We start from the raw sequence: 288,358 nt of genomic DNA, 5'->3' as shown, positions 1-288,358 counted from the left end.
ATATACCCCATCAACAAGTTCAGTGACCAACAAGGGTGATACCCCAGATGCAGGTGGATCCATCGCTGAGCCAGCATGGCTAAATTGAAAGGCAACCCTCACACATCCAGGAAATGTGGACACAGCACAGCACAGCATTTGGGAGACACCCTGCAGGGAAAATGGCCTGCTCCACAGAGGATGGAACACACCTTGGGACAATGTCACCATACAGTGAGAGCAAACATGACCAAATACCATTGGCAGAGACCTTTGTGATGGCACGCAGATGGCAGGGTACACCCCATGAGCAGCACACTCCAACATTTCACAGACCCCTAACACATTATCACCACCCCAACTCAGGGAGCACCAGCACCAACAGCAAGTCCAGGAAAGCATCAGTGTGCAAAACCAAAAGAAAATGCTTTATTCAGCAGGAAAATATCTCTGAGAAAATGTCCACTATGTACAAGGGCCATGGGCCAGGCCAGCAGCAAAGTCCGGGGGGGTACACATCGGGACGAGTGTCCCCTAGCTTGCCTGCACAGTTCACATGTCCATTTCATCCACAGAAGAGGGGGCATCAGGGGGGAGGGTGGAAACAGGCACCGCAGGGACAGGAGGGGCAAGGGTAGGTGTTGTGGGTGCAGGGAGGGATGAATCTGCCACAGGGGGGGTGCCAGCGCCAAAGGTGGAGGACAGAATGGCGCTGCACACGTTGGCAAGTTCCCCCAGCGACTCCCCCGCACCCAATTTAACCACAGGCCCCAAGAAGGGGGGGGGGGCAGAGGGATGGGTCGCAGCGCCACTGGGGGAGGGTGTGGACAGGGTGGGGGACTCAACTCCCCTGGCCGGGTCCTGCCTCCACCGCTTGCGGGGTGGTGTCCTCCTGGGGGTGGGGGGCACACTTGCAGTCGATGATGCTGTCTCCGACTGTTGGCCAGGAGAGCTAAGGGGAGTGGATTTGGAGGGAGTGGGTTGTGTGGACTGCGGACTCCCACTGTGGCTGCGTGTTGTACGTTTCCCCCCAGACCCAGTGGGTGTGCCTTCCCCACCCTGTGTGTGCTTGACAGGAGGTGTGCGCTTCGACTTCCCTGGTGGTGTGGTGCCTGTGTCTGGTGGGGTGCGTGCACGCTGACGTCTGGATGTGCGTGGGACAGGCACGGGAGTGGGAATTGTGGATGGGGCAGGGGTAGGGGGGGGTAGGCAGCGCTGCAGGAGATCCAGTGCTGCAGTCAGTGTGGAGTCTATGGACCTCAGCAACTGCCGTTGGTCAGACTGCGCAGCCGACATGCCCTCCATGTATGCCTCCATCTGGGTCAGCACCTGGGTTTGGGCATGGAGGACATTTAGCATCGCAGTCTGACCAACCTGCAACTGCCTCAGGATGTCCACAGACTCCGCACTCACCGCAGCAGTGGTGACAGGGGCAGGGGGTGCGGTGCCTGGCAGGAAGGAGACATGTGGGGACCGAGCACGGAGGGAAGGGCCACGAGCAGGTGGGAGGCCGGTGATGGAAACTGAGGTGGCGGGGGGATGTGGAGGGCTGCCTTCAGCTGGGTGGGCAGACTCCGCCACCTCTGGGAGCTCAGCCTCGGACCCGTCTGCGTCATAGTCTGTGTTGGCAGTCAACAGGTCCTCTGCCTCACTCCCCTCGGCCTCCGTGCCACTCCATGTGCCAGACAGGACAGCACTGCTGGCACTGGTGCTCAATCCCTCCTCCCGGTCCGTGCTGGTGTCTCCTTCCGTGTCCCCCGGCGATGCTGTGGGCAAGGTGAAGAGACAGGAGATAATCAGACACCTGTACACATATGTCACATGAGTCAAATATACCTAGGTCACATTGCATAGCCTGAAAAGCAACAGGAGTTACACCTACAAAACTATGTACACATGTAGGCCATGGAACACACAGTTTGTCGACCCACCATGCCACTGAGAAACAATGGAGAGCATGACACAACAGCAAATCACTTCACTTAAAATTTTACAGAGGAGCCAGCCTCTGGGGACAAAATGTGCACAGCATCTGCACCACACTGCGTCGTCAAAAAGGGATGAGCAGGAATCATATCCATTTACTCTTGGCACATGCTGCAAAGGCAATACATGAAACCATGCCAAACATGACTGGGTCACTGCACCTTGAGCGTATGTCCAGTCAAACATCACACACAGGCCAAACCCAGCAAGGAGGATGGAGCTTTTGACATGTAGGCCTTGTACGCACAAACCACCCACACCTGAGACAATCTCATTGAGACGGAGAAAGTATGTACACCTCTTACTCTGGGATGAAAACACATGGCCTCCACTAATTCATGATTGTACACACACTGCCCCTGGTGCGCCTGTCCACACATCATTGACAAGCAAACATCATCAGATTGTCTCAACAACACACACAGGTAATGCCCACTGTGAGTATGCACAAGAAAAATGGGTCCCCCTGTACAGTGGACACATGTAGCAACCTGTAGGTCAAAACAGTTGAGCCCAGGGTACAATGCCACCCTACCCAACCCCTGGCGAAGACACAGTGAATGTCCATATTGTTGGATGACGCACATGATACCTAGGAAGAGGTGCCCCAGGGCACAGTAGTGCCCACACTCCTCCATGGTCCAGGATGGACATGACTGCAAATTATGCAACCGTCCCTGCACTTAGCAGGCCTCCCACTCAGGCACATCATGTCAGAGGGCACACAATTGGACATGCATGCTGGAAGGCTGTACACTTTGGAGACACACCCCTATGTCGTGATTCACAAACATTGCCAAGTGACATGGACCCCACACTGACTGAAATTGGCCATGGCACACGCAAGGTCCCCAGACTTGTGACACATCACCCCCACACATGATGCTGCTAGCATTGGGCACCAGCATAAACTGCCTGCCTACATAACCTTGTGCAAGAGTGGCTACACACAGACCAGGGAACACATGGCAAGGAGGGGAAGGGAGGGAGTGAGAACAGCACCGGGCTACTTTGGGGACAAGTTGACGCACTGCACAATCAAACCCTGGCAGTGTATCCATGCAACTGCGCACTTACATTGGCTGGGGACACACAACTGACACACATGTACCTACCCCCTTCCTGCTGCTGCCTCTCCTGTAGGCGCCTGTCCATATCGGGGAAGACCACCGCCAGCACACGCTTCTGGATGTGGGTCAGACGACGGCGCCCACGGTTCTTACGGCTCTCAGGTGAGTCCCCCAGCAGGAGCCGTGCAATCCTCCTCGTCCAGCACCGGATGTCCTGCCAGCGTTTCCTCACCTGAGACAGGCTCCGCCTCCGACCCTCTGTACCCCTCACGGCACTGACGGCTTCCCTCCAGATCTCCCCCTTGGCAATGGCGCCTACCTGTGAGGATGCAAAAGTGAGAATACATTAATCCACATGAGCAGAGACACAGAGACACACATATAGAACAATCCTCTTTATGAACAGGCCATGGTATGCATGCAACTATTTGCACCTTTGTCATAGGGACATCATCCACTGTGGAAGGCCAAATGCACTACGTGCCATTGGAAGTACACGGGTGGCATGAGGGGTACCACACACTCACTGACCAGGGATCACACTGTGCCTCACAGGCTACACCAGGATTATGTACAGCACCTCACAGCAGTCACCTGCCCCAGCACACTGATGCTACCTCAGCAGAGTACACAGACACACACAGGTACAGGACAATCACATGGCATTACCAACTGCAGGTACACACCTCACTCTGCCCATGTGCCAGTAGACGGGGGGTGTCACAGGTGTGGGGCTGGCTCAGCACGGCATGCACACAGCACTGCTCCCTGCTCACATCGGATGGCCAGGCTATATCCATCCCTCATGCTGCTTGTGTGCAACACTCCCCATATGCACTCACCCACATGACGGGGGACTTACACACACACCAATGTGCAGGGGACGAACACGGCCTTTGGACACTCACAGCACAGGTACACTGAACAAACACACATCCATGGGTACTGACACCTGTCACACTGGGGGGAACACAGGATCACATCAGGACTGTGGAAACAACATCCCCAGGAGGAGTATGCAGGCAGAATGTGGCATGCACCATGCATTCATTGTCACAGTAGGCACTATGCAAGTGAGGAGTGCACACAGGAAACACAGCATGCTCTGCATGGGTGACATGAGGCCTTCCACACCCTGGGACCCACTCTAAACAACAGTGCATGTCTGTCACACATGGACACAATGCCAGAAGTCACTGTCACACAAAAGGGGCACAGTCTAAGCTACTGGAGTCTGCACTCACCTGAACCCCTGGTCGACCATACAGGCTCTGGAACTGTGGGAGGATCACATCTATCAGGGCAAGGTTCTCCTCCTGGGTGAATGGCTGTGACCTCTCCACAGTCCTGGACATGGTGCCAGAGGAATCACTATCAGCAGCAGTGGTCATGGATGAATGGTTGTGCAGGCAAGTGCTCTCTCATGGGACCTGGCTGCCTTATATCTGCCTGGCTGGCCTGTTCATGTACAGGAGTACAGATTGATTGGTCAGTCACATTTGCATCCTACGTTTCATCCAATCCCTTCAAACCTACCCCAGTGTGTGGCTTTGCATGGTTTCAGTTTTGATGATGATGTCAAGTCAACATCCACTTTGCAACAATGTAGATTATTCCAAACTGACTTCTGCTGGGCACCTGGTGCTCAAATTCAAATATCTAACTCAGTCTCCATGGCAACCATCATGCATTTAGGCCCTTATACATGTCCCTCATGTGTCCCCTATGTGTTTTCATACATTTACACACAGGTACGGTGCGTTCCACGCCCTAGGGCACCCCACGAGCAGTGATACGGACTGTACACGCGCTTGTACGGTCCGGATTACAATATGGGCGCTGGCGTATGCGTACGCCACAGTAGTACGGACTGTACACGCGCTTGTACGGTCCGGATTACAATATGGGCGCTGGCGTATGCGTACGCCACAGTAGTACGGACCGTACACGCGCTTGTACGGTCCGGATTACAATATGGGCGCTGGCGTATGCGTACGCCACAGTAGTACGGACTGTACACGCGCTTGTACGGTCCGGATTACAATATGGGCGCTGGCGTATGCGTACGCCACAGTAGTACGGACCGTACACGCGCTTGTACGGTCCGGATTACAATATGGGCGCTGGCTTATGCGTACGCCACAGTAGTACGGACCGTACACGCGCTTGTACGGTCCGGATTACAATATGGGCGCTGGCGTATGCGTACGCCACAGTAGTACGGACCGTACACGCGCTTGTACGGTCCGGATTACAATGTGGGCGCTGGCGTATGCGTACGCCACAGTAGTACGGACTGTACACGCGCTTGTACGGTCCGGATCACAATATGGTTGCTGGCGTATGCGTACGCCACAGTAGTACGGACTGTACACGCGCTTGTACGGTCCGTACTACTGTGGCGTACGCATACGCCAGCAACCATGTTGTGATCCGGACCGTACAAGCGCGTGTACAGTCCGTACTACTGTGGCGTACGCATACGCCAGCGCCCATATTGGCCCAGGGACCCTATACACGCACTCAGAGCGTATGTACGGTGCGTGTCACACCTGTCAGTGGTGACAGGCGGCACACAGACAGGAATGGAGCGGTCAGATTTTGTCAAGGGTGGACACCAATGCATTGTCTGTCCAATACCACATGTGTGTGACACAGGTGTGTCAGGATGTGATGTGGCACTTTACCCCTGAGGTGTGGGCAAAGCATATGTACGATGAGCTGTGTACACATGTCGTGTGTGATGGTGCGCATTGTACCACACATCCCCTGCACTCCTTTGACATGTGTGCATGTCGTACACACTAGTGGAGCCATGAGTCACTTGCATGTCCCAGTCACGGACACCCGCACCTGTCCCCTGATGCCAGGTACACAGACTATTACACATGACATGTGTATGGATGCATTGCACGCTGCAACCATGTCATGTGTGTGGCATGTGTTTCCATGATTTTGCTGTAGGTGTGTGGTCCAATGTTGCTGCTGCCAACATGTGTCTGTGTGTAGTTGGCCATGGCACACTGTTCCGCACACCAGCCCACATATGTGATCTGCCATGAGGTGTGTATGTATGCAACTACACGGAGTATCAAAACAAGTACATATCCACATGCTCTCTATGTATGTTCTGTCTCGACATGTACTCCTCCAAGGGAATGTGTGTGGCCTGTCCTTTTCCAATGACATGTGACCAGTGCATATCGCATCCACCAACCTGTCTGTACCATACGCATCCTACTTCTGCACATGTGTGGATGTCTGTGAATCCTGTGATGCGTGTGCATGTTCACTTACACTGGCCCACAGCTAGTCTCATGCCATGTCATCGTGAGCTTGCCCCACTCCGTCAGTGGCTGTCCCTTGGTAGGAGTGTCACCTGACTGGCGTACGTGTCCAGGAAATGTGGCACAGACCTGACTCAGAATGTGGCATTTGTGTATTGGCTGTGTAACATGTGCTCAGTGCATTGACAATGTCGTTGTACAGTGCTCACTCTTCGGTGTTCCTTCCATTTCACTGCAGGGCTCCGCCTCTCCCTCGACGTATGCCAGACCTGGCTGCCCTGCATGAACGGGACTGTATACGCCGCTACAGATTCAGCCAACGGTTGATTGATGAGTTGACTGGCCGGCTGGAAGCACAACTCCTCCCGCGCCACAGGTATCCCAGTGCACTGACACCCAAGTTGAAGGTGATGGCAGCCCTACATTTCCTTGCCACGGGTACGTTCCAACATACCATTGCTGACGTCGGGGGCATGTCCCAGACGATGTTCAGCCGTGTTCTGCATGATTTCTTAGAGGCCATGTTGGTTCACCTGGATGAGTACATTAAATTCCCAATTCGTGAGCAGTTGACAGATGTCAAGCGTGAGTTCTATGCCCTGGGAGGGATGCCCCATGTCATTGGGTCCATAGATGGGACACATGTTGCGTTGGTACCACCACAGGCACAGGAGGTGGTGTATAGGAATCGCAAACATTATCACTCCATTAATGCCCTTGTGGTGTGTCTGTCCAACATGGTGATTTCACATGTCTGTGTTCGCTTTCCAGGATCAGCACACGATGCCTTCATCATGAGGCGTAGCAGGCTGCCTGAAATGATGCTGCAGCTGCGGAACGAGCGAGCATGTATTGTTGGTGTGTAGACTCTGGCAGTTCAATGTTTGGCGTCAACTTCCAATCTCACTGCCTGTGCTGACACACTTCTGTCCATGATGTTTCCTTGTAGGGGACGCTGGCTATCCCAACATGCCATGGCTGATGACGCCTGTCCGCAACCCCAGCACGGCTGCCGAGCACCGCTACAACAACGCCCATGGGCGGACCAGGAGAGTCATTGAGAGGACGTTTGGACTTCTGAAGAGCCGATTCCGGTGCCTCCACAAGACCGGCGGAGCACTCCCATATGCCCCGGTGAAGGTGTGCAAGATCATCATCGTCTGCTGCATGCTGCACAACATGGCAGTGGAGGAAGCTGTTCCACTCATACTGGATCAAGATGACCAGGACCATCCACCCGTGGAGGATGAAGGCCTTGGTGACGGGGCAAGTGATGTGGAGGAGGAGGTGGCTGTGGAGGACATGCGGAGTCGGCTCATACGCAACTTCTTTGCTTAGTGGTGAGTTCCAGTGTCTGAGTGTGCACGCATTGGGCCGTGTGTGGCATGTGTTGCAATGTGTGTGTCCATCTGCATGTCTGCCAAGTGAGTCAGTGGTGTGTATTGAGGTGTCACTCGAGTGATGGCGCAATGGAAGGATGTTGTCCGAGAGTCATCAATGTCACCTTTCATGTTGACAACATGATACGTGTTGAGTACATGCTTGCGGATGTGCTCCTTTGGCCTGACTCCTTGTGTGTCTCTCTTCCACAGGTCCATGGGCATGCTGTCTGCTGGTGGCATTGTTGTGCTCCTGCTACTCCTCATGAACACAGCAACATGTGCTGATTCTGCGTCACATGCACGGGCAAGTTTGGAAATCTCCTCAGGGTAAGGGATGCCTCACGGCGTTTTGGGTGTGTAAATTGTTTGTAGTCTGTGTGCACTTCTCCGGTTCATGTGTGGTCAATTTGCATACATGTGGATCCTACATGGGGAACATGACATGGGGCAGGCTTCACCTGGAGCCATGGTCAGACTTGGTGACTGTCATGTGTCAGGGGATTGGGGATTGTGATGAGGCCATCAATGTGTGTAACACTGTCCTCGGAAACATACAGGTTGCACCGGGTTGACATGGTGTGTGATTGCCCCATCAGGGCCTCAATGGTGTATAGCAGCCTCTCCGTGGCAGCAGGGGGTGTTTAGCTGTTATCCGTCACTTGTGTGCCAGTTCAATGGAATACCAGCATCTGTGTTGCAATGGGGGGTGCCAGTGTTGCTCCCACATGTTCATCCACATGACCTGTGTATGTGTTGACGGAGTATCATTGTCATTCCAACACACATGAATAATAAATTTGTCCCTCTGTCTCCAAGGTGCCTCTTCCCTGTCAATGGTGGCCTGTTGCCACTGTGCGTGCGGCATGTCTGGCATAGTTTTCAGAGGTGGTGCATATGTGTCTATGTGTAGAGTGACAAGATGGTAGCGGTTTGTCAGGGAGTGGAAACTGTCTTATGCACAAGATGCACAGTTCCATCCACCTCAAGGCAAGAGAGACCATCCCCCAGGGCAACTACAACATCCGTGTCGAATCCTACCCTGCAGTCTACGGACATGTGCCTTATGACTCCCATGATACTTGTCCATATCCGGAGTGCATCTGCACAGCTCTGCTACTGCATCGGGCAACCAGGCCACATCAACGTCCAAACGGGATGGGGGGAATGATTCACAGCCAGCTGCAGGATGACCTTCTCGATCCACGCCCACACTCATGATGCAGCACACAACCCCAACACAACCATGTGGCACTGTGATCCAAAACTGCATTCTGGCATCTCCATGCATCCAACCTTGGCCTAGCCACCATTCTCAACATCCGCCTGACGCAAGCATGCAGGACATGGCAGGGACACATGTCTAGACATACCTGGGAGCGGCAAGCCAGGTCACTCCACATGATCCCTGACCTCTGCGCATGACTGTTGCTCCCCTGAATGTGTCTGTAGCCACAGTTGTGCGGGAACCACTCAGCTGGTTGGGCCCAGCACAGGTGAGTATGGTACTCCATGTCTGTATCAGATGATACATTGGGACCCATGTGTGTCCTGGGCAAGACTGAGACCCCACGGTTTTGATGGTTGGAGTTAATTCTGAGATCAGGCATGCTTTGACTTTACGACACACACATGTATTGTAATAAGGCAGGATCACGGCATCATCTTGTAAGTGTGATTAATTTATTTGTGGTGGGGTACGGGTTTGTGGGGATGACAAGAGGTGCACAGCGGGAGTGTAGAATCCAAAGTTCACTGGGGGAGTTGGTATCCTTGCCGTAGCAAAATGTCAGAGTCCATGCCACAGTCTTCGTCAACATAGGTCAGACAGTGACCAGCAAGTCCATGTGGCAGAGGATGTCATGTGCTGCTATTGGGCCAGAGGGCCAGGTGCCAGGCCAGGTGACCTGGGAGATGGTGATGTTCTGCTGACTCTCACAGTCTTTTTCGTGGACGACCCACCTTCCTGCGGGGACCCTCGGAAGCAGGCCGTGACGATGTCTGTGACGCTCCGTCGGATGAATCCTCCTCCTCCTGATCCCTCCCTGTGTCTGGTAATGGCCTTCGCCTGGTGCCACAGGGAGGGTTGCCCATGTTGTCGGCAATCCGACGGAGTACACCGGTCATTTGGGTTTGCACCGCCACGAGCTCAGCCTGTCTATCCTCCATCCTTCCTTGGTGTTGCAGTTGACAGGCATGTTGCTGGGCCTGCAGGGTCTTCATCTCCTGGAGGGTCCCCTTGATGTCATTGAGTGTGGACGCAATCTGGTCCATGCCCCTGGTGTCACGCCGGTATGTATCCAGGATGTTGCTGACCTGGGACACTACCGGGTCCTGAGCTCCCTGGTCAGGTTCGCGCCTCCGCCGTCCTCCACTCCCGCCACCCCTGCCCACGTGCACCTGGCCTGCCGTTGTGGGCGCATCGGGTCTCCGGGACCCCTGAGGGATGGCATCTGCGTTGCCGCCTGCCTCCTCCTGGGTGCCCGGAGGACCGTGTCCCTCCTGGGCAGCCTGGCTGGGTGGTCGTGTGCGGGCAGGGCTCCTGGACGTCTCCTGGGATGTGGCAGGAATGGGGGTGGTGGTTGGCACAGTTGTACCTGACGCAGGTACTGCAGGTGGTTGGACACCAGAGGGGCCAGGTTGGTCTGGGTCATCCACGGAGTGGTGAGAGTCGTCGCTGGCGGTGGGGTCCTCATCCCGCAGAGCCTGGTCCTGTGAGACTTCCCCCCCAGTGTTGGGGGGTGATCGTCGACGTTGTCCTGTGTGTGAGAGAGACAATGTTAACAGTGTTACATGTGGCATCCATGTTTCATGCATTTCTGATTTGGCACTCTTCCTCTGGGTAGTTGGATCTGTCTTGCATTCCTCTCACAGTGCACTTGTGCATGGGTATGTCCCTTGGCCACAGCTGTCAGGGCTTTACGCATGTGTGACACAATCTTAGTTGATGCATCTATTTGGGTACACAGTCAGCAGTGTGGTGTGCGGGCGTAGCGAGCCATGCAGAGGCGCCTTACGTGTTGCACTGTACGTGGCCAAATGGTGTTTTGCCAAGGCTATTTGATGTTGCAGGTAGGTGACTGAAGCATTTGTGACAGGGTTCTTACCAACACAGTGGGTGGGTATACTGGGTGTGTGGTTAGGTCTGTGCCTGCAGCACGGATAGACTCGTGCACAGATTGACACATGGACCGGTCTTCATCTACGGTAGGGGGGGGTTGAGGCACTGCCAGACCTTGTCTGCATGCACACAGTCCACCGGCTGACGAGTGGACATGGCCACACCACCCAAGGGTGATTTCGTCTCCCTGTGTCTCCCTTCCTCCCTCCCTCTGTCACCCTCCTCCCTCTGTCGGTCTCCCTCTGTCACCCTACTCCCTCCCTCTGTCTGTCTCCCTGTGTCCCCCTCTGTCTCCTTCCCTCTCATTCCCCCTCTCCCTCCCTCTATTTGTCACCCTCTGTCACCTCAGGCCAGCTTCCTGGGCACACACAGTTAGCCGGTCTTTGAATGGCCATTGGCTTGTTCATGTGAGTTAGTTCCTGTTCTCCGGGCACCCATTGGGCAGTGTGTCTGAGTGTAGGCTGCTGCTGTGGCGGTGTGTGCTGAGACTCTATCAGAGCGATGCAGCTTCATTGTCTGCTGTTATGTGCAAATTGTGCCTTCAGACCCATGTCATCCTGCATGGCAGCCACCATTTGCAGGCAAGACAGTACTGTGTGGGTACACACAGTTTGTATGGCTGTGCCCTGGGCCATATGGGCTGAGGGCATTGTTGTGTGCTTGTGAGTTGCTCAATGTTAGTTTTGATGCCCCCACTCCCAGCATCGGCCACATCCTGTGTTGTGTTGGTGTTTTGTGTGGCCTGTGACTTGGCATGGCCCTGATTGCTGCATGGGGCATGGAGGCGCTAGTGGCATGTGTGTGTTTGTGGAGTGTTGTTGTGTCCGGTGGTGGCTTGGGGGGGTGGCGTGCATGATTGATTGTGTATGGCATCCCCCCATGTGAGGTGAGTTGTTTGTGTACTCACCAGGGTCTGGGAGTCCTGGTAGTCCGTGTAGTCCCTCCACCGCCAGCGTGGACATCACCTTCTCCTCCCAGGGATGGTATTGTACCGGTCTGGGGGGCGGCCCTCCTCCAGTGATGTTCCCCTGGTTGTGATTGTCAGTCATCTTCCTCTTGACCGTCCTCCGCAGATCGTACCACCTGGATTGGCACTCATGCCTGGTCCTTCTGGTGGTCCCAACAGCATTCACAGAATCGACAATCCTCTGCCACATGGCCGTTTTTTCGGATATGCTGGTCTGTCTGACCAATGTTCCAAAGAGCTGTGGCTCGACTCTGAGGATTTCGTCGACAAGGATCTCCAGCTCCTCCTTTGTGAACTTTGGATTCTTGGTGGTGGACATGGCGTGGGGTGTGGGTGTGGATGGTTGTGGGGGTGTGGGTGTGGATGGTTGTAGGTGTGTGGGTGTGGTAGTGGAGGTGTGTGTGTGAATGTGATGAGGGGGTGTTTGTGTAGGTGGTTGTGTGAAGGTATGCAAGTGAGGTTCAAGTATGGTGGTGTGGGTCGTCTGTGGGCTCTGGCAGCAGTGGGTCTGTTGCAAAGGCTCATGGTTTGTGTGTGTGGTCCATTTTTATTGGTCCATTTGTGGGTGTGGCTGTGTTTGAAATTTGTGTGGGTGTGTTATGAGGAGTGATTGAGTTTTGGGCCTCTGTTTGGCAGTTTGGCAGTTGCAGGTCAGTGTATGTGATGTTTGTGGGGTTGTTGGGCATGTTTGGTGGTGTGGGGAAACTCTACTTGACTCTCCTTGTGTACATATGGTTTGTCCTGGTTCAGTACGTGTGTTTTTGGCGTCAGTAAGGTACGTACATGCACTGGTGGGGTGGGGGTTCGGTGCTTACATACACGGGTGGTGGTTCGGTGCGTACATACACGGGTGGTGGTTGGGTGCGTACATACACGGGTGGTGGTTGGGTGCGTACATACACGGCTGGGGGGGGTTAGGTGCATACATACACGGGTGGGGTGGGGGTTCGGTGCGTACATACACGGGTGGTGGTTTGGTGCGTACATACACGGGTGGTGGTTTGGTGCGTACATACACGGCTGGGGGGGGTTAGGTGCATACATACACGGGTGGGGTGGGGGTTCGGTGCGTACATACACGGCTGGGGGTTCGGTGCGTACATACACGGGTGGTGGTTTGGTGCGTACATACACGGCTGGGGGGGGTTCGGTGCGTACATACACGGGTGGGGTGGGGGTTCGGTGCGTACATACACGGGTGGTGGTTTGGTGCGTACATGCACGGCTGGGGGTTAGGTGCGTACATACACGGGTGGTGGTTGGGTGCGTACATACACGGCTGGGGGGGGTTAGGTGCGTACATACACGGCTGGGGGTTAGGTGCGTACATACACGGGTGGGGGTTTGGTGCGTACATACACGGCTGGGGGGGGTTAGGTGCGTACATACACGGCTGGGGGTTCGGTGCGTACATACACGGGTGGTGGTTTGGTGCGTACATACACGGCTGGGGGGGGTTCGGTGCGTACATACACGGGTGGGGTGGGGGTTCGGTGCGTACATACACGGCTGGGGGTTCGGTGCTTACATACACGGGTGGTGGTTGGGTGCGTACATACACGGGTGGTGGTTGGGTGCGTACATACACGGCTGGGGGGGGTTAGGTGCATACATACACGGGTGGGGTGGGGGTTCGGTGCGTACATACACGGGTGGTGGTTGGGTGCGTACATACACGGCTGGGGGGGTTAGGTGCGTACATACACGGCTGGGGGTTAGGTGCGTACATACACGGGTGGTGGTTGGGTGCGTACATACACGGCTGGGGGGGGTTCGGTGCGTACATACACGGGTGGGGTGGGGGTTCGGTGCGTACATACATGGGTGGTGGTTGGGTGCGTACATACACGGCTGGGGGGGTTCGGGGCGTACATACACGGGTGGGGGTTCGGGGCGTACATACACTGCTGGGGTGGTGGTTCGGTGCGTACATACACGGGTGGTGGTTTGGTGCGTACATACACGGCTGGGGGTTAGGTGCGTACATACACGGGTGGGGGGGTGGTGGGGTGTTAGGCGCGTATGCGGGGACATGTCTCCATGGTTGCTATGGGAGTTTGGTTCGGACGGTGTTTTTTGCGTACGGTTGTAAAATTGGGAGGACGGGAGGGATCGTACTTGCGCAGTCGGACTTTATTTTTCCGCACGGTGGGTTTTTCGACCGGGGACGTGTCGGTGACTTTTCCCGACCCGAGGACGTGTGGGGAAATCTTCCCAATGCGATTCGTACGGACTTTTTTCCGTTCGAATCGTACTTGGCAGTTTGTACGCTACTTTGACGAATCGGACGGAAAAAAATCCGGATACGAGTCGGACGGGGAAGTTTTTTACCGGATCGGAATTGGCACCATAATATATAATATATATACTTACTTAATAATGTTTTAATAATTATTTTAATAAATTATAAATTATTTAAAAATGTTAACAATTGCAAAAACATTACACACATAAAACAATAACATAAATAAAAATTAAATAATTATGTATAACAAATTTAAAAAATTACATTTAATTTTAATATTGTTAAAATTAATTATATACTACATTAGCTAAAATAATAAAAAAAATATTAAATAGCAGAGACAATAAAACTACTACAGCTCCAAAAAAAAACAACAGAAAGGAAAGTGTTGGATAGCGTAAGGGTAAAAATTACTATTCCCACTCCAGAGAGTGGAACAGTAGGGAAAGTGTTGGATAGCGTAGGGGTAAAAATTACTATTCCAACTCCAGAGAGTGCAACAGTAGGGAAAGTGTTGGATAGCGTAGGGGTAAAAATTACTATTCCAACTCCAGAGAGTGCAACAGTAGGGAAAGTGTTGGATAGCGTAGGGGTAAAAATTACTATTCCAACTCCAGAGAGAGCAACAGTAGGGAAAGCGTTGGATAGCGTAGGGTAAAAATTTCTATTCCAATTCCAGAGAGTGCAACAGCAGGGAAAGTGTTGGATAGCGTAGGGGTAAAAATTACTATTCCAACTCCAGAGAGTGCAATAGTAGGGAAAGCGTTGGATAGCGTAAGAGTAAAAATTACTATTCCCACTCCAGTGAGTCCAACAGAAGGGAAAGCGTTGGATAGCGTAGGAGTAAAAATTACTATTCCCACTCCAGAGAGTGCAACAGTAGTGAAAACGCTGGATAGCGTAGGGGTACAAATTACTATTCCCACTCCAGTAAGTGAAACAGTAGGGAAAGCGCTGGATAGCGTAGGGTTAAAAATTACTATTCCAACTCCAGATAGTAAAACAGTTGTGAAAGCACTGGATAGCATAGGGATTCTATAAACATAATAACCAATTAAATAATTAGTTATAAAAAAATAGCATATTAATAATTAATTTACAAAATATGTATTATTAAATACCAATTATTTAAAAAAAAAAATTATATAAATAACTTTAAATTACATCCCACACTATTCCCCCTTTAACACACAACACACTACACATACAAAATACACAATACATTTAAATATCAGTTTATCTATTATTTACAATTAATAATACATTCTTTATAATTAATATAATTATTATTTACAAATTTATACATATTAACTACCAAATTACAATTATTCACAAATTAATTATTAATTAACAATACATTAATTAGCAATAACAACAAATAACATGAAATAATAAATTATTTATATTTACTATATTTAACGTACTAATAACAATTAATTACCAATTAATAATTAATTGACAATTAATTATTATTAATTACAAATAAATAAAAATTATCAGTAATTATTTGAATTTAATTACATCCCACCCTATTCCCCTATAAACCCACAACCCACTACACATAAAAATTCACATAATTAATTTAATCATCAATTAATCACGTAATAAAATTAAATCACCAACTAATTAGTAATTAACAATTAATTAATTAACAATACCAATAAATAAATATTAATATTAAACTAATTATAACTTATATAATTAACCAATTAATAAAATTAATTTACAATTAATAATTAATTAACAATTAATTAATCAATTAATATATTTAATTAACAATTAGTAATTAATTAACAATTAATTAATCATAAATACCAATTAAACAATACATATTAATTAATTAATTATAATTAAATTACTTCCCACCCTATTCCCCTATAAACCCACAACCCACTACACATAAAAATTCACATAATTAATTTAATCATCAATTAATCACTTAATAAAATTAAATCACCAATTAATTAGTAATTAACAATTAATTAATTATCAATACCAATAAATAAATATTAATATTAAACTAATTATAACTTATATAATTAACCAATTAATAAAATTAATTTACAATTAATAATTAATTAACAATTAATTAATCAATTAATATATTTAATTAACAATTAGTAATTAATTAACAATTAATTAATCATAAATACCAATTAAACAATACATATTAAATAATTAATTATAATTAAATTACTTCCCACCCTATTCCCCTATAAACCCACAACCCGCTCTGATACTAAAACGCTAAATTATATTTTAAATAATTATTAATCTCTAAACATTTATTTTTAAATGTATTAAAATACATTACAATAATCTTTAACATACAAATAAAATACATATTAAAATACATTACACTAATAAAATATCGATATTCTTGACATCGAAATTTTTGATTACGATATTACTTACATCTATATTAATGACTTCGATATTATTAACTTCGATAATAGTTACCTTGGGGTCGATATTCTGTCCATCGATATTCTTGACTTCGATATTCTTTACCTACGATATTTACAACTCGATATACTTGTAGGTCGAAATTTAAAACTCGATATTTAGACTGCTCACCGTTTGGCTGAACTACCTGTTGGAATAAATCTGCAAATCCAGATATGTGCTGGAGCCAGACTGTTGTCAATTCATGACTGAAATTTATGATGCAGTTTTTAATAAAAATGTCAATAAAAAGATTTGGGGGGAAAAATGATGATGCATGTTGGAAACGGGTAGCGTGGTGCAGAGCGGGCGGGCCAAACTCTGGAGGAAATGTGCAAAGCATCCACGCAGTACACACAGGCGACACACAAGGCACACTACAAAAAGAGACGCTACACCAGTTTAGGTAAAAATAACTTTCATAACTGTCAGAACACAGTATATTTGGTAATCTCTACACTGCACCAACTGGCGCTCGGTTAAAATTTACAGGGGGGGAATTATATACAGGGCAGGGCCAATCGGGCCCCTGCCGGAACCATTGCGACTTAGAAGACAATAAAAATAAGTCCATCAGCTTCAACCCTGCAAGAAAAGCATCACGGCACAACATTAGCAATAGTCCGGGACACCTGTAATAAAAACATCATGGCATTCCCTTATGCATCACCAATATGAGTGACCCCTGAGCCTGAGGCAGAAATTAAGGTAGGCAGTGCATCAACACATCAAACCCTGGCATCTCAACACAGCGCTGCACATAGCAAGTTACTAGCACTTCAAATAGAGCCTTTTAACATAGCGCTGCACATAGCAAATTATTGGCGCTTCACATATGGCATTCTAACATAGCGCTGCACATAGCAGGGCAATAGCGCTTTAAAACAGGGCATTTGACTTAGCACTGCACATATCAAGGCAATAGCGCTTTAAAATATGGCATATAAACATAGCGCTGCACGTAGCAATGCATTAGCGCTTCAAAACATAGCCTTTAACATAGCAGTTGACACAGCGCTGCACATAGCAAATTAATCGCGCTTCAAATAGAGCATTTTAATATAGCGGCGCACATAGCTTTACACCAAGATTCACCAGCAGGCCGAACTCCCCCAATGGAAGCCTGTGGGGGGGGCAACATCATCACAACCTGCGACCCTTAGGCATACGACAGGACCACCCGCCTACTCATGCCCAAGGACGTTGCAGCTGCCCCCTGTCCTGCGGGGCAGCTGAGGGAAGTAAGTCAGTCCAGTCCGGGGGAACAAAGCAGCCCCTCCTCGGGGACCCTGGGATGGGAGTAATGGCCCCCGAAGCGTTGCAGCTGCCCACTGGCCTGCGGGGCAGCTGTGCCGAGTCCAGCAAGTTCCTGCGAGGTTGAGGTCCCCGCCGGGACTCGGAAGACAGGAGATGCCCCCAAAGTAAGTATGGGCCCCACGGGGCCCTCCGGGCATTCACTGGGGCGGGCACCGACTGTGTGCCCTGACTTCACCCCCCTCACCAAGCCAAGGCCGAGCCCCACTCACCGGGCTCACTTGAAGGACTTCACCCGGGTCCCCGCCTGGGACCTGGGACTTCGACAATGCTCCCGCTTCCTCACGGGCTTCAGCCCGGCAGCAGGTGGCGCTCTCTGCACCTCCTGCGTGCCCCGCCTCCCGAAGCGCTTCTGGCCAGCCCCGCTCACCGCTCCCTGAACTACTTCACCCGGGCCCCCTCCTGGGACCCGGGACTTCCCGAGGCAGCAGCGCGGGGTAGGCTCCCGTCTAGTTTCTTCTTCTGGTCAGCTACCGGCTGCGCTTGGGGCTCTCCCGGACTCCTGGGAGCCCCACGCCGCAAAACGAGTCCTTCCTGCCTAGGCCCCGCCCACGCCAGGCAGTCTTCAACCCTTCCGGGTCGCCGCGGGCAGCGCGGCGGCTCTTCTCGTTCCGTTTGCCCCGGGCTGCGGCGGTGATCTCCGTCAGTTTCTCCTTGCGGGGGCAATACGGGGTAGGCTCCCGTGGAATCCGCACAACCACCACGGGGTGGGCTCCCGCTGGTACGAATAAGACACCGCTTGCCGGCACACGCACGGGGTGGGCTCCCGCTACTGTAAATAAGCGCCGAGGCAGTTGGCACTCGCGCTGAAGGGCGATATCACGCGGGGTGGGCTCCCGCGCCGGTTTAAGTACCCTCAAAAGGTGCCAGGACCATGGGGTGGGCTCCCACTGGCCTCAATCTGTCCAAAACGTCGCTGCTGCACAGGGGAGGCGGAATGCAGCGGCCCCCCAGACACTAGGGAGCAGGTAGCTGATATTGCCACACTCACCAGCAGAGCACAGTCCCTTAGAAATGTAGCGCCCACCAAATCTGGCGCTCTCCTTCCGCAGGCAGCTTCAATATAGTGCTCCCTTCTCTGCAGGCAGCTTGTAAATAGCGCTCTCTCTCTGCAGGCAGCTTGTAAATAGCGCTCTCTCTCTGCAGGGACTGCAGTCCGGGTCCCACGAGGCGCTTGCTGGTTCCTGCCCCTTGGTTGGGGGTTTCTTGAGGGGGGAAGTTGTGTTGGTGGCTGACGGTAGACGAATTAGTCTCTGCCGGTTGCCCCTGGGTTCTCCTCTCGCCGGGCCAGATCAGTGGGTTAGTTCAGGATCCCTCACTCACTTAAAAGGCAGCACCTAAGCCCTGTCACTTTCAGAGACATAGGTCCCTGACTAAACCCTACCGCCTAAAACTCCTGCGTAGGCTTCTCCAGGTCTGCGTTGCCCCAACTATAGCTTTCCCTCGCCCTGGGGACAGTAGAGGGGGGTAGGTAGGCTCAGGGCCCAGCACACAGGCCCATGTGGCGGTAACCCCTAGCTGCAGGTCCCCTCTCTCTCAGGTCCACCCTCTGACTGAGCACATGGCAGCCCAGCTCCGCCCTTTATACGCCCCTCACCTCACCTTCCAGACAGTGCCAGAAGCTTCTAGAAGCGTCTGGGGAGACTGGCTCTAACTGGCCTAGGGGGAGGGGTAGAGCACCCTGGGTGCCAGGCTTCCCTCCAAAAGCTGGGGTTGCTGGGAAATAATAACTAGACTGTTAACCCAGCTCAGTCAATTGGCACAACCACACAGCCATGGCATCCATTTTAAAAGTTATATGTTTAAAATGGGGAAACTCAGTCTGCGTACTTTATCGCACAGCATTCAATCTTCACATTTACACATCATGCGATTTCCCAGAAAAGCGAAAATCTTTGGGGGAAAAGGGCCAAGTCCAACACAACACCCTTCCAGCCAAAAGCCAGGGTAGACCGATCAATGCCTTGATGGGCTTCCCTGCTTAGGGCGAGAAAAGGTGGACGCAGGCCCGCAACTGCAGGAGCACCGGCAGGTTCTCCTCCTCTCTGGAACCCGAAGGTTCCCTCTCTCCAACCTTCCTCGACCGACTAAGCCACCACCCTGGGGTTCCCTAGCTGGCTGTGGCCAAGACTGGCCCCTAGGCCACCCAGATGTCTCTGGCCCTTGCGGTCTCACAGAGTGGGGGGCAGTAACCCCAGGCCCGTAGTACCCATTGACCACTCTCCTCCTCCTCCTTGCAGTTCCAAATTGCCACTGGTCCTCCCACCTGGGGTCTGCACCCTCAGGCTGACCAGCCATCAGGGGCGAGGCTCTCCTCCCCCTAACTCTCCTTCTGGGGTTCCTCACCCTACTCCCATGTGAGGCACCCTCAGACCACCACTCTCTCCCCAGTCCAGGGCCTTGACCCCTCAACTGGTTCCCCAGCCTAGGGTCTAAACCCTTAGGCTGCACCGGTGCCAGGGGCGAGTCCTCCCTCCCCCTGCACCCCCTCCCAGAGTTCCGCACCCTCCCAACGGGAGAAGTACCCCTGGAAGACACTTCTGGGGGGACACTGCTAACAGATGTCCCACCCGCCAGGTCAGGCAGTACCCATCCCTGGCCTCCCAACCCAGGATCTAAGCCCTGTGGCTGAGCCGGTGCCCGAGGCAAGACCTTCCTCCATCTGCACCCCCTTCCAGAGTTCCGCACCCTCCCACCTGGAAAAGTACCCCTGGAAGTAAATTCCAGGGGGACACTGTTAACAGATGCCCCACCCGCCAGGTCAGGCAACCCCTGAACCTGGCATCCCAGCCCAGGATCTAAACCCTGCAACTGGACCAACCCCAGAACCTCAGGAGCTCTGATTACAGATGCCCCGGGTCCTCCTGACACTAGGGGCTCCCCCTCACCGGGCGGCACATCAGGACAGCCTAGGCTCCCAACCTGGGGCTCCCTTACGGAACTCTCCAGGCCCTGAGACTGCGGTTGGGGCACCTCGGGACACCTCCCCGTCTCACTCCTTCCTATGGATAGGACGTGAGGCCCTTCAACCCTCTCTCTTCCCGGGGACCTAGCTGGGCTATTCGCCACCTCTCCCACCTCGCTGGGTTGGAAGATCCCTGCACCACCCCCTTCAGGGTCACTCCCCAACGCCTCCTCAGACACCCTGGCCCTCACCCAGAGGTCTGCCTCCTGTGCAAGCTCCCTGGGGTCGGAGAACCCACACTGTCCTAGGTGGTGACGCAACCTGGGGGAACAATTCCTCGTAGAGAAATAGCTTCCGGCGTGTGTTGCCTACTGGGGGTATCCCTCTCTCCCTGCAGAAATACATCACTTCCTGCTCCGTGTACTCCATAAGGCAAACCTCCTCGTAGGTCAACCCCATCCTGGCAAGGTACACCCGGGACACACCACCCACAGTGCAACAGGGGAACACAATTTAAAACACACTTCCAGGAGGAAATCACAATCAGGAAAAACAATAATTCCCCAAAACCTGAGATTACTTTAAACACTCAATTTGCAGTGCAACCCGCTGTCGCTGTGGTACTGCGCAAACACAAGTCCTATCCCACCGCTGAACACCAATGTTGGAAACGGGTAGCGTGGTGCAGAGCGGGCGGGCCAAACTCTGGAGGAAATGTGCAAAGCATCCACGCAGTACACACAGGCGACACACAAGGCACACTACAAAAAGAGACGCTACACCAGTTTAGGTAAAAATAACTTTCATAACTGTCAGAACACAGTATATTTGGTAATCTCTACACTGCGCCAACTGGCGCTCGGTTAAAATTTACAGGGGGGGAATTATATACAGGGCAGGGCCAATCGGGCCCCTGCCGGAACCATTGCGACTTAGAAGACAATAAAAATAAGTCCATCAGCTTCAACCCTGCAAGAAAAGCATCACGGCACAACATTAGCAATAGTCCGGGACACCTGTAATAAAAGCATCATGGCATTCCCTTATGCATCACCAATATGAGTGACCCCTGAGCCTGAGGCAGAAATTAAGGTAGGCAGTGCATCAACACATCAAACCCTGGCATCTCAACACAGCGCTGCACATAGCAAGTTACTAGCACTTCAAATAGAGCCTTTTAACATAGCGATGCACATAGCAAATTATTGGCGCTTCACATATGGCATTCTAACATAGCCCTGCACATAGCAGGGCAATAGCGCTTTAAAACAGGGCATTTGACTTAGCACTGCACATATCAAGGCAATTGCACTTTAAAATATGGCATATAAACATAGCGCTGTATGTAGCAATGCATTAGCGCATCAAAACATAGCCTTTAACATAGCAGTTGACACAGCGCTGCACATAGCAAATTAATCGCGCTTCAAATAGAGCATTTTAATATAGCGCCGCACATAGCTTTACACCAAGATTCACCAGCAGGCCGAACTCCCCCAATGGAAGCCTGTGAGTGGGGGGCAACATCATCACAACCTGCGACCCTTAGGCATACGACAGGACCACCCGCCTACTCATGCCCAAGGACGTTGCAGCTGCCCCCTGTCCTGCGGGGGAGCTGAGGAAAGTAAGTCAGTCTAGTCCGGGGGAACAAAGCAGCCCCTCCTCGGGGACCCTGGGATGGGAGTAATGGCCCCCGACGCGTTGCAGCTGCCCACTGGCCTGCGGGGCAGCTGTGCCGAGTCCAGCAAGTTCCTGCGAGGTTGAGGTCCCCGCCGGGACTCGGAAGGCAGGAGATGCCCCCAAAGTAAGTATGGGCCCCACGGGGCCCTCCGGGCATTCACTGGGGTGGGCACCGACTACGTGCCCCGACTTCACCCCCCCCCCACCAAGGCAAGGCTGAGCCCCACTCACCGGGCTCACTTGAAGGACTTCACCCGGGTCCCCGCCTGGGACCCGGGACTTCGACAATGCTCCCGCTTCCTCACGGGCTTCAGCCCGGCAGCAGGTGGCGCTCTCTGCACCTCCTGCGCGCCCCGCCTCCCGAAGCGCTTCTGGCCAGCCCCGCTCACCGCTCCCTGAACTACTTCACCCGGGCCCCCTCTTGGGACCCGGGCCTTCTCGAGGCAGCAGCGCGGGGTAGGCTCCCGCCTAGTTTCTTCTTCCGGTCGGCCAGCGGCTGCGCTTGGGGCTCTCCCGGACTCCTGGGAGCCCCACGCCGCAAAACGAGTCCTTCCTGCCTAGGCCCCGCCCACGCCAGGCAGTCTTCAACCCTTCCGGGTCGCCACGGGCAGCGCGGCGGCTCTTCTCGTTCCGTTGGCCCCGGGCTGCGGCGGTGATCTCCGTCAGTTTCCCCTTGCGGGGGCAATACGGGGTAGGCTCCCGTGGAATCCGCACAACCACCACGGGGTGGGCTCCCGCTGGTATGAATAAGACACCGCTTGCCGGCACACACACGGGGTGGGCTCCCGATACTGTAAATAAGCGCCGAGGCAGTTGGCACTCGCGCCGAAGGGCGGTATCACGCGGGGTGGGCTCCCGCGCCGATTTAAGTACCCTCAAAAGGTGCCAGGACCATGGGGTGGGCTCCCACTGGCCTCAATCTGTCCAAAACGTCGCTGCTGCACAGGGGAGGCGGAATGCAGCACCCCCCCAGACACTAGGGAGCAGGTAGCTGATATCGCCACACTCACCAGCAGAGCACAGTCCCTTAGAAATGTAGCGCCCACCAAATCTGGCGCTCTCCTTCCACAGGCAGCTTCAATATAGCGCTCCCTTCTCTGCAGGCAGCTTGTAAATAGTGCTCTCTCTCTGCAGGCAGCTTGTAAATAGCGCTCTCTCTCTGCAGGGACTGCAGTCCGGGTCCCACGAGGAGCTTGCTGGTTCCTGCCCCTTGGTTGGGGGTTTCTTGAGGGGGGAAGTTGTGTTGGTGGCTGACGGTAGACTAATTAGTCTCTGCCGGTTGCCCCTGGGTTCTCCTCTCGCCGGGCCAGATCAGTGGGTTAGTTCAGGATCCCTCACTCACTTAAAAGGCAGCACCTAAGCCCTGTCACTTTCAGAGGCATAGGTCCCTGACTAAACCCTACCGCCTAAAACTCCTGCGTAGGCTTCTCCAGGTCTGCGTTGCCCCAACTATAGCTTTCCCTCGCCCTGGGGACAGTAGAGGGGGGTAGGTAGGCTCAGGGTCCAGCATACAGGCCCATGTGGCGGTAACCCCTGGCAGCAGGTCCCCTCTCTCTCAGGTCCACCCTCTGACTGAGCACATGGCAGCCAAGCTCCGCCCTTTATACGCCCCTCACCCCACCTTCCAGACAGTGCCAGAAGCTTCTAGAAGCGTCTGGGGAGACTGGCTCTAACTGGCCTAGGGGGAGGGGTAGAGCACCCTGGGTGCCAGGCTTCCCTCCAAAAGCTGGGGTTGCTGGGAAATAATAACTAGACTGTTAACCCATCTCAGTCAATTGGCACAACCACACAGCCATGGCATCCATTTTAAAAGTTATATGTTTAAAATGGGGAAACTCAGTCTGCGTACTTTATCGCACAGCATTCAATCTTCGCATTTACACATCATGCGATTTCCCAGAAAAGCGAAACATTTAGGGGAAAATGGGCCAAGTCCAACAATGCAGAAAAAAGAAGTGGTGGGAGCAATCAGTCCTTTTGAGCCTCCCAATCCGCAAGTAATTAAATGCTACATGCTGAGCATAGGACAAGAATGATTACACCCTGACTGTGGGCACCTCCAAGTTTAAATATAACTTCTCCCTCTGTGGGCTGCCTTCTCACCTCGTTTTCAAATTCTTTAGGATACCAAAAGAAATGGAAGAATAACAGTGAGGGGAGCCCATTAAAGAGTAGGTCACCATCCTTTGTTTATGTGGATTTTATGACCCCTAAGAATTACCATTTGCTGTAGGCAAACAGAGAGGCTGCAGTAAGATAAATCGACAATGAACGGTGTTTAAGCAGGCTAAGTGGCCCCTTCAGCATACCTCTGTGTAAAGGCTTTGTATGCTCTCCCCTTGATGATGTCCAAACAAGGAGCAAGAAAAGTTCAGACATTATTCTGCCAAAATATTGTTTCAAACATACAGTAAGGCACAAATGTTGTGTCCAAAATATTGTAATATCAAGACTAATGTGGTTCAAGATATAGAAGGTAAAAATATTGTTTTTATAATTCTTTCATACTGTTTTTAAATATCATTGTATTTAATCTCATTTTTCAATTATCTTGTTGAAATGAATTCGTTTTTGTGTTATATGTGGGTATAATTGTAATGCTAAGTATGTTTAATTAGTTTTTGGTGTATTTTTATTGGGCAATATAATTTAAGGTTTTTTATTTTATATAATTTTGTGTTGGTGGGTTCTTGGGTTTGTAGTGGACTAGAGTTTAACGTTTTTTAATACATATTTTTCAAAATTAATTACGTAAGTTATTGTTTTAACTGTTTAACAGATCATTTGAAAAATATAGTAGTACATTTATTTGTTAATTGGTTAATTATTTGGATCAGCGGTTCGTAACCTTTTGACTTCTGTGAACCCCCAATGAATCATTACTGAAAGATGTCTAAGGGCCTCATTAGGAGTTAGGCGGTGCGGGAGCGGGACCGCCCCACTCCCACACCGCCAAACCCGCGGAAGAACCGCCTGCTAGATTAGGAGTTTTCTCCTGTCTGGCGGGCGGTTCTTTGGTGTTCACACGGGGGATGCCTATGAAATTGGCTCCGCAATGGGAACGTCAAAATCGAGACCTGCACGGCATGGACTGCTGCAGTCCATGCCATGCAGGTACTGGGGTGCATGCACACAGGGGGGCACAGCATGTGCCCCCTGCAGGCACCCCATGGTGTAGAGGCACAAGGGGGCCCCTCAGAGCCCCATTTGTTTCCTCACCACCACAGTTTTCATGTGTGCAGGTGAGGAAACTCATAATATGCTTGGCGGGGCTGCAGCAGCCCCACCAAGCATATTGTGGCCTCAAGATCACCGCGTCAGAAGACCACAACCGCCGCGCCCCCACGAGTTTGGTGGTCTGTAGACCGCCTGCATCTTAATGAGGCCCTAAGCAATTTCTACGATATGAAATTCAGAAAAATACAGAAACAGGTATACATCAAACAAATACACAAATTATGAAATGTTTATTCAAATCACGAACAAAGAAATATGCAAAAATCTAAATTTTAATGGGAAAGCTGGAGCTTTTTAAAATGTTGTTTTACTACTAAAAGATGACTTCATATGCCACACTCTAGCATATCACTTTGTCTTTTTTGCTTCTAACATATGCTCTCTTTTAGATTGTGCATACCCGTGCTTCCATTGAGACCAGCAATCAGCCATACTAGATTCTGTTTGTTGTGCTTATACTGTTCCAACAAGTCAAGATAAGGATATCAACCCAATTTTTTGTATGCATGGTTTCACTTTGAATGCATATTGTTTGGAATTATAATTAATTTTATTAGTACCGTTTCTTATTTATGTTTAATTGTGAAGTATGTACTTTTATTTTATATTTGTAAGTTATACACTTTTATATATATTTTGATAAGTCTATCTTTTAATATATTTCAAAATGCATTTTTTTAAGCTATCCTATGTTTTAATGTTAATATAGGGAATAATAGTTAAATTCAATATACTTACCTACTTTTGATGATGATACTGTGGTGTTCTATATTTTTGTTGTTCATAGTTTGATTTTACATTCAATTTATGTAAAGCCAATACGTAGCCTAAATATTTTGTAGGCAATATCTTTGTCGCTGAAATTTTTGTTGATGATTTTAGGTCATACAGCCATTGTTTGAAATGGGAGTCTCTAGTTGCCAGAGGTGGGTACCTTTGTTCAAATAGTGGCCTTTTCTTCTAGTCAGGGGAAGGGGGATACACTCCTAAACACCTGCTCACCCTCTCGGTAGCTTGGCAAGAGCAGAAAGGCTTATCCCAGAGGCAGTGTGTAAAGCATTTGTGAAAACATACAGTAATACAGTGAAGACACTACAAATGGACACCACACCAGTTTAGAAAAATAAATAATCTTTATGTAAACCAAAACAAGACCAAACGACAAAAATCCACAATACAGTTATCACGAAATCCTCCAAAATAGGTTATTCGTAAAAAAAAAAGCAATTAGCAACAAATAACTCCCCTTGGAGCTATCACGACGTTGTGACCAATGAAAGGTCACAAAGTACGACGTCGACCACGAGGTGCGCTGCGTCGGGCCCATACAGAACAGTACCTTGGAATGATGAAAACAAAGTCAGTTCACGGCGTCGGGAGGTGATGCTTCGTTGGCGCTGTGCGGCGTTGGTTCCTTACAACCCCAAGGGAGGTGAAGTCTCTGTTCCTTACTGCAGCACAGGGGAGGTGACTGTTCCTTACTGTGTCAAGGAGGTGATGTCACGATGGCGCCGAAGCCTCGGTTTCTTACGACGGGGCGCTGTCGATGGATTCGGGGGTCACCCACGTTAGGGATCGGCTCGGCGGTGATGAAGTCAGAAATAAAGAAGATCCGGCATGGCAGCGGGCCTACGTCACGAATCGGAGCAGCGCTCACAACTTCAGTGCAGGTTACGGTGCTGCTTGCCGGCGTTGGCATTGCAAGTTCCTTCTGTAGCAGCTGAAACAGCAGTTCCAGATGCAGGACGACAGAAGGGGTGAAGACTTTGTGTTCCTGAGACTTCAGGAAAGGAGGCAAGCTCAGTATCAAGCCCTTGGAGGTCTTGTTTCTTCAAGCAGGTGACAAAGCAGAACAGCAAAGTCCTTCTTCTCCTTTCCTTGGCAGCAATCAGCCACTGCAGGCCAACCCTAGACAGCAAACAGCACGGGGCAGTATTCCTCTTCAACTTCTCTGGCTCTTCTCCTCAGCACAAGTTTCCTCTTGATTTCCCAGAAGTGATCCAAAGTTTTGGGGTCTGGGCACCAATATTTATACCTCATAATCTTTGGTCTCTGGAGGCAGAGAGTGTCTGTACCTAGCCAAAAACAGTTCTGTCTTCACTGGTGCAGCTTCCTGGCAGGAGGTGGAGATGGCTTTGATAAAGGCAGATCGACCCATCAGGTGAAAAGGAAATCTCCTCCCCCTACTCTAAATGCAACCCAGGTCTATTCAGCCCAGCCCTGACTCATCATACTTCTGGAGCCACTGTCCTTCTCCAGTCCCTGTCACCCAAAAGCCAGACATGCAATTTCACATCCCTAGCAATACGCACTCTGAATGGTTAGTCAAGAAAATACCACCTTCTAAAAGTGGTATTTTCAAACACAGAACGGGAAAACCATCCTCACTAGAGGATGCGTTTTAACATTCTGAGTTCAAAGGCATACAAAACAGTTTCTTTCTATCTTGTTCCGCAAGTCAGTTATGTTTATAAGATTTTATAAACTAACTACTCGTTTTGGCCTATGGGAACAGATAGCCTTGCAATAGTGAAAAACGAAATAGGCAGTATTTCACTAACAGGACATGCCACGCACATCAGGCATCTCCTACCTTTCACATACAATGCACCCTGCCTTAGGGGTGACTAACATGCAGAAAAGGGAAGGTTAGGGGACTGGCAAGTGTGTGCACCTGCCATGTCGACACGGCAGTCCCAGACTGCACGCAGGCACTGTGATGGCAGGCCTGAGCCACGTTTTACGAGCTGCTTCCGTGGGTGGCACAATCCGTGCTGCAAAACCACCAGCACCATTTGATTAATAAGCCCTGGGCACGCGTAGTGCACTGTACTAGGGTCTGACAAGTGAATCAAATAAACCTATCATGGAATCACCAATCCATAACAACAATTTACAACAGGAGCACTTGCACTTTGGCACTGGACAGTAGTGGCAAAGGGCCCAAAGCATCTAGACCAGCAAAAACACAGGAGACAACAGCGAAAAATTGAAGGGAGACCCACGCCAATGGTGCCAAGTCTAACACGTGTCCCCTCCAGCTGAAACGTGGGGAGAACTACCCACCCACTTGGAAGTTCTCTTCACTAAGGCGGAAAAATCTGGACAGACCATCAGCATTGGCGTGTTCTGTACCAGGGCGGTATTCCACAGTAAAGTCCATCCCCTGTAGGGAAATGAACCACCTCAACAGCTTTGGATTCTTCAGCGCCCAGACCACAGCAAATGCCTCACGCTCAATCGCACTCCACCTCTGTTCCCGTGGAAGTAACCTCCTACTAGTGAAGGCTACAGGTTGGTCTAGGCCCGCCTCATTTAGCTGTGAGAGCACAGCCCCCACACCATGCTCTGAAGCATCTGTCTCCACAATGAATTCTCTTGAGAAGTTGGGCGCCTGAAGCACGGGCGCCATGCACATGGCAGATTTCAGGGCAACAAAAGCTTGCTGGCAGGCATCAGTCCAGTTCACTTTTTTGGGCTGCTTCCTGGAAGTCAACTCCGTCAATGGGGCAACCATGCTGCCGTATCCCTTGACAAATCTCCTGTAATACCCGGTGAGTCCTAAAAAGGCTCTCAACTCTGTCTGAGTCTTGGGGGGTTCCTAAGCCAGAATGGTATCAATATTGGGCTGTAGGGGTGCCACCTGGCCGCTCCCTACCTGGTGTCCCAAGTACACTGCCGAACCCTGCCCGATCTGGCACTTGCTCACCTTGATCGTGATGCCTGCCTTCCGCAGCGCCTTCAACACTTTCCAAAGGTGGTACAAGTGTTCCTCCCAAGTGGCACTGAACACTGCGAAGTCATCCAGGTAGGTGGCATTGAAATCTTCCAGTTCAGCCAACACCTGGTTGACCAACCTCTGAAAGGTGGCCGGGGCATTCTTCATCCCAGAGGGCACCACCCGGAATTGGTAGTGTCCATCTAGTGTGGAGAATGCTGACCTCTCTCTTGCCCCATCAGTTAAGGCGATCTGCCAGTACCCAGATGTTAAGTCAAACGTACTGAGGTACCGGGCAGCCCCCAACCGATCGATGAGCTCACCAGCTCTGGGGATGGGGTGAGCGTCAGTCCTGGTGTTTGAATTGATCCCTCGGTAGTCCACACAGAACTGGAGTTCGGGTGTGGCATCGGGCACGGCAGCCTTCGGGACCAAGACCACTGTGCTGGCCCAAGAGCTGCTTGAGTCCTCAATCACCCCTAGCGCTCACATCTTGGAGACCTCGTCCTTTGTTTTTATTTTTATTTTTTTATTTTCAAAAACTTTTATTAAAAAAAAAAGAAATCATAGCACATTACAAGTAGGCATCACAGCAGTTAATACAGTAGATATTACACTTACAATTGCACTTCATGTTGCAAGGTGATGAAGGCCGAGAGTAGCACAGAAATGGCCCATCAGTAGTTGAGTGATAATTAAGGCACATTGGAGGAAACACAAATAATCTGGCCCGGGGGTGGGGGGCATGAGACCAGCGACACCATCTCGTGCATTTAGCGTGTCAGAACTGGGGGAGTCCGTCAGTGGGCTGCAAGGGCAGTTAATCGTTGAAGGTATGAGATGAAGGGAGTCCATATGTCTGGGGGCCTGCTGGCCGCAGGCATCAGATCCCAAAATTCACCCAGGAGTGTCTGACAATGGGCTGCATCATCCAACCAACTCTTGACCGTGGGAGCCGGTTTACGCCCCCAGTGCATTGCTACCCTACGCTTAGCAAGCACCAGCAGCATTGCGATTAGTTTGCGGTTGGCATCTGACATGTGTTTGACGTAACCCAGGAGGCATATCAGGGGATCAGGAGTGAAACATTCAAGTGTGATGTCACCGATGGCTGCGCATACCCTCTGCCAGAACAATGATACCCTGGGGCAGAGCCAGGCCAGGTGGGCAAAGTCCGCACCGGGAGCCAAGCAGCGCGCGCATCTGTTGTTGTCAAGTAAGCCCACCTTGTGTAAGGATGCGGGGGTGCTGTAGAGTCTGTGCAAATACCCTAAACTGAATGAGCCTCAGACGATAGTTGGGGGAGAGGCGCTTGATCTGGTTGCAACAGTAGAGCCACTGCTCAGGAGGAAGGTCCCTCTCTAAGTTCACACTCCACGCATTTTGGGCGCGCTCTGTGTTAGCGGAGGAGGCGGCCAGCGTAAGAGCATATAATATAGTGACCAGCTTCCACGGTGAGCTGGAAGAATGGAAAAACTCAAGTGCTGCATTGGCCTGGGGGGCATGTGGGAACGCAGGGTTATCTTCTCTGCATGTCGCTCTGATCTGGTAATATAGCAGCTTGTCAAGGGGAGCAGCGTTATCGGGAAGGGTGAAAAAGATATTTTCAGGGTAGATGTCCGTTATAGTGCTGAGGCCTAGGTGAGCCGCGCGGCGAGCCATGCCAGCCATGGGGGGAATGCTGGGTTGCTAACAAGTCTCAACAAAGGTGCGTACAAAGTGCCGGTGCCAGTGTATTTACGCAGCCCATCCCAGGCCCAACGCAGGTATTGGACCGTATCAATCTCACCGCAAGGGGGTTTGGTTGGGAAAAATAGTGCGGTCTGAAGCGGCCATGGGGCAGCAAGATCCGCCTCGACCGCCGTGTGAGGCTGAAAAGGCGTGGGGTGGAGCCAAAAGTGGAGAAAGCTGGCTTGGGTGCACAGCACGTAGAGCTTAAAGTCAGGGGCTCCCATACCACCCCGGAACAGGGGTAGAGTAAGAATATCATAAGCAATTCTAGGTTGGCGTCCGGCCCAGAACAGAGTGATAATGTTGGAGCGGAGTTTGCAGACAAAATGCGACGTGAGAGGGACATGGATGTTTAAAAAGAGGTACAGGAATTTTGGGAGCGCCACCATCTTAGCAATGGCAATGCACCCAGCTAGTGATAAAGGGAACTTTTGCCACATGCGGATCTTAGTCTCCAGCCAGTCCATGGCCCGTCCAAAATTAGACTTCCACAGGTCATCCACATCCCTGCTCAGCCAGATGCCGAGGTATCTAATGGGACCCGATGCCCAAACAAAGGGATAGTCAGGGGTGAAGGGTTTTGATGCATCCGTGAGGGGAAAAAGGACCGACTTGCTCCAGTTGACTTGGACTCCAGATAGGCACCCGAATCTCACCACCTCACTGGTCATGGGAGCAAGATTTTCCTGAGGGTCTCGAACATAAATCATGACATCATCCACGTACATGGATGTGACAAGGACGCGAGCCGAAAAGCCGATTCCCCGGTGGGTATGATGTTGGTGCAGTCCTGCCGCAAGAGGTTCCATGGCTATGGCACAAAGCATAGGGGAGAGGGGGCACCCCTGCCTGGTACCTCTCAAGATAACAATGGGGTCAGTGACCTGCCCATTAACCCTAATGCGAGCCATGGGACGCGTGTACAGTAACTGTATCTTGTGTATGAAATTTAGACTGAATCCCAAGCGAGGGAGAAGGTAGAAGAGGAAGGGCCACTCCAAAGTATCGAAGGCTTTGGTAACGTCCAATAAGGCAGCCCCAGCCAGTAGTGAGGGATTGATCTGGTGGAGGACTGAGATGCTGGTCTGCAGGTTGTGAGACGTGGCGCGCCCCGGAATAAAACCAGATTGATCCGGGCGAGCGATTAATGACATAAGAGGAAAAAGGCAGGTAGCAAGCAATTTGGCATAAATTTTATTGTTGATGTTTATGAGGGACAGTGGGCGATACGAATCACAGCACTTGGGGATTTATCCGGTTTCAAGAGAAGGGTGAGCAAAGCCTCAGGGAGAGATGTAGGAGGACAACCGCGTTTGAGAGAGTCGTTGTACATTGTGGGTAAGTGCAGGACAAGAAGAGGCGCATATTGTTTATAGAATGCAGGGGTGAGACCATCGGACCCAAGAGCCTTGTAACTGCGATGACAGTGGAGATCCCCTCCTGAGTGAAAGGCTCATCAAGGTAATCTCAATGATTATTACTAAGCCATAGAAGTTTGATGGTATCAAAATATTGGTCCATAACCTCACGAGGGGCGGCCTCTCCAGCAGAGTACAACTGGGAGTAGAAAGCGGAGATTCTGGCGATTATTTCGGTAGGAGAGGTTGTTCTGCCAGTGGTCTCATCCCGCCGTGCCGTTATGTAGGAGGAGGCATGCGTTTGCCTGAGGAAATTCGCGAGTGTCATGCCGCGGCGATCTCCCTCACCGTAATGACAGGCGCGTGCCTCTCTTCCCAAAAATCCGATCTTCCTTTCGGCCTCCTCATGGAATTCAGTAAGTTTGGTTCTAATCAACGCAAGAGTGGCAGGACAGGGGTCCTGACATTGTTGGAGATCTAAAGTTTTAACCTCGTTCTCCAGACACTCAAGAGTACCCCGGATGGACCTCAACACCCCGGACTGATTGGTAATACACTTCCCTCGAATTACAACCTTAAAACCTTCCCACAGGGTAGAAGGCGACTCCACCGAGATGACATTGTGTTCAAAAAGGCAGTTATAGCGCCGCAAATTTCTTCACGGAAAGCGGCGTCCCGAAGGGCATTTGTGGGCAAATGCCATGCAAACATACAGCACAGTGTAAGCGGAAACCACAAGCGCAGGTGTACAGGGGCGTGATCGGATAGGGCGCGTGCCATGTGATCCACTGAAGTGGTCCAGGAGGAGACATCATGAGTAGTGATCCAAAGATCGAGGCGAGACCATGAGCCCAGCGAGCCCGTGACGCATGTACCCTTGCGACTGTCAGCATACGCATGTCGCCATGCATCCAGCAAAGAGTTGTCCGATATAATAGAGTGGAGAAGGAAGGTGGCCTGAGGGTGTTGGGCACGATCGCCAGAGCGGTCCAGCGCCAGCGAGGGAGCTATGTTAAATCACCTCCCCATATCAGGGAGTGGGGTCCCAGGGAAGAGATGAGCTGCCAGATGTGTGTGAAAAAGTCAGGGTCGTCTGAATTAGGGCCGTACAGTGCTGCTAAAATCAGTGGTTGATTATAAAGGGTGCCAGCGAGGATCACGTACCTGCCCTCTGAGTCAATGAGAGAATGGGTGTTTTGCCAGGGGAGACCTTTGAGGAAGAGAATGGAGACGCAGTGGGAATAGTTTGAATAGACGGAGGTGTAAGACTTGCCCCAGTGTCGAGAAAGTAGCCTAGAGATAGTGGCCAGAAGGAGATGTGTCTCCTGGAGGAAACAGACATCCACTTAGTGTCTGATAAGCTGCACGTGCATAAGGCGTGCCTTGCGATGGTCATTTAGGCCTCTAATGTTCCATGTGCACAATGTAGTGTCTGTCATGTGGCAGTGCGGGGTGAGTCGATAGCGGAATACCAATGATGCGAAGTGAAAAGGGCCGCAGGAAGTGCCATGATAAACAACGCATTACATAGTGCATACCACAGTAATGTGCAAGAAACAAAACAAAACAGTAAAAAGAACAAACCTCTTGTAGGAGGTACCAACTCCACAGGAGAAAGCCCGTCCCTCCCACCACCCACTCCAACCCCCCAATTAGTTTGACTATCCAACCCCCCCCCCCCCGCCCAGGGAACCCGAACTTGGAGAAATAGCTACGTAGACGGGAAAGGGAATCATTCCAAAGGTGCATGGTTCCACCTGGCATACACATAGACAGGGTGGCCAAGCCACACTAGTATTCGGACAATAATGAAGCAAATTATAAGTAAGCATAGAGGCGTCCACCCCCTTAAGATACTCAACCATGAGCCGAAGACATCAACCCATTAGTAACTTTGTTATCCAGGCTGCATCGCAGGAAAAAAACCAATGAACAGTACCCCGCATCTTAATTAGTCATTGTCAATCGAGTGTCCTTTTTCTGCACTCTCAAGGCATTTAGTGGCATTACGCTTCTATGCTTCTTACTTTTTAGCAAAATACAACGCAACCTTAGGGTCACTGAAGATCTGTGTTTGGGCGCCCTTCTGGATCTTGAGCTTTGCAGGATAAATCAGAGCACACTGCACCTCAAGTTTTTGAAGAAGTTTTTTTGCAGGGAGAATCTCTCGGCAGATGGCCTGCACCGCCAGGGTGAAATCTGGACAGAACGATAGAAGGTTTCCCTGGTGCCTCACGTCGCCCATCTCCCGTGCCGCCCGCAGCACAGTGTCACGGTCACAGTAATTTAACAGCTTGACTATGATCGAGCGAGCCGGCGCAACCGATAGAGGGCGCGGCCCCAGGGATCTGTGTGCCCACTCTACAATAAATACTGAGGAGAGCACATCGCCAAAAAAGTCTTGCAACAAAGGTGTCGATTCCGATCCGTTAAAACCCGGGTACGAACCGTCGGACTGAGCGTTTTCTCCGTCCGACTCGTACCCGGGAAAAATACCTTACAAACATGCAAGTACGATTCGTACGCAAACACCATTTGAGTACGAATCGTAAAAAACACCGACCGACCAAAAAATACCCACAATTCTGATCTGGGACACCGCGGATGTGACGTCCGGACGGAGTCAGGCACCGTTTCACGAACCAGCAAGTACGATTCATGCCCACGTCACTCCGCACGGACAGTATTTTACGGCAGCCAAAAACTGCCGGGAAATCAGGACGACGCGCAGAAGGAGCACCTGTACGCGACGGACAGCCATGGACCCCAACCTACGTGTCATCCCGGCCCTCATAGCAGTCCACCTGGTGTACAGGAACCGACGCAGACGCCGCAGAAGGTCAGAACAACACCCAGGGGCAAAGGGGGGGCAGGGGCAGGAAACATAACCCCCACCCAAGTCCAAAATCACACATGCCCTGTACATACCTGACCCCCAGGGCTTGGTGACTTTGGGGGTGGGGGCGTCTCCACCAAGGCCTGCGTCCGCCACAACAGAAGTCAACATGGACGCGAACCGACATCACAACAATTGTGGTACGCACCGTACCCACGCCTTAAGAGCGTGGGTACGGGTCGTACCACACCCACCCCTACGTCACCCCAACAATGGCGGTACGGCCCGTACCCACGTCCCAAAGGCATGGGTACGGGCCATACCGCCATTGTTGGGGTCACGTAGGGGTGGGCGTGGTACGACCCGTACCCACGCTCTTAAGGCGTGGGTACGGGCCGTACCGCCATTGTTGGGGTGACGTAGGGGTGGGCGTGGTACGACCCGTACCCACGCTCTTAAGGCGTGGGTACGGGCCGTACCGCCATTGTTGGGGTGATGTAGGGGTGGGCGTGGTACGACCCGTACCCACGCTTTTAAGGCGTGGGTACGGGCCGTACCGCCATTGTTGGGGTGACGTAGGGGTGGGCGTGGTACGACCCGTACCCACGCTTTTAAGGCGTGGGTACGGGCCGTACCGCCATTGTTGGGGTGACGTAGGGGTGGGCGTGGTACGACCCGTACCCACGCTCCTAAGGCGTGGGTACGGGCCGTACCCCTATGGCACCCCAACAATGGCGGTACGGCCCATACCCACGTCTCAAAGGCATGGGTACGGCCCGTACCACCATTGCAGTGGTGATGTAGGGGTACGCGTGGTACGGGCCGTACCCACGTCCTAAAGGCATGGGTACGGTACGTACCCCTATGGCACCCCAACAATGGGGGTACGACTCGTACCCACGTCCTAAAGGCCTGGGTATGGGCCGTACCTCTACGTCACCGCCACAATGGTGGTACGGCCCGTACCCACGTCCCACAGGCATGGGTACGGCCCGTACCACCATTGCAGTGGTGGTTTAGGGGTACGCTTGGTACGAGCCGTAGCCACGTCCTAAAGGCATGGGTACGGTACGTACCCCTATGGCACCCCAACAATGGGGGTACGACTCGTACCCACGTCCTAAAGGCCTGGGTACAGTACGTACCCCTACGGCACCCCAACAATGGGGGTACGACCCGTACCCACGTCCAAAAGGCATGGGTACGGGCCGTCCCACCATTGTTGGGGTGCCGTAGGGGTAGGGCCCATACCCAGGCCGTAGGACGTGGGTACGGCCTGTACCACGCCAGTGGACAGACACATAGGGGTGTGTGGCCATCAGCCCCAGCAGTGCCCAGACAGAGGAGGGGTGGGTGCAGAGTCCCCAAAGCAGTGCCCAGACATAGGAGGGGTGGGTGCCTATCACTCCAAGCAGTGCCCAGACATAGGAGGGGTGGGTGCAGAGTCCCCCCAGCAGTGCCCAGACATAGGAGAGGTGGGTGCAGAGTCCCCCAGCAGTGCCCAGACATAGGAGGGGTGGGTGCCTATCACTCCCAGCAGTGCCCAGACATAGGAGGGGTGGGTGCATAGTCCTCCCAGCAGTGCCCAAACATAGGAGGGGTGGGTACCTATCACCCCCAGAAGTGCCCAGACATAGGAGGGGTGGGTGCAGAGTCCTCATAGCAGTGCCCAGACATAGGAGAGGTGGGTGCCTATCACTCCCAGCAGTGCCCAGACATAGGAGGGGTGGGTGCCTATCACCCCCAGCAGTGCCCAGACATAGGAGGAGTGGGTGCAGAGTCCTCCCAGCAGTGCCCAGACATAGGTGGGGTGGGTGCCTATCACTCCCAGCAGTGCCCAGACATAGGAGGGGTGGGTGCAGAGTCCCCCCAGCAGTGCCCAGACATAGGAGGGGTGGGTGCCTATCACTCCCAGCAGTGCCCAGACATAGGAGGGGTGGGTGCAGAGTCCCCTCAGCAGTGCCCAGACATAGGAGGGGTGGGTGCAGAGTCCCCCCAGCAGTGCCCAGACATAGGAGGGGTGGGTGCAGAGTCCTCCCAGCAGTGCCCAGACATAGGAGGGGTGGGTGCAGAGTCCTCCCAGCAGTGCCCAGGCATAGGAGGGGTGGGTGCAGAGTCCCCCCAGCAGTGCCCAGACATAGGAGGGGTGGGTGCAGAGTCCCCCCAGCAGTGCCCAGACATAGGAGGGGTGGTTGCAGAGTCCTCCCAGCAGTGCCCAAACATAGGAGGGGTGGGTGCCTATCACCCCCAGCAGTGCCCAGACATAGGACGGGTGGGTGCAGAGTCCTCCCAGCAGTGCCCAGACATAGGAGGGGGGGTGCCTATCACTCCCAGCAGTGCCCAGACATAGGAGGGGTGGGTGCCTATCACTCCCAGCAGTGCCCAGACATAGGAGGAGTGGGTGCAGAGTCCTCCCAGCAGTGCCCAGACATAGGAGGGGTGGGTGCCTATCATTCCCAGCAGTGCCCAGACATAGGAGGGGTGGGTGCAGAGTCCTCCCAGCAGTGCCCAGACATAGGAGGGGTGGGTGCAGAGTCCTCCCAGCAGTGCCCAGACATAGGAGGGGTGGGTGCAGAGTCCCCCCAGCAGTGCCCAGACATAGGAGGGGTGGGTGCAGAGTCCCCCCAGCAGTGCCCAGACATAGGAGGGGTGGGTGCCTATCACACCCAGCAGTGCCCAGACATAGGAGGGGTGGGTGCAAGGTCCTCCCAGCAGTGCCCAGACATAGGAGGGGTGGGTGCCTATCACTCCCAGCAGTGCCCAGACATAGGAGGGGTGGGTGCCTATCACTCCCAGCAGTGCCCAGACATAGGAGGGGTGGGTGCAGAGTCCTCCCAGCAGTGCCCAGACATAGGAGGGGTGGGTGCAGAGTCCCCCCAGAAGTGCCCAGACATAGGAGGGGTGGGTGCCTATCACACCCAGCAGTGCCCAGACATAGGAGGGGTGGGTGCAGAGTCCTCCCAGCAGTGCCCAGACATAGGAGGGGTGGGTGCCTATCACTCCCAGCAGTGCCCAGACATAGGAGGGGTGGGTGCCTATCACTCCCAGCAGTGCCCAGACATAGGAGGGGTGGGTGCAGAGTCCTCCCAGCAGTGCCCAGACATAGGAGGGGTGGGTGCCTATCACTCCCAGCAGTGCCCAGACATAGGAGGGGTGGGTGCAGAGTCCCCCCAGCAGTGCCCAGACATAGGAGGGGTGGGTGCAGAGTCCTCCCAGCAGTGCCCAGACATAGGAGGGGTGGGTGCAGACTTCCCCCAGCAGTGCCCAGACATAGGAGGGGTGGGTGCAGAGTCCTCCCAGCAGTGCCCAAACATAGGAGGTGTGGGTGCAGAGTCCTCCCAGCAGTGCCCAGACATAGGAGGGGTGGGTGCAGAGTCCTCCCAGCAGTGCCCAGACATAGGAGGGGTGGGTGCAGAGTCCCCCCAGCAGTGCCCAGACATAGGAGGGGTGGGTGCAGAGTCCCCCCAGCAGTGCCCAGACATAGGAGGGGTGGGTGCAGAGTCCCCCCAGCAGTGCCCAGACATAGGAGGGGTGGGTGCCTATCACACCCAGCAGTGCCCAGACATAGGAGGGGTGGGTGCAGAGTCCTCCCAGCAGTGCCCAGACATAGGAGGGGTGGGTGCCTATCACTCCCAGCAGTGCCCAGACATAGGAGGGGTGGGTGCCTATCACTCCCAGCAGTGCCCAGACATAGGAGGGATGGGTGCAGAGTCCTCCCAGCAGTGCCCAGACATAGGAGGGGTGGGTGCAGAGTCCAAACAGCAGTGCCCAGACATAGGAGGGGTGGGTGCCTATCACACCCAGCAGTGCCCAGACATAGGAGGGGTGGGTGCAGAGTCCTCCCAGCAGTGCCCAGACATAGGAGGGGTGGGTGCCTATCACTCCCAGCAGTGCCCAGACATAGGAGGGGTGGGTGCCTACCACTCCCAGCAGTGCCCAGACATAGGAGGGGTGGGTGCAGAGTCCTCCCAGCACTGCCCAGACATAGGAGGGGTGGGTGCCTATCACTCCCAGCAGTGCCCAGACATAGGAGGGGTGGGTGCCTATCACTCCCAGCAGTGCCCAGACACAGGAGGGGTGGGTGCAGAGTCCCCCCAGCAGTGCCCAGACATAGGAGGGGTGGGTGCAGAGTCCCCCCAGCAGTGGACAGAGACATGGTGGTGTGTACACCATCCTACAATTAGCAAAACACCATGGGTGCATGAAGGCATACACAAAGTGCGACAATATTGAGAGTGGCATGCCAACACATCACTGACAGCAGTGTCCCACTCCCATGAGGGTGGATGTCCATCCCCCACTGCATGACACACCACATGTGGGTGTGATGACAAATGACACATGCATACCCACCCCTGGTGCTGACAGCACAATACACACAATGAGAGCATGCAACAAGACTGTATACTCATGTGCCACCCTACTAAACTAAGAGACCCAAAGGGAACACACACTGTCACGCACATTCCAGGACTGATAGGAATGTACAGGTGCTGGGGCAGCCAACAAGTTGTTGCCTCCCATGGAAGGGAAAGGGTGGAGTACCCACCGATACAATGCCCACAATTGTCAGTCAGGTGACCAAAGACCCTGCAGAACACGTAATACATGTGTGCGAGGCTGGGAGTACACACATGCATAGGGCGTAAAAGGGAACATGTCCACATGAAGTCATGTCAATATACTCCATACACTAGTACAGTGACCACCAAGGATGCCACAAATGATGCAGGTGGAGACATTGCTGAGCATGCATGGCCAAAGTTGAAGGGATCCGTCACACACCCAGCATATGTAGACACAGCTCAGCACAACAATTGGAAAACAGCCTGCAGGGAAGATGTCAGGGTCCACAGAGGAAGGAACACACCTTGGGACAAAATCACCATACAGTAAGAGCACACATGACCAAGGATTATTTGCAGAGCCCTTGTGATGGCACACAGATACCAGGGTCCACCCCATGAGCAGCACACTACAACATTTCCCAGACACCTAACACATTATCACCACCCCAAATCAAGGAGCAGCACCAACAACAGCAAGTCCAGGAAAGCATTAGTGTGCATAAGAAAAACAAAATGCTTTATTCAGCAGGAAATAATATTTGCTAAATGAATGTCCAGAATATAGAGGGCCCATAGGCCAGGCCATGTGAAAAGTCCTGGTGGGGGACACTTAGGGACGTGTCTCCCCTAGCTTGCCTGCACAGTTCACTGTTCCATTTCATCCACAGAAGGGGGGGCATCATGGGGGGGGGGGAAGGACCAGGCACCGCAGGGACAGGAGGGGCAAGGGTAGGTGTTGTTGGTGCAGGGACGGATGACTCCACCACAGGGGGTGGGACAGCGCCAAAGGTGGTGGTGAGGATGGCGCTGCATACAGTGGCAAGGTCTCCCAGCGTCTCCCCTGCACCCGAATGAACCACAGGCCCCAAGGAGGGGGGGGGGGTCGGAAGGATGGGTTGCAGCACTACTGGGGGAGGGTGTGGACAGGGGGGGACTCAACTCCCCTGCCCGGGGACTCTCTCGACCGCTTGCGGGGTGGTGTCACACTGGGGCTGAGGGACAGTCTGGCCATGAAGGACTCCTTGTTCGACAGTTGGGCAGGGGAGCTAAGGGGAGTGGTTTTGGAGGAAGTGGGTCTTGAGGACTGCGGACTCCCACTGTGGCTGCGTGTCTGCCGTTTGCCCCCAGACCCAGTGGGTGTGCCTACTTCCCCCTGTGTGTGCATGACTGGAGGAGTGCGCTTAGCCTTCCCTGTTGGTGTGCTGCCTGTGTCTGGTGGGGTGCGTGCATGGGGACGTCTGGGTGGGCGTGGGACAGGCATGGGAGTGGGAAGTGTGGATGGTGCAGGGGTAGGGGGGGACGGAGCGCTGCTGGAGATCCACTGCTGCAGTCAGTGACGAGTCTATGGACCTCAGCAACATCCGTTGATCAGACATCGCTGCTGACATACCCTCCAAGTACGACACCATCTGTGTCAGCAGTGTGTTGTGGCCATGGAGGACAGTAAGCATTGATGTCTGACCAACCTGCAACTGCCGCAGAATGTCCACAGACTCGGCATTGACGGCAGCAGGGGAGACAGGGGCAGGGGGTGCGGTGCCTGGCCCGAAGGAGACCTGTTGGCGCCTAGCACGGAGGGAAGGGACCCGAGTAACTGGGAGGTGGGTGATGGGAATGGAGGGGGCGGCGACAGATGGAGTGCTGCTTTCAGCTCTGGGAGCAGCGTCCGCCCCCTCTGGGAGCTCAGCCTCGGACCTGTCAGCGTCATAGTCGGTGGTGGGACTGGACAGGTCCTCCGCCGCACTCCCCTCCGCCTCCGTGCCACTCGCTGAGCCAGACTCGCCAGCACTGGTGGCACCGCTGCTGGATCCCTCCTCAAGGTCCGTGTCAGTGTCTCCCTCGGTTTTCCCCGACGATGCAGTGGGCAAGGTGAAGAGACAGGAAATAATCAGACACCTGTATACATATGACACATGAGTCAAAACTACATAGGTCACAGTGCATAGCATGAAAAGCAACATGAGTAACATCTACAATACTACGCACATATGTAGGCCCTGCACCACACAGTTGGTTGACCCACCATGCTACTAAGAAACAATGGAGAGCATGACACAACAGCAAAGAACTTGATATCAAATTAGACAGAGGAGCTAGCCTCTGGAGACAGTCGAGTACTGCATCTGGACCACACACCGTAGCCAAAAAAGGGATGAGCAGGAACCATGTCTTTGAACTTTTGGCACATGCTGCTTAGCAAATACATTAAACCCTGCCCAACATGACTGGGTCACTGCATATTGAGTGTATGTTCAGACAATCATCACACACAGGCCAGACCTGGCAAGGACACATACGGTTTGGACATGTAGGCCTTACCCGCACAAACCCCCCCCTACCTGAGACAATGTAAGTGACACAGAGGAAGTACTTACACCTCTTATTCGGGGATTACTAAAATGCCCTTCAATGAATCCTGAATGTACACGAACTAACCCTTGTGCGCCTGTCCACACATATAATTGAACAACAACCATCATCAGATAGTTGTACCAAAACACACAGGCACCGGCCACTGTGAGTATGCACAAGCCAAATTGGGTCACCCTGTACAGTGGACACATGTAGCACACTTACCGTAAATACAAATGAGGCCAGGGTACAATGCCACAGAGCCCAACCTATGCTGAAGACACAGAGAATGTCCACATTGTTGGATGACACACATGATACCTAGGAAAAGGTGCCCCAGGGGACTGTAGTGGCCACACTCCTCCATGGTCCTGGATGGATATGACTGCAACAGAAGCAAACGTCCCTGCACTATGCATATCTCCCACTCATGCACATCATGTCTGAGGGTACAACATTGGTCATGCATGCTGTAAGGCAGTACACTTTTCAGACACACTCCTATGTCGGGACTCAGCATCAGTGCCAACTAACATGGTCCCCACATTGACTGAACTGGCCAGGGCACAGGCAAGGACCCAACACATGTTACACACCACCCCCACACATGATGCTGCAAGCATTGGGCACTTGGATTAACTGGCAGCCTAGATAACCTTGTGCAAGAGTGACTACACACAGACCAGGGAACACATGTCAAGGAGGGGAAGGGAGGAAGAACAGCACCGGTTGACTTGGGGGAACAGGATATGTACTGCACATATGAACCCTGGCAGTGTATCCATGCAACTGTGCACTTCCAAAAGCTGGTAACACACAACAAACACACATGTACCTACCCCCTTCCTGCTGCTGCTTCTCCGCTAAGCGCCTATCCAAGTCAGGGAAGACCACTGCCAGGACACGCTTCATCTGGTGGGTAAGACGCCGGCGCCCACGGTTCTTATGGCTCTCTGGTGAGTCCCCCAGCAGGACCCGGGCGATCCTCCTGGTCCAGCACCGGATATCCTGCCAGCGTTTCCTCACCTGGGCCAGGCGCCGCCTCCGACCCTCCACCGACCTTACGGCACTGACGGCTTGCTTCCAGATCTCCCCCTTGGCATAGACGCCTACCTGTGAGGATGACAAAGTGAGACAACATCAATACACCTGCTCCATGTCACAGAGACATACATTTGAACAATTTGGCTGGTTTGAACAGGGCATAGTATGCAGCAAACTCATTGCACCTTTGTCATAGGGACATCATCCTCTGGGGACGGCCAAATGCACTGCGTGGCATTGAAAGTACACAGGTGGAATGAGGGGTGCAACACAATCACTGATCCCGGCTCACACTGTGCATCACAAGCTACACCACAATTATGTACAGCACCTCAAAGCAGTCACATGCCCCAGGCCACTGACGCAACCTCAGCAGGGTACACAGACACACACAGGCACAGGACAATCATCTGCCATTGGCAACTGCGGGTACAAACATCACTCTGCACATGAGCCACTAGACTGGGGGGTGTCACAGGTATGGGGCAGGCTCAGCACGTCAGACATACAGCACTGCTCCCTGCACACATCAGATGGGTAGGGTATATGCATCCCTCATGCAGCTGGGGTGCAACACTCCACATAGACACTCACCCATATGACAGGGGACTTACACACACACCAATGTCCAGGGGAAGAACACATCATTTGGACACTCTCACCACAGGTACACTCAACTCACACACATCTGTGGGTACAGTCACCTGTCACACTGGGGGGACCACAGAATCACATCAGGACTGTAGAAACAACATTCCCAAGAGGATTAGCCAGGCTGAATGTGGCATGCACCATGCAGGGATTGTCACAATAAGCACTATGCAAGTGAGGAGTGCAGACATGCACTACAGCATGCTCTGCATGGGAGACATGAGGCATTCCCCCCCCGGGACCCACTCTAAAGAACATTGCATGTCTGTCACACCTGGACACAATGCCAGAAGTGACAGTCACAAAAAAGGGGCACAGTCTAAGCTAATGGAGTCAGCACTCACCTGCTCCCCTGGTCTCCCATACAGGCAAGGGTACTGTGGGAGGATCACATCCAGCAGGGCCTGGTTCTCCTCCTGGGTGAATGGCTGGGCCCTCTCCACAGACCTGGACATGGTGCCAGAGGAATCACGAGCAGCAGCAGTGGTGTGGAATGAAAGGTTGTGCAGGCAAGTGCTCTCTCATGGGGCCTGGCTGCCTTATATTTGCCTTGCTGGCCTGTTTCATTTACAGGAGTACAGAGTGATTGGTCAATCTCATTTGCATCCCACGTTTCCTCCAATCCCTTTAAACCTACCCCAGTGGGTGCCTTTGCATGTTTTAAAAAATGAGCATGATGTCAAGTCAACAACCACTTTGCAACTTTGTATATTGTCTCCAACCGACTTCTGCTAGCCACCTGATGAAAAAATTTGAACTTGAAACTGGGTCTCCATGACAACCAGCATGCATTTAGGCCCTTATAATTGTCCCTCATGTGTCCCCTATGTAATTTCACTATACACACACAGGTACGGTACGTTCCACGCCCCTAGGGCACCACTACTCCAGTGATACGGTCCGTACAGGCGTCTGTAGGGTCCGTATCACCATGGTTGTGTCGCCGTACGCGTACGCCATAGGGATACGGTCCGTACACGCGTGTGTAGGGGCCGTATCCCTATGGCGTACGCCTACGGCGACACAACCATAGTGGTACGAACCCTACAGACGCCTGTACGGACCGTATCCCTAGGGCGTACGCGTACGGCTGCACTACCATAGGGATACGGACCCTACACACGCGTGTACGGACCGTATCCCTATGGCGTACGCCTACGGCGACACAACCATAGCGGTACGGACCCTACAGACGCCTGTACGGACTGTATCCCTAGGGCGTACGCGTACGGCTGCACTACCATAGGGATACGGACCCTACATACGCGTGTACGGACCGTATCCCTATGGCGTACGCCTACGGCGACACAACCATAGTGGTACGGACCCTACAGACGCCTGTACGGACCGTATCCCTAGGGTGTACGCGTACGGCTGCACTACCATAGGGATACGGACCCTACACACGCGTGTACGGACCGTATCCCTATGGCGTACACCTACGGCGACACAACCATAGTGGTACGGACCCTACAGACGCCTGTACGGACCGTATCCCTAGGGCGTACGCGTATGGCTGCACTACCATAGGGATACGGACCCTACACACGCGTGTACGGACCGTATCTCTATGGCGTACGCCTACGGCGACACAACCATAGTGGTACGGACCCTACAGACGCCTGTACGGACCGTATCCCTAGGGCGTATGCGTACGGCTGCACTACCATAGGGATACAGACCCTACACACGCGTGTACGGACCGTATCCCTATGGCGTACGCCTACGGCGACACAACCATAGTGGTACGGACCCTACAGACGCCTGTACGGACCGTATCCCTAGGGCGTACGCGTACGGCGACACAACCATAGTGATACGGTCCCTACACAGGCCTGTACGGACCGTATCCCTATGGCGTACGCCTACGGCAACACAACCATAGTGATACGGACCCTACACACGCCTGTACGGACCGTATCCCTATGGCGTATGCCTACGGCAACACAACCATAGTGATAAGGACCCTACAGACGCCCTCAGAGCGTGTGTATAGTGCGTTTCACACCTTACACTGGTGACAGGCGGCACACAGAAAGAAATTGAGCTGTCATACTTGGCCTAGGCTGGACATCAAGTCATTGTCAGTGCAGTCCTACATGTCTCGGGCCTAGGTGTGTCAGGCTGTGATGTGGCACAAATCTCCTCATGTTTGAACCCAATAGATGTGTGATGAGCTGTGTACACATGTCATGTGTCAAGGTGCACTATGTGCCACACATCCCCTTCACACCTTTGACATGTGTGCATGTAGTACAGACTTGTTGAGCACTGTGTCACTGGCATGGCACAGTCGCCAACACCCGCAACTGTCCCCTGATGCCAGGTACACGGATAATGACACCTGACATGTGACTACCAGCGTTGCACGATGTGAGTATGTCATGTGTGTGTCATGTGTTCCCATAAGCTTGCTGTTGGTGTTCCGTCAAATGCATCTGCAGTTGCTGCATCCAACATGTGCATGTGTGTGGATGGGCATGGCACACTATTATGCACACCAGGACACATGTGGAATCAGACGTAACGTGTGTATGTATGCATCAAACATGGACTTGCGAGACAAGGACATATCTGCGTAGTATCAATGTATGTGTGATCAGTTTTGACATGTACCCCTTCATGGCAAGGTGTGTGGTCTTTCCTTTTTACAGGGACATGTGACCTGTGCCTCTAGTGTTCCGCAACCTGTCTGTATGATAAACATCCTTCTTCTGCACACATGTGGATGTCTGTTGCTCCTGTAATGCGTCTGCCTGTTCCCTTACACTGGCCCACAGCTAGTTTCATGTCATGTCATGTTGAGCTTGTGAATCCACGTTTGTAGCTGGCTCTTGGTAGGAGTGTCACCTGCCTGGCATACGTGTCCAGGATATATTGCACAGACCTTACTCTGCATGTAGCATATGTGTATTGGCTGTTCAACATGTGCTCAGTACATTGACAGTGTTGTTGTACTGTACTCACTCTTCGTTGTCCCTTCCAAATTACTGCAGGGCTCCGCCTCTCCCCTGACCAATCCCAGACTTGGCTGCCCTGAGGGAACGTGACTGTATACGCCGCTACCGCTTCACCCAACGGTTGATTCTGAACTTGACAGCAAGGCTGGCACCACACCTCCAACCGCTACACAGGTATCCTACTGCACTGACACCCAAGATGAAGGTGATGGCAGCCCTACATTTATTTGCCACGGGTACGTTTCAAGAGACCATAGCTCATATTGGTGGCATGTCCCAGACCATGTTCAGCCGTGTCCTGCATGATTTTTTAGAGGCCATGTTGGTTCACATGGATGAGTTCATTCATTTCCCAACTCCTGAGCAGTTGACAGGTGTCAAGGGTGACTTCTATGCCCTGGGAGGGATGCCCCATGTCATTGGGTCTATTGATGGGACACATGTGGCTTTGGTACCACCACAGGCACAGGAGGTAGCCTATAGAAACAGGAAACATTACCACTCCATTAATGCCCTTGTGGTGTGTCTTGCTAACATGGTGATTTCCCATGTCTGTGCTCGTTTTCCAGGATCAGCACACGATGCCTACATCATGAGGCGTAGCAGGGTGCCTGAAATGATGCTGCAGCTGCGCAACGAACGAGCATGTCTTGTTGGTGGGTATACTCTGTTACTCCTGTATTTTGCGTCATCTTTCTGTCTTACTGCTTCTCCTGACCCACTTCTGTCCATGATGTTTCCATGTAGGGGACTCTGGCTATCCCAACATGCCATGGCTGATCACGCCTCTCCGCAACCACAGAACGGCTGCCGATCACCGGTACAACAACGCCCATGGGCAGACCTGGCGAGTGATAGAGAGGACCTTTGGTCTCCTGAAGAGCCGATTCCGGTGCCTCCACATGACTGGCGGCGCACTCCCATATGCACCGGTGAAGGTCTGCAAAATCTTCCTCGTGTGCTGCATGCTGCACAACATGGCAGTGGAGAAAGCTGTGCCACTCATCCTGGATCCGGATGAGCAGGAACATCCACCTGTGGAGGACGAGGGGCTTGGTGACAAGGCAAGTGATGTTGAGGAGGAGGAGGAAGAGGACATCCGGAGTCGGCTCATACGCAACTTCTTTGCTTAGTGGTGAGTTGCAGTGTCTGAGTGTGCACGCATTGAGCCTTGTGTGGCATGTGTTGCAATGTGTGGGTCCATCTGCATGTATGGCAAGTGAGTCAGAGGTGTGTTTGGATGTGTCACTCGAGTGATGGTGTAATAACAGTATGTCTTACCTGAGACACTATTTTCACCTAGCATGTTGACAACCTTATACGTGTCGAGTACATGCCCATGCATGCGGATGTGCTTCTTTTGGCTCACTTCTTGTGTGTCTCTCATCCTCAGGTATTTGCGCATGCTGTCTGATGGTGGCATTGTTGTGCTCCTGCTATTCCTCATGAATACAGCAACGTGTGCTGAATCAGCGTAACATGCACGGACATGTCAAAAAAAATCACCTTAGGGTAAGGGATGCACCACGGCTTTTTGAGTGTGCTATTTGTTTGGAATGTGTGTGCACTGCTCCTGTTCATGTTTGGTTACTTAGCATACATGTAGAATCACCATGGGTCACATGACATGGAGCTGGATTCACCTGAATTGATAGTCACACTTGGTGACAGTCATCTGTAATGTGATTGTGGATTGTGATGCAGGCATCAATGTGTGTAACACTGCCCTTGGAAACATACAGGATGCACCGGGGTGACATAGTGTGGGACATCCCCATTAGTGGCTCAATGGTGAATTGCAGCCTCTCCGTGAGCAGCAGGGGGTGTTTGCCTCAAACCCGTCACTTGTGTGCCAGTTCTATGGGTTTCCTGCATCTGTGGTGCAAAGGGGGGTGCCAGTGTAGGTTCCACATGTTCATCCACATGACCTGTGCATCTGTTAATATAGATGCATGTGTCCCTCAGCCTCCAAGGTGCCTCATCTCTGTCAATGCAGGTCTCTTGCCACTGTGCATGCGGCATGTCTGGCATAGTTGTCACCGATTGTGCATATGAGTCTATGTGTAGCGTAGCAAGATGCAAGCTGTTTGTCAGGGATTATGATATGTATTGTGCATGATGTACATGGCTGTGTAGGTATTTTGGCATCTCAGTACCCACAACGGCCACTTTGCTGCATGTGCATCCATTGTCTGTGTGTGCGCCATGTTGAACCAGACACTCCTCCCTTCTCATACACCTTTTGCAGTAGTCCTTTCTGACATGCTTGTGTTATTGTGCAACTTGTGGCATGGTTTTCAGGACATGGCGCCTGCTGCTGCAGGCCCTGCAGCAAGGGCACACAGAGTTTCTATATTTGCCCTCACACACACGCCTCTAAGACGCACCCCCTTCCTCCCTCCACCCATTCATTTTGGTGTAATCTGCTTGTGTGTGACACAGTTGCGGTGGGAAAGGCTGGACCATCTGCACATGCTACGTGCACATTGCACGTGCCTCATGTCCTTGCATGTGCCACATCACGCTACACCATGATGTTGAGGCCACCCACCAAGCAATGTCCATCCAATACATCTGTTGCATGCACTCAGGCATGCACTCATCGCCCACACAACACCTTTGCATAATGAGTGTGCAACTCCAACTGCCTACACAGCGCTGGCACGCCTTCCAGGCCCTGTCACACCAACCAGGTCATGTCCCTCCTACTACCCACCGGCTCTGTACCCCAACATGGCCATGTGAGTGGCACTCCAGGCCTCTGCATGTAGTATGGTGTAGTTGTGGGACACATGGCACAGGTATCATGTCTCAGCGTGTCAGTCTACAATGTGTCCAGGATCCCCCTCTACACCATGACATGCGCACTGCATCTCATCATCATCTGGTGTCCCATTGACAGGCAGGTGCTCCTCACCCTCCCCAAAGACGCAGTCCTTGCCAGTTCTCATATTGAATAATGCATGGTATCCATTGGCAGAGGTAAACCAGATTGGTCGCACACTGCTACACCTACCAGGCGTGTTCCCCCAATGAAAATGGTCCCTGAAGGTCAGCGTCGGCGGATACACCTATGCTCGAGTGTGAATGCAAGTATGCGTGGCGTGTGCCATCCCTGGACACGTGTTTCGAGGTAGTTGCCTCTCGTCAGCAGGGAGTAGGAAAATGTGTGGGGTTGCTGTGTAAGCTGCTAAAATCGTATCAGGTCTAGTACCTCTCGTAGCGAGCAGGTGCGTAACCATGAGTCCGTCGACTCCACCGGCTCAAGGGAGCCTGAATATAAAGTTAAACCAGATTGGTCGCACACTGCTACACCTACCAGGCGTGTTCCCCCAATGAAAATGGTCCCTGAAGGTCAGCGTCAGCGGATACACCTATGCTCGAGTGTGAATGCAAGTATGCGTGGCGTGTGCCATCCCTGGACACGTGTTTCGAGGTAGTTGCCTCTCGTCAGCAGGGAGTAGGAAAATGTGTGGGGTTGCTGTGTAAGCTGCTAAAATCGTATCAGGTCTAGTACCTCTCGTAGCGCGCAGGTGCGTAACCATGAGTCCGTCGACTCCACCGGCTCAAGGGAGCCTGAATATAAAGTTAAACCAGATTGGTCGCACACTGCTACACCTACCAGGCGTGTTCCCCCAATGAAAATGGTCCCTGAAGGTCAGCGTCGGCGGATACACCTATGCTCGAGTGTGAATGCAAGTATGCGTGGCGTGTGCCATCCCTGGACACGTGTTTCGAGGTAGTTGCCTCTCGTCAGCAGGGAGTAGGAAAATGTGTGGGGTTGCTGTGTAAGCTGCTAAAATCGTATCAGGTCTAGTACCTCTCATAGCGCGCAGGTGCGTAACCATGAGTCCGTCGACTCCACCGGCTCAAGGGAGCCTGAATATAAAGTTAAACCAGATTGGTCGCACACTGCTACACCTACCAGGCGTGTTCCCCCAATGAAAATGGTCCCTGAAGGTCAGCGTCGGCGGATACACCTATGCTCGAGTGTGAATGCAAGTATGCGTGGCGTGTGCCATCCCTGGACACGTGTTTCGAAGTAGTTGCCTCTCGTCAGCAGGGAGTAGGAAAATGTGTGGGGTTGCTGTGTAAGCTGCTAAAACCGTATCAGGTATAGTACCTCTCGTAGCGCGCAGGTGCGTAACCATGAGTCAGTCGACTCCACCGGCTCAAGGGAGCCTGAATATAAAGTTAAACCAGATTGGTCGCACACTGCTACACCTACCAGGCGTGTTCCCCCAAAGAAAATGGTCCCTGAAGGTCAGCGTCGGCGGATACACCTATGCTCGAGTGTGAATGCAAGTATGCGTGGCGTGTGCCATCCCTGGACACGTGTTTCGAGGTAGTTGCCTCTCGTCAGCAGGGAGTAGGAAAATGTGTGGGGTTGCTGTGTAAGCTGCTAAAATCGTATCAGGTCTAGTACCTCTCGTAGCGCGCAGGTGCGTAACCATGAGTCCGTCGACTCCACCGGCTCAAGGGAGCCTGAATATAAAGTTAAACCAGATTGGTCGCACACTGCTACACCTACCAGGCGTGTTCCCCCAATGAAAATGGTCCCTGAAGGTCAGCGTCGGCGGATACACCTATGCTCGAGTGTGAATGCAAGTATGCGTGGCGTGTGCCATCCCTGGACACGTGTTTCGAGGTAGTTGCCTCTCGTCAGCAGGGAGTAGGAAAATGTGTGGGGTTGCTGTGTAAGCTGCTAAAATCGTATCAGGTCTAGTACCTCTCATTGGGGGAACACGCCTGGTAGGTGTAGCAGTGTGCGACCAATCTGGTTTAACTTTATATTCAGGCTCCCTTGAGCCGGTGGAGTCGACGGACTCATGGTTACGCACCTGCGCGCTACGAGAGGTACTAGACCTGATACGATTTTAGCAGCTTACACAGCAACCCCACACATTTTCCTACTCCCTGCTGACGAGAGGCAACTACCTCGAAACACGTGTCCAGGGATGGCACACGCCACGCATACTTGCATTCACACTCGAGCATAGGTGTATCCGCCGACGCTGACCTTCAGGGACCATTTTCATTGGGGGAACACGCCTGGTAGGTGTAGCAGTGTGCGACCAATCTGGTTTAACTTTATATTCAGGCTCCCTTGAGCCGGTGGAGTCGACGGACTCATGGTTACGCACCTGCGCGCTACGAGAGGTACTAGACCTGATACGATTTTAGCAGCTTACACAGCAACCCCACACATTTTCCTACTCCCTGCTGACGAGAGGCAACTACCTCGAAACACGTGTCCAGGGATGGCACACGCCACGCATACTTGCATTCACACTCGAGCATAGGTGTATCCGCCGACGCTGACCTTCAGGGACCATTTTCATTGGGGGAACACGCCTGGTAGGTGTAGCAGTGTGCGACCAATCTGGTTTAACTTTATATTCAGGCTCCCTTGAGCCGGTGGAGTCGACGGACTCATGGTTACGCACCTGCGCGCTACGAGAGGTACTAGACCTGATACGATTTTAGCAGCTTACACAGCAACCCCACACATTTTCCTACTCCCTGCTGACGAGAGGCAACTACCTCGAAACACGTGTCCAGGGATGGCACACGCCACGCATACTTGCATTCACACTCGAGCATAGGTGTATCCGCCGACGCTGACCTTCAGGGACCATTTTCATTGGGGGAACACGCCTGATAGGTGTAGCAGTGTGCGACCAATCTGGTTTAACTTTATATTCAGGCTCCCTTGAGCCGGTGGAGTCAACGGACTCATGGTTACGCACCTGCGCGCTACGAGAGGTACTAGACCTGATACGATTTTAGCAGCTTACACAGCAACCCCACACATTTTCCTACTCCCTGCTGACGAGAGGCAACTACCTCGAAACACGTGTCCAGGGATGGCACATGCCACGCATACTTGCATTCACACTCGAGCATAGGTGTATCCGCCGACGCTGACCTTCAGGGACCATTTTCATTGGGGGAACACGCCTGGTAGGTGTAGCAGTGTGCGACCAATCTGGTTTAACTTTATATTCAGGCTCCCTTGAGCCGGTGGAGTCGACGGACTCATGGTTACGCACCTGCGCGCTACGAGAGGTACTAGACCTGATACGATTTTAGCAGCTTACACAGCCACCCCACACATTTTCCTACTCCCTGCTGACGAGAGGCAACTACCTCGAAACACGTGTCCAGGGATGGCACACGCCACGCATACTTGCATTCACACTCGAGCATAGGTGTATCCGCCGACGCTGACCTTCAGGGACCATTTTCATTGGGGAAACACGCCTGGTAGGTGTAGCAGTGTGCGACCAATCTGGTTTAACTATATATTCAGGCTCCCTTGAGCCGGTGGAGTCGACGGACTCATGGTTACGCACCTGCGCGCTACGAGAGGTACTAGACCTGATACGGTTTTAGCAGCTTACACAGCAACCCCACACATTTTCCTACTCCCTGCTGACGAGAGGCAACTACCTCGAAACACGTGTCCAGGGATGGCACACGCCACGCATACTTGCATTCACACTCGAGCATAGGTGTATCCGCCGACGCTGACCTTCAGGGACCATTTTCATTGGGGGAACACGCCTGGTAGGTGTAGCAGTGTGCGACCAATCTGGTTTAACTTTATATTCAGGCTCCCTTGAGCCGGTGGAGTCGACGGACTCATGGTTACGCACCTGCGCGCTACGAGAGGTACTAGACCTGATACGATTTTAGCAGCTTACACAGCAACCCCACACATTTTCCTACTCCCTGCTGACGAGAGGCAACTACCTCGAAACACGTGTCCAGGGATGGCACACACCACGCATACTTGCATTCACACTCGAGCATAGGTGTATCCGCCGACGCTGACCTTCAGGGACCATTTTCATTGGGGGAACACGCCTGGTAGGTGTAGCAGTGTGCGACCAATCTGGTTTAACTTTATATTCAGGCTCCCTTGAGCCGGTGGAGTCGACGGACTCATGGTTACGCACCTGCGTGCTACGAGAGGTACTAGACCTGATACGATTTTAGCAGCTTACACAGCAACCCCACACATTTTCCTACTCCCTGCTGACGAGAGGCAACTACCTCGAAACACGTGTCCAGGGATGGCACACGCCACGCATACTTGCATTCACACTCGAGCATAGGTGTATCCGCCGACGCTGACCTTCAGGGACCATTTTCATTGGGGGAACACGCCTGGTAGGTGTAGCAGTGTGCGACCAATCTGGTTTAACTTTATATTCAGGCTCCCTTGAGCCGGTGGAGTCTACGGACTCATGGTTACGCACCTGCGCGCTACGAGAGGTACTAGACCTGATACGATTTTAGCAGCTTACACAGCAACCCCACACATTTTCCTACTCCCTGCTGACGAGAGGCAACTACCTCGAAACACGTGTCCAGGGATGGCACACGCCACGCATACTTGCATTCACACTCGAGCATAGGTGTATCCGCCGACGCTGACCTTCAGGGACCATTTTCATTGGGGGAACACGCCTGGTAGGTGTAGCAGTGTGCGACCAATCTGGTTTAACTTTATATTCAGGCTCCCTTGAGCCGGTGGAGTCGACGGACTCATGGTTACGCACCTGCACGCTACGAGAGGTACTAGACCTGATACGATTTTAGCAGCTTACACAGCAACCCCACACATTTTCCTACTCCCTGCTGACGAGAGGCAACTACCTCGAAACACGTGTCCAGGGATGGCACACGCCACGCATACTTGCATTCACACTCGAGCATAGGTGTATCCGCCGACGCTGACCTTCAGGGACCATTTTCATTGGGGGAACACGCCTGGTAGGTGTAGCAGTGTGCGACCAATCTGGTTTAACTTTATATTCAGGCTCCCTTGAGCCGGTGGAGTCGACGGACTCATGGTTACACACCTGCGCGCTACGAGAGGTACTAGACCTGATACAATTTTAGCAGCTTACACAGCAACCCCACACATTTTCCTACTCCCTGCTGACGAGAGGCAACTACCTCGAAACACGTGTCCAGGGATGGCACACGCCACGCATACTTGCATTCACACTCGAGCATAGGTGTATCCGCCGACGCTGACCTTCAGGGACCATTTTCATTGGGGGAACACGCCTGGTAGGTGTAGCAGTGTGCGACCAATCTGGTTTAACTTTATATTCAGGCTCCCTTGAGCCGGTGGAGTCGACGGACTCATGGTTACGCACCTGCGCGCTACGAGAGGTACTAGACCTGATACGATTTTAGCAGCTTACACAGCAACCCCACACATTTTCCTACTCCCTGCTGACGAGAGGCAACTACCTCGAAACACGTGTCCAGGGATGGCACACGCCACGCACACTTGCATTCACACTCGAGCATAGGTGTATCCGCCGACGCTGACCTTCAGGGACCATTTTCATTGGGGGAACACGCCTGGTAGGTGTAGCAGTGTGCGACCAATCTGGTTTAACTTTATATTCAGGCTCCCTTGAGCCGGTGGAGTCGACGGACTCATGGTTACGCACCTGCGCGCTACGAGAGGTACTAGACCTGATACGATTTTAGCAGCTTACACAGCAACCCCACACATTTTCCTACTCCCTGCTGACGAGAGGCAACTACCTCGAAACACGTGTCCAGGGATGGCACACGCCATGCATACTTGCATTCACACTCGAGCATAGGTGTATCCGCCAACGCTGACCTTCAGGGACCATTTTCATTGGGGGAACACGCCTGGTAGGTGTAGCAGTGTGCGACCAATCTGGTTTAACTTTATATTCAGGCTCCCTTGAGCCGGTGGAGTCGACGGACTCATGGTTACGCACCTGCGCGCTACGAGAGGTACTAGACCTGATACGGTTTTAGCAGCTTACACAGCAACCCCACACATTTTCCTACTCCCTGCTGACGAGAGGCAACTACCTCGAAACACGTGTCCAGGGATGGCACACGCCACGCATACTTGCATTCACACTCGAGCATAGGTGTATCCGCCGACGCTGACCTTCAGGGACCATTTTCATTGGGGGAACACGCCTGGTAGGTGTAGCAGTGTGCGACCAATCTGGTTTAACTTTATATTCAGGCTCCCTTGAGCCGGTGGAGTCGACGGACTCATGGTTACGCACCTGCGCGCTACGAGAGGTACTAGACCTGATACGATTTTAGCAGCTTATACAGCAACCCCACACATTTTCCTACTCCCTGCTGACGAGAGGCAACTACCTCGAAACACGTGTCCAGGGATGGCACACGCCACGCATACTTGCATTCACACTCGAGCATAGGTGTATCCGCCGACGCTGACCTTCAGGGACCATTTTCATTGGGGGAACACGCCTGGTAGGTGTAGCAGTGTGCGACCAATCTGGTTTAACTTTATATTCAGGCTCCCTTGAGCCGGTGGAGTCGACGGACTCATGGTTACGTACCTGCGCGCTACGAGAGGTACTAGACCTGATACGATTTTAGCAGCTTACACAGCAACCCCACACATTTTCCTACTCCCTGCTGACGAGAGGCAACTACCTCGAAACACGTGTCCAGGGATGGCACACGCCACGCATACTTGCATTCACACTCGAGCATAGGTGTATCCGCCGACGCTGACCTTCAGGGACCATTTTCATTGGGGGAACACGCCTGGTAGGTGTAGCAGTGTGCGACCAATCTGGTTTAACTTTATATTCAGGCTCCCTTGAGCCGGTGGAGTCGACGGACTCATGGTTACGCACCTGCGCGCTACGAGAGGTACTAGACCTGATACGATTTTGGTAGCTTACACAGCAACCCCACACATTTTCCTACTCCCTGCTGACGAGAGGCAACTACCTCGAAACACGTGTCCAGGGATGGCACACGCCACGCATACTTGCATTCACACTCGAGCATAGGTGTATCCGCCGACGCTGACCTTCAGGGACCATTTTCATTGGGGGAACACGCCTGGTAGGTGTAGCAGTGTGCGACCAATCTGGTTTATCCATTGGCAGAGGGCTGCACGTTGGCCACCTGATGCTGGACTTGTACACGACTGAGGTGTTCATCTGCGGATTGTCCCCTTGCAGCTGGGTCAACTGCTTGTGTCCCACCCGCAAGGGCCCTGCACAGGCACACAGTGTCCACACACACGAGCTGGTGTGCAAAATGGATTGCTTGCTCACATGTGCTATGCTGATCACCAGCATCTGTACCTCAGGCTTCAGCACACTCTGCATTATGCCCAAGATCCACAGTTCGATCCACCTCAAGGCAAGACAGACCATCCCCCAGGTCAACTTCAACATCCGTGTCTAATCCTACCCTGCACTCTAGGGAGAAGTACGTTACAACTCCCATGAGACTCGTCCACATCCAGGGTGCATCTGCACAGCTCTGCTTCAACATCCGGCGACCCAGCCACATCACCGTCCAACAGAGATAGCTGCAATGGATCACTGTCAGCTGCAGGATGACCTTCACAATCCACGCCCACACTCAGGATGCAGCCCACGACCACGCCCCCAACACAACCTTGTGGCACTGTCATCCAAGACCCCATTGTGCCATCTCCATGCATCCAACCTTGGCCTGGCCACCATTCTCCACATCCACCTGACTCCTGCTTGCAGGACATAGTTCTCCCACCTGGCTACACATACCTGGGACTCCCACCCCAGGACACTCCACATGATCCCTGACCTCTGCGCATGACTGTTGCTCTTCGAAATAGGACTGTCCGCACAGTTGTGCAGGCACCCCCTCAGCTGGTTGGGCCCATCACGGGAGAGTATGGTGCTCCATGTCTGTATTGGATGATACATTGTGACCCATGTGTGTCCTGTGCCAGACTCAGACCCCAGGGTATGCATGGTTGGAGTTACTTCAAAACTCAGGCATGGTTTGACTTTCCAACACACACATGTAATGGAATAATGCTAAATGACGGCATCATCTCGTGATTTCTAGGATTCTTACTAGTGGTGGGGTACGTGTTTGGGGGGATGTAAAGTGGTGCTCGCCGGGTGTCTGTAATCCAAAGTTCACAGGGGGAGTTGGGATCCTTGCCATTGGAAGTCATCAGAGTCCATGCCACAGTCTTTGTCAACATTGGTCAGACAGTGACCAGCAAGTCCATGTGGCAGAGAATGTCATTGGATGAGGTGCTGCTGTTGCGCCAGAGGCCCAGGTGCCAGGCCAGGTGACCTGGGAGATGGTGATGGTCCGCTGACTCTCACGGTCTTTTGCGTGGATGACCCACCTTCCTCCGGGGACCCTCAGAAGCAGGCTGTGACGATGTCTGGGATGCTCCGTCGGACGAATCCTCCTCCTCCTGATCCCTCCCTGTGGCTGGTGGTGATCTACGCCTGGTGGCACAGGGAGGGTTGCCCATGTTTTCGGTAATCCGACGGAGTACACGGGTCATGTCCGTTTGCACCGCCACAAGCTCAGCCAGTCTTGCCTCCATCCGTCCTTGGTGTTGCTGTTGACTGGCATATTGCTCGGCCTGCAGGTTCTTAATCTGATTGAGGGCCTCCACGGCCTGGCTGATGCCCCTGGTGTCACGCCGGTATGTGTCCAGGATGTTGCGGACGTGTGTCATAACCGGTTTCTCAGCTGTCTGGTCAGGTTCGCGCCTCCGCCGTCCTCCACTCCCACCACACCTGCCCACTTGAGCCTGGCCTGCCGTTGTGGGCACATCGGGTTTCCGGGACCCCTGAGGGATGGCATTTGCGGAGTCGCCTGCCTCCTCCTGGGTGCCCGGGGTACCTTGTCCCTCCTGGTCAGACTGGCTGCGTTGTGTGCGAGCAGGGCTCCTGTGTGTATCCTGGGATGTGGCAGGAATGGGGGTGGTGGTTGGCACAGTTGTACCGGACGCAGGTGCTGCAGGTGCTTGGGCACCAGAGGGGCCAGGTTGGTCGGGGTCATCCACGGTGTGGTGAGAGTCGCCGCTGCCGGTGGGATAATCGTCACGCAGAGCCTGGTCCTGTGATTCTTCCCCCCCAGTGTTGGGGTGAGATCGACGACGTTGCCCTGTGTGTGAGGGAGAGACAATGTTAATGGTGTTTCATGCGTCATCCATGTTTCATACATATTCAAGTTGGCACAGTTCCTCTGGGTAGTTGGATATGTCTAGCATTCCTCTCACAGTGCACTTGTGGATAGGTATGTTGCGGGGGACATATTGATATGTACTCCTGGTTATTTGGCCTGTCTAATGAGTATTGGGATGCTTATTTGGCTACGGATTGGTCTTGTTGTGTCACATATCCATTGTGGGAGTGCCAATTTGCGTTGGCTGCCCCGGGGGTGTGTGCTTGTGTAAGGGGTTGTGTGTGTGTGACCGGGCATGCTGTTGGGTGTGGTGTGATTTGTCATTGGGTCTACCAGGTGATGTGTCTATCCCCTCATGGTGCCTGCTGGCATGACAGTGAATGTGAGTTCCTGTGGTAGGTAGGTGGCATGTGGAGTTGGTGTTTGAGTGTACAGTGGTCACAGGTTTGCCTTGTGCTGTCTACAGCAGGGCCAAGTGTCATCTACCTTGTCTGTACTTGGCAAGTCCCTGTGCATTGTGCATGGTGCATGGGTATGTCCCTTGGCCACAGCTGTCAACACTTTTCCTATGTGTGACACACTCTTTGATGTTGCATCAGTTTTGAACGCAGTGAGCAGTGTAGCGAGCTTGCGTAGCGAGCACTGCAGAACCGACTTACGTGTTGCACTGTACGTGGCCAAATGGTGCTTTGTCATGTCTATTGGAGAATGCAGGTAGGTAACTTATGCATTTGTGACTGGGTTCTAACAAACACAGTGAGTGGGTATACTGGGTGTGAGGTTAGGTTTGTGCCTGCAGCAAGGATCGACTCGTGCACAGTTTGACACATGGCCCAGTGCTTTCCAAACGAATGAGGGGTGTTTCACGCACTGCCAGACCTTGTCAACATGCACACAGTCCACCTGCTGATGAGCGGACATGCCCACACCACCCAAGGGTGATTTTGTCTCCCTCTGTCTCCCTCTCTCCCTCCCTCTGTCACCCTCCTCCCTCTGTCTGTCTCCCTCTGTCGCCCTCTGTCTCCCTCCCTCTCTCTCCCTCTCCCTCCCTCTGTCTGTCTCCCTCTGTTGCCCTCTGTCTCCCTCCCTCTCTCTCCCTCTCCCTCCCTCTGTCTGTCTCCCTCTGTCGCCCTCTGTCTCCCTCCCTCTCTCTCCCTCTCTCTCCCTCTCCCTCCCTCTGTTTGTCTCCCTCTGTCGCCCTCTGTCTCCCTCCCTCTCTCTCCCTCTCCCTCCCTCTGTCTGTCTCCCTCTGTCGCCCTCTGTCTCCCTCCCTCTCTCTCCCTCTGTCTGCCTGTCTCCCTCTGTCGCCCTCTGTCGCCCTCTGTCTCCCTCCCTCTCTCTCCCTCTCCCTTCCTCTGTCTGTCTCCCTCTGTCTCCCTCCCTCTCTCTCCCTCTACCTCCCTCTGTCTGTCTCCCTCTGTCGCTCTCTGTCTCCCTCCCTCTCTCTCCCTCTCCCTCCGTCTGTCTGTCTCCCTCTGTCGCCCTCTGTCGCCCTCTGTCTCCCTCCCTCTCTCTCCCTCTCCCTCCCTCTGTCTGTCTCCCTCTGTCACCCTCTGTCTCCCTCCCTCCCTCTCTCTCTCCCTCCCTCTGTCTGACTCCCTCTGTCGCCCTCTGTCTCCCTCCCTCCCTCTCCCTCTCCCTCCGTCTGTCTGTCTCCCTCTGTCGCCCTCTGTCGCCCTCTGTCGCCCTCTGTCTCCCTCCCTCTCTCTCCCTCTCCCTCCCTCTGTCTGTCTCCCTCTGTCACCCTCTGTCTCCCTCCCTCCCTCTCTCTCTCCCTCCCTCTGTCTGTCTCCCTCTGTCGCCCTCTGTCTCCCTCCCTCTCTCTCCCTCTCCCTCCCTCTGTCTGTCTCCCTCTGTCGCCCTCTGTCTCCCTCCCTCTCTCTCCCTCTCCCTCCGTCTGTCTGTCTCCCTCTGTCGCCCTCTGTCGCCCTCTGTCTCCCTCCCTCTCTCTCCCTCTCCCTCCCTCTGTCTGTCACCTCTGTCGCCCTCTGTCTCCCTCCCTCCCTCTCTCTCCCTCTCCCTCCCTCTGTCTGTCTCCCTCTGTCGCCCTCTGTCTCCCTCCCTCCCTCTCTCTCTCCCTCCCTCTGTCTGACTCCCTCTGTCGCCCTCTGTCTCCCTCCCTCCCTTTCCCTCTCCCTCCGTCTGTCTGTCTCCCTCTGTCGCCCTCTGTCGCCCTCTGTCGCCCTCTGTCTCCCTCCCTCTCTCTCCCTCTCCCTCCCTCTGTCTGTCTCCCTCTGTCACCCTCTGTCTCCCTCCCTCCCTCTCTCTCTCCCTCCCTCTGTCTGTCTCCCTCTGTCGCCCTCTGTCTCCCTCCCTCTCTCTCCCTCTCCCTCCCTCTGTCTGTCTCCCTCTGTCGCCCTCTGTCTCCCTCCCTCTCTCTCCCTCTCCCTCCGTCTGTCTGTCTCCCTCTGTCGCCCTCTGTCGCCCTCTGTCTCCCTCCCTCTCTCGCCCTCTGCCTCCCTCTGTCTGTCACCATTGTCGCCCTCTGTCTCCCTCCCTCTCTCTCCCTCTCCCTCCCTCTGTCTGTCGCCCTCTGTCGCCCTCTGTCTCCCTCCCTCTCTCTCCCTCTCCCTCCCTCTGTCTGTCTCCCTCTGTCGCCCTCTGTCTCCCTCCCTCTCTCTCCCTCTCCCTCCCTCTGTCTGTCTCCCTCTGTCGCCCTCTGTCTCCCTCCCTCTCTCTCCCTCTCCCTCCCTCTGTCTGTCTCCCTCTGTCGCCCTCTGTCTCCCCCCCTCTCTCTCCCTCCGTCTGTCTGTCTCCCTCTGTCACCCTCTGTCGCCCTCTGTCTCCCTCCCTCTCTCTCCCTCTCCCTCCCTCTGTCTGTCTCCCTCTGTCGCCCTCTGTCTCCCTCCCTCTCTCTCCCTCTCCCTCCCTCTGTCTGTCTCCCTCTGTCGCCCTCTGTCTCCCTCCCTCTCTCTCCCTCTCCCTCTGTCTGTCTGTCTCCCTCTGTCGCCCTCTGTCGCCCTCTGTCTCCCTCCCTCTCTCTCCCTCTCCCTCCGTCTGTCTGTCACCCTCTGTCACCTCAGCCCAGCTTCCTGGGCACACACACTTTGCAGGTCTTTCAATGGCCATTGGCTTGTTCATGTGGCTTTGTTTCGAATCTCCCGGACCCCATTGGGCAGAGTGTCTCTGAGTCTGCGCTGCAGCGGCGGTGTGTGCTGACACTCTTTCACAGTGATGCCTCTTCATTAGCTGCTGCTATGTGCAATTTGGGCCTTCATACCCATGTCATCCTGCGACGCGGCCGCCATTTGCAGGCGACACAGTACAGTGTCGGGACACACTGTTTGTATAGCTGTGCCCTAGGCCACATGGGCTGAGGGCATTGGTGTCTGCTTCTGAGTTGCACAATGTGATTTTGGAGGCCCCCCTCCCGGCATCACGGACATCCTGTCTTGTGTTGGTGTTTTGTGTGGCCTGTGACATGGCATGGCCTTGCTTGGTGCATGGGGCATGGAGCCGCTAGTGGCATGTGCGTGTTTTTGGAGTGTGGTTGTGTCCGGTGATGGCTTTGGGGTAGTTGCGTGCATTATTGTGAGTTGGGTTCTTGATGCGGTTCCCCCCATGTGGGGTGAGTTGTTTGTGTACTCACCAGGCTCGGCGACTCCTCCTACTCCGTGTACTCCCACCGGCGGCAGCGTGCGCATCACCTTCACCTTCAGTAATGTTCCCCTGGTTGTATTTGTCTGTCATTTTGCGGCGGACCGTCCTCCGCAGATCACACCACCTGGCTTGGCATTCATGCCTGGTCCTTTTGATGGGCGCAACAGCATTCACCCTCTCGATGATCCTCTGCCACATGGCTGATTTAGCTGCTACGCTGGTCTGTCTGACCAATGTTCCAAAGAGCTGTGGCTCGACTCTGATGATTTCGTTGACAAGGATCTCCAGCTCCGCTGTTGTGAACTTTGGATTCCTGTCTGTGGGCATGGTGTGGGGTGTGGGTGTGGATGGTTGTGGGTGTGTGTGTGTGGTTGTGAAGGTGTGTGTGTGAATGTGATGAGGGGGTGTTTGTGAAGGTGGTTGTGTGAAGGTGTGCAAGTGTAAGGTGTAGTAAAGGTTCAAGTATGGTGCTGTGGGTTGTCTGTGGGGTCTGGCAGCAGTGGGTCTGTTGCAAAGGCTCATGGTTTGTGTGTGTGGGCCCTTTATATTGGTCCATTTGTGGGTGTGGCTGTGTTTGAACGTTGGGTGGGTGTGTTATAAGGAGTGGTTGTGTTTTGGGCCTCTGTTTACCTGTTTGGCTGTTGCAGGTCAGTGTATTGGATGTATTTGGGCTTGTTGGACGTGTTTTGTGGTGTTGTGCGATTCAAATTGACTCTCCTTGTGGTGTTTTGCAGTGTCCTGGTTCAGTACGTGTGTTTTTCGCGTCTGTGAGGTGCGTACATCGGCCATGTTGTTGTACAGTGCTCACATTTCCTATGGCTTGGTACGACTCGTACATGCGCAAGGCTGGGTGAGGGTGCTGGTGTAGGGGCCTCGGGTAGGGTGCGTACAGGCACGGGCAGGGTGTGGGGGCCTGGGGGTACATGCCGTACATACGTGAACCAAGGGTACGGCATGTACATGGGGGGGCTGGGGGTACGGCACGTACATATGGGGTGCTGGGGGTACGGTGTGTGCCCCCACCCCCGTATGGACGGTGCGTACCCGCAGCCCCAGTATGTAAGCACCGTCCCCCAGCACATCCCCCATCCCCCCGTATGTACGCGCAGTACCCCCAGCCCCCGTATGTACGCACCGTACCCCAGCACCCCCCCATGTCCGCACCGTACCCCCACCCCACTCCGTAGGTACGGAGCGTACCCCCCCCCTAGGTACGGAGCGTACCACCACCCCCGTAGGTACGGAGCGTACCCCCACCCCATAGGTACGGAGCGTACCCCCACCCCGTAGGTACGGAGCATACCACCACCACCGTAGGTACGGAGCGTACCCCCACCCCGTAGGTACGGAGCATACCTCCACCCCGTAGGTACGGAGCATACCCCCCCTAGGTACGGAGCGTACCACCACCCCCGTAGGTATGCTGTGGACCCCCGCACCATACATATGGGGGGGTGGGGGTACGCTCCGTACCTACGGGTGGGGGTACGCTCCGTACCTACGGGGGTGGTGGTACGCTCCGTACCTAGGGGGGGTGGGGGTACGCTCCGTACCTACGGGGTGGGGTGGGGGTACAGCGCGGACATGGGGCGGTGCTGGGGTACGGCGCGTACGTTGGGGGGTGTGCTGGGGGGTGTTCGGCGCGTATGCGGGCAACTATTTGGCCGTCTCCATAGTTGCTATGGGAGTTCGCACCGTACGGAATTTTTTCCATACGGTTGTGCATTCGGACGGACGGGACGGATCGTACTTGCTCGCTCGGACTTCAGTTTCCCGAATCATAGGTAAAACTGTCCGGGGACGTGTCGGACACTTTTTCCGACCCGAGGACGTGTCGAGGAATTTTCCCAATGCGATTTGTATGGATTTTTTCACATACGAATCGTACTTGCCAGTTTGACCGGGACATGTACGATTCGTACGGAAAAAAATCGGATACGATTCGTACAGGGAATATTTTTAACGGATCGGAATCGGCACCAAAGTTTCCATGTAGTCGGATTCGGGCAGGCCCGTGATGTGAATATTGCTCCTCCAAATACTCGTTCTTTGCCCGAATCAGTTCCAACACCTTGTCCATCTTTAGTAATTGTTGCTTGTCTGCTGTTGTCGTGCCTTCAACCTCCAACACTCGCACCTCCAGCTGGGCTATCTGTGCCTCATGCGTGTCCACTCTCACCTTCACCTGGTTGAGACGAGCAGTCAAGCGGTCAAGTTTGGAGTCTATCGTTCCGAGACTGGATTTAACTTCCAGCAGGAGTGCCTTCAAGTCGCCGTCTCTCGCTGTGGTGGCATCTGTCTGGGTGGACTGTTCTTCCGCTTCTTGTGCTGGCCCTTCCTGTCTGGTTTGGCGCCTGTTGTCAAACAAGATCTTGGTCTGCTTCGCATTTGCCTTGCCCATGGTGCACGCCTCAGTAGAGTAAGCGAGAGAATGGATGAGAAAGACGCCCAACTACTCAAAGTCAGTATCGCCGCGTGGGTTCTCGTTCAAGGCAGCCCACAAGCGCTGATGGGCCTCTATGCAAAAGCTGCAGTCAGGGAGTGTGCACCCGCTTCCCAGTGGCTAGTGGATGTCGCCGGCGGCAGTTGTCACACTCTGCAAATGGTGTGCATGATTAGGTGAGGGTATACTGCCAAGTGTGCCATGTGCCGCTAGCGCTGGAAGATAGTGGTCAGCTCCTACCCAGCGCGGCCCACTTTGGCTTGACCCAACAACAGGCTCTATCGGGATCTACCCGGGGGTGTCCAACAGGGGAAGGAGCGCTTCGACACGCAGGCCACAGTTAGTAGGGCAGTGGCACAATGTAGGCCCACCTTACAATCAGCCAGGCCCGCAGTTTCAGGAGATGCTGTGCAGGCAAATCAACGCTACAGGAGACCATCGTCACTCGTGTATTTCGCCGCATGTAGGCCCAGTCGAGCCGGAGGCACACCTGGTGAGATCAGGCCCTTGTGGAGGCAATCGCAATTTGAGAAATCACAAATAATTGCGAATTCTCAAATTACGAGTGCCTTGAACTTTGATGCATCGTAAATGCCCTTTTTGCGGGCGCAAACGGCCGATTTTTGTGAATCGCCCCGTTTGCGCTCGCAAAAATGGTTGATGCATGTGCCTGAAAGTTTGTTAGGCCCTTACTTGCAGAAGTCCAAAGTGTGGCTTGAGCCTGTCTGTCTCCTAGGAGATTCTGAATAGAGGAGCAGCTCCCCAGCCCCCCTGGCCAGCAAACCTAAGCTTGCTGTTTGGCTTTGCAGCTCCCAGGCAACCCTGAGCCCTCCTCTCATACCTGCCCAGACCCCTTAAGGGTTTTCTGGGTGAACCCACAAAAAGATTCACCTCCATTTTGTCAGGTGCACTTTCCCTGTGCCCCAGATTGCAGTGAGCCTAAGGCCAGGAGGTGGTAAGGAGGCAAACTAGTGCTGCCTCTTTCCTAAAATTTAAAAAGCGATTTTCCTTACCTGTGATTGCATTTTTTCCTACTGTTTTGCTTGTGGTTGTTTAAAAATTGTAGTTACCTGCAGAAGTCCAAAGTGTGGATTGAGCCTGTCTGTCTCCTAGGAGATTCTGAATAGAGGAGCTGCTCCCCAGCCCCCCTGGCCAGCAAACCTTGTCTGAGGTCGCTTGGACCTTATATAGCCTGCTATTGGATGGTACGTGTGTACTGATTAGTGGTTGTATCTGGTGTTCTATTGGATTAGGGTTATTGTTCTCATTGGTTGGGTAGTTGAGGGTTCCGATTGGTTCCTGGGTCAGTGATTCAATTAATATAGGGTTGGAACTAGGGCTGGGGTTAGGTTTGCTATTGATAGCAGGGATTAGGGCTTCCTGTGTGATTGGTTGCTGGGACAATGTACTCCATATATTTACTAGAAATCAACAGTATGCACAAATCAATGTACCAGCACACACTATTAAACCACACAAACAACACCTATAAACCCTTCTATCCCAGCTACCACACATTTCCACCATCACCTACAAACAATACACAACTCTATCATATACCAACCTATTCACTCATCACTAAGACAACCAAAATCCATACCATACTTAACTACAACACATCCAGACACACTCCCCACTCTAATTACTCCTATCAGAACCCCTTTGATCACTAACAAAACTTTTACTCAGCCTTCCACTTTTTCTCTGATCAACACCCTCCACTTCTTTCTACCACAATAGCACAACACAACACTTACATTCCACAGCACCACACATTTTAACTCTTGCAGCAATCAAGTCTAAGACAAACTTAACTCTACTTCATCCACTCCTACACACAACATACACTCTACTCACAAACACATGACCACCCCCTTTACCTTACAGCTTCCTCTCACAAACAATACTATACAAACAACTCCATCTCATAAAACAAATACATCTGCACCTCTTTTCGCTACTCCTCAAAAACAAAACATATCACAAACGGTAAACAGTCATAATATCGAAAAAAAGATATCGACTGGACAGAATATCGAGCTTTTAATATAGAATGGACAGAATATCGAATTGCCAAAATATAGTGGTGAAGAATATCGAAAATCAGGTAAGAAATATCGATCTACATAATATAGAAGTAAGTAATATTGACAGTCATAATATAGTTGTTAAAAATATCGAATTTTTTTATAGTGTTTTAAGTGTTCGTATATGCGTTAAAAGTATGTATTAATTTTGGAATGTACGTTTGAATATTTTTAAAGTAATGAATGTTATGTTATTTAATTTTTGTGTAATTTAATTCCGTAGCGGGTTGTGGGTTTATAGGGGATTAGGGTGGGAAGTAATTTAATTATAGTACATTAAATAATAATTTTTAGGCATTATTTTTAATTTAATTTTGCGTTTTACTTCTGTAGCGGGTTGTGGGTTTATAGGGGAATAGGGTGGGAAGTAATTTAATTGTTATTAAGTAATTATTAATTGGTATTGAAAATTAATTGGTTGTTGAATAATTATTAATTGGTAAATAATTTGTATTAATTGGTAATTCATTTGTATTCATTGTTTAATTGATAATTATGTTAATTGTATTAATTTATTATTTGTAGCGGGTTGTGGGTTTATAGGGGAATATGGTGGGAAGTAATTTAATTGTAAATAATTAATTATTGAAATAATTTTTGTATATTGATATTAATTGGTATTATTTGTATTTATTAATTGTTGGTATTGAAAATTAATTGGTTGTTAATTAATTATTAACAGTTAATTAATAAAAAAAATTTTTATTGGTATATATAATTAATTAATAATTAAATATTGTGTGATTGGTAATTAATTTTAATACTTTTTTGGGGGTATTAATAATTAATTTAGTTTTATTAAAATATTAAATTATTATTTTCCCTACTATTGCACTCACTGGAGTGGGAATAGTAATTTTTACCCCTACGCTATCCAACGCTTTCCCTACTATTGCACTCACTGGAGTGGGAATAATAATTTTTACCCCTACGCTATCCAACGCTTTCCCTACTGTTGCACTCTTTGGAGTGTGAATAGTAATTTTTACCCCTATGCTATCCAACGCTTTCCCTACTGTTGCACTCACTGGAGTAGGAATAGTAAACTTTACCCTCCCGCTATCCAACGCTTTCCCTACTGTTGCACTCTATGGAGTGGGAATAGTAATTTTTACCCCTACGCTATCCAACGCTTTCTCTACTGTTGAACTCTTTGGAGTGGGAATAGTAATTTTTACCCCTACGCCAGCTGACGCTTTCCCTACTGTTGCACTCACTGGAGTGGGAATAGTAAATTTTACCCTCCCGCTATCCAACGCTTTCCCTAGTGTTGCACTCTCTGGAGTGGGAATAGTAATTTTTACCCCTACGCTATCCAATGCTTTCCCTATTATTGCACTCTCTGGAGTGGGAATAGTAATTTTTACCCTCCCGCTATCCAACGCTTTCCCTACTGTTGCACTCGGGAATAGTAATTTTTACCCTCCCGCTATCCAATGCTTTCCCTACTATTGCACTTACTGGAGTGGTAATAGTCAATTTGACCCGCCCGCTATCCTACGCAAAAAATATTGAATATTTTTAAATAATATCACGTTAATATATATGTATTCAAAAAAATTGTACTTACATTAATTATTTATTAATTGTAAAGTGTTTTAAGTATTTGTAAGTATGTTTTAGTTAATTATATGTATTATTTCATTAATTTTACATTACTTTTAAGACATTTAAAAAATTTGATATTTTGACCAACTATGGGGCCGATTCCGATCCTGGAAAAATATTCCCCGTACGAATCGTATCTGGATTTTTTACCGTACGAATCGTACAAGTCCCGTACAAACTGGCAAGTACGATTCGTATGTTAAAATGTCCATACGAATCGCATTGGGTAAATTCCCCGACACGTCCTCGGGTCGTAAAAGGTGTCCGACACGTCCCCGGACATTTTTACGTACGAATCTGAAAACTGAAGTCCGAGCACGCAAGTACGATTCATACCGTCCGTCTGATTGTACAACCGTATGGTAAAAAGACCGTCCGGAGCGAACTCCTATAGCAACCATGGAGACGTCCAAACAGGTGCCCGGTACGCGCCGTCCCCCCCCCAGCCCCCCGTCGGTACGTGTATGTACGGCGCGTACCCCCACCCGTGTATGTACGGTGCGGACCCCCACCCGTGTATGTATGGCGCGTACCCCCACCCCCGTAGGTACGGTGCGGACCCCCACCCGTGTATGTACGGCGCGTACCCCCACCCGTGTATGTACGGCGCATACCCCCACCCGTGTATGTACAGTGCGGACCCCCACCCATGTATGTACGGCGCGTACCCCCACCCCCGTAGGTACGGTGCGGACCCCCAGCGGGTGGGGGTACGCGCCGTACATACACGGGTGGGGGTACGCGCCGTACATACACGAGCGGGGGTACGCGCCGTACCGACGGGGGGCTGGGGGGGGTACGGCGCGTCCTTCCGTGGGGGGGCTGGGGGTGACGGCGTGTCCATCCGCAGGGAGGGCTGGGGGGGGCGCGTCCATCCGCAGGGGGGGCTGGGGGAGACGGCGCGTCCATACACGGGGGGCCTGGGGGGACGGCGCCTCCATCCGCGGGGGTGCTTGGGGGGGACGGCGTGTCCGTCCGCGGGGGGGCTGGGGGGGAACGGCACGTACCGGGCCCCCTATTCCGCTCGCATCGCGGCGTACTTCGCTTTTCCGGCACTTTTTGGGTGCCGTAAAAATATTGCCGTCCCGACTGCTGTCGGTACGAATCGTACTTGCTGGGACGTTAAAACATGCCTAACTCCGTCCGGACGTCAGGTCCGCGGTGTCCCGGATCACATTCGTATGTATTTTGCAGTCGGTCGGTGTTTTTTCCGACTCGTACGGAAATGGTGTTTCCGTGCGAATCGTACTTGCAAGTTTGTATGGTGTTTTTACCGGGTACGAGTCGGACGGAGAAAACGCTCCGACCGACGGTTCGTACCCGGTTTTTCCAGGATCGGAATCGGCCCCTATATTTTTTACAACGATATTTTGGATTCTATATTTTTGTACTTACCTGTTTGTAGATAGGGATTCGATATTTTGGCATTCTATATTTTTTCCTCGATATTTTGGTAGGTCGATATTCTCCTTCTCGATATTTTGTCAGTGATCCATCACACACACCAGCACAACAAAATCTATCAAGCGCAACACCTCATAATACTTACAGTCACAAAATACAATCAGACACCCACCTTTCAAACTACACAAATGAACAAACTACAATGCCATGTTTTCTTTCTCTCTTCCACCACACCTAACACACATACAGCAACACAGCAACTCTCTTCTAACCACCTCTCATCCATTAGACAATATAGAACCTTACTACATGACCCACTACATGACCCACATGCTGCACCATCACCCCAACTCTTACACCTTCCGCCCTAAACAAACACAAACAATATAAGCAACGTGTCACACATCACAACTTTGCTTTTCCATGCCTACTGCACAACAAGGTTACACCAGAAAAACAACACAGTGTACCAACTCTCAAACACCGTCCCCACCACCTACGCACACAGACCCAACAAAATGCCTTCTTAGCCTGCCGTACGAGGACCACATTACAGAACAGCGACACGATTCTTATCCTAATACAGCTAACACCAGTACTAAAAACACACCTGCTACAAACCCACACAATACTGCTCACTCTTCTTCAAAACAAAGTCACACTACCACCAAAGCACGTTCTCTAAACTGGCTACTAATAAATGGGTGATATCTCTCTTAAAACAAACATCACATCTACGACCTTCTCACTGACGCAAAACCAGACATACTATTCATAACTGAATCATGGTTGGGAGATGATATGGCTCCAGTCCTGCATGAAGCCGTTCCTCTAGACTTTCAAACGATCACCCAAAATCGTATAGGCAAAAAAGGAGGTGGCCTAGCTGTTGTGTTTAGGCAAACGTTACATATCACTAAAGTGAACAACATCTCAATAAAGAATTGTGAGGCTCTTCTCACCAGATGCAATTCTACACTGTCTTCCTCCTGTAACTTCCTGCTCCTTTACAGACCTCTACCTAGCAAGGCGACATTCCCAGACACACGTCTAGACACAGTTTCAAACCTGATAACAATACACTCCAACCTATGTGTTCTGGGTGACCTCAACATTTGGTTTGACAAACCCAATATGCCCCATCCGAAAACTATCATCCCTGGCCTAGACACACTGAGCCTGCATCAGATCGTCCACAAACCCACACACATCGCTGGACACATCCTAGATGTCATTTTTGCTAATACTGAACTAGTTACCTTTCAAATTATAACTCCAGTCACATGGTCAGACCACCACTTGCTTGCTTTCCAACATAAAACAACACTAAGCAACTCACCTAACACCATCTTACATTCATCCACCTATCGACCATGGAACAAATTCAATTTGAAACACTTAGAAACACAACTAACATCCTGTACAGATCTGGAAACAATAAATTCGGTTAGAAAACTATGAGTGGCTACTGGAAGCTTTTGATATTCTGAAACCACTCAAAACCACACAACACAAAAAATGAAAACAAGCACCTTGGAGAAATACAGAGATAAAAGACATAAAACAACAAATTAGAAATCTGCAACGCACCTGGCTCAAAGCAAAATCCAAACAAGACAAACTTCGCCTATAGAAATTGAACAGATTATACAGCTATCAAAAAAGCAAAGAAAAGGTACTATTCAGACAGAATTCAAAATGCTAAATGTGCAAATAAAGAATTCAGTAAAATACTCAATGAATTTCGTAAACCAAATTTCCTAGAAGGTTCCTTGGGTCTCCAGCTCTTCTAAGTCTTCTGGGTCAAGTCTCGACTCTGGTCACAGTTCGCATTCCACTTTATTAGCATATGGCTTGGTCTTCCCCTGGGGACCACTGTGAATTTGTGCTACTTACCTGTACTCCTTTTGAAATATTGTGTGTACTGTGTTGATATATTCGGGTAGGAGATATACCAATGTGTTAGTGAGTCTGTATAATAAATAGAATGATTTTTATAACCATACTGTGTGGTTCTTTTTCGTTTATCCCACACTACATGATTAGTCCTGGTAAAACAAGTTGCTTAACACTCCTTCTGGACTAAGCCCGAATGTTGATCTCCACAGCTATCACTTAGAGAGCTTTCTATGGTTGTCTAAGACCACTAAAATCACCATAAGGGTTGTCTGGATTAGTGCAGGGTGCGTCACTTGACTAAGTGTGCACCATATACTATGTCACCCTCCTACATTGGTGTGCAGCGGTGGGGATTTAAGCAGGCACTGTTTTACCAGCTAATCTAGGTGTCGATTAGGTGAAAAACGCTCACTAGCATTAGGCACATATAAAATATTTTTGTAGACCAGTACGTTCTACTGAACTTTTAGATAGGTTGTTAGGGGTCTAGCAAAACCCTTTCTCCAGTCTGTGTAAGTTTAGTTTTCACTAGGGTAGGTAGGTGCAATACCACACTATACCTAGACACCATGGGGTCATTACGATGGCGGTCAGACTTTAGTTTGACCGCAATCAGTGTCGGGCTTGGGACTGACTGCCTGTAAGGCGGACGTCCAGCACATGAGATTACAATGCGCCCGCCACCGTGGCGGTTGCATCGTGTATCTCTAACATTGCAGCAGGTACTGCTGGCTGCCACACCCGCTGCAATGTTAAAGTGCCATGCCGTGCATTTCCCAGTACTACGTGGCAGACACCATGCGGTGCCTACCACTTAGTGCAGGTACATGTAGAGAGTGTACCCCCCAGTGCACCCCCACCCCCTCAACCCAGGGGGGCCAGCAACGGGCCCCAAAATACAATCCCCGCCATACACCGGCTGGTGGGGATGCAGCATTGTAATTTGGCGGATGGTGCCTGCTAGGCACCGCCACAATTTTATGGATGCTGACCGCTCCGCCAGGCAATCGGACTGATTGCCTGTGGTGGATCTGTGGCGGGTGGTCTTTGCGCCCGCCACGGTTGTGGTTGGATTCCCCCCGCCATCCTAATTTGGCAGGGGGGATATCGCGGTCCGATGGTGGAAGGCTCACCACCGCAAGGCTGGCGGTGGCGGGCCTTCTGCCATCCTAATGACCCCCCATGTCTTTAGTTATGGAACCCAGTGGGCCCAACACTCTAGATACAGTGGTCGTAAGTTCCAAAAACTAAGGACCCTGTATACCTCTAGAAAGTTAAAGAAAAGTAGTAACACCACCACTAAGCACCTCTTAGAGCTGCTTATCCTAGATGACCTCCAGAATCCTGATAGGTCAGAAGAGCAGGACAAAGTGGGTGGGGATGCTCCAGAAGATGGGCCAGGAGGGGTTGTCTCTAGTGACCTTAATTCTGAGCATGACCAGGAGGAGTCTGATGACTCCACCCTGGTGAACTCTGATCCCCCAGGAAATAGCACTGATGGTACAGAGGGTGTCCCTAGAGGTAGGTCCAACTTTGTTCCTCCTGGGAGGGTGCAGAGAATACAGGGGAGGTCTAGATCCTCCTCTGTCCATTCCAATGCTTCTGTTAGTATCATAGGGACCTCCCTCTCTAGCAAGAGGGAGGACTCTTTAGAGAGTGAATACCACTTGATCAAACTTCAGAGAGTTAAACTCAAGCTCAAGCAAGAACAGTGGCCCTTGATAAAGAGACCCTGGAAGTCCAGAAGGCTAGGAAGAGTTCGGGACTAGAGCCCCATGGTGGCAGCACTAGTCTACCTAGAGTCAGGAAATCATCCTTTGTTACTAGGAACCTGAGCAGGATAGTCCCTCCTTACCAGGAGGGGGATGATATCCATAAATGGATCACTGCTTTAGAGAAGGCCTGTAAAGATAGACGGTCCCTCAAGGGCAGTGGGCAGCTATCCTGTGGGTCTCCTTTGCTTACAAAGGTAGAGACAAGCTCCTCACTATTAGAGAAGAGGATGCTGACAGTTACTCAGTCTTAAAGAGTGCCCTCATGGATGGGTTTGGCTTAACTACTGAACAGTACAGAGTTAAGTTTAGGGATACACAGAAGGCACACACTCAAGACTGGGTTGATTTCATAGACAATGCTATTAAGGTTCTGGAAGGCTAGCTTGATGGAAGCAAGGTACAGAACTATGAGGGATTGTACAATTTGTTGGTGAGGGAGCACATCCTTAATAATCATCAGAATCAACAACTGCACCAGTGCCTAGTAGACTCTGATCTGACCTCTCCCCAAGAATTGGGAAAGAAGGCAGAAAAATGTGTTCACACCAGGGTTAAGCAGAAAAGCGATGGTGGTGGAGGTGACCAAATGAAGCAAGATTCTTCTAAGGCCTAAGAGAAGGGTGGGAGAAGGGTAAAGACAAAAGAGAGCCTTCACAGGGTCCCCAAAAACCTGCCTCTAAGGGTGAGTCCCAAAATTCCAACAACTCCAAAAATAAATCTTGGTGCTACCTGTACAAGGAAAAAGGCCTTAGGCCAAGGGATGCTAATTGTCCTAAGGGCATCACCAAGGAAGCTACAACCACTGCCCCTAAGACAACCGCTGCCCCTAGCACCCGTACAAGTGGTAGTACAGCTTCCTATGGATTAGTTGGGTTAAACTTTGGTTCTGAAGTGGGTTCTGGCCTAGTCAGAACTCCCACTCAGGCTGTCTTGTGTGTGACAGTGGCATGGATCTTGCCACTTTGCTATTAAGTCCCTCTAACTTGGGGGATGTGGCTAGGCTGCGGTGTAAGATGGCCGCACTCTAGGCCAGCTCTGCCGCCTGAGCTAAACATCCGACATGAACCAGCCGTAACGGAGACCATCCATCCCCGCCACTGACCCGCAGTGTCCTGTGAGCACTAGTGGCATTGGCCAGGCAGCATCGATCCTGCCACCCAGCATCATCGGGCGCTGACTGTGCAAGGCCTGGAGCGAGCTGAGGCCTGTACGGGTGGCCCGCGCACTGAGAGGAGACATCAAGACCAGAGACTGTGTGGCGCTGGGGGCTCAGCTGCACCACCCACGCGAATCTGCTGAACTGGAGTGCCCTGACATGGGGCCGGAGGACCGAGGACTTGTGACGCTGCTCGGGCCTGGTCGCTGCAGGTGACGTGGCGAGACTGGGCCTGCCAGCGTTGCACACGAGGGCGTAGGGCTGCAGAGGGCGGTGAGTGGAGGGCCTGCGGGCCTGACAGTGGTTGCGGGCGGGCCGGCCTTACCTTCCCTCTTCCCGGTGCTGCGGCTTCTGAACTCCTTCAGCGACAATCCATTTTGTGGGTGCCCGGGCACCTGGCGGGCCCGCGGAGCTCCTGCTGCACTGCATCGGAGTGGACCCGAGTGACTCCATAGCATTGAGGTGCGCGGCGGCCTGTGACCCAGCAGCTGCCGCGCGATTGGCGTGCCTGACTCCGGCCTGTGCGGGTTCCGTAGGCATGGATGTCACAACTGCGAGTGGCTCAGCTACCACCCACCAAGGTTTAAGGAAGAAAGGGAGTTTTAAAAAAGAGGAGGGGGCCTCCAACCTGCAACCGCCACTACATAAAGCTCACGTCCCCATCCGGAGAACATATCCTGAGGCACTGGTGCTGCGCTCCATAAATCATCTGGGCCCGCGCATGAATCTGGAGCACGCCACTTGCCCATAACCGCTGCGCCCTCGACCTCGGCCAGCTTGAATTCACTGCTTGGCCCAGCCACCTTGAGCCACTAAGCAGTCGGGCCTCGTGCCCAGGAACACCGGGACACTAGACCTGCATCCCACGGTGCAACCCGTGATCCCGACTCTCCTCCACAGGCCGTTTGTTTCGCACCTCGCGACAACGAAGAGGTGCTGGGGGGTGCCTGGTGATTGCTGGATGTTGAGGGTGAGATGGGACAGCAAGATACACCCCCCCAAGCTTCTGAAACCGGCACCCGGCTGGCCTGCACAACTGTGAACATGGGGAAAACAGAGGGCAGGCAGTCCAAGATCAGCTTTGAAAAAACACGCAGTGCAAAGTAAACTCAATCTTAAGCAGAGAAAAATGCCACATTGCACCCCCCCGGACAACAACGCCCCAGAGGACCAAGAACAGGACCTGAGAGCCATAATACTGGACGTAAAATCCAGTTTGAGGAACATTGATGCCAAATTAGACCTGCTCTCTTCCCAGAGTTAAAAGCAGGGTGGACGCACACGATATCCACGTGGAAACCAGAGTCTCTGAAACTGAAGATAACCAAGCAGCCTCCACTGAACATTTGCTACAAATAGACAAAGTTCTGGAGCTAATAAAACACAAAAAATGAAGATCTTGAAGCCCGCTCAAGACGCAACAATCTCCCCGAGACGGGCATTTGTGAGTCCACAGCTATCTCTAGAATGGAGGAATTTGTCGAAACAATGCTGCTAGACCTCTTCAGCTCAGATTTGTCGCCGGTTTTCATTGTCGAAAGAGCTCACAGATTGCTGGGGACGCAGCCTTCACTGGGACCCCCCCACACCCCATTGTGGCGCACCTGCTGAACTATAAAGACAGTAACACTTTCTTGCGACAGGCCAGGGAGCTGGGCCACATTCAATTCAAAGGAGATGCCATGTCTTTCTTCCCAGATTTCACCTTAGCGGTGCAGGCCGCTAGTCATGAGTTCCTGCCGGCAAAACAACTTCGGCAAAAGCCAATATGAAATATGCCATGCTTTATCCCGCTAAGCTCAAAATCACCCTGGACGGTAAAGCAACCCACTTCACAGACCCGAAACTGTCTCTTAAATTTGCCAAGCTGCAGGCCCAAAGAATACGTTCCCGGGAAGACCACACAAGCTTCTCCTCGGCAGCAGCGCGGCTCAGTGATAACGACTAACCACTATCCACGCGTATCTATGGGGTGACTGCAAGAACAGACAGCCGCTGCTATAACCAACATCACCAAATCTTCATGAAGCTGTCGACTCAGCTAAGTGACCTATGAGTGCATTGTGGCATAACAGTGGATGGGGTGGGTAAAGCTTCCACTCCACATTTATACTCAGCCACCCAGCCTCAAGACAGGTAGGCCCCGCGGTGACTCCACTACCCCCTGGGATGACTCCCAGAAGTTTTGTTTATGGGGGGGGGTTGTCTCAACCTAATTGGGGGGTTGGAGTGGGAGGGGGTAATTGCAGGGGGTTGTTGAGGGTTCATTACCTCAAGTTTATTGTTAGCACAAAAACTGTTAGCACACCAGCACACTCTCGCACAGTCTCATACAGGATTGGCAAAACCACCTTGATGACGTAAGTACGGCATAGCCGCACAACAGCAGAAAACTGATGTTTTTTTTCGAAAGGGGTACTGACTTTGAAACCTACAGTGGTATTTTGTTTTTCCCATGACAGTGTTTGACTACCGGTGCTCCTTCCCTCCCGTTCTACAGGCTAATGGAGCACTAGATGGGTTAATTAAAAGTACGTGAAAAAGCCTAATCACAACTGATATTTCACATAGAGACTGCACCTAAGAGGAGTTGCATGAATGCATTTACTGGGGGCTCGCTAATAATTTGCTCCCCAACTATAGAGTGTGTGGTTTATGTTATATGTTTGTTTGGTCATGTATTGTCCACGTCGCCGGCATAGCACAGCACCTTTTCATAACACATAAAGGCACAAGAAAAATATATCACACCTGCAAAAATATATCACCTTTTTTACAGGTTGGCACCAAAGAGGGTATAGGGGGACTATGTTATGTAATATTTTAATCGTGTTCTTGTTCTTCCAGACCCAATACAAGAGGAATACCTATTAGAGTACAGTATAAAGTGCATGTTGATTAGAGTATGCACCACGTAATGATTATCTTGTAAAGAATCCATTTTTTATCATTAGTATTTTAAGTGTAAAAGGGATCTGTCTAGGTCCTGATGAGAAGCCAGGGGAGGGCCTCGAAACATGTCGACAAAGGAAGTACTGCACATTAAAGCATAGTACCTCCACTTATTCCCCACTTTTAACGATACCAGCTTTTAGGAACATTAAAGTGTTTTTTTCCACCTAGACAGGTATCTTTTAAATAATTCGTCACTTCACTTAGTCACTCCTGACCCTTTCACTCGCACTCCAACACACACATAGTATTGTCAAAATCAGTGCTCCCGCGTAGTCATAGGTTGCAGCACGCCCCGTCCCGCAGCGGGGCGGAAAGACCCCGATGATAAAGCATGCCACCAAGGGTCCTTTTGGTGGGTGAGGGTTATTTTAACAAAGCTGTGTGCTTTCCCAGAACTTAGGAGCCACACCTTTTGTTGGAAGAAAACTTTTGCCTTATGTTACAAGGGTGGATCCCTGTGTTTATTACACACCACAAGTATAACCACAACACCATGACTCCTTTCAGTGCAGATGGATAAGAGGGCTCCGGTCAAACTACTCTCCTGGAACATGATGGGGCTTAACGATGCCAGAAAGATACTTCCTGTGCATGCCTATCTAAACAGACACGCCATAGATATTTGCCTCCTCCAAGAAACCCACCTCTTAAGCAATACACTACCAACCCTACTCACTTGTGGATGAGGGTCCACATACGTCTCCTCCTATTCTAACTTTGCAAGGGGGGGTGTGCATTTTAATACGCGAAGACCTGGCCTGGACCACAGATCAATACATATGTGACACTGAGGGACGCTACATCATTCTAGCAGACAAACTGCATAACCCTTCCGTAACCTTATCCGCCATTTACGGACCAAACACAGATGATCCGGTGTTTTTCACAAATGTCTGGCAACGGACCGCCAACACCACCCCACAAACGGTACTCTGTTGCAGAGATATTAACGTCCCACTGATAGATGACATGGACCGGGCAGGGAGCTCCAGACTGCCTCACCCACAAGCGGCATCCATACTCACAATGATCTTCACAGACAACCAACTCTTAGATATATGGGGTGACGTGCACCCTGATGCATGTGAAGGTACCTGTTTTTCCCTACAACACAAAGCATGGTCAAGAATTGATTATTGGCTAACGTCCAAAACTATGCTCCCCTGGAGCCCCTCAGTATCTCATCTACCCCACACCCACTCTGATCAAGCACCGATCCTACTGATCCTCAACCCATCTCATGTACCAGCAGGTGAGTTCTCGTGATTGCCCCCGAATGAGTTCAGAGATCAGATGTTTAGAGAAGAGGTGCACGCTGCCATCGAGGAATACTTTATGCAGAATACTGGGTGGGTACGCTCCCCCAACACAATTTGGGACGTCTTTAAGGTGGTTATCCACGGCGTCTGCATAGCCAAGCAGCACGGGGTGCTCAAAGCCATCCGAAGAACACTCTCAACACTTGAAACAGACATTTCCGTGCTCGAAACTCAGTTTCACCACTCTAACGACCCTAAGATATTAGCTGACATCTGTAGTAAACTGACGGCATATCAGGAGGAAGCAACTAGGGAAGTTAAATTCCTAGGCAAAGAAACACAAGCGCGCAGATATGGCGAGGGCGACCGCCCGGGCAGTACATTAGCCAGGTTACTTCAGAAACCACGTGCGTCCTCTTACATTACAGGCCTGGTAGACTCAAAGGGCCAACGTCACTCTCATACCCCCGATCTAATACACATCATGGTGGACTTCTTTAGTCAATTACACTCTACTTCCTGAGCGATTCCCCCTTTGGCATTGCAAACATACTTTGATGCCATCAAACTAGTGTGGTTCTCCAACTCACACCAAAACTTTCTGGACTCCCCTATTACCACTTAAGAGGTGCAACTGGCCATTGCTGGTCTCTTCCAAGACAAGGCCCCTGGCATGGATGGACTGATAGTATCCTTTTACAAAGAATACTCTGACATTCTAGTTCCCCAGTTACTGGAGGGTTACCTTGATGCACTAGAAGTAGGCTCACTCCCACATTCCATGGAGGAACCTGCAATCTTCACGCTCCTCAAGCCCGACAAGCCTGCTGATCAGTGCGATTCCTACAGGCCCTATCGCTCATCAACATCGATAATAAAATATTTGCAAAGGTATTAGCGAACAGATTACAGCAACTGCTGCCGATAATGATCAGGCCAGATCAGCCCGGTTTCATAGTGGGCCGTTCTACAGCACACAACCTCCGGACCATGTTCGCTGTAATGCACTACCTACACCCCTGCACAACAACGCTGGCAGCTTTGCTTGATGCAACTAAGGCGTTTGATAAATTGGAATGGGGTTCCTGTTCCCACTCCTGGCTAGAATGGGCCTCAGTTCCATCTTCCTTGCACAAATGCATCTCCTATACACATTGCCCACTGCCTGAATAAGGCTAAATGGGCAGATATCAGAGCCTTTCCCGGTCAGCAGGACACGCGGCAGGGGTGCCCCTCTTGCGCCTGCTTTTCGCTATTGCGATGGAGCCCCTAGCCGTACACATTTGACAACATCATGCGAACCGAGGGGTGGGATTCACAACTCAAAGCCTTACCGTGTCTTTGTATGCGGATGATGTCACACTTTATGTAATTCAACTGGAACACAACCTACCCCCATTAATCTGTGAACTCATACGCTTCGGCGGCTTGTCTCGAGACCAGGTTAACTGGGCCAAATCAAAACTTTTTCCACTAACGGAAGCCACATTTGTAGAGTACCCTCTTCAGTGGGCAACAGGACCAGTTAAATATCTAGGAATACACATCAGTAGAGATTTGACCGAGCTGTGGTGAGCCAATTTTGGCAGGGCGATGGCATGGTTCAAGGAGCGCATTCCCATAAGGACAAAGCTACCATTATCCCTGGCGGGCCGAATCGCCATAGCAAAGAGTGTGGTTCTGCCAAAATTTCTCTATCTATTCATAAACATTCCCACCCCAATCACACATTCCTTTTTTTAAACAACTCAGGTCGAATCTCATCGCACTGATATGGGCAGGACAACAGCCCCGGGTTACATATGAACTGCTGACCCTGCCACAAATTCAGGGAGGGCTAGGCGCACCAGATTTGCAGCTGTACGCGCTTTGCGCCCAGGCCAGGCCTGGGCGTAGTTCGCAGAGTTTTGCTATGCGTAACTCCGTGAAGTTACAAAAAAACTGCGACGTTCCTCAAGTGGCGGAGTGCAGTGCGAACTGCAGTTTGTGCTGGTATTCCTGCTGCTCGGGTAGAAATTCTACCCGAACGGCAGCTCACGCACGCGAACTTACTCTTCGCGAACTTACTGTTCACGGACGCGAGCGGGGAAAAAACTCAGCTGCAAACGGAGCGAAGTTCACCACCATCACACTTACTACATTACTGGACACATCCCACACTATTTCAACCGCACATCGCTGTAGAGATAGACGCGGTCTCACCTTGGCCTCTCTCAACAGCCCTGTTTACCCCATATAAAAGGCCCGTTTCCAAATTAGACACCCCACAATGTATGCGATGGGCATGGATTGGGCTGGCGCGGCGGGCAAGTTTTCCTCTCCTTTATGCCCCATCAGTCCCAATGAAGAAACATCCATTAAAACCGTCTCTACAAGATGGCGGCGCTTGTAGCCGCGTAGACAGGCTCAACATGCACACTTTTGCAGATCTTTTTCCAGGAGATCACTTCTGCAGTCCTCCGACCCCGCACCATGCAACTAACGCACGGTTAGACATATTTTTATATTATAAATTGCGAGCGACATGCCGAGAGCTCTTCCCAATGTTCCCAGTACCCCGGGCGACCCTTCCAGCACTAGAATATACCTACAACACCGCCTCACCCCGGAAACTTATCACGTCACTATACCAAAGTATGCAACGCACCTGGCTCGCAACGCAAACACCAGCTTGAGAGGCCTGGGGAGAAGACCTCGCTCTCCCACTCACAGACACACTGTGGTCGTTTTGTTGCGGCCAGTTCCAATTACTGTTCCCGAACTACAGGTTGCGCCTCATTTATGTAAATTTTTTCCAGCGCACTTACCGTACCCCAGTGCTGCTACATAGAATGGGTATATCTTCAGACTCTCAATGTACACGATGCCATGCAGTTGCAGCAGATTTCATTCATCTTGCCTGGCAGTGCCCTGCGGTTGCAGCGTACTGGATGGAGGTCTTCGGGTGGTAGGAGAAATTATACAATTACAGTTGTCTCCCTCTCTCTTAACTGGACTACTGGGGCACGTGGTTGAGATACCCAATAGCTCTCGCAAACTCACCTCCTTACTATTAATCCTCACCAAACTTTGGGTCGCAATGTGCTGGGTTGGCACCCTGGCACTCAAAACAAGAGACTGGATAAAAGACATTGCTTACTGCCATGAACAGCTGTCTAATTACTGGGACTTAATGCCTCTGAGATCTCGACCCTGTGACATTTGGGAACCCTTTATCAGTTATAAGTGTCAACAAGAACCGAATACCAACCCATAAGAGCCCTCCCTTGGCTGCATGATTCAGAGAGTGAATGTCCCTTGTCTATAAACTCATGTTGTACAAGGTGTTGTAAATATAAGAGTTGCCAACTGTGAAATCACATAATCATAATAAACTATATGTATTAATGTACACGAATGCCAACATTATAAATAAAGGTTTAAAAAAAAAAGGCCTTCTAACTTGGGCAAGTGCAGGCAACAGCCTTTGATTAATAGAAAATAAGCTGTGGATTACAGGGACACGTGGGCCAGTGTCACAATGGTGGCAGAGCAACTTGTGTCCCCTGAACAGATCATACTTTGTCTGTTGTTCCAAATGATCAATGCTAGCAATGTCAGGACTGAGCACTCCTTGGCAGTTGTGAATCTCAGTTGGGGAGGGGCGACTGGCCCTAAAAGAGTTGTAGTTTCTCCAGACCTACCTGTACATTGTCTGTTGGGCAATGATTTAGAAACTTCAACCTGATCTGAAGTTGAGTTCAGGACACATGCAGAGATTATGGGAATTTCTGCCAGTGCATTTGCTGACACCAGGTCTCAGGGCAAACAGCTAAGCACTGAGGGAGCACTGGATCCTGGAAGAATGGACCAGCTGGCTCCTAAGAGAGGGAGCAGGAAGGGTAAAGATTTATTCTCCTCCAAAACTCCCAGGGAGAGTCAGTCTCCTGAGGGAGATGAGGACCTCAGTCCCTGTGAAGGAACAGGGGGCCCTTCCAGGGCAGACTTGAGTTTGGAGCAGAAGTCCTGCCCCCCTCTTGAACAGATCGGACAGCATGCTGCTGCTGAGCAGGCAGGGAATGTCAGTGGGTCCCATAGGATCTATTGGGAAGCTTGGCTCCTCTTCTCTGAGTGTAGAGACCCCAAGCCTGGTGGCAAAAGGAGCTTGGTAACAATTTAGACGTTCAGGGGTTGACTTGGGGCGAACTTGTCCCTCATTTTCACTGGCCCTGTATGTCTGAAAACATCAAGGAGTTTTGTCGCTCCTGTGTTACTTGCCAAGCCAGTAGTAAGTCAGGTGGCACTACAAAGTCCCATGTAATTCCACTTACAGTGCCTGGGGTTCCCTTTGAGAGGGTAGGGATAGCCATTGTTAGTCCCTTAAACCCTCAACAGCATCTGGACACAATTACATCCTAGTGGTGGTTGACCATGCCGCTAGGTATCCAGAAGCTATTCCCGTAAGGACCACGAAAGCTCCTGTACTGGCTAGGGCCCTTCTCAGAGTCTTTTCCAGAGTAGGTTTCCCTAAGGAGGTCTTAACAAACAGAGATACAAACTTTATGTCTAGTTATATAACTGCAATTTAGAAAGAGTGTGGAGTGAACTACAAGTTGTCCAGACCCTATCATCCATAGTGCAATGGGTTTGTTGAAAGGTTCAACAAGACCCTCAGGGGTATGATCATGGGACTCCATGGAAATTGGATATCTTACTACCCTGCCTTCTCTTTGCCTACAGAGAGGTTCCACAGAAATGGGTTGGTTACAGCCCATTTGAACTTCTGTTTGGGCATCCAGTTAGGGGTCCATTGTGCTGGTAAGGAGAGCTGTGAGCAGCCTCTCAAACCTCCTAAACAGGATATTGAGGACTATGTCTTAGGCCTGCATTCATGTATGACTGGGTATATGAAGAAGGCCAGCAAAATCCTTGAGGCCAGACAGGAGCCACAGAAAGCTTGGCATGACCAAAAGGCTATACTGACTATTTACCAGCCAGGACAAAAAGTGTGGGTGTTGGAGCCTGTGGCCCCAGTAGCTCTCCAAGACAAATCGAGTGCCCCCCACCCCCACCATTCTTGAGAAAAAAGGTGAGGTCACCTATTTGGTTGACCTAGGTACTCCTAGAAGTCCCCCAGGGTACTTCATGTGAACCGCCTAAACCCTTTTGTTGACAGGGCTGACATGAGCTTGCTCATGTTTATCAAAGGGAGAGCCAATAGGGGGGGCTTTTGTCAGAGGTCCAGCATATGTGCCCAATGTAACAGTTTCAAGAAACGGGGTTTGCAGTTCCTAAAGAGACCAGAAGTGACTAGGAAGAAATGTGCAGGTGACTGTCTATCAGGAAGAAGGATGGGGAATTCCTCCTTTCGGATTTAGGGCCCTCACACACCCAGCCAGCTGGGTGTCATGCTTCATCATTGGGCATGAGCCTCGTCGGGTCGGCGCTGCAATACCTGACGGGCACCCTCAGTGGGGGCTCTTTGGCGGAGCTCTTTTAATCCTGGCTGTAAGGGTGAGTGCGTGTAAGGGGCCCTATAGTGTAGAAGTGTAGTGAAATGTTGTGTTTAAAAAGGAAGTTAAAACAAGGAGAGGGAGGATCAGGGCGACTAATTTAATAATCCTGTCTCCCACCTTGGTTAAAAGGGAAGTAGTGGCGACTGTCTATAGTGATGTTATAGTCAGTTGCTCAAAAAACTCATGTGGTCAACATGTTTCTTGCCTTGTATGTCCCATCCGGGATCAAACGGCAATTCTTCAGGACCTTTAACTAGTAAATTTTTGTGATCTACACTAAATAACTGATGATGCGGTATATTAACCTGAATATTACCAGTCTTGTGGGCAACCGTGGTGTCCGTTGTCTGTGGGTGCAGTAGACAATCTAGGAGAGAGCACAAGTGTATAAAAACAATAGTCACTAATTGTCTGACTAACCCTGGTCGGATTGTCACAGCACCACTTGTCTGCATGGTATCCAATAAGTTTATAGCACAACACTATGGTACTGGTTACATATGGAAAAATACAGAGTACAAGTGGTGTATAGTTCTGGAGCTTAATATGTGATAAAATAAAGTAAAAACATAGCCAAAGGTAGTGGCAGGCAGGCAGCGGAGTAGCAGAGTAGTAACAGGTGTGGCCACTCACCTAAATGAAGTATAAGATTTACCCCTTCGGAAGTGCGGCATCAAGTGGACACGTTCGTCCTACAAAAAGTCCTGAAAGAAGTGGCCAAGAGGGGGAGGGGGAGTTTAATGTAAAAATGCCCAGCAATTTAAATTGTGGTGGACCCAGCGTTTATTGATAGCGTTAGCAGTACTACACATTGGCACCCAGAGGTGTATGCAGTCATCTAAACCAGGTGTGGGATAGCATGAGCTGAGTGCCCGCAAGGTGGCGTGCAGAAGCGGGCTGGGATGCACGGGATCCGAAAGGATTCGGACGTGCCCCCACGGTCCAGCACTCTGGCGTCACCGCTGTAAGCAAAAAGCCGACACCTCCGCCCATGGCAAAAGGAAGACACATATACCAATTCCCTAAAACGTAGGGAACATGGCTGTTTGACCGCATGATTGTCCCCGCCAGAGCCTCCTGAATCATTGGTGGATCTTACCTTGTGTGCTCCTGTGGGGAAGACGGGTGGAAGTACTTACAATAGCTCGCGCCCACTTGGTGGGTAAACCGGACTCCGTATGCCGCATCTGGGAAGGTAACTATCCCGTCCCAGATAGGCTGTTAATGTACCTGGAAACGGCGCGAAGCTCCAAGCGACCGCGTCATGATGCTCGAGCTAGAGCGTTGCCCACCGGACGTTCTAACGGGTGGGAATAGCAGCCATGTTGAAGTCAGAAGCGGCTAATAAACATAGGCGCCAGCTTGAAGTGGTGTGGCCCATAGTTTGTGTGCTCTCTTATCTGTGGCAGCGGAGGTGACCACAGTTTTTGAAAAAAGTATACATCAGTATTGGTAGTTTTAAACATAGAAGTAAGGCTGGATGTCTTTAGACCTTTATTCACGTGTTCCTAGAGTGATTGGAAAGTCACTGGGCCATCTTGAGGCATTAGTACCAGACCTAAGCGCCATCTTTTTTATTTATTTTTTTGCATATTTATATAGCGCGAACTCGACCCGAAGGTATTGGAGCGCTTTACATGAACACCGTATTTACATTACACATTCAGGCATGGGGAGATTAAGTGATTTGCCCAGAATCACAGGATGTGGACGTGACCCCGAGGCTCGAGCCCTGGTTTCCAGCACCAAAGTCGGCAGTCTAGCCGACGGACCACATCCTCTCCGAAGTGGTGTGGCCTGTGGTATTGGTGCTCTCTGATCTGTGGCAACGGGGATGACCACAGTTTGTTTGAAAAATATATATATATAATGATAGTTTAAACAAGGTTGGAAATCGGTGTTCCTAGAGTGTGTGGAAAGTCACTAGGCCGTGTTGAGGCATATGTACCTAAAGTGCAATGCACTGGTGCATTCTCTCTAAAGGCATGTTGTTTACAATACCCAAGAAGAACCTCTGTCCGTGTAACTGAAGGAATCTGCAGGAGAGGACTGTCCTTGTGCTTGTGTGCTGTTTCTTGGACTGGCCTGCAGTGGTTACTACTGGACTTGGAAGAAGAGGAAAAGGACTTTGAAGGAACTTTTATTTTATCTTGCTACAGCAATCACCCAAGGGCTAGAAGAGAGCTAGCCTCCTGCAGGAGTCTCAGGCACATCAGATTCCACCACCAGCCTCCTGTTTCCTCCCAGCGAGGATTTCTATCTGCAGGTGAGGCTCCTGTGAGTTCCAGGGCCTCTAGTTCTACTGTGGAGAAGAGAGTGCTGAAAATCGTCGCTAACGCCCGTTAGCGAGCCGCCGCAGCTGAAGAGCGTAAGGAAAATCATCGCGCTGCTGCCGCTGAGTGCTCGCTTCCGGAGATCATCGCATCACACGTTTGCGGGCTGCCAAATGCTCGGTAACCCAAAGATTATCGCATCGCATGTTTGCGGGCCTTCAAGTGCTCGCTAACCAAAGATCATCGCATGGAGTTCATCGCTTCACGACATCGCAGCGCGGACGCTGAGCGTTCGCCATTTTCATCGCAACGCATCATGATCGTCGCTCCCTCGCGGAGAGCCATTTTCTTTCATTGCAACAAGATCGCACACGCAACAAGCTCGGCGCATCATCCTCCCTTCGCGGCAAGGATTTTATCGCATCGCCGGCTTAGCGTGCAGAAGCTTGTCGCTTTGTCCTGCCCACAAACCAGCGCATCATTCTCCCTTGCGACAAGGATTCAACGCATCGCTGGTTAGCGTAAGGAAAATCATCGCTACAACTCCTTAGCGACATTTTTGTTGCTTTGCTACAGAATCCAGGTATCTTGTGAGTAAAAGGGTCGCAGAGACCACTGCCTTGAACTGAACTCCTCATGGCACACCTTGAACTATTTTTGCAGCCTTTTTAGAGTAACCCTATTTTCTAGTATTGTGGATTTTTACTGTTATTGGTCTTGTGTTAAGTCTATATATAAAGATACTTATTTTTTATAACTACTTGTGTGGTGTCCCTTTGTAGTGTTCTTCACTGTGTTACTGTGTATGGTCATAAATGCTTCACACACTGCCTCTGAGATAAGCCTAGCTGCTCGTGCTACGTTACCACAGGGTTGAGCAGGGGTTGTCAAAGGGTGTAGTCTGCTTACTCTGACTTAGGAAGAAGGGCCCCTACTTGGACAGTGGCCAGCCATTGCCAACTAGAGACCCCCATTTCTAACATTGGTGGTCAGCGGTGAGGATCTGGACTTGCATTTATGATTGCATACAGTAATTATAGTGTACACTACTAGTGAGTGCAAACCATAACATAACCACGTACGTTTTTGAGGTTTTTGTTCTATTTTTGATTGTTATTGCCAGTTATTGCTACAATGGGCAAGCCCAGATCCAATGCCTCTGAGGATCTCTCCTGGGAAGAAGAGAAATAAGAAACCTACAATGCCAAGCAGCTCAAATATTTTTGCAAACGCTTCACAGTCCCTATCACAGGTCTCACTAGAAGGGAAGAGTATTACAAGGTGCTGAAGGCCTGTTTAGAAGCCAGGGATGCCCCTAGGAATATGGAAGAGCCTGTGGAGGGGGAAGAGAATGCAGGAGAGCAGCAGAATGAAGTGGTATATTTGGTAGGAGATAAAGCAGTTTCCAGCCCGGGCACTAGTGTGTCCTCAAGGGGTCTGACTCCAGAAGAAATGGAGGACAGGGAGAGAGATAGGCGGCATATGGAGATGGCTAAGCTTAAGTTTGGATGGTCAGAGAGACCTAGAGAATAAGAAGTTAGAATTCGAGATGATGAAAGTGAAACTTGAACATGAGAGAATTTTGAGGGAGTTGGAGATTAAAGCAAAGAGTATAGAGATCTCCCCCTCTGGTGGCAGCATACCAGTAGTGCATACTGAGAGTAGAGTGTATATACCTAAGGAGGTTATTAACGATTTCCATAAAAGTGAAGATATTGGGCAATGGTTTGCCGCTTATTAATTAGCTATGGTGTCCCACCGGGTCCCTGAGAAGGATTGGGGAACGGGGTTGTGGGGACGCTTTGTGAGTGAGGGGAGGGATACCTTGTTGGATCTGCCCCCAGAAAGTAGGATGGTTTATGCCCACATGAAGGAAGCTTTGATTACCCACTATGGTTTGACCCCTGAGATGTACAGGCAGAGATTTAGAACCTGCAAGAAGCTAGAGGGTACCACGTGGGTTGAATATGTGTCTTTTTTTTGAAGAGCAATGGAGCGCTGGGTAAAAGGTAGCAAAGTAAAAACTTTTGAGCAACTGTATGATTTGATTGCATGGGAGCATTTATCTAGTAATTGTTTTCCTGAGCTATGCCAGCATCTGATAGATTGCAAGCTAACTAACCCTTGGAAGCTTGCTGAGGAGGCAGACCGCTGGGTGAGCACCCGGGTTCGCAAGGGTCCAGTGGGAGACTTCGCCAAAGGTGGGCAGGGTCCCCAGCAGAGAGGTGGGGGGACAGGGGTAAACCAAGGGAGTTCCACAAAGGGCCCCCAAAGTAATTCCCAAGGGAACCAAGCAGTGGTGTCCCAGCCTCCCCAAGATAAGAAGCCAGTGCCCCCAACAGGTAGGCCTGTTCAGAGGGGGCCCCTTGTTTTAAGTGTGGTCAAGTGGGCCACAGATACTTTGATCCACAGTGTCCTCAAAGGGATGCTCCTGCACCACGCGTGCACCACCCCGCCAGTTTGCTAGTGTAGCCCTGGGAGGGGAGGAGATGGGTGCCCAAGGTGGGTGGGATCCCGTAGAATTGACCCTTGTCTCACTAGGAGACTTTGAAATGGTTCCTAAGCCTGCACTGCCTGATAACACTAAGAAGTACAGGCAGTGGGTGACCATCAATGGCCATAGAGTGGAGGCTCTGAGGGACACAGGAGCCAGTGTAACTGCTGTCAGCTCCCGGTTGGTGTCCAAAGAGCAGGTTGTTCCCCATGCATTCTACCCAGTAGTGTCCGCTGACAACTCAGAGAGCCAATGTGAGGTGGCTCAGGTTCCCTTTGAGTGGGGTGGTCTCAGGAACTCTTCAGGTGGCTGTGAGGCCCGCCATGCCTGTAGACTGTCTGTTGGGCAATGATTAAGAGAACTCCCCAGGGACTATGGTGGAGAGGAAATCTCACTTGGAAATGTTGGGTCTGCCTGAGTGGGCGTGTGCTACCACTCGATCCATGGCAGCCAAAGAGGGTGTTGAGAAAGACCTGGAGCCTGAGAGTATGGCCCAGGTCCCTGCCTGAGAGAGAAGTGGCAGGGGGCGTGGAAAGCCGGCCCCCTTGGTTCCCACGGCCCAGGAGGGAGGTGGCCCTGAGGGGGATGCCCTGGAGCCTACCGGGGAGCAGAGTGCCGACCTGGGGGACCTGCCTGAGCTGACCCATTGGCAGCAGGTAGGGGGGCCCACCAGGGAGGAGTTTTGTGAGCAGCAAAGAGTTTGCCCTTCTCTTGAGGGTATGCGGCGACAGGCTGCAGCCCAATCAGCAGGTGACATGTCTGGTTCACATCTGATTTATTGGGAGAAGTCTCCTGTATAGCGAGTCTAAGGCTGCTGAGCTGGGGTCAGCCCGTGTGCTGGTGGTACCAGAGTGCTTCAGAGCCTTCCTACTGGGGTTGGCTCATGACATTCCATTAGCAGGACATCTGGGGCAGACCAAGACCTTTGAGAGGCTGGTCACCCACTTTTATTGGCCCCAGATGCGCAAGAGCTCAGATACATATTGCAGAACCTGTGAGACTTGCCAGGCAAGTGGGAAGAGTGGGGGGGGGAAGATCAAAGCCCCACTCCAGCCATTTCCAGTTGTGAGTACCCCATTCGAGCGAGTGGGCATTGACATTGTGGGGCCTCTGGACCCCAAGACAGCCATGGGCAACAGGTACATCCTGGTGGGACATGCACTGATGGGGATCTTCTCCCGTGTGGGGTTTCCCAGAGAGGTGGTGAGTGACAGGGGGACCAACTTCATCTCCCAGTATATGAAGTCTCTGTGGAAGGAGTGTGGGGTAACTTATAAGTTCACCACTCCTTACCACCCCCAAGGTAATGGTCTGGTTGAAAGGTTCAACCGGACCTTGAAGGGCATGATCATGGGCCTCGAAAAGCCCCTGAGGCCTAAGTGGGATGTCCTCTTGCAATGCCTATTGTTTGCATACTGCGAGGTGCCACAGAAGTCCTTAGGGTTCAGTCCCTTTGAACTGCTCTATGGCCATCCGGTAAGAGGGCCTCTGAGTCTGGTCAAGGAAGGCTGGGAGCAATCTCCCAGGAAACCTCCCCAAGATGTATTTAGCTACATATTGGCCTTCAGGAACCAGACTCGGCGTTTCAGGAAAATTGCTGAGGCAAATCTGGAAGCCAGCCAGGAGGAGATGAAATGTTGGCACGACCAGAATGCCACTCTGGTCGAGTTTCAACCTGGTCAGAAGGTTTGGGTACTGGCCCCAGTGGAGCCTTGTGCAATCCAAGATAAGTGGACCGGTCCATTTGAGGTGGTGGAGCGCAAAAGTCCAGTTACCTACTTGGTGGACTTTAAATCTCCCAGGAACCCCCTGCGGGTCCTGCATGTGAACCGCCTAAAGCCCCACTTTGAGAGGTCTGAAGTGAGCATGCTTCTTGCCACAGATACAGGGATGGAGGAGGAGAGTGAGCCTCTTCCTGACCTCCTGTGTGCAGAGAGAAGGATGGGTCAGTGGAGGGTGTGGTCCTCTCCACCACACTGACCCCTGAGCAGCAGAGAGATTGCCACCAGCTGTTGGGGCAATTTTCTGATTTATTTTCCCTGGTGCCACTGATTGGTATGTCCATGAGGTAGACACCAGGGACAGTCCTCCTGTCAAGCACAAGGCTTCCAGAGGGACTGACAGGGTAAGGGCCTACATTAAGGAGGAGGTCTCCAATATGTTTGCCCTAGGGGTGATTGAGTCCTCTAGCAGCCCTTGGTCCAGCCCCGTGGTCTTGGTACCAAAAGCTGCAGCGCCTGGTGACACTCCAGAACTTAGGTTCTGTGTGAACTACCGAGGTCTCAATTCGGTCACAAGGACCGACGCGCACCCCATCCCCAGAGCTGATGAGCTCATAGATTGGTTAGGGGCTGCCCGGTACCTCAGCACGTTTGATCTAACGTCTGGGTACTGGCAGACCGCCTTGACTGATGGGGCAAAGGAGAGGTCAGCATTCTCCACACCAGATGGGCACTACGAGTTCCGTGTGATGCCCTTTGGGATGAAGAATGCCCCTGCCACCTTTCAGAGGTTGGTCAACCAGGTGTTGGCTGGGCTGGAGGATTTCAGTGCCGCCTACCTGGATGACATTGCAGTGTTTAGTTCCTCCTGGGAGGACCACTTGCACCACCTCTGGGAAGTGTTGATGGCACTGCCCAGAGCAGGGCCTCACAATCAAGGCCAGTAAGTGCCAGATTGGGCAGGGTTCTGTGGTGTACTTGGGACACCAGGTAGGGAGTGACAAGGTGGCGCCCCTGCGGCCCAAGATTGAAACCATCCTGGCTTGGGAGCCCCCAAGGACCCAGACCCAGGTGAGGGCCTTCTTCGGACTCACGGGTTACTACAGGAGGTTTGTCAAGGGGTATGTTGGTCTCGGCTGTCGAAAGCAGTGCATGCGCTGCTCTCGGCATTCGAGGGATTCTTGGAATCAATACCAATAGGCCTCGCCTGTGCAAGAAATGGCTTTGTCAGTGTTTTTACCTAGGTTGCATAGCAGCACTGCTGAAAGTTTGTTTAAAACCAAGTGCTATGTCGTACCCAGCTATTGACTCGTCATAGTGCTTTTTAGGTCTCGGCTGTCGAAAGCTGCGCATGCGCTGCTCTTGGCATTCGAGAGCCTCTTGAAATCAATACAGATTCCGAAGCTCTCAGAGGCGGAGTTGAAGTCCCGCCCATCTTTTTAATTGGGTAGCGTCATCTTCCATGCAAAACACTGGCTTCTGATTGTAAAGGAGGCTTCTTAGTCCCTTCATGTTGCCGCCTTGTCTCCTTTTGGCCACGCCCACTGGGATTGGATCACTGCTCTCGGCATTCGAGAGCTTCTTGGAATCAATACAGATTCCGAAGCTTTCAGAGGCGGAGTTAAAGACCCGCCCATCTTTTTAACTGGGTAGCATCATCTTCCATGCAAAACGCTGGCTTCTGATTGTAAAGGAGGTTTCTTAGTCCCTCCTTGTTGCCGCCTTGTCTCCTTTTGGCCCCGTCCACCGGGATTGGATCATATACTGGCGGCAGTATTCAGGCTGTTTTTATTGCTTTTAAAAAGTGCATTTTCAGATTGATGGGCGCGTAGAGGATCGTAACAATGCGCTTCCCGCTGATGAGTTCAGAAGGTGCGCGTCTCCTGCCACTTTATGACCCGAAGACTGCATGCCAGATGTGATTTTTAGGTCTCACCTAGGCAGCGCATGCGCTGTCTCATTGAGAGATGCTGTATATACTATAGGATGTTTGTAACCGCCTCTTTTTTTCCCCGGACTTTCCATTCATTTTTTCGCGTGTCACTTAAACCGTCTGATTTGTGGTTGGTGAAATTTGTTCTAAAGTCCCTCCTTTTGAGACTTGTTCACGCCTATAGCTATTGGCCCCTTTACTCGTATTACGTCGTTTTTTGAAATATATATGGTGGTTTCCTTGGACTTCTTTTCTGGCTTTGTTTTGGTTTGCTTCTGAAGGCTTCCGAAGGCATTGCATTTTGTGTTATTTTTTTATGCACTTTGTTTGCTTTCCACTTTCATTATGGATTTTGTTTGTAAAATGGATTTACGCTCAGCTGTGATCTTCGTTTACTTTAATGTAAATCCAGCGAATGTATTTACGTTTTTCTGCAATATTTGTTTACTTCAGTGCAAACCGAGCGTGCATTTTTCTGATGGATTGTGTTTGCTTTATTAGCAAAGGGATTTACGTCAGCTGTAATTTTGTTTACTTGAATACAAATCCAGAGAAGGGATTTACATTTGTCTGCGATCATTGTTTACTTTAATGCAAACCGAGAGTGCATTTTTGTGAAGGATTTTGTTTGCTTTATTTTCGAAGGTATTTATGTTTGGCTGCGATCTTTGTCTAATTTAATGCAAATAGAGGGAAGGTGTTTAAGTTCGGCTGCGATCTCCGTGTACTGTAATGCAAATTAAGCGCGCATTTTTTTTATTGTTTTTTTTTCTTTTTTACCGAAGGTATTTCTGTTCAGTTGGTGTTATTTTTTATGCACTTTTTTGTTTTGAATTTTCCTATTGATTTTGTTTGCTTTATTATCGAAGGTATTTACTTTGTGCTGCGATCTCTGTTTACTTTAATGCAAATCTTGCGAAGGTATTTACGTTTGGCTGCGATCTTTGTCTCCTTTAATGCAAAACGAGCGTGCATTTTTGTGATGGATTTCGTTTGGTTTATTATCGAAGGTATTCACGTTCAGCTGCGATCTCTGTTTAATTCAATCCAAATTAAATGAAGATATTGTAGCTCGGCTGTGATCGCCATTTACTTTAATGCAAATTGAGCGTGCATTTTTTCAATGATTCCGTTTTTTTTCATTACTGAAGGTATTTACGTTTGGCTGCTGTTATTTTTTCATATGCACTTTTTGTGCTTTCGAATTTTGGTATGGATTTGGTTTGCTTTATTATTGAAGGTATTTACGTTTGGCTGCGATCTTTGGGTACTTTAATGTAAATTGAGCGAAGGTATTTAGGTTCAGCTAGGATCACCGTGTGCTTTACTGCAAATCCAGCGCGCCTTACAAACACTTTGTGAATTTTTTACTTATGTTCACGCAATGAGTATGATGGTTTTGTGTGGCCTCTGTTTAGTCTGTTTTTACTTTACATTATTTGGCTGTCATTTTTGTCTACTTAAATGCAAAGCGAGCGCGCATTACAAACACTTTGGGAATTAAGTCATGTGCACGCAATGTGTATAACATATTTGTGTCGTCTGTGTTTAGTGTGTTGTCTAAATTCACTTTACACTTTTCGATTGGCTGCTATTTTCGTCTACTTAAATGCACTGCGGGCGCGCAGTTTAACAGTTTGTGAATTATTAAGTGATGTGGACACAATGTGTATAACGATTTTGTGTGGCCTTTGTGTAGTGTGTTGTATGGTCTCTCTTTAGTCTGCTGTCTGCCTCACTCCACACTTTTATTTTGGTGCCATCTCCGTTACCTTGGATGCACTTTGAGCGTGTATTACAAACAGTTTTAGCTTTTGCGAGCACAAGTGACGTTGTTTACCGATATCCTAATGTAGATTATGGCTGCATAATAATTAAATGCATAAAAACAGTGATAGTATGTGGAATTTGTTTTTTATGTTTTCATGTGAACCACGTAATTGTATGTGCTGTAAGTTACATTAGCGGACTATATTAATGCAGCCTTCAGTTGAATAGGGATAGTGTGTGGCCAGGTTAAATGTTTTAAATCGTCCGCTTTTATTGTATCGGCCTGCCACGGGTTAGCTTGTATTTAGTTAATGTATTGTAAAGTTTATATTAAAAATGGGTATATACATTTTGGCTTGTTTTCGCAGGTGTCCCGTTTTTGGGGGGATTTGATTATAAGCCCCGGCATTTAATGTTTTAAAATTAAGGGCTGGTGATAAAAGGCTTTGTATTATTTTGAAATAACGGAATAGATTATTTTAGCTTTCAGTTGCATGATTGTAGCAAATCAGCTACACAGGGATAGGATGTGGTGAAGTCATATGTTCTTAAATTTTTTTTCTGGGTTATGAAAAGATGTAATGTTTGATCTATGTGCTCATACATTAAAAATAATGTATTACAGAGGAGAATTTCAAGTTGCCACATAAACTGTCTGACGTGTGGTTGTTAAAAACTGTTTTAGAGTGCATGCTTACGCACTTGTAACGTGTTGTTTGCTTTTCGTTTTTATGTGAGGCCCGCCGGAAATCAATGTTGTACAAATTAAGGGCTGGGAGTTAAAGGCTTTGGTTTATGTTGCAATAATAGTATATTGAAATGTAGCTCTTAGCTGCATTATTACTACCCAGTGGCGGCTGGTGACATTTGAAAGAGGTCAGGCGTAAAATTCACAGGGATCGCAATGTAGCGAGCAAGCGTAGCAAGCGAGAGCCACACTATTAAGGAGGTGTTAGACCTGTCAGCCCTTTGGGTGGTCCCTCCTCATCATTATTTATTTTGTCCCACTTTTGCCTCAAACCCTGTTAATTATTTTTCCTTTTTGGGAACCACCAGACTTTTTCGTGTTGCTGCAGATTCAGGGAGCCATTTTACCTACCCCTGAAACTTCTGTCTGAGGGCCTGGAGCACAAAATGGTGGCCACCTGTGACATCACCAGCATCCACTGGAACCTACCAGCACCTTCCAGAACATTCCAGAACCCTGTGACCGTTGGAGGCGGTTTAGAATGTTGGGAAGCTAAGTCAGAGAGTTGACAGTTGGAGCAGGCAGTTGGCACCTGACTGGTGAAGAGAGAGCAGCACAACAGTGAAGGAGGAAGGAGTGAAGCAGCAGGGGTGGAAACTTGTACCTGGAGTGGGGTCCATAAACCCACCCTTGATACTAGTCCCTACTGATGGATCCCAGCCTGTAGCCCTGTGTGGGAAGAAGCCAGAAAAACTCATCCTAAGGACCTGGACAGCAGGAACAGGCCTTAGAAGCAGAAAGCAGCAAGATCCTGACCTGGAAACTGGTTTCCCTGGAGTCCGGTGTCGAGTAGCCTGAGACCTGGAGCCCGAGGTGGAGAAGCGGCGCTGACTGAAGAAGCAGACGTCGTACCCGGAGCCGCCTGAGGTCGTGAGAGGGCGCCGACGGAGGTCGTGAGGAATACCAGAGGTCGAGGAGGAAGTTAACCGAGGTCGAGTGAGCGGCGTCATCGGAGGAGTGAAGTCCGCCCTCCGGAGTCGTCGGAGACCGAGGTGAAGTGTACCGGAGGTCGGGAGTGAGGATCGCACTCCGGAGTCGCCCGGAACCGGAGGAGAGGAGCACCGGAGGTCGGGGGTGAGGATCGCACCCCGGAGTCGCCGGAAGTCGACATCGAGGCCAGGCCGGCCGACGTCATCGAAGCCGAGGGCGCCATCGGACCGGAGCCGCCCGAAGTCGACATCGAGTAGAGACTGCCCGACGCCGTCGAATCGGAGGTCGAGATCGAACCGAGGCCGCCGACATCGGACCGGAACCGCCTACCGGCGTCGTCAAGAACTGACATTGTGCCGAGGCCGCCGAGACCGAACCGGAACCGCCTCACGGCGTCGACACGACTCCAGCGGCGTCGGAACATCAGAAAAAGGGCAGTAAGTGGAGTAGAGGGCGCCTAAGGCCCTGTGGAGACCTGAGAGACTGCTCTAAGGGGCTAGGGAGGTGCTGAAACCAACCTGACTGTGCCAGGGGTGAACTGGGACTAACCTAGAGAGGTTGTGTGGAGAGAGAAAGCCAGGGCACTGGTATTCCCCCCTTGATCTACCTCAGTTTAGGCCTCAGCCTTGTCCCAGCCAGGGAATAGTACCCCTCAAGCCTTCCACAACCCTACAAGCTGTGCCTGGGCCAAATCAGCCCTTAGGAATTGAAAAGTGATCTGATTACATGAGTGTTGCTGTATACTTTTAATTATTTATTGGGGGCACTGTATTTATTGTGTTTAACCTATTTATTGCTTCACTATATTTATTGGTCCACAGGACTTGTTGGTGTACAATATTTATTGGTACAGTATTTATTGCCTCAAAATATTTAATTGTCTGTATGTATTGCACTTGTATTTATGCCCTGTTATTTATGATCACCCCTATTTATTTCATCAATCAGCCAGTATTTATTTGACCTGCACTATTTAACCAAAGTTGTACATAGTGATTGTGGTATAATTTCTTGAATCAGTAACTAAGAGAAAAAGAAGATAAAGTAAGTTATTTTCATAATTTTTACGGTGTAGAGTCGTTTTTGGAACGGATGCACGCATGGTTATTGTATGGGTATAACGTATGCTTAGCACGGTGCCGGATTCCTGACCACTCGAGCCAAGCTACCACAGACCGTGTGTTGGGAGTCCACCATCGCCCCTTCAGTGTGGGAGTGGGAATTTCCAACATAAATTGGTGTTCAGTGGTGGGATCAGAGCTGTGCCTACGTATACTCAACAATAACTGTGGGTAGTCCATAGGCCTACACCGGGAGTTTTCTCAAAGCGGCCTTCCTAATTGTGGGTTTTTGTTTTTCCAAATTTACTCTGGTGGTGGGTGGAGGTGTTATATAAAGTACCCCCCTGCATTATTGTTACAGCCAAGAACTGTCCTCTGACCTGAGTGGGCAAGATGGAGTTTGTGCTAGAGGACCTAGAAACGTACACTGTGGCCCAACTCAGGGAGTTTTGTCAGCGGGAGGGGGTGTATTGTCCCCCAGGAGCGAAGAAGGGTGCACTCCAAACCAGCTTAAGGGCTTGGGGGGAGGCACGAAGAGAAAGCAAGGCTGAGGAGGAGGACAGGGACAGAGAGCCAGACAGTGAGGGAGCTGGTTTGTACCAACCTGAGGTGGGGAACCTGTCAGCAGGGCCCAGGACACTTTCTAGGGAGGGCAGCCGTGCCTCTAGCGGTGGCTTGTCTGAGGTGGAGCTAACAGACCGGAGGGAGAAAAGGCAGCTCACATGGGACTTAGCAAGGCTGGAGAAGGAGAAAGAGGAACAGAGGATGGCTCATGAGACGGAGAAACAGAGGATGGCTCATGAGATAAGACTGAAGGAGATAGAGCTTCAGATCCTAAGAATTGGGGCACCAACTGTTCCTAACGGTGGCAGCAAAGACCAAGAAATCACCAGGGAACCCAAACCTTATCTGCCAAAGGACATAGTAGCTAGCTATGGGGCGGGGGACGATATCGCCAAGTGGCTAGCGGCCTATGAGGTCTCGTTGAGGGCCCATGGGGTTCCAGAGAAGTACTGGGGAGGGGGATTGTATAAGTACATGCCTCCAGCTGGTAGGGATGCTTTGTTGGCCCTCGAGGAGGATGAGCAGACCCACTACCCCACCATGAAACTGGCGCTCATCAGAAAGTTTGGACTAACACCTGAAAAGTATAGACAGAAGTTCAGGGGTAGTCACAAACTGGGCACTCAGAATTGGGTGGACTTCCTGGACTATGCGAAGAAGGCACTGGAAGGTTGGATTCAGGGCAGTGAAGTGAGGAACTACGAGGGGTTGTTTAACCTAGTACTGAAGGAACACCTGCTCGAGAAATGTTTCCCTGAACTGCGGCAACACCTGGTGGATAGCAAGCTGACCAGTCCCCGGAAGCTTGCTGAGGAGGCGGACATTTGGGCTAGTACCCGGGTGTCCACAAGGGGGACTGGAGGGGATACCCAAAAGGCCGGACAGGGCGCCCCCCAGAAGAAAGAGGGAGGGGAAAAGAAAAAGGAGTTCTCCAAAGGCCCCCAAAATAACTTCCAAGGGAAGGGAACAGGATTCACCCCTAGGGCTAACCCACCCAGAAACCCTAATCCTGGCCAGAGTCAGCAGCCAAGGGTTGTCCATTGCTATGAGTGCGGTGGCGTTGGACACTATAAAGGAGATCCGAAGTGCTTGAAACGACCACCCCCTCCCACTGGAGGAAAGACCCCCGGAGTAGCTAGTGTAGTGCTCGGGGAGGAGATGCCCTTAACTAAGGGAAGGGAGTGGGCGGGTGTCACTTTAGTGTCCCTGGGAGAACGGGAGATGGTTCCTAAGATCCAGGTGCCCGCAAATACTGCAAAGTATGGGCAGTGGGTCACCATCAATGGCCAAAGAGGGGAGGCTCTGAGAGACACAGGAGCCAGTATGACTATGGTACGTAGCCAACTGGTGTCTCCAGAGCAGGTGATTCCCGATGTACTCCACCCAGCCGCGATGGCTGACGGCAGAACCGGCCACTATCCCGTGGCTGAGGTTCCCTTTGAATGGGGGGGGGTTGCAGGTTCACTTCGAGTTGCCGTAAGCCCTGCCGTGCCAGTCGATTGTCTACTGGGAAATGACATGGAGCACAACGCTTGGAAGGAGGTGGAATACCGGACTCATACCGAGATGCTGGGTACACCTGAGTGGGCCTGTGTGAGCACAAGGTCCACGACTACCCGGAGAGGGAGTTCGTTTCGGCTGGAGCCTGGAACAACGGCCCAGCCGGCTGCCAATCAAGGGAAGAACCGAGGACAGGAGGAGCCTGCCTCGGCGTCCGCACCCCGTAAGACGGATAGGCCACCGGAGGTGGTGGACCAGGAGTCTGCGGAGGGGGATGTTACCAAACTGGAGGACCTGCCCATCCCGGCCGAGTGGCACGTGGAGGGAGGCCCGTCCAGGGAGGAATTCTGCCAGGGCCAGAGGGAGTGCCCTACCCTTGAGGGGCTGAGGCGACAGGCCGAAGCCCAGGCAGCAGGGAACGTTGAAGGGAACTACAGTGTTTACTGGGAGGATGGCCTCCTCTACAGTGAACCCAAGGCACCCCTACATGGATCGTCACGAGCCTTGGTAGTCCCTCAACGTTACCGAGCCTTCCTACTGGAGTTGGCTCATGAGATTCCATTGGCAGGACACCTGGGGCAAGACAAGACCTTCGCCCGTCTTGTCCCACACTTTTATTGGCCTCAGATGAAAGTGTCGTCCGATACCTACTGCCGGACATGTGTGTCTTGCCAAGCCAGTGGGAAAACAGGGGTGAAGCTGAAAGCTCCCCTGGAACCACTTCCTGTCGTTAGCACCCCCTTTGAAAGGGTGGGCATCGACATTGTGGGTCCGTTAGATCCACCAACTACAGCTGGTCACAGGTTTATCCTGGTTCTGGTGGATCATGCCACACGGTACCCAGAGGCAATACCTCTGAGGACCATAACAGCACCTGTTGTGGCTAGGGCCCTGATGGGAATCTTTACCCGAGTGGGTTTTCCCAAGGAAGTTGTGTCCGACAGGGGGACCAACTTCATGTCAGCGTATATGCGGGCCATGTGGAAGGAGTGTGGAGTGACCTACCGGTTCACCACTCCTTACCACCCCCAGACAAATGGTCTGGTGGAGAGGTTTAACAAAACCTTGAAGGGCATGATCAGAAGTCTGCCTGAAAGCCTGCGGAGGAAATGGGACGTCCTCCTGCCCTGTTTACTTTTTTCTTACAGGGAAGTGCCACAGAAGGGAGTGGGCTTCAGCCCCTTCGAGCTCCTGTATGGGCACCCTGTACGCGGACCTCTCAACCTGGTGAGAGACGGATGGGAAAGAACTCCCAGAAAGCTTCCCCAGGATGTGGTGAGCTACATGCTGGCCTTCCGGAGCCAAATGGCTAAGTTGTGGAAGCAAGCTTCTGACAACTTGGAAGCCAGCCAAGCAGTGATGAAGGCGTGGTATGACCACAACGCTCACCCGGTGGAGTTGGAGCCTGGCCAGAAGGTGTGGGTGATCGAACCAGGAGAGCTTAGCGCCCTCCAGGATCGCTGGTCAGGACCCTTCGAGGTGTTGGAGAAGAAGGGTAAGGCTACCTACTTGGTGGACCTTAAGACCCCTCGTCAGCCCCTGCGGGTGCTGCACGCCAACCGCCTCAAACCCCACCACGAGAGGCCCGAAGTCATCTTGATGATGGTGACTGACGGAGGAGAGGACGTGGAAAGCGAGCCTCTCCCCGATTTGTTCGCGTCTCAAGAAAAGGATGGGTCGGTGGAGGGAGTGATTCTCTCCCCATCCCTAACTCCTGAACAGCAGGAGGACTGTCGCCAGGTCCTGGGGCAGTACTCTTCGTTGTTCTCCCTTGTCCCGGGTAGGACTCACCTGTGCGTCCATAACGTGGACACAGGAGACAGCCCACCTGTGAAGTCCAAGATCTACCGGATGTCAGACAAGGTGAAGGCCAGCATTCATAGTGAAGTCACTAAGATGCTGGAGCTAGGAGTGATCGAACCTTCTAGCAGCCCCTGGTCCAGTCCGGTGGTGCTAGTACCAAAAGCCGCACCACCGGGCGCCCAACCGGAACTGAGGTTCTGTGTGGACTACCGGGGACTAAATTCAGTGACGAAAACTGATGCTCATCCGATCCCCAGGGCGGATGAATTAATTGACCGGCTGGGAGCTGCCCAATATCTAAGTACCTTTGACCTTACTTCGGGGTACTGGCAGATCTCTTTGACTGATGGAGCAAGGGAAAGGTCAGCCTTCTCCACGCCCAATGGCCACTACCAGTTCTGTGTGATGCCCTTTGGGCTCAAGAACGCACCTGCCACGTTTCAGCGTCTGGTGAACCAGATCCTCACCGGAATGGAGAGTTTCTCTGCTGCTTATCTGGATGACATAGCCGTCTTCAGTAACAGCTGGGAGGATCACTTGCGTCACCTGCAAGCTGTTCTCCAGGCCCTGAGACAAGCTGGATTAACGATCAAGGCCAGCAAGTGCCAGATCGGGCAGGGGTCGGTAGTGTACCTTGGACACTTGGTGGGTAGGGGAGCGGTGCAACCCCTCCAGGCGAAGATCGAGGCCATCATGGCCTGGGAACCCCCCAAGACACAGACTGAGGTCCGAGCATTTTTGGGCCTCACGGGATACTACCGCCGCTTCGTGAAGGGGTACGGTACCATCGTAGCCCCCCTCACGGAGCTCACGTCCAAGAAACAACCTCGACGGGTAGTCTGGACGGAGGCTTGTCAGCAAGCCTTTGAGAGATTGAAGAAAGCCATGTGCGAGGCCCCGGTCTTAAGGGCCCCAGACTTTTCCAAGGAGTTCATTGTCCAGACAGATGCATCAGAACATGGCATTGGGGCAGTGTTATCGCAACTCAACGAAGAGGGTCTGGATCAACCCGTGGTCTTCCTATCCCGGAGACTACTTCCCAGGGAGCAGAAGTGGAGTGCAATAGAGCGTGAAGCCTTTGCAGTGGTATGGGCTCTGAAGAAGTTGCGGCCATACCTGTTTGGCTCGCACTTCCTGGTTCAGACCGACCACAGACCCCTTCGTTGGCTGATGCAAATGAAGGGGGAGAATCCCAAGTTGTTGAGGTGGTCTATTTCCCTACAGGGGATGGACTTTCAGGTGGAACATCGGCCTGGGGTGGACCACGCCAATGCAGACGGTCTCTCAAGGTATTTCCGCCTTAGTGATGAGAACTCCCAAGGGGTTGGGTAGCTCTCCCCACTTTCAGCTGGGGGGGACGCGTGTTAGACCTGTCAGCCCTTTGGGTGGTCCCTCCTCATCATTATTTATTTTGTCCCACTTTTGCCTCAAACCCTGTTAATTATTTTTCCTTTTTGGGAACCACCAGACTTTTTCGTGTTGCTGCAGATTCAGGGAGCCATTTTACCTACCCCTGAAACTTCTGTCTGAGGGCCTGGAGCACAAAATGGTGGCCACCTGTGACATCACCAGCATCCACTGGAACCTACCAGCACCTTCCAGAACATTCCAGAACCCTGTGACCGTTGGAGGCGGTTTAGAATGTTGGGAAGCTAAGTCAGAGAGTTGACAGTTGGAGCAGGCAGTTGGCACCTGACTGGTGAAGAGAGAGCAGCACAACAGTGAAGGAGGAAGGAGTGAAGCAGCAGGGGTGGAAACTTGTACCTGGAGTGGGGTCCATAAACCCACCCTTGATACTAGTCCCTACTGATGGATCCCAGCCTGTAGCCCTGTGTGGGAAGAAGCCAGAAAAACTCATCCTAAGGACCTGGACAGCAGGAACAGGCCTTAGAAGCAGAAAGCAGCAAGATCCTGACCTGGAAACTGGTTTCCCTGGAGTCCGGTGTCGAGTAGCCTGAGACCTGGAGCCCGAGGTGGAGAAGCGGCGCTGACTGAAGAAGCAGACGTCGTACCCGGAGCCGCCTGAGGTCGTGAGAGGGCGCCGACGGAGGTCGTGAGGAATACCAGAGGTCGAGGAGGAAGTTAACCGAGGTCGAGTGAGCGGCGTCATCGGAGGAGTGAAGTCCGCCCTCCGGAGTCGTCGGAGACCGAGGTGAAGTGTACCGGAGGTCGGGAGTGAGGATCGCACTCCGGAGTCGCCCGGAACCGGAGGAGAGGAGCACCGGAGGTCGGGGGTGAGGATCGCACCCCGGAGTCGCCGGAAGTCGACATCGAGGCCAGGCCGGCCGACGTCATCGAAGCCGAGGGCGCCATCGGACCGGAGCCGCCCGAAGTCGACATCGAGTAGAGACTGCCCGACGCCGTCGAATCGGAGGTCGAGATCGAACCGAGGCCGCCGACATCGGACCGGAACCGCCTACCGGCGTCGTCAAGAACTGACATTGTGCCGAGGCCGCCGAGACCGAACCGGAACCGCCTCACGGCGTCGACACGACTCCAGCGGCGTCGGAACATCAGAAAAAGGGCAGTAAGTGGAGTAGAGGGCGCCTAAGGCCCTGTGGAGACCTGAGAGACTGCTCTAAGGGGCTAGGGAGGTGCTGAAACCAACCTGACTGTGCCAGGGGTGAACTGGGACTAACCTAGAGAGGTTGTGTGGAGAGAGAAAGCCAGGGCACTGGTATTCCCCCCTTGATCTACCTCAGTTTAGGCCTCAGCCTTGTCCCAGCCAGGGAATAGTACCCCTCAAGCCTTCCACAACCCTACAAGCTGTGCCTGGGCCAAATCAGCCCTTAGGAATTGAAAAGTGATCTGATTACATGAGTGTTGCTGTATACTTTTAATTATTTATTGGGGGCACTGTATTTATTGTGTTTAACCTATTTATTGCTTCACTATATTTATTGGTCCACAGGACTTGTTGGTGTACAATATTTATTGGTACAGTATTTATTGCCTCAAAATATTTAATTGTCTGTATGTATTGCACTTGTATTTATGCCCTGTTATTTATGATCACCCCTATTTATTTCATCAATCAGCCAGTATTTATTTGACCTGCACTATTTAACCAAAGTTGTACATAGTGATTGTGGTATAATTTCTTGAATCAGTAACTAAGAGAAAAAGAAGATAAAGTAAGTTATTTTCATAATTTTTACGGTGTAGAGTCGTTTTTGGAACGGATGCACGCATGGTTATTGTATGGGTATAACGTATGCTTAGCACGGTGCCGGATTCCTGACCACTCGAGCCAAGCTACCACAGACCGTGTGTTGGGAGTCCACCATCGCCCCTTCAGTGTGGGAGTGGGAATTTCCAACAGGAGGTTTCAGGGGGATTCTCCCCCGAGAAAATTTAGAAAAAAGAGCGGGCAAATGGTGCATTTTCAAGCACTTTTCAGAAAGCAAGAATGTTAATAAACCATTCTATATATTTGCACCTTTCATATTCTCCCTCATTATCTTTCATCCTTTCTGTCATCACTCTTACTCTACCCATAACCCTTCACTTAATCCTACTTACGCTTAATCATATTTCACATCTCTATTTACTCTTAGTCCTACAGTTACTTCTACTTACTCATACTTACACAAATTTGCACCTACTGAGTCCTATTTACACTAAATCATACAGGTGCTGCCACCACTCCCCAGTGGCGTAACAAAACTTGAGGGGGCCCCCCTGCAAAGTATAATGAGGGGGCCCCCCAGCGGCATGGCCCACCACCTACCACTTCCCCCTCTCCCACCCACAAAAATAAGCACTCACCTAAAGCCATATTTTCAGCAGTTATCTGTGCATACATTGAACAGCAAATATAAATAGAATGCACTTTGTATTCTAGTTCTGCCTGAATGATGAGATCCATGACTGATAATTAAAGGGAACAAAGACAGAAAAGTCAGATTACAAATGAATACACACTTTTTTATTCATAACCCTATTTAGTGCCAAGACGAGGTCTTTCCAGGCTCTTTAAACACATGGCTGGCATTTTTCTTTTGCCAACCCTACTTTATATTTCTTTTCATGAAATGCATTCTCAGACTACAGTAGTAAATGTAAATTTCAAATGCAAGGAATAGTCAGAGTGGGGGCCCAGGGGGAACTGGAACCAGAAAAAAACTAAGCCTCAGTAACCAGTTTACAAAGGTATGTTGAGTGGGCAATACAGTACAAACTTGGTATTCACACAGACTGGGTTGAAGGTAGCAGAACATACCCAATCCTCAATATGGATGCCTTCACAAGGATAATTTACACCCGCCAAACCATCAAGCCTACTACTGCAGTTTAGGACTGGAATCCCCACATGAGAACCTGCCCAGGATGAATCACAACCATACACTGATTTCTGCACAAAGCGCAAAGAAGCCAAGTAGGGAGCTAATGTTGTGCTATAAAATACCCAGTAAAATAGAAGAAAACAACAATCGTAAAATGACAGAATTTAAATGAATTATGTTGGGTGCCTAACGTGAAACAGATAATTTCCAAAGACCTCTCAGTATCTACAGGGGAGAAATACTATAAACAGGGATAAGGTCCGCTTCGCCCCCAGTACCCATAACTACCAATGCACCTCAACCTAATCTCAGAAGGTAGCAAGAGTGTACGTCTACCTCCCAACCATACATTCCCTGGTCTTTCTGTAGAACACAGGGGCCAGAAGTCACCATTTTGGGTTGGTTTGGCAAAGTAGATGTGCTTGCTTACTGGAACTCCAGCTACTCAGCATGAATGAACTTTAGGCTTCTATTGCTGTATGTTTAGGCTTTTACTCAATTAATTGGGTTTGCATAGAGCATCATACCCTTGATGAGACAACAAAGTGCATTAATGGATGGTAGCATGCTACACGAGGCGGGAGTGCTTGATTGTAAGAGTGTTAAGTTACAAGGTGACCTGCTTGGAAGCATTTTGGTGTTGTATGTGATTGACCAGAGAGGTGCTGTTATCAGTGACGCAGCAAAAAATGATGGGCCGCCCCTGCAGAATGTGAAGAGGGGCCCGAGTCATTCATATTTTACAAATATTCATTGGCTTTGCGCAATGGGCCCTCTCTGAAGGGTTTGGGGCCACTAAAGGGTTGCCCCCCCCTTCCCGAGCCACAGGAGCTGCAGGGGTCTGTTTAACGCCCCTTGTTCTGATCAGTGGCAAAACGCAAAATTATTGTGCCCCCTGCAAAATGGGATGAGGGGTAACCAATTCTCCCATATTTCATGGATAGTCATTGGCCCCTGAAGTGTTGGGGGACCCCTGTGCCACAGGAGCCGTAGGCGTCTGCGTTACGCTCCTGCCTTTTACAGTTTCTTGTAGTCCCAAATTTCTGCTAAAATGTATCAAGATCTCCTAAAATGGAATTCAATTCACCTTCAGATTAAAGTCGGGGTTACTGGAATTATGCGGCAGGGGAGCAACAAATTATGCACCAGGGTTCACTAAATTATGTGGCAAGAAAATGAAAATTTCGCAGCATAACACAGCACATTTTTTTATAGTATTGCTTTAATTATTTTGTAACATTTACTCGTGGCAATACTGTCTGGCCAAAAATGTCACCTCATTAGTCCCAGTTTAACAACTTAATAATGAAATAAGCAACTGCAAGACGACCAGTAAACCTTTGGGAATGGTCTTCTAATACTCGTGACCATGCCACCACGCTTTTAGTAACTTTTGATCCGTTTGAACTAGAAACAATTTATTTTATGAAAATCTGAAGATTATGGATTATATGAGGCAAATCGTAAACTATGCGAAAATGGCTGCAGCCACAAAATTGCATAATTTCAGTGGCCCTGGCTAATGTACACAAACCACTAAATAAAACTTTGAACATACTCTATTTACCGCACACAACCAAAATCCAACAACCAGCACACAATCAATTGATGGCCTTTCCAGCCAGCAGCAATGGAAGGCCAGTTTGAGAATACACTTCCAATGCCACGGAAGTTATGGATGGCGCAACACAAATGTGAAGATCATAATCTAAAACTGGATAAAAGAGGAACTTCATCCCGGACGCATGACACAGGCAGAAGAACCACGTAGGCAATTTTTTTATGTACCAATGGGTGCGGCCTGTGAATATTTATGCAACTTCTGCTCCTGCCTTAATCCAGGAAAATAATCTCTCGTTGGAGGTTTACCAGAGGGTTATGTTACTTGTCAGTGTCAGTGGTACTTGCTTACTACGGGCGATGCATGTTATCCAGCACTTGTTGAATTAATGTTATGTGCAGGTGCATACGCGCCACTCAGTGTCAAGAGTGATACAAAATGGAGACACATATCAAAGGGGGCAAGGCAAAGATTATAGGCAATCGCTTAATTCTCTCGCATGACATGGCCTCCGGCAGGATTTCTCGAGCATCGGGCCAGGACTGTTGCTAGAGAATGAGGAAGCAGCAAACCGGGGGTGTATCGTCTCACTCTGGAGCTCACACAGGAGCAGGGATACACAAACACACAGCTATTAATAGGCTTATCGGCTTAAAATTGCACCAACTGCACTGTGGGACCTGGCTTCTGCTCTCAAAAACTGGAGCAATCTTCACGGTCTCTGCACCGCTGCGCAGAACCGGGCACCGGGCCTATACCTTTTTGCTTTTATTCCCGGCCTGGCCGCCCCTTGTTGCATGCATCCCATTCCACGGTCCACCCCGACTGGATGGACAGACTCACCTGCGGGCGGCATGCGGCAGAAGACAGGGCAATGCTAGCCAGGGCCCAGGGGCTAGAAATAATGAAATTATGGCCGCACGGTGCCTCTGGAATGCCTACTCGCCTCACCACCAGTCACGCGCACTTTTAATTGCGCGAGCCGCGATGCGTATGACAATTGGTCACCAGCCCCACCCTAAGGGTGAAGAGTAATACCGCGCAGACGCGGAGACATCTGCACGCTGCGCACGGCCCACCATTACCATCAGTTGATTAACCATTTAATTTATGATGAAGTTTTAATCTAGTGCGAGCTAAGAGTTTATGCGTATTGTAACGTAACCTTACTACCTAATAATGAATTCCCTATCAAAAAATCCCAGATGGTCACGGATGTCTAGTGCTTGCTGGCTCCGCGCTGAGGGGGCCCCTGGAGCGTGGGCCCCCCCAATGCGGGGGCCTGTGTTACGCCCCTGTGTGTGGGAACTCCCCCCAGCATACATTATACCTGACGCAGGTATAATGTGGCGCAGGATTATACAAAGAGACGCATCTGCTTAGATGTGTCACTTTGTAAATAGGGCGCAACAGGGGGCATGTTTTATTCCACCGATGCGTCACAAAAAGTGACTCAAAAGCAGCACAAAACCGTCGCAAGGCCTCATAAATAAGGCCCATGATATTTCAATGGATAGTTATGACAAACATCCAATAACAGAGAGAGATGTCCATAGAATAGGAGTGCGTTGGTCGTCACTGACATAGTTGATACAGAACGAGAATCGCTGCTTTTGAAAATAGGACTGGAAGGGAGAAACTGACTCAGAATTCAGCCCATCTCCCATCTCACCTTGTAAGGCCAATGAAGAACAATTCTGCAGTCATCGAAGGTTCCTGAATCGTTTGCCCTTTAGTCAGTTTGGAAGAGCCAAAGGCATGAAAATTAATATTCATATTGTTTAAACCACTGGGCTGTAAGCTGAAATACAGACCGCAGCTAATCTTTATTTAAACCATTTTAAAGTTGCCTTCTACTTGCTTCTACAGCGAGGCTTGCAGCTAAACTTATTTAATAGCCTTATCACTCAACAATACATGTTGGATTCTTCTGTTGCTTTAAGGCTAGGCACAGAATGCATTTTGCTGATCACGTGCTTGAGCACTTTGCTCGAACAGGGTCATTTCATAGGCTAAAATATATTGCAATTAGTGGATTAACGTGCTTCACTTCCAGCGCACTGTACCTAAAATAGGAACGGACCCAGAGTTCCTGCTTATTATGTTTTGCATAATATATGCGTCACTCTACGCTTCTCAGCGCTTTAATGACATCAAAAATAACTGTCCCGCTCGTTCTTGCACTAAGCCACATAACTTGGATGAGCTCTAATGAGAGCAAAACAGTGTTAGATTTATTTTACTCCATATCTGGTGACAATGGGTGGCACAAGTTGATGTCATACTTTGCCTAGAGTGATAAATGTTGCGTCATTCTTGTCATTGAATGGTCAGTGTGCGATTGGTGGACTGATTTGTTCCACTTGAAATGCTTGTCGCTTTAAATCGGAGCTTACCCCCCGAATATCATCTGGGGAGTAATCTGCCGGCTCTGTGGCTTTGCTTCATTTGGTGCAGCAGGTGCAGTGGCACCGGTCCCGTGGCCTGAGGGGCCCACTGAACCCTGGTTATTGTTGTATGTTTTAACTCAAAATGCGGCCAGAGGGGGTAATTACCTTCCCTGCACCAGGCAGGCCCCATGCACACTTCATACCTACTGACTCAAATGGTGCACGTGTGACACACAATATCGCTCTCATCAAACGGTCATCTGTTATGCGTATTGGAACGTAACCTTACTAACTCATAATGAATTCCCTATCAAAAAATCCCAGACGGTCACGGATGTTTAGTGCTTGCTGGCTCCGCGCTGATGGGGGGCCCTGGAGCGTGGGGGCCCCCCGCAACGCGGGGGCTGGCGGGCCTATGTTACGCTCCTGCCTCTATGAGTGTCACTAACCCAGCACTTTGCCACATACGCCCCCAGTGCAGCTTTACAAACCCCGCATCACCCAATGCTAGAAAGTGTTCAGTAAAGTCCTGCTTTTGGAAACCAGTGCGGCGGCTGTCGCTCTTTATTAAAAGTGAGAAAGGAAACAAACCCACCACAGAGTCCACTCGACTGAGATGTTCTGCTCCGGATCGAGACAATTTCCAAAAAGACACATGATCGGGTCACCATTTTATTTTTCAGCACTCCCCGATACTGGCGAGGAATATGGGGGGCGAGCTTCACTGAAGAAGACTCTGAAAAGTGTGTGTGTGGGGGGACCCTGAAAAGTGTGTGTGGGGGGGGGGAACCTTGAAAAGTGTGTGTGTGGGGAGGCGGGGGGCATCATCACCCTCACTCCCAGCCGTGACCCTGACCGGGGAGGGAGCTGTATTCCAGGGGGAGGGGTACGGGGGGGGGCAGCAGGAAGCCATACCCTGCACTTGCTGGCCAGTGCTCAGCAGCACTCAAGTACAAGGGGCAGCCCCGGCCCTGCACCGCTCGGCTTCGGAAACAAATCCCTTCGCTCCTCTTCACACAGTGGAGGATTGAAACGCAAACAGAAGCGGATCTAGAAACCATCCCGCTGTTCCAATGTGGATTCCTACCACCCTAAACAATGCTTAGAAACAATGGCTTTACGTGGTGGGGCTCTGGATACAGTTTCACCCGGAGCTGCTCTCACTCTTGTGTCCCCGGCCGGACCCGCCGCGCCCCCGCATTCCTCCCTCCCTCGTTGTCTTCTGGACTGAAGAGGGGCCGCAGGGTGGGGGGGAAGGAGCCCCCGGAGAAGGTGAAGAGCAGAGACCGGTCAGTCACATTGTACAGGGAGAGCCTGCGCGCCTCATAGTCCAGGAAGAGACCCACAGCCCTGGGGGGCACACGGGGGGCCAGGAGGGTGGAGGGGAGGGTGAGAGCTCTGTATTCACCATCTCTGAGCCACACTGTCCAGTATCCATTCTCAGGTGATGCTGTGAACCACCCCTTCCTGCTCACAGCCTCGCCACACACCCCCAGGGTCCAGCGAGTCTTGTCCCCCACCTCCACCTCCCAGTAATGCCTCCCGGAGCTCAGCCTCTCTCTCCCCAGGACAATGACCGCAGGATTGAATCTCTGGGGTGTGTCAGGCCGACCCTGGTCTGTGTCTCCGTCCCTCACACTCCTTCCGTCCTCGGACAGGACGAGCTCCGGATGTGCAGTGTCCGGATCCAGGGTCAACGCAGCTGCAAGAGAGAGAAGAGATGAGAGCTCAGAGATCACCCGTCCACAATAAAGACATCACTAATACTCAGCGCGTCGCTGCAGCAGCCCCACCCCGACTGACGTCATCCTCATTTCACTAGCAGCACCCCTTTTAATCGTAGTAATTAAGGGGCAGATTTACAAGCCCATTGCGACACTTTTGCGTCACTTTTAACATGGGAAAAGTGACGCACAAGTGGCGCAAGGGGTTTGTAAATCTGCCCCCAAGTGTATAGTCATCGTCACAGCTTCTTTTTAAAACGCCCTTTGGTGAAGTGTTTCTGTCTGTAAGTGCTGTAAGTATCAGGTTATTATAGCTCACAGGTGCGAGAGCTCACAACTGAATGAGGATGGCCAGGGCTTTAAGTCTGCCGGGTCCTACCGGTGCTAAACACCAGGTGCCCAGACGGGTTCCTATCAGGGCCTGACCCTCAGCGTGATAGAAACCTTACCTGGCAGACAGTCCCAGCCCTCACAAGAGACTCTGGTTTGTTTATTGAGAATGATCTGACATCTGCAGGGGGCAGAATAGGTGGAGGTCAGACTCTAAATGTTACACCTATACAGTCATTTCCTGTCCACGGTCCTGCTGACCAACCGGCACGGTCCAAGGTCACTGGGGAGTGTGTGGGGGGGGGGGGGGGAGAGAGGGGGCAGTGAGGCTCTGCGGTCTGAATAGGATGGAAAGGGTAACTCGGTGGGCCGAGCCCCCAGTGAATCATTCATAGGAACCCCCACATTGGGCTCTCCCAGCCTTTCATCCTTTCTAGGTGGATACCACTGGACACGACTCAGTATTCGGGGTAGTCCATTCTTGGTTTGTAAATGCATGTTATTGCACTCGGCAGCACTGACTGCTGAGTGACTAAAGAGGGCTTGGCTGACACTGATGGAAATGCAGAGGTGCATGGGGGGGAGGGAAGACAAGCAGGCGGTTTGTGCTTTGGTGACTACACGGGCCTTTATCTTAACTCCAGGCAGAGCGGGGGACTGTATCTGCCCCAGGTGACCACGAACACACCAGCAGCCCACCCCTGCACCTTGTGCGTCGCCAAATTCGAGTCTTTATGAGGATTTGGAAGTGCAGACTCGTGGCTTTTCAAGCCTCCAAATACAGTGCATGTGCGCCGGGCGCGCACATCATTTGTCCGCCTGCGTGAACACTTTCGCGGCCGCTTTGATGTTCTCAGTGAGCCGCGCGGCCACTGAGAACATCAAAGCGGCCGCAAAAGTGCACACCATTTGTCAGCCTGCGTGCCTCTCTCCGCCTGCCACCCTCCCTTATCCCACTTCCTGCTTGTTCAACAAATGCCGTGTGTAAACAAACTTTCTTTTGTTTCACAGTGACTCTTGCTAGAGCTGCCTGCCTATGCTCACATTCCCAAATAATTCTGGTTGGACAACGCCTGCACACAGCCCTCTCTCAATGGCCTGGGCATTAAGAAATGGTTGTACTAGAGGCGGCCAGTTACTTGAATATTACACAAAATATAAACAAGATGGGCTGGGCCACATACACCAATGCCACAACACTCCTTTTTAAGTTTGAAATGTTTTTATTAATCAGCAAAAAAGAGAAATGCAATACAAAATATCAATATGAGAGGGAGGGAGGGAAGAGAGGGAGAAGGTGGAAAGGGAGGGGAGGGGATTGGAAAATACAATGCATATAGGAGAATGTACATCAAAAATGGTAAAACAATAATCATGAGTGTTGAAAAAGAAACAAGGATATTACATCAGTCATTAAAAAACAGGTATAAGCGAAGAGCATGAGAATAAAACAGCATGTTGACAAATACTGAGTGTGAGAAGGGTATCATGGGGGTTTAGGAACCTCTTGCTGAACAGGTGATGGAGAGAATGAACAAGCAACACAGTTGTCTAGATATAACGTAATGGGGAGCCATAGGTCAGCTCGTCTAGTTGCTAATTGAATAGGAAAGACAAAGGCATTATCAAGTCTATGGTTATGACAGACATTATACCACCACGCCTTAAAAGAAATGTTGGTGGCGCTTTTCCAATTAACAGTAATCTGTTGAAAGGCAACGGCCAGTAATAAATCAACAATACGAACGCACATATCAGCGTTGTCCCAATCAGGGGACAAACTACCCAAGAAAAGGTGGGACGGGGAGAAAGGAATACAGGTGTGAAAGATAACATTAATTTGAGCCCATACTTGTAACCAAAAAGCATGTACGTGCTTGCAAAGGAATAGCATGTGGAATAGGGTGGCATTGGGAGAATCACATGACCAACATTTGTCTGGTGTAGTGGGGAATCGGTTATGTAGTGTGGAGGGAGTAAAAAGTAATCTATTGTAAATAAAAAATAATGATTGTGTCAGGGAAGCCACTCTAGAAGTTTTACGCAGCTTTACCCAGATCCTGTCCCATAGAGATGTCGGCCATTCTAATCCGAAGTCAACTTCCCATTGAAGCTCAGCTCTGGATTTAGGTCTAGTGGACTCATGTGAGTGGAGGCGCTTATAGATAAGGGATGCTTTAGGAGTGTTACGAAGGAAAGAATGAAGTTGAGAGGTAGGAGTGCATGAAATAGGGGAAGATGGAAGGACCGAGAGCCGCTCGAAAATCTCCAATACAGCAGCCTTGAGTAAAAGATATTTAGAGAGAAAAGACAAAGGTAGGCCATAAGAAGAGCAGATATCAGGGAAAGAGAGAAAGGTAAGACCAGAGAAAAGCTGCGAAATCCAGATCAAACCTCGAACTCTCCAAGTTTTCCAATAGAAGGGCTTACCACCAATTAAGAGATATTTATTATGCCAGATGGGGGAAGAAAGAAGGTCAGCAGTGGTCTTTGGGGGATCAGGAGTGGCAGACAATAAAAGCTTAAGAGTGTATTTATGAATAGAAGTAGGAATCAAAGAGGGCTTACGAGAGAAAGCAAGATATTCTGCAAAGGAAAATGGAGACAGGAGAGTACGTTCGACCTTAACCCATAGAGGGCAGGGAGAAGAGGGGTCAAGTAACCAGAGGGAGGCTTGACGTAGTAAAAAGGCCTTCTGATATGCAGGAAAGTCAGGAAAATTGACACCACCCTCCGAAGCAGGGCGAACGAGTCTGACAAGGGACATTCTAGGTTTTTTGGAACTCCATAGAAACGAGGATAACGTTGAGTTAATTTTTGTAAAGAATTTCGCTGGGATAGACACTGGGATATTGGAAAGCGTATAGAGAACAATAGGGGAGAGCATCATTTTAATAGTATCGAGACAACCCCACCAAGAAAGGTATAAGGGATGCCATCTAGCAGTGAGATCTGCAATCTTTTGTGTACATTTGGACATACATAGAGAGACAGTGTCTGAAATAGAGGGGGTAATGTGTAGGCCCAGATATTTAATATGTGAAGGACACCAAGTAAACCGAGATTCACTGAAATCCTGTTTAAATGTAAATTTGGTCAGGGGAAGAATCTCGCATTTGTCATGATTAAGCTTGTACCCAGAGATAGAGGAAAAATGCCTAACTTCGGCCATAAAAGCAGGAACGGATTCTGTAGGGTTAGAAAGAAAAAGCAAAATATCATCTGCATAAGCAGCAAGTTTGATATGAGTGTTTGCAAATTGGAAACCATGAATGGTGGGATTCTGACGTAGCCTGGACAGAAAAGGTTCTAACGCAAGGTTAAAGAGGAAGGGAGACAAGGGGCATCCCTGGCGAACGCCTCTGCCAAGATCAAAATAAGAGGAAATTTGACCATTCGCATAGACCGCCGCTCTGGGATGAGAGTATAATAGGGATACTAAAGAAATAAATCTAGGGCCAAAACCAAACCAAGTGAGAGTATGAAAGAGATAGCGCCATTCAACCCGATCGAAAGCCTTTTCGGCGTCAAGGGCAATCGCAGCAAGTGGGTATTGACAGCGGGAAGACTTTGACAGGATGTTGAATAGGAGTCTAGTATTATCCGTGATATATCGGCCTTTGACAAACCCAGACTGCTCCTCGCCTAGGAGATCAGGAAGAAGGTGATCTAAGCGGATCGCCAGCGCCTTAGCAAAGAGTTTATAGTCAATATTAACTAATGATATGGGTCTGTAGTTTTTGCAATATTGTGCGTCCTTCCCAGGCTTAGGTATGAGGCAGATATGGGCGTCCGAAAATGTCCCTGAGGAAGCACCAAGGGTAATAAAGTTGTGGAGAAGGGAGTGCAGTCGTGGAATCAGCAATTTGGAAAAATGAAGGTAAAATTCGACGGTAAAACCATCAGGGCCAGGGGCTTTGTTAAGTTTGAGATGTTGCAGTGCAGTGAGTAATTCTTTTTGTGTGACATCGGATTCTAAAGAAGAGAGATCAATGGGGAAGTTGGGTGGTGCGCGAATAGTTGAGAAAAAATTGGCAAGGGAGCTAGGAGAGGAGTGGGTTTCAGATGTATACAAAGTTTCATAAAAACGTGAAAATTCAGCGAGAATGTCAGCATCCATGTGTTTTAAGGTGTCATCAGAGTCATAAATGGATTCAATATTCAACTTATTATGTTTAACCTTTAAATAATTAGCCAAGAGCTTCCCCGCTTTATTCCGGCCTCCGTAAAATTTAGCAGTCGATTTCAGTAAGTACAAGGAGGCATCCTCCGTAGACTTCTCATTAAATTTCATTTTTGCTGCAACAAGGGCTGTCAAGCTATCAGCAGAATGAGAGGTAAAATACTCGTGTTCCAGTTTCTTGATGTCAGAAAGGAGAATTTTAGTGAGTCTACGAGCAGTCCTGCGCTTGTCCGCAACGTAACGAATAATAAAGTCACGTGCTGCTGCCTTAAAAGCATCCCAAATAGTGTGGTCAGGGAGAGTGGCGTCATCGTTAATCAGAAAGAATTCATCAAAAAAGGAAGTAAAGGTGGACGTAAACTTAGGATCGAGAAGGAGGGAGTTATTAAAGCGCCATCTCCTAGGGCCAGTATTTTTAGGGAATATATCGACGCTTGTGAGAACAGGGGCATGGTCAGAAAATAATATCGGGCCAATCTCGGAGTGTAAGAGTGATTGAGTGAGGTTATGTGAAACGAAGATGTAATCAAGTCGTGATTGGGATTGGTGGCAAGGAGAGTAAAAAGTATACTCCCGCAACCCTGGATTACAAAGGCGCCAGGAATCTACCAACTTATGTTGCGAAATAGCATGGCAGAACAGCTTGTGAGGTTTGTTGGGAATATAAGGGGCCATGGACTTCCTATCGATAAAAGGGTCAAGAGGGTGATTGCAATCCCCCGCTAGAATAAAATTATGATCCACAAATTTAGTTAAAAGTGGGGAAAAATCAGCCCAGAAAGAAGGCTCGCCCATAGTAGGGCCGTAAACATTGAGGAGAGAAACTGGAACACCTCTGAGTGATAGCTTGACGTAAGCCCACCGACCAGAATCATCCGATTCATGAGCCAGGACCTGGAAGGGAAGAGATTTACGACAGAGGATTGCCACACCGTTACGTTTGCCATCACCCTGTGAGTAAAACAATTCACCGACCCAACCACGCTTAAGCTTAGCAGACTCTACCTCATTCAAATGTGTTTCTTGGAGGAATGCAATATCAACATTTAGTTTGGCGAGGTGTGATAGAATCCGTTGACGCTTAATCGGAGAATTAATACCCCTCACGTTCCATGATACTATATTCAACGACATAACAATAACTTATCTGCAAAACATATAAATATTATAGCTATTGAAAGGAACACCCATGAAGAGGAAGTAGGATAGAAAGATAAAAGAAAAGCCGGTACAAACACGCTGAAGTGAAAAAAAGGAAGCAAGCGATCAAGAGCGCAAGCCATAGCAAGAAAAGAGGAAGAAAATGCAACAGCGTCGAAGATAACACAGGAAGCCAGAAGTAAGGGAGAAGTGGGAATAGAAGAGTAGCCAGAACGGCAAAGAGTACAACTCGCAACAAAAGTGAGAGCAAAGGCATTAGCACAAAGAGGAGAATAAAAAGGAGAATATAGGGAAACATTATGGACGCAAGAATAAAAAACCAGAGAGAGGAAAAAAATTATAAAATGGGTAAGCTGAGAAGAACAAGAAATGTAACCCTTATATAGACAAGAGGGTCTAATCAAAGAAGCTGAATTGCAATATAAACAATTGAATAGAAACACGAACAAGGGAAGAAGGAGAAGGGAAAAAGAGGAGGAAAGACCAACGGATGCAGTAGGAAAACAAGGAAGGGAATGGGGAAAAAACATACCTATGGAGGAGAAATACGAGAGAGGGTGGAGGGAGGAAGGAGCCACATGGGTAGGGCAGCACATCCAGGAACAACGAGGCAGGGATCGAGAGACATCGTCACGTACGGGAACACAAACCTGTGATACGAAAAAAAAAGGGAGAAACAAATGATTAGAACATATCAAGGGAGCTTGTCGGAGCCATGACTTACAGGGAGAACAGGGAACACCATCATACATAGATAATGAATACTTAACACAGCAGGAAGACAAAGAATCAGAACAAATTCAGATGAACTGGAAGAAAATTCAGTAGCCACATGAGACAAATACAAATAGGAGTCAGCCATGAGCAGAAGATGAAGGTCCAGAGGAGTCCATAGCAGATGACCTGTGCGCATTAATGAAACTCTGTAGGCGCAATGGATCTTCGTATGTGGTAGTCTTATTGTTGTAGGTGACTTTGAACAGACATGGGTGATAAAGGCCATATCGCGCCCCCATTGCTCGCAGATCCGCTCTAGAGTTCAGGAAAGCCTTTCGCCGAGCAGCAGTAGCCTTAGCGTAGTCCTGTGCAAAGAACAGGGAAGAACCAGACCAGGTTAAGTTTGGAGAAGATTTGGCTGCTGCTAAAACCATCAGAAGGTCGGTGTACTCCAAAAAATAGATGATAACCCCTCTGGGTCTCTGAGAGGAAGAAGTAGAAGGAGGTGGTCGACCCAGCCTGTGAGCACGCTGAATGTTGAGGACCTTATCCTGTGGCAGATGCAAGAGCTTGGGAAGGAACGACTTGAAAAAGACGATTGGATCGGAACCCTCAAGGCCTTCAACCAGACCGTAAATGCGAAGGTTATTGCGCCGATTCCTGTTCTCCAGCTGCTCCACTTGCTGTTGAAGATCTGAGACTTGAGACTTCAGGGTGGAGACCGCAGAGGAAGTCTCTTGATAGGACTGAACAGACTTTTCAATTGAAGATACTCTTGTTTCCATTTGCGACCAATTATCTGTAAGAACCTGGAGTTTAATATTGGTCTCTTCCATGAATGGGCGCAGGGATCTTATCTCCTCTAACAACAACTCCATGGATACTGGCCCTGAATGTTTTGGAGGAGAGAGAGAGTTTGACTTGAGTCTCTTAGTATTAGGTTTAGAGTTGTCTTGTGGGTTCCTAGGAGGATCCATTGGCGTATCAGAGCCAGACGAGTTTAAAGAATCTTCCAATTGTGAAAAAGCAGAAAAAACCTTAGAGTTCTTCGCAATCTGGGGCTTGGCGGAACGAGGCAAGCGCGACATTGACTTAAATCTGCCCATATAACAAAGCCGTAAAATGGCTAACTCAGCAGAGGGCACAGGAGGTAGAGACGGAGGCTACATAGGATATAACATGACAGAAGAGCGATGATATCTGATAGCTCGCGAAAAGAATGCAGCCAACTTCACAGCCGTTCAAGGGAGCTGTGAGGGGAAAAAGCAGTGGCCATACAATGCCAAATGGTAGGGATATGGCACCCACTCACTGCGCGAGCAAAAATGAGGCTGGAAAAATTGGTGAGGAGAAAAGACCTCTCGCCCACCTCACAAGTGTCCACTGCGAACGGTGAAACTGAGCGCAGGAAGCCACCAGGTAAGCTACAATGTCACAACATGTCACTAGTAAAACGCCAAAGAGGGGTCCATATCAGCAACGATGGAGTCAATACTGAGCTGACTAAACAGAAACAGCTGTATGGAGCGAGAGCATTTCATGTGGAAGTTGCTTCCATACGCCCTTCAGGGAAAACATGTGTTTCAGTGACATAATGGCTCCAAGCAAATGAGAGGAACTAACAAAACAGGCAAAAAGAAAGTCATTTAAAATTGTGTGGAATTAGGCATGAGGAGCACTAGGCTAACGCTGTAAAACCGCAGCAAATGTGCGTCACTCGGCAAATCCAAGATGGCGGCCGCATCGAGTGATTTCTGTCAAAACTTACGACAGAAATTGCAGCTTCGCGGGACTCCAAGAATACTTCCACCGAGCATTGGGGGTGTCAGGGCATCTTCCGACACTCCCTCGGCTAACTGTCCCCAGGCTAGATGAACAGGAACCGGGTGGTCTCTCTCCGCTGCCTCGGAGCTTCACCGGAACGCCGCCATCACCAGCGGGCGCCAAGCCACGCCCCCATGCCACAACACTCCTCATGATTTATTTTTTATTTTAAAAGTTTTATATAGCGCTAGCTTGACCCGTAGGTATCAGAGCGCTTTACATACATACTGTACAGAAAAAAAAAGAACGATAATTGCATTACATAGTAGGCAGGCAGTAAGGAAGCAACCAGGGATAAAAAATACAGCATGGGAGATAAGGAGGTTAATACATTGATTGTAAGTCAATACGACTGTAAGTCGCGTAAAAAGAGGGTGGGGGCAGCTTGCTGGTTAAACAATCACCTTCGCTGTTAATGAGACAGAATTAGAAACATGCAGAGTTAACTTTTCATCAACTGAGTTGCGTGAGCATAGTGTGACCTGCGGTAACGAGGGGAAATCGCCAGCATTACTCTGACCCCTGTGTCAGTCTTGGCACAGCTGCCCCCCTGCAATCTACCTCTCAGAAAATGTCTAATCAGCTATCATTTATGACTGCTACATATGAATATTGGTTATTCTATGTAAAGATCCTTGCCATGTATGGCTTACCATGTGAATCTGCTGTTTTCCTCGTGTATTGCTAAAAGCCAATAAACTGATTTGAAAGAAAACAAGCATTGGCATAGCCAATGGTCTTGCTTTTGGGACCTTATAAGTATTTAGTTATGCAACTGTTGCATGGCTAAAAACTTATAAGGTCCCAAAGGCGAGACCTATTGGCTATGCCAATGCTTGTTAATGCCGTTGCGTGGATTTGTGTGTGTTTTTTAATTTCATGCAAGTGTGCTCCCCACATTTCCCCCTCTTTATCTGCTGTTATTGTAATGTACAATTAGTTTTATTTTTTTCTGGTGGGTATTTATGTATTTGAAGGGGTCTTCTTGTATGGCTCTTATAACAAAGCCCCAGGCTGCTCGCGCTCTCTGTGCCCAGATACCACCCGAGAAACAAACCCCACCCTCATCCATCGCCCCAAGCACGAGCCGCCCCCCTGCATGCACTTTGTTTATTATTGTTAACAATCGACCCCGTGCGTGATGTTACACGAGCCACGGCGATCAGGCTTTCTATGTACTCGAGGCTTCATGGGCTGGGAAGGTGTCAGTCACGTGTCAGGCTGTTGTCTCCTTGGGGTTTCATGGGCTGGGAAGGAGTCAGACACGTGTCAGGCGGTTATCTCCTTGGGGTTTCATGGGCTGGGAAAGAGTCAGTCAAGTGTCAGCATGCGGTCTCTATGGGGCTTCACATGCTGGGATGGAGTCAGTCACCTGTCAGGCTGCTGTCTCCTCGGTGCTTCATGGGCTGGGAAGGTGTCAGTCAGGTGATGTCTCCAAGGGGGTTCATGGGCTGGGAAGGAGTCAGTCACGTGTCAGGCTGTTTTCTCCTCTGGGCTTCATGGTCTGGGAAGGTGTCAGTCAGGTGATGTCTTCAAGGGGGTTCATGGGTTGTGGCGAAGGTTGTCACATGACTGACATCACTATCTCGGCAGGAATGCTAATTAGATGATGCATAGACCTTTTTCTCCTGATTATGTAAATTGTGGCTGCGGTCTGACGTAGGAACCGGAAATATTGACTGTGCAATGCGATGTGGTTCATTTATACTTCCGGGGACAAGGTGGGGGCGGGAGGATTCTGGATGTTTATGGATGGACTCCTGATAGGTACTGTCTATGTGATACCCTTAAATGCCAATTACGTTATTAACAAGCATTGGCATAGCCAATAGGTCTCGCTTTTGGGACCTTCTAAGTATTTAGTTATGCAGCACAATATCCTTGGTGCAACCATATCAACTGTTGCCTGGCTAAACACTTATATGGTCCCAAAGGCGAGATCTATTGGCTATGCCAATGCTTGTTGTGGTTGTGTGTGTGATTGTGTGTGTGTGTGGTTGTGCGTGTGTGGTTACATGTGTGTGTGTGGTTGTGTGTAAGGGATAATGCAAGGTGCCTTAAGCAAGCTTTTTAAAAATGTTCTTTGTGCAAAGTTAACTAGACTAAGTTCACACATAGCATTTCCATAAACCCCTATTGCGTTGAAAGCTAAAACAATCTTATTAAACGAAATAGCCATTTCCCTCAAGTGACTAGACATGTAGACAGTACACATCTAACTTGTTCACCCTCTGAAAGTGAGTATGTGTGTCACAATAAAAAGAGACTATATTCTCTAAATATACAAGTGGTATGTAATGTCACGTCTGATCAGAGACGCAGCTGCTCCCTGTTTTCCGATGATTATCAACATAGCTTTTGTTTTCAATAGTATTTTTTTGATTTTTTGTTAACTTTCGAATGCTTGTTTGATTTTCTAAGGCTGTTTTTAACTCCTTACTAAACGTTTCTCTTTTTACTTAAATGACAAGTTGATCATTACGTGTGTTACTTCTTTACCTGCACAGTCTTTTCTTGGGTTGTTGAATGCAAAACCATACACATTTTCTAAGTTTTCTGCTTTGGTGCAAAGGTCAAACCAATGAAAGCAGACCTGCCATCTCACACATTGCCACCGAGTGTCACACGGTGAATAGAAGATATCACAGGGTGGAAAGGAAGGTGAGATGGAAACCCCAGTCAGCAGGTTTCTGGTTCATCGTTGGAGATTATAAGCAGCCAATGTCCATTAACACTTTTGAAGATGCCTTAACAAGAGTTTTTTGTGTGTAAATGGAGAAGTTGGTGGCCAAGAGGTCACAGGGGTCAATGGTGCAGCACAAAATGATGCCCCCCGCAGAACGTAGTGAAAACTCCCATAATATCTCCTTCTCACATATATTCATAGGCCTTGGGCTGAATGGGGCTGTCATCAAGGGTGGGCGTTCACGTTACGATGCAGCGGCGTGCATCATGTCCCGACGGAAGTGCCCTTCCGGAAGTTCTCAGCATGAAGCCCCTCCTCCTCCTCAAACTGTAATTTTTATTTTTTAAGTTAGAATGTCTGCAAAGGAAAACCAAGATTTTCCATAATGAAAACAATAAACCTACGTGGAATAGTGCACCTGGACAATGGTCTACCCGTACTCCAAGCTACCAGTGTGTTTTCCTACCGTCATGACCAGTACTGCATTTCCAGAATTTCTCTTGCTCTACAGCACCACTCCTAGCCCACAGGAGCACAGCAGACAGGAAGACTGAAGCCAGGCCAGGCATGATATCACAGTCCAGATTATCTATTTATGTTCTTACACGGATCAATTTCTAACGTAGCAACACATTTAGAACGAAAATGGTAAATAGCCCGGATCTGTTTTAGTGTATTACGTACACGCCATTCTGGTTTCTGGAAATTGTTTTTTTTTTTTGTTGCTAAATGGCAGTCCTTGTTGAAGCGTAGATTGCAACTCCAATTACAGGCACTATTATAAACGTAATTGCATTCAAAACAGTGGTGTAATTAAAGTGTGTTTCAGTATCTGCCGCAGTGGGTCAGTGGCACCAGCCGTTGGGGGCTGCAGTGTATTCCAGTGCACTGTGGTGTAAACTGAATGATTTACCATCCGTGGCCTGTGACCTTCGGACTCTTAACAGGTGGTTTTATCACCTGCACACAGACACAAAAGGTGAGTCAGATGATGCTCGCCTCACAGGTGCTGCTGGCAGGACTGGAAGTGACAGTTTGATAGGCACGCTCTGCTAATTCACATGAATGAGTGGAGAAGTGTGGCTCAATGATTAGAGAGGCAGACCCTGATGCAGAGGTCTAGCCCAGGACCAGGGTTCAATTCCCGCCTCGGCGGGTCTTGGGCTCAATTTCCTCAGACCTGATAATTCTTGCCTCGGTGCCTACTCTAATCATGGGTCCCACTCTGCAACTCTGGGCAATAGCTTGCTTAATCGCCCCAACAGCGCTGGGGATGCCTGGCTTCACCTTGGGGGTGCCCAGGAGTGGATATTTCACAGGGAAAGCCAGGAAGGGTTCCACAGCGGTATGAGTACAAGCGCCAGGACGCCCCGTTGCTGGGGCAGCAGCGCTATACAAGTACAAATTTCCATTTCATTTCATAGCTGGCGACGTGGCTGACGTATCTCATTAAAAAAAGGTGCACTGAAAAGAAAACATGGTGTCTGTTTTCTGCAAGCGCCACGCCGCTGATAACCTCTTGAAAATAGTGGTTCTGCGAGAACTGGTATTCACAACACATAGGCGACCAGCGATTGGCATTTTTTGTTACATTCTAATGGGGAAACGGTCTGTTTCGTTCATGCATCGAATAAAACAGCACGCTGAGGGGCGAGACACAGCACAACATAGCGAAAAAAGCATTGGCCGCCCGCGCACCCACAAGCATCGCAGCACCGGCGCTTTACTTTGAACATTAAAAGTAAAGCGCGAGTGCCGCGATTATACCAAAAGTAAAGAAATAGATGTTTTTTTCTATTACTTTACTTTTGGTATAATCGCGGCACCCACGCTTTACTTTTAATGTTAAAAGTAAAGCGCGGGTGCAGTGATTATAACGTCATCGCGATCACGATCGCTGTGAAAGCAAAAGTGATCGCGATGACGCTCTCCCGAGTGCTGCTGGCTGGCCTAGCGCATGGCAGCTGCGCGCGTGCACGCAAGCGCTAGGCCAGCAAGCAGCACCTAAACAAGCATTGGCATAGCCAATAGGTCTCGCCTTTGGGACCTTATAAGTGTTTAGCCATGCAACAGTTGCATAACTAAACACTTATAAGGTCCCAAAAGCGAGACCTATTGGCTATGCCAATGCTTGTTTTAACTTCTGCAATCTATTGAAGCCTCACAGAGAACATCAAAGCGGAAGTGAAAGTAATCGCGGTAAAGCGCAACGCGCGCGCCCGCGCACATGCACTGTAGGTCTAGGCTGGCCTGGTAGCACTTTTTGGAGCCCTCACAAAATGTCTCGCATCGCTTTGGTGCTTCTTGGGCTGGAGCACAGTCAGGCACGGTCCAGGTTGGGGACTTAATGGGTTGGGGCACAGCCAGTCACATGCCTTGATTCTGATGGTAAAGAACTTTGTGGAATTAAGTATGCTGTCCAATGTAAAGTGATACAATACCTCCTCAAGGGTAGTAAGCGCTATATAAATGTTGAGATGCAATATAATGGAGCATTTATTTCAGTCTCAGTTTCAAAACTGGAGTATTGTCGTTACTCATTTATCTTATGCAGCTAAGAACCGTTGACAAAGCCAATAGTCCTGGCTGGTTTTAGGTGTTGTATTATGTATCTGAATGCAATAAGAGAAAGAGGCAATAAAATAAAATAATTGAACAGCACGCTATGGTAAGCACAAATTATTTTTAACGTACTTGTTAAAGCTGCTCCCTTAATTACATTGGACCACGTCCCTTTGAGAGAGAGACTTCCCCCCCCTCCCCCCAATTTTTTCTTCTGACTTAAAGCTATAAGGAGAGGTCTGAGCACAAGTGTCTGGAAACAGAGAACTGTGTTACTAGCATTCACCAAATGTTTAAAAACGGAGCGCCATATTTATGACCCGGTTTGCGTCGCTCTTGCACCATGCATCGTGGTGCAGTATCGACGCAACCTGAAGTTATATTTTTAAAGCCATGCAAAGCCGCTTTGCGTGGCTCCCAAAAAATAGAGTAATGCAACACAGGGCAAACCGCTAAGTTGCGTTACTCCGCCTTAGGGGTAGGCCTTCCATGGGCGTTGCGTGGTTGTTCCCACGCAACTCCCATGGCTTTTGACAAATTCCCATATTTACAAGACCCGGTAAACCTGGGAATGCGCCAGAAAGCTACACCTCCCCAGGTGAGGGATAACAAGTAGAAATATCTTTATTTCTCCTAGTTTTCTACCCTTTCTATGTGTGCTGCATTGTGCAGCACGCATAGATAGAGGAAAAAGCCTCCCAGGATTGTTTTTGTGCAGGAAGAAACCCTTTCCTGCACATAAAATCCTGCCTACAATACAGGCACCCTTGCACTATGCCGCAAAGGTGCCTGCATTGGTTTCTAGATTGCCAAAACGGTGCCAGTGCAAGGGAAAAGGACTGGAATGCGCCATATAGGATAAATTCGGCGTGTGCCCGCCCTTTCGCTGTGATGCAGGGCAGCTAGGTGACTTGCTGAGTGGCCCTGCGCAACTAAACTAGTAAATATGGCCCTGAATCAAGAAACCCTCTCACAGATAATATTCTGCCACAAGGCAGAATAGTCCTCATGTCACCCAAACATTTTTTTCTGCTGTCAGATGCCACTTTATGTGTGCATGTAAGGATTTGCCCCCTATTGACGTCATTGACTCCAGATCTACCGACTTACATGGTGCCACCATGTGTCAGAATCTCACACACAGGCACACAGCCAAGAGCTTTCCATACAAGGGAGCACAGAAATGTGCAGTTTCCTCTGTTTGTCTATTAGGAAGAGCAGTGTGTGAAAGCTCCAGGTAATCCTTCTGACATCTCCACCAGGGGTTTCCCAGTGGTAGAGCGGGCAGTGGCTCTGTCATCAAGAAAACCATCTCTTGACCTGTAAATGATGCAGGGAGTGTGAAAGGCTATCCAACAGTGTCTGGTTGATGTCCCATTATCGCTCATCCAGACATAGGGACTGTAAACACTGGTCAGGAATGAGCCAAGGCACTTTATACATAAAATGATGTGGAGTTTACAATCCAAGTTGGAGAGGTAGTCCACCATCTTTGGAAAGGAAGCTTCGCTGAACGAGGTGAGACGAGTAAGAGGAGAGGCAGGATACATTTGTTAGTAGGTTTAGTTAGAGATGATTGAGAGACATCCAGAGTTGAATTTTATAAAATGCCGGAGAGAGTGAGGAGATCCTTAAATATAATTCTGTCATTGGGACTTTAATGGAATGATAAGCCGGGTAAACCTTGAGAAACACTTCGTGAGAGAAACATGGGCCAAAAAAGAGGCTCCCAACTTGTGTGCTGTGAACAATTCAGCTACCAAGCGCAGAGAAACTCACAACGGTACTATCTAGACCTTTAAAATCTTTTAATCTCCAAGTAGAGCCTTATGCATGACCATACCAATGCCGCAGCTAGATCTAAGAAGACCAATAAACATGGGCGGCCACTGAAGTATACAGAAGGCATTATCAACTAGTTGTAGCAGCAGTTCCATTATTGTAATCTAGTCAGAAGTTGGAGGCCACTCATCCAGCAGGTACATTTCAATTGTGAAATAACTTTGTAGGTTGGCCATGCAACCCTCCCAGGCTTCGGCAAAAAGCAAAGTCTCGACAATGGACAACATTATTTGATACTCTGGGGCAGATGTATGTTTGACTTGCGCCTCATTTACGCCGCCGTTGCGTCACTTTTGTGACGCAGCAGCGGCGCAAATTCTGCGCCATGGTGCGGGGTATTTACAACGTGACGCATCTGGGAGATGCGTCACATTGTAAAGCCCTGCGCCACATGTAGGCGTTCCAGGGCAGGTGGGGGCGTTCCGGCGCAGGAACGCCTCCTAAAAGTGGCTGAGTGAAATCTACAAGATTTCACTCAGTCACTTTTGAGCCCATGCTGCGTCAAAACCCTGCGCCTGCTTGAAGCAGGCGTAAGGATTGACGCAGCATTGTGAAGATAGGGCCCCCCAGAGCATTGCTGGAGCTGCGTCGCGCTTGCGACGCAACTCCAGCAATGCGCCACTTTTACGGCAGAGATGCGTGACGCATCTGTGCCGTTTTTGCCCCATGGTGCGCCGCATTATAAATGCTGATATGCAGGGATGCGTCAGTTATTATAAATATGCCCCTCTGTGTCTTTAGAATTATTTTTTAATTGAGGTTCAGTCTGGAATTGTCCAGAAATGTCCCAGATGTTTACTTATGTCTTTTAGAAGTATACCTGGGAAGGGATCAGCTGATGGTTTGCATTTGAGATGGTGTTATCCCCTTTAAAGACAACCAGTTGGATGAGAATGTTCAGTGAAGCAGCGAAAGATGATGTTTGGGAGTGGGACTGACACTCTTCTGGTGGAAACATGGAGCACATTCTTTCCTTTCACTTTTGGTTCTGATAGAAGGAGGAGGATTGGTAGGTTTTCATCAATTTGAGACTTGATAAAAACAGCATAAGTGCATTTTTTTAATGTTACGGCATCATTTTTACAGTCTAAACTCTGATGGGTGTTGTTTTCATATTCTTTCAGTAGCTCCAAGTGGTTATCTTTCTGTAATCAAATCAACAGTGATAAATTGCGCTGAAATATGCTTTACACTTTTTTCTTTTTAGGTTTCGCTTGCGCTGTGCTTGTGAACTCTCTTCTATTTAATATATCTTAAAAGGGGGCTCTTATCAGTTCCAGAGCCGAATTACGGTGTCCATCTGTGTTGTGTGGGACTTTTTTTTGTTTACGTTCGTGGCTGCACATATTGAAACAGCTGTGTGATGTAGATGGATCACAAAGATACTTCTAGTTAAGTTACAAGATAGATTTATTAAGACGCAGCAGAGCACTGCACCTCGCCAGCTGACCAGACCATCAGCGGACAAGTGTGGAACATTCAAGTACAAAGTAGAATGCACACAGGTATTCTGGGAGGCTTAATAGGTGAGAACATAGAGAAAGGTCTAATGACCAAAGGTGGCCATGTTGCGAGGAGCATAAGTTTACTACACTGTGTTACATTCCTGATCTTTTCATCGTGACGCCACCGAGGAGTATTCATTTGATCTCGCTCTACATTTTATGCGGGTTTAAGGTCTTGAACTCGATTTTCTGACTTTGGGCAATTTTATTAGTGTGCCTGCACAAGCGCGTGTGTAGATCTCACCGTCACTCACTCTCTGTTGGTAGAACAGGACAACACTGCATTCTAGTGGTTATTTTTTTATTTGATTATAAAATTGCTCTGCACACATTTTCTTTACAGGTTTTATGTTGCTCGAGCACGGAAACAAGTACTGGAAGTCAACTCGGATATCAGGTCGCATAACTTTGTTTTTAGTATTTGCCTGAACAAACAGCTTATTATTAATCACATATGCGAAACCTAATGCATTTACCAATGCTTGTCTTATAGAGGGGTTAAAGCATTCTCTCAATGGGGTGCAAAGTTAACGAATTTATATCTTCCTTTTTACAAACTTTGATTTCTAAAAACAGTGCCATAAAGAACATGCCATTGCATTAATCAGACCATTATGCAAAAGTATAACACAGCTCTAAATTGATTATTCGTACATATCATATTTACTTAAGTAACCTTGAGTGGATCTGAGCTGTTCCGCATACAATAAGCTTCTTAAACTTCATTCACGCAGGCCATGACTTCAAACCAGTCCGGGTACTCAAAAACTGGAGCCCAAAGCCAGCCCATACCTCTACACCTATGTATGCATCTACCACGCCCGAGCGATTGCCAGTGGCTAAGATTAATTCAAGCATTCCATCCATCAACTTGTTGTTGTTGCAGTTGATGCATTAAGTGTGACAGGTATGCCCAGATATGGGTTCCGCAGTCACTGTGCCACTTGAATAAAGCTACAACTTGCTGTTCAGCCCTTATTAGGGCAAAACCGGCCCTAGGTTAGTTGTATTCTGGTTCAGGAAGGACCTGGCTTGGCAGTTCGGGCTGTACTGTTCCCATTGGAGCAGGGTCAAGACTGATTTGCATATGGTTGGGTACAAACTAAGGTGGCACGGTCAGTGAAAAATTATGGATTGGGATGAGTCCCGAGAGATAGCCAATGGCTGAGATTAATTCAAGCATTCCATCCATCACCCCGTTGTTGCAAAGGGAAGGAAGTGACATAGCAGAGAGATGGAAATGGCATGTCATCAGCTCCATGTAGTCGAGTGTAACTTGTTTGCCTCTGGTGCAGGACCTGGAGGAGTTATGAACGACAGAAAGGCCACCTCCCTTCTTATGTGCATCGTCCACGCAATGGATGCTATAGCCTGAGAAGACACTGAGAATGTGGGGGTGAACCATGTTATTATGATGACTGTGTAGGTGCGGTAACCCTAACATTTTACACCCCAAAAAATCTCTCAACAGTACGACCATGGGTTGGTGGATCGGGATGGTGTTAAACCTCAATTTCACAAGGCAATGTGTCCCAAGATAAGATACCCATCAGCATCTTAAAAATACAGTCAATTAAGAAAGGACAGACTCAATAAGTGAGTTCAAGGGCAGAATGAAGAGTTCAGAGTATTTATTACAAAAATTCAGAGGGCACAATACAGGATAATTAGAATGCAGGTGCATAAGATCATTGCCATAAAGGCCATTAGGACAGAAAAGTGACAAAATAAAGGGAACATCCCAAGTCCCAAATGTGCAGCAAAACCAATAGGTAAATGGACAGCCTCCCAAGTGGAATCAATAGATTCTGACTCACCCACAAATTTGAGGGATTACATAGGAAATCTTCCCATGGGAATACATTGAAAATGCAGATTCTTCATGATGTGAGCAAAACAATACAAGTTCAGCAAATCAAAACAGAGAAATATTAAGAGTGATACAGTGGTAAGACTGTGTGCATTAATCCACTATTCTATATTAGTCCAGCCCCCTCTGACCTACTGTCATCCTAAGTCGTTATGACAAACTAGTTACAAAAACAACAGTGCACTATTATGAATGTAGACACCACCACATGCAAGCAAAAGGACCTTGAGAGTGATACAATACTGACCCCATGTGTTGGGATGGAATTGTCCTCTGCATGGTTATGGACCTGTACCCTTGCCCTGAGTGCCCAACTGTACTGTTGTCTGGATCCCTAATGCTGATGTTTTTGTCATAGACTAACACACATCATGCGTGTGTGCCACGAGATAGGTCCGTCTCATGGATTTTAGCCTTGTTGGACCAGGGAGGGGCATCCAAAGTACTAAAATCCTAGTGATGGAAGGCTACTGCCTTCATCAGGAATCAAGCAGCATGTGCGCAGTGGTGGCTGCATACTGACTCGTGTTCAGTAGGAGTGATTAGGTCCTTATTTACCTTGTGTCACTGGAGTGAGGCCTTCAGGCTCACTCACCTCTTTAACGTTCCGCTGCTGTGTGCTTAACTCACACTTGGCCTACATCAGGTAGATGTAGAATGCTGCACAGCGCATGAGTGCTGACTGCGCTGGATGTATGTGCGCCTGGGAAGGGTACAGTACAGGGATGGAGCAGTGCTGTTCAATGCACGCATGGTGGTTGTGTACTGGGTGGATGTATACCAGAGAGGAATACATTACATGTGTGATGTAGTGCTCTGCAGTGTGTGTGCAGGGAGAGCATGTGCTGGGTGTAGGTGTGCCTGCGAGAAGCACAATACATGAAAGATGAACTGTTGTGCAGTGCATGCACAGAGCATGTGGGTACTGTCAGTGTGTGTGTTTGCAAGTAGTACACCATGGCACAACACAGATAGGCTACAGCAGTGAGCAGTGTGCACAGAATTAATGTGTGGACTAAATGTATGTGTGTCAGTGTATATATATATAGCAGAAAAGCAACTATTATCGCTGGGACTCTCGTTCTGCCCGATCAGCGATTTTAATTATACCCGCACAAGGATTGACATATTCTGTTTCATACGAAAACTGAAACTAAAAAGTTTTTTTGCCATCAAGGAAGGCCTGAAAGATACTCAAACAGAGGGAAATGCTAGCAGAGAAAACACGGAACTACAAGCAAAAGATGCTCCAGCTCTCTTAACTTTACACCATTTATTTGAGAATAGGTCAAATACGACTCAGGAAAACACTGATCTGTTGAACACGCAAGAGCGCTTAGCCACCGCAAATATCAAGCAAAGCGGCGCAGGCATAAGCCCTTTTAAACCGAAATCACGATTTATTCCAATGATGCCGAAAGATGCTATTGATATCTTTCATGAGGTGGTAGTAGAGGATATAAAAAAACTACACTATCAAACTAAACACAAAAAGCGTCATAGAGCTATCAGGAAATAAAATACTGTGAGCTTATAAAAAAACTCGAGTCTAATCATGAAATTTTGGTAACAAAATCGGACAAATGAGGCAATGTTGTACTCTGTGCTTCTATTTTGTAGTCCTTTTGAGGCCAAAGGCATCTTGACGACAAAACATGTTATGAAAAAGTTGACCACAGAATATATAATGTAGCCAGGAATGGGTTAAAAGGCAAGCTGCTACAATGGAAGAGAGATGTGTGCATCTCTTCGGATGAATTTAATTTCTTATTTGTGGAACACCCAATCCTACCAAGGTTATACTTTATTCCCAAAGTCCATAAACTCACTAATCCAGTGCCAGGAAGACCAATAATAGCAGCTATTGGCAGTTTGGGAGAACACATCACACAGTATGTGGATTTCTTTCTACAAGATCTGGTTAAAGAACTCCCGACGTATATCAAAGACACCGGTGATTTATTAAACAAACTGACTAACATACAATGGACAGATGATTTACTGCTCATTTCGTTGGATATTGAATCACTTTACACTAGTATCGAACACAAAACAGGGCTGAATGCCCTGTCACATTTTCTGGGAACTAGACCATTAGAAATGTATAATCATAATAAGATGTTAGTAGATCTAGTAACATGGTGTCTGTTCAATAACTTTTTTGTGTTTGGAAATGAAGTGTATGTACAGAAGAGAGGCGTAGCTATGGGGGCCTGCTTTTCCCCCAGCTATGCATGCTTGCATGTAGGTTGGTGGGAGGAGCAGGTCCTCAAACGCACATTTCAAGAGGAATACCGCACCCATGTAATTCAGTGGTGGCGGTATATTGATGATTTTCTCATTATTTGGTGAGGGGATGAATTAAGTGCAAAGAATTTTATTGACAAGATTAACAGTAACATCTACAACTTCAAATTTACATCTCATTTGAGCACGACGCAAATTGACTTTTTAGATGTTAAAATCTATATCAAAAACAAACAGCTGGCCACTTCCCTTCACAGGAAAACAACAGCAGGGAATACTACTTTACACGCCAGCAGTTCACATCCCCACCACTCCATCAGAAGTATACCTCTAGGTGAGCTAACACGCCTAAAACGTATCTGTAGTACAACAGAGGACTACGAAATCTGTAAACAAGAGGCACTAACCAGATTTCGTACCAGAGGTAATAAAGAATCTATCCTTAACGAGGCAATTTCCAAAGTGGATTTAAAATCCAGGACAACACTTTTATCCTCCAATAACCGTTTGGTAGCCAATGATAATTTGAACAACACTCCTAGACTCATCACGGCGTTTAACAGACAGGAAAGACAGATTAGGTCGATTGTCAAGCGCAATTGGCCAATCGTCATGACAGATGGTGTTCTAGCTCCCATGTTACCATCACAACCCACGATTACTCATAGGAAGGGCCCTTCCATGAAAACTCAGATCGTGAAACCTTTTCCCGAGCTAGCTGCTGCAAAATAATGGTTACAACCCAAGCAGGGGTTCGTTAAATGTTCCTCCTGCAGAGCATGCAAATTCGGAGTGAACACTGACACATATTCTACCCCCTTTAGCCCCAAAGCGGTCAAAATTCAGGGTAGATTTAACTGCAAAACAGAATTTGCAGTGTATGTCCTGACGTGCACCTGTGGCCTCAGATATGTGGGAAGCACCAAGCTGCAGGTGCACGTCAGAATTCTGCAACACTTACGTGCCATAGTCAATAATGATTCCTCTTACCCAGTGGCTAGGCACTTTAGGTTGATGCATAACAATGATCTGAATTGTTTAAAATATTTTGTAGTGGCGAATGTACCCAAATTACGACGTGGGGGGAATAGGGAAAAAAGATTAAGACAACTGGAATCTAAAATGATTGTAGAATTAGATAGTAAGACCCCCAATGGTTTAAATAACACAGATGAGATGTATCATTTTTTGTAAATAATATAATAACACACTTTTGGTCTTACTCACGTTACAGGATGTCTTGGGAACAACTGTCAGTAATTTTTTGAAGTGTTGGTATACAGTTTATTGATCTTTTAGAACAGGCAAATTTGATTACTCTTCCACTTCCCTTGCACACATGGAAACATCAGATGGTTTTAGTCAGGTTTTAGCCCGAATTTTAACGTTGTTGAATTAGGGTTTTAACCGTCTTTTACCTTGATGTTTTTAGCTGTGTATATGCATATTATTTATTATATATTTCTTTATTGCACCAGCACTTTATGGCGATCCATGTAAGGATCAGATAGTTAGCACGTCTATTCAGGTGTGAAACACTGCACAGATTTGTCTGTTAGTATAAGATTCGGATGAGCAGTTAAAAAAAACCAAAAAAAACAAAACAGCATTTAGGCTGATATAGGAAACATGTTTGAACAGGTGTACGATCATAAGAGCAATATATCTCTGACCAAATGAATCTTTGCATTGATTTTTATTTCAAAATATCTTTTGCTTAGTTAACTATGTATACAATAATGAAATAACGTTTTTTTTATATAAATTTTATAAAAATTCTATTTATTAGTATATTTATATGCTTTTAGGACAATTTTTATGTATTATTAGCATTGTTTGGTCGTAGCATGTAATGAATCGGTCACCTTATAAGCATTTAAGCAGTTATGAGTAACCACATGTGGAAAAAAACAGAACTATCGTAACATTAACGGTTTGCAGTGTTTTATCGATTTTCTATGTCTATGCACCACGTGGTGTCAGCACTCTAATCACTGTGAAGTATTTAAAAATGATGACGAATGTGTCTCAAGCGGACTTGTGAGCAAGGGCTTTCGAAGCCCGAAACGCGTCAGGTTCGAGGTTCAGAAAAATAAAAAACTCCATCTAACCTCATTTCGCTGGGTTCACGTCTCTGTTAGCCATTGCTGTGGAGGTGCAGAGAAATCATCGTTTATATATATATATATATATATATACGGTTAGACCTGGCACCTTGGCGTGAGTCTCCCTTCCACTTTTTGTCGCTGTGCCTCAGGTGTTTTTATGGTGTTGGCCGCTCAGAGCACTGTGCCACTGCCAACCAGTGCCACAGTGCAAGTGCTCCCTATGTAAAATGTATATGTTGGTTGGATTCCATGATTGACTTATTTGGTTTACTGTCAGACCCCAGTAAAGTGCACCAGGAGTGCCCAGGGCTTGTAAATACAAATGCTGCTGGTGGGCTTGCAGCACTGGTTGTGCCACCCATAGAAGCGGCCTAGTAAAATGTGTCTAGGGTCTGCCATTGCAGAACCTGCGTGCAGTCTGGTACTGTCATGCTGACTGGGCAAGTGCACACACTTGCCAGTCCCTAAACCTTCCCTTAACTTCATATTAGTCACCCCTATGGTAGGCCCAAGGGCAGGGTGCATTGTAAGCATAAGGTAGGACAAGCCCTGATGTGTGTGGCATGTCCTAATAGTGAATTACAGCCATTTTAGTTTTTCACTATTGTAAGGCTACCTGTTCTCCTTAGGCCAGAATGGGCTGTCAGAATTGTTACATTCTATGATCCGAACAGACCCAGGGAACATGGTAGAAATTCGAGTTTAGTATGCCTGAACTCAGAATAATAAAATACATCTTTTAGTAAAGTTTAATTTAATATTCTGTGTTTGCAAATACTTTTAGAAAGTTGGTATTTGCTTGCCTGACCATTTCAGCCCGCCTCTGCTATGATGTATATCTGCCTGTCTGGTTGTGTGAGTGACAGGGCTGGGGAAACCCAGAGGGGCAGGGCTAGGCAGCCTGGTGGTGAATAGGAAGATTGGCAATCAGATGGGTGGGAGGAGTACACCTGGACTCTGAATAGGGTTGTGCTCTGCTACCAAAATGCTGGCTCCACCTCCTGCGGAGCGGCTGATGTCTCTGCCCTCCACCCTGAATAGAAAGGCAGAGTCATGTCAACAGAGTGCTCAAGAACTGGTTTGGACTAGGCAAAGGCCCCTCTACCCCAGAGGAACAAAGGATTTTGGGGTATAAGTATTGGGACCCTGCTCCCAAGAAATTTGATTCTGCTGAAACAAGAAGAACCTCTGCCGGAGAAGGAACTGGAAAAGATGTAGGAGGAGTACTGTCCCTGACCTGGGGGATTGGCCTGCAGTGGTTGCCTTGCTGCTGAAGGAGAGGAGAAAGACTGATAAAGACTTTGCTTCAACTTGTGCTTGAAAAAGATCTCCAAGGGCTTGAACTGAGCTTGCCCCCTGAACGAAGTCCCAGGACCAGTGGACTTCACCCTCCAGCTCCCCAAAGTTCTTTGGGAGTGCCTGCTGCTGTTGTTCGGCCTCCTGAGGGACTGCGTGTCGCAAGGAGCTGGAAGCGCGACGCCGGGAAGAGAAGCGTGCCGCCGGAGCTCTTGCCATCGCATCTCGCAGAGAGTGTCGCCGCAGCATCGCATCGACCGGAAGTGTCTCGCACCACCGAAGAAGCGTGTCGCCATCGCACCCATCGTAGCTGTCGCATTGCACCGCATCAGGAGAAGAGTCTCGCATCGAGAAGGAAGCGTGTCGCCATCGCGCCATCGTAGTTGTCGCATTGCACCGCATCCAGAAAAGTGCCTCGCATCCACGGAGAAGCGTGCCGCCGTCAGAGCCGCTGTCAACGCATCTCGCAGAAGGGGTGTCGCCGCAGCAGCATCGCATCGAGCGGAAGCGTCTCGCAACGTCGGAGAAGAGTGCCGCTGCCAAGGCCGCTGTCGTCGCATCTCGTCAAGAGTGACGCCGCTGTAGCTGACGCATCGAGTCGAACTTTCTCGCAACATCGGAGAAGCATGAAGCATCTGGAAGATCCAGTCTTCATTTCTTTTGCACCAAGAACTTCAACGCAACTGCATCGCTGCAACACTTTCGTTGCCCTGCGTGTCGCATCTAAGGTACATTGACTTAAAGTGTCGCATCTAAGGACTTAAGAGAAACTAAGTAATCTTCTACCATCTAAAGCAACCGTATTGTGTATTTTTAATCGTTTAATGGTCTTGTGATAAACCTATATAAAAAGAGTCCTTATCTTTAATATAAAACCTGTGTGGTGTCCATTGGTAGTGTTGTCACTTGGTTACTGTATGTGTTCACAAATGCTTAACCTATATGTCCTGAGATAAGCCTTGTCTGCTCGCGCCAAGCTACCTAGAGGGTGAGCAGGGGTTATTTGAGGAGTGTACCCCCTTATCCTGACTAGAGGAAAGGTTCCCTGCTTGTCACAAGTACCTACCTGTGCCAACCAGAGAACCCGGATTCTAACATTGGTGGTCAGCGGTGAGGATTCTGAACTTGCATTTGTGACTCATGTACAGTGATTGATGAACACTACTTAGTGAGTGCAGACCTTAAACGCAAACAATACTTGTTGGTAGATTTCTTTTGGGACTTTCTATTTTTGAGTACTGCCAAACTTAACCATGGTAGAGAAAGCAGCATCCATAGCCTCTGTCAATGCAGAATTGGAATGGGAAGAAGAGAGAATAGACAGTTACACTGGAAAGCAGCTAAAGTTCTTCTGCAAGAAATTTCAGGTTTCTACCACTGGATGTAAAAACAAGGCGGAGCTCTACAAGGCGCTGAGGGCATGGGTAGAAGCCAGAAAAACCACTGAGGATAATGATGCAGAGGAGCAGTTAGATGGGCAAGAGGGTCCAAGTGGAAGGAGAACCCCTTTCTCTGCTGGCAGCAGTGTTTCTAACCACAGTCTATCTCCAGAGGAGCTGGCAGATAGAAAGGAGTGTAGGATGCATGAATTGGAGCTGGCCAAGCTCAAGTTAAGTGGGCAGTTAAGAGTTTGAAATGCAAAGTAGAAAGTTGGCCCTAGAAGAAAGGAAGCTACAATATGAGCATGAAAAGGTTTTGAGGGAGATGGAGCTGAAAGCTCAGAGTCTTGGAAGTGCTCCCTCTGGTGGCAGCACACCGTCAGTGCAGACAGAAGCAAGGGTGTACATACCCAAGGATGTGGTTAAGGAATTCTTCAAAAATGATGACATAGGACAGTGGTTTAAAGCCTACAAAGTAGCCATGTCCTCCCACCGGGTCCCTGAGAGAGATTGGGGAGTGGGGTTGTGGGGGCGGTTCCTGAGTGAGGGGCGGGATACACAGCTTGATTTGCCTTCAGATGATCATAATTCCTATCCCCATATGAAGGCTGCTTTGATGTCTAGGTATGGGTTGACCCCTGAGTTGTATAGACAGAGGTTCAGGGGTTGCACCAAGATCCAAAACAGTACGTATGTGGAGTATGTTACTTTTTTTGCAGAGCACTGGATGGTTGGGTAAAGGGTAGCAAAGATAATGATTTTCAAGGGCTTCTTGATTTAATGGCATGGGAGCACTTGTCCAGTAATTGTTTTCCTGAGCTACGCCAGCACCTGATTGATAGTAGGCTGAAGCTTGCTGAGGAGGCGGACCGCTGGGTCAGTACCAGGGTCCACAAGGGTCAAGTGGGAGATTCCGCCAAAGGTGGGCAGGGTCCCCAGCAGAAGAGTGGGGGGGACAAGGGTAAACAGAGGGAGTTCCAGAAGAGGCCCCAAAGTAATCCCCAAGGGAACCAAGGGAAAGGTTCTCAGCCTCCCCCACCACAGAACCGCCAGGGGCCCCGACAGGTACACCTGTTCAGAAGGGGCCCATCAGATGTTACAAGTGTGGTAACCTAGGGCATTTTGCCTCTGATGTGAAGTGTCCTTCCTATGGTAAACCAGCACCCACTGGTGCTCCTCCCCGGCAAGTGACTAGTGTAGCCTTGGGGGAGGAGATGGGTGTCCAAGGTGGGTGGGGTCCCACAGAGATGTCCCTTGTCTCATTAGGAGACTGAAGTGGTCCCCCAAACCCAGCTGCCCGAGAACACTAAGAAATACAGGCAGTGGGTGACCATAAATGGCCATAGGGTTGAAGCTCTCAGCGACACAGGAACCAGTGTGACGGCTGTCAAGCGCCACCTGGTGTCTCAGGAGAAGGTTGTCCCAGGAGCATTCTATCCGGTTGTTGCCGCCGACAACACCGAGAGTCACTGCCCAGTGGCTCAGGTTCCCTTTCAGTGGGGGGGGGGGGGGGGGGGGTCTCTGGTACTCTTCAGGTAGCTGTGAGGCCCGCCATGCCTGTAGACTGTCTGTTAGGGAACGACTTGGAGAGCTCACCTTGGGCTAAGGTGGAGCGGAGTGCTCACCTGGAGATGTTGGGTATGCCGGATTGGGCGTGTGTCACCACACGGTCCATGGCAGCCAGTAGAGGTGCTCAAGAGGTCCTGGAGCTTGAGAGGGAGGCCCAGGGACCGGCCTTGAAGAGAAGAGGCAGGGGGCGCAGGAAACCGGCCCCCGAAGTTCCCACGGTCCAGGAGGAAGCAGACCTTGAGGGGGATGCCCTGGAACCTACAGGGGAACAGATAGCTGAACTGGGGGACCTGCCTGAGCTGACCCATTGGCAGCAAGAAGGAGGACCCTCCAGGGAAGAGTTCTGCAGGGAGCAGAAAGAATGCCCTTCTCTCGTGGGTATGCGGCAGCAGGCTGCAGACCAGGCCAACGGTGATCAGTCTGGAACACATTTCATTTACTGGGAGAACGACCTCCTGTATTCTGAGCCTAAGGTTGCTGAGCCTGGGTCAGCCGGTGTGCTGGTGGTACCCCAGCGCTTCAGAGCCTTCCTACTGGGGCTGGCTCACGATGTGCCATTAGCAGGACATTTGGGGTAGGACAAGACCTTTGAAAGGTTTGTCACCCACTTCTTTTGGCCCCAAATGCGCAGTAGTTCAGATACTCACTGCAGAACATGCCAAACTTGGCAGGCAAGTGGGAAGAGTGGAAGGAAGCAGAAGGCTCCACTCCAACCATTCCCTGTGGTCGGTACCCCATTCCAGCGAGTGGGGATTGACATTGTAGGGCCACTGGACCCCAGGACAGCGATGGGCAATAGGTTCATCCTGGTCCTGGTGGACCATGCCACCCGGTACCCGGAAGCCATCCCTCTGAGGACAGTGACGGCCCCCGTGGTGGGACGTGCACTGATGGGAATTTTCTCCAGAGTGGGATTCCCTCTAGAGGTGGTGTCTGACCGAGGTACCAATTTCATATCTAAATATATGAAATCTCTTTGGCAAGAGTGTGGTGTAACCTACAAGTTCACCACCCCTTACCACCCCCAAGGAAACGGGTTGGTTGAGAGATTCAACCGAACCCTAAAGGGCATGATAATGGGTCTTGAGGAACCCATGAGGCGTAAGTGGGACGTCCTCTTACCATGCCTGCTCTTTGCTTACAGAGAGGTGCCACCGAAGTCTCTAGGGTTCAGTCCCTTTGAGCTTCTGTATGGACACCCAGTGAGAGGACCTCTAAGTCTGGTCAAGGAAGGCTGGGAGCAATCTCCCAGGAAACCTTCCCAGAATGTATATAGCTACATGCTGGCCTTCAGAAACCAGACTAGGCGTTTGAACTTGCCGAGGCAAACCTGGAAGCCAGCCAGGAGGAGATGAAGCGGTGGTACGACCGGAATGCCACTCTGGTAGAGCTTCAGCCTGGACAGAAAGTATGGGTCTTGGCCCCCGTAGAGCCCTGTGCGCTCCAGGATAAGTGGACCGGTCCCTTTGAGGTTGTGGAGCGCAAGAGCCCTGTCACCTATTTGGTGAACTTGCGGTCTCCAAGGAACCCCTTGAGGGTCCTTCATGTCAACCACCTCAAGCCCCACTTGGAGAGGTCCCAAGTGGGCATGCTCTTAGCGACAGATGCTGGGATGGAGGAGGAGACCGAACCTCTTCCTGACCTCCTGTCAGTCAAGGAGCAAGATGGGTCAGTGGATGGTGTCATCCTCTCTTCCGCCCTGACCCCTGAGCAACAGAATGATTGTCGCCAGCTGCTGGGACAATTTTCTGACCTGTTTTCCCTGGTCCCCAGTGTCACCGATTGGTGTGTCCATGATGTGGACACTGGAGACAGTACACCTGTGAGGCATAAGGCCTACAGGGTGACTGACAGGGTAAGGGCCTGCATCAAGGAGGAGGTCTCCAAGATGTTTGCCCTTGGGGTAATTGAGTCCTCAAGCAGTCCTTGGGCCAGCCCAGTGGTCTTGGTCCCAAAGGCTGCAGCGCCGGGAGCCACGCCCGAACTCCGGTTCTGTGTGGACTACAGAGGACTCAATTCAGTCACTAGGACTGACGCACACCCCATCCCCAGAGCGGATGAGCTCATAGATCGGCTAGGGGCTGCCAACTACCTCAGCACGTTTGATTTAACGTCTGGGTATTGGCAGATCGCCTTGACTGATGGGGCCAAAGAGAGGTCAGCATTTTCCACCCCTGATGGGCATTACCAGTTCCGGGTTATGCCCTTTGGGATGAAGAATGCTCCTGCCACCTTCCAGAGGTTGGTCAACCAGGTGTTGGCTGGGCTGAATTCGTTCAGTGCAGCCTACCTGGATGACATCGCAGTGTTCAGCTCCACGTGGGAGGAACACCTGCGCCACCTCTGGGAAGTGTTGTTGGCACTACGGAAGGCAGGCCTCCCGATCAAGGCGAGTAAGTGCCAGATCGGGCAGGGTTCAGTGGTGTACTTGGGACACCAAGTTGGGAGTGGCCAGGTGGCACCCCGCCAACCCAAGATAGAAACCATCCTGAATTGGGAGTCGCCCAAAACCCAGACGGAGGTGAGAGCCTTCCAAGGTCTCACCGGGTATTACAGGAGGTTTGTCAAGGGGTATGGCAACATTGTTGCCCCCTTGACAGCGCTGACTTCAAGGAAGCAGCCCAGGAAGGTGATCTGGACTGACACCTGTCAGAAATCTTTTGAGGCCCTGAAAGCTGCTATGTGCATGGCGCCCGTGCTTTTGGCTCCCAACTTCTCCAAAGAGTTTATCCTGCAGACAGACGCTTCAGAGCATGGTGTGGGGGCTGTTCTTTCACAGATTAATGAAGAGGGCCTAGATCAACCTGTAGCCCTTATTAGCAGGAGGTTACTACCACGGGAACAGAGATGGAGTGCTATTGAGCGTGAGGCATTTGCTGTGGTCTGGGCGCTGAAGAAGCTAAGACCCTACCTGTTTGGGTCTCACTTCCGGGTTTAGACAGACCACAGGCCCCTCAGATGGTTGATGCATATGAGGGGAGAGAATCCAAAGCTGTTGAGGTGGTCCATTTCCCTACAGGGTATGGATTTCACGGTGGAACATCGCCCTGGCACAGATCACACCAATGCTGACGGTCTGTCTAGATTTTTCCGCCTTAGTGATGAGGAACTCCCTGGGGTAGGGTAGTTCTCCCCACTCTTCAGCTGGAGGGGACACGTGTTAGACCTGGCACCTTGGCGTGAGTCTCCCTTCCACTTTTTGTCGCTGTGCCTCAGGTGTTTTTATGGTGTTGGCCGCTCAGAGCACTGTGCCACTGCCAACCAGTGCCACAGTGCAAGTGCTTCCTATATAAAATGTATATGGATTCCATGATTGACTTATTTGGTTTACTGTCAGACCCCAGTAAAGTGCACCAGGAGTGCCCAGGGCTTGTAAATACAAATGCTGCTGGTGGGCTTGCAGCACTGGTTGTACCACCCACAGAAGCAGCCTAGTAAAATGTGTCTAGGGTCTGCCATTGCAGAACCTGCTTGCACTCTGGTACTGTCATGCTGACTGGGCAAGTGCACACACTTGCCAGTCCCTAAACCTTCCCTTAACTTCATATTAGTCACCCCTTTGGTAGGCCCAAGGGCAGGGTGCATTGTAAGCATAAGGTAGGACAAGCCCTGATGTGTGTGGCATGTCCTAATAGTGAATTACAGCCATTTTCGTTTTTCACTATTGTAAGGCTACCTGTTCTCCTTAGGCCAGAATGGGCTGTCAGAATTGTTACATTCTATGATCCGAACAGACCCAGGGAACATGGTAGAAATTCGAGTTTAGTATGCCTGAACTCAGAATAATAAAATACATCTTTTAGTAAAGTTTAATTTAATATTCTGTGTTTGCAAATACCACTTTTAGAAAGTTGTTATTTGCTTGCCTGACCATTTCAGCCCGCCTCTGCTATGATGTGTATCTGCCTGTCTGGTTGTGTGAGTGACAGGGCTGGGGAAACCCAGAGGGGCAGGGCTAGGCAGCCTGGTGGTGAATAGGAAGATTGGCAATCAGATGCGTGGGAGGAGTACACCTGGACTCTGAATAGGGTTGTGCTCTGCTACCAAAATGCTGGCTCCACCTCCTGCGGAGCGGCTGATGTCTCTGCCCTCCACCCTGAATAGAAAGGCAGAGTCATGTCAACAGAGTGCTCAAGAACTGGTTTGGACTAGGCAAAGGCCCCTCTACCCCAGAGGAACAAAGGATTTTGGGGTATAAGTATTGGGACCCTGCTCCCAAGAAATTTGATTCTGCTGAAACAAGAAGAACCTCTGCCGGAGGAGAAGGAACTGGAAAAGCTGTAGGAGGAGTACTGTCCCTGACCTGGGGGATTGGCCTGCAGTGGTTGCCTTGCTGCTGAAGGAGAGGAGAAAGACTGATAAAGACTTTGCTCCAACTTGTGCTTGAAAAAGATCTCCAAGGGCTTGAACTGAGCTTGCCCCCTGAACGAAGTCCCAGGACCAGTGGACTTCACCCTCCAGCTCCCCAAAGTTCTTTGGGAGTGCCTGCTGCTGTTGTTGGGCCTCCTGAGGGACTGCGTGTCGCAAGGAGCTGGAAGCGCGACGCCGGGAAGAGAAGCGTGCCGCCGGAGCTCTTGCCATCGCATCTCGCAGAGAGTGTCGCCGCAGCATCGCATCGAGCGGAAGCGTCTCGCATCGACCGGAAGTGTCTCGCATCACCGAAGAAGCGCGTCGCCATCGCACCCATCGTAGCTGTCGCATTGCACCGCATCAGGAGAAGAGTCTCGCATCGAGAAGGAAGCGTGTCGCCATCGCGCCATCGTAGTTGTCGCATTGCACTGCATCCAGAAAAGCACCTTGCATCCACGGAGAAGCGTGCCGCCGTCGGAGCCGCTGTCAACGCATCTCGCAGAAGGGGTGTCGCCGCAGCAGCATCGCATCGAGCGGAAGCGTCTCGCAACGTCGGAGAAGAGTGCCGCTGCCAAGGCCGCTGTCGTCGCATCTCGTCAAGAGTGACGCTGCTGTAGCGGACGCATCGAGTCGAACTTTCTCGCAACATCGGAGAAGCATGAAGCATCTGGAAGATCCCATCTTCATTTCTTTTGCACCAAGAACTTCAACGCAACTGCATCGCTGCAACACTTTCGTTGCCCTGCGTGTCGCATCTAAGGTACATTGACTTAAAGTGTCGCATCTAAGAACTTAAGAGAAACTAAGTAATCTTCTACCATCTAAAGCAACCGTATTGTGTATTTTTAATCGTTTAATGGTTTGTGATAATCCTATATAAAGAGTCCTTATTTTTAATATAAAACCTGTGTGGTGTCCATTTGTAGTGTTGTCACTTGGTTACTGTATGTGTTCACAAATGCTTAACCTATACGTCCTGAGATAAGCCTTGTCTGCTCGCGCCAAGCTACCTAGAGGGTGAGCAGAGGTTATTTGAGGAGTGTACCCCCTTATCCTGACTAGAGGAAAGGTTCCCTGCTTGTCACAAGTACCTACCTGTGCCAACCAGAGAACCCGTATTCTAACATATACGCACATATATCTATATATATATATATATATATTAGCCTTGCTTTGAATGCACAGAGTTAGAAATAAAATACTTATTATAAAAAATAAGCATTTGACTGGATATTGATTTTTTTGACAGCGTTGTGCGATCTTTGAGTTATGAGTTGTGTTCGCGGACCTGTATTCTCCCCCCTCAAGGGAGCCTTGGACTGCTCTTCCATAACTACCACAGAGTTAAGTGCCAAAAGGGTACTTGGCCCAGTTGCTTAGAATCCATAGTAGGTTGGGCCCCGGAACACCAGGAGTTAAAAAAGTCTCAACACGCAACGGTTGGGCCCAGTAACCATTGCATGCCTCGTGGCCATCTGAAAGGGGTCTGACACAATGTTAGAGAACGTCCAAGAACAGTGTCAATAAGGAATAAGCAAACATTACTTTGCTTGAGTCCCTGCAGCAGTAAACAGTGAACGTGACATCCATTTTGAACACAATGGCATCAAGGCCTATTTGAGGAATAGTTAGCATAATCAAAGAAATGCATCTTAAAAAGTCTTATCTAAATCGTTACAAAGGCAATCACATAATGTCAGTATATAAATGCAAATTCAAGTGTAAAACCACATTCTGTACATTGCTAATTATGCAGACGAAAATAAATGCAGAAAAACTTCTTCAAAGGTGCTTCTGATAGGTGATGAGGTATGGAATGCCTGGTTCGTGGAGTCCTGCAGAATGGGAGTTAATGTGCATGAGTTGAATGTGTTTTCTGTAGTTTGAGGATGTGAGGTAGTAGGTGGGATGCGTAGAAGGTTGGATCTATGTGTCGTTGGAATTCTACATCTGGGCGTGACAGTTGAGATTGGCAGTATGGGGTACTGGATGAGGCACATAATTATATCTTACCTTGTGGATTGAAGTGGAACAGGGGTGAGAGAACCTGTGTTCCATTTAAATCTATAAGCACAAGGCCCTTTCTGGCCATAACAGGCCCAAACAGGCGACGCCCTTGTCTGTGTCACCCTTTTTCTGGGGACGTCCAGGAGATGTGACGCCATAAAAAGTTGTCTGATATAGGGGAAAGGCAGAAAGTGATGCCACATCTTGTGCAGATGGACGATGGAAAACAGTGATTTTGCTGGAGATGAATGATGCAAAATTAGGTAATCATGTTTGGCTTCTTTTAAACACGGCTTTAGCGGGTAAAGTGAGGTCACTTTCTGTGCAAATGGATGATGGAACATTAAATAATTTTGCTTGGCCACTTCTTTGAAAGGTAGTGTTGGCAGGGAACCAATCATGTAACTTCCGGGGAGATGAATCATGGTGAATAAAGTCCTCTTACAATGTTTCTTCTTTTAAAGATGATTTTGGCAGGAAACCAGTGATGCCACTTCCTGTGCAGATGGATGATAGGAAATTTCCCTACCATCACCTCAGTTTACCAAGTATTCCACAGCATAAGCTGAAAAATCTAAAAATGCATGCTGTGGCATCCGGCCAGACTCTGTACTCGCCAATAAGCACGCCACATACAGAGAGTAGTTTTACACCTCTTTATTCTGCCGCGTGCAAGTCAGAATTCAACATACCAAGCTGGCCTTCAGTGTATTTCCCTTACGCCGTAGGCCTAAGGTGTATAGTGGGAACAAAAAAAGTTCCAGACTTCCTTTATTTACAAGAGACAACATCTCCCGCTTTTTAAAATAAAAAGTTACAACTTTTTCAGATCAGTTAATAAATGAAAAAAAATGTATAAACAGATAAATACATTAATAATTATGAATATGCAAACAATTACAATTCTACAATTAAACGTCATGGCACCTCGATCGGCCACTGGAAACCGGGAACTGGCAGTCGAAGTGTCAGGGCTCGGTACAGAGGAGGTGGAATCATCAGCAGGTACAGAGTCATTGACAGTCTATCTGGACCCAGTATCTACATTGACATCGATGTTTGGTGAGTGATGTGCCACATGCCGGAACGCAGAGGAGTCTCTCGTAAGGGACTTCCCAGGACGTTGGGCAATCACCATGTGTCCTTTGGTGTGAGTGACAGATAAGGGCTCAGCCTCAAAAGGAGCACCAGATTTTCTCTTTTTAGGCTGTCTAACAAGCCCTGGACCTCCTTGTTAGAAGGTGGTTCTGACACTATGGGCCGCCCGGATTTTTCGCTTTTTGAGCACTTAATTGTTGAGCTTTTACTGTGGGAGAGCCTCATAAGTTGGGACTCACCCACAGTGAACTCAAAATGAAAGACTGCATGGGGATTATACCTTTGTGTCCCTCTGGGTTGACCAGGCCACTGTGTAGCAGCTGGAGTAAGAGGCACCGGGCTAATTACATGCGAACATGTGTGTGCTGGCATGTGCACACGTGTAGGTCTGAGCAGGGGTACTGCAGGTGGCTTCTACCCAGGCTTTATACACTCGGAAGAAACATGCCAGGGAAAGTCAGTGTGTTTTTCACTTCATTATTCCCCTATGGGAAAGTGGAGCCCATAGGCTAGTGTCACTTTCCTAAGGCCTACAAATTCCAGACACGCACTAAAGTCCACTTTAACGGGTGTGAGAAGAAATATTCTGCAGAGTCCAAAGTCATATTTGTACTGCTTTTGGGTCATCCAGAAATATCCTATTTCTCAGAGTCCACCATAACCAGGGCCTGGCTGGGGCCTGACCTCAGCAGGCTGGACTGATAACCTTTCTTCCAAGAGCTAAGGCCTCTTTTCCAAGGACGAAAAGATGGGTGGGGCTACAGGCTCATCCATCAGCAGCGGTCACTGGGTGCCAGGCACCAGGCTGCACCCGGGAGAAGGCAGCACTGGGGGAAAGGGGCTTTTTCAGAGACCATGTGGTTGGAGACAATGGACGACGACATCTTGAACCAACCCAGAGGCCTGAGCAGGAAGGAGGGAGCAGGGGCAGAGAAGTGATGCGGCGCTGTGTGATAGGGCAAACAGAGACTTCCTGCCAGCCCCCTCCCCAACTTCTTAAAAGAACTTGTGCAGGAAGAGAAGCTCTCTCGGGGGTGAGGTCTACAGAGGCAGAAGGTGCTGGAGCCTGGCGCAATGGCCAGTTGGAAGGAGGAACACCCTGACTGTCGCAGGATTCTGAACATCACCAGCAGAAGAGACCAGGACCAGTGCGCAGAAGCAGGGGCCTCTGCGCAGGGAGAAGAAAGGCCCAGGAGGAGAGCCAGGCGAACGGCTGGCGCAGGGAGCCAGTGAATCCAGCTCCCTGCTGAATCCCCTCTCCGTTTGACCAGGAGGGCGAATGAAAGTGCTCCCAGGGGTGCACCACCAGGAGCAGGAAGAGGCCAAGATCGCCAAGATCAGACCCCTGGGTGATGAGATATGCCACCCCAGAAGGTAGGCGACCTTTGACCTCTGCCAGGACCAACGATGAAGCGCGTGGGGCTCGGCCACCGGTCCAGAAAATGCACCCGGGGTGGATCAGGTCCCGGGGCTGCCCCCACACGAAGTTAAGACTGGGAGCGCTGTCTCGTCCCCCGTGAAAATGGCCTTTTGGGGGCACGGGATCCCAACTCCGGGCCCGAAGCAAAGCAGGGGAGTGCTGTCGCGCTCCCCGTGAAGATATGCAACAAGGGGGTGCCAAGAGCCCACCCTGGTCCCCCGAAGCCACGGAAGGATGGGAGCGCTGTCGCGTCCTCCCCTCGGAGAGATCGCAGGGACCCAGGACCTCCAACTGTGGGCCCCGATGAAGGCGAGGAGGAGGGGGGGTGCCGTCGCGCAACCCCCCTCCCGGTCAAAGATGGGCGCGCGGGGTGCCAGGAGCCCACCCTGGCCCCAACATGAGAGCACAAGTCGGGGAGTGCTACCGCACTCCCCGTGAAGGCCGTGGAGGGGCCTGGGATCCCAACTCCGGGCCCCAGCGAAGAGGAAGGCAAGCCGGGGAGCGCCATAGCGCTCCCCGTGAAGAAATGCCCATGGGGCCCGGGACCCTATCTCCGGACCCGAAGTGGTGAAAGAAGGAAGGGGGAGTGCCACTGCACTCCCCCCAGGCCATCTGGAGCCGTGCTGGCCTCCGTGTCTGCCCGCTGGAGCGGGCAGACCAGAACTGCAGGGCCGGTTCCCACAGCAGCACGTGAGGGTGCTAGCCAGGCAGGGAGCCGGCAGGGGTAGCCGGGGTGGGCTCCCCTGGCTGCCCTCCAACAAAGGAGGCAGGCGGTCCCACCCGGGACCCAAAAAACAAAGGCAGAGCACCTCGGGCCCGGGTGGGAGTGGGCCTCCGAAAAAAAGCTGATCGGCTGGGGGTGGGCTCCCCGAGCCAAAAACTCACCTGGGGGTCCGGGTGGGACTGGGCCCCCCACCATGGAAGGAACGAGGCACGAAGCTCCAGCCAGAAGGGCATCTCAGCTCTCCCCGGAGAAGCGGGGGAGTCGCTGCTCTAACATGCAACAGTTCCCATAATGCCTGCAAGGGGAAAACAGCTGTTTCTCTGCTTGTGGTGGCCACAGGAGGATGGGGTCACCACCACACGTGTGCAAGGGTGCAGGGGGAGCCGCAGGAGCAATGCAGTCTCCCCCAGCACAACTAAGAAAAGTCCCTCCCTAAGTCTCATGAGGACTTGAAAAGAATAACCCCTCAAGGGCTCAGCCAGCATTTTAACACCTCCTTGGCTGGAACTTTTGTTCTATAGCTGGGGGTGTATGGAGAAGTGCATCAAGAAACGAAGGGCTGAGTTGGGGATGTCTGGAGAAGGACATCCCCTGGAGGTGACGAAGTGTAAATGCACCAGAAATGCATTTACTAAGGTTATTTCTTTTAGAGGGACTGAAGGTCACATGTGTAATGTGAAGTACCTGTGTAAGGTGATGCCATAAGCAAAGTGGGGTTATGTTGCCAGACATTCCTGCTAGGGTGTCAGGCTGTATATGCATAATCCTGTGATTTCATCTGCGATGCCTGTAGGGGCTGTAATTGCAAAGCATTCTAATGATCCACAAACGTGATGAGTACTGTCAATCTAAAGTGATGCTTAAACATGCATTCTTGCTGCTGCGCTTAGGTGACGAACCCAGACTGCTAGCCCTTAAGATGTAGAGGTGTATACTTCATGGTCAGTAGGAAATGCTCAGTCAGGGTTATGTGTCACCAAGGCAGGGTTAACTATTTTAAATGCTTGCTGAGATAATGGGGTGAGTCGCCACTGGGATTCTTGTAGGATGAGTTCCGCTGCCTCACAAGTATCCCACAATTCCAGAACTCCAAGTGCAGCAGCACTGAGCATACGCATGTCTCCAGAATAGGCATGGTCATAGGCCAACAAGGGACCCACCAACAGAACATAATCCGGGACATCTCTCGATGTTGTGGAGAGGCAGACATCCACGGCCAAATAAAAAGGGCACGACGGCAATAGAACACAGGTTGCACGCAAGTAAAGTAGGCAAAACAAAAGGTGAGAAAGTAGCCCATTTTTAGTGTCACCAGTGGCACACATCCAAAAAGCAGTCTGAGTTTATCACGGTACAGACACAACTGTTCGGGTCTGTAGAGCACAACAGGATGGACATCCTCCAAATGCACTGGAAAAGATAGAATGTATAAATACCGGTATTACTCCAAAAGTTGTCTGAAAAGACAAGGCCAGAGCCCACAAGCTTAAAAAAATGTGCAAGGCCTGTTGTATCAGACGCATTAAAAATTTGATGAATTAACTCCCCAAAATGCAGTGGGAGATTGGTATTTAAAAGCGACTGAATCTCACTAGAGGTTCTCGCCACCTGCAATTCGAAGGTCTCTCACGCTGATGTGAGAGCCACTTCTTGTTGGAATAATAGAGCTTTGAGCCTGCTCAATTTGTTGAAGTCTGCCTTCAAAGTGGGACTGGAAGGCCAGAGAGTACTATCCACAACCCCTTGTGAGGGTGTAAACAGTACATTGCCACAACATGTAACATGTTCAGAAACTGTAACTATATACAGAATGCCTGCCGGTAAGCCGGAGCAGTGGTGGTTATTCAAAATAAGATAACTACCATTAGAAAGAGAAGTGAGCGTGGGAATTATTGAAGGGACTGGTATTTCTTTAAAAAAAACAAGCCAAATTAGGCGCAGAAAAATTACACGTGCCGTAAAGCTGGACTTGTTTGCAAATTAATGCATGTCCCATTGTTGAATCACAATGCTCCCCTGTGATAAGTAAACGGTAATTCCCATAATTTGTGTAAGAAGGTACTTCCCAAGGGTTAAAAATTACCAATAGGAAAATGTTTTTTACAGGCTCTAAATTGAAAAAGAAATAGGCAAGGAAATCACCCCATGTATTAACCATACCGAAGAATCAGTTTCCGCTATCGAGAAAGGAAGCTGTTCCAATTTTTCAATATGTAACATAGTGTATGTCGAAACTTTCATAGACATTACATTTTGTTTGTCTGTCAAATTAAAAATGTAAAAATAAAGCAGTACTATTTAACTAATACCACTGTACTTTCCCATTTTTCAAAGTTTGCAAAGTCCACCCGAATTGCATGACAGAACGCAATTGATTTTAACCATGATATAAAACAGACGAATATATGACGATACAACACGTACCATTACAACACGGTATGTTACATCGCGGTTTTTACAAGGCAAGTCATTACAACGACTTGCGCTGGGGGTGCTGGACTTTGGAATAGTATGATTTACTATTCCAACTCCAGTCTGTGCGGACAGTAGGGAAGGTGTTGGAATAGCATATCATACTATTCCTCAGTGTATAGCGCCATCCAGCGCAAGTCATTGTAATGACTTGCATTGTGAAAACCGCGATGTAAAAGTATCGCGTTGTAAAGGTTGCGTAGTAAAGGATGTCTCTCAAAACAGATACATCAGAATGTCAATTACAGATGACACAATATTGTCTAAATATAAATTCTCAAAGACAAAGTATTAATGCTATTGTCAACCACATCCAGGACTTTACACACATTGTCTTGGTCAGCTGTCGCAATCTGAGAGCTGCCTCTGCCTGAGAAAGTTTCCATAGTTCATTATAGGCCAAATAAGCGAAGCGTATGGGGCATGGGGATCTCGGACCTAACAGAAAAACTCCCAGATCAAGGTCAGCCGATAGACGGGATAGATACTTTTTCCACAGTTGTCAATGACGACTGTTCCAACCATTGTCGGCATAGTTTGCCCACTGAGTAGGTCGTAACCTAGTGTGTGTGAGCAAAATGGGGGTCAGGTCTACTTAAAGTGAAACCTTTGGACTGATTGAAAAAACGCAACTGGCATGCGTTTGAATTAACGGGCCATATTAGCCAGTCCAATAGTTCACTACATGAGTAATTAAGTGTATCATTTTGCACCTACTCATGAAAGTCATGCACGGAATAATTCGCCAATTGTTTCCAATTATCATAAAGTGTCAAAGACGGTATTGAGGGAGAATTCATGGATCTTGTAACTGCTGATACTGTACATGTGGCTACTGCAGATTTTGCGGCCTCAGACAAAGAATTACCCACCGCATGTGCTCCCACACGCTGATGGCCAAGAGTATGAACAACATGTGTGAGCGGCAAGCTCTCCTTAAGAGCTGCCACCCAAGCACAAAGCTTTTTATGCTTAATTGCGCTACCTTTTGAGTCTCGGAAATCATTTTGAGTCCAAAGTAAAGATTATCATTATAGGATTGTATACAATAAAAATAGTCGCATACTATCAGAGTAGAAGCTGTAGGATCGGCAAATTCAAGAGCCAACACCAAAGCCTGTAACTCCGCCAACTGTGCCGTGCAGTCTCACAGAGACTGTGTTTGAACCACAGACGACTGGAATTCACCGCCAACTATAGAACCTGCCACAATGGCACATGCGGCCGAGTAAGCATGTTTACACAGATGGTTCTGCTCAACCAGCCATCGGTTCTAGACCATACACCTATACTGTTCAAAAGGGCAGAAGGAACTGCGGTGCAGGATGTACTTGTGCACACTGTAAAAAATCTTGCATTTGCAAAGAAGGATCAAAGATGAATGTGACATCAGCGGACGTCAAAGAACTTGCCCACTGATTCCCCCCTGGGTATAAAGCTTTTGAATTTGGAACACTCGCTTTGGTTACCGCCTCCATTGCTGGAATGGGCAAAACAATCAGAATGCGTTTGCCCTGAGCAAGAGAGCATTCCTTTTGGATCGTCACCTGCACAGCCATAAGAATTTTCTCAATTGGTGCAAACCGCAATGCAGCCTGAGTGTACAAATGTGATTTGTATGCGATGGGGATGGTAGCCCCCTCATTGAACGTCAGGTAAGTGAAACCCAAAGTACAAGGTCAAATCTGTCTAACTAAGTTAGTCGTGTTATCACGAGTTAACAGAAAGTTGGTCGCCAGCAGGTTTGACTGCAACAACCGAAGAATTGAAGTATGTTCCGGAAGCCAACTGAAAGAAGAATGTTGGTTGTATCAAAGCATAGAACGGTTTGATACGTTGGGCAAAGTCTGGAATGTAAGTTCTTCCAAAATTCAAAAAACCCAACAAAGATTGCAATTTCTTTAAAGTTGAAGGAGGTTGCATTTGCGCACATTTCTTCAGAAAGTGGGGGGGCAACCCCCTACCTTCATTATTGAGCTAATAACCCAAAGAGAGAACAGCCAAAAAGGCAATGCAAGACTTTGCAAAATAAAACTTATAGTCGATGTCAGCAAATGACAATGATGCGATCAACACACCAGATGTTTAATCAGCTCGTCATCATTCAAATAAATGTCATCGACGTAAGAGAGAGCATTCAGATCAATGCTGTGTAAAAGAGACAACACGTGCAGAGAAAGCACCATGGCTATTCCTATAGACCATTGGCAACCTTGTGAATTTTTTCTGATTGCCAACGGCGGTAAATGCGGTCCAGCTTTGGCTCTCAGTAGCCAAATTGTGACTGTAAAAACCATTTGAAATGTCGAAAGTTGTTTTATACTTTTTACGGACGATATGGTTTATCAACGCACAGCTGTGATTGTTCTGTACAGCAAATGTACGCACATGACTGTTTAAATTTCTGTAATCCAAAACTATCCGATAAGAAACATCCGGTTTCGATATCGGAAAAAGAGGATTATTCATGGACGATATACAGGGCTCAATGACACCTTGATACTCTAACTGTGTTAAAATATCACTAACGGCAGCATTCACCTCACGTTTGATTGGGTATTGAGGTTGTGGCATTGACCGCAATGGAATTTCATGAGCAGGTGAAAATCTATCCCAACCCACCTGATAACAGAAGACGGCCGACGCAAGTGCCAAAGCCCATTCCTCCACATACGCATGTTTTGTCTCTTCAGGGACGTACTTCGAAAAGCTTGGTATTATTACATCCTCCCCTCTAGAAAAATTCAAAACAAACGGAGGAGGCCAGTCCACCTCTGCCAACAATTTATCATATGAGGAAGTAAGGTTATCCGAAAAGATACCCTTAATTTTACGTTCAAGGTCTTCCTCAAAATATAAAACAATTTCATATAGTCTGTCCGGGGGTGCAACTTCAGTATCAGCTGTTTCTACTGTAATGACTATCAGTTGCTTTCTCCTCCAGGCAAGAACGCAGTGCCTCCCGCACTATGGTAACTTCCGCTGCGCTGTCTAGGAGTGCCACAGCCCATCTCCAATCCAGGAGACGTATCCTCACCGTCTGGGGCATATTACGCTGTTTGAAATTGGACCCGAAAAGGTGATTGTCCCTCCGGTTTGGCTTTAACGTCAAACTGGCGTGGCTGATCACATCGCTGTTACGAGGTCTTACCTGGTTTTCTATCCTGATGTTTTTGATCCGACGAGTCCTGTAAGGAACGAGGAGAACTAGAGTCAGGAACTTGAATCCTATCTGGGGATTTAAGTTTAGAACGGTCACGTAAATCATATGTACGTTCAGAAGCCACAGGTGTCGGTGAACCAGCACGCGACCCCTGCTTTGGCTGCTGCTGTTTATTCTTGTTCCAATTCTTTTTAGAAAGGAATGAACGCCCCTCCTTTTCAGTTGGAGCTTTAGTTTTCATTTGCAGTTGAGCAAAACGTCAAACCCCCAAATTATTGCGTCACAATGACTTATAGACTTTCGCTATAATTTTTGGCAACTCACGCTCCTTGTCAGCATCTGCAACTAACTCAAGTTTGTTGCTAATTTGCAGACTCAGCGTCCCCCTTAATATTAGCTAGTATCATGTCAGAGATGATAAAGAAAACTCCTATCAGTCTCATCCCAAACTCCAGGGCTGCCTCAGCCCCGTGCTCATCCTGTACCTTCCTTATAACGGTAGGTAGGACTGCCATCGAGGGCGTGCCAAAACAAAGGGAATAGAACGCCGCAAAGACTGTACCCCAAGTGGTACAGTCTACGACATTGGGAACAAGACCCTTAGGTAAAATCATTGTTAAAATTCTATGTTTCGCAACCCAGGACGGCAGGTCACCCCGATTTTGAGGAAGTTTGCCCATCACTGAATTAATCAGGAGGGGACTTTTCACTAAGCTGCCATGAGCGGGTTGTTGTGAGATGCTCCAGGACGAGCCGCTTGGATAGTGCGCAACACATATTGTATCACACTTCGAAGGACATAGGATATTGAAGCATATAGTTCACGTAGCTCTGCGTGTGTAAAACCACGATAATTAGGGTGCGGGGTAAAGCCCGCCAAAACGGGCCATGTGGCTCCGTCGACCGATAAAGGGCCTAAACGGACAAACGTAACAGGGTGAGGTAGGGCACCATTAAACCGAATAGTATGTTCCCAAGCTGACAACGGAACTTCAATTGGCCGATATGGTCTATATACATTGGGTATCAGGGCATGAGTATATTTCATGAAAGAAGCCATCAGCCTCAACTGCAGGAAAAGTTACCCAAGAATATAAAACCTTGAAGCGATACGCTGCATTCGCTTTAACTTCAAAGATAATGGTTGCTCCCGCGCCCAGGACTGCATTTTGAGTCAAGTGTGAAGTAAGAGCAGCACGATTGTGATCTGCAATTGGTAGAGCCATTATAGAAATAACAAGGAGATAAGGTAGCGCAATATCAGTAATATAAAAACAAAGAACAAAACCTTTTAAAATTCAAGCTTGAAAAACCTATAAATTCAAATACAGGAGGCTAACCTAATGCACACCGGACGTCTCCGAATACCGGCGAAAGGTGATTGTGAACACCTCGCAGATAAGTACCAGACCAAGCATTGGTAGCGCCATGTTGCAGAGATTCTAACAAAATCAAGCAAAAGTACCTCTGACACCATAAATCAGTTTTACTTGTTCCTCAGCGGTCTTCTTAATTGACCCTGGGTTATATTTATTTACATTTTCATACTGGTTGCTTTGTTTATCAAAAAGAAAGTTCCTGCCACATAGCACATTAAATCATCATCCTCTTGATTTTCTATACGACACAAGCTGTTTGAATAACAAATGACAAATACACATAACGTGAAAGCTATTTACATGACATACATATGACCAAAAATAAGCATATACAAAGAAAAGAAAGCTTTTTAGCTTAGTGCAGTCCTACTTATTTATATACATCAAAGGGACTAAATTTCCATTTGTCCTCAAAGTACAAGAATGCAATAGGTCCTAGAGAGGTCAGAGAGATATTACACAACACTTCAAAGATGAGCATGAACTATTCTGCTCAAAAGCGCTTAGTGTGGTGCAGGCAAAATTATGTTGGTTGCTCTGAACTTCTCGGGGTGGGAGCCAACGCGTTTCGACCTTCATTAAAATGGACCATGGGTGGTAATTCTTGCGAAGGTCTTCATCAGGGCGGGGATTTACTCATGTAGGACAAAGGGTGCCAGATATATCTTGTATATTGTACTAGCATGGAGTTTCTCTGTTCCGTTATTCTTGCGCCTTCTGGGACTATCTTGTTCAACGTTTTTCATGGACGCCGCTTGCTTCAATCTTTTACTTGCTGTCTTCTTGTAGCCGGCGTGTTCTGTAGTACCGGCATCGTCAGAACTATGCGCAGGATTATAGGACCTTAGTGCATAGGGGCTGTGCCTTCCTACCACCTTAGTACCCACAAGCCCCGGACCGACTAGCTATGGTGTCTCACTCGCACTTCCACACACAACTGGAGTAACAAATGATTGGACGACCCAGACACAACTGGAGTAACAAATAATTGGACGGCCAGACACACAACACTCCCTGATCTCTCAGGAACCTCAGAACCAAGACCCACCTTTTCGCACACCAACTTGTACTTGTTCACAATAAAATCAAACAGAGGCACGAAGATAGTTTAAAATGTTTATTTTAACTAACATACTCTTAAATGCAGTATACGAGCCACAACAAACAGAAAGTTGCATAATACCAATACGGTTAGCATAGCAGTTAGGCCATAAATCATGAAGGGTGAAGTCATTTTATATTGACGGCAGAAAAAGGACTACAGTGCTTAAGCTCCCGCCCTTCCCTTGGTAAATAGAATTATCATCATTATAAAAGAGAAGATCTCTAGGCTGTGTCAGTGGACCCCATACCTCAGGACAAAGATCGTATTTCTACATCACAGGTGCATACAGCTCTTCTCCATGGAGCGGTCCCTCTTCAAGTGAGTGCCACCTAAGCGCGCAATCCCATATTATCAAAGTATGGGTTCCCGCCTATAGCAGCTGCACAGGTATGTTGGTGCTAGGGCCTGAACAGAACAACAAGTGGCTTTGTGTATCGACCTTGTTCACAATGTTAAGACTCAACTCCAGGAACAGAGAGAAGAGCAAAGTGTTCTCATGTGAAAGGCAGAAACTGACTTGCGAAAAACACAAGCATGTAGTGTCGCGTGCAAAAGTACCATCATGGCGTCTAAGCTCATGCTAAGGTAACAATGTCACTAATGTCCCCATCAGCCATGTGACAACAATAGGAATACCAGCGGTTTATGGTCGGTAAGAAGAAAAAATGTCCTCCCCAACAAGGAAGTTGTTAACTGTCTTGTAGCCCACACACACGCTAGTGCCTCCCTCTCAATGGTGCAGTAGTTTCTCCCCGCAGGAGACAAGCACCTTGAGGCAAATGCCACCGTATTCCCTTTGCCATCCACCATCTTAGAGAGGACTGCACCCAAAGCCTACACCACTAGCATCAACAGTCACCGTTAACATCACACCATCCCCAAAGGCTTGGAGTGCAAGGGATCAAGAGATTGAATGCTTCACATTCTTAGGACCTCCACACAAACGTTTCACCCTCATGTAACAGTCTTTGAGATGCTCAGTTTGTGGGGCGAAATTTTCAATGAACCTGGAATAATACCCTCTAATGCCTAGGAATGACATTAGTTATTCCTTATCCACAGGCTCAGGACTTTCCTTAATGGCATTTACCAAGTCTGCTTTAGGTCTGATGTCAGCCCCCGACAGAACATGTCCATGGTACTCTACCACCGGCACCATGGAGTGGCATTTCTCCTACTTTACTGCAAGTCCTTGAATCTTCTGTGTATGTAGCAGCTCGCTCAAACATTGTAAGTCATCTACCTCATTGTCAGTGAGCACCAGAATATGGTGGCCAGCCTTAATACCCTGCCAAAAGCAACTTGATCTCTCCAACCTAGAATATTGTACCCCTTCCTGGTTACATACACTTTAGTAGAAATAGCCCTGTCTTGGAAAGTGATAGTTTCTGGAAAATACCCCATCATATCAATGCTATCTAGAGGGAACAATTGGACTGCACTCCACTCTCTCAAACAACTTCTCAGTGACAAGCGTTATAGGTGAGCCCGAATCCACAGTGAATGCTACTTTCACCTCCCCTATAGCTAAGTCACACACTGGATCACCACCCTTGGGGGAATCTTGTGGTGTCTCAATCATTTTAATGGATAACACTACCCCACTATCACTGTGTTCGGATACCTCATCATGAATGTCCAGGTTCTCTTCATCCCTGATACACCAGACTCTGAACATTCTTGCACGTCCTTGGAAATACCCCACTTTCCTGCACTTTAAACAGGCTTTACTAAAGCAATGCATCCTTTAAAACATGCCAAGTTTGTTTTCAACCCACACCTAAAACATGATTTGGAAGTAATTTTTGTTGAGGGTCTACTCTCTTTCGCTAAGCTAATATTCGGTTTGGATTTTGCCACCACCGGATTCGCTTTTTCAACCTTCACCAGTTCTTTTCCTCTAATCAGTGCTTTTGAGGCTATCACTGACCATTCAATTCCCCTAACAATTTCTAGGGTCTCCCGCAGATTAGGATTACGACAACGCAACAATGTTTTGTCATGACAATTAACTACAATCTGATCTCTAAAGTAACTATCTAAATTGCCAACAAATTCACACGTTGATGCCAGGGCTCTTAGTTCCACCAAAAAACTGTCTACTGATTCATGTTGAGACTGTTTACGAGTGAAGAATATATGGCATTCCACGATTACACTTGTGTTGTCTTGAAATAGTTGTGTAACATGTTTATAGATTCAGTATAGACATCCCAATCTGCATCAGGTGATTGAAAGGTCATAGTCAAAAAGCTCTGTTTATTTAGACCATAGTCTTTAAACACGGTAAAACCCAATATAATTATTACAACAGTACCAAATCATTATCACATCCATTACAGATAACCTATGAGAAAGAGTTACAGCACACATATCCTAGCTATGATGGCACAAGCATAGTGATAATATAAACGATACAGTTCGATCCATTAAAACATAATAAAACTTTTATATTAACCAGTTTTATAATAGTTAAAACTGAGGCAAAATATTTAATAAACCAACTTAAAAAACGCCTACAATTTCTCCCTCACAAGACTTATGGCTTTCATATAATTTCCCAAAGCAATAGCAATTTCTAAATTTGGCATCTCTGTAAGTAATGCTACTGCCTGTTCGTGTGACCTTATTTAATATTTTTAAAAAATTGGACGTAAAATCAATTTCCGCAAAGCTGCTAAAACTGCAATACAGTCTACTAGTATGTGCAAAATATCACATTTTGTTCCCAACACACATTTACAGTTTCCATCAGACTGAAGCATTTCTGCTTTTGTTTTTACCTCCATCAGCCAAGGATTAATGCCGATTCTTACTCCTAAAATTCCACATCCAAGCCAGTAATTTGGCAGTGTGTCCAGGTAAGGATACCAGGCATCATTCAACCATGAGATACTCATGCATGGCACTGATTTCTAGGGTCTCATGCAGATTAGGATTGCGACAACACAACAATTGTTCTTGAACCCGTTTGTCATGACAAATAACTACAATCTGATCTCTAAAGTAACCATCTAAATTGCCAACAAATTCACAAGTTGACGCCAGGGCTCTTAGTTCCACCAAAAAACTGTCTACTGATTCATGTTGAGACGGTTTACGAGTGAAGAATCTATGGCATTCCACGATTACACTTGTGTTGTCTTGAAATAGTTGTGTAACATGTTTATAGATTCAGTATAGACTTCCCATTCTGCATCAGGTGGTTGAATGGTCATAGGTAAATGATCAAAAATTATTTTACCTTCAGCACCTAAACAATTGTACAATAAGGCTAGTTTCCTTGCAGGTTTATATATTTCTTACCATCAATCACAATGAGGCAACTATCAAAGTTTTTATACCATTGCTTCCACTTAAATTTTTGCACTCCTGGCTCAGCAAGAAAAGGTGTGGGAATGTTGGCATTCTGCATGACTATGCTCTTCCTATCAGAACAGAAAGAATACCCAATGTAAAACAAGACAACATACACTGTTGGCTGAAAGTGTACAAATTGTGACTGAAAAATGTAATCACAGTAAATCTGAAAATGGTTACAAAAATAGACTAAATTATAATTTTGCCAACTATATTTTCAGAGTGCGAATCACTGCATCAATGCAGATATTACAACCCCAGAGTGCCCTGATCACTGTTCACCATCAGCAGACAACATTGTTGCAGACTGGAACGGACTTAAACACGTGTGCTGCTATGATCAGCAGGTGGCGCAATAGCACTTCAAAACGGAAGCAGAGCAGCCGCTGGAACTATAACTGTGCACTCGAGGGAGTGCCTGTCGTCACGTAGAATAGGGGTTTGGGGGGCACCCGAGCCCGCAAGGTCTTCCCCAAGGGTAGCTTTGGGAGGGGGAGGGCGGCCGGCAGCGGCCATTTTTTGCAATTTTGTTGGGCTACGTGGAGTATAGCCCAAATGTAGCCCAATTTAATTTATAGCCCAAAGGGTTTAAGGGGTTAGCCCTCCCTCTCCCGGGCCACCATTTTAGGTTTGGTGACCTGGTGGCTGGGAGTGTAGCTGTAGTTAGAATTTTGTGAGGGATTAGAGTTAGCGGTTAGCTCAGTTTGGTTTACGGGATTTACCGGGCATTTGACGATCTATTATGGCTGGCGAGGACTGGAGAGTGTTGGAGGCGGTCCGGCTGCTCAGTGAGGCCGGCCAGATCTATTTAATTATGACGGAGGCGGAACCCACGCGCATGGCAAGGCGCACGCATGGTGAGGCGCGCATCTGCCGGGGTGGCTGCCGTCGTCGCGGCCTGCTCATCCGCCAAGAGGGCGAAGCGCTGGCAGGTGAGTGACCCGGGCCGCAAGAGTGGCGTGCGGGTGGCCTGGGGTGCTGACACAGAGCCACAGCCTCTAGTAGGTGTCGAGGCTGAGGCAGGAGAGTTTGCAGGCGGGGCTCGCCGGCAGAGCGCGTCTCGCAACTCCCCAGTCGGTTCGGCGAAGGTGCAGGGCCGCTCCTATACCAGGAGAGTGGCCCCACTTGGGAGGGATGCACCGGAGCCTCTCGTCTCCTTGGAGGCCCTGGCGAGACCGGAGGCTGGCGGGGCCCACCGGAGGAGAGGGCTGCATGGTTCACCGGCCAGGCCCTGGAGCAGCGCTGCGCAGAGGGGGGAGAAGCTCCAGGCACGGGTATAGTTGTGGAGAGCGGGGAGGGGGGGGGGGAAGAGTACACGGGGGCCCACCGGCAGGGCAGCCCCGCTCTTTGAGAGCCTGCCGAGTGGAGGGGAGCAAGGGGGCCTTGTGGGCCGCATGTGGAAGGGGGTTTGCAGCTGGGCACTATGCAGGCTCCTGCAGAGTTGGGGCAGGACGCGCTGGAGGGAAGGGTAGGTTGGGGTGAGGTGGGGGCTTTCTCGGGTGCAGTGGGAGGGAAAGGGGGAGGGAGGCTGGGCCCTGGATGAGGAGGGTATCCCAGAGGAGCGTGGGTCCGGGGGGGGAGGTTCGGGATTGGGGGGCCTGGATATCTTTACCTCAAGGCATGAGGAGGAACGGGGCTTGTCAAGGAGGGAGCAGATTGATGCCTATATGGCGCATTGGGGGTCTCTGGGTCTGGAAGCTAGGCGGGAGGACCAGGCAGGCGAAGGGTCAGGTGTGAGGGTGGGTTTGGGGAGGTCTGGGCTCCGGCTCGATGGGGGCTAGGTCGGGCTTGTGTGGGAGTCTGGGAAGATTGGAATGGAGTGAAAAGGGGTTGATAGGTTTTGGGGGGGTTGCGATAGACCTTAGCAGAGGAAGGCGTCATTGGGTGGCTAATACTCTGGGGGCAGGTAGGAAGAGGCAGGGGGTGAGGAGGGATAAAGAATTTAGGCCCAGCACACCAGACCACACCTTGTTGTTGCAGGCGGTGGAACAGCGGCGGGAGCCAGACTTGGCAGAGCTGGGAACAGCTCATAGGCGCTGAGGTGAAGGGAGGGTGGAGCCCCGCGCGGCGTGCCCTGTACCGGTAGGGGAGCCCGTTGTGGCCGGCATAAGTAGGCCCTGAACGGTCTCACTGGCCCCAACACCTGATGGCCCTCAACGGGACGAGGATGCAGGATTATGCATGGCTTTCATATCGGGCTCAGAAGAGAGGGCAGTCGGCACCCCCTGTAGACAGGAATTGGGGGCAGCTGGAGCCCGAAGAGTTACATTACGAGGAGGATAGTCTGGAGGAGGGTGAATGGAGGGAAAGCGAGGAAGGGAGTACGGGGGGACGAATTTTGTTGTTTCTAGTACCTTGCAGATGTCACAACGCCAGGCGGAGCCCACGGGTTGGACAGCTGGGTTGGCGGCAGCAACAAATCCAGTGGCGAGGCGGGCTACAGCGAGACGCGCGCCCTTATTGGAGCCAGGTAAAGAGAAGGACAGAAGGGTGAAACATGTGATGGCGTCGGTGGGAATTGGAGGGGGGGAAAGGGGTGGGGGAAGAGGAGGGGAGGTTAAGCAGGGATACATGTGTGTTGGATGTGGGAGTAGGCACGGAGCACGCGGACAAGACAGTGGTAAGTGTAGGGGATGACGCCAAGGCAAAGACAGCAGTTGACGCGGGGGCAGGAGAGTTGGGCGTAAAATTGGAGAGCAAGGATTTGAAAATCAAGAAGCTGCCCTAGATGGAAGTGACGAAGCCATTGGGCGCGCATCTGATGTTGGCCACTAAAGAGCGTATATGGAAGGGAGAGTAGGTGGAAATGCTCAAGCTGCTGCACAGGGAGGTGCGAGCTAAGGAAGGGTCAAAGGAGGAGGAATACGAATTGGCAAAGCAGCCAAGGGTGCCCCTCACTATAGAAAACTGGACGGCAGCGCTTCTAATATATGCCAGCGTATATTACAAAAAATACCCGGAGAGGTGCGTGCCCCTTTTTAAGTATATGGACGTCATTAGGAAGGCTCAGATCACGGGCTCAGTAAGACACGGAGTTTAGAGCTCATATGGCATGGGATACGGAAGCAGAATGGGAGAGTTGGATACGGACCTGTGGCAACACACAATGGGGTCCGCCAGGGCGGGGAAGACGGTATTCATGGTCAGCGGGCTATCGCTCGTTTATCGGCCTTCTCAGGGGTAGCCCACCTGGGGGGGGGGGGGGGAGAGGGGGGGGGGTACAGGCCGGGGGCAGACTGCCTCTGCAGGGGCCTGCTGGGAGTTTAATAAGGGAATGTGCACACAGGACTTTTGTAGATTCAGGCATGACTGCTCGAAATGCGGGGGCAGACACGCCTTGGTTAATTGCTTTGGGGGGCGGCCCGCAGGCAGGGGGCCGGCAGTGGCACCAAGTGGGTTCACAGGCGGGGAGGTCAGCAGCAGCAGCCTGTTCGGGGGAGGAAGGGGGGGGCTAGAGGGGCGAGCCAAAAGGCTTGTACACCAGTTAGGGTGGTCAAATCCAGGGCAGTAGTACGCGGTTAGAACAACCAGGAGACAGCGAAGGCGCCATGGGACGGGTTTACAGACGGTTTTCTTTGGGTCTTAGAGACCCCAGGGTGAGAGGCGACAAACGGACAATTTCAGCCAGCAGGGGAACACCCGGAGGTGGTGAAGAAAAAATAGGACCAAGAAGAGCACGAGGCTTGCATGTCGGGCCCCGTTGCAGGGAGACGGTTTGGCTTTACAGTTTGGTGGTGGTGCCCAGGAAGGCAAGGGCAATTCCGGTTACGCCAGTATTTGTTATGGCCGGAAGGCAATGAGGTGCATGAATTTAGTGGCAGCACTGAGGACATGGTGTTTGATTAGCCGGTTGATGTGGCCATGTCACTGGTAAGTGACCACGGGCGCAACAGCAGACAGGGCAGGATGCGACATGTAATCAGCTTTCAGATTGCTTTCATTCCACCCGGAGGATGGGGACCTCTTGGGCATCCATTTCAAAGGTGAATGGTACGTGGGCAAAGCATTACCGATGGGCTGCTTTATGTCTGGCTTGTCCCTTGAATTTTTTGAGTACATTCCTCCAGTGATGGTTTTCCAGGCACACGGGTCACCAGTGGAAATGCGCTAACTGGATGACTTCCTCTGTGATGGCACCTTAGACTCCACGGAATGCCAGGCAGCACTCGACAGTTCAAAGAGATCATGAGGGAAATTGGAGTGCCTTTAGCATGGACCAACCAATGGGGCTCAGTACGGCTCTTGATTTTGGGGCATCGAGTTGGAATCCCGCTTGCGGGAGGCTCGTTTGCTGATGGATAAAAAGCAGCAGAGGCGGGGCTGCTGGAGGCAATGATGGCTAGAGAGAAGAGGCACAATTCATGAAAGGCCGGTATTGTGGGGACACCTCACTCGGAGTGCAAAATGGGAAGGATAGGGAGGACTTGGGTAGACGATGGGGAGTGGGGCGATGACGGGATGGAGACTTCTGCATCACCAGGTGACTGTTGTGGGGGGGCACAAATGGGGATCCAAGAGAGTAACGTTCACGAGGGGCAATAAGGATGGTATCCAGACTGTGACAAGAGTTATGCTAGCGGCGCCGCAGGAGGTATATAGCGCGGTTATGTGTTTTTCGTATGTTCACGCAGTTTTCTATTTCAGGTTCGGTCGCGGGCCCCCTCGCTAAGGAAGTGACCATATGGAGAGTGGGGCATTAATTCGTGAAGTGGGCCCAGGTCCGGACGCGGTCCAGCTATTTTGGAGAACATCTGGGTTTTAATAAAGATCTCTTCAAGGTTTTGTGGAAAGGGCGGGGAGGCATGCTGTGGAAGGAATTTATGCATTTATTGAATGGTATGTTGGTGGCTGGTAGGTGCCCCGACTTTGTTGATTCACCTGGGGGAAAATTACATGGTAAGGGAGAAGGGTTTGGTCCTTATGAGAAGCAGGAGGAGGGACCTGGCCCTGTTAAAGCGCCAGTGGTCCGGGTGCTCTGTCATTTGACGGAGTTTCACCGCGTAGGGTTTGGAGAGGGGCTATCAATCCTAGGGCAGTGGACAGGGCTTGGAGAAAGATGAACACAGAAATGGTGCGTTATTGCAGGGATTTGGGTTTCTACAGTATTGCGCATAGGGAGATTAAGTTTGACACGGTGGAATTTTTTTTAGAGGTGATGGGGTCCACTTGTCAAGGGTATGTATAGACTGGTATTTACTGGAGATTAGGGAAGTTTTGGCTAGGGCGCTGAATGTACAGAGTTGCTAAGAAAACACCCCTAGTAGTTACCAGTTGAGCAAGTTCAGATTAGCATCAGTGGCAAAGGTAGCAGCCACATCCGTAAAAGAAAAATAAGCGAGAACTGACCTGCTCTTTTATATTAAGCTATGCTGCATTCACACAAGAACGCAGCTCACCTTGTACTCACGGGCACAAAGATCACCTTACCCTCAGAAAGGCCGCCCCTCAACCTGCATTCACAGAAGAACACTGCTCACCTTGTATGCACAGGCACACAAATCACCCTGCACTCACTAAGGCCACCCCTCAACCTGCATTCAGACAGAACACTGCTCACCCTACACTCAGGCGCACACAGCTCACACTGCAATCTCAGAGACACCCCCTTTATTATGCATTCCCTAGGGTATATCACTCTGCTTGTGATCACACAGCACACATCTCAGGCTGCTCTTATACAAGCACACATCTCATCCTGAATTCACAAAAGCTTGCATCTCAATTATGCATATTATACACAAATGCAGATGATGTGCAATCAAAGATTGGGCTCAGAAAACCTCCGATAGGTCACCATGTGTAACTGTTACAAAACAAATAGTAAATATAGAGTAAATATTTATATAATCAAATAAACACAATATTTTATGGAGTGCAAATTAATGGCATCAAGAGCTGTGTTGTAAAGAAGCCACAAAGCACATAGCAGGCATGAGCTTTCTGCAGGTGGGCGAGACACTGAGAGCCCGGGTCAGGGTCGAGTCAGAGGCCTGGCTCGGGCTCAGCTGGAGGTCCCCTTGGAACCTGAAGCCGCAACGAGCTGAGGTCTTACGGGACGCGATGGGGCCTCGTGGCTACCGCTGCTGACTGTGTAACATGAGGAACCAGGTTTGAAACCTGGCTGCTGCTCAGCATCATGTGAATCCAGCGGTGCTCTTATACTGTTGGGCAAGGTTCACACTATTTATAACTACCAAAAGTAAAATGTGGATTCTGTCTGTGACCAACCCTCTAATCTTATCTTTCAAGAATTAAATTATTAACCTTTAATATCAGAAAGAAATAGCAATCTAGTGGCTGTATTCTTGGATTTATCCTGGCTTCCCTGCTTGACCAAACTGTGTGGTCCAAGGCAAATATATTTCTCGAACCAAAATTTTGCTCATTATCACACTCAAGAGCACCTTTAAATACGTGTGTTCAGAATGTGCGCTGTGCAAAAACCTTTCACGTGTTTGATTCAATAGCCTATAATGCAGCTCATGACAGGTTGTGATGCTTAAAGACTAAAACCATGGAGAAAGTACTGGATTTGTTGACAGCTGTACAAGTTTGGCTCTTCAGGTAATTCACCTAGTTGTCCCATTTTTATTTATTGATTATAGTGCTAAGGTTTTGAGACAAGTGCTTCGGTCACCTTTGGAGACTTAGGCTGAAGAAAATATTTGATCAGAAATGCAGTTTGGGTTTTCGACCTAGAATTGGCACTGTGGAACAAAGTTTTAATCTGTATCTTTTAGCAGGAAATTATTTTTTGGCACAGGGAGGAGGGTATTCTCTACTTAGCACTTATGGGCCTCTCCAGCTCCTCCAATTTGGTACACGGCTCCAAACTTTGGGCCTTAATGGAGCAGACGAGGGTGGGAAAAGAATTGTTCACCCTGATATGACGTCTACATTGGGGAACATCTGTTAATGTTCACTGTGGCCCGTTAGAAGAATGCACCCTCCTAATGAGATTAAACCTTGTATCCTCGCTCCATTTCTTTTTCTACTTTATATAAAAAGGGTTAGTCTTTATTTACCACGGAAGTGAAAAGGCACACCCCAGACGGGAAACCATCCCATCCCTATTATATGCGGATGATGCAGTCCTTTTTGCCAGAACAGCCAATTGCCTCCAACCCATGCTCGACTCATTTTCATAAATCTTTTATGGAGGACTTGGATTTAAAGGTAAATTACTCTAAACCATTTGTTATGACTTGTGGGTCCTCCAATACTAAGACCCAGTCATATCAAATGAGGGGTGTCCTCCTGGAAAAGTCGAAGTCCTTCAATTACTGGGGAAATCCACTTAATTCTTCCTTAAGCTTGTCCCTCTTCTGAGATTACAACAATTCAGCAGAGCCGAGGCAATGGTTAGGTTTGTTTTTCTACTGCAGAAAACTTGGCTTGGGGATCTGCCTCCTTGTCCTTGGGATAGTGTCCCTATTCAAAGTACTTTATGCTAATTTGCACTTATTACTCTGCCCCACGGATCTCCTTTCTGTCTCTGATTTTACATCAAGCCAATGTTAGACGTTTAAGCCTGGGTGGATATTTTAGAAGTACTTTCATGATTATGAAACAGTATGAGGTGTTAGATGCTTTATTATTGGATGTAAATATATGAGTAACTATGGTATAATTTATCATATTTTTAATATAACAATTTGTTTTTGAGGCTGGTTTTTAAAGTTCTATGCATTAAGCTATAATGTATTGGTATTTTAGGTTTAAAAGCTCATATCAATTTATGAGGGTTTACTAATTGCATATTCTGGCATTAACTTTTATAGCCTTTCATTATTGACTGATTGACTCTTGAAGTACAAATGTTAACTAATGAAAATGCTGCCATCATTTGTTCTTTTTGTCGCCCTAAATGGGAAGGGTATAACCAAACGTGTGTTCCGTGCTCACTGTGCCACATAATTCAAGCTAGTCTGGCTGATGAGGGGTGATACCCTGAAAGCTGTCCCAGGAAGCTTGTTTCCGGTCCAGGGAGGACCTGGCTTGGCAGTTCGGGCTGGACTGTTCCCATGAGGAGCAGGGTCAATCCCGATTTGCATATGGCTGGGCCCAAACTGGGGTGACGTGGTGAGCAAAAGAAACATAATGGATTAAACCCAGATATTTGTGCCTGGGGATGAATGTTTTCATTGTTCAGCATTCCGTACATCATTTGTTCTTTTTGCTTTTGTCGCTGTAAGGGGGAAGGGTATGCCCAGACGTGGGTCCTGTGCTCACTGTACCACTGGATTCAAGCTAGGCTAGCTGATATGGGGTGATACCCTGAAACCTATCGGAGGATGCTTGTTTCCGGTCCAGGGAGGACCTGGCTTGGCTGTTCAGGCTGGACTGTTCCCATGCGGAACAGGGTCAAGACTTCCGTCCATCATTTGTTTTCTTTGTTTCAGGCCCACTAGTAGCATTTAATTTACATGCCCTGGGTATATAGTAGAACACTCTACAAGGGACCTATAAGTACATTAGGACCTATAAGTACATTAAATATGCCAATGAGGTGTAAGCCAATCAAGCCAAGTTCAAGGGAGTGAGCACAAGCACTTTGGCACTAGCGAACAGTGGTAAAGGGCACAGAGTCCTAAGGCCAACAAAAACAAATTCCAGCACGAAATGGAGGTAAGTAGGCAAAATGTTTTGGGATGACCACCCTAAAGCTGACAGGTCAAACAGAAGCTTCCACAAGGTGTGGAGACAATGTAATGTGGGGAGATTACAAATTGTTCTGTTCATCTTTATAAATTTTGTAAGCTTATAACCCACCTTTTGGACTGCCCCTTCATTCCGACATGCTTCCAGTTGCCTTGGACTTAGAACAGATAAGGCATGTGGAAGAAGGTACTCTAAGAAGGCATCATTATGCACTACGTGACTGGGATTTCAAGGTCATGAAAATAGGATCCAGGCTTCCCTACCAAAGACCCCCTTGTCACCCACAGCAACTCTCATCATCTGAGTTGGTCTCCAGACTGAGAGTGATGGAAAAATCTCTAACTGATACGCTGGTCAGGGGAATGTTTATTTTCCTTCCCTATAATTACTCTCAAGACATTCGTATGGCTCAGAAACTTGGAAATTACTCCAATAGGTCCTGTTGTCTCGATCTGAAGTGGTCTGTAGTTCTCTACCGGTTACCCCAAAAACATTTATTTACACATGAGAGTTTGTGACAAAACAAAGTGTGCGTTGTCCATGTCAAGGGTTTTCCATGATTCTCTTCTCAGGGCACGTGCATGGGTGTAATGCAATAGCTTGTTTTATTCATATTCTATATTCACATCTACATGTCCAATGCTATTGCTGACAATCCCTGGAGTCCTTCATATCACCACATACAAAAAGTCCAAAGAGAAGCAAGATGTCAGAATCTTACATGGGCAGCTGGAAATTTGTCGCATCATTTTTTTCCTACCGCATAGATTCCCTTCCCTACCAATGCTGCCGCCACTTCTCTAGTGGAAACAGAAGGCAGATGTTAGGATCTTCCTTGGACCACAAGAACTCCCCCAGGCTTTCTTCCATTGTCCTCTTTATATAGGAAAAGCTGTGCCTTTCTCTGTCCTTCTCTTGGGATGGAACTGTGGGCATACTCTGCCCTCGGATTGGCCCTACATCTGGCTTGTGTGAAAGGCTTATGGTGTGGTCCCTCCAATGACTCACAATCTTTCATTAAGAACCTTCTTTCTGGTCTGTGTAGTGTCTATATTCATGTCAGTGTTGGAAAGGAAATTTCCTGGTACCTTTCCTGGGCTCATGGGAAGGATGTATGGAGTGGTCTCGGTTGTGTTGGTCTAAACTGCAATAGAGTCATGTGTTGGCAAAATAACCCACCAATGACAATCATACTTCTGCCTACCACCATGGAAGTCAACAGGTATCATGCGGTTTCCCACCTCTTGGGGGGAATGCGGACATCAGTCCACCTACTGTGGTGGTAAACCCAAAGGAAGAGGCAATCCATCATTGGAAGGTGCCTCTTGAAAGGAAACCTATTGCCAGCACCACACTAGAGCGGGACCACATACTGTAAAGGTTCCTGCCTCAGAGAACAATGTACAGCCAGACATATGTCCCAGTGCCACAGGGGCTCTCTACCATCTGCAGGCCGCTGCCAGATTAGAATAATATCTTTGATATATCGACCCCAGCAATCTTAGTGTATGACATTAGGGGCATAGGTGGCATGTTCTTCATCCCAGTGCCAGCTCCGCTCCACTTTGCCCATGAAAAGATTAGTGTTTGTGGGTGCATACGTGGTCCTCATCACAGTGCCTTGTATTCTAAAGCCGATAGTCCATCATGGTTTCTGTTAGATGTATAGACGGACCATTTTGACTGTAGCTATTGTACTGCCTGGTTGTCAATGGATACTTTGATGTACACTTGTTGTGTGCTTGGTGTTGTTTAACCTTAGTCACTTTTTATTGTTTACAAAGTACTACTATCGGAGACACATGGAAACATCCTGGACACCAACAGGATGCCGAGCAGACTGCATCAGGTTTCTTCCAGACCACAGGAAACGGATTACTCTGTACAATACATCCATCTCACAGCGGACTGCCAGAGGCTTTTCACCTCCCACTCACTGCCTGCTACCTTGACTGTTAGTTCAACTACTACAACTGATCCTGAGATCCACTTCATGCAAGACTGACATATATTTATTCTAATCATAAACGCAAACTGAGGTAGTTTGCTGTGCACTGTGAAAAAGTGCTTTGAATTCAATAAACCGGTTAGTCGTTAGTGCTGATTTGTGTATTCTGGCATTTCTTGTCGCTGTCATGCCTCAACGTGCAGTATTGCCAGAAGAATCTGAAGGTACATCTTTCACTTGTCCATAGGTTGGAGATGATTTGCATAGCTTTTTAATACATAGTGTTCTCTTTTGGAGGTAAACTAAATTTTGACAGTGGGATCATTATGTATGTTTTGCATTATATCAGCCATACATATACGTATCTTTTTTGCTTGTAACCTTGAAAAAAACTCTGGCTACATTGCGTGCTGGGTCTAACCTATGTCAGCAATTTTCTTCAACTTCTAAAAATTGCTCAGTCATGAAATTAATGTTGGATCTTGAATTAAAACTCATGCTACAATAAAAAAGCCCTTCACATTGTGATTATTGATATTGCGTTTTACTATATGGGACTGTATCAATATACTCTAAGTGATGTACTTTACCACCTACACTTCTCTAAAATGTGTATTAAGCTAGGGAGGAAGGCATGCCACCACCTTAATTCATGTAGAAGCACTGAAATAGTTACCATTGTGCAGCCCTTTTCCTAAAGCGGCCTTCCATGTAGTCTCAAACCTGATGATAATTTAAAGTTAAGCAGAAAGAGGAACCACTACAGTTTCTGTCATCTTTACTTGGTCTTTCAATATCAGCAACATTTCAACACCTGATGCCACAGCTTCTGTCTTTAAACTCTGCTCTTGATTTTAACCACATAATGAACCCTACACTGGTTGACACTCATAACAAGTTGATGACGTAGGATATTAAAGCAGACAAACAGTCACCCACATTTTGGGATACCTAAGTGTGAAGAGTATGTAGTGCTTTGAACACTTTTAACTGTACATGTCTATGAACTGTTCAAACCACCCATACACAATAGAAAACATCACCACACCTTCCATTTGTAACTCACAGCCACAAACTCACACAGTAGTAGGTCACGATCATCGACACATGTCTATTGTCTGTGGGAAAAATGGCAACAATCTGTGCAAAAAAGCAGATGTTTAATTAGGTCCTAAATAGCAATCTATACTTTGTTGGAATTAAATCTACAACAGACACGTGCATCACTCACTGCAGATTGGGAAGCCTTCAGGACATTTAGAAGAGGTCACATCACAAAATATATGAACATCAAGATTCAGTCCGTGGTGCATGAATTCCTCCTAAAATATGAAAACCTCCAGGGGTTGAGATTAAATATGCTTTACAAAGCCAGCCAAGAGATCCAAGTGGGAAATATGCAGATATACTTGTCAATACTAAAGTGAAACCGGATTTAGGACTCAGAAACAGAAATTATATGCAGATGAATTCAGTAAAAGTAGTGCACTAGAACAGAGTGGGGCCATGCATGCATGAGAAGAACACTGGACAGTTTGTCACATCCCTGAGGTGTCACATGGGGACATGATGGAGGTCAATCAAGTTTTCAGATAAGATCATTAGCCTTGGCTAACAGAACGAGAAACCCCAAAGAGAAAGTTTGGGGTTTTGAATGATTTACAAACAGGTGCTGTTGAAAGAAATTTGTAAATGTTATAGGTCTTTCCCTTTCTTTTCTACTTTTTATGCACGAGCACTTTCTCTTGAGCACATTGCTATGGTTCCTGGAGTGACCATTGTAAGTAATTAGGGGATGCTTTGCATCCATAGAAATTGTACTTCATGTTTTTGAATAATACCGCATCTTGTGTGATGAGGTTTTCATACTCATAGGTTCTCTCCCTGTGATTTTGTTTTCATAGAATTTGGATTCAGGATAGTTGGACTGATTTGTTCCATCAGTGCGGTCTGTTTGGACCATTGTTTTTTCTATCGCACTGTACCCAGGTCCTTCTGATTTTTTGTGTGTTACGCCAGTATTTTGTAATCCCTATATTATTATAGTCATAGTCTCTGTAAAGGCTCTGTAGACTCTGCCTGTTCAGTAGGACCCCAGGGTGTCCGAGCTTCTGCCTGGGTTTCAGTTTGACCCCAGGGTATCACAGCCAGTCCTGTGAGTCAGCATGACCCCGGTGAGCGTAATCCCGCAAGCGTCTCAGTATGACCCACATTTATTGGTACTATTAATCTGAATTAGGTTTACTCACTTGCATAGCTTTTTATTTATCTCCACTCTGAAAGTAAAAAGAGAAAACTTAGTTTGTGAAATCAAATAAAACAATGGAAAATAGTTAATAAAACCACATATAATTATTAATGACCTTACCTAGTTCTACAGGAATTGTTGCTGAAATAAAACAGAAATGTTAAATTAGACCCCAAACAATTTGCCAATTCTTACTTGTATTCCTGATAGTTGAAACAACCTATGAATCCTTTTCAACTCACTCACTCTCACCGTCCCCACATTTCACTCCACACCTGTACCACGATCATATCTGTATCAATCCTTACTCTCTACTCCATGTCACCAAGTTGTCTTTTCGATTTCAAATAATTTTTATTAGTAGTTTTCAAAAAGGAACAAAAAGACAACAAGCAATAAACTATGTACAGCCAAACGAAATTATTTTGATACATAAATTGGGCAAAAACATATCAGTTCCAATTGTAATGACACTCAGAGAACCTTAACCCCAATACTATAAGATAATGTAAAGAAAATATTGCTGGCTGATACAGCTGTATATGTCAGTCAGCCAGAAAAGCTCTATTGTCGGTTAAAAACCATAAAAGCACATATATATATATATATATATATATATATATATATATATATATATATATATATACACATATACACACACACACACACACACACACACACACACACTAAAATATGGACATGACAATATACAACAAAGTTCCACTTCAGGGGACTCCGGATACAAATAATATTCCTCAAGTAGATTTAAAATACAATATTAAAAGCAGTAAAAATCCTATAAAAGAGAAGAAAAAAAACCTATAATTCTGGATCAATCCCTAGGCTGTATACTAGTGGGGGTGCCTTCTAAAATTAAATGATTAAGATAGCACAATTTTAGGCAATTTTATTATTATTTTTGATTCTAGCGCCTCTTGCGCACCAGAGAGAAAAAAGATATCTGGAGGTAAGAAACACAATCAAAAAGGTGGTATCATATTTTAATATTCTAAATACCTCCCTGTAATCCCTGAGACCCCTGGATTTGCATAGTGGGACGATCCATTTACCTCTAGCCCTAGAGTAGAACGGACAAAAGAGCAAAACGTGCTGGTCCGTCTCTTCAACGCTTTCACAACCAGGACATAAGCTTGAAACATTGGGAACATTAAACCACTTGTTTGTCACAGCCCGCACTGGAAGAGTTCCATGTCTAAATTGGACATATAACTTCTTTGCCAGTGAGGGCTGGATAGCGTCCAAGAATTTCTCAAAATAATAATTATCCTTGGCCTCCAAAAATCGATTGGTCAACCTACCAAATGATGGATTTGATATAGTAAGATTCCACCGATATTGCTTAAGTACGACGACCAACGCCCTTTTAGTGATCAGGGGACAAGTTTCCTCAGGGAATAGCCACATATCTCCCCTACCCAGTGCATAGCAAAGCTGTTTGACATATTTTAACCAGGGTATTTTACCCGAGCCCCTTATAGTCAGAAAGTCCCTCAAGTTCTCACTATAGCTTTGGAGCTCTGGAGTAGACCAGAGTCTCCTCCAGTATAACAATGGACGATTAAGGCTAACCTCCTGTATCGGGGCCAGACCAATATCTAATCGTAAAGGGATCAGGGGTGTACTCTGGGGAAGTCTCAATAAGCGTCTAATAAAACTATTCTCGGTAGTAGACAGAGAGGTTGCATTAGCATGACCCCATAACTCTACTCCGTAAAGCACCCCACCTCTAGCCTGGGCCTTGTAGATTTCACCTGGCGGACCCAGAGATTTAGATGCACACTCATTTAAAACCTTTAGTATACCGCCAGAGGATTGGGCCAACTTCATGTTAGACCTAGCCATATGGGACCCCCAATCCATCCTATCATTTAGTGTAATCCCTAGATAGTCGAAAGTGGAAACTCTTTCCAACACAGAGCCCTCCAAATGAGGGTGGGGATAATTTGATGGTCTTGCATTAAAAACCATATATTTGGTTTTAGAAATATTACTCTCCAGATTTCTAGATCTACAGAAAGAACAATACGCCTCTAATGTTCGCTGGATACCCATAGGAGATTTTGATAACAAAAGGGTGTCATCAGCGAACATTAGGGCTGGTATTTTACGGGCTGCCAGACTAGGAGAATCTAAATCCCTCACTCCCATTAAATGTTCAATCAAACCATTGATGAACAAAGAAAAAAGGGTTACAGGCCAAAACACACCCCTGCCTAACACCCCTTTCCACCGCAAAGGGAGCGGAAAGCTCCCCATTCCTCCCATACCTCACCCTTGCAAAAGTGCCTTGATGCAAACGTTCGAATAAGTGGCAGAGGTATGCCGGAACACCCATCTCTAGCAGTATTGCCCAAAGCTTGTCCCTCTGAACCAGGTCAAACGCGGATCGGAGATCCACAAAGATCAGGTATAGGCTACCAGCCCCCATGGTCACCGTTTTCCAGTAAACCACCTGAAGTCTAAACAGTTGTCAGTTGTAGAAACCTTGGCACGAAAGCCCGCTTGGAGGGGAGTTAGGATGTGGTGTTCGTCCATCCAACTCTGCAACCTAGTTAAAAGAAGGCGAGCAAACAATTTCTGCAGGACATCAATGAGGCTAATGGGGCGGTAATTGGCCAGATCGAGTGGGGAAGCCTTCTTATGAATGGGAATAATCTCGGCACCCCGCCAGGTTAGGGGGGGGGCGATCTCCATGCCATGAAAACTAGCATTAAAGTATAGCAAAATATAGGAACCCAAACCTTCTGTTCACTCATGAATAGATCGCCCGGGATCCTGTCCAGACCGGGAGCCTTCCCAGAGGAAAGGCTTCTAAGAGCCGCCTGGATTTCAGGGATAGTACAAAGTTGATAATCCAAGACCTTTACAACTAGTGGCGCTGAAGCAGATATACCCTTCAATGGGGCGGCCAGGTCTGCTGGAGATACAGAATCCAAATGGGTGAAAAGAGGCTTGAAATGGGCTATCCAAACCTCTTCACTGAAGTTAGGTATTATAGCGGGGGGCCCCTCTAGCATGCCTGATCTAACTAGGTTCCAGAAGGCCCTGTGATCGCGACCTTCCAGGGCATCTTTGATACTAGCCCATCTCGAGGCTTCCCAGTCAGACTTGGACTCCATAGTAATACGTTTATAAGTATGTCTAACCTCCCCAATACTCGACAGGGAACCCGTTTTAACCTCCCTCACAAGAGCCCGTTTGGCCGCCCTACAGTTGTTAAACCAGTGAGCCTGATTTTTATCCCGTAGCTTAGTGTTGACTGAAGTGTAAAAATAATCAGCCAAAGTAGAAAGAAGCTTAGAATGAATATTCTCCAGCTCCTGGAAATAGGTGAGATCGTATTTATCAACCGGGAGTTCAAAAGCCTCTGCTAGAGAGGTGGACACATGTTGATATAGATGAGCTATTTTATCAGGAGCTAACACAAACTTAGCCCACCTGATGCGCCTACCCCCCGCCACTAGGGTTAAGTTCGAGTCAGGGAATATCTCCAATGCCCCCAGTTCGTATTGATGTCCCAATGTATGTGTTACTTCAAGTGATAAGAGATCATGATCACTGTCTACCCTATTAATTACAGTAAAAGCCCTCAGTTGGGGCCAGAATTCCACATTGACCATAATATAGTCAATGGTTGTACATTTTTCCCACTCCGTTATATGTGCACTTCCCAGGGGCATCGGGAGGGAGTCTACCATTACAGGCTCTGAGGGAGTGTGTTACTAGGAGCTTATTAATCTGTAGGGCCAACGGTGTTAGATGCTTTACCGAATACATAGAGCACTCCTGGATGTGCCAAATAGAATCCTCATCTAGGGTTACAGAGGGGATCCCTGCCAAAGGTTCGAAATGACAGTTAAAATCACCCCCGATAACGCTATGTGACGGCGAAGAAAAGATAGAAAGAAGTTCATCAAGAGCCTCTAGGGTAGATAACCCCAACCGGATGGGAATAGGGCGCAAGTAAACATTAATGACCGCCACCGACGAACCATCCAAGTATTTAAGTATAATACAGAGGATGTCCTGGGATTGAGAATCTATTACTTTAACTGAACACCCAAAATGTGTGGCTACCCAAATACATAATCCCCCCGAAGGACGTCCCCTGGGTCCCTGCACAGCTGGGATATCATATGTTGCAAAGCCTACCCTTATCGGGGGAGTCAACAACCAAGTCTCTTGGAACAAACACAAGTCATATTTGTCCACCAACTCACCCCACTCTGGATTGGATAACTTAGATCCAAACCCTGCTACGTTCCAGGACCCAATTAAAGATCTACGGGAATCTGCCCTTACTGGACTAGATATGGTAGACTAGCACATTAGAAGGGGGTGATCCTATAAGGGTCTTCAGAACCAGACCATCTCCCAAATGGCTACTATTAAGACATGGGCTGTGTGTGGATGTAGTTGTTCCGGCTTGCTTCTCCCCTAAAGCCCGCTGGGGAGAACTCTCCTCAACACTCCCACCCTCCACCACACGACAATCGGCCACGATCGATGACATAGTCAGTCCACACTATTCAAGACACTAAAAGTGTTAGCTACGGGTACATTATATTCCACTACCTGTGGCCCGTGATAGAAATAGGTTGATACGGGCCCACCCGGTAGTAAAACCCTTGAATAGAAATACCCCAAGGGGAGAGGATTGATTGAACGCAGATTACACGGGCCTCCCCACTCATGGAAGTGGTTGACCACTCCGGGATCCCTAAAATTAACAATCACACAATCCCCACCGATATCCTTGGGTTTGTTCCCCAACCAGCTAACTCTTCTAGCAAATAAAATTTCCCCCTGGCCCGAACTCAACAATGGTCTGTGTCTATTCAACCAAAAGATAACTTTGTTCTTCAACTCGGGGAAAGTTTCTCCGCGCTCACCTGACAACGAAGGAACCCCTGATAAAACCACCACATACGGAAAGGCCTCAGGTGGTAACTGGGGACAAAGTGGAAGTTGTTGGGATACATTACCAACATTTTTCGAAGCAGAGCCTTGGAGCGCTGAACCCCGACCTGCCCCATGCTTACTAGTGTCTTTAGGGGTGGGAGATGGATTACGGGGAATCGGGCTACCTGTAACTGGAGGCACCCTAGGTGGAATAACAGGGCCAGAGACATTAGTATCTGGGGTTCGTTTGTTCGTATTAATTGGGACCGATCCCTGAACCATATTGTCTAAACAAACTCCCTTTGAGCTATGGCCTTGTGAGGGCTGCTTGGTGTTACCTGGAGCTACTTTCACAATAGTATTCCCAGTTGAAATAGGAGGCAGATCTTGTCCTCCATTTTTAATGTTTATCAATGAAACTACTTTATCAATTCTACTCATCAAAATTTTAAAATGGGAATTGATGAGTTGTTCCAGTTGGGCTTGAAAATCAATTAATAAATGAGTAGCCCATACCGGTGGAGATAAAGTTGAAAAAGGTGGAGCAGAGTCTGTCTCTAGGTCATCTATAATAGGTATATTACTCTTAGCTAACTTATTAGTAGGTTTCGACTTTTTAGTTCTGGCGCGAGGCTTTAGTGTCTTTCTAGCTCCCTACGGGACTGAAGGGACTGCAGAATTGGTAGGAGGGGTAACAACCGGATCAGTCTGCGCACATGGAAGCTCAACATAAGAGGACGCTAGCGTTGAATCCGGAGAATTAACAGTGGATACAGATATGTTTCCAATTAGCGAGGGGGGTAATAAACCAGGTGTGAGAGAGAGAAGTCTTTCAGTATTCTCTATAGCCGACGCAACCACCCCTATGGATTTTTGTAACATTTTGTCTATAGCAGTTAAAGTCGGCACTGGGGTGGTTGAGGCGGTTTGTCTTGTGCACGGGCGAGAATTAGGGAAAATAGTTTTGCCCAGGATACTTCAATGTGTAGTTCACAAATCAGTTCACAGTAAAACAGTGAGAGAAGACACTCAAAAATAGTAAGACCCCAATAAATTGGACCAAAAGATAAAATATTAATAACATAACAAAACTTAGGCTAAATAATACATAATAACTAAGACAAGGTGGACCAATCCAAAGCTGTATATTAATAACTACTCTTCATAAAGTCTATGAAATAATAAAGAAAAATAATGAGAGAAAAGAAATGAAGAATAGTAATAACTAGTATGAGCTAAAGAAAAGGATCCCAAGTTGTCTTTTCAACACCTCACCCTCACTCCTGCTCTACATCACACTTTAATCTCCTCTCAAACCCTTACCGGCTGTTCCCTCCATACCTTACCAAGGTTCTTATTGTCATTCTCCTTCACCTTTACCTCAAGCCTATCCATACCTGAACCAACTGGCTTTCACACCATACTCCTCAATCTCCCCTCCATATGCGACTCCTCTCTCCTGCACACCTGGTCCCATTCTCTCCTGCACCCCTCACTCTACTTCTCTCCACCAGCACTTCTACTGCTGTTACCCTCCACCTTTTGCACCACTATCTACAGTCCACTTTCCTCTGAACCACTAAGCCCACACACTCACCCCTTCTGTCTAGCAATGGGTCACTGACTGGAGTTCAAGTCTGTGGCTGCACCCTAGACAAGTTAACCACTATCAATAGTGCTTCTTGAGGGAGCCTGGGAACACCCAGTGTGCATTTGGAACTCTACCTTGGATGCCGAGAGTCCTCGTATCAGTGCCTGGAGTCTAGGTCCATGCATTGGAAATGCTTTCTGCAGCTCTAACTGGGGTCATCATAGGACGTGTCATGTTAGATATGTCTGGGGGACCTGTAAGGACATATGGCATTCAGGTGGGCACACAAGTGGCTACACCACAGACCTGCATGGGGTCCTCTAGACATTCTAAGTTCGCCTTAATAAGTCAATTTTTCTCCAGAGAAGCTGGAACCATGTCTTACTGGAAGGAGCCCAGGTATGAGGTGTGTGCACAGACATGCACACAGTCTCCTTTAGCTCTAACTAAGAAGGAACACAGGAGGAACATAAGTGCTTCCTAGGAGTTTGTGAAACTCTGCCCTAGGAACGGATGGGCACTTTGGGTCAGTTGATGGGCCCCAGTTCATAAGTACTATCCCAGAAACATACTTGAGCTCCATCCTGCCCAGGTCTCCCTATCAGGTCAAGAAAACCTGGGTGTCTCACACAAGGTAACATGAGTTCTGGTCGCTTGTAGGCCCCGATTAGGGAGTATTTGCCACCTCAAAAGTCACTCTGAGTCCAAAGCTAACATATAAACAGACTTTTCTCAGATGACAGACTGAAGCTGAAGGGGATGGCAAAGAACCTAACTCTGAAAGCCACTACACCCAGCTGCTGGGACAGTCAGTGTCACACTGATGCAACTTGTATTCCTGTTACGTTAATTAGCTTAGTCACAGTATTAGATATAGCCTACAGTATGCAACTCTTCATTAGAAAGAGTAAATAAAGTGGGGATCTGGTCTATTTGCAAATATTCCATCTCTGTACTTAGTAACATTCATCGCCAACTTTATCAAACGTGACCACGACAGATTTATCAAAGACAGACATGCAGGAACAAATTCTAGGTTGATATGCAATATTCTCAGCATAACAGAAAAGAAATGTGAAGATGTTATGTCATGTTAAAAGAGCCTTAAGCCTTCTTTTACACAAAAAGGGTGTGCTCATGCTGAAAGGATATCTGAGGGGCGCTAAATGGAGATTATGGTTGGAAAACCAGATAGTCAGACACAGACTGAAGTTTAACAGGCAAGGAATTAAAGTAGGTAAGAAGTACTGGAACAAAGTGACCTAACCTGTCTATAAGGTGGGGGCTCGGCTGAAGGTAATTATTTGTAAACGAAAAGGTGTTAATACAGAGGAAATTAAATCAGGGAGGCATGCCTGCATTGGATACTCTGGGTGACCTAGATTTAAAGAGTTACAGTACTCCCCGCATGAGAGGATAAGCACTCGTACTGTGCACTGCCTTCAGTTAGGACTTGAGAAGGGCACAGTTTTGCAAATAAAAAGAATATGAAAATACCTGGAAGTGTCCCTCTGGGCGCTACGTTGGTTTGTCGCATTGGCGAGATTTGGATGTTGTACATAAGGTTCAATCAATAAAGGTGATACTACTCTTGTCCCAAAGTTTGCAAGAAAACTTTTTTGATATTTGTTCATTCAAACGGTAAGGAACATCATCCTGATGCGGTTAACCGTCTTTTAAATGTGATCCCAATGCATTTCGGGCACACTGGGGGCCCTTCATCAGGGGAATCTAAACAATAAAGTAAAACTGGTGTCACAATGAGGGACCACACCAAAGAGAACATTATATTCATGTACCTGGTAGGTTAGTACAATGGTGCCCACTGTGAACTACAAAGAAAGAAATCGACCACAACACATAGGTAGCATGTACAAATGTGTTTCAACAATTCATCCTCAGTCACAGATCTGGGTTAAATCTATAGTTGTTTTGCTCACCACACCACCCCAGTTTGGACCCAACTGTATGCCCATAACATGTGTATTTGTAAAGCGCACGTTCACCCTTGGGTATCTTGGCGCTGAGTAACCAATATTTATTGTTACTCAACTCAATAGTACTCATTTTATCGACCTCAGATGGATGAAAGGCTGAGTGGATCCGCCGGGATTTGAAACTGTGACCATGAGGTCGAACACAGGCCCCTGCAGTGGACGCATTAGTCCACTAGGCCACCATTACCCAGCATCGACCCTGCTCCCCATGGGAACCGTCAGGCTCATAACTCTCAGGCAAGGACTTCCCTGGACCAGAAAACAAGCATCCTGGGACCGGGGTATCACCCCTCAACCACCAGGCTAGCTTGAATCCAATAGCATAGTGTGCACAGACCCATGTCTGGGCATAGCTTTCCCACATAGGGCGACAAAGCCTAAAAAACACAAATGATTGATGGAATGAAGAAAAAGTCAAACATTCATCCCCCCAGTCATGGATCTGGTTTAATCCACCCTTTTTTTTGCTCACCAGGCCACCCCAGTTTGGACCCAGCCAAATGCAAATCAATCTTGACCCTGCTCCCCATAGAAACAGTCCAGACTGAACTGCCAGGCCAGGTCCTCCCTGGAATGGAAAGCAAGAATCTTGGGACCGGTTTCGGGGCATCACCCCTCATCAGCCAGGCTAGCTTGAATCCAGTGGTATAGTGAGCACAAGACCTACGTCTGGGCATATCCTTCCCACATAGGGCGACAAAGCAAAAAAGCACATATGATGGACGGAATGAGGATCAAATCAAACATTCACCCCCAGTCACAGATCTGGGTTAAATCCATCCTTTTTGTTGCTCACTACACCGCCCCAGTTCACCCTCAGATCTCTGTATTGGGGCAGAACGTTTGACATTGTTCAGCATTCCATACTTCAATTGTTCTTTTTGCATTTTTGCCCTAAGTGGGGCGGGTATGCCCAGACATGGGTCCTGTGCTGCCGACAGTCTTTGTGGAGGCCCCAGCTACTGTGAGTGTCTCCCTCGAGTGGCCCTGATGCTTGAAAACACCACTGCACCCAAGCCCCACAGCCTGAGCGGAAATGGACCGGCAGTGTCCCTACGTGCCCGATCATCTCAAGACCTGAGCCCCCGTTGGTTCAGCCAGACTGGCCCCACCAGTCGCAACTTGCAGCCTCTTTGTCCCAGGACCGCTTCCCACTGAAACCAACATGGCACCCGACGCCGAAGAGCAATTCTGGTCACTGCTAAGAGCCCGTATGCAGACTATGTGCTTTTCCCCTCTAAGATAACATTACCGAATTTGAGCTGATAGAAGTGTATTTACCTATTTTCTTCCGAACTGCTATTTTAAAAAGTACTTACTCACTAACAAAGTTCTTGGTGTCTAAAATTATATAAACATATGTGTTTTCTACTTTGGTGTGGATCTACTGATTGAGTGTGTGTATCATTTATTGTTTGGGTGTCTAACACTCCTCCTTGATGAGCCTAAGGCTGCTCGACCACAAAAAGAGCACTTTGGGATTCTTAAAGCAAGCCCTGTCCACTCGTTGGTGATACTTGGACTCACTACACAATATACCTCTTTTTGGTATATTATATAAAGAGCCAGCATCCTACATTCGTGGTCCATAGACAGGCAGCCCTCAATTATCGACCTGTTTAATGCTCATGCCTCATTAATCCAGAGTCTGTGCCACAACATAAATGGGCTAGTCTGTATTTGATCCTCCAAGGGAAATAGTCCTAACTCTTTATGGTAGATGAAGGTGGCAGAACCTTGGAGGTGTGAAAGCAAACGATGCGTGAATCTATTTTAAGCAGCCTGCAGCGCATTTGAATTATGAATTTCCCAGACCCCTGCCACAGGGCTTACTGAGTAGTAATTGGAATTAACCTTACAATATGGTTAGATCTTTTTCCTCTATTTATTTCTATACTCCGACATGTTTAAGGCAAAACTGATTTCAACCCAAACATTTGATGCTTCGAAAAAAATCTAGGTTCATACGTTACTTTTGAATGTCTTATACTGAATACCTTGTAAATATTAATGTGGGGGAAATTTTAATATATTTCAAATTAAGTATTCAAACCTTTTAGTTTTGCAATCCTGTAATATCAAATCACCCAAAACATAACAGCAGACTATACACCATAAGGGTTGTGGCTGGAAATATCAATGTCACATACAAATGAAAGGACCACAGAGGTATCCTTCATGTGAAAGGGTAAAATATATATCAGGATTTGGGGCAAAATGTAATCCCCAAGAAAAGTTAAACCACCGATCCCAATCCTCTACCTGTTTTAACTCAGGTACAATGATATGAAGGTTAGGAATCCAGGGAAAAAGGAGGAAGGAAAACAACAGATACCAGATTGGAATGGCGTTCACAGCAACCAAGATCCTCTCAGAACCTGCTCGGACATCTCGAATAGAAGAAACAAAAACTAAAATATTGCACAGTGTTTTTTGTATCTTTATCATATACAACACCAATGGCGTCATTAGACTTCTCAGCGAGGAAAGACTATGACTAGCCTCGGTCATACTCCGCGTCAGGCCTAGAGTGGAGGAGCCAAGGACAGTCTCCAGAACTGCTGAGATGTAGGAATGGGGCTCACTCAGCAGCAAGCAGGATGAGCCTTCTGGTTGCTGAAAGATGTAAAACTTCAATGGGGATGCTATCAGGATGGTCAAAGAAAGCAAAGGAAGGAATCAGATGGTAAGTAGGAGGTATCACAGGTAGGAAGTGCAAAGCTTTCTGAGACGGGAAGTGACTGACCAGAACTAAACAATTAAGGTGTGACAAGGGGCTGCAGAGTGCCGAACCTCATGGTAGTAATGGAGCTGAAAGAAATAGATGTTGCTAAACACTAATCCAGTGCCTACACTGAGTTTACAAAGTCACTGCGTCCCAGAAGTCCCGCCAGTAAATTCTAAGTGTCCATCAAGCTAATCTCTTGTTCTCCATATATGTTAATCCTGAACTCTTCTGAACTTGAATGATGGACGGCTTGAAGACTGTATGCGCGAGTACGGCCCTTCATTAGCAAGATCTTCCCCACTAGTCAAAACAGTACCCCTCTCCACCAAAATCCCTCCCCTGGAGTTTTGTACTGGGATCTAGTATCTTTGGGTACTACTGTGTGAATGAAAAAAACAGTTGAAGGGATACACTAAGGTGGCCGGCTCCCAGGATCAAGAGAAAAAGGGATCTTTCCAAGGCATCATAACTCTTTCAAGAGATTAATGGGTAGATTTACAAACATTTTGCACTAGGTTAGCATCACAAAAGTGGCACTAATCAGCACAAAATCTTTTTTTCCTAATTTACTTTCCAGTGCAAAACTTGTTTTACACAGGAAAGTACCCTAATAGTAACGCAAAGCACTGCTTTGCGTTTGTTTTGATCAGGAGTTATAGAGCCCACAAAGGCCCATGGGCTTCAAGGTGCTATAGAATAGCACAGGATGCAGAAGATTGGTAAAATACAAAAGATATAGTGCCTATCATAGAGTAAATAACCAGGTTTTTAGTGCATTCCTAAGAGAGATGCATTTTCAAGGATGTAAGACAGAGTGGAGAGTGTTCCAGAGCCTTGCTGCTGCAACTGAGAAGGCTCTGCATCCCCATAATTTTTATGTGCTGAATGGAGAGTTTTCGGGGGCACATACAATTTAAGCATAGTTTTAATATTGACTGGACTTACAGTGTAGAGAGCTTTGTGTTCCATACATTTAGCCTTAAACCATATATGTTTCTCTTGCCGTAACCAGCGCAGTTCTCGGAGACCTTTTGAAACAGACTGCCACTTAGGGATGTCCAGCGTAAGTCACGCAGGTGCATTCAGCACAAGTTGCAGCTTTGCAAAGGTTAACTTGTTCATCTCAAGGTAGATTGCATTGCAGTAATTTATCTCTGAAGGCAACAATGCAAGAGCAATGTGCTTAGGAGCTGGAAGGGTCAGAGATGGAAATACCTTCTAAGCATTTTAATGATCCAGAAACATGTGGAGACTGTGCAGTTAACCTGGTGATGCAGTGAGAGATCACTATCCAGGAGGACACCATGATGTTTTGCATTGTCCACTGAGATGGGTGGGGTGCCCAACAATCCGGCCACAAGTTATTGTTACAGATCGAGGGAGGATCGCCAAAAAGCAGTATCTCTGTCTTCTCTCCTTTTAGCTTAAGGCCAATAAAAGTGCAACAGATTTCATAAAGAGATTGAAGTTGTGTGGAATGCCCAGAGGGTCTTTAGAGATTGACACAATAATCTGAGTGTCATCAGCTTATGACACTGACTCGAAACCAAAGGAGTGGACAGGTTTAGCCAATAGAGGCACGTAAAAGGTTGAATAAGGTGGGGCTCAGGGCCAAGCCCCGAGGAACCCTGCATGGCAACACAAAAGGCTCAGGGTAAAACGGATTCAATGATACCTATTGGGACCTGTCAGAGATAAAGGAGTACAGCAAATTCAGAGCGGGTTTGTTAATGCCCAGTTCATGCAGGTGCCCTGTCAGCAGGGTGGGAGAGATGGTATCAAAGGCAGTGGAAAGATCCAGCAGGATCAATGCCGCTGGCTCCCCTGCATCAACAAGACGCCTGATGCGGGCCATAGCAACTATCAGAGCCATTTCTGTTCCATGGTTCCTACGGAAGCCATGTTTTACAGGGCAGGGCTCCTGGGGAATCCAGATTTAATATGAAAGAGGAGTGATTCAGTGAGATAGTTTGTCAGTGGAAAAGCCCCCAGCGTCCTTAGGCACTGCTCCTCATCCTTTTTAGGAGCCATAGGGCTCTGCTGCTAAGACTGGAGACATCTTCATCAGTGGTGTTAAGGGCGTCCAGCTCAGAATAGATATTTGCGATTTTATGCTGAAAAACATACAGAAAGCTTGTTAAAAAGCTCTTGGGATCTCTCTATTTCTGGACATACTGGAGGTGCAGCTACCTGCTGGGAAGTGCAAAATGCTCTTTAGAGGAATTATTCATTTCAAATTAGTTAGTCAAATAGAGAGATTTTTCTTCGCTAATAGCCATTTTATAATCTATGAGAGCAGCCTTGAATGCCAACCTCTCCTGTTCCCCATATGATTTCCTCCAGAAGCGCTCTTGCTGGTGACATCCCTGCAGAGGCCCTTAAGATGTCAGCATACCGGAGTTCAGTCAGAGCTTTCCTCCGTCAAGAAATTTCTCTTAGAGGAGCTACCATTACTTAGGGCCAAGGGGGTGTTACATGGGCATTCTCATGCAACCAATCATGCCTTTTGACGCAAAACCCTATCTACAAACAATGGTAGACTGGGTTTAGGACCAAATGTTATTGCCATTGGAAAGAAGACGTTAAGCGAAATGTTTTTCGTTTTCCAAATTTGCATGTGTGCTTCACAAAGGAAATGTTTTAAAGTGTGTCTAAGCATAGTATTTTGTACTGGAATGCTATCCTTCCAGTACAAAACATATGGTGGACTCAGGAACACACCCTTGCACTACAGCGCCTAGGTGTGTGCCTGATGCACAGCAACTAAAATCTGCACTGGCGCTAGGGAGAGGGGAGGATAGAGCCACATCTCTATAGATATACAGCGCTTGCAAGCTCCCTCCCTGCCAAGCAATGCAGCGCAGCATTTTTGGCTGCTGCACTGCGTTCTGTGACTGTTTTCAAAATCTAGACCCAAGCACTGGAGATGGCAAAAATGAATTCAGCAATCTAGTAAGTCTCCACCACATACTCTAGTGATATCAGAGTTGCAGGTGCTCCAGTCTTTGTAATCCATGGCTTTACTGTGGAAACATAAAACAAAGAGTGCAATTTCCACATTTTAGGCAAACTTATTGAATTGCAGATTGTCCAGCAGCTTCAAAATAGAGCAAGTGGTCCACAAATCCAGGAGCAAGCTTAAGATGCAATCAGGCAAGTGTAAGTATTTCATGGATAGCTAACCCTTCTGTCCCACCCAATACTCTGAAGCAGGTTTATGATGTTTATCAGCTGGTCTTTTAAATGCTGCCCTTGCTTTTGAAATAGGATAATAAACCCCTCTTCTAACTTCCTTGATAATTGTGAGGAGATGTATTACAGCAGGAACAGATCTAGGAGAGAGGGAGGGACATGAAAGGTTTGAGGATGGACACCAGAAGAGCAATGAGCAATAGAAAATAGGGACTCCTATGGAACAGTGTAAAGAGTTGCTCCATGCAAACTATGCCAGGGAGATCCAATTAATCTATGCATTTGGGAGTTCCATTAAGAAACAGCAATTGTATTGTTCTAGTACATTGTCCAGTCTTTAGGTATTTAACGTTATGTTATGATCTCTCTGTACATAATAGACTGTTGGTGGAAAATGTTTGATTTCTGTGACTTTCATTAGTTCTTTCTGGAAACGTGCAATGAATTGTGCCCCTAAATCGAAAAAAATAATGTCCGGCAAAGCATAGAATTTAAATGCAATTCAAATACTGTATTGCGGTCATTAGACAATAAAAGTGCAAATGCAATGAACGGACTATACATAAAAGCATCCTCCAGTACATGAGCTCAAAGCCCCAAAGTCCTATGTTACAATTGCAGACTACTGTCCCGCACCCCAATAAATAAACAAGAATAGGGTGCCCTGTTGATAAAATATACAATTATTGGTCAGAGATTAAACTAATACATTTCATAATAATAAAACACTAAAAGAGCACTTTATAAAATCACAGATAAGACTAGTTTAAAAATAGAGCAAGGCCTATTATTTTTTTTTCTCCATCAACTTAAACTTGTACATTCATTTTCAAAAGTGACTTCCGCACACACCACATAGAGAGTCGGAAGTGTGACAACGTAAATACAATTGGCGATAAAGTATTGTATTTCAGCAGCCTCAATGCCTCTGCACAGTGTTTGGTACCCAGGTTTCTACATATTTGGGTCAACCAACAACGTCTGGATTTTTTGTAACCGGGGCAAAGAAAATACATGCAACTCTGACTCCTCTGCATTGCTACATGCCAGACAGGCTAGATTGAGCGCCCCTGCCCATTAGTTGGAAACATCGCGCAGCGGGAGAACCCCGTGCCTAAATTGGATATACAGTTTCCTCGCTAGCGCAGGTGGTTTCTTATCCAGGGCAGACTCAAGGATCTACTTTTATTCTCAAACACAACTGTTAATGATCCTGCTTCTGAGCCCCCCTGCAGACGGGCGAGTTTACCCTCCCTGTAACTCCAAACCAGTTCCTTTCTAGAAATTGTGGGGCAGGATTCCTCAGGGTTATGCCATAGACTCGCTCTGCCCATACCCAGAAATGGGTCCCTGACATATGCTAGGCACAGTAGTCTCCCAAATTAAATTAAGAAACATGTGAGCCAGTTGTATAGCACGTTGTAACCCCTTTGAGGGGTATAAAATGATCCATTTTGGTTAAATTATCCACCACAACTACGTGTCAAGCTGTAACGCATGGAAAGTTTAACAAAATCTATACATATTCTTTTACTTTTAGTCCCGGGCTGAAGTTTAACATCAACAAATCAACAATACATCTAACAGTGAAGGACATAAGGGTCCAAGAAATGGCAGAGAGTGGCAAAGTTGTAAACCATGAAAGTCTATTAACAGATTACTCAAGCTACAAGCTCAAATTGTTCACATTAGTCCTATATCAATGATCAGCGTATCAATTTGTTGGTCAGTATAATTCAGAGAGATTCAAAATAACAAATACAAAGACAAACTAGTTAAAGTCGTCATTAGCAAATCAAGCAAGTTTCATTTTTCCCCTGAAGGGAAATTCCCTAACACGCTAAATTAAAAGGAATCCAGGAAATTTGGGAGAGAAGTCAGCAGAAGGGGTCAATAATTATAAGCCTCTAAAAGGCAGAATCAAATAAAGATTCAGTCAAGTAAGTGATATAGATTTCCTCAGGAGTCCAACTCTTTGAGCAGGAGCAAAGTGACTGTCTAGTTTCAAGAGAGTGGAGAGGGGTATAGGAATCTAACTAGCTCAGCAATGCAAAATTAAAACAAACTTCTTCACAAGATGCAACACGCCCCATGGTTCCCAGGGTATGAAGACCAGTCAGGATAGAACATCCCATGATATCAATGATCTTGCCAGGCATCACACAATGGAAGTTTTCTGCAACACGGCCATGAACATATATAGGGTGATGTGATCCAGAGGTGGCTTCTAGGGCGGGGCCGAGGGGCTACGCCCTTTCAATTAAATGCGACATGGATGGTGATTGCAAAAAGAAATTACCATCTGTCCTATTTATAATACACAGTCTTGTCCGTTCTTGAAAACAACAGTCAGGCAGTTTTTAAAAAGGTGCAGTTCCTGCACAAAAACAATGGGGCCTACAACACACATGTGTGATGCAGTATAGGGTAAGTGTGTGTGATGCACCCCAATGTTGTAAAGTGTCCTTCCTAAGGGGTTAAGGAGAAGTGTAGGGGTCATGTGTTGCAGCATAGGGTGAGTGTGTGTTGCACCGTAGTGATGCTGGAAGTGACCTTCCTAGGGGTTAGGGATTAACTGTGTGTAGTAGGGGGCATTGTTAGTTCCCCAAGTCTTGCAGGGGATTTACCCGTTTTGATTATTTAGGAGTCAAATATTTATAGGAGTGATTGACCATCTGCTTCCATCTTTTGTCTTTGGTAATTGATCATGGACGAGTTCAGATGGTTAGGGACTGATTCAGCCTCTTTCAATCTGATGTCTGTTGGTTTTTTCAATTGCTTCTCTAAGAGGAAGAAATGTGTTGTAGCCTGTGATTGTTGCTATGCATTCTCTACATAGTTCCTAGTTCCCTGCTGCTCAGCCAGTGTGAGTGCGATGTAATGGAATGATGAGTGCCTGACTGGTATGAATGTCAGTTGGAGAGAGTGGGATAAGCAGCAGGGATACTGCTCCTGGTGGGGTGTTTACTCTTAAACTGTAACTAAGATATTACTTCTATAATAAATATACATCCATAATCTACAAGACTTGACTACATGCTTACAAAGAGGATCTCTTCGTTTACAACACCGGGCCATGAATTACTTGGCCTGGTGTTCTGGATAGCATTCGGGTGCATGCCCAGACAAGAATCACACTAGCGGGAGACCTGTTCGGAACAAAGGCTTGTTGCCCGAAAGTTTGAGGAGACATATTTACTGCACTGCTATCTGGCTTTGGCAAGGTCACCTGATGGTACTTCTGGCATTGACACGAAGCCAGCGCTCCCTACCGGAAATGTGAAAGGTTTGAAGTTTCTGGATCTAGTCAAATTCCTGGGAAAATTCAATCAATGAATCAAGGGTTTGTTAAGCGCAGCTACTCACCCAAAAGGGTCTCAAAGCCAGAGGGGGGGATGCAGCTCCTGGATGTTCACAGTGGTTCGTCGAAGAGACAGGTCGTTAGATCCCTCAGAAACTTGGAGTGTTGGTGTCTGATGGAGGTGGAGAGTGAGGGTGTCCACTCCTTGGCCGGGAGAAAGGAGAAGGAGCGGCCTCCTTTACTGGACTTCTTGATACGAGGCACTGTCGCCAGGGAGAGCTGGGCTGAGCGGAGGGATCTTTGGGGTGCGTGGAATGAGAGGTGGTGGTTCATGTGCTGGAGCAGGGTTTTTACTTTTAAACCAAATACCTGTTTCATTTTCGTATGTCATTATTAAAAATACTACTGATTAATTAGTAATTACTAAAGAGTTGTCGAGTCTTGTCTAACCAACTTTATTAACAAAAGAATTACACGTGGGAATGCTATTGCATGGCTAAAATAATAAGTGAACTAAGTTGGTGAGCGAATTGACAGTATAGATGTTGCTTATGTAATGTTATTGTGTTTTGCGCTTTTAATTAATATGCATTAATGGCTTTTGATGTCGCAAATGGCTAGATAAATACATACACATAAGGGTATTAGCAGGGGAATAACACTGTATAATCATTTCCATGTAGTAATTATAATTTTGAGTTTTCTTCGCTTAAGTTGACCATTGTAGCCTGCTGTAAAATGGCTACCACCCGCAGCCTGCATTCGAGTAGATGGAAATATGAAAAGAGGCTTTGCGCTGACTGCGACCCTGTCCTCTGATTGAACTGAAAAGCCAAGAACATGACGACAAATCTGGGAGTGATGCCAGATGCCCCTGAAACGTGAAGAATTGTTACAACTCTAAATCCGACTTGACGAACTTATAATGGTCCCACGAATGAGATACATTTTTATCCTGAAGAGACATCCGTAGAAGTAACAAATTAGTTATGGACTTCTAATTTCTATTCAGAATTTGAAACTATCAATACATGAGAAAATTCATTGTTGTAACCTAATGTACCAAGACGACATAATTTCCGCCATTCGACTGTTTTGAAAGATATGTTTGCAACATTTGGAATGTAAATTTGGTATAAATATTAGTAGACTAGAGAGGTCTAGCGCCACTTCTTCCCGAACCAATGATCAGAGGTCCCGATGCTGACGGAGAGGACGGTGACTCTACATGACGGCTAGAGAACTTTAACTATTTGCTGAGGACCATTTCTGACTTAGAAAACTACTTTAGCCAGAATAGGTAAATATGGAGAAAATGATCTTGCATTTAATTGGCTTTTATTTTTAGATAAACAATATTCTGTTTGAATTACTGTGTCGGGTGGTTATTTTATTGTCATGTTTATTGAATATTTAGAGTAATAAGATGTTTCACCAAATCTATAGCAACTAGTTGATGCCATTGACCTCAGGGTACATGCAGATTGGTTAGGTATTGAAAAGTATTGAAAAGTGTTGAAAAGTGTTTCCCTTATACATGGCACGGATAGAGTGGTAGGATGAATGTTGGTGTTATGGGCCCCACCAGCGTGTGATGCGTGTGTGCGCGTGTGACTGTGAAATCACTCCGTCCGTGGAAGTAGAGGGGATTCGGAAGCTCCGATCTGCACCAGTTTCTTGGTAGCAGAATGATGGTTAACTATTGTCTTGATCTGGTGAATTTGCGTGTATATAAGCTTGTTGATTATTGATTGATATATGTACTAACACTATATGTTGAAATCGTAATGAGTTTTATGTAGTGTGTACGGCTTCTGTTACGTAGGAAGTCGGTGACAGTTCCGTAGTAGGGCAGAGGGAAGCGCTGCTCTCGGAAGAGGCGGGATTGTTGGCCCTGTATGTAGACAGGGGAAAACGTGTGGCAATTGAAGTAGAGCGTCGCATTGTCTGGGTTCGATGAGGTAGCATCGCTGAGTGTTGCCAATAGAGACGTATTTTCTGTATGAGAGAAGTGTATATGATAGCGAAGGTTACTTGTGAAGTTCTGGTCTTAGGTATCAGGGATCCTTATGGCATTCCGATAACGCTTATCACTAGAAAGGTAATAGGTATTCTCTGAGCTTGTGAGAAGGACAGAGCAGAGGTAAGCGCTGCTTTGTTAACGTGTGATATAATTCTGTAGTAGGACAGACTGTTCGCTGTTCTCGGGAAAGACAGGATTCTGTGTGAATGTACTACATTTTCTGGTGTGAAAGTGGGTGAATGAGAAGGCATTCTGGTTAATTGTGAAACTCTTAGGAGCATTCCGGAGAAAACAGTTAATTGGTGCTTGCTAGAAGGGTAGAGTAGAGGGATGTGCTACTTTATCAACGGAAGTAACGATTCCGTAGAGGGGCAGAGGCAAGCGCTGCTCTGGGGAAAGGCGGAATTCTCGTGGGAAAGGTCTTTTGCTGTTCTGTGGTTAGCGAAGTGTTGTAACTAACAGACTCGTAGAAGTTGAAACAAGTCTACAGAGTAGTTTTGTAAAGGAGGGGTAGACGAGAGACAGGAGACAGGAGCAGGAGCTGCTGCAGCGACTGCTGACGTCAGGAAGACCGCGCTGTGATTGGACAGTGGGTTAGAACGGTGGAAGCACGGTGATTGGTGTGCTAGTGTACGCCGCGCAAGGATTGGGAGACATACAGGGTGACGTAGACGCTCCAGGATTGGTGCGTTAGTGTGAGTCGCGCTGGGATTCGTGGACTGAGTCAGTGACGTAGATGCTCCGGATTGGTGCGTTAGTGTGAGTCGCGCTGCAATTGGACAGGAGATCGTACAGTTGTAGAAAAGACTAAAGGGTTGCGGAAAACAAGAAAATGTATTACCACGCTGAGGAAAAGAAAAAGAAATCCTTGTTTAGTAAGGTTAAGACCTGGTTTGACAAGGATAAGGATATTGTGACTAGGAAAGGACAGTTACTTCCTCCGATAAGAACCCCCGCATCCTTCATGGTTGCAAAATATGGGTATCATACCTGTATTTGGTTAGACAACTGGGCAACGTACACCAAAGAGGATGGAGTTTTAGCTTTCCCGGAACATGGCTCATTTAATCTGGCCATATTGAGAAACTTACGGGAGAGGATGATGAGTCTAGAGCCTCGGCCTAGGCCGACGCAGTTTGAGGCGTTGACTGAATGGGAAGATGAAATGCATGAGCGAGAAAAGCAGAGGAGTGGAGGAAACTACAGGTATATGTTCGGGCGAAAGTATGATCGCGAAACTCATCATGATCGGATAAGAAGATGGCGAGATGCCAGTATGACTGAGGGATTATATCCTGTGAGAACTGCAGGGGAGATCGAAGGGAGAAAATGTACAGAGAAAGAACATCATGTAGAAACAAGGAGGTATGGGGCGAATGAATCTGAAGACGATGTCTTAGATGACATGTTCTACAAAAGACCACCCCCGTATAGACGAGAACCAGAAGTAGGAACACCAGTTACCCCAATGAGAGACACCCTGCGGATTATAAAGACAGAAGTCATGACCCCTGAGTTGAAAAGCAGTAATTCTCTTGCAGAGAGAGAGAGAGAGAGAGGGAGAATGAAATTGAGGATGAAAAGACCAGAGAACTAGCAAGAACCACATTTGAATTGACAGAGAAAATCAGAGAACTGACTAAAAATCTTGAAGCAGTTACAGTGCCTGTCACAATAGGTCCGGTTATGCCCGTTTTCGAAAAGCAGAGGATTGGTGAAGGTGGTTTAACAGTCCCATATGTAGGCAACAGATTGGTTGTTCCTCCAGAACAGATAGAAATGAGATCGGGAGAAAATCAGTGGAGATCAGGAGAAAATCAGTGGAGACATACCATATGTGGAGGAGAATTGAATGTGCAGACTAACTCGGGTTTGAATTCTGGTTGTGTGGAAGGGAACAGAATGATTGGAGGATCGATCTTAGAACCACAAAGAGTGACAGAACCAGTGGGTGCAGAAAAATCTACGGGGATAACTGCTGAAGATTTGAATGATTGGCTGAAAGTTTTGCAGGGGAAAGAAAAGGAATCCCAGGCAATTGATGTAGCTAGACTACGTATGGAGTTGGAGGAGCTAATTGCAGGAACAATTCCTACAGAAACGCTGAAAAAGTACCAGGATGGGGAAATACTATTTCTGTGCAAGAGCATCACATGGAGAGCAAAGAATATACATGACAGGTTGAAAGGAATAGCCAGTGAAATGGGAATTGACATGGACAAGGTAAAAGCTTTACAAAAGCCTTACCAAGTGGATTTTATAGATAAGGACATCGAGAATTTGAATAATGCAGGCCGAATAGGGCAGATTAAGGAGATGATTGCTTTGCTGCGAAAATGGGGAGATGTGGAGAGATGGAAAGATGGATGGTATAGAAAGCGAGAAGATGCAGCAGACAGAACTTACTCAACATTCCCTATGAAAGAAAAGGAGAAAACAGTGACAGCTTATCCCAGGAGGGAGATTCCAGGATGAGGGTATGTACATGTCCCATGGACCAGACAAGATATTTTGTCATTTACAAATGATTTCCCTCGACTGAGAGAGAAGCCCGTCGAGTGGTATAGACAGGTTGACAGATTTGTGAAATTGTCAAAAGTGCTGTGGATTGATCTGAATAGTCTGTTTGATATAATTGTACCAGCAGACTTGTGGGCAGAATGTAAGATAGTCATCGACTGGCCCACTAAGGAATACCCAAGAGATCCCAAGACAGGAGCTCCAGACCCAGAGGTCATGAAAAAGTATGAGCAGGTTATGGCTTTCCTGAAAAATAAGGTACCCCCGAAGGAAACAGACTGGGTTAAGATAGATCGAACACATCAAGAAGTGAAAGAATCAGTCCATGCTTACTATGAAAGACTAATACTGGCTTTCAAACAGTTCAGTGGAGATGAACATCTGGGTGACAAGGACCTGAGCCATTTTGTATATAGATTTGTGTATGGCTTGCGACCTGAAATCAGTGAAATGATAAGGCAGCATACCGTAGACTGGCAGAGCAAAAAGATTGATGAGATCCTGAGACATGCAAAATACTTCAGTGATGAGATTGAGGCAAAGCAGAGAAAACTGAAAGAAAAGGCAATGTGGGCACAGGTGAAAGTTGCAGAAAGACAGGAAGCACAGTTGGTTGAACAAACAAATAACCCAGGAAATAAACCCAGATTTGGCCCAGGAAAAGGGAAAGGCAATATTGAGGAAGCAAAGAAAAGGTTTCCCTGCCACAACTGTGGAAAATTGGGGCACTGGAAATCCGAGTGTAAGAATCCACCATCTACAAACGATGACAATCCATCATTGAATTCACAGGTGCAGAGTGAAGGGTGTGGTCAGCAGCAGCAACAGCAGAAGGCTGTTAAGCAGCAGAATCAGGTGCCAAAACCGCCCTTGCCGCAAAACAGAGGATCCCAGAAGTACAGCCAAGATTCGGGGTTCTACAATGAAGAACAGGTAAACAAGCCAAAACGCGCAAGCGCTGTGTCACAATATTGGCTAAGGAATGAGGGAAGTGATTCTGAGGGAGACTTCTGACGGTGCCGAAGAGAGGAGGAAGAGTGCGTACTTGGCGCAACTCTAGAAATAGACGAGGCAGGACCTTTTGTAGATGGAAAAATCAATGGTGAAAGTGTTACTTTTCTAGTTGACACAGGAGCTACGAGATCAACTGTCAGGTCAGCTGATATAAAGAATCTTCCTCTCTCGGATGAAGCAATCCAAGTAGTTGGTGTGTCTAATACACACAGATCAAAACTCTTCTTACTGAACCAGTAAGGGTTAGAATAGGGAAATTCTCAGACATGCACCGATTCGTGGTGTGTGACACCAGTCCTGTGAACCTGTTAGGCAGGGATTTGCTGTGCAAGATGAATTGCACTATTTTCTGTACCCCAGATGGAATAACCTTTGAGACACCAGATGAGGATGTCCTATACAGAATGACCCTAGATAACAGGGAAAGTGAGGCTATTGGAACATATGCTGTGTTCAATCCGGATGAATTACCCCCAGAATTAAAACAGACAGTAAAAGCAGCAGTTTGGGATTTTACTGGAGAAGATGTGGGCCTGATGAAAAATGTAGATCCAGTAAAAATTACTGTAAAAGATGGAGTAGTTTACCCAAACATCCCACAATACAGACTGACACCAGAAATAATTGAAGGAATAACACCCATAATTGAGAAAATGATCCAGCAGGGGGTGTTAAGGGAAATATTGAGCAGCCCATGTAATTCACCTATAATGGGACTGAAGAAACCCAATGGGAAGTTCAGAATAGTACAAGATTTGAGAAAAATCAACAAGATTGTTGTGTCATGCTGTCCCATTGTGCCAAATCCATCAGTGATTTTGTATCAGATTGCCCATGATGCAGAATGGTACACAGTAATTGATTTGTGCCATGCTTTCTTTTAAATCCCGTTGCATCATGACAGCCAGCCGATTTTTGCATTTAGATTTGGAGAGCGAATTTTGGCATGGTGCCGAATTCCACAGGAGTATACAGAGAGCCCTTCGATATTTAATCAATTGCTGAAGAAATCTCTGGAGAGTTTAACAATGCCTGAAAATTCAGTTTTGGTCCAGTACATTGATGACCTGCTTGTGGCATCAAAAACACGTGAAGCTTGTGAAGTAGACACCATTGCTTTACTGAATCACTTGGCAGATGGAGGATTAAAAGTATCTCCAACCAAATTGCAATTCTGCAAGAGAGAAGCCCAGTATCTGGGACATAATATTGAGAAAGGCCTGAGGAAAGTGACCATTGACAGGATCAAAATCATCAGAGGGATGAGAGCCCCAATGACACAAAGAGAAGTGAGAATGTTCCTGGGAATGGTTGGTTATTGTCGTCAGTGGATAAGTAACTTTTCCTTAATTGCCAAGCCACTGATTAAATTGACCAAAAGTGAGGTGAAAGACCCATTGGAGTTAAACCCAGAAGAAATGGCAGCATTCAAAGAATTAAAGAGCAGGTTATGTGAAGCTCCTGCCCTAGGAATGCCAGATTACGAAAAAGAATTTGAGCTGTACTGTAGTGAGAGGAATGGATGTGCACTTTCAGTGTTAATCCAGAAACATGGACGTCTGAGGAGGCCAATTGCGTACTTCTCATCAACACCTGGCCCAGTAGCTGTGGGTTTACCAGGTTGTCTGAAAACAGTAGCTGCTACATGCAGAAGTCTGGAACAAAGTGAGGGAATTATAATGGGATACCCTATACAGGTATTTGTACCTCATGATGTGGCAATCCTTTTAACAAGGAGCTGGACACAGTTTATGTCTCATAGTCGGCTGACTAAATATGAGAAAGTCATTCTTGGTGCATCAAATGTGAGTCTTGAGAGATGCGTGAATGTGAATCCAGCAACGCTGTTGCCAGATGCTGAAAGTGTGTGTGTGAGAGATGATGTTGATCATGATTGCCTGGATGTGCTTGATTACTGTACAAAACCAAGACCAGACATAAGAGATCTGCCACTGCCTGAGAGTGATCATGTGTTGTTTGTGGATGGATCTTGTCTGAGAACTGATGAAGGAATGCTGAGTGCCACATATGCTGTGTGTACAGTTTCAGGAGTTGTGGAAGCATCACCTTTGAAAGGAGTTAAATCCGCTCAGGTGGCAGAATTGGTGGCACTAACGAAGGCTTGCAAGATTGGAAGGAATGTGAGAGTGACTGTAATGACTGACAGCCAGTATGGCTTCGGAGTTGTCCATGATTTTGGCCAGTTATGGCTACAAAGAGGTTTCCTGACCTCAAGTGGAACTCCCATAAAGAATGCTGAAGTGGTTGGAAAATTGCTTGAGGCGATACAGCTGCCTAAAGAACTAGCAGTTGTAAAATGTGCTGCTCATAGTCAAGGTGATGCTTTTGTCACCCTTGGGAACAAATTTGCCAATGACATAGCACAGTACTGTGCAAGGAATAATCATTCCATTAACCGGAGTAAAGAAAGAGAAATGTCTTCTTGTTCCTTAATGTTTACTAATGTGGCGGGAACATGGGAGGAAGTGAAGCAGCTGCAGGATATGAGGAAATGAAAGATTGGGTGAAAGCAGGTTGTGCACCAAGGGAAAAAGACCATGTGTGGGTCTATAGGGATGGAAGACCAGTCATGCCCAATAGCATGTTGTCAACAATGGCACAGATGTATCATGACCAGGGACACCTGGGGAGGGATGCTATGATAAGGGCCTTTAAGCAGACCTGGTACAATGCAAAATTCAGACTGATAGCAGAGAGTCTGTCAGAGATGCCTGATATGTCAGCAATTCAATCCTGGAAAGAGAACAGTGGTGAGCCTAGGTACAATAGGCAGGGAGGGAGGACCCTTCACAAGAATGCAGATAGACTTCATCGAAATGCCCCAAGTCAACAGATTGAGGTATGTCCTGGTGGTAGTCCGTTTGTTCTCCAGGTGGGTGGAGGCATTTCCAACAAGAAGAAATGATGGGATAACAGTGGCCAAGCTACTGTTAAGAGAATTCATCCCAAGGTATGGGTTCCCAGTGACCATTGAATCAGACAGAGGAGGACACTTTTATAATGAAATCATGGGTTTGATCTGTGAAGCATTAAGTGTACAGCAGAAGCTACATTGTGCTTACCGACCAGAGGCTTCTGGTGTGGTTGAACAAATGAATGGTACCATCAAAAACAGAATTGGCAAAATGTGCTTAGCCACAGGAATGAAATGGCCTGAAGTCTTGCCTCTAGTCTTGATGACAATTAGGTCTACTCCAGACAGAACAACAGGTTTGAGTCCACATGAAATCATCATGGGACGTGCAATGAGACATGTGTTTGTACCAGTCAACAAGCTGATGACTATAACTGATGACATGATTTTGGATTACTGTAAAGGCCTGGCTGACGCAGTCCATTCTGTGTTTCACCAGGTTGGAGAAGACGCCACCACACTTGAAAAGAAACCAGCCCATGATCTGAGCCCAGGGGACTGGGTAAGAATAAAAGTCCACAGAAGAAGGAATTGCCTGGTTCCAAGGTGGGGAAGGCCAAGACAAGTCGTTCTGACCACAACGACTGCTGTGAAGTGTGCTGGAGTGAAAAATTGGATACATGCAAGTCACACTCTGAGAGTTCCAAATCCAAGTGACGGCACTGGAAAAGAATACTTGGAGGAATCAGATTCCAGTGATGATGCAGACAGTGAGACAGTAAAAAGAAAAAGGAATCCTGAAAGGGGGGACAGCGAGTCAGGAGCAACTTTTGTCCCACCAGAAGAAATTCTGAAAAGAACATTGCAAACTTCAGAGACGAGTTCAGATTCTGAAGAAGTGCCTGAAGTCCCAAATAACAGTGACGAACACAAAAAGAAAGAAAGAAAAGAACATTCCAACAGAGGTAACACCTGAATCAAATGAGAAAATTGGAAAAGTTCCACCTGAGATAATTCTTGAAGAAGAAGGGACAGAAAAAGAAAGAGAGGGACAGATTGCGGAAAAACCCCGAGGAGGTGTAGGTAACGTTGACAACAAGCTAGGTGAAGGGACAAGTAGACAGCAAGAAGATTGCGTGTCGGAGACCCGAGGAGGGACAGAAGTAGGGAAATCTCAATCGGTGGAAAAAGAGGCTGTTGGAGAAAAGGAAGTTACTGGAGAAGGGAAAATTATTGATGAACAAGAGGCAACTGAGACAGAATCTGATGAAAGTGAGAATGAGATCCCTGAAGGTCGAGTTCTGAGAAAGAGAACTTGGATTGGAGAGAGAAACAGTAAAGAGGGAAAACAAAAAAGAAATGCTAAAGGAGATCTTTGGCCCAACAAGATAAAGAGACTGAGATATCGACTGACACGAGTAAACTCATCGAAAGCTGAACAGGTGAACGAAGTGTCAAGTCAAAACCAAACGAAAGGAGAGGAAACAAAGATATCTGAAGGAACTAAAAGAATCAGAAAACCAAACCAGAAGTATAAGTCACCAGAATGGATGTATGTGGCACTGCCAGAACAGGGTGAAGAGGCAGACAGTCAAGGAAGTCCAGAGGAGACTATACTGAAAGTGGTTGAAGAAGAAGAAGCAGTTGGAATCCTGAGAGTTATCTTGTCCGACATTGGAGAAGAAACGAATGTTCAGGACCTAATACAGTTTGATGATGATGAGGAAAGAGTGAAGAGTGATGAGAACCCAAATTGAGTAAATCCAAAGAAATCACTTGAAGTAGTAAGTGGAGAAGTAAATTAAGGACTAATAGATTGTAATAATCTGGTGGGTACTAGCTGCCCTAAAAAGTTCGGTAGTGGAGTAGAAGAGGCTAAGTCAAAAGACACGGTCAAATTAATAAGATGGCTAACACTGAGAATAATCAAAGTAGATGTACCTTCATGAAAAGATGGTGCAAGATGTGCTGTACAGGATTATTAATGCTACTGTGGAGCGTGCTTGCTCTACTGATCTCTTTTAGAGTAACCATAGACACTTTAGAAGGACATACTGAGAACATGACTAACATAGGGAAGAGTTCACAAAAGATAGTTCCAACTAGAACTAGCAATGTATATATACAGAAGGATAGGTCTATTAATGATTTTTCTAGCAATGTATTTTCAAAATTATTGTACGAATATGTGAAGACAATGGATGTAAGGGATTGCTACGTCTGTATGCAATTACCTGCCTCTGTTTCGGAAGGAGTGACTTATCACCTTCCGGCTACGTATGGAATTTCATGTAGTGTGTTGATTAGTATATTTTATCAATTAGGGAAATTAGATTATAACATGTCTAATGTAGATAATATTCTTGGGCAACTGCCTATGAATAAAGAACTGAATCCTGCTAAAGAAGCTAACACTTTAGGTGAGATTTTTATAGAAACTAGAGAATTAACATTAGAATATATTTTAGAAACAATTTAACCTGCAGTTTGAAGGAAGAAGAGAAAACTTTCCTAGACATGGTTGAGAGAAGAAGGTTGAACATACATAAGAAAGCAGAAGGACATAAGATGAGTGAAATAGTGTGGGACATTGAGAAAGAAAAAGAGTTGAAAAATGGAGCCAGTCCAACTATGGCTATAGATGCACCACAGAAAGGCAAACTATGCATTACCAGGAACAGATCCCAGTAGGATTATTATTTCATAGGGACTAGGGAGTGCCATGATACATACTTTATTGCAACCGGATGGGGATTTAGAGGTGGAAAAGATCCAGTCTTTCCGGGAGTGTATTATATTTGTGGGAAAAAGGCTTATTACAGGTTGCCTGACCATTGGTATGGCACATGTTATGTTGGCCTGGTCTTTCCAAAGATTTTTCACATGGACAGAGTAGAAAATGCTGAACAAACTAATCCATTAACACGCTATAGAAGAGAAACATGGACAGAAATTGTAGGAGATATTTTTGGAGCTTGAATACCAGCAGTGGGAATTTCATTGAATGCATATGGCATTCGGAAGCTGTCAACAGTGGTGGATCGCTTGTCAACAAGCACCGCTGGAGGCTTTCTTTTGGTAAATACTGAAATGGTTGCTTTACGTGCTATGGCGATGCAAAAGCGACTTGCCCTTGACATTCTATTGGCAAAAGAGGGTGGAGTCTGTGGAATGCTGAAAGTTCAACATTGTTGCACTTACATTCCTGACGAACGCAAAGATCTAAAGGTCTATATCAAAAATATTACTGATTTGCATGAAGAATTAGTACCACTGGAAGCTGAAAGTATCTGGACTAAAATGGCTAATAAGATGATTGCTATTAAGAATTTTGTAGCTAAAATAGGTAGTACTGTGGAATCTGAAATAAAAGCAAGAAATGAATCCACACAAACAGTTCTCAGTCAAGGGTGAGATAAGAGCGTTTATTGGAAGAACCAACAACGGAATAACATGCAGCACGGGGACATCAGAATAGTCACTGAGTGCCCAAAGAGGTGACGTGCTTGACAGTTTTTATAGGCCCAAACCACAAAGGATGTAGCATCATATCATACGTTTGTACAAATTAAGCATAGTTCGTCTGACCAATTAGCGAGGGCCTAAATGGTTGCATACCATTTAAGGACCGAAAGGTACTGTTACTGGCTGCGTGACCCAAATCTGCTTCTGGGACTTTCCGCTATAATGCAAGATACAAGTCTGGTGTTTTTCCAGTTAATTATTGCAACAGATTAGAGATGTCCAAAGACATGATTGAGAAATGTGATATGCAAGTGTACGTGCTGAAGCGAGCATCTTCTCCTGCCACGTATCTGTTCATGAGCAAGCCTTGCGTTACTGAAGCCATTTCTTCATAGCAAAATAATGCTAGTTCACAGAGTTTGTCATGCTAACTTAACAGGGCCTACAAATTTGCTGCATTTGGTATCACCACAGAACGTGGCTTCTACAGTACCATATTTGGTAAGGTATTATTTCCATTGACGTGTGTAATTGTTGCATTATTAATTCTTAGATTAGGGTGTATGTGTTGTAGATATAGAAGAAATAAAAAGAAAATAACACGAGAAAATGTTAAAAAGAGACAAAAGAAACCAGAAAGAGATCCACAAGAAATAGAATTAGAAGAATTGAGGGAAAGTATGTATATAGAATCAAAAAGAGAAGATGATAAAGAAACAAGAGTTTAAAAATGAACAAGAAGACATTTTGGATTTCTTCAAAAAGGGGAACTTAAATTGATTTTTGGGTTTTGATTTTTGTGGTGATAAGTGATCACCAAAGGGGGGATTGCTGGAGCAGGGTTTTTACTTTTAAACCAAATACCCGTTTCATTTTCGTATGTCATTATTAAAAATACTACTGATTAATTAGTAATTACTAAAGAGTTGTCGAGTCTTGTCTAACCAACTTTATTAACAAAAGAATTACACGTGGGAATGCTATTGCATGGCTAAAATAATAAGTGAACTAAGTTGGTGAGCAAATTGACAGTATAGATGTTGCTTATGTAATGTTATTGTGTTTTGCGCTTTTAATTAATATGCATTAATGGCTTTTGATGTCGCAAATGGCTAGATAAATACATACACATAAGGGTATTAGCAGGGGAATAACACTGTATAATCATTTCCATGTAGTAATTATAATTTTGTGTTTTCTTCGCTTAAGTTGACCATTGTGGCCTGCTGTAAAATGGCTACCACCCGCAGCCTGCATTCGAGTAGATGGAAATATGAAAAGAGGCTTTGCGCTGACTGCGACCCTGTCCTCTGATTGAACTGAAAAGCCAAGAACATGACGACAAATCTGGGAGTGATGCCAGATGCCCCTGAAACGTGAAGAATTGTTACAACTCTAAATCCGACTTGATGAACTTATAATGGTCCCACGAATAAGATACATTTTTATCCTTAAGAGACATCCGTAGAAGTAACGAATTAGTTATGGACTTCTAATTTCTATTCAGAATTTGAAACTATCAATACATGAGAAAATTCATCGTTGTAACCTAATGTACCAAGACGACATAATTTTCGCCATTCGACTGTTTTGAAAGATATGTTTGCAACATTTGGAATGTAAATTTGGCATAAATATTAGTAGACTAGAGAGGTCTAGCGCCACTTCTTCCCGAACCAATGATCAGAGGTCCCGACGCTGATGGAGAGGACGGTGACTCTACATGACGGCTAGAGAAATTTAACTATTTGCTGAGGACCATTTCGGACTTAGAAACCTAATTTAGCCAGAATAGGTAAATATGGAGAAAATGATTTTGCATTTAATTGGCTTTTCTTACAATTTTTAGATAAACAATATTCTGTTTGAATTACTGTGTCGGGTGGTTATTTTATTGTCATGTTTATTGAATATTTAGAGTAATAAGATGTTCACCAAATCTATAGCAACTAGTTGATGCCATTGACCTCAGGGTACATGCAGATTGGTTAGGTATTGAAAAGTGTTTCCCTTATACATGGCACGGATAGAGTGGTAGGATGAATGTTGGTGTTATGGGCCCCACCAGCGTGTGATGTGTGTGTGCGCGTGTGACTGTGAAATCACTCCGTCCGTGGAAGTAGAGGGGATTCGGAAGCTCCGATCTGCACCACATGTAGGTGGGACCGGTGTTGTGGTGGGCTTTGTGGGAGTGGGTGAGAAGCTTGAAGGTGATTCTCTTCGACGGGGAGCCAGTGTAGTGCCCACAAATGTTGGGTGATGTGGCAGTGGTGCAGTAGGTTGAAGACAAGTCTGGCGTAGGCATTCTGGATGTTCTGGAGTTTGCGGGTGAGGTTCTTGTTGATCCCAGTGTAGAGTGCATTGCCATAGTCCAGTCTGCTGCTGAGGAGGGCGTGGGTGACTTTTTCCTGTGTTCGAGGGGGATCCAGTTGAAGGTCTTTCATAGGAGGCAGAGGGTGTGAAAACAGTATGCGGTGACGGCGCTGATTTGGCGGTCCATTTTTAGTTCGGAGTACAGGATGATTCCCAGGTTGTGTGCATGGTCCGTGGGTGGAGGTGGGTTCTTGAGGGCGGTGGGGACAACCAGGTGTCGTTCCAGGCATCGGGGTGAGGGCCAATGAAGAGTTCTTCGGTTTTGTCGGTGTTGAGTTGTAGGCAACTGTTCTTCATCCATCTGGCGACTGCTTCCATTCCTTCTTGAAAGTTGTGTTTGAAGATGTTGGGTTCGTTGGATAGGGAAAGGATGAGTTTGGTGTCGTCTGCGTATGATACGATATGGAGTCCGTGTGATCTGACGATGGACGCGAGTGGAGCCATGTAGACATTGAACAGGGTGAGGCGGATGGAGGATCCTTGGGGGACTACACAGGTGGTCGGTGTGGTGTCAGAGGGGAAGGGAGGAAGTCTGACTCACTGTGTTCTGCCAGAGAGAAAAGGAGCAGATCCAGTTGAGGGCTTTGTTTGGGATTCCTGCATCGTGGAGTCTGTTTGCTAGGGTGCGGTGTGAGACTGTGCAAGACTGCAGAAAGGTCCAGGAGGATGAGGGCCACATTCTCTCCTCTGTTGAGGAGTGAGTGGATGTCATCTGTTGAGGCAATAAGGGTGGTTCTTTCTGAAGCCGAGTCGAGGATGTTATTTTCGTCATTGAGGAAGGCGAGTTGACTGCGGACTGCTTTTTCTAGGACTTTTGCCGGGTTTGGAAGTAAGGAGACCGGCCTGAAGTTCTAGAGGTTGGTGGGGTCAGCCGAGGCTTTTTTCAGGAGAAGATTGATCTCAGTGTGTTTCCAGTTTCTTTGGTGAAGGAGGCAGTTTCGAAGGCGCGGTTGATGATTCTTTGCAGCTCAGGTGCTATGATGTCTGCGGCAGATCTGGTGGGGGCAGGGGTATGAGGGGGGCCCCAGAGTGGATGGTCTTCATAGTCTTGAGGGTGTCTTTGATGCGGAAAGCGGTCCAGTTGTCCAGTGTCAGTTGTTTTGTGATGGGAGCGGTGGGAGTGGGTACGTCGTGGGTGTTTGTCATCTAAGTGGTCAAAGATGGTCTTGATTTTGTTTTGGATAAAGGCGCAGAGTCGGTCACAGAGGTCCTGGGAGGGTGGGATGTTGGTAGTCTCCTCACTGTTGGGTTGGGTGAACTCTTCGATGATGCCGAAGAGTTCTTTGCTGTTGTGTGCGTGGGTGGAGGTTCTGTCCTGGAGTGCTTTTTTCCTTGAGTGTCTGATGAGTTTGTGGTATGCGGTGGTGGCTGCTTTGTAGTTGTCAAGGTCTGCTGGGGTTTTGGAGTTTGTCCAAAGCTTTGATGCGTCTGCAGGTTTGCCTTGATTCCTGGAGTTCTGTGGAGAACCAGCTAGCTTTCTTAGCGTGTGAGTTGGAGGATTTCTTGAAGGGGGCGATGTGCTGACACAGTCGGTGATCCATTTGTGTAGGGTGCGATCAATGGTGGTAGGGTCGTCGTTAGTGGAGGTGGGAACAGAGCCGCTGAGGGAAGCGGCGAGCTGATCTTCAGAGATCTTGTTCCAATTCCTGCGCTGTAGCTGGAGGGGGCATCTGTGGGAGATGTTTGGTTTGAAGGTGAAGTGGATGCAGCGGTGGTCCGTCCATGGGAGTTCGGAGGTGCAGCTGAAGGTGGTGGAGTTTCCTGCTGTGAAGATGGAGTCAAGGGTTTGTCCTGCTGAGTGCGTTGGTTCTGGTACGATCTGTTTGAGTCTGATGATGTGGAGGTTGTCCAGGAGGGAGGTGGAGTTGGGGTCTTTGCGGTTCGAGGTGGAAGTTGAGGTCTCCCAGCAAGGTGTATTCAGTGGAGGTGATGGCGTGCGGGGTGATTAGGTCAGTGATGGAGTTGGAGAAAGGTGCGCGGGGTCCGGGGGGTCTGTAGATGAGGGTGCCTTGGTGGGTGGTGGACTCATTGGCCTGTATTTTGAAGTGGAGTTGTTCCATTAGGTCGGACAGTTCGTCCGTGTAGGTGCTGAGACGTTGTGGTTGACGTTGGGGGCGATGGCGATGCCTCCCTTGGGGCGATTAGGGCAGTTCTTTCGGGTGACTTTGTATCCTTCGGGAAGGTGATTGCGATGTCTGGTCCTGAGGTGGCGTTCTTCCAGGTTTTGGTAAGGAAGGTGATGGTGGGAGTGGTGCTGTCGAGGAGGTCTATCTATCTATAAGTATCTATCAGAATATCAGTTAATCCCTGGTAACATGTGAAGTTCAACAAAAAAAATGCATAGAAATTCTTGACCCAGGTTGTGAGGGCACCTGAAAAGGTTGTTAAAATCCCATGGGCTTGACTTTCTCTGTCTGACACAGAAGGAACATGAACTGATATATTGTTGAATAGATTTTGACGCGCTAGGCCACCAAAAATGTTTACAATACATCTTTCATCTTTGTGTTCTGGGTGCCCTACAATAGGTGACACATGGCACAATTCCATGTTGTTACAAATTTGGATAAGGCAAATATAGCACATTTTCCCACTCTATTCCAATCTCTTAAATTATTCTCCAACTACTTTTCCACGCTTAACTTTCCTCGTCTGCCTCGTATATTGTATTAAAATCATAGTGATTATATCAGAAGCTGGTGGCATGGTGCTTAAGGTATTAGGAGTGGGCCTCAATTATTCCTGTACTTCTGATTGTCTTGAGAGAACATCCACCCTGCCATGTTGATTCTTTGCTCTACAAGGGATTGTATACTGAAATTTACAGAAAATAAAGAAATCTCACGTTTTGCATTTAGACATTTCACTGATTATATATACACTTCGTAGATTTTTATTGTCCATCCTGAAAGTGACATCAAGTAATGCCCTTTCTAAATTGTGTCATCACTGTATTGAGGCTTCCTTATCACTAGTAACTCCCTATCATAGATCACATACTGCCATTCTGAAGTGGAAAGGGCCCTTGATTGTTGGAAATGGTCCTTTCTGCAGGGTGACCCTAAACATTTTGATTTCCTTCTCCTGGATTTCTGACCTCGTTTTTGTTGGCTTTAGGACTGTTGGCACTTTACCACTGCTAACCAGTGCTAAAATGCATGTGCTCTATACTTATAAATTGGTAACCTTGGCTTATCTACAACTGGCATATTTAATTTTCCTAAAAGTCCCTAGTAAAGTGTGCTACATATGCCCGGGGCCTGTAAATAAAATGCTACTAGTGGGCCTCCAGCACGGATTGTGGCACCCACTTAATTAGCCCTTTAAATATGCTAAGGCCTGATACCTTTTTGATACTTAAACTAACCATTGATGTTGTAGATTCCCCTGACGAAAGGCAGATTCCCACCCAAAATGCATTGGGAAAGGAAAATACATTTGTTACCTGATTTACTATGCGGAGTAAAGCATCATCGCGTTTCTTTTGAAGTAATTCTGCTATGGACTGAATAAAAGCAGATTTTGTATATCCTCTTTGTTTGACATGTTTTGGAAATGTATTGAGAACTTGTGTTGAAAGAAAATGATCCATTGATCACTTGTTTGAGATTGTACACTTTGGATTAAGTGACACTGCAGTAGTGCACCTTGAGCTCCTGGACATTCACCCGGGCTAATCTAGTCTAATTTTGTATTGAGGAGGCGAACAGAGCCCCATACAGGGTGCACACTTTAATATCAGAGTTTTGAAGAAAAGATTATTGTGTTTAATTAGATCACTTTTGAGTGCATTTGTGCTGTATTTCCTTTTTTGTTACTTTTAGAAAGTTGGCATTTTCTTACTGTACCCATTTGGTGCCTTTTGCCTACCTCTGGGGCACACTTTTGGGGTGGGTGACAGCTGGCTTTCTGCATTCCCTCTAGACAGTCACACACAAAGGAAGGGTAGGTGTAACTGATTGGCAATCTGCATTCGGATGGGCCATCCTGGGCAAGATCGGAGGGAGGAGCTGACACTTACATCTGAAAGGGCTGTTTCCTGTCCCCACACAAAGGATGACATGCCCCACGTAGTGAGTTCGGAGCCAGGCCAGGAAAGAAAGGTACTCCTGCACTTCAAAAGAATCTCTATGAAGCCTCCCCCACTTTAAAGGCCCGACTCGGCATAAGTACAGAACCTTTGACATTACCAACTCAGAACACTTCTGGAACTGAAGGCATTCCACCAGGAAAAAGAACTGATGTGCTGCTGGAGGTTCTGCCACTTTGCTAATCGTTGTTTTGACCTGCTGCCTGCTTCCCTCTTGCCTGGGAGTGATAAGGACTGGACCTGCATATCTACATCTCCAATGGCTTGTTGGCTTGCCTCCTGTTTGCAGAGGTCTCTGGGATTTCAAAGACCTCTCTCTTCAACCTGCCAAAAGTACCTGGACACTGTCTGCTCCGCCAAGTGGTGCCAATCCAGCCCTGGGCCCTTGGAAGTGAGTTTTAAGTGCTGCATCTTCAAAAACGACAAAATTGCATCAATCAGAACCGGCGCATTTCCCTTGACACTGGCCCATCGCTGCTGCTGCATGGACCGCAGACTCCGCATCGCCGACTGCACGATGCATCACCTCCAGTTTCCAATGTATCTCTGACTTTGGTGGTTCGGCACCAATGCATCGCTTCATGCGGCCGGCTAGCATCATCTAGAGCCAGGCGGTTCGACAATAATGCATCGTCTCGGTGTTCTTCGCATCTTGATCCTCGACGCATCCTCAACAGTGTGCAGCCCAGAACCGATGCATCGCCTACATTTGTAAGATCAACGACGACAGATCATTTTCTTTGCTTTGTGCATCGCCCTTAACGTTGACACACCCAAGGTACTGTTCAACGGGCCACTCTGTATATGACCCACGCTCTATTGGAGTCAGCCTGAACTTTTGGATTTGACCTGGCCTAGCGCAACCAGATAGCACCAACTGGGTCTATTTGCTTCTAAGCACTACAAAACAGTTTATTCTTTTAAAATTCATATCTTTACTTCTACTATTTGGAATTTTGGTGATTTGGTTTTGTTTTATTCGTACAAATATAAGCTAATTTTGTAAAGTGGCATGGAGTCTTTCAGTGAAGTCTTCACTGGGTTACTGTTTGAAGTGTTCCACAAATACTTTACACATTGCCTTTTAAGTTAAGCCGGACTGCTCTGTCCCAAGCTACTAGAGGGTGACCACAGGTTAATTTAAAGTGTGTTAATGACTTATCTTGACTAGGGATGTGGTCCCTGCTTGAACAGGGTGCACACCTCTGCCAAGCAGAAACACAATTTCTTACAGTTATTATTATGCAACCAGATGTACTGCCTCCGTCTCAGGATCTCTTGGCAACAATACCACACCAATAGCAAATGAGGATTCATCAGTCTCGAGTGTGAAGGGCACCCGCGATTTCAAGTTGACAGAAAAATTTGCAATCTTGAAGCTGGACTTTCACCTGTTCCCGAAGGAACAGCTTTTCTCGTTTCTCACCAACTGAGGGCACCTTTTCAGGAAATGTATTTGATGGCCATGACACTTTCAGGCGACATTCCTCATCTTCCACTGATAGTGATCTCCACACTCCTCTTACTTTTACCACTGGAACATACTTGTGTCATTGTTTTAGGCCCATCTTAGCATAGCAGCATGCGGCATAGTGTTGGCCTACTTCAGCTGCTGGCTACCTTCACTCTTAGGGAGGACACTTTGCAACACAGAGTGATAAAAACTAAGTGCTACTTTTCTTTTATGGAGTCTGTAGTACACTCACTTGGACAGAATTGCATTGCATTCTCAAGCTCAGATCATATCACACACAGCATCTGCGCTTGTGTGGCTGGGCATAGCATCTGCAACAGGAAAGGATGAAAACTGTGACCATATGAACTCAATATGGGCCGCAGCTTTGACTGTTCTTGTCCCAGGTAATGGGCCCAGCCACACAAGAGGATGCCATTATCATCAAGAGAAATGTGGAAATGCTGGGTGGTAGGAAATTTGTGGATTCAGAAAAGCCACAGGCTCATGCATCCAACAGCTCTACACTTCACAGGGAACTCTCACCGGTCATGTTCCCGCATTACACCTACCCGATGCTTCTCTTCCCTCCATTGGCAGTACCACTCATACTGTGATCTCACAACGCTTTATTCTCTTTCACTCTTTCAAGCAAGGGTGCCCGTTATCCCCTCTCCTCTCTTTATATTAAAGACTTGCTGAGTAAGGGGGATTCCCCAAAATTAGGAACAATGAAATTGAGTTGTCTGCTTTATGTGGATGACACCATCCTGATGGATGTAACCCCGATAGGACTTCAAAGGCGCCTTAATGAGTTAGCACACTATGCGGATGATCATTTTCTAAAAATAAATACAGCAAAAAGTGAAATTATGATTTTTAGAGATCAGGGTGTAGAGTTAAGAAAAATATGCTTTGGTTCCTGGGGAAAGAAACTTGATGTAGTGAAATTGTACCCAGTAAGAATTTTTACAAAGAGATGCTCTAGCAGTGATCACACTGACCAATGTAGAAGTAAGGCAATATCTCAAGCATGCGCAATTGGTAGATTTTACAAATGTTGCGCGCAAAGACACTTTGCACAAGTTTTATCAGTATACAAAATTTAAATCCCGCCCGTACTGAGTTACGCTTGTGAACGAACAGCAGTGGGTTTACTTTGAGAAGGTAGAGGGGCGGATTTGGCATCAGACCTGTAATTTGAACCAAGCGGCCCCCATAGCGGTGATCCGACTTGAATTCGGGATCCTCTCGACCTATGTGTTCGCCATGGCTGCATGTTTGAGATTGAGTAATGCCTTACTGAACAGCGTTGAAGACCCTTTAGGAGCAGCGCTAAGACAAGAAATATTTGCAAGCCTGAAGGGGAAAAGTGTGGTTTTCAGGAATTATGTGCAAGCGGCAGACTTATTTGAAATTGGCAAAATGCTTATTAATAGGATCATTTATGAAGTTTGTCGTAAAAGAGATACTGCCTTGTGCTTCGGTCATTCTGACAATGATAGAATAGTTGGGAGCAGTATTTATAAACAACCTCAACCGTATGCTGTATGGATTCTCCCCCATGGAGTGTGCAGAACTATCCTGTTAAGGATGAATCTGCTGCCCCAATGAATTATAACAGGGGCGTGGGAGGGATTAGCCAGGCAGGGCAGACTTTGTCACCTATGTGGAAGCTGGGTACAGAATCTAAATCAGGTTTTATTTGTCTGTCCTCTAGTACAACCATTACGACGTCGATTGTTGAGGCCATTGTATTTAAAATATACCACCACCACAGGCGAGGAGGCCTGAAATTTCCTCTTGGAACCCCAAGAACAGGTGTGTTTTAAAATTTATATTTTTTTTAAACAATTTTTAAATATATTTTAGAGAAGAACTAATTTGGTGAAGTTGGCTGCGGTATGCTGCAGACGGTTCTTTGTGGACAATATTCATTGCATATAATTCGAATTGCAGGGTCAAGTGCCCTGACCTCCTGGCTCAGGAACAGCTCTCCCTCCACGCAGCACAGCCCAGCTGTCGCTGACAACGGAGAGCAGGGTTCGAGAGCGCTCTAGACCCGCTCCCTGCACTTGCTTGCCTGATTGCTTTGGTTCTCTGTGTTAATTCAGCCTCCCTGTTCCTTAACTTTTTCTTTTTCCCAGTGCCTGACTCATTGTGGTTCCATTCCTTCCTGTTACTTTTTTCTGCATTTGTCTCTTGTGATTTTCGTTTTTCTAAGTTTTTTGCCGTCTCGTAGACCTCGCCCACCTCCAAATCGCCACTTCACGCCTTCCCCCTCTCCTACTTAATTGAGAACGCTGCGCAGCAAAGGCAACCCAGTCTGCGCCCGTCCGTGACCCGACCGCGGCCAGGGACCCTGCATCTCTGACAACCCACCACTACAACTCAGCCGCCCTCCACGCACTCAACCCCGGAAGATGCAGAGACTGCAAACAGGCCACACCCAACCCAAACGGCGGCCAGTTCTCCTGCCTCCACTGCCGCCAGACCTTCACCACCAACCCTGCCCCCAGCACCACTAAAACCAACACCAGCGACACCCTCAGGTGCATCCTCCTCAATGTGCGCTCTGTGCACAAACACGCCGTGGAGATCTGGAACCTTCGACTCCCTCTCGCCAGAGATCGCCTTCTTCACGGAGACCTGGACCAACGCCTCCTCCGGCCCCGACATCAACACCGCCATTTCAGAAGGATACAAGATCCAGAGGAAGGACCGCCTCAACCACCCTGGAGGGGGCCTTGCCATCGCCCACAAGAACACCCTCCACCTCACCACCTCCAGCGAAACCTTCCCCTCCGCCGCACACCTGCACTTCCACATCCAGACCAGCCCCAACCCAAAGCTCTGGGAAACCCTTGTCTACAGACCCCCACCCCCCATTCGCCACAATCATCACCGACCTCATCACACCCCACACCATAGCCTCAATTAACTACATACTCATCGGCGACCTGAACTTCCACCTCGACAACCTCAGCGACCCCAACTCCACTATCATGCAGGACAACCTCGTCAACATCGGACTTTACCAACTAGTCACCGCACCGACACACAGGGCAGGACACACCCTCGAACCCATCTTCACAGCAGAAAACAGCGTCCACTTCAGCCATACAATGCAACCCCCATGGACCGACCACCACTGCATACACTTCACGGTCAACAAACCGAAAGCACCCAAACCAATCCCACACCCACCACAAAGGAACTGGAGCAAAGTCACAGACAAGCAACTCAACTCCACCCTCACTCAAGACTCTTCACAGTCATGCGGGAAATCACCAACCCCCGCAGCAAAGCCACAGACATCACCCCGTCCCAAGAACTCTGCAACAAGCTCGAAACCTTCTTCCACCTCAAGATCAAAAACCTCGACAACATCGCCAACCTCCCATCAGACGCCACAGCTGGCCCTTCCCCGATACACTCCAGCCAGCCCACCATCACCACCTGGACTCCAATCACAGCCGAAGACACCACCTCGACCATGAAAAGCATCCACTCGGGAGCCCCCACAGACCCTTGCCCCCCACACATCTACCACAGAGCCAACACCGCCATCGCACCCAAACTACAACACATCAACAACTCCTTCAAAACAGGCACCTTCCCAGATGACTGGAAACACGCAGAAGTCAGGCCCCTGCTCAAGAAGTCCACAGCTGACCCAAAGAACTACCAGCCCATCTCGCTCCTCCCCTTCGCAGCCAAAGTTGCAGAAAAAAAAAACAGTCAACAAGGAACTAACACGATTCATCGAAGACAACGCAGTCCGCGACCCCATCCCAATCCGGATTCCGGAGCAACCATAGCACCAAGACCACCCTACTTGCCGCTACAGACGACATCCGCACCCTCCTGGACCAAGGTCACTCCACCGCTGTCATCCTACTCGACCTATCAGCAGCCTTCGACACAGTCTCCCCCCGTACACTCATCACCAGACTACATGACGCTGGCATACAAGGAACAGCCCTAGACTGGATCCGATCATTCCTTACCGGAAGAAACCAAAAATCAGACTGACACCCTTCCTTTCCAACAGGGTTCGTAACGGAGCCCAACCCTCTTCAACGTCTACATGGCCCCCCATGCAGCCATTGTCTGACGAAACGGCCTCATCGTATCCTACGCTGACGACACCCAGCTCATCCTGTCCCTCACCAAAGACCCCGCCAGAGTCCAAAATGGGATGCACGAAGTAGCAATCTGGATGACCATCAGCTGCCTTAAGCTCAACGCCGAGAAGACAGAAGTCCTTGTCCTTGGAACCACCCCCTTGGCATGGGACAACACCTGGTGGGTGTCCGCCCTCGGAAGCCCACCGACCGCACCAAACATCTCGGCATAGTACTCGACTATGGAAACGCACTCTACGCCGGCATCAAGTCCCTACTCCGCAAACTCCAGATGATACACAACACCGCCGCCAGACTCGTCCTCGACATCCCCCGGCATGAACACATCAGCCCACACCTACGTAGGCTCCACTGGCTCTCCGTGGAGGAAAGAGTCCCCTTCAAAATCCTAAACCACACCTACAAATGCCTGCACAACACCGAACCCGAATACCTCAATGACAGAATCAACTTCCACGTACCCAAAAGGAACCTCTGATCTGCCAACCTCGCACTGGCCGAAACTCCGCGCATCCACAGAGCCAGAGCAGGTGGAAGATCTTTCTTCCACATCACAGCCAAAACATGTAACGAACTCCCGGCAGACACGGTCTTGTTAGTATTTCAATAGAATGGTGACATTGGTCTAATGTTTGCGTATTTGCACATTTAGTTCTAGCATGCTGCTTGTATCTTGCAATGCTGAACAAAACTGATGAATTTATGGTTTTGTATGCATTTTATTTTGTTATTTTTATTATAGCTCTGGATGATCGAATATATCAGAGCCTTTTTATTTGTATCCTTTTATGTGGAACTCTTAGGAGCTCCAAATCATCATAATAAAAATTGATTGGCGGCATAGCTTCTGCAACAGGAAAGGATGAAAACTGTGACCATATGAAGTCAATATGGGCCACAGTTTTGTCAGTCTTTGGCCCACCCACACAAGAGCGGTGCCATTTTTAATCAAGGGAAATGTGGAAATGCAGGGTGGTAGGAATTTTGTGGATTCACAGGCTCATGCTTCCAACAGCTCTAAAATTCACAGAGACCTCTCACCAGTCCTTTTCCCGCATTACACTATCAGCGGCACACCTACCCGATGCTTCTCTTCCCTCCATTGGCAGCACCACTCATACTGTGATCTCACACCGCTTTATTCGCTTTCAATAGAGTTCAAACTCACACACTTTATACTACCCTCCTATCAAACAATAGGGTAATCGATCAGCCAGAACAGCACTTACTGTAACATTAACCTATAAGTGTAGTCTTTATGGTATGTAAAAGTGCCCTGGCCATGCACCCAACCCTCCACCATGATCAATTCTTCCTTAGATGGGTTTCATTTGTGATCAGATATGTATTTACCTTTTAACTCCAGAAGCTTATCCTGCCAGGAGGCATGTTGTCTGCTCTGAAGAGTCTGCTCCACAGCAGCATCTTCCTGGGGTTTCTCAGCTTTCATTTGATCACACCTGCCGATTAGAAAACAATATTGTAGATGACCTCGTGGTTCACAGCACATTCTTCTCGTTCGCACTCACTGCACACTTTTATTTACTCTAGGATGTAGGAACTCTACAGGATCTCAATGCACATATAAGATTGTTATAAGGGAGCACCATTCTCTTGGATCTCATTGCCCTTTACCGCTGGTGTCCAAGGGCCTGAAGTACCATTTGCATATCAAGTCACAAGGGTAGTACATGCTCATCCCTGCAGAGCATCAACCCCCTTGTTAAGAAGTGGTTATACATTTTCTTCTGGCAAGGACTAATTGGCTTGAAGATCCAATAACCAGTTATGGTACCAAGCCTCTTTAAAACTCTACTCCTTCATGAGCTTTTCACTCGCGTAAAGTCTGTGCTTTGCCTTAAGCATCAACTAGTCACTAGCATCCTGAGGAACATATTCCACAACTTTAAAAAGTGCCTGACATCTTGTTTTTGACAAAGCAGATCTCATCAGGTCTAACTTCCAGGCCTATTTGGGGGACCTCCATACAGGCATAAAACAAGCCTGGGTTGAAGGTACTTCCTCCCCAATTGCTGCTCCAAAGAACCAATCATTCTATTTTGGAATGTTCTACCATCGCATTAGACAATTTGTAATTCACCTTACACCCAAATGATTATTTTTCAAAACTGTTCCAGGCACACTTTGACGAAATCAAGGCAACATCCACAAGTGAATGTTGTCATGGCAGCAGGCAGTCCATGCGGAGGTCCTCCCTCACGACCACTATATTTATCCAACACTTAGGGCCCAATGTAGACTTGGCAGACAGTGTAAAGATAGCAAGGGTGGCAAAGGACTTTACATCCACCATTCTGCCTTTACTCCGCCCACCAAATTTAGAGCTTACCACCAGTCCTCCGGTACAAATTAAGGGTTTGTATGAACTGTTGTCATAGTAGTGTAGCATGCATGGTAGGGAGAGAGACCAGGCCAGTGTCTGGTAAGGTGTCCCAACTACTGGTGCCTGCCAGTTCCTTCTCCCAGCTGTCCTCTGGCTCATCTAGGTGGCAATGGTAACCATAAGGGTCCTAAGACACTTTCAGCTTGGTGCAGAGCTCCATCAACATCACAATGCCCTGCATCAAACGGTTTTTGGTTTTATTTTCAAAAGAAAATCCTGAAGCAGGACTTTCCAGGATAATATTTGCGGTCAGAACAAACTCATGGACAAAGGGCTTAAAAACCTGACAGTCATATTAATTAATCTCTATTTGCACCCGAATGCTAAAAAAAAAAAAAAAAAAAAAAAAAAAGGTCAGTGTGATAAACTGCTGTCGATAACCACCAGGGACCACCGATGCCGCAACCGATACCCTTTTATCAACCCAACCAACATTTTTTAGGGTTTGGCGGACAACGAGGAAGAAGAGGTCAAAGAGGAGGGTGGCAGGTCCAGTGGAACGATGACACAATAGAGGGGGCCAACACCAGGAGCCAAACCAGAGAACATGCACAACCAGGCCCAAGCAACCAATGAATATGGTGGTCAACCTATCCAATGAATCCTTCTCAGAAGACGAACTTACGGTTCTCAACAAAGAACTAGGCTTCATTCCTACAACTAAAATGGACAAGTTCAGGACCAGGTATGAACTTGTAATTTTTCTAAAAATCCAGATCAAGGCTCTCTTCATGAACTACACCCCAGCAGAAAGAAAAGAGGGACATACAAACTTTAAAAGAAAATAGAACTTCACCCCTCCCCTTTCTACCATCCCTCTAGAGATCCTGGCGTTTGAGGAGACAGTCATAAAAGACATTGAAATGTACAGACCCAAATCCAATAATTTCTACAACCTTTCCAAATGGGAGACAGCTGCCCTCAACTCACTAAGTACAAGAGAAAGCATGTGATAAAATCAGCAGATCAGAGGGACGCTATCGTAATCATGCCTGTTGCTGTTCGAAGAAGAGAGAAACTACACCATCATCCTCATCGACCCAACAAGAAGACCTCAAAACAAGTTTAAGCTGCTACTAGAAGAAGCAAGTGAGAAGGGCTGGATCAACAACGAAGAGAGGGAGTTCCTGACCACCAAGGAACCAAGAACCCAGAGATTCTACACGATCCTGAAAATACATAAAGGACGTACCCCACCACCGGGCAGACCAATTGTCTCCAGTATCGGTTCAGTCCTGGAACCCCGGTCACAAATTGTGGATTAATAGCCAAAATCCTACATCAAGAAGACCGCAGACCTCTTGACCATACTCAAAGATGTGGATTTCGATCCAAACAAAGAAACATTAATGTGCCTGAATGTTGAAGCACTTTACAGCAGTATTCCTCAAGAAGAGAGCTTAATGGTAATCCAAGACCTTCTACAAACCCAAGAGTGGATATGGAACACCCCAATACACTGGATCAAGGAATTGGCCAAACTAGCCCTAACCGAGAATTTCTTCACCTTCAAAGACAAGATCTACCTGCAACGCCACAGAACATCGATGGGCAGCACCTTTGCCACCATCGTGGCCTGCATGTACATGGGTTGGTTTGAGGATCATAACATCTGGGCCAATAACCCATACAGCAACCAGATACGTCTTTGGATTAGATACATTGACGACATCCTGGTAATCTGGCAGATAATACCACCACAGACTACAATGTGTTCTGTCAGATCAAACAATTGCTTAATGTCAAGGATAACGAATCAGAGTAAATTAAATGTGAGAGGGCTAAGTCCGAAACACACCAAAAAAGAAAAGAACATAGTTAATATGTTATCTTTTTTAAATATAACCATTAAATGTCTCATGGTATATATGGCAGTTGCACAATTGAATCACAAGAGAAACCTGTGATTTATAACAGATTGACATAACAGAGTGACAGTGTTCCATACATATTTACAACAATTAACCAATACGAGAATCAAGAAATAATATAGGAAATCTTTGAAAAATCCATCCTGTTGTTCCATATATGTTTATTTCTTAACAATGATTTTTGAAGGCGTAATGACTATGGACGTAGTATTGTTAAGCGTCGATGTTTCGACCCTAGTGTATGTGTCAATTGAGAAACTTCATGATCTGTCCTAGATTAGATCAACCTTCGTGTAGATTAAGTCATGACAAGTCGAGACATAATTAGGCAGCCTCAGCCGGACCTAATAAAACAAATGAGCAGGAATTAGGAAAAATGTGCGAAAACTTAATTCTCAGTGCACAAAAAGGAAAGGGTTGGAGCAAACTCACCCTTCTTCAATATGTCAGCCAATGCCGCAAGTTTAAAGTCATGTGAGGTACAATCATGTCCTAAATGTAATCCAGTCAGAAAATGACCATACAGTAGAATTCAATGCTGAAGTTTCCTTCGTAAGCGGTCGAGGCTCATTTAATTAGCCACAGCACAAACTAGTCACATAATTGGGCATGAGTTAACAAAGATAAGCAACCCTTGGTTTCTATTTAAAGAAAAGTGGAGAGATTCAGAATGTGAGTCACCCTTCCAAAATCTCGGCAAGCCGTGCACTGGCAACACACCACTCATTATGAGTTGGAATGACAGCCGCTGCGTAAGCGTGCACGCCTGTTCCGGAATTCTGGGAATGTGTAACAGGCAACGTAGCGTGGGCTGGCCAACGACAACGCACGGCGCGCTATGTTGAAGCCTTGCTACATTCTACCGATCAGGACCCCTGATAGGAAGAAAATACCTGTTGGTTGGTAACTAAGTACGAGAACAGGTCTGGAACTAAGTACTTGTGTGGTTCTGACAGCGGTTTGTACATTTGAATTGAAAACTCGCTTAGGTATACAAAGAATTCTTTTGAGCGATTTGTACATGTAAAATGCAAAATCTCTTACGTAAACAAGGAAATATTTTGAGTGACATACATACATTAGGCTAAACATGAAAATATTTGGTAGCAAGGAAATACTCAAATCGTTTGAAACTAGCTAAAAATGGCACCTCATCCCATGATATACATACGAGTGACATATATACAGCAAATTATATGTGAAAATATTTAATGACAAGGAAAAAATTACCTAAATGAAACCCATGATGTTTCTCAATTGACACACACACTAGGGTCGAAACATCGACGCTTAGCCATACCACGTCCATAGTTATTACGCCTTAAAAAAAATCATCGTTAAGAAATAAACAAGGTGCGATATGTACTATATAACGCTACAGGACGGATTTTAAAAAAACGTCCTATATTAGGTCTTGATTCTCGTATTGGTTAATTGGTGTAAATATGAATGTTACACTGTATGTTATATCAATCTGTTTGAGTCACGTGTTTATCTTGGGATTCAATTGTGCAACTGCCATATATACACCATAAGACATTTAATGGTTATATATACAAAAGATACCATATTAATTATGTTTTTCCCTTTGTTTGGTGTGTTTTAGACTCAGCCCTCTAACATTTCTTTTACTCTGATTCATTATCCTCGTCACTAAACAATTGTTTGATTCGACAGAACACATTGTAGCAATTATCAGATTTTTGATGACAGCAGGTCTTGCAGAAAGCGCATGTGCGCTGTAGCTCGACCTAATGAATGTGTCGGTTTGTAACGCAACTGATGCTCATGTAAACGCTCTGATACCTTTGGGTCTAGTTTGCGCTATATAAGACTCAAATAAAGAAAAAGTTGCAATTACTGGGCAGCTTGCCCTCCTAGATGTTACAAAATGGTGCAGCTTTGACGGCACTTCTAGACAAACATCCGTTTGCAGTGACTTGGATTAGCATGAATGCTTTCACTACGCCACAAGACTTTTTTCCTTTTTTTTCATATACAGATTTCTATAGGACTGTCTCTATCACACTTATAGATCTTATGACACGTTTGTCTTCTGTCTTTATGAGTTGGTTAGACAAACGTTGCAGAAATGCTTTTCTAATAGTGTCAACTCATCGATTACTGTGTACCAGCGATTGTAACAATGCACCGTTGAAACCGTTCGGCTGTCTGTACAAGATGGATATAAGGAACACCGGAAAACCACTTTTTAAATTGGTTTCAATACATTAACTCACTCTGTAGTAGTGGTTATAACAGTAACACAAAGACTGGTGCAGAAGGGGGTTTCTGAGTGCTCTGAGCATCTAGTAGCAGATTGCAGCACTACATCATTATGATGACTTCAGAGGCCATCTAGTGGTGACTTATGGTGCTGCACCCTTGGGCTGGTGCAAACAAATTACATTTGGAGAAGGATGGGGAGCAGTGTAATGTCATCAGGATTAACACTCATTTACATAATAAAATGGCTACTGTATTTTACTAAATGAGCCACGTTCCTATGCAGATATATGACAGAGCCACAAAAGCATTTACAATGCATACCTTTACCACACATCCATTACCACGCACAGCCTTTACCACACATTGCCTTTACAAAGCAATCTCTTACCACATGCCTTTATAATGCAAGTAAATATGAGGTTAACTGAAATGGGTGTGTATAATATATATATATATATATATATATATATATATATATATATTCACTGAAAAAACCATAGGTTTCAGGGCTGTTATAGTTAGCTGGACATTTCACTTGCACAAAACCATTGAAATTCCTCAGTTATAGTTAGTTGTACTCACTATAACTCGCGCGCCCGCAATCCACTGCTGATGATGTCACATATTACATTATTCATCATACATAAGGTTTTTTAAATGCTAATTCCCAACTATAACATGTCTGAAACCTATGGTTTTTTCAGTGAATTTCAAAGGTTTTTTAAGTGTAATAGTTATATGCATTTTTTAATACTGATTTTTACAGTTTAAAAAAAAAAAAATCTTTTTATTAACAAACAAACATGTTGGTCGTTTCACAGTTTTCACTTAATGATGTTACAGTGTTTCATCCTTGGACTCACAGACATTATTGTAACTGGATATGGGACAGCATATTGGGGTAGACAGTACCATCACATTATTGGGTTAACAATTCTTCAAGGGGGGGGGGGGGGGGGGAATGGGAAGTTCGCAAATGTTACCGCGGTATGCATTCCAACAAGACCAGAACACTACCCATTTCCCGGGGCACCCCCTCGAAACATACACTATCTTTTCTTGCAGCATACACCAGTCCATGTCTTTCTTCCATGCACTAATCATTGGGGGTGCTACCGGCCCCCATAGGCGCGCTATGTTACGTTTTGCAATCACCAGCCCCAGCGTTGCCCACAATTTGCCTTTTACCGATAGGTCCGTGGGCTCCCAAATGTTCAGGAGGCACCGCTTAGCTTCAGGCCGCAACTTTAACCCCCAAACCTCGCTCATACAATCATGTATCTTTGCCCAATATGTTTGAATTTGCAGGCATTCCCATACTATGTGAAGAAATGTCCCCCTCTCCCCACAACGTCGCCAACAGAACCCATCTGCACTCCTCCCCATCAACACTAGCCTGGTGCCTGAGACATACACCGATGTAATATTTTGAGCTGTATCAGCCGCAACCTTGCCGATATTGCCACCTCTTTGGGGAAGAGAGCACCTCCCTCGATTCCTCATCATCAATTTCCAGGCCATCCGCCTCCCATTTCCCCCTGAGGGAGCGCAGTGGACCCGGGGAGTGATGTACGAGTTTTTTGTATGTGAGGGATATCGCCCTTTCCGGCAGGTAGCCGTCAAGCAGCCTATCCTCTAAGGGGGAGGATTCCGGGAGCGCTGTCCCCGGTGGGATGTTAGATTGAAGAGAGTGCTGAACTTGCATGTACCGGAAGAACTCCGAGTGAGCCAACTCGTGGGACTGCTGTAGCGAGGCAAAGGTCACCATTCCCCTAGATCCCCAAAGGTCCCCTATACGGGATATCCCGATCAGGTCCCAATTGCGAAATCCCTTAGTGCGACCCAACGACCCGAGCCTTTCTGACACCAAGAGCGGGGTTGCCTTCGTAAGTTTGTCAGCCCACCCTAGCTTCCGGTTCACAATGTGCCACAGTTGGACCGAGTGCTTTGTAGGCCCCGTGAGGTGGAACCTATTAGGCCGCGAGTAGAGTGCGGTCTAAAAGTTTCCCCCGGGGAGGAGCCACCTATCCATCCCATACCCGGGATCATCCCCACTGCCGTACGTGCCCTGGTTGATAGCCGAGAGATGTTCTGCCCAGTAATATTTACGGATGTCCGGCAGTGCTATACCACCATCGTACCACCCCAGTGTAAGTTTAGGGAGGGCTATGCGTGGTGCGCCAATCCACAGAAGGTCTGAGTAGCCTCAATATCTGCGAAGTACTTGTGTGGGACCAGGTCCGGGTAATTTTGGAGCGCGTATAAAAACCGCAGCAGCGCCATCATCAAAAAAAAAAAAAAAACAACAAAGTATTAAAAATATAGTTTAAAAAATATTTTAAAAATAAATGAAAAAATAGTTACAAAAATCATTAAAAAAATAATATTTTTTAGTTTGTAAAAGAATTAATTGCAAAAAAACTTAAAAAATGGTGAAAAACAATTTAAAAAACATAATTAAAGGATTTGACACTGAAATATAAAGATTTAGAAATCCTATGAAAATCACTAAATATCATAGCTTTAGAGATAAGTTATAGATAGGAATTAGCATTTAAAAAACCTTTGAAATTCACTTAAAAAACCATAGTAGGTTTCCAGTATGTTATAATTAGGAATTAGCATTTAAAAAACCTTTGAAATTCACTGAAAAAACCATAGGTTTCAGGGGCGTTATAGTTAGCTGGACATTTCCCTCGTACAAAACCCTAGAAATTGCCCTATTATAGTTAGTTCAGCTAACTATAACTCGCGCCCCCGCAATGCACTGCTGATGACGTCACATATTACATCACTCATGACATCACTGATGACATCATCCATGTGATAAAATAGTGCATCTTCTCACACCCTAATATAACCTTTGATACACCCACTTAAAATTTCAGTGGGGAAAACGCGTTTTGGGACCCCCCTTTTTTCCTTGGCCCCCGCTTGACGAATCACCACAAAACTTTCAGGATTGGAGCGGACCGGAGCTGGCCAAAAGTTTGTAAAACTTCGCGAAGATTCATCAACCGGCGCCAGACTTATTGGGAATAGAATGTTGCGGATTTCCTATGGAAAATAGGTCCTAACTACAACTACCTACTGGCGACCGCCAGTAGGTAATATATATATATACACACACACACACACACACATACATACATATACACATACACACACACACACACACACATAATGAACACACTTACCTTAAATATACTTACCTTGTGCTGTAAAGGCAATGTGTGGTAAAAGCATTGCATGGTAATGGATGCGTGATAATTGCACTGCGTTGTGTCGGCTGTATGGTAAAGATGGTTTCCCTTCATATGCTTGCAAATGAAATCTAGCAGTGTTAGTTAATGACGGTGCTAAGTTTGGCATTCTGATTGGTCTGAGCACCGTAGTTCAGTGCTCAGACGGGGACTGGAAGCCTGTGCATATTCTCCACACTTGGTTGAACGAAGAGTTCGGCCCTACCCTACTGGCTGCTATGCCAGATGGCTATGATGCTGTCTGGCACAACCGACCTGCCGGTAAAAGAGGCGGAGGGGTAGCGTTCCTTTTTAAAAAATACTGGAGCATAGAAAAAGTGTTGGCTGAATCCCTGGCTGGGGCAGATATGCTAACCATCAGGGTCTGCCATCACTCCTCAAGTATTACGATCGTCATGCTCTATCGTCCCCCCAAATGCTCCCCTATCTTTACTGATCTCCTCACCGAATGCATCTCTAACCTCCGGTCACGTTTTCAACATCTCCTGGTAATGGGAGATTTTAACTTTCATTGGGATCAACAACCCAAGGACGCTCAGGCCCGCCAACTAGAAGAGACTTTCACCAACCTTGGTTTCTCCCAATTAATTACAACCCCAACCCATGTGCTGGGACACACTCTAGACCTGGTTTGGTCAACCGCCCCCTGGAGGTCACACCTTGTCCTTGGTCGAACCACTTTTGCATTAACCTGTTACTTCCTCTTACCAAACATATAACTCCGCCCCCTGCGGCCTGGAAACGGGTGCGCACCTGGTCAAAAATAGATGGCCCGACACTGTTAAGCGCCCTCCGCGCCCGCCCGCCTAAGAAGCAGGTGCAAGCCTTGAAATAGAGACCACTGCCCTTACCGACCGACTTCGTGCGGCCGTCAACACAGTTGCCCCAGAAAAGAGAATAAAAATCTGCAATAAAGGCAAAGGCGCCCCGTGGTTCACGGAAGAACTCAGGACTTCCAAACGCACGCTACGCCACTACGAACGACAATGGCAAAAAAATTATGAACTTCAAGCCCTGACTGATTATAAAGCATAACTAGCCTCATATAAAAAGGTGCTGCTGTGCAGAAAGGCGGAATTTTATGAAAATAGGATTTCGTCTGCAACCAATAAACAAAACGAAACGTTCAGAATCCTGAAGGAACTTAGTCAGAAACAATCTCAGTCTACTCCATCCAGCCAGGAACAATGCAATAATTTCCTCGCATATTTCTCCAATAAAATCCAGGACATATTGACAACTCCCCCTGTATACCATCACCTTATGCAGAGGATGCCTCACAGGGCTCTAGCACAGATACCCTTTCCAACCCCTTGACTTAGAAACCCTCAGATGCCTGGCCAAAATGATTAAATCAGGCTCGCCAGCCGATCCTTGCCCTCCTATAATATTCAATCTAGCACTTCCAGAAATTGAGCAGGACATCCTCGCACTCCTAAACTCCTCTCTACAGTTGGGGGAGGTTCCATGCTGCTTCAAGGAAACCAGAATCATCCCCCTTCTCAAAAAACCCGGTGCGGATATTACGAACATGAAAAATTACTGCCGTATCTCCCAACTCCCCTTTTTTGCTAAAATACTAGAACAGCATGTCCTGCAAAATCTTTCCAGGTTCCTTGAGGATCATCACCTCCTGGGGGACAGGCAAGCCGGCTTCAGAGCTCACCATAGCACAGAATTAGTGATGCTATCAGTACTGGATGATATTAGACGGACTGCCGACATTAAAAAGCCCTGTGTGCTGGTCCTTCTAGACCTATCGGCAGCGTTCGACACGGTCAACCATGTCACTCTCCTGGAAAGATTAGGATCTATAGGAATTGAGGGATCTGTCTTACAATGGATCACCTCTTTCCTGACAAACCGCGCCCAAAGAATCCAGATGGGAGACTGGGTCTCAGAGAGAGGCTCTTTACCCTGTGGAGTCCCGCAAGGGTCCGCACTCTCACCCCTTCTTTTTAATATCTACCTCAGCCCACTTATCAAGGCTCTGGCGACTATGGAGTGTCAGATCTTCAACTATGCAGACGACACCCAAATCATCCTTCACATCGATAACTCCCCTCAAGCACAATCCCGGGCAAAAGAGATCCTACGCTTTACAGTCAACTGGATGACGGCTAACTCTTAAAATCAACCCTGACAAAACCGAAGTCCTTGCCATGACGGATGACTGCAACCCTTGGAACTCCTTGTACTGGCCCCAGGAGTTGGGCGAGGCCCCAGTCCCAATCCCAGTGGTTAAAAGCCTGGGAATTAAAGTGGATGACAAACTCACCCTAGCCAATCAAGTTTCCACGGTATTTGGCACTTGTGTGGGCCTTCTCCGGCTACTCAGGAGGCTCTCCTCCATTCTCTCATTCTCCGCCATGAGAACTATTGTGTCTGCCATTATCCTGGCTCGCCTTGACTACGCCATTTCCTTGTATATCGGACTCCCGGACTCCTTAGTGAGAAAACTCCAGATAATTATGAATGATGCCGCTAGGCTCATTTTTAAACTACCAAGGCATACGCGAGCCTCAGCCCTTCTACAACGCCTCCACTGGTTGCCCGTAAAACAAAGAGCTAAATTTAAGGACCTGTGTATCACCCACAAAGCTATCTATGGCCAAGCCCCCCATCTACATCAAGCAAAGACTCACAAATTACGTGCCAGGGCGCACACTTAGGTCCTCCACAGGGAGCCTCCTATACTGCCCAAGGTTCAACTACGTCACCAAAGGAGGTAGGGCCTTCTCCTCCCTCCTCCCCACTCTATGGAACAGGCTGCCTAGCCAACTCCGCGCAGAAAACCGCCTTCTCCCCTTTAGAAAAGAACTAAAAACCATCCTGTTCACAGAAGCCTGGGCGTAACTGCAACTGTATTGCTTGGATTCTACGCTACTCTTCTTACAGCGCTTCGAGACCTTTGGGTATTAAGATCTCAACAAATCTAAATTAACATTAACATAAACACCCAGGCTGTATTACAGCTTGGGTGGAGAATATGGAAAGTCCGCCTGACTGTTTGGCCGACCAAACATTCATGAGCACTCAGAGTGCCCTCCACTCCTCCCACTGCTCTGTGAGCAGAGCAGCCCTGCCCCGCAAAGCTGCAGCAGCACGAATAAAATGACAGAATTATCATTTTATTTTCCCTTTATTTACACTGCTGAGAAGCAGTGGGGCGACGCTCCTCCGCCTTAGCGGAGGAGCCGCTACTGGTGAATCTAGATTTGTTTTTAGTACAAACCTGAACAAGCACTCGAGAGGAATGAGTGATGGAGGCAAATTTAAACCGGCACTAACGATTACTGAGTAATGGGAACAGCTTAAGAAGGAGTTAGATTGTTTTTCAAATATCTTTGAGATCTTCATAAACATGAAAAAGCGATGGGCAATAGAATAAACGCAACTGAAATTGAGTCATTACAAATCGATAGATAAAAAACAAACCCCATCATTTGCTTTGTCTTATGACTCGTCTGGTTCCTGAAATTAGAGATAATATAATGGTTCAATGACATATCATCGAAACCACAAATGGCTTAAGTGACCTGTGGCTTGATGCCTACTGGCTGCTGAGATGAGCCCGCCGGCCTCTCCCGCCAACACCGTGAAAGCCTGGGAGTGAACACTGACCATCAGCTCTCAGTGGCAGGCCAGGAGTCCTCAGGAGCTCCCCCTATATGTACTATCAACAACGACAAACACGTGGTACTGTTACTATTCATGGCTCACACTTGGACTATGCCATTTCCTTCATCTTAGACTCTAATATGTGCTGGAATAACTACAAGTTATCAACAATCCGGCAGCACATTTACTCTCCGTCCCATCTTGTTTTTCTCATGCCAGTCGTCTCATCCTTCAACCGCACTGGCTACTGATTAAGCAACGGAGAACATTTAAATCTCTTGCATTGTGTACAGAATACGCTTGGACAATGCTCTACCAATCGGCTTTTCATCCCCAAGCACAGGGTGGGTGGTTGCAGACTGCCATGTATTCCACCAAGCTCTGGAATGTCCTACCCGGTGGGCTTGGACATGAGACATCCCTCCATAACTGCAGACCTCGCTCTTTCGTGAGGCTATGCATTTCAACAAATAAGTTACCTCTTTGCTTCATTAGCCTGTTCATTCTTTCGTTTCTTGCTCACTTCATACAGCGCCAAAAGACCCATGGTGTTTGTGCGCTTTATAAATTAAGTGAACAGATCTTAATAGTGATGGGACAAGCTTGCATAGTTGTGGAATGTATTGACATATGGTGGGCATTCTGTTCATAATGCCATCCACAACGGTGTGCTGCTTGCATTGGCATATTGGCAGCAACTCCTGGTATATAGTTGTGAGGTGTTATTTAAAGCACCCTTAATGTAATAATTGCACTAGCAGAGTATTTGCAATTCTTGCCATTTTTATTACATGATCACTGCTATCCATTGATACACTCACAATTCATTCAACACCTCCAAAGCACTCACAGATTCAACTATCCGTCCACTTAGAACTCACTGACTTTTCACATATTCAGGCACTGAGTTACTTATACGTCAATAGGGAAAAATTGTGGGGCATGATGCTTAGTATGGGGATAGAGAGTGGTCTAATTAATATATTGAGGGAACTGCACAGTGACACCACCGCCAAAGTCCGCTTTAATAGGGAGGGGGGGCTGACTAGTTCTTTTCCCTGTAAGAGTGGAGTCCGACAAGGCTGCATTCTTGCTCCCTTTTTGTTTTCCCTTTATATTAATAATTTGGAGCAGTTTCTGTTGGGTCTGAAGGCAGATTGCCCAAGGGTTGGGTCGCGTCATATTCCTGTTCTGCTTTATGCAGATGACGCGGTACTGATCGCACGGACACCAAGGAGCCTACAAATCCTGATTGATGGTTTTGTTAGGTTCATGAGTGCCTTGGACCTTTCTGTAAATCTGAGTAAATCCTATGTGCTCCTGGCGGGGAAAAAAACCACCTCTAAATTTACATACAAAATAGGGAGCCACATCGTGGAAGAGGTCAAAACGTTTCCATACCTTGGTGTAACATTCGATGGTGCCCTGCGGTTTGATACCTTGGTGGAGGAACGTTGTGGTAAAATGATTGCATCTAACGGGGCAATTGCTAGCTATGGCAGGAGGCTAGGAAGATGGTCCCCGGAACAGGTGATAAATCTGTACAGCTCAGTATCATGCTCCAAGGTAATTTACGGGGCAGAAGTATGGGGCTTTGTCAATACCACTAGTATCCAACGTGAAGAAAATAAATATCTGAAATCACTCGAGGGTACCACAAAGTACTGCTGGTTTGATTGCCCATAGGGAGCTAGGGAGACCATATATAGAAGATTTGATAAAATTGAGGCCTATTATCGCTTGGTTAAAAATCTGGTACAATCCTGATGCGACACTTAGTAGAGAAATCTTATTGGACTGCCTAAAAAGGGACAAGTGTATGCGCATCCCCTGGCTCCTTTATGTGAAGAATACCCTGGAGGAGCTAGGTTTTGGGAACCTCTTTACTCATCCTGTAACTATTGTAGCCCAGAATAAACTGCATGTAAGGAGAATTTTTCTAGAGCGGAAAAACCTACGCAGAGATGAGGCTGAAGGGTGTAAAAAGACAGTGAGGGCCCATCACCTAGTGAAGAGCGTGGAAGGTATGGAGCCATACTTGTTCCTCATGTACAATGCACAGGATAGGTTCCTGATGTGCCGTTTCAGATTGAACCTTCTCCCATTTATGTTGGCATCACCAGCGGGGTTTGCTACATCAATAGAACAGAAGGGGCCCTGCGGCTGCGACAACAGGTCTCCGCAGGACTCCCTTCATTTTGTTCTACTCTGCCCCTTTTACTCAATGCCCAGACGCAGATACCTTGTAAATATTTTGAAAAATGCTAATTTGGTCCACGCTAGGGAGGCACTTGTATTGTTACAGAAAGCTGAGGAACCCCAAACACTGTGTAGTATTATGAACTTTATCAAGGTAGCACTTCGTTTAAGGCTTACTAGAGGAGAAGACTGAAATGTTTTTACTTTAACTTTTAAGTGTTAAATATGGCTATATTGTTGTATTTATGTTTTGTTAATTCACTGTACAAAGAACTCTGAAATGTTTAATGACTTTTTAACATGTAAATATGAGTGTGCTTTTATGGTGTTTTTTAATCACCGAATAAAGATTCTTTGACTTGAGTTACTTATTCATACATTTGCTCCCATCCTACTACCTGCTGAAATATAATCACTGTTTCAGAATTCCGAACGTCCCTGAAGACCTGGCTATTCAACTGAACCCTGCCGACGCCTGGATACCCTCACTGATGAGAAGAAGCGCTCTACAAATCTACTGATTGATTCACAGTTCACCAAGTACATAAACTTGATAATCAGGGAAGAATCATTTACATTTCAAAAATGGTCATACCTATTGGCTTCGTCAAACAGTCTGAAGTATTTCTCTGACATCTGTTTCTACACTCCTGAATCTAGGGTTAGCTCCCATTTCTCTGATGCCTGGCTTTGATTGTTTAGATTCTAGGGGGACCACATATGCAAACTCCTCAATAGAATTGAGATATTCATTTTGGTAAAAGTATTGATATTTACACCCCTTTACTTCCTTCCACCAGAAACATACATTAATGCAAAACAAGTTATAAAGCAAATAAAACTGTGTGGTAACACCACTCCAATGTTTTTATAGGTTGGTGCGTCTGACATTTTCCTTCTTGTGACTAATGGGTGAACTCTGGTCTTACTTCTCTACCCAATTACTGTTTCCAGAAGTGCACACAGGATTCCTCTCACCTTCAGATCGGGCTTTCATGTTTACCTCATGTCTCATCTCAGGTTTTAACCGTCAGTAGCCCCCCCCATGTCGCTCACCTCCAGCTGTGAGTGTCGGGGAGCTGCATTGCTTCTGGCCTCCAGATCTGTTGTGGTTTCCTCATCTCTCTCACCTCCATTTCTGAGGGTCTGGGGTGCCCTCACGTCGCTTACATCAGATTCGGACAATCAAGGGTCCCCAATGTCTCTCACCTCCTTCGACTGAACCACAGCGCCTCCAACGGACCAGCAGCTCTCCCACCACCTCCTAGCGCCTAGAGACCCTTACAGATGAATAGTCGCACTTTACAAGCCAATGATAGGTTGATTGACTTCCACTTCTGACTGTCCAGGGGACCCCCTCTCCCTTGTTTCTTGCATCTCTGTTCACTTACTGTTCCCACGACACAAGCAGGACTCCACTCACCTCCAGATCTGACACGGTCCTCCTTTGTTCAGCTTCCCGCGTATGCAGCTTCTCCAGCTCCTTTTTCAGTCGCTCCATGTGGCTGTGAAGGGTTTTCTGAAATAACAGTTCACACATTAACAATATCCAGTAGCTGTCCTGTTCAATTAAACAGAAGATGAGTCATTCGTGTTTATGTGCAGCTGCTCCCCTCAATTAGCCTCCTTTGCTTTGTAAAGGCCACAAATCGTGAAAGATGCAGATACTTTTTTTAGGTCTCGCTGAGCCCAGCGCATGTGCTGGCTCGAAGAGACTTTTTGGTTGTGGGCTCCAAAAAGTGCTACCAGGCCAGCAGACATTTTGTATGTGGGCTCCAAAAAGTGCTACCAGGCCAGCCTAGAGCTACAGTGCACGTGCGCCGCGCTTACTTTCACTTTCGCGGCCGCACGGCCGCTTTGCTGCGCAGACCCAGCCTCCTCTGCCGGCACACCGGAGGCCAATGCTTGTTTTTATAGAGTTTCGTACAATAAGGATTGCGGATCTAGAGACAGCACCTGCCAGCCTGCATTGCCACACTACATTCACGCGCTGCAAAGAGAACACGCGTTGCGCAGTGCACAATTGCTCAATTTAGCTGTTAAAATACTTCCAACTTTGCATTTCAGTAACTGCAACATGCAAGCACCGGGCATTGCTTCAGCAACATAAAATTATTATTTTTTAAACTGCCAGCTGCCTCCGTGTGCTTATAAAGCACTGCATAACACCACCAGACTTTCATTTTAGCACAGAGGAGCACAGCAGAAATAAACACACAGCAGCAAGTTGTGACTGATGAGAAATAGTGGACAGCGTCTGCATAAACGTCCCTATAAAATAAAGATAAAAACTATTTCTAGTAAATAACTTACTTGTTAAGCTTTGCAAAGGATGTCACAGGTTCCGCAGAGTCAATCGTGAGTTTTGAAGGATTATGCAGCCCTGCCTTGCGTGTGACTGCTACTTCTCATGCCCATTTAGAAGCAAGGTACTCGGCCAGCCCCTTCCTGTTTCGCTGCTATTTGCTGACAGCATGCCCTCTGGCTGCATTCCAAGCCCCGCCTTGCTGCACATTCGCAGAAAGTAAACCCTCCTAGACGGTGGCAAGCCTTGCAATCTTTAAACCATTAAGCAGGATACTTGAACAGGTAATAAATAGAGATAAAAGAGCTGCCGACTTTGTAATTGGGGAACCGGGTTCGAGTCCCAACGTTGGCTCACCGTCCGGTAATTCTTGGCACATCATTTAATCTCCCCGTGCTTAAAAAATGAACGTGACCTTGTGTAATATAACTGGTGCTCTTGTAAAGTGTTCCCGCGCCCTTTGGCTGAGTTCGCGATATATGAAACCACAAAAACAATGCAGGAGTGTTCAGAAACAATTCCTTGAAATACTGTACGCAGTTACCTCTTAGAAAGCATGCATCAGCTGGCGTGACTCTTGGAATTTTGGCCCTCATGCCAACATTTTGGATTTGCTGCCAACCTGGCTTGCCTGCCTTATCCCTGCCCCAGGCGCGGAGCTAAATGTTTGAATGACTTCCCTATTTTTCCAATTACAAAATACCTGTAAAATACTTTACCTCTATGTCTCTCGTCCTCATTCTAGTCATTGCTTACGAGTTGATCCACCTCACTGAGACAGGAAAACTACAGGAATGCTGAAAATGAAAACCCGCCCACCAGGCTGGTTGCCATAAATAGGCTTTTATTCCCAGCATCCTCCTGTTTTGTTCCTGTCTGGACTGAGAGGAGGACTGCAGGAGAAGGAAGAGATAATGGCTAGGACTTGATCTCTCGTTCCTGTCTTTGGATTGTTCTTCAAGCTTGTTCCCTGCTGCACTTGAGCATACCCCAACGTGGATTTATATTTTAAATCGATTACAACTCTGATTTAATTCTAATTTTGTGGAAGAGTTGGACTCGTTCTTGTGCTTGGCTTGAAGCTGTACAAGAGGTTGGTAGAAGAATGCTATGTTTTTTTTGCATTTTGAATCCTTACTGATAAGTTATTTCCAAAGATGTGGCTGGAATTTCTTGTAGATGTTCTGCTCCACATCCTTAATTGAGAAAAGAACATTGGTAGAAATTGGGCAGCGCATGTACACACTTTCTTTTTAAGAGACCGGGAAGGCAGGCAATCTGGAACACCTTATTATAAAGTCTCTGGAGGCCACATTAGTTTTCATTATAAATGTAGTTCTGAAGGTTGTGAGTGCTGATTTCATGTTCCTGTGTCCTCTTGTTAATATCCATGGAGAAGCAATACAGGGCAAGGAGGCATGCTTCTTGCTCCTCCTCAAACAGCTCCAGGTTAGATCTCCTTCACCCAAAAGAAGTAAACCTACATTTAGAGAGGTGAAGAAAAATACGATTTAAGGGATCGCACAGGTGGCATTGGCAGATTTAGAGCAGAGAAATAGCTCTATTTATGACCATGGGAAGAGATCAGCTGTGTTGTCAGACTCGGAGGCCTCTGGATCAAAAACCATTGAGAGGGAATGTACCCCTGAGGATGAAAGGGGCAGGTATGCGATTAAAGACATCAGTCCTTTGCATTTCTCTCTTCTAAGAGGTAATATGGGGTTTCTGACTCCGGAGGAGCTTGGTGCTTCGAAAGAGACTGCGCTTCACCAGTTTGTATATTCTCCACAGCGTTGTCTTTGAAATCTAACCTCATTTAATAGATGTTGTACTACAAGAGTATAAGGAGCCAGACAAATTCTCTGTCCCGAATGTATGCAGCATCTCTACCTCCTCAATGATATAGAATCCATTAATGTCATATTCTATTCCTGAGGATTCGTTAATTGGGATTCTGGTAGTGACAAACTCTAGGACAGAGGACGTTGTCAACAGACAAGAAGTTGGACTCAGCTCTTCAAAAGGTGAATTCTGGTTGTCATTTAGCATTAAGAGCAGGCGTTTAGGGGGCATAGACTTTCCAATCCATAGTATCGGAATGTAAGACATTTTTAAAAGCAACAAAAGAGGGAACAGAATGCTCTGCTATTTTAGAGGTGATGGAGAGGCAAATTAATTCCTTTCGTGCATAGCATTTGATGCTGTGGGACCAGCTGCTTTGGCTAGGGGTGCTTCTACAGCTGCCGGACGTAATTTGTTTCTGAGAGAATGGCATACTGATGCTTCACAAAAATCCTCCGCTCTTAGTATGCCCTTCGAGGGAACACATCTTTTTGAACAGGAATTGGATTTTTTCAAGAAATGAAAACATTCCTCCTCCTTTAGGAATCTTCATCAGAATACTTCTTCAAACTTGGGGTGGGGGTTAAGGAAGCAAATTCTTTCATCAGCCAAAAAGACAACAACAATGGACATCCTTTAAAAGTTGTGGGAAAAGTTTCCAGTCCAAATATTCTCAAACGGAAGCAGGGGACTGATACATTTCAAAAGCCCGGACTATGCTGGAGATGGCCACGAGTGACCGGTAGAAGCATTAGCATAGCCAATAGGTCTTGCCTTTGGAACCTTATAAGTATTTAGTTATGCAGTACAATATCTTTGGTGCAACAACATCAACTGTTGCATGGCTAAACACTTATAAGGTCCCAGAGGCGAGACCTATTGGCTATGCCAATGCTTGTTTACAAAGGTCAGTGGTAATGCGTTGATCGAGTGCTAAAACGTCTACACTTTTAAAGCCAGTCTCTTCCAGGTTCTAACATCAGCCAGAGGTCAAAGTTCAGTAACCTTGTATTAGAACATTGGACTCTGGGATTTTAGACTCCTTTTTTACGGCGCATGCGCTTCTCGCTATGCGAGACTGCTGTAGTGGAGTATGAGAGGGAAGCTGCGCCCACTCTCCTCCCATATTTTTCATTGGCTTGTGTCATTGTATTTCGTAAATGTTGCCTTCAGATTTGTTAATATGCTTGTTAGTCCCTACTTAGTACAGCCTGGTCTTCATTTGTAACCTCCCATGGCTACTTGGCCCCTTTACTTCGGTTGTTACACGGGACCTGTTAATTAGTCTGTAAGCACTATTTACTTTATTGAGTTTCTCTCACTGCAGGCCGGATATGTGCTGCTTCAGCTGAAACCGTGTGTACTTTAAGTAGCACGGCCACCCCGTAACACGGACGCCCGACCTCAAACAATTTTACCCCACATTATCTTGTGTGTTTCATACCCCACCCCCCAAGTAAAATGGATTTGGAAATGAAAGGCAAATTAAGTTGCGCACTAATACGGCCAATACCACCACCAACAATACCAATACTGCCATCACCACCAATACAGCCGCCACCACCAATACCACCACCACCACTACCACCACGCCACCAATACCACACCCACCACCAATACCACCATCACCACCACCTCAGCACCTCTCGCTCGCTAGTAATAGCAGGGGCACTGTACGAGGCCGGAGCTGCAGCTGAGACCATCTCTACCTCGCTCCATGCCTGCCATAAAGCAAAACTGCCCTGCACCAGGAAGTAAAGCCAGGGCCCTACTGTAGCTGGAGTGTTTTTATTAGGCCAAAGATAGCCATGACATTACGCAATGCCACACTACACACTCAAATCATGGAGAGAGCACTACTTTGAAGACGTCGCAGGCGTGTCTCTTCCTCTGATATTTACAATCTAACAAGTGGTCGAGAAGGCCCTTGATTGCAATACAATAGGTTTCGCATTTGCTATTAAGCTATTAGTATTGTAAATGACAATGCCTTTTATTCATGTTTTAAAACCCAAAACATAAATAAAAGGCATGGCCATTAACAATGCCAATAGCTCAAACTCGAGTGAACACGAGACCCATTGCTTTGCAAATGCTTTTTATAACCAGGAAGTCAAACCACAAGCCCCAGAATCCAAACCACTTCTAACAAATAATCCAGGAATGGCTGAAGCCAATCTTCATGATATATGGACAGCAGTGACCCTTGACACTGCATTTTCAAGGAAATCAGTCTTGACCCTGCTCCCAATGGGAAGAGTTCAGGTCAAATTGCCAGGCCAGGTCCTCCCCGGACAAGAAGCAAGCATCCTGGGACCGGTTTCAGGGGCTCATCCCTCATCAGCGAGGCTAGCTTGAATGCGGTGGCATGGTGAGCGTGGGACCCTCGTCTGGGCATACCCAGCCCAATTAGGGCAATAAGTAACATGCTAGTCTGTGCAGTGCAGCCTAAACCTGTTGATGGTAAAGCCAACGTCCAGAACCTGTTCAATGACCTGGAGGAGCACACCAAGCATCCCTCTGTAACAACATGTGACTACCATCCATGCCGGAGTTTGTTGCCATACAGCGGTGGTGGCAGCATACTGATGTTTGGAAATCCCTGGTCCTAAACAGACCTTTTTGTTTCAGGGTAGGTGTGTAAAGTTCCACTGAACTGTAACGCCACAACCATTGCCTGACACTCCGTGTGCTTGTCGACTGCATGTTGGATGTGTGGCAAATGTATGGTGGCAAGACTCATTAGGCCATGAGAGTGTGATTGCTGGGACCAGTGATCCAATTTTGATTGCTCGTGGTTCAGCCTGGCACATGATGCGGAGTCGTTACAGCTTCTCAGTGGAAGTATATTGCCTGCATTTCATTGACTGGATGATGGAGAACCAGACAATGACGTGAGGGAGGATGCAGACAGGGCTACATTTGGAAATTCTACAATGACTTTAGCAAGGGATCGATGATTAGTCTTTCCACGGCAGTGGTATTTGGGGGAAGATAGTGGAGAAGTGGTGAGCAGATTATGTTAGAGATGAAGACATTTCTAGAGATGGGTCATGTCTTGCTGTCCCCTATTGCTACTTCAGGAGTTCTCTTGACCACCAGATGCAGACACCTCATGCTTTATTGTGCCGATGAGGTGGATACTCCTGCTTGGAGCCAGCATCATCACTACCAGCTGTTAGAGTGATCACCTTCCACAAAGGCCTTGAAGCCAGACGAAGACATCAGAAAGGAAACCACTTCAAAGTGGCTGCAGGACTTTCGACAGAGGATCAACATTCCACCACATGGCAAAGACTATGAAATGGGGGACCCAAACCACGCCACATTTTTCCAGTTCCAATTTCTTCTCGACCATGAAAAGGGAGTGCTGTGTAGAGTACTCAAAGAGCCGCTGTGAGACCAGGGCTGGCATCTGCAGGACAGTCAGTCTCCCAGAGGTAAAGAGCCATCATCTGAAGTCTGCACGAGTTGCTAGAGAAGATGTGCGTCTGTATGAGGGATGTCCCGGACCCAACATGAGGACACTATCTAGGAGGGGGAAGCACAGCTGTGTGGAACATCCAAGAATCGGACTGATGTTTGTGGGTATTCCCTCCGTGATTCATTAGGAAAGTATGTGAAGCAACATCTACTTTAAGTACCAGTGTACCGTCTGGCATCTGCCTGGACATCCAGACAATGCAGTAAAGACCAATAGAAGGAAAATACAGCTGCCAAGGAACAGACCACTGCTGGCACCAGGGTACAGTCTCCAACTCGCTTTGAGAGGCCAGACCTTGGCAGCGACCCTGCTCCAACTGCTGGAGGAATCTGCCGAACCGCAATAACACTGGGCAGCGCTCTGCATGGACAGTTAACACAAGGCTGAGCTTGACTGAGAGACTGGATCTTGCCTTAAAACTGCACACTGAATTTCAGCACGAAGCCACCACAAATTCCTTAGCAGGATTGTAAATCTTCCACACCGAGTAGGCCCATGAGCTTTACAATTGGTTGCAACAGAATTCCATATCTGTTTGGAGTGTTAAGTATTGTTGCATTATTAAAGTACTTATTTTTTTACAAGTAAGATTTTCTCCCCCTGAGAAGCGTGCGACTGCTCGCCCTTGCTACTCTGAGAGTCAAGTGCAGAAAGGGTGGCACATGGCCCAGTTTGCAGAGCCATAGGAGATCAAACCTCAGGCCAAAAGAGGCACCGTGACCCTAGCCACCGTGGTTGTAGCCCAGTAATGCCTGTGGACCTCCAGAAGGGATCAAACACGTGGCAAGAGTTAAACCTGTATCAAAAAGCATGGCCTGGCCTGGGATGGGACGGCTAGACAGCACTTCGCAAGACTTGCCTCATCTCTCTCCCAAATGTGTAACACAGTGAGGAGTATCTGGGTAAGGTTCATGTGAGCTTCCACTCGAGGCCAACTCCTGCCCTAGCATACACCTCTTGTGCTCTTGGACAGCAGCAGGAGACTCAGGCCCCAGAGAGGAATGTGCTGCACGCCACTCATCTGTACATAGTTAATACATCCTGTGCTCTTGCATAGCTAGCAAGGAGGCTAAATACCATGTGCTGCCTGCTATGAGCAGCAGAAGTTTACACAAAGGCTGTGACTAGAGGGCAGGCCGAGAAGGAGACTTCCAAACAACCCTACTTTGTTCTTGTTGCAGGTTCTTTGACAGCAAGAAAGGGAGTGCTCTGTAGAGTGCCTGAAAGACTGCTGAGTAACCAGGGCCAATGTCTGTCTTACAGCCTCCCAGAGGTGAGGGGGCAGCACCTGAAATCTGCATGTTCTGCCAGCGGGTCTGCGAGTGCCTGGCTGAGCAATGGAAGGCGTCTGCCTGGCCGTGCAAGAGAGGAGACTGTCCAGGGGGGGGCCAGTGTATTCTGGGCTTGAGGAAGAGCCGGGGACACCAGGAGTGCCAGGGAGAAGCCAGAAGAGCCCTGTGCTGTGGGGGGTCTCCCGCTCTCTCTGCAGAGGCCTATGAACGCCTCAGTGCATCCACCCAAGGGCCCCAGGCAGGCTGCACCCACCTCGCTGTGTGTGTCCACCCAGGCCAGGCCGCCTCTGGCTTGCAATATCAGCCCAGGTCGGGGCTACCGCTGCGTTAATGAGCACCCCTGTGCAATTTGAAGTGGTTTCTTTTTCCGAAAGACAAACACTGGGTCAGACAATTCGTTACTGTGTCTCTTGGGTTCCTCTTGAATAGGGGGGCGTCTGGTACCCTAATGTTTGGTACGTGTTTGCTTTGGAATTCACAGAACAGGTGCCTGACACCGGTCAAGTCTCTCACAGTTTTCGGGGTGTACAGCTCCTTCCACAGCACAGAGGGAGGCGCGTCTCTAGCAGGCGGTCTGCAGGGCTCAGAATCAAAATCTATTTTCCGTTTCTCGAGAGGATGCGGGTTCTCTTCCTCGCCCCTCAAACACGCACCAGCTTTGTTTTCGATACATTTACAGAATGTAAACTAATAGTACAACATATGAATCCAACAAAATACATTTTTGAGGCAGTTCCTTCCAAGTTTTTCAATGGTCTGCCCCACTCCTCTGCTCTTTCCTGCAGTGACTGAAACAGAAACGTTTAACAGGAGGTGGGCTTTACACCTGAGCTAAAGGTTTGTGAACCCGATGCCATGGGATGCCAGTGGGGCACACCTCTGTACCAGACCGGTGGCGTACACAGCCTGTACTCTTGTTCAGCCTTCGGAATGGGAAGCGCCGAGATCGAGACATTTCACATACATAGCGTGTCCTCTTGGGCAGACTCTAGATTAAGGAGCACACCGAAAGACCCGACTCCTGTCACAAACAGGAGACATATGCACCCTGTGCTCTTGGGCAGCCTGTGGAATGGGAAGCGCCGAGATCGAGACATTTCACATACATAGCGTGTACTCTTGGGCAGACTCTAGATTAAGGAGCACACCGAAAGACCCGACTCCTGTCACAAACAGGAGACATATGCACCCTGTGCTCTTGGGCAGCCTGTGGAATGGGAAGCGCCGAGATCGAGACATTTCACATACATAGCGTGTACTCTTGGGCAGACTCTAGATTAAGGAGCACACCGAAAGACCCGACTCCTGTCACAAACAGGAGACATATGCACCCTGTGCTCTTGGGCGTTTGTGGAATGGGAGAAGCCACCTCACCCCTTGCACAAGCATGTAACAAACACCTGGTGCTCCTGGGCAGCCTGTGCAATAGGGAGCACACACAGGAGCCCTGTCTTTTCAGAATCTGAGACATTTAAACCTTGTGCTCCGAGGCAGCCTGTGGAATGGGGCACACACGAGACTCCCAGTCCCATCACAAAGCTGGGGCATACAGTCTGTAGTCCTGGGACAGCCGATGGAATGAGGAGGAAGGAAGGGGCCCCAGCCGGTCGCACTTCGGTGGCAGATACACCTGCACAACCTCTGAATGGGGGTTGTTCGGCGAGTTCCTACCTGCAGTAAACTCACCTTGTACTCCTGGGCAGCTTCCAGGATGGGGAGCACCGTGTGAGGCTTATGGTCACGTGACATGCTGCACACCACACAGATGGGTTTCAGGTCATCTTCACAGAAGAGTTTCAGTTTCTCTTCGTGCTCTCTACACAGGTTCTCACCCTGGGGGGTCGCACAGGGGGTGTGAAGCTGTTTGGCGATTTCCACCACATTTGCCAACTGCCGGATGGGCCTGAGAATTTTGTTCTTAGAAGTTTCTCTGCACTGAGGGCAGGGGAAGTCTGTCTGCAGCCTCTCCCAGCACCGAGTGATACAGGACAGACAGAAGACATGTCCACACTCCACGGACACGGGGTCTGTGAAATACTCCAGACATATGGAGCACGTGGCCTCCTCCTTCAGGCTCCGGAGCTGGTTTTCTGCAGCCATGATCCTGCCGAGGAGGAAGAGCGGAGTTCAGTTTCGTTTCTCACGGGGTGTAAAGTGAGCGGTTGCGTTCCCGCTTCCTTATAAACCCCACAGCAGCTTTGCCTTTTAACTGGCTGTTGACCCCGCAGGTGGAGCTCGGCTGGGAGTGTCTGCAGCTGAGGTGGGACGGGAACCTTCTGAGCTGGGAGTGTCTGTACTGTGATTTTCCTCTGATAAGTATCCACTATCTGCAGTTGTCTCTCTCTAAGTCCAGGCTGACCTCTGAGCTCGGCTCCCCCCAGCCCCACCTCCTTACATGCTCGGGGCTCACTGAGAGTGTTAAATTCAGAGTCAAAGACAGAAGGCATGAGGTGCCCCTATAATATCCCCCAGTCCCTCATCAAGCTGCGTTTTGTATGCTGACATTTGTTCTTCGTCAGTTATAACAAGCATTGGAAAAGACAACGGTTCGCGCTATTTTAGGAATACCTACAGTAGTATTTGCAAGCCACCACCTGAGCTGTATTCGCATCTGACGCATGTAATGACATCAGAGGACCGGAAGTGGGGATCTCCAAGTTTCAGACACTCGGAAGCCCCTCCCAGTCACACTGTCAGAAAGCTCAGGTCTTCGCAACGATGCAAGGGCCTTTCCCACCCATAAGAACAAGCACTGGAAATGCAATGGGTCTTGCATTTGTTTGAGTTAGAGGTATTGGCATTGTGAATGGCAAAGTCTTTTACCTATGTGTATGTATGTGGCGTGTAGTGGAATGAAGTGGATTAGATTGGATTAGTTAGTTTGGGAATTGTGTGGCGTGGCATTGTGTGGTGTGGAGTGGATTTGTGTAATGGAATTATGTGGCGTGGCATTGTGTGTTGTGGAGTGGATTTGTGTAATGGAATTATGTGGCGTGGCATTGTGTGTTGTGGAATGGATTTGTGTAATGGAATTATGTGGCACGGTGTGCTCAGTAATTATGTGGTACTGAGTGGACTGGAATTATGTGTAGCGGGATTGTGTGTTATCAAGTGTAATTTAGGGGAATGGTATTTGGTGTTGTGGAGAGGTATCTTTACAGTGACCATGGGAGTACTTTTTTTTATTAAACTCCACATTAACACCAATGACCACATATGGATGAATAACAAAAGCAGAGTGCAGCAATGACCACACACACGTACAAGCAGTCTGCTTACAAATACCTATCACTGAAACCATTCAGAAAAATTACTTACTTAATCTGTCACAATAACAATGTCATCTGGGAGAAAAGAATTGCTCCGTGCGTGAGAAAAATGGGGTAAGAGACGTCAACTGCAAAGTTGTTTCTTCTTTGTAACCAAGACTCTCTGTTACTAGCGTGGCGGCATTATTTCTGGATGTAGCAAAGAACTTTATAATGCTAAGAAGAGTAATGCTTCAAAGCACCGAGATCCAACTGGAGACCTATGGAAATGCTGGACTGAGAGTGGGTGGCGATATCACATCCCTGACCTGAGCACGGCCGTGGGTTGCACTTCTGTTCATACTTCATTTTACCATAAACACCTCTTCATTGGTGCATCTCTTTCTAACATACACCGCTCTAATATTGACATACACATTACTGACTTGGGCACCTGGCTCACAGACTCACTCACTCGGTAGGGGAGGACACTTGAACCTACTGAAATAACATTGTTTACACTTTACCGTAAAGTTGCCAGTGCTATTTTGGCAGACTCGCTGAACTTTAAGCAAGTTGCAAGATGCTCATGTTTCATGCTTCAGAAAACACAGTATTGAACTTTTAAAGTATCCTCAATTGCACGCGGACTACCTCTTAGCGCTAGCAGTACGCATCTACCTCTTGGCGCTAGCAGTACGCATCTACCGCTTGGCGCTAGCAGTACGCATCTACCACCTGGTACCAGCAGCACCCAGCCTTATTGCATACGTTGGCATCACACTGATCAATAGCTTCGCGGGCCGGACTACAGCAGCCCAAATGCATGGTGGAATATTCAGTGACTGGCTAGCTATGCAGCAATATCTGTGGTGGGTTAAAAATAAGCATTTACAATGCAATGGTCTCGGCATTGTTAAAGTTAGAGCTATTGGCATTGCTCATGACATTATTTTTGTTTATGTTGGAGTGGTGGAGAATACTCCATGGTCCCCAATATTCGCAACCCCGCAAACACCGAGGAGAGCGCCTACCAGTGGTGTCTCATTGTCGTTATCTCAGGATCAACTGTAAACAGGAAGCATCCCGGCTGGAGTTTCTATGGACAACTGGCAAGAGGGCCAGGGACTGACAACATCTCCCGGAGCCATAGGTTTGGTCTTCCGCCCAACCCGGCCCCCAGTCAGAGACTAAGAGACTTTGTTTGCTTGGCTAAAGTGTTACCACTGGGGAATTTTTATAACTGCCCTTCTAGCATACATTATGCTGTTGCGGGGTGAGAAAAACATCTGCAAGTCCCCAATGAACGTACATTCCATATACTTGCATATGCAATGTAAGTAAGGCATACATTACATGAGTCGTGCTGCCACGCATGTAGATCAGCAAAAAGTTGTAATTTATGCTTTTGAGTAAATGTTTCTGAGCGAGCTCCAGAGCAAGGCATACCATGAGAGAAATATTGTTTTTCAGGGGAGAAATGTTGTTTTTCATGTTCTCGGTTTCTTTATTATATACATTTCTTATTTCAGTAAGAGATTATTTCTGTTCTGGAGGGTAGCAGAAGTGCGAAGGCCTTGAATACAAGTATCTGACCTACTGGCAGCCGCCTTTTTATGCCTTGCAGATGGCAGGGGCAAAGTAACCTACCTGTACATCCATTGGCAACGACAAGTTCAGAAACGGGCAAATGCCTCATTAGAGCGAAGGGCATGATTGGGTCTGGGAGGTGTCCTTTCAACTCTGGAGTTCTCTGCTGTTGGCCAAACACTCACAGGTGTTCCCACCCTTTAGCGCCAAAATCTCACCACCTGAAGATGCAAGGCCCGTGCAGCGAGTCATGACAGGATGGCCTAAATGTTCCCGTTGTCCAAAGGCGCACGAACAGTGCAAGGAATGGCGAAGCAGAAAGCCGGTCAGGTCCGGAGGTCGGGCCCTCGTGGAGCTCAGGACACGCAGAGCCACCGCGCTGACCGCCAGACCGCAGCCTCCTGAAGTAGCGTCGCACCAGGCGCGCCAAGCATGGCAGACTCACTGCCAACAGGCCCGGGTCCAAATTTAGCAAGGACGTCTGATGTGTAAACAGTCCGGGGAAGCGGCTAGTCCCGCGTCTGGCGGGTGGAGATTCGGCGCTGGGCGCGCGCCAAAACGGCTAGCCTCTTTCCTCCCCCTGAAAAAGACGAGCCTGCAAATACGAACGAGGGCCGTGTGTCTCACCTGCTGCCGTGGAATCCGTGCTGCAACGGGTGGGTGCGGTGGCATGAGGAGAGTTGGCAGCCAAAATCAATAACATCAAATAACAGTGTCCCGCCGCCACCCTCCTCGCTGGCGCTTCCCCGGCGCTGAGACATCAGTGGAAAAGGCTCTTCTGGTGCCAGAAACTTCTCGTACAACGCCTCTGACATCTCGTACCCTGGCTGGTATGCAATCTGGGCCACCTACAGCCAAGGCTCAAGACAGGCTCCTCCAGCACAGGAATGACAGAGGCGGTCGCCGATGTAAACAGAAGAAAGATGGCGACGCCGATGTAAACAGAAGAAAGATGGCGAAATTGGGCTCTGCGCTAGTCCGCGTGCGCGAGTAGCGCTCTACCCGGCCCCGCATTTTCCGGCGCATTTAAAGAAGGGCCCAGTGCAAAGCCTTGGCCTGTCATTACTGAAAGAAGTCTTTGTCATCATGCGTCAAGAGGCAGCGGGTATATCTTATCCAATCTTCGCCATAAAAGTTAGGGTGATGTTCATGAAGCCATGAACACCACCGCCTTTCTCCGAGGTCAAGCAGAAATGCCTCGGAGAAACGCAGCGGCATTTTCGGATTGGGGGGCGTGTTTTTCTTTCTCTCCTCTTCTCATTGGCTGGAATGTTTACATTCCAGAGGAGAGAAAGAAAGTAAAAAACACGCCCCCGAATCCGAAAAAGACGGGGCTTAAACGGACAGACGCCCCTCTCCTCCAATGGCTGGCCTCCGTTTAGGAAGCCAGCCAATGGAGAAGAGGGGCAGGTTCAAGCCCCGTACTAAAAAACATTAAATCTCGCGAGCGAGACTGCGCAAGCGCAGCCTTCGCTAGCCAAGACCTAAAAATGCGAGGAGTGGTTTCTTTGGTGAAAGGCAAGGCTCGAAGAGCAGGGGAGGGGCCACACTGCTGCCTCGATACTAAAAGGAATCCATTGGACAGCAAACTGAGAGCTTGCTCTTGCTGTCGCCCACAGTCACTTGCTGTTGCTACCAGGTGCCTACCAACATGTCCTCGGACAGAGTGGTCCTGGGAGGGGCTGGAACCGCAGGCTCTCGGATTGTGAAGCGTATGGTACAAGAGTGAAGGGGAGCTGGAGGCTGCGGGGGTTGAGAGAAGCATACAATGGCAAAGGGGGCAGGGGGAATGGGAGGAGGTTAAAGAAATAGTACCTGTATCAAAGCTGACGGCCACTCATCAACGGGCATTAATCTGTAGTTGAGCGATGCTCCTCAGCTACAAATGGAAGTAATGTATCAGGTGCGTGAACCAATTAGGAGGTAGCAAAGTAGAGCAACGCTGGAATTAACCTATGGTAAGAGTTAGATGTGAGTCCAGCCACTCACCTGAAATCCAGGACCGTCAACAGGGGCGATGTCTATTCCCCAATCCTCTTAGAACACCTCTCAGCGCTACTGAAGTAGACAGGAGCCCTGGCAGGTGTCCCAAGAGGGAAGGGGATTTGGAAGAGAGAGAGAAAAGAAAATGACAGCTACTCTTCTGCTGTCATCTGGCCAGCCAGGATAGAGCCTCTGGAACTGCGAGAGTAGCGCCTAGTACCTTAGAAATGAACAGGGATTGATTATAAGCAAACAACAATATTAAGGCATACATAAGTTTATATGTGTCCTTCCACACCTTTCAATTAACTCTAAAAGTACAGGCGTGAGACACTTGTTACACGTTCTCTCCTCTCGTGAATCTGGGGAACTATTGCTTTAAATATAACAATTGAAATCTAGAAGACACAAGATATTTTGTATGATGCTAGCAAATAAGAGTTCCTTTGGAAGTAATGATATGCCCTCACTCCTACACTCTCTCACCTGAATAATGGGAAGACATGGAGATATCAAATAACCACTGTGATATTTATCTCCGGCGCATGAAGATTATTGTTAATTCTGCTGCTCCAATTGTTCCAACAAAATAATCAAAATTGAATGTCATCAGAAGTCCAAAATATTAATGTCCTCATAAAAGTACTGCAGTAATAACACTGAAAGAAGATTCTTGTCTTTTTCAGGGAAACTAAACAATAGTAAAGCACTCCATTCAATACCACAAAAAGTGGCAGTTCAAATAATAAAATGCACTCAGCAGATCTCCAATTAAAAGAAAAGTGTTCACTTTAGTTATGGAGGTCACGCAGAAAAAATAGAAATGTTCACTTAGCTTTGAAGTCCTGAATGTATCCTCAGAGAAACCAGCTGGAATTCTTGACCTTAACAGGTCTGGAGTCCTCGAAAAGGCCCGGCAACAGGAAACTCCGATCTCAGGTAGCAGGAGGAAAAAGGCTCAAATGCACATTCAGATGAGATGAAAACAAAAGCCAAGCATTGTGTGCTGAAGGGGACGTCTGTGAGAAGTTGGCCTGGTATATGCTGTCCACTAGTTATAGTGGGCACCTTGCACCAGTCCAAACAACCCCTTATTGATGATAGGTTAAAGAAAACAATATTTGAAAGCTATCCTAGTGGTAGCTATGGAGAGCAGCCTTCAGGCTAAGTCTTAAAGGAATGTAAAGCAGCTTGTTTTACCAGTCTATAATCTCTTGAATGGCTAAATGAAAGGAGACCACACCAGGTATATATATAAAATATATGTATTTATTTCTAAACACACCCTACTAGTCTCTTTATGGGGCTAGAGGTAAAAGCACATATGTTACACTTCAAATATCACAGTAAATTAGCACAATATATGATAGGCCCTGGGGCGAACCAAACCATATATTAAGAAAGTGGTATGAGAACCACGACTTGACTAGACACAAGGCCTAGAGCCTGTAGAATCGCTGGGACCCCAAGGAACCACCCAAGGTAGTAACACAGGGGACCCACGGGGGACGTGTGCAATGTGAGAACACAGCCGCGAGCTCCCATTAGCTTCTATGGAGAAAGTCGCTGTTAGAATTTTAGAGTTTAAGGACGCTTAGGAGTGGACTTGGAACAAACCCTTTTGGACTGACTGACTGAAACATTTATAAAGCGCACTTATGCCGTGACTTCTTGGCGCTGGGGGAATTAAAACAAACAATGCAAAATCCTAGGGTCTTGGAAAAAGCCAAGTCTTTATCTTTTTCCTGAAAAGAGCCCTGTTAGGTTCCAGCCTGACTGTCTCCGGAAGAGAGTTCCACAAAATAGAAGCTTGATAAGAGAAATCAGCTCCTCCCCATCTAGCTCTTTTAATTCTGGGGACACAAAACAGCCCTGTGTTAGCAGACCTAAGCGTACGTAAGGGTTGGTACACCGATTGAATATCCAAAGCTCCACCTCCGTAGATTGCCTTGTGCACCAAGCAGAGAGCTTTGAAATTCACCCTCTGGCCCACTGGAAGCCAGTGCAGTTCTTTAATTACTGCAGAGGTCAGATGATGTTTGGGCAGATCATAGAGTATTTGCGCTGCCACATTCTGGAGGGATTTGAGTTTTTTAATCTGTACCTTACCTATACCAAGATAGAGTGCATTACAATAATCAATTTTAGAAAGGACAAGAGCTCCAACTACAGTTTTCCGGAGAGACATCGGGATAAAAGGTAAAATCTTCCGTAAGATTTTCAATGTAAAGAAACAGGCTGAAGTGACTTGATTAACTTGAGAGGCGTATTTTAGATCTTTATCAAATACCACTCCCAGGTTCCTCGCCCTAGTTACAGGGACTGGACAGGAGCCTGACTCTGGGGGCCACCAAGTTTGGCTCCATATGGAGGGAAGTTGGCCAAACTCTATAACCTCGGTCTTATCCGTATTTATCTTCAGGAAGTTCCTAGTCATCCATGCCATTACATCAGTAAGACAGTTCTGGATCCTCTCGGCTGTTCGCCCGACACTTTGAGACAGGGATACCACTAATTGAGTGTCGTCGGCATAAGACACCAGCATTAAGCCATGTTCAGTGATTACCTGTGCCAGAGGTCTGACATACAGATTAAAAAAAATGGGAGACAGTGCAGAGCCCTGCGGGACTCCACACGGAAGATGGAATAATCCAGATTGTAGGCCATTCCAGTGAATCTGTTGCTCACGCGATGTTAAAAAGGAGGTGAGTAGGGTCAAGGCGATATCTACAATGCCCGCATCCTTCAGCCGCTGCACCAGCACCGAATGGTTCACGGTATCGAAGGCCGCGGTCAGATCTAATAGGATAAGTGTGGCTCTACCTCCCCCATCCATCACCTTCCGAATCTGTTCAGTGGCCGTGAGCAATGCAGATTCAGTGATATGAGACGAGCGGAAACTATGCTGTGTGACTTAGATGGTTCTAGGGCCAACACCCACGGGAGCACCGGAGTACTCGTGTTACCTTACCCAGGGAAGCCGGGTGCATAGGTGTCAAATGGCATCGGGTCGAGTCGTCGTTTTCAATGGTAGTTTGCTGAAAAGTGTTGTTGCCGGGAAGATGAGAAGTGTCCAAAGAGGTCCAAGCCTGGATCGAAGATGTGAAGAACCTGAAAGCAGAGGGGACAGAGTCTGGGTCACTTGCCAGTGACCAGGGGCACGATAGTCGAATGCACACTGATGTCGGGTGCTTCAGGTACGAGGAGGGGAAGCTTGACTCTTCAGCCACGAGGACCAGGAGGCGTCGAGGATAACCAGGAGCTGGATTCAAGCTGTCCCACGAAGGGTGTCGAGTGCTGCAGTGTCGGTGCCCTGATTGGACACGACACAACAAGCCATGGCAACAGCACCCCATGCAGGAAGAGGAAAGATGCTTCGGTGCGGACCAGCAAGGCCCTGGGGACTCCCCAAGTGATGGAAAGTTAGGGTATGTCTGGAGCAACCAGGGAAGCCCAATTAAAGTTGCCTTCACAGGGACCCACCAGTCAACGGACCAGGGATCGCGAAGGAGCCTCGAGCTAAAACACAAAGAGCGGGCTCACGGAACACTCGTGGAGTGTAGGCCAGCAATCTTTGGTGTAAAAGTTGCTCGGGGTCTGGGCTACAAGTAACCCAATGCACAGCCTCACAGGACATCGAGAAGCTGATCCACTTGCAAATGTTCACGGTGTCCAGGGGTTCTGGTTCCACGGTACCCATGAGGGCTACGGGTCTCAGCTTTGCTGGGGACTCGCGTCAGCCTCTGGGAAGTCTGGAAACCCACCTCCTGTGTTGCAAATTCTTTGGCGTCCGGCGGGACCTACAGAGATGCAGACCAGACAGATGCGTCTTTGGTGCCTGCCAAGCAGGGGCGTAACTCCTTTACTCCAAGGGAGATTCTTCAGTCATCTAGTCGTGTAGATCGTCGAAGTCCTGGGATTTCTGTAGCAGACTTTTGTCCAGGTGTAATCTAAAGTCCTGTAGTCAGGGGTTCCTTCTTTATACCCAAGGAAGGGTTGGACTAACTCTGCGGACCCACCTAAGGGAGGGTTTGGGAAAGAGGGGTGGCTACACCCATTTCCTTTGTAAAGTTTTGTGCAAGAGCAGGGGCTGGTAGCCCCTGCAACCGGTTTGAACTGGACTATGCACAGGGACACCAAATGTGCCCCCAGTGCAGGACTTCAAAGCACTCTTGGAGTGCACCCTACCAGCCCCAGTCCACTAAGGCCTGTCTGGGAGGTGGTAACACCTCCCTGTGACAGGAAACCTATTGTCCAGGCCTCCCCTGCCGGAGTTTCAGTCAGCAGCAGGAGGCCAGACTCATGTCTGTGGCTGGCAGCATCCATTTTGTGATGCCAGGGCTCTGTTAGCTGGTATCGGGTATACCAGTGCTGTCATGTCTCTCCCTCTAGAAGGGTTGGATCGGGAATGATTCCAAGGTGTTTCAATCGATCAATCAATCAATCATGGTATTTGTAAAGCGCGCTACTTACCCGTGAGGGTCTCAAGGCGCTGAGAGGGGGGGGAGTTGCGCTACTGCTCGAAGAGCCAGGTCTTGAGGAGTCTTCTGAAGGCGAGTAGGTCTTCAGTCTGCCGTAGCTGGGTAGGTAGGGTGTTCCAGGTCTTGGCGGCGAGGTAGGAGAAGGATCTGCCACCGGAGGTTGTTCGTTGGATGCGGGGGACGGCGGCGAGTGCGAGTGTGGCGGAGCGGAGCTGGCGTGTGGGGGTGTGGAAGCCGAGTCTGCTGTTCAGGTAGGCTGGTCCGTTGTCGTGGAGTGCTTTGTGTGCGTGGGTGAGGAGTTTGAAGGGGATCCTCTTGTTGACGGGGAGCCAGTGTAGGTTTGTCAGGTGGGGGGTGATGTGGCTGCAGCGGGGGACGTTGACGATCAGTCGGGCGGAGGCATTTAGGATGCGCTGTAGTCGTCGTAGGTGTTTGGCTGGGATTCCGGCGTAGAGTGCGTTGCCGTAGTCCAGCTTGCTGCTGACGAGGGCCTGTGTCACCGTTCTTCTTGTTTCGGTCGGGATCCACTTGTAGATCCTGCGAAGCGTGCGGAGGGTGTTGTAGCAGGAGGAGGAGACGGCATTGACCTGTTTGGACATGGAGAGGGAGGAGTCGAGGATGAATCCTAGATTGCGTGCGTGGTCGGTGGGTGTCGGTGCTGTCCCGAGAGTGGTCGGCCACCAGGAGTCGTCCCAGGCCGAGGGGTTGGGTTCGAGGATGAGGACCTCCGTCTTGTCCGAGTTCAGTTTCAGCCGGCTGCTCCTCATCCAGTCTGCGATGGCCTTCATTCCGTCGTGGATGTTGCTTTTGGCGGTGTGTGGGTCCTTGGTGAGGGAGAGGATGAGCTGAGTGTCGTCGATGATGTTGAAGTTGTGGTGGCGGGCCACTTGTGCGACACCAAACACAACATGTCTCCGTGCAGCCAGTCCAAAGTTAGCATTTACCGTTTGGTTATAATGCACTTAAGAGTATATGGTCAGGCTGCATCACAGACAACCCCAGAAAAGAGATTCCGAAGGCTGCGAAGGGGCTCTGCTCATGCATGGGCACCCTCTCACACAAAACCAAGCACCCTGCCTTCAGGATTGATAAGGCCTGCCATAGGGGTGACTGATAGGTTTATATGTGCAGTGATAGGGTGAGATATAGTGAATCTATATCTTAGTAAGGGGTGCATGCACCACCTTAATCAGGCTGCAGTAGCAGACCTGTGGTGTCAATTTGGAACGCTTCCCAGGGGTGGCATAATACATGCTGCTGCCCCTGGTAGGCCTCTGGGGTACCTATGCCCTGGGTACATAGTATACCATATACTAGGGACTTATAAGGGTACCCCAGAATCCAATCTGGAGTGTACCTAAAGTACTTGGAATCCTTTTGTAAGAGAAAGCAGATAGGCTGGGGACCTGAGTAGCAGGTTCCCAGCCAAACTAAGTCAAAAACCATCAAAACACCAGAAAAGAAGTGGGGGCAACCATGTAGTCAGATTCCACCTTCCTACAACGTCTATTTATAGCTACTGAATTTACCCCATTTGCACATATTGTTCTAAAAACCAGCGCACTATATTCTAATTATTTCCTCTTACTTCGAAATCGGCGTCCTTCCCGGTCCAGCACGGATTGTTCCGGTTGTTTGGAGGGAGGCGCAACAGACCGGAAGTGAGGCTTGACCACTTCCCTCCCAATCCCGACGGGAGGTTAGCAGTCTAGCTTACCTTAGTATAAAAATCACATGCCTGGACAGACGCGCAGCGGACGCGCCGCTGGCACACCAAAGGCGCGACTATGGCTAGCCCGTCTGCGCCCGTCTGCACCCGGACGTCGCCAGGAGCAGGAACCCCTGCCGGTTGTACCCAAACTCAGATCAAGAAGGTGAGGTCTCTTCACACTTATACTAGCAGAAAGTTGGTTGAGATCAAGAATGGCCATACAAACAAAGTAACAGCTAATAAGGCTTGCCCCACTCCCACTGAAGTAATAGGACCTTTTTCTTGCAACAACTGTCAATACCAAGAACACTAGCCCACACTCAGAGAACCAATACAGTAACTAAGCAGAGCATTGTATCTGATCACAAGGGCACAGAAAGTATGTATCCTTCCAGACCAGAGAGTAGCGAAGGCTGGAACTGCTTTTTGGCCAATGTAAGGTCTCTTCCAAAGCATGCAGCTAACATATGGGACCTGCTGTATAGGGTTTCTGACAGAAACGTGGACTAAACCACACTCCAACCCAGACATTGCAGTAGTACTCCCTGATGGCTACCACATACAAAAAATAGATAGACCACACAGGATTGTTGGAGGAATAGCCATCATTTACAAAAACCCCGTCACATTTTCCATTCTAGACCAAGTAAGCAATGACCAGTTGGAAATACTGGTTTTTAGTATGAACTTACAACATAATCTTAGCTGGAAAGGAGCTGTAGTGTATCGCCCACCAGGACCACTAACCAACACCACTACACAGCTTATGGAACTCGTTGCTCCACACGTCATATCCTCCAGGAATTTTCTACTTCTTGGAGATTTCAATATACACAATGAAATCCAAGACAACTCAGAGGCTTCATCTCTTTTGACAGAACTGTCTGCACTCAGTCTTACCATAATAAATAAAGCCCCTACCCACCAAGCTGGACACACTTTAGACATAATACTAACTAACTCCCCCGACATATCCTACGTAGCTACACTCCCCCTGACATGGTCGGACCATTCCATGGTCGAGTTCCGAATTAACAGCCCCAAAGCACAGCTTGCTCCCAGATGCTATCCAAATAAAAGCTACAGACACTGGCATACAATCACACCAGCACACTTTGAAGTTGCATTTTACCCACCTCAAATTTCAGAATTGGAAAATGTTGAAAAATGCCTAGCCTCTTTCAATGCCAGCCTACTTGCAACCATAGACAGCTTAGCCCCTCTGAAATAATGCCCTACTAACACAAAACTATGCCAGGCACCATGGTACTCGGCCTCCCTACGGCTAGAAAAAGGTTTATGCAAACAATTTGAACGCCTATGGCGGCTATCACATGACCTAAGAGATAAAGAAAAAATTAAACATGCTTTAACTCACTGCCACCACAATTCAATAAAACGCAAGGAAAACTTACATCGCAACCACTCTTGAACAAGCAGGGAGTTCTCAGAAAAGTCTATCAGATACTGAAAACATTCACAAACCCTAAGGCCTGTGATACTGCATCTGCCCCATCTCAAACATTGTGCGACAACATTGCTAGCCATCTAACTCAGAAAATCGACATGACTCTGTCCAAACAACTAGCCAAACCCATTTGCTCTATTCTAAATAGCTCCCTGAAGGAAGGGCCCTCCCTCTAGATTGGAAAGCTGCGCAGATACTTCCGATTAGAAAGAATTCCAAAATTTTGACGGAAGACGTAACCAATTATCGACCCATCTCTCTTCTTCCCCTTCACACTAAAATTTTAGAAAAACACATTAATAAACACCTCTCAGACTTCATCGAATCCACTAACTGCCTAGACCCCTCACAATCGGGATCCCGTCCCAGTTACAGCACAGAATCCACACTGGTGGCAGTCACGGACAACATCAGGATGCTGCTGGATAAGGGTCAAGCGGTGCTTCTGGTGCCGCTTGACCTTTCCGCAGCATTCAACACCATCTCCCACCAATCTCTACTCAGAAGATTGGGCGACATAGGCATCACAGGAAATGCACTGAAATGGCTGTCCAACTTTCTGTCCGACAGAACACAGACCATTAACCTAGTCCCATTTCATTCTAAGACCACCAAGGTGACCAAGGGAATACCGCAGGGCTCATGCCGGAGCCCAACCCTGTTTAACATTTACGTTACTCCCTTGGCAAGACTGTTGAGGAAATTGGGATTTATCTCCATATCCTACATGGATGACACCCAATTACTCCTCTCGTTTGATAAATCCAACTCCAATATTCAAAACACCTTCGCTGAAGGAATGAAGACTATAGCGGAGTGGATGAAAACTGTGAAATGGTCTCCTAGCTGGTGGCCAGAGGAATTTGGTCCTACCCCATGTCCAAAACAAGTGGTAAAAAACCTTGGAACACGATTGGACCACAAACTTACGCTGGGAGACCATGTCTCTTCCACTTGCTTTCATAGCCTCAGCATGCTCAGAAGAGTCTTCCCCTTCCTGCCACTATCTTCCAGGAAAACCCTGATCCAGGCACTAATCTTCAGCCGCCTGGATTACTGTAACGCGCTGCTGATTTCAGCCAACGAAAGTGCCATAAACATACTCCAGGTGGTCCAGAACACTGTGGCTCGACTGGTGACCAATGCCCCCCCCTAGAACTGCCTCCCTCCCTTTGCTTCATAAACTACATTGGTTACCTGTACGAAAAAGGATCACATTTAAAATATGCTGTATGGCATACAAAGCCGTAAACAGATCAGGCCCCAGCTACCTAAATGATACATTTGTTAACTATGTGCGCTCCAGACCCCTCCGCTCCGGAGCCCAAGCCCTGCTTCAAGTCCTGCACTTTAAAAAAAAAAAAACACCAAGGTGGTAAGGCCTTCTACCATCTAGCCCCACACTACTGGAACGAACTCCCCTTACACCTACGTCATTGCACGGATTACCTGGCTTTCAGGAAACTGTTGAAAACCTCACTGTTCTAATCATCTCTCATCAGCTCACCTAGGGGTCCTAGTGCAGAGATACCCTTATGGGGTGATTCGCGCGCTCTTATAAGCACATATACCATAACATAACTGACAGGGCGTTGTTGGGTGTGTTTCATAACGTACCTAGCCACGTTTTATTTCCACGTGTCTAGCACCTGTCATCCTCCACAGTCTTGCGTGCTTCAGCATTTCTCATTACACGAAGTCCCTGCTGCCAATAGAACAAAACAAGCATTGGCAGCACCACTAGGATTGTGACAGCAATGCTTTAAGACTAAAATGAGGACCATAAAAACATAGCTTGTCATACAAAAGGCATGTATTCACTCCTGATTGATAGTATATATATTTACACATGTATTGACTGCAATGTGATTGTATTCACACATTTATTAACTGCAATGTGATTTGAATGGAAACCTCTAGGATGTTGACAAATGACGCAGGCACTGAAACTACCTGTTCAGTACGCATTCCTGACAGTCCTCCCTCTCAAAAATCCTGCTACTGGGTGTGGTTTTGAGGGATTTTGTCGATGGAATCTTTGTACCAAATGTGGGGCATGGACAGTGGATGCAGGTCCCCATGAGTTTTCCTCTGTTCCATATCATTTCCATGCCAACAAATAGTATAAAACCCCCGCGCTCGTTTGGAATCAAGAACTTTGGCCACTTCAAACTCCCACTCACCATCTATTTTCACTGGAGGAGGTGGCGGGCCCTTGCGGGTGGTGGGTACATAGGGTCGCAAGAGGGACACATGGAACACCGGATGGATCTGGAATTCTGGAGGTACTGCCAATTAAACAGTAACAGGATTAATAATTTTGGTTATATCGAAAGGACCTAAATACCTTGGATGCAATTTACGAAATCCTGTAAGGTGTAGGTTTTTTGCTGAAAGCCATACCTGATCTCCAATTGTGTATTGAGGGGCGGGTTGTGTATGTTTACCAGCCTGTTGTTTTGTCTGTTGTTGGTATGATACTAAATGTTGTTTTACTTGGGTATGAATGCGTGATAACTGTTCATGGTGATCTTGGACAGCTGGAACCTGTTCTGTACTACATTTTTGTATTATTGGTAGCATTCGAGGATGATAACCAAGTAAACAATAAAAAGGAGACACTCCAGTAGCAGAATGAGTAGTGTTATTATAAACAAATTATACCATGGGTAACGCTTTGTCCCACTCAGTGGTCCAAGTGGTTACGTAACAACGTAATATTTGTTCTAGTGTTTGGTTAAGACGTTCCTTCTGTCCGTCTGTCTGCGGATGATAAGCAGAGGACAGACGGACGTCAATGCCCATTGACAAACAAAAACTACGCCAGATCCTAGAGATAATTTGTGGATCACGATCAGAGACAATGGTGGTTGGTAAACCATGTGCTCTGACTACATGTTGTAGGAATTGCTCTGATACCTCTTTTGCGGAAGGCATATATTTTAACGGGACAAAATGTGCCATTTTAGTCAAATAATCCACTACCACCCATATGATAAAATCTCCAATGGATACAGGCATGTCTGTGACAAAATCCACACTTAAGGTGTGCCACAGTGCAGGTGGTATAGACATCGGTTGTAATAACCCAGAGGAGGCAACATTTGATGACTTAGATTGCCTACAGTTTGAGCAGGTTTGGACATAGTTTTTTACATGGGCATCAATGTAGGCCACCAAAAAACCCTCTGACATAATTCTAGAGTTTTTTTGAAACCAGGATGCCCAGCTGGTATGGCATCATGATTCCAGTACAACACAGTGTTGTGTAAATCCTGAGTGGGGATATATAGATAGTTTTTATAATATACCAATCCACCCTTGTGGGTAACCTCAGGGGGAAGCAGGCTCTTTCTGTTGCACTTTTTGAACTTGTGCTAAGAAGTCTTGAGGGGCACAAAGAGCAACAATCTTATGATTAGGAATGATAGAGATAGGTGGAGTTGAAGTAACCTCAGGACTAGGGTAACTTAGTCGTGATAGGGTATCAGCTTTTTGTTGTTCGATTCCAGGTCTATAGGTGATAATAAAATCAAATTTGTTAAAGAACAAAAGCCAATGAAGCTGACATGGCGTTAAGGCCTTTACATTTTGATAGAATTATAAGTTGCGGTGGTCAGAATAAATGATATTATGTCGAGCTCCTAATAAGTGATTTTGCCATTCATGAAAAGCAACTTTGATGGCTAACAGCTCGCGTTCTGCCACCGTGTAATTTTGTTCAGTGGGTAAAAGTTTTTTAAAAATAGGCCACTGGATGAAGGTGACCAGACTCAGGATCCCTTTGGGATAAAACTCCTCCTGCAGCTATTTGTGATGCGTCGGCCTCTACATAAAAGGGTTGAGAAGGATCTGGGTGATGTAAAATAAGAGCCTCAGTAAAAGCTTTTTTCAGCTTTTGGAACGCATCTTCAGCTGCTGGAGACCAATGGAATCTAACCCCTTTTTTAACAGATGGGTAATTGGTGAAACAGTAGTGGAAAAATTGGGACTGAAACGCCGATTTCTTTTTGCAAAACCCAGGAATCGCTGGATGTCTTTTCAGGATCCTGGAGTTTCCCATCTCAGAATAGCTTGCACTTTAGTTTGATCCATAGCAATACCATTGGGTGAGATCACATACCCCAGGAATTCAATACTGGTGGCATTGAAAACACGTTTGTCTAATTTGGCGAATAGATGATGTTCTCGCATGCGCTGTAAGACGGCCCGAGCATGCCCTATGTGTTCCTCGGTTGAAGATGAATAAATGAGGATGTCATCTATGTAAACAATTACAATGACGTCCAAGAAGTCCTGCAACACTTCGTTGATGAAGAATTGTAATGCTGCAGGAGCATTGCACAATCCGAGGGGCATCACTGTATATTCAAAGAGACCAAACATGGTCCGAAAGGCCGTCTTCCATTCATTCCCATTTTTTACTCGTATAAGATGATATGCACCACGAAGATATAATTTCGTAAAAATGGTTGAATTGCACACCTGGTCGAATAACACCGGTATTAGGAGTAAGGGATACCTGTTTTTGATTGTGACCTGGTTCACTGCATGGTAATCTATACAGGAGCGAAGGTCATGATTCTTTTTTGGCACAAAGAAGAGCGGCAAACTAACAAGAGAGGTGGAATGTCTTATAAAGCCGTTCATTAATAAATCATCCAGGTATTCTCGTAAATAATGAGTTTCTGGTTCAGATAGGGCATACACCCAACTACATGGCAAGGTTGCTCCAGGGAGTAAATCAGTGCGGCAGTCGTAAGACCGATGGGGTGGTAATTGGGTAGCCTGTTTTTCTGAGAAAACATCATGGAAAATGTCATATAATGTTGGTAGAGTGATTAATTCAGACTTCTCAGTCTCTTATTCCATTGCTCCAAGCATCGAAGCACAATGTAACGGGGTGATGGGTTGTTGTCTATTTGTATAGCAAGCATGCAAGCAATGTGGGAAGCTAATGTGGCCGTGCGTTTAGTCCAGTCAATCTTGGGATTATGTAATTGAAGCCATGGAATTCCCAATATGGCTCTGAAGACAGGGGTGTCACTAAGGTCAAACTGGATCTGTTCGGAGTGTCCGTCAGCACAAATCAGTCAATGGTTCTGTGTGATGCAAAATTAAGCCGGAAGACAATTCGGACCCATCAACAGCCCGTACTAGTTCAACAATAGCCTTTTGGATAATAGGGATATTAAGAGTCTTTGCCAGTCCGATGTCTACGAAATTCCCTGTAGCCCCCGAGTCTAATAGAATAGGAATAGCTTTCCTTATCTGGGTGGCAAAAAGCAATGTCACAATCAAGGTTTGATATCGTAGTGTGGGTGTAGTAGTATTAGCCAAATAATGACAAGCGGCCATATTGTTGAACATGCTCGATAAGGAGGCCTCTGTCCTTACCGGGCAAGCGAGTTTCCTGACTGGTCATTGTCCTAAACAGAAGATAACATTTCAGTGAGACCTATTACCTTATTAGGTGATCTTTTGAAAGAACACTCTCGAGCGAAATGCCCGGACCTACCACAACAAAGGCAAAGATTTAAGCAACGACTTCGGTCTTTTTCGTCCTTGGACAGAGGTCCCCTGATGCTACCAATTTGCATAGGTTCCGTAGAATCAGAAGCAGAGTTAGAACCAGGAACCTCTTTCTTTTCATGTTTTACTATGACTACTTGTGTTGATTATCCACGCATTTTTTCACCTCATCGTTCACCAAGACGGTGGTCCAATCGGACCACCAAATCAATGAATTCTGCACAGTCAGTGGGAGGATCCACAATCTGAGCAAACACATCTTTAAGCTCGTCCTGAAGACCGCGATAGAACAAGGACGTTCTTTTTTCATCAGGCCATTATGTTTTGGCTATTAATCTCTGAAAGGATGTAGTATAGGATAGCAAGACCTTGTTACCCAGACGTAAATTCAGCAGTTCGTTGTTGCTTGCTTGTACGAACTGGTGTTTAGCGAATAACTTGCGCATTGTTTCTTTGAATCTATCAAAATCATGCTGTATCTTGTCATTTCGTTCCACAAATGGAATTGACCACGTAGCCGCTGTGCCACCAAGATATGACAAACTGATTGCTACCTTCTCAGTATCATTGGGGAAGGCAGACGGGCATGGATTCATAAAAATAATGTATTTTACATGATCTCCAAAGAAGCGTTCGGGAGGGGCTAAAGGAATGGGCGTAGGTGTATTTACTGTGACATTCACTGGTTGAACCCCAGAAATGTCTGCGGTAGTTGGGGAAAAGTGAAAGCGAGGAGGTTGAATAACTGGTTTGGGTTTGACGGAGGCATCCTCCCAGGAATTATCTTGTGGTTTGTATGGTTGAAGTTCGCATTCCAAGCTATGATTTCCTTGTTTTGGGGCTGTTACTTCCTGTTGTAGAGCCATAAAGGCTCTGGACAACTCCTGTACGGAGAGGATCTCCTCTATAGGGAAATCCATCGCCCAGACAGACTTGAATGTTGTGGCTTGGCTTTATGTTAGATGTGAGTCCAGACACTCACTTGACATCCAGGACCGTCTACAGGGGCAATGTCTATTCCCCAATCCTCTTAGAACACCTCTGAGCGCTACTGAAGTAGACAGGAGCCCTGGCAGGTGTCCAAAGAGGGAAGGGGATTTGGAAGAGAGAGAGAACAGAAAATGAAAGAGATACTCTTCTGCTGCCACCTGGCCAGCCAGGATGGAACCTCTGGGACTGCGAGAGTAGTACCTAGTACCTTAGAAATAAATAAGGCATACATAGGTTTATATGTGTCCTTCCACACCCTTCAATTACCTCTAAAGTACAGGCGTGAGACACTTGTTACACGTTCTCTCATCTCGTGGATCTGGGGAACTATTGCTTTAAATATAACAATTGAAATCTATAAGACACAAAAGATATTATGTATGATGCTAAGAAATAACAGTTCCTTTGGAAGTAATGATATGCCCTCACTCCTAACGTCTATTTATAGCTACTGACAGGGCGTTGTCGGGCATGTTTCATAACATGCCTAGCCACGTTCTATTTCCACGTGTCTAGCACCTGTCATGCTCCACAGTCTTGCGTTTCTCATTACACAAAGTCCCTGCTGCCAATAGAACAAAACAAGCTTTGGCAGCACCACTAGGATTGTGACAGCAATGCTTTAAGAATAAAACAGAGGACCATAAAAACAAAGCTTGTCATACTAAAGGCATGTATTCACTCCTGATTGATAGTACATATATTTACACATGTATCGACTGCAATGTGATTATATTCACACATTTATTAACTGCAATGTGATTTAAATGGAAACCTCTAGGATGTTGACAAATGGCACAAGCACTCAAACTACCTGTGCAGTACGCATTGCTGACAGATGTCCTGGTTGTTCTTGAGTTTCTCGAGTGCCGCTTTTTCGTTCCTAGTCCCATTGCATTTTGCGTACCTTTGTTTGTTGTCTAGGAGGTCAAGGTCTCTCATCACATTTTTTTCAAAACAGAGTAGCTCTACTGAGATGCTGCCTATTGGAGGGAAGAACGATGATTGGTCTTTAAGTCCTGAATAACTTCTCTTCGGATTGTACTGTCTTTCAGCGAAGAAGGACTTGAGATGCATTTTTCGAAACAGCTGGATCATTTCCAACTTCATTTGGCTCATGTCTGGCAGACTTGCAGGAATGAAGGAGAGTCCTTTGGTTAAGAATTGGATTTCAGTCGTGAGCTCGTGCTTGGTTAAGTTGTAAATCGGACTTTGTGCAGTTCTTACCACCTGTAGGTGTTCCTCCGTGTGGTTCTCTCTCCCTGGTACTGGTTGGGATTGGGGTTGAACCACTGTTGAACCACTGTTGAGGTCTGTTTTGTACTCCGGGGCGGATGTTGCCTCTTTCTAAAAGAGGTTGTGGTCCCGGATAGAAATGTACTTGTCGATTGCCCCTTGTGCTTGTTGTAGGTTCGGCATCGCTTGAGTTATCTGAATATGAAGAAGCGTCAGAGAAGGTCGTGAATTGTCTTTTGCTTCTTCCCCCGAAGGTTAATATCCTCATGTTGACCGGTTCTTTGTAGTACTCTTTTTAGGTCTCGCCTAGCGACGCAGCGCAAGAATCTGCTCGCTATCGCTGAGATCTATTGTTGTCGCCTTGCTTTCGATGGGGGACAGGAGATGTGCACGTGTACAAAGGACAGCAGTTGTGCACGCGTACGGCGGCGTTAACACAACTCGCAGGACAGGAGATGTGCACGCATACAGCTCATGGCATCACACCTCCTGCTCGCTCGCTCGCACGCACGCGTACAGCGGTGTTAGCACAACTCGGATAACATGAGTTGTGCATGCGCACGGCGTGATCAAACCTACTGCTCGCTCGCTCCCTGCCGCCCCTTGTTATAGCTGTAAATGTAACTGGGCGCTCACCACCCGTTGGCTTAACAATTTAGCCAATGAAGTTCTCCATCAGCTTTGCCCGCCCCTGAATGTCACCGATGTACCACACTGCCCCTCATCCAAACGGGAGCCACATCTACCACCCACTCTCAAAATAACACAACCCCCACTATTTTGAGTTTGGAGGATTCTGGCAGAACCATACCCTCACCAATGGGATCCCAAAGCTTGATGGGGATCCATGTCTTCTGCAAACAGTCTGTCCCGGCCTCGGCGTCCCAGTACCCCATCTTCACGCTGCAAGGGCACACAGCGGCAAATCTTGCGAGAAAAGCGGCTGGGAGTCTGGTTCTTCGATTGAACTAAAGGACGAGTGAGGGTGAAGGTTAATGAAGAGGCCATCTTGAAAGGGAGCTAGCCTGTTTGTGTTCAACGTTGAAACCAAAACGCGTTACTTGATTGCGGTTTGGCTTAAAGCTCACGGCTTGAACGCATGTGCTTTTTTCCATAATAAAAAGTAAGTTTGATTTAAAATATTTCAATAATGAAATATTGTTATAAGTAATGTTTGCTTATTTTTGCAGATCACGTTCTAAAAAAAGATATTTTTTTATCTTGTACAAAATGATAACCTCGGGTGTTATGATATTGAAAATCATTCATGCTTTTTTTTGTTTTGATATTTACGGTGCAGTGCGTTAAACAATTTTAAGCGTTTTAAGATGGTTTCTGCTTTTTCAAGGTTAGAGAGCGGGCGGCCCCTCGCAGTCTAGCCTGGCTCTGCCTGTGCAGCGGCGGAGCGCCCTACCCATGCGCACTGCCTTTGTTGGTCTGGTGTACTCAATGCCTTCGGAGTAACCGGAAATCGGCGGTCTTTAGAGGTACTCCAAAAGTTCCTGCTCGGGTATCACTGTAAGCCATCAGCTGTGCTCGGTGTGAGGCTGCTTGCTTCTCTGTTGCAAGCCCTCCTCCTTGGCTGCAGCTGCTTTGGAGGGCGCTTTGACACTTTATATGTACGAAAAATGCTCGCCCACACGTCGCAATATTTTGCTTTAACTTAAGTTATATTTAGTTCTTCCTTGTTTAACAAAGCTGCTAAGCTGTTCGCCCCCTCCCGCCCCCACCTCAGAACCATGGCATCCTAGGAATGCCAGCCCCTGTTTTGTGTGAGCAGTGGTGCCGCTTGCCATTACTCCTACAGCCGGCATCGGTACTGGTTTTCAAGTTTTGGTTACCAATCCAAATCGGATCTGCAAAGAAAAATGAAAGCTCCTTGTCCTGGGCTTTCGATGCATGCCAATGGATCGTTGCGGTTGAGACGGTGTGCTTTCACAGGACATCATTCCGTCTGGAGAGAAGTGTCCGGATTCTCTCTAGCAGCCCTTTATGGTGGACTACAGGTGCGAGAAATGGCGCTGGCTTTCTTTAGCTTGAACCATAGCCAGAGGAACATTTTTCAGATTAAGGAGTGGAGCGTAGAAGACATCGACCTAGATGGAGTCTAGCTGACCTTGGAGATTACGAGGTGATTTAATTCAGCATCCATTCTGCGATAATTGCATAAAACAACCTTAAACAAGCATGTGCAGACCCTTAATTGTATTACCCGCACACTGTGATTTTATTGGTTCAGTAATATACTAATGACCATTAAAATGGCATACAGGCCACAAACTGAGCAGCTCTGGCATATCACGTGTTCTCACCTACATCATTGGCACTCATTTCATTAGTTAAACGTTAGTCTGCCATTTAAATCTGTGGCATACAGTTACACGTGGATCTCTGCGATGCTTAGCAGAACCCTCTGAGCTACCTTACCAGTTTATTTTGTTTTATGGACAGCTCACCTCCAGAGTGTCTAGATACTAAGCGCCATCCCCCCCGTTACCGCTTTTATGATGTGACAAGGAAGCTGAAACCTTTTTTTTTTTTTTTTACATCGCCTTGGCGGGCACTCCCTAAGCCTGTGCAAAACTTCATTTGTTATTGGGCAGATAAACAAGCATTTGCAATGCAATAGGTCTTGTATCACAGAAAGTTTGAGCTATTGGTGTTGCAAATAATAATGCAACGCCAATAGCTCAAACTTTCATAATGCGAGACCTATTGTTTTGAAAATGCTTGTTCCAGGTAGGGGTAGGTTCTTATCTGACTTAAATTTGCTATGTCTTTTTGTAGTTTAGCTCTTTTGAAATCCTCGGCGTTCTTTTTGAAGGTAGCGTTTTCTTTTTCCAACTTAGTTAATGCAGCCTTCGTGTTTTCAATCGCCTCGTTCCTCAAAAAGGCTTCTTCAAGCTCTGTAATTTGTTCCAATTCTTCTTGGCTCATGCGTTCAGCTGTTTTGATAGAAAGGAACATCCAGTCTATGGAGCACTTCGTTCCTATGTGACTGAAGTCACCCAGGTACACTGGCTGGTCAACAAAGATGACCGGAATGTTCTTGACCTGGAGGCCAACAGGGATGGTGCCTGCTCTTAGATGTTCCAGTAATACTTCTCTATGTAGAGCTGTACGGATGTTTTTTCTTCAATCTGGTTATTTTTTTCTAATTCTGACTATTGTCGTGGATTAGTTGATGTATTCCCTATATTTAAACTGGACGGTCTTTTCAAAAGCTCCTCAAATTCTTCCTCCCGGTAACTTAAGGTTTTTGGTTCTGACATGTGTGTTTTGGAAGTTGTGTGGAATTATGGGTAAGATGATGTTTGGAAAGATTTATGTTAAGGAATCAGATAGTTAAGCGGCTCAAAAGGTGCGTTTTTTCCGATAATTCACTTTCAGTGGATATGAGATCCACTGTAAGTAGGGCGATCGCCTCTGGAAATTTCTTTTTTTCACAGAGATCCTCATAGGCGTGGTGCCTACACTCATATGCAGTTCCAAGAAAGGGGAGTGATTCTGTTAAGGACCAAAGAGGCTGGAATCGGTTAAGCAAAACAATGAACATTTGTCTCTTGGACCATCAATACTCTATTCTTTTTGTACCTCAGGTCATCTATTCTCACCTGCAGGTAATTTTTAGTTATTCAACTTAATTTGATACATTTAAGTTTTGTGTGGAGGTGTTGGAGCCATCATACAGCCATTAGTTTAAATTTAAAAAAAACTCAGGGTTCAACTTATCAAAATTGATGTATTTGTTTTTTTTTTCTATTTCTTAGTTTTCTTTTTCAAGACAGAGAAACTATTATACAAACATGACGAAAACTTTTTTCAACAGACCATTTGCATAAAACTCTATATACAGTGACAGCAGAACTTAACATACATTGAATACATTTCATAGATCTTCATTTAATTAATTTTAATAGTCCTACTATATTTATAAAGTATCGGGTCTTGTTAGTTTATACGTCCTCGATACTGTGGTCTTTTCTAGGTCCAATGTGATGACGTCAGGGAGAACCTGTCAAAGTCCAAGTCTGAGCTGTCTAAATCCAGCTTAGGTTGATTAGCCATAAGCTGGGGATTATATACGAGCTGGGGATAAAGCGGAGAAGCTACTGGCTTGGTTAGACAAGAGGGAATTAGCGAGCCGTCTGGTTACAGAGCTACGGACAGAGACTGGGGAATTCCTCACTGACCCGCAGGCTTTTGCGGATGAATTTGCTAGATATTACGAACAACTTGAGGCATCCAGGACCACTAGGCAGGATGCAGAAACTAGAGAATTACTGTCAGAAATTCGCATGCCAGTATTAGGGGGAAGAGTACAGAAGTTTGCTGGAGGGGGACATCGCGCAAGACAAAATAGCTTAGGCCATTCGTTCTCTCCAGACGGGAAAGGTGATGGGCCCCAACAGCCTTCCAAAAGAGCTATACAAACTATGACCAGATAAAATTGCCCTTCATCTTAGGGTAATGTTTGTGGAGAGTCTTGAGAAGAAACTCCTTCCGCAAGACCAAAGAACAGCCACTCTGGTAGTAATATACAAAGACGGTAAACCCCAAAATAGTTGCACATCGTATCGACCCAGATCCCTGCTGAACGCAGAGGCCAAAATACTTGCTAAATTACTAGCCAACTGGTTGGTCTGGGTTATACCCAAATTGGTCCATCCTGATCAGTGCGGATTTATGCTGTCACGAAACACATCCCTGAACCTACGGACAGTGCACGGGGTGATGGGAAGGGTGGATACCATAATGGAAGACGCGGTGGTGGTATCCTTGGACGCTACAATGGTGTTTGACACCATTTATTGGTCATATTTCTTTGCCGTTCAGGAGAAGTTGGGATTTGGTCCTAAGTTTATTAACTGGGTCCGACTCTTATATGCCGACCCACTTGCACAAGTCGTAGTCAACAACAAAAAAATCAGCTCTTTCGTCTCCATAGGGGGACGAGACAGGGGTGCCGCTTGTCCCTGCTGCTATTCACGCTCACACTAGAGCCCCTAGCTTGTTGGATCAGGAGGGACCCTAAAATTCGAGGGCAACGCTGGATGGAGGACTGTATTTCGCTCTATGCAGACGATATTTTACTGTACCTGGCCTCACCAAAGAGATCCCTGCATAGGGTTCTTAACATCTTTACTCATTTTGGTACATACTCCGGGTACACCATCAATTGGTCAAAATCACTCACTTTTGTATTAAAGGAAATACCACCAACCCTGCCAAAAGAGTATCAGATTACGATAGCTACAGGGGTTTTAAATATCTAGGAATCTTTATTACTAAAGATCCCAAATTATTTTATGCATCTAACTTGATACCACCACTGCAGCAGCTGAGGTGTGATGTGGAACACTGGAAGTCTCTTCCACTGTCGCTTTTGGCCAGGGCCGCGCTCTTTAAAATGGTGTTGCTGCCTCATTTTTTGTACATTCTTCAGAACCCACCTGCTCTCGTCCCCACATCATACTTTAGATTGATGGAAACTGTACAGAGAACTTTACTTTGGTGAAATGGTCCGTCTCAAATTTCATTCCCAAAACTTGTGAAAGGCTGGTATGACGAGGGAATTGGATTACCAAACTTTAAAAAGTACTACTGGGTGGCACAACTAGCGGCCATCAATCACTGCATATATCGACCCCAGAATGATCCGGGTTATGCCATAAACAGATGGCTACTCCCGGTAGCAATCACACACGGGCATTGTATTCAAAGCCCATGAAATTTCACCCCAAGGGTCCCACAAAACACTCCGTACAGGTGTGGCATTCGGTCCAAAATAGCATAGGATGGGCAAAGACTATAACACAAACCACCCCACTATGGGATACCGAACAACTGGGCTCTCTGGAGAACTAAGGGATTTGATAAATGGGATATAATAGGAATCTCTCGGGTGGGCGACCTCCGGGTAAAGCGAGGGGTGGTGCCCTTCACAGCCCTCCAGCAGAATTACAAATTAGCTGACTCTGAAGGGTTACGATATCTGCAGGTGTGGCACGCTCTACAAGTGGTGATTCCGAAAGGAGAAACCCCTCCTGAGGCCTCTCCTCTCGAGGATAGGATCCTGGGCAGATATATGCCCAAGAAGGCAATTTCCCTGACATATTTAAAACTGGTAAATCACTCACCTGACCCTTTTCCACGCCACCGTGCAAAATGGGAGGGTGACTTAGCAGAATTAGAAGAGGAGGAGGAGTGGCTGGAAGCGCTAGCATTCCCAAGGGAGGGGGCAATATCCTCTAAACAAAGATTGGTACAGCTGAAAATACTGCAAAGAATCTATGTTACAGGGCCAGCATTGGGCAAGATGGGGTATAGAGACGAGTCTAGCTGTAGATGATTATGTGGCAGAGGGGGCAAATTCTTTCATATTATATGGGAATGCCCTTATATTAGTAGATACCAGAGCGATGTCACCTCTTGTATGGGGGGAAATCATTGGAGAGACCATAACAACGGATGCCAAGCTGTGTTTATTAAATATATGGGAACCAACGGACTTGGGTAGCAAAGAGAAAACATGGGTGACACTAGGTTTGATGGTCGCCTAGAGGAACATTGCAAGAATGTCGCATTGAGGAAAATTGCAAGAATGTGGGGAGTGCAGACGGTCCAGACATTGAGGTAGTGGAAAGGCGATATGGATTGGTTTAGAGAGAAAACAGTGTACATATCAAGTGGATGCCCTAGAAAATGGATGCAAATATGGGGGAAATGGAACGAATATAGAGGAAATATATGTGTGCCACCTGAGTTACCGTCACAGTTATCCCCAGAAGAATCATACCCCTAGCATACTAGCTAACTCGAGCCATGAAGGATTTTATATGATAATGCTGAACTGTATGTATCGCATCACTGACTACTATGATAATTTGATTGTAATATCAGGAAATCTGTGCTGTTGTTTTGTTAACAATAAGAAGAAATAAAAAAATAAAATTTTACAGCGCAAGATCTCTGGCTGGTATATCAACATCGGCTCGTATGATGCCTGCTTTATTTTTTTTTTTTTTTTTTGTTGCACTACTACTTCGCCAGCAACTCACATGTATCGTATCCTTTGCAGGAGAGGCAAATATAATCCATCCTGGATGATGTAATATTGGTGTTTAATAATGGCGTGGCCATTCCTTTTATGGAAGCTAATCATAATTTAAGTCAATAATTCAAAGTTCTCGGAGAGAAAATATATTAAAGAAATCCATCAATCTTTCTGCTTCAGATAATTATTTTATTCAGTTGTCCAATGTTTGATACAATTTCGCTTTCTGGTAGCATTCTTTCAATCGTTTTCATAAATATTGTATGACTCAAAAAAGTAGACATCCGGCCAACACGTGTTTTGCATTATAATCACTTATTCAGGGCTGATTTGTATCCAACTTCTTAGATCTCCTTTCAAATTCAACTAGAAAACAGAAGACTGGACCTCTATCGTAACTGGAATGGATCAGGTCTGTGGAGTTGCAGCAAAGAGGAGACACCCTTATCATGGGGCATTGATGATTAATTTGATAACTTTGGATCAAATGTTCCTCTGGAGTCAATTGGATAATATTGTGAGGTTCGAACATCTGCTTTCAAGTTGAATTATGAAGGGGCTTTGAGAGGTTGGGTACACTCAGCTGCATACATAGAGACTAAAAAATCTATTTCATTTAAAAAAGCAAATTTACTAATTTTTGAAGCGCGAAGGAATCTATTATGGTAGCTGTGTATTGCAGAACACGACTGAGGTGCTTTCTCGAGCAGAAACGGACTGGTGTTTGGACTCTTGACTGTTTGGACTTCTTCAATCAGTTTTTTTTTTTAATAACTTTTTTATTAATACATCCAAAGAAATTGGTCATTGGGTAGAGGAAATCATTGCTTGAGTGAGTGTTACAGAGTCACAATCATGCAGAGATGTTACACATTGTGGTAATAGACCATATGGGATGGTTGCTTTTCATATACATTAAGGCGACAGTGGTTCGTCAAGCGAGGGGACAGCTGGAGGTTCACACACATTTCCATGGTAAACATTCCACTTAGTCCAGATCGCTATCCACTTTCAGGGATAGCCACGAGCTACATAGACTGTTTTCTCCCGTATCATGCACCAGTCCATATCTTCTTTCCATGCAGTGAGTGTGGGTGGTGCCACTGCGCCCCAAAGGCGGGCGATGTTGCGCTTAGCTACCATCTGCCCAAGCATTACCCATGTTTTACCCTTTGCGTTCAGATCCGTGGGCTCCCAAATATTCAGAAGACACGTTTTGGCCTCAGGCCAGATTTCCACCCCCATTACTGTGTTCATACATCCATGTACCTTTTTCCAATAAGTTTGGATTAGTGGACACTCCCAGAGTATATGTAGAAAGGACCCCTCCAGACCAGAGCATCACCTACATGTCCCCTCTGTGCCTCTGCCCATCAGCACCAGCCTATGACCAGAGAGATATATGCGATGCAAAATCTTTAATTGAATCAGCCTGAGTTTCACTGAGATGGCCACTTCCTTAGGGGAAGAGAGTGCTTCCTGCCATTCCTCATCGTCTATCTCTAGGCCATCCCACCCCCATTTCTCCCTCAAAGACACTTGGGGGTCAGGGGTGTGATGTATGAGCTTTTTATATGTGGGGGAGATAGCCATATCTTGCAGGTATCTATCTAGCAGTCTATCCTCCAGAGGAGAGGACTCTGGGAGGAACGTTCCTGGCAGAATGTTGGCCTGGAGAGAGTGCCGAACTTGGGTATACCTGAAGTATTCCGCATCTGCCAGTTCATATGTCTGCAGTAGCGGGGCAAAAGGCGCTATTCCATTCATTCCCCAGAGGTCATTTGTACAGGAGATCCCTATTAGGTCCCACATGTTAAAACCTTTAGTCCGACCCAGTGAACCCAGACGTTCAGAAGCCCAGAGTGGGGTTGTCAACGTGAGTTTATCCGCCCATCCCAAGGTTCGGTTTACTATATGCCAGAGCTGGACCGAGTGTGTTGTAGGCCCCGTAAGAGGATACTTGTTTGGTCTGGAATAAAGCGTCCCCTCGAAGCTTCCTCCCGGGAGAAGCCACCTGTCCATCCCATATCCGAGATCATCACCATCACGATATGTACATTGATTGATGGCCAAGAGGTGTGCTGCCCAGTAGTATTTTTTAATGTCAGGGAGTGCTACACCCCCATCGTGCCATCCAAGTGTTAACTTGTGGAGTGATATACGTGGTTTCCCATCCCATAGCAGGTCCCTCTGGGTGGCTTCCATGTCTTACTGTGGGACTAAGTCCAGGTAATTCTGGAGGGCGTATAGAAAACGCGGCAATGTCATAATTTTGCCCGTCCCAAAAGTGACAACAGGAGCGTTTTCCATGTGATGGTATCTCGTTTAAACCTCTGTAGGGGTGGGAGGAGATTTCTTTCGTATCGGGATTTAGCGTCATTGGAGATGAAAATACCAAGGTATTTTAACCCCTCGGTAACCGTCTGAATCAGGCAGTCGTGTGGTATTAGGGGAAGGGCTCCATTCAGGACATATAATAACGATTTGCTCCAGTTAATGCCGGAGTTTCTCCCGAAGCTGTTGAATATGTCCAGAACCACCGTCAGTGATTTATGTGGGGAGGCGAGATACAGAAGGATGTCGTCTGCATACAGAGATTTGGTCTTCCCATTCTTCGGCCCATTTGAGCCCACGTATTGAGGAGTCCATCCGTATCCAGGCTGCGAGCGGCTCGAGGGAGAGAGCAAAAAGGAGGGGCGAAAGTGGACAGCCCTGCCGCGTCCCCCTTCCCAGAGTGAACACGTCGGAGACTTTGTTGTTGACTACCACTTGGGCCAGCGGTTCCGTATAGAGGAGCCGCACCCATCCGATAAAGTTAGGGCCGAAGCCCATCTTTTTAAGGACCGCCATCCGGTATGCCCATTCGAGTGTATCGAATGCCATTGTGGCGTCCAACGAGACCACTATCACATCCTTCCATAGTGTAGAGCAGCGCCCCAACACTCCGTGGAGTCGCCGCAGATTGAGAGCAGTGTACGGTTCGGCATAAAGCCCGATTGGTCTGGGTGGACTAATTTGTCAATTACTGGTTTGAGCCTGATCGCTAGGAGCTTTGCAAGTATCTTAGGCTCTGCGTTTAACAGTGAAATAGGTCTATATGAGGTATATTTATCTTTGGGTCTCCCTTCCTTAGGGATGGCTACCAGCGTGGCGATACGTTGGTCTCACGGCAGTATTCCTGCTTCCTTACTTTCCTCAAACATACGCTTCAGGTAAGGAGCCAAACCATCGGGTTTGAGCTTGTACAGCTCTATCGGTAAACCATTTGGGCCTAAGGCTTTTCCCGACCGATCCCAGTTCGTCATTCGTGAGCGCACTCTCCAAAGTCTCACGGTCAGGAGCAGCTAGGGTAGGCAATCGGATGTCTGCTAGCAGTGTGGAGGAAATCCTCCTCCGGGAGCTCTGACCCACTTTGGTATACTCTCTCAAAGTGTGCTGCGGACTATGTCCTGAGGTTCTGTAAGAAGAGGACCTGAATTGCATTTCAGCTCCGATACCATTCTTTGCGCCTTTTCTTTTTTATCCAGCCAGGCTATCATTTTGCCTGCCTTGTCTCCCTGGACATATAGCCTTCCGTCCCTATCTCTCGCAAGGGTTTTAGCAGCGTCAGTTGCAAGCGTTTTGTATTTGGCCGCCTTAATTTGCAGTTGGTGGAGGGCAGCTGGATCGTCCCAGTCTTTTGCGGCATCTTCGAGACGGAGGAGATCAAGCTCAATTGTGAGCATTTGTGAAAAGAAGAGCCTTCATAGGTTTCTTGTAGTTTATGTAGGTTTATTCATAATTCAGCATCCCAGCAAAAGACAGCCTCAACATCTCAATCCTCTTTTCAGTAACCGCTGCCATTGGAACCCCTCTTCGTTTACATTCTACCCGTAGCTAGGTGACCATCCTATGACATCAGCACTAAATATCTCTACATATCTCCCTTTTTTACAACAAATAATAATGCAAAAACATGTATTAATAAGATGGGTGGAAAAACGAAGTACCAAATAAATAATTATATACAATATTTAGTCAAACTAATTTCTATCTAAGCTTACACACAAATACATCTCTAAATCCATGCCTAAAACGTATTTAACTTAAAACTACTTAAATTCATATTAACATATTCCAAATACATTTATAGTTAACATTGCGTGATTGACCATCATCTTGACTATACCTTTGACATTTTTATGGTTGACACACTTTGCAAATATTTCCTAAACTCCAAGTTGTACCATCTTCCAAATCGCCAACATTGGATCTCACACCTTTGACTTGAAAAGGTCCAAGGTACTTGCTTTCACCTTTGCGAACCCACTCATTTTTCTGCACTACTACCCAATCTCCTTTTTGGACACACACTCGTTTTACACCTTTCCTAGAATCATATATCCCTTTCATCTTTTCTTGATTTCCTTGCACCTTTTTCGACACTTCCTCACGGTCAACCCATATCTTCTCCTTCTTACACAGCCATACAGGACACTCTTTCTTCCCAGGCTCCCTTCCTTTGAGCGACACAAAAGGAGCTACTCCTGTAATAGAATGGGGAGTAATTCTGTGCATCCACATCATTTTTCTCAACTCATCTCTCCACGACAATCCATTAGTAAGTGACAATTGTATGTTTTCCATAATAATTCGATTAGTTCTCTCCACTAGACCATTTGCTTGTGGTCTGAAAAGAGCTACTCTCTCATGTACAATCCCCAACTTACTTAAATAATCTACCATCTCTCTCGATATGAACTGCACCCCATTATCAGTCACAATACTGCCTGGTAATCCTTCCTCCAGAAAAACCTTTTCAAGGAACCTTATGACATTACCGGTACTAATTTCCCCCATGGTTTGTATTACAAACCACTTGGAATGATAATCAACCAGGACCAGGATAAACCTATCCCTCATTCCTAATTTATTAATCGGCCCAATGAAATCCATGAATAATTTCTCCCAAGGTTTTGATGGAAACTTAGTACATTCTAGAGGAGGTTGACGTACAATCTTTGATTTATCACTATTCAAGCAAAATTGACAATCTTTCACCAAGGCCTCGACTTCACTATCAATCCCCGGCCACCAGAATGATTCTCTAATTCTTCGTTTAGACATCCCCTGGCCTGGATGACCCTCATGGATTATTTCAAGAATCTGCTTCCTTACCTCCTTCGGAGGTATGATCTGCCATCTTCTCATAATGTTATCACCACAAAGTCTCAATTCTTCTTTAACTTTAAAAAACTCTATCAATTCAGAATCCTTGCAATCATCCAAATTCCAACCCTGAACAATTCTCGACTTCACTTTTTCCAACACTGAATCACTTTTCATAGCTTTCTCCCAATCTTCAGACAACAAAGCACACACCCCTACATTACCACAGATATCACCATTTATATCACCACATACTTCATCAGAATCCTCCGCCAAGGGCATTCTCGATAAAGAATCCGCAATCACATTTTTCTCTCCCTTGACGTATTCAACATCATAATTAAATTCCATGACAGATAGTAACCATCTAGAGATCCTTGGTGTTACACTTCCTTCCAATCCTTTCCCCCCTTTAAAGATGTACAGTAGGGGCTTGTGGTCAGTTCGCACTTTGAACGGGAGACCCCATAAATAAAATTTGAAATGACACATACCCCAGCAACACGCTAACGCTTCCCTCTCTATTACTGAATATGACCTCTCTGCACCCTGCAGTCTCCTACTTGCAAATCCAATATTTTTTTCTTCCCCTCTAATCACTTGCGATAACACCGCCCCAATACCAACACCACTAGCATCTGTGGTCAAAATCGTTCTCCCACCAACTTCGAACCGTCCTAATGTGGGTGCCTCAGAAATTTTCCTTTTTATAAGTTCAAAACTTGTTTTACATTTCTCTGACCATTCAAATGGGACACCCTTCTTCATAATTTCTCTTAAGGCCTCAACAATCTCCGCAAAATTATTTACTTATTTTGAACAATATTCTGCAAGTCCTAAGAACGACCTAAGTTCATCCTTATTTTTTGGTTCTGGTGCTAAAGTCACTGCCTTAACAATACTTTTTTTTGGTTTTATGCCCTCTGCACTTATCTCGTGCCCCAAATAATTTACTACACTCTTTCTCAACTGACATTTTTCTTTCTTTATAGTTAAATTGTGCTTTTCAAGTCTTCTCATCACCTCCTCAAATAACCTATCATGATCAGAATGATCTCCACCAGCAATCAAAATGTCATCTTGAAAACACCAGACCCTGGGGAGGAGCCTAGCGCGCAACCAAGATGGCCGCGTAGGTGCGAGGCTCCCGAGGACCTCCGTGACCTCCTACATAAATCCTGAAAATATCCTGTCCTAAATGAGGGGACTGTGTTGGTGAGCCCGAGCTGAGGTGTAACCCGTTTTCCGGTTCCAAATTGGACCTCGGACACCGGCGGGAGCACCGATTGAGATTTGCGGCCTTCTCCACGCCGGCCCCCCGGATTGGAGTTGCGGGGTGATCCGGAGACAAAGTGATCAACAGCGGCGGGCAGGGCTGGGCGACTCGCGTGCCCCCCACTTTCACTTTCGCTTTTGCACCCTCCTTGCTGCGTAGGCGAGGTTGGGTTGTGGGGCGGTGTGCGGTGTGTGGCCTCGTTGGGGTGCCCTGCTGGCCCGCCGGCTGTGATCCGTCCTGCGGACCTGTGGTGGCCCCCCCCGGAGCCCGTGAACTGGTTTGTCGGCCTTTTCCGGGGTGATCGGCACGATTTGGGGACTGGAACCATGTCCACAAAGCAAGATGGCGACCGGGCAAAGGTGAAATCGACCCGCCGTGGCGCAGCCCATCAGTCCAACAGCATGGACCGCTACACCCTCCAGAAGGGATCTCCCGAGGTGCCGCATAGGTCCCCTGAGGGCCCGACTGATGCTCCTGCGCTGCCCGTGGATCTGACCCTGCGAGATGTCATGGGCGCTATCGCCGAGATGAAGGCCTCTGTGGACCAGCGCTTTGACACACTGGCGCAAAAGATTGACTCGGTCCACGTGGATGTTGGCCTGGTGAGGGCCGATTTATCCAAGACCAATGACCGGGTCGATTCTTTGGCCCACACCACCTCGGGCCTTACGGCGGACGTGGCGGCCCTCCAAAAGGAGGTGCGCCGGCTTGGCCAGGCGAGCGCCCTGATGGATCGTCGACTGGAGGATTCCGAGGGTCGGGCCCGGAGGAACAATGTCCGCATTGTCGGGGTGCCGGAGGGAAGTGAGGAGGCGGCGGCGGACCTGTTTGTGGAGGACCTGATTCTCACCCATCTCCAGCCCCGGGGGCTGAGTAAATTCTTTGCGGTGGAACGCGCCCACAGGGTTCCCGGAGGAAGACCTAAGGCCGGAGCCCCTCCGAGGCCTCTCATTGCCCGGATTTTCAACTTTCGGGACAGAGACGCTATTCTTCAGACTTCTAGGCAACAAGGACCGGTCAGACTTGACCATATGGATGTAAACTTCTATCCTGATTTCACCCCAGCGGTTCAGAAGCAGAGACTGAGCTTTCTCGGAGTCAAACGTCGTTTACGGGACCTGAACCTCAAGTATGCGATGCTTTTTCCAGCTAAGTTGCGGGTGGAGGTGGATGGCCGCACGCACTTTTTTGATCGTCCCGAGGCAGCCGGGGACTGGTTGGACTCCATGCCTGGGGATCGGGGCCGGGGGGGGGGGGGGCGCGGTTGGAGGGGAGGGCTCGCCAGGTCAGGACTAATAGTAGGCCTCGCTCTGGACAACATTGTCGTCATTTTTGACTGTTCGTTAAGTCTCCCTCCTGTGGAGGTAGTGCGGGGTCTCTTGGGGGCTCTCCCTCCTCCTCTGTGGGACTAGTTAGTTTAATCATTCATGGGGCGACAGGCACACTGCACTTTGGGGGGGCTGTTTGGGCTCATGCAGGGGTGCAGGGAGGGGGGAGTTCTGTTGGGATGGGTGGGTTGGGGTGGGGTGTTGTTTGTTTTTACCTCAAGGCAAACCCTTTATTGTATTGTTATTTTTAAGGTGCTCTCCGGGGGACGAATGATGGCTTCTGTATGTGATGGGGGGTAGGGACCTGACTTTATTGTCCTGGAACGTTAACGGACTGGGGGATAGGATTAAGCGAGGTGTGGTCCTGCAGTATTTGAAACGGCTTTCGCCAGATGTGGTCTTTCTGCAGGAGACACACCTTATTGGTAATTCCTTTTGCGCCATGAATCGGCGTGGCTATCGCTTGGTGGCCCACTCGGGCTTCACGTCGGGCTCGCGGGGGGTGGGCATCATGGTGAAGAACTCGCTCCCGTTGGAAATAGACGAGGTGCGCCATGACGAGAGGGGACGCTACACTGTCTTAGTGGGGAGAATGGAGGGTAAAGTAGTTGTCTTTGTCTCAGTGTACGTCCCACCGGGGTTACAGTCTACGACTTTTGCAGACCTAGGGCGCCTCCTCCTTGACCTTCCGGGGGGGCTTCTGGTGGTTGGGGGGGACTTCAATGCGGTGGTTTCTGGGACCGTGGATCGTCACCCCCCTAGGGACCTCCCCCGGGCGCAGGCGTGGCTGTCCGGCTTCTTAGATACACTGGGATTGGTGGACTGCTGGCGTCTAAAACATCCCACGCAGCTGCAGTACACTTTCCACTCGGGTGCCCATGGTAGCCTCTCACGGCTTGATTATGTCCTTGTCCCTGCGGCCTATGTTGGGAGGGTAGGAGAGGTGCGCCATTTGGCGCGGGGTATTTCAGATCACTCCCCGCTCCTGTTGCAAATTGATGTCTTCCCGAGGGGGGAGGGCAGAGTAGCTCCAATCAATGCCTGGTACCTGCGCGACCCCACCATTCGCGCTGATTTGATTAAATCCTTGCAGCGGTATTTCGATGAGAATGCGGGGTCCGTCCCTTCGGCTATCTCCCTGTGGGAAGCCTTCAAAACAGTTCTTAGGGGGGAGGCCCTCTCCTTTATTTCCCATGCCCGGAGGCGCGAGCAGGAGGAGGTGACCCGGGTGGAGGCCGAAATCGCTAAATTGGAGGGTGATCTGGAGGGAGGGGTGACGGATGCTGCACTGCATGCCCTACAACTTAAGCAGGCGGCCTACAGGGCCCTCGTCACGGAGGCGGCCAGGGGCCTCTATAGAGAGCAACAGGGGCGACTGTATGATGTGGGTGATAAGGCTGGTAAATTGCTTGCATGGTTGGATAAAAAGGAGAGAGCGAGTCGGGTGGTCCCGCTGATTGAGAGGACGGATGGTGTGCGTGTCACCGAGCCAGAAGACATTGTCTCTTGCTTCGCGGATTATTTCCGCGAGGTGTATTCCCCGGTTTCTCCCTGCTCGGAGGAGGATTCCCATGCCCTGCTTAGGGATATCGCGCTGCCTTCCCTTTCGGTGGAGGACAGGGTGTCGTTAGATGCCGCTCCTACCTCCGACGAAATTGCCCTCGCCATACGCTCGGTCGCATCCGGCAAGGCCATGGGCCCGAACGGCATCCCTATCGAGCTGTATAAGCTGCGACCGGATGTACTGGCACCCCACCTCCGTGCGATGTTCCTGGCGGCCCACTCGCTGGGCTCCCTCCCGCCGGACCAACGTCTGGCTACAATTGTGGTGATCCATAAGGAAGGGAGACCTCGAGACCGGGTTACATCCTACCGGCCTATCTCGCTCTTGAATGCGGAGCCCAAAATCCTTGCCAAGGTGCTGGCCAACCGGCTGGTCGGCGTGGTGGGCGATCTGGTCCACCAAGACCAATCCGGCTTTATTCCCCATCGCAACACGGCCCTTAATCTGCGGCGCTTGCACGGGGTGCTCGCGCGTGTCCCGTTTATGCGGGAGCCGGACATATTGGCGTCCTTAGACGCCACCATGGCGTTTGACACGCTCGAGTGGCCATACATCTGGGCTATGCTGGCGAAGTTTGGATTTGGCCCGGGGTTCATTAGCTGGGTCAAATTGTTGTATTCGGGCCCATTGGCGCAGGTGGTGGTGAATGGAAGAGTATTGGTCCCATTCGAGCTGGGACGGGGCACGCGACAGGGTTGTCCCTTGTCGCCGCTCCTGTTCGCGCTGGCCTTGGAACCCCTGGCGGAGTGGCTGCGGTGGCACCCTTCCATCCGTGGTCTCCGTTGGACCCCCGAGTATGAGGACCGCGTGTCCCTATACGCTGATGATATCCTTTTGTACTTAGCCTCCCCGCGTAAATCACTGATTGTCCTGGTTGATGTTTTGCGCTCATTCGGCCGCAACTCAGGCCTTGTCATCAACTGGGCTAAATCATGTGTGTATGTGCTTTCCGGGGAGGCTCCCGTCCTCCCGCGGGGCTGTCCGATTCAGATTGCCTCACAGGGGTTTCGGTACCTGGGGGTTTACATTACTCTGGACCCGGAGGCCCGCTACGAGCGGAATTTGCTTCCCCCCCTCCAGCGCTTGAAGGAGGACGTCGCGCGCTGGCGGCGCCTGCCGCTTTCGCCGCTCGGCCGGGCGGCATTGTTTAAGATGATGTCGTTGCCACGCTTCCTGTACGCTCTCCAGAACGCTATGGACTTAGTCCCGGCGCGCTACTTCCGTGAGGTGGAGAGTCTACAGCGCCGCCTGTTCTGGGACGGGAGGCCGCGTATTGCCCTGGCGAAGTTGACGCTCCCATGGTACGACGGGGGGATTGCCCTCCCGGATATTAAACGGTATTACTGGGCCTCCCAGCTAGCTGCAATTAATCATGGCCTTTACGGGCCCGCCTTAAACCCGGCATTTGAAATGGACAAGATGCTCCTGCCTGGTGGCGACTATAATCGAGCGCTCTACTCTGGCGCGCCCGGCCCCCGCCTGACGGGACCTACGCGTGTCATGGTACGAGTATGGCACGCGGCTAACGCAGCTATGGGGTGGAAGGACCGTTTGACCCGGGCATCACCGTTGTACGCGTCCGAGAGATTGGGCTCCCTGTGGACCTCGAAGGGCTTCGAGAAGTGGGACACGATCGGCATCAGTAAAGTGGGGGACCTCTGGACGAGAGGGGGATTTAAAACATTCGAGGCTCTGCAGACGGAGTTTCAGCTGCAGGGCAGTGAATACTTTCGATACTTGCAGGTCCGTCACGCACTGGGCTCAGTCTTCCCGGACGTCGCCTCCATCCCGGAGTCTTCCCCCCTGGAGGATAGAGTGCTGGATGGCCACGTTCCGGACAGCACGATCTCCCTTATTTACCAAAAATTGATTAATGACCGCTCGGGCCTGCTGACTGGCCTCCGTGAGGCTTGGGTTGCCGACGGGCTGGAGTTGGACGACGAAGACTGGATTTCCGCGGTGGCCTCTCCGAAGGAGGTGGCCATACCGGCTCGCCTTCGCTTCGTCCAGCTTAAGATACTCCATCGGGTTTACATGACGGGGCCAAGGCTTCTGCGTATGGGCTATGCTGAGGATGGGTTGTGCAAGCGTGGGTGTGGTGCTTTGGCGACTTTTTTGCATATTTTATGGGAATGCCCGAAGGTGGAGCGATTCTGGCGTGGTGTGCACGAGGTCCTGCGAGTGGTTACGCATGTCGAACTGCTGCCTGAAGCGAGGAGATGCCTGCTGAATGTGTGGGAACCAACTGACTACTCGGTTCCGCAGACGCGATGGGTGACTCTGGGATATATGATAGCTAAGCGTGACATTGCTCAACTGTGGGGATCCCAGAGGCCCCCGGCGGTGTCGGCCTGGAAAGAACACATGGATTGGTGCATGTTCCGAGAAAAGGTGGTGTATGTGGCGAGGGGTAAGCCTGGGGCATGGGCGAAAGTATGGGGCCCTTGGAACGCCTACCGTGGGGGTATCTGCGCGCCACCACTGCTGCCTGCGGCCTCACCAGCCCCGTCCCCGTAGTTGACTCCTTTCCCTAGCTCTGAGCACGGAATTCCCCCAGTCCTCGATTTGTTCCCCTTCCCCTCTTTAGACTCCTGTGGATGGCTGGGGTCCCCCATTCGGGGAGCACGTGCTGTTACTTTCGATTGCAGGTTGCCTTGCGGGTGTGGTTTTTGTGTTGTTTGTATAAAATGAAACCGTATTGTGGGGTCAGAGTGATGTGGCCCACGACGCTTGTACCTCCTATTTCGCTCCTTTGCAACGCCAAGTGTTTTTGTACGTATGTCATATGCTCCTGTCATTCTAGCGGCCGGCCGAAGGTTGTAGGCCCATACTTGTATATTCTTAAGATTGCAATAAACGGTTTCAAAAAAAAAAAAAAAAAAAAAAAAGGAAAACACCAGACCTTCTTCATGTCCCCAAAAATACTTTTCATTGCCCTCTGAAAGACAGCCGAAGCCGATGCTAGACCAAATGGCATCCTTTTGTACCTGAACGCACCTAAAGGCGTAGCAAACGAAGTTAAATGTCTGGATGACTCATGCAAGCTAATTTGATGATACGCCGCCGACATATCTAAAACGCTAAAAACTTGTCCCTTGCCCATAGTTGACAACATTTCAGATATATTAGGTAAAGGCTCCCTATCTACCCAAATGTTCTTGTTTAGATCATGCAAGTCAATACAAAGGCACATTTTTTTTCCTTCCTTTGGCGCGATCACAATCGGAGCCAACCATTCAGAGGCTTCTATTGGCTCGATAATACCTTGATTCAATAAATTATCAATTTCTTGACGTAGAGGTTCCAACATTAAATTGGGTACATATCTTACTTTATGGACGACTGATTTTGCATTGTCTTTTAAAATGATCTTATGTGAAAATTCCTTTAACAGTCCTAATCTGGAAGAAAACACATTGGGATATTTATCAAATAATCTCCCGTCATCAGATATATCTTGTACATTTGCTTTTTCTAAGACCATAACAGGTTCTTTGGCATTTGGATCAATGACGATATTTAAATCTTTTTGATGTCTCCATCCCAGGAGATCTGACCCAACATCTGTAATATACACTCTACCCCTGACTGCTTCACTTTTGAATCTTAAAGTCATCCAGCACATTCCTAGAATTCCTATTCTCTTCCCAGCATATCCCACTGCACGGATATCGGAGTTGCACATAGTCGGATTGTGGTCTTTAGACCAATTTTTTTCAAAAGAATTTTGACACAAGAGTATACAAACTCCCTGAATCAGCTAATATTCTAATCTCTTTCCCATCAAGTGCGACATTACAGTGAGGTTTTTCTAATTTATCCGTACTCTCCATTTTCACATCAGTATGAGACAATTCTTTGATCTCATTTACCTGAACTTCTTCTTGATCAACATCAACCATTAGAAAAATATCATCAACATCTTCACAGACATCCTCTACTTCTTGGACCCTATTTTTCCCAATACCTTTCGTTCGACACATTTTAGAAAAATGTCCCCTCTTACCACAATTTCTACATAATGTCCCTCTTGCAGCGCAATTAAGACTAGTAGCTATATGCCCTGGAGCGCCACATCTGAAACATTTAATTTCTCTTGGTTGATAACTTGTTTTAGACGACTGAGGTGGTAACCTCTTATTGTCAAGATTAGTTTTTGCATCACTTTTGTTGTCATTCTTTTTTTCGATAAGTTCTACTATCTCTTGTTTGAAGCTATTAACAGGTTTATCCATTTCTTTTATCCAGATATCAGTATGTTCCATTGCCTTTGCAATCCTAATTGTTTCATCTAAACTGTATTCTTTTGTCAACAACTTTTCTCTTATTTTTTTGTTATTTACACAGCGTACCAATTGATCTCTAATTAAAGAATCGTTTAGCTGTTCAAATTTACATGTCACTGCTAACTCTCTCAAGGTAGATAAATATGATTTTATATCTTCACCATCTTTTTGGTTCCTGGTAAAAAACTTATGACGTTCAAGTACAACATTCGTTTTTGGTTTAAAATGCAATTCTAACATTTGTAAAGACATGTCGTATACATTAGTAGGTTGGCCATCTCCCATACCTAATGATATTTCTGGTATTTCTTCATAGATTCTTCTACTCCCAAATGATGCAAAAGGATTGCTTGTCGTCTAACAGGACCATATTTGTCTCCCCCGATGGCTAAAAGGTAAGTTACAAATAATTTTTTCCATTGTAACCATGGTATAGACGGCTCCCCAGGAGACACTAAAAAGGGAGGTGGAGATGACATGGATTGGTCTGACATTATCTTCTGCAAAGGAAAATAAGTAAAGTTTAAGATAAAAATCTAAAACAATAAGTTAAAATAATAACTTGAACAATGGTTTACTAAAATGTTATTATTGCTATCTTTTAAATGAATATTTCAAATTCTAATTTCTTTTTGGTGGAGTAGTCTTTCTTTGATGTTTACATGTTTGAGAGTAGTCCTTCCTTAATGTTGTTGTAACTCTTAGTCCTCTCTCTTTGTTTATTTCAGCTTTATTGCTACTTTCAATGAACACGGAGTGAAGTACCAACGAGACGAAAATCCTTGAAGCGTAAGTACTTTAATTCCACATTGATGTTTTAGACTGATTAGAGTGTTCTTGTAGCTTTTATTGCACACGCGATAGGTTTCAGCCCTTGATTTGCGAGTGAACCGAACGCGCGATGCAGACACGAACGCGCTCAGTCCCATTCACGCGAGTCTTCGTGTTTAATTATAAACAAGACGCGCGAGTGTCTGAACGGTCGAATTGAAAGTCTGCCTAGCGTTCACAACTTTGCGAGTATCTCGTTTACAACTTGGCAAATATGCAAGTCCAAAAGCCAAGCCCACAACCGAAGTCAATTTAGTAAATCTTTTAAATAATACGCTTCTGACATCTGCACACAGCTGCACTCTTCGCACGCAACAGCAGTGTTGGAGTCAACGTGATAGACACAGTTGTGGTTCTGGTTACTAAACGCATTAAAGTTGCTATCAATCTTGGTCTTTTTTTCCCGTTTTTAACTCGCGCTTGACAATACTTGATAATACTTCCTAAAATGTAGTATTACTGAGGTATTATAAATCCCTCACAGTTCCTAAGCCGCACATTCTTTGGATTTTAAGTTGGTGAAAAACTGAAATTTGATACAGTACTCACAAAGCTGAATGCTATGTTTCCTTTATCTTGCCTTTATCGTGCCTTTATCTTCCCTTTATCTTTTCTTGATAGTCCAAGGATGGGATGCTGGTTTCTGCCTCCTTGCGCAGACCACTCGTCGCCATGAAAAGAAGAGCCTTCATAGGTTTCTTGTAGTTTATGTAGGTTTATTCATAATTCAGCATCCCAGCAAAAGACAGCCTCAACATCTCAATCCTCCTTTCAGTAACCGCTCCCATTGGAACCCCTCTTCGTTTACATTCTACCAGTAGCTAGGTGACCATCCTATGACATCGATCCAACAATAGGGCAACCCACTCAACCCCAAGGTATTGGGTGTAATATGTAAACACAAAAAATAAACCTTGAGGATTTATTCTGCTTTTGCTAATTATTTGAACAGTCACCGTAGTGAACTCAATTTATCACAATACTCAGACATAGACAATGCAATATACAGAAGACATGATTCATTCTTTTGTACAATTTTTATGAGAAATTATATTTTGAAATATTTCGTTAGTTTCCAAAAGCAATTTGAACATTGGCAACTCAAGACTACTGTAACAATGTGGAACCTTGACAGTAGTTATTGACACTTTTTGTATGGATATGCACCACTATTAATTGGTCATACGACACAAACCACTGGTTCAGATAGTTGTAACATATATGAACATCAAATGGCATTTCATTGCATCAAAACAGTGTCACAAGCGTCGACGTTTCGGTCTCCTTATCCGAAATATTAATCCACGAGACCATCATCAGGACAGAAGTTGCACCATGTATCTAGTATAAAAATACATATATACAAATACATCAACTTTGTAATTCATATTTTTTTCAATTTTTAGAATTTTTTAAAAAACATATCTGAGTTAAACTTTGAAGTATTGTCAGTACACTGAAGGAAGACAGAAAGACAAGTGTATCCCAATTATACCACCCATACGTGTAAAGGTACCAACTCCCTAGTTAATATGAAATGAACCAAGCCGTGAACAAATATATATAAATACCACTCATCTATCATCACCCAAAAAGTGAAACAAATACTTATATTTAAACAAATACACAAATATATATCCATAAGTACTCACTCTAATACTCTAATTCTTACTCTTGTAAATCTGTCTCAAATATCACAGAACCACTAAAAACCAAAGGAACAACATCCAATGAAATGTGATGTAAGCAAATAACTTCAAACCAATCATTAAGTCCAGAAAAAGCCATCAGGAAAAGACGTTGTAAACTCACTCGAAAGCAACTGTTTGCATCTGTGCTTCTGTATTCAGAAAGCAAACAGTCAAAACAAACCAACTTAGTATAATCGAATCGTCATTATAGATCGAGTCAACCCAAAATCGCCCAACAGTGAGGCGTCAGTATTTCTAAATAATAGCGGCGTATACCACTTACTTCATTAGGCACCTGGATAACTTCTCCGGTTCTACTCGCCAAATCAAGTCCGAGCAACAACTCGGGTACGGCGAAACCGGTATTAAAACACCTTTAAACCGGAAGTTGTCATACCAGTGGAACGGGGATAGAAAATGAATACAAAACAGAGTGGCCATCTTGGAATGTAGTCCACACATATATAATCCACAGAAACGGAACAGGATTAGTCAGAAAAATGAGCAAATAAAGAAAGATTGCAGATTTCCTTTTTAAGTCTCTCAACAATCCCTCGATGCAATGAAATAAAAATAGAATAGACACATACAACGATACAAAATCCATCATAAAAATGTCCTGTGCAATGTAATGGCTTATATAAGGTGCGTCAAGATTGTACATGAAGAAAGTGCATAAACGCCACAAATTAATAATGGGTGTGTCATAATAATAATGTGGCTGTATTCCATAAGATCCCTTAAGAATACGGTATTGTAACAAGAACCAGTTGGTCGACTACAAGAAACATCAAAGTTCAATCCACAGGTGTCGAATATACCAACCCACTCAAGAAGGATACATTAGATAGGCCATGCAATTCATAGTGTTGCTAAAGTTTGCCATTCGATATACAAATTTAATCCCATTTCTACTGTTTTAGCAGACCAAATCCACCTGTTTTCCTTCAGTGTAAGTGCTCTGTCCACATTCTGTCTGCGTTTAGTGTTCTTTACAGACTCAAGGACAAACCATTTCATATCTGAAGGAGTGTGGCCTTTTTGCATGTAATGTTCCACTAAGGGTGCTGTGACAACTTTACATCTAATGCGAGATTGATGTTGTATTATACGTTTTTTAATCTCCTGTGTTGTTTTCCCAATATAGTAAAGCCCACATGGACATTCTATACAATAAATGACGTTTTTTGTAAGACAGTTAGTATGTTGTCGCAGAATCCATTGCTTGTCGTTAATAGCACAAGATTTTACTATAGAGGTTGTAGAGCAAGCTATACAACTACCACACGGATAGTGACCAATTAATGATGGTAAACCCCATAGATTAGTCAGGGTGATTGGAACCGGTTCTCTGTATGCTCTTACTAGGGAGTCCCTTAGGTTGCGAGCCCTTTTAAAAGCAAAACGTAGTGTTGACAACTGTGGTTCTACTTTTTGGATTAGATGCCAATTCTTTGTCACGATCTTTTTAATAGAGTTTGATTCAGTGCCAAATGTTGTTACACAAGTGATTATTTCTGATGGTGGCTGTACATCCTTACTCTGTAGGAGTGCCTCCCGGTCATAGTACCAGGCCCTCTTAAGTGAACGTTTGACCAATCTATGTGGATAGCCCCTTAGTACCAATTTAGTTTGCAATATTTTGGCTTCTCTGAAATAATCCTCCCGTCTGGTACAGTTTCGTTTAATTCGAAGGAACTGCCCAAACGGGAGGTTATCTCGTAAGTTGCGAGGATGATGACTGGTATACTTGAGCAGTGTATTTCTTGCAGTTGGTTTTGTAAATAGGCTTGTAGATAATCTGCCTTCATCATTCCATATCCGCAAGTCTAAGAAATGTATTGCATGTTCATCATATTCCAAAGTAAAATTCAGATGATTACTTTGTTGATTGAGCCATGTGTGAAACTCTTGAAGTCGGGCAACTGATCCCTCCCATACCAAAAATACATCGTCGATGTATCTGAGATATTTCTTTATCTCTTTTGAAAAGGGGTTATTGTGGTAGATTACTTCTTCCTCAAAAGCGGCCACATATAGATTCGCTATATCGGGAGCAAAAATTGCTCCCATGGCGACTCCCTTAACTTGGCCGTAGTACTCGCCATTGAAAAGGAAGTAATTTTCTTCTAGGGCAATTTTTGCACAATCAGTAATGAACTCTGAAGGTACTTGGTGGGGGCGACATCTTTGTTCTAGTGTGGTATTGATCACCTCCAGGGCCTCTCCCTGGGGTATGTTCGTGTACAAGCTTTCAATATCCATCGTAACAAGGATGTTTTGATGTTTACTGAATGCTTGGCCTTCTATTGTCACTATCACTTGTGTGCTGTCTCTGGTATATGATTTTGTTAAAACTACAAATGGCTTAATGAAAAAATCTACATACTCAGCTAGTGGTTGTAGGATCGACTGACAGCCCGCCACAATTGGTCTTCCGGGTTTTTTTTTATCATTTTTGTGAATTTTCGGTAGCGTATAAAACACCGGTATAGAAAAATCACTTTTATTTAGGTAGTCAAATTCTTTAGAACTAAGCCATAGGTTGTCTCGTCCATTCTTTGTGAGCTCCAAGATCTTTTTTCTCACTCGATCGGTAGGGTCTTTCGTCAGTTTGACATAGTGAATCACATTGTTTAATTGGCTAAGGACTTCAAGATCATAGTCTATCTTATCCTGGATAATGATGCTGCCCCCCTTGTCGGCAGGTTTGATAATGAGATCATCCCTGTCGGCAAGGGTTTTAAGTATCAGATGTTCCTCTTTCGTGAAATTATATTTCACGTAGTGTCTATTTCTAAACATTTGTTCAATCTCCATCAAAACAACATTTTCAAATGTGATCAGTTCTTTGGGCATCATGTTCGTCGATGGATAAAAAGTTGAAGAGCATCGTAACCCTGTAACATTATTCTGTGTCACCATTGGAGTTTTACTAAACATGTGTTTCAAACGAATCGTCCTAAAAAACTTATAAAGTTCAACATGTGTTGTAAACATATCATTCCTATTAGTGGGGACATATGACAAACCATGACTTAGTAATTCAATCTCTTTGGTGCTTAATTCATGTTTAGAAAGATAAAAAATGGGGACTACCTCAAGATTTTGAGAATTGAGGTTACACATAGTTAAAGGAGCTTCCTGCATCGTTGGTTCTACCACTCGTAATATGTGTTCCTGGTCTGTCGAAATCCTGGGGTATACTGGTTCCTGAACCACCCTCTCCTGGTGTTGCGAGTTCTGCCTCTCTGAGTATGAGAGCCCCTTCCTAAAAAAGATGGAGGTGGCTGATTCTGCCCTCTACCGTTTCTATAACTAGATGTGCCTTCACGACTACTGGTCTCATCGGAACTTGAAGAACCTGTGTCAGAAAAGGTAGTATGCTTAGGTATCCAGTTAGGTTGGTTAGGGTTTTGTTGAAAGAAATCTTTCTTCAAGAATGGATAAGTACGCTCTCTTGAATAATTCTTAATATCTTTTTGTAGTTTTTCAGTTTGTTTTAGTATGTTATTTCTCTGAAAATCCGAGATAATGGTCTCTAATTTCTTCAAGAATTCTCGGGCATCTGTAACAGTAGTATCTTCCAGGATTTGTTTTTCTAGATCTGCAATTTCTGCTTTTAGTTTATTGATGTGTTTTAAAGCAGTTTCAATACTTAGAACCATCCAGCTTCGTGAACATTTGTTTGAAACGAAGCTGAAACCCACTTTAAAATCCTCATCATCAACAAAGATGACTGGGATGTTCCGAACCTGCAGTCCTACTGGAATAATGTTATTATTCAAACAGTCTGTGAGGAATTTAGCATGTAATTCTGTTCTTATGAGTTTCTTGTGTAGTCTTTCCAAATTATTACGAAGTGAAGTCTGTTGAATGTTCTGGCTATTACTCCCGCTAGAGGGACCAAGCAGAGAAGGTCCTCCCGCTATTTTAGCTATATATTCATCAGAATATGTGAGTGTTTCCTGTTCTGACATTTAAGGAATGATTTTTAAGGATAAGCTAAGTGAGAATAAAACAGGTGTGTCAAAAAATGAAAAAAATTTTTAACGCAATTTATCATACAAATCAAACATAAATTCTATACACAAACTTCAGTGTGGCGACAATACCTATATACAGACAAATATACAGCCACTTCACTATAAAGGGCCCTTGCAGACGAGTCTGCGCTTAATCATTGATCCAACAATAGGGCAACCCACTCAACCCCAAGGTATTGGGTGTAATATGTAAACACAAAAAATAAACCTTG

The 288,358-nt window shown here is 47.7% G+C and overlaps 1 pseudogene across 1 annotated transcript; it reads right to left on the bottom strand.

The window, feature by feature from the left end:
• Positions 1-105,210: 105,210 nt before the first annotated feature.
• On the bottom strand, positions 105,211-240,811 carry LOC146802313 (E3 ubiquitin-protein ligase TRIM39-like; annotated as a pseudogene). The gene is made up of 7 exons (XR_014968031.1): positions 240,367-240,811; positions 231,181-231,276; positions 228,038-228,117; positions 215,524-215,630; positions 172,598-172,618; positions 172,479-172,505; positions 105,211-111,241 (listed from the first exon to the last, which is right to left on the bottom strand). The product of XR_014968031.1 is annotated as an E3 ubiquitin-protein ligase TRIM39-like (transcript).
• Positions 240,812-288,358: the final 47,547 nt, after the last annotated feature.

This window comes from Triturus cristatus, chromosome 8 (assembly GCF_964204655.1).
Source record: "Triturus cristatus chromosome 8, aTriCri1.1, whole genome shotgun sequence".
Taxonomy (NCBI): domain Eukaryota; kingdom Metazoa; phylum Chordata; class Amphibia; order Caudata; family Salamandridae; genus Triturus; species Triturus cristatus.
This window is presented reverse-complemented; position numbering and strand designations above follow the sequence as displayed.